Source organism: Mobula hypostoma, chromosome 6, assembly GCF_963921235.1.
Source record: "Mobula hypostoma chromosome 6, sMobHyp1.1, whole genome shotgun sequence".
Classification (NCBI taxonomy): domain Eukaryota; kingdom Metazoa; phylum Chordata; class Chondrichthyes; order Myliobatiformes; family Myliobatidae; genus Mobula; species Mobula hypostoma.
Window position 1 is genome coordinate 180,070,633 of NC_086102.1, and position 251,610 is coordinate 180,322,242.

General features: G+C 42.3%; 1 protein-coding gene across 6 annotated transcripts; it reads right to left on the reverse strand.

The window, feature by feature from the left end:
• Window positions 1–37,268: 37,268 nt before the first annotated feature.
• cobll1b (cordon-bleu WH2 repeat protein-like 1b) lies at window positions 37,269–234,584 on the reverse strand. 6 transcript variants are annotated; one of them, XM_063052342.1, is made up of 14 exons: window positions 234,208–234,584; window positions 233,960–234,086; window positions 104,984–105,172; window positions 91,677–91,881; window positions 88,542–88,770; window positions 86,765–86,806; window positions 85,867–85,958; window positions 84,483–84,719; window positions 80,637–80,775; window positions 61,897–61,983; window positions 60,169–60,385; window positions 56,925–57,028; window positions 52,453–54,020; window positions 37,269–38,877 (listed from the first exon to the last, which is right to left on the reverse strand). In XM_063052342.1, the coding sequence occupies exons 2-14, from the start codon at window positions 234,004–234,006 to the stop codon at window positions 38,635–38,637; spliced, it is 3,399 nt and encodes a 1,132-aa protein (XP_062908412.1). In that variant the 5' UTR covers window positions 234,007–234,086; window positions 234,208–234,584; the 3' UTR covers window positions 37,269–38,634. The 6 variants fall into 6 exon arrangements, with proteins under 6 accessions (XP_062908412.1, XP_062908414.1, XP_062908411.1 ...); XM_063052344.1 differs by adding an exon at window positions 204,345–204,511 and having other exon boundaries at window positions 233,960–234,583; XM_063052341.1 differs by having other exon boundaries at window positions 233,960–234,584.
• Between the last annotated feature and the right edge of the window lie 17,026 nt (window positions 234,585–251,610).

Here is a 251,610-nt window from a genome sequence, read left to right on the forward strand (position 1 = left end):
AAAAATAACGAAGTAGCACAAAATCCTAAAGAAGCTTGGCAGGTTAGGCAGCATCCTAAAGTCAATGCTGTTCACTGACTTTAGTTTGGCATTCAATACTGTGATCCCCTCCAAGCTGATCACCAAACTTCGCCAGCTTGGTATCAGTGTATCCCTCTGCAATTGGACCTTGGACTTTGACTAACAGACCCCAATCAGTTAAGTTAGACAACCTCTCCTCCTCCACTCTCACCCTGAACACCAGTGTGCCTCAAGGCTGTGTACTGAGCCCTCTTCTGTACTCCCATTTCACCTATGACTGCGTTCCTGTACATGGTTCTAACTCCATAATCAAGTTCGCAGACACCACGGTGGTTGGTCTGATCAGAGGGGATGGCGAGATGGCCTAAAGGGACGAGGTCCAGCACCTGGCTGCATGGTGTGCCAACAATCTGGCCCTTAATACCCAGAAAACCAAGGAAATCATTGTGGACTTCGGGTATGTCAGGAGTCATACTCACATCCCCATCTACATCAATGGAACTGTAGTGGAGTGTGTATCAAGCTTCAAATTCCTCGGTGTCCATATTTCCGAGGATCTCACCTGGTCCCTGAACTCCTCCATCCTGATCAAAAAGGCACAAGAATGCCTTTATTTCCTGTGGAGCATCAAGAAAGCTCACTTCTGTCCCAGGATACTGACAGACTTTTACTGCTGTATCATTGAGAGCATACTCACCAACTGCATCTCAGTGTGGTATGGCAACTGTCCCTTATCGGACCGCAAAGCCACTCCAGCGTGGTGGAAACTGCCCAGCGGATTATCGGCACCCAACTGCCCACCATTGAGAACATCTACCATAAACGCTGCCTAGGCAGCGCGAAAAGCATCAAGGATGCATCTCATCCTACCCATGGCCTTTTGACTCTCCTCCCATCTGGTAGGCGCTACAGGAGCCTCCACTCCCGCACCAGCAGGCACAGGAAGAGCTGTGACACTGCCGAACCTCTCACAGCGCTAAGCAGTATTGCACCCGTATTGTACTGTCTCAGTACTTTTATATTTGTGTGCTGTAGCACTTTTTTTTTTAATTCACAGTTATTTTGTAAATAACACTATTCTTTGCATTTCTGGTCAGATGCTAAATGCATTTCATTGGCTTTGTATCTGTACGCAGCACAATGACAATAAAGTTGAATCTAATCTAATCCATGGAAAATGAACGGTCAACATTTTGGGCAGAGAGCCTTCAGAACTCTAACCAAATGAGAACAAAAAGTACAGTAAAACTTTTCAAATCTTTATTTTTCCTGTATAATAACAAGTACATTGAAGTAACAACACTTACAAAGTCTCAAAAAAGACATTCTTAAATATTGAAAAAATGTTTTGATAACAAAAACCTACTAAGCAGAAAAGTGAGGAAAAAAAAGAACCCATTAGGTGTACAACCCGAGTCATGCGTCATACAAAAAGCTTCTAAAAATAAACATCAAACCGCCAGCAAGAAAATATAGTAAAAAGACTTACAATTAGATTGTGGAAAAATTAAATCAATTAACTCAAATGATAATGAGCAAATGAGCCCCTGTAGCGGTGTGCTACACACAGCGTTAGAATAACCACATGGAGTCGGTGAGTTGGAGTTGCGATAAAGAGATTTATTCAAACTTCGCGGCCTGCTTTAAAGCCTTCCCGTTTCTGCCCTCCCTGGGCAGGACTGCTGTGGGGAATGCATATTCCCAGACCCTTTCCGCACGCAGGATTTTCCCCCTGCTGGTGAAGATGGCCCGGCGCCCTTTTTGGGGCCGGCCCTCTGCCTGCGCGCGCTGTTGTGAGCCGGCTCGTGGGTGCCAGAACGTGGGTCGCCACACCCCATCTTTTCTCAAAATCAAATAAAGGTTCAACTTCTAATTTTCTCCAAACTAAGACATAGCATCACTTGAGAGAACCATTGTGATAAAGTGGGAGTTGATGTATCAGTACAACTTCACTGAGATTTGGCACTCCAGCTACTTCAATTGATTTAATTCAGTTCTTTCTTGAACTTCAACGTGCTAAATTGGGTTAACTATGCTATTTCTTATGTTTGAATAGCGAGTCACTAAATTTATGAAGTTCTTTTAAGTAACGTTTTGCTCAATGTTGGATCAGTGTTACAGCTGTGCTGTGCCAAAAGCTGACATTCACCCGTGCATGAGAACCAAGGTAAAGGATACACTTTGTATTGAAAGGACAGGCAAAAAGGCATAGGTGATGGTGTGGTTCTATTAAAAAGAGATGGAATTACATAGAGAGGTAACATAGGATCAGAGAATGTGGAATCTTTGTGGGGGGGGGGGTTTAAGAAACTGCAAGGATAAAAAAAGTTATTGGGTTAATGGATATAGGCCTTCAAATAGTAGCCAAGAATACATGGGGATCTCATTGAAACCTACCGAATGTTGAAAGGATTAAACAGACAGGATGCGGAGAGGATGTTTCCTATGGTGGGGGTGTCCAGAACTAGAGGGCACAGCCTCAAAACGAGGGATGACATTTTAGAATGAAGGCAAGGAATTTTTTTAAGCCAGAGAATTTTGAATCTGTGGCATGCTCTGCCACAGATGGCAGTGGAGGTTAAGTCCATAGGTAAATTCAAGTTTGAAGCTGATAGTTTCCTGATCGGTCAGGACAAAGGATATGACAAGACGACAGATCGGTAGGATCATCCAATAGCAGAGCAGACTCCATGGGCTGAATGACCCAATTCTGCTGCCATATCTTATGGCCAAGGACTATGTACAGTAACATGGCTTTTTGAGGATATTCTTTAATTTAAATCTTGATGTTTAAGTTAAGCAAATGGGAGGAGAGAGAGCAGCGCACCACACATCTGCAGCCCTCCAATGAAAAATGATATCGTATCTGTTAAATAGGGGCCGTGGACAATTCTGATTTGATGGAGATGGACGTGAAAGCACAGAGGAACATCTGGAAAAATTTCTGAAACACCAGTTCGCTGCTGTCATTACTGCGTGATTGGGAATCTTTTGGAGGGAAGGCCTCAAAATCCCCAGCTTTGCCTGCTGCTGGCAACCGAGATGGAGGTTGAATCATTCGGATAGAGATGGCACTCAGTACTGTGTCGGAGAGCTCACCAGAGCTCAATGTTTTCAGATGGCTCAGAGTCGGACTGTGGTCAGGTATGGCAGGGAGAGTTTTTCTTCCTTCTCGCACCTGCATGAGATGTGGGACATTTGAGAGACTTTGAACTTTACTGTGCTCATGGACTTCTTCATCAAGTTATGGTATTGTTGCACTGTTGTAACTATATGTAATAATTATGTGGTTTTGTCAGTTTTTTTCAGTCTTGGTCTGTCCTGTGTTTTGTGATATCACACCGGAGGAAATATTGTATCATTTCTTAATGCATGCATTACTAAATGACAATAAAAGAGGACTGTCTTCATAATCTTAAAAAAAAAGCAGCAATTAGGGGGTGAGCAATGAGTATTGGTTCGATTATTTAGATGGAAGTTGGATAGAAAACCAGTAAGAACTGGGTAAGTATGTAGCATTTCCTAGTATACGTTTACTCAAACGTGTGTGTTGTAGCTCTGCAGCAGGGTTTCTCAACCAGGGTTCCACAAGAGTGGTGATTAAAAACAATATTGTTTTTGAATTTTGCATGGCATTAGCACTCGTGCTGGTGGGCAGTGACTGAGCAGCCTCTTTGACAATCTCATTAGGGGTTTCTCAGTCCACTATGGAAGATCATTGGGGACCTAAGCCATCCCAACCACAGTCTATTCTAGCTGCTACCAAATGGGAAGCAGTACCACAGCACAAAAGCCAAGACCAACAGGCTCTGGGACAGCTTCTTCCACCAGGCCTTCGGACTGATGAAGTCATGCTGACTTGTGTACTCTATATTACATTGTGTTTCTAAAATAATAGAACAGTCAGAAAACCTACAGCACAATAAAACCCTTTGGCCCACACAGTTGTGCCGAACATGTATCTACCTTAGAAATTACTAGGGTTCCCATAGCCCCCTATTTTTCCAAGTTCCATGTACCTACGCAGGAATCTCTTAAAAGACCTTATCGTATCTACCTCCACCACTGTTGCCAGCAGCCCATTCCACACATTCACCACTGAGTAAGAAACTTACCCCTGACATCTCCTCTGTACCTACTCCCCAGCACCTTAAACCTGTGTCCTCTTGTGGCAACCATTTTAGCCCTGGGAAAAAGCCTCTGACAACCACACGATCAATGCCTCTCATCATCTAACACACCTCTATCAGGTCACCTCTCATCCTTTGTCACTCCAAGGAGAAAAGGCCAAGTTCACTCAACCTATTCTCATAAGGCATGCTCCCCAATCAGGCAACACCCTTGTAAATCTCCTCTGCACCCTTTCTATGGTTTCCACATCCTTCCTGTAGTGAGGCGATCAGAACTGAGCAGTACTCCAAGTGGGGTCTGACCAGGGTCCTATAACATTACCTCTCAGCTCCTAAATTCAATTCCACTATTGATGAAGTCCACTACACTGTATGCCTTCTTAAACAGAGTCAACCTGTGCAGCTGCTTTGCAGAGTCCTATGAACTCTGACCCCAAGATCCCCCTGATCCTCCACATGGCCAAGAGGCTTACCATTAATACTATATTCTGCCATCATATTTGACCTACCAAAATGAACCACCTCACACTTATCAGGGTTGAACTCCATCTGCCACTTCTCAGCCCAGTTTTGCATCCTATCAGTTTTAAACTACTATGATTGCTCATTGCACATTTAGATGGAGACTTTATGGTCACAAAGATTATTTACGTATGTGAGGGATGCAAGAAATAAAGTCAATTCAATAGGACCATGTTTATTTCATCGAGAGTCAGTTTCTGACGCAAGATGGGAGAGGCCATTGGTGAGCACTGTATTGCACAGAGGGGAGGACAACAGGCTAATGAGAAATGCTGCATTGTAGAGGAGAGAACAGTAGGCTGGTGAGCACCATTGCAGTGTGAAGTGTTTTCTCCCAGCATTAAATGGACTCCCTCCCAAATTACATCCCCCAACTTCCCTTAAATGCTGTTGACTGAAATGGAGTGAACAAACTACTGGTGTAGTAGAAAATTGGGAGGGGTGAGGGGGAGGGGGAAGAGAACAAATTCTAAAGGAACTTTTTTTTTAAATAAATATGCTGTGTCTCAGCTGCTGGCCTGCCACTTTGCTGTTAAGAAAATCCTGACATTGTCACTCCACTTTCTTCAGGTGAAGAAAAAAGTTCTGGATACTATAGGGAAAAAAAAGTCGACTTTATTAAACAGACCAGTTCATTTGAGATTTTTTTTTTTATTTAAAAGATCACGAAAACCTGGACAAAGCACACCATTCTCCTGCTACATACAGATATCCTGTGGCTCAGCGGAGGAAGTGTTCTCAACAAGATATTTGAGCTGAAAGGTGAATTGCAAGAGTACTTTCAAGAAGATAGTCAGCCACATTTTGCTGAGTGCTTTGAAAATGAGTGGCTGTAGAAACTAACCTATTTAGACATGTTACATCATATGAACAGTTCAAGTCTCTACAAGGCTCCAGAGAAAATGAGACAAGATTTTTGGATTTAAAGAAAACTGAATCTTCAGAAAAATCATGCTGCAAAAAATCTTGAAATGTTTCCATTGTCGCTCAGTCTTGAGAGTGAGGAAGGATAGAGTAGAGTCTTACTGAAAACCACCTGGAAGAACTGCAGAACAAAATTCAGTGTTTTCCCTCCCTTCCAACACAAGTGTTTGACTGGGCGAGAGACCCTTCTTCTGAATCTTCTGCTCAGCCTGAGAACTACTTTGAGAGAAGAGGAACAACTTTGAGAGCTGCAGTCTGATCGTACACAAGATGAGAGTTACTAACCTGCCCCTGGATTTCTGTGAAAGTATCCTGTGAAAGAGCAAGCCTTTGCTTGTTTAAGAATCAAGAGCAACGATAGAAATAGTCTCATTTCAGTTGAAGGTGCAATCCATGTGTGCTCATCTCAAGTTTGAGCCACTATTGAGTACTTGTGCAGCAAAAAGAGCAGATTTCACATGCTGGGGCTACATTTGAGCCTGATCATGTCACAACAAGGAAATGTCTCCTCTCCCCCCCCCCCCAAAGATTTTACAAAATTGTGTCTGGGCTATTCCCTCTCCCCCCATATTGGTTTGGCTTATGATTTTTAGTAACTCTTCTATTCAATAAATTTTCATGTTCTAAATAGCATTAAAATCAATTTACAACCTTTATTTAAATTGAAAATATCAAGCCTACCTTTAGAAAAATTAAATCCCATTTTGGCTCAAGTCAGTAATCAGAAATTTATTATGTTTGCCTTAAATTTAATGTGTGAAAGGGAAAGATAGATTAACTTTCAAAGAAAAACCAAGTTTAATACCTGCTTCTAACATTCCCCCCCAGTCAGCTAAAAACATTCTCTACAAGAGCATTAACAATATTGTATTATATCAACTTACTGATCATACTACTGTACCATGAGCTGTAGATAGAATATTTTTTATGCAGGGGTTCGGAGACTAAAAGTTATTTTCAAGTGTTCTTCCAGGACAAAAAGGAGAAAGGCTACTGTAGTGAATGCCAGTAACATTAAAAAGATCACTGCAGTGACATTCTTTTTTTTTTATACCCACAGGAGACCAGTGTTGAGGAAACACCCTCAATAACAGTTTTCAATTAAAAAAAATCAACTTACTAGATTGTACACTGATGGTCCTTTGGCAGAGTGTTAATATCCTAGAATCCCATATCTGGTGTTAATGCTCTTTGCATTAGATATCAATTTGTTCAGATCCAAAATAAAGGGAAAAGACTCCAATTTAGATACTTATTCCTGGTTTTTAGCTTTCCAAACAGATTCATAGAAATATTTCCCTCACACTGAATAATCTTACTTTGGCCACATGGATTTTAAACTACAGACTTTCACAATTTAATCTTACTTGCCCTAGTTTAAGATACTGGTATCAGTATTTTCCAGAGCACAAATTTGCTATTAGAAATTTTATTAACCTAGATATTTCACCAATTTATACGGCTTAATATTTGAATTCACAAATCTGTACAATTTTTATTGAACTTCAACTCAAGTTGCAAATAGGCCAAGGTTTCTTCAAAGCAACGGTTTAGTACTGAGCTCTGCAAAATCAGTTTCCTTTAAGTCAGGAAACAGTCAATACGATCCACGTTCTTCAATTGATCACTTTCAGTATGTAGTCACAGATTTTTGTCAAAGTATGGTTAACAATTGTTAAAGCTTTGCAACAAATCCTCAACAACTCCTTTCAAGTTCACAATGTTACAAATCTTCAAACGGAAAAGGTCTCTCCATACATTTCCATGTTCACTAGTGAAACTGAAGTATTCAGTTTTGCTCACCACTTTAGGGCAATTATATTCAAAATCCTGAGTAGAAATGAAAAACTTACCCTTTCAAATCTTTATGGGTGCCAGAGCAATAATTCCTTCACAATGAACTTTGGCTACTGAAGTTTGTGGCAGGACTCAAATTTGCAATACAACTTAAAAGCAAGATCCATTAAAAGAGGCATGGAAAAAGAACCATGTTAATCCCTTCATCATGCTTTAACCCTTATTGCACTGCAATATCATTGTCTTTTGTACCTTCAGTACCTTCAGTATTTGCCTCTTGCCCATTGACAGTTTGCCCTCTTCAGCCTTTGATTTACACAACTTTATGCAGTACATAAATGAAAATCAGATACTTCAACTATTCTACTTTGATATGACAAAAGCAATGCTGGAAAAGTAATTACTTCAAGTCAAAGCTATTTCACTGGCACAGAAATGTTGCCAGACCAATAAATTAGAATAGGACAGATGAAGAAAATAGCCATTTAAAATATTACTGCAAATTTTATGCACAAAGTAAAGCTGTTATGAAAGACATGTTTAACCTGCAAAGCATTTTAACCATTTAAGATCTTTCATAAGTTGGTAGATTTCAAACTTCTCAAAGGAGTCATATGGCCAGTAATTGACAGCATTCACTCCCTCCCACAACCCCTCCAACCCAACTAAGCCACCTTCTCAGCCCACCACTGTTGCCACCCCTAAAATTCCAGTTTCAGAGTGCTGCTTCCCAGGATTACACATTTAACTGTTCCAACTGCTTCAAGAACACCTGCATTAAAAGTCACTCAGCTGGAGGCACTGAAGTAGTTAGTGTAGACACGAAAGGTCGACAAAAATAAACAGGATTAAAGCAAGAACAATTTTAATTCAAATACAGTATAGTATCAATGCACGAATAAGCCTACAATACTAACTCAATTCTTCAGGTAAGAAAAACAATTTGAAAATACTGCAATTTCTCATTGCCATCATGTACAGAAGCTGCATAGTTAAAGGAAAAGATGGAACAATTACTCCTCTTCCTTGCATTCTGTTAATGCTCTTTCCTCACTGAAAAAGATGGAAAGGAAATACTGGAAACTCAGATCAGCCAGTATTTGTAGGAGAAATAGGATTACTGCTTCAAATCAGAGCCTTCATGCGTAGAAGCTGAAAGAATAGTGCAGAAAAGAGATGCTCAGACCCCAAGACACAAGCAGATGGCCCACTCTGGTTCACCAATTATGGAGCCCCTCCCCACCCTAGTCCCACTCTATGGCCTTCTCCCTGCACCATTTGATGCCCTGGCTAATCAAGAAGCTATTTCCACTTTAACACACCAAACAACCCTGCCTCCACAGCTGTGTGGTAACAAATTTTATAATTCACCATCCTCCGGCTAAAGAAATTTCTGTGCATCTCTTCAAATGGACACTCCCTCCATTCTGAGGCTGTGCACTCTTGTCCTAGACTATCCCACCATGGGAAATATCCTTTCCACATCTATTCTGTCTATGCCTTTCAACATTTGAAAAAGCTTCAATGAGATTCTCCCACCAACCCCCCTCCCACCATCCTTTAAATTCCAGCTTTTACTCCCAGAATCATCCTTGTGAACTTCCACCAACTCCTTTCCAATGCTAGCACATCTTTTCATAGACGAAGACCCCAAAACCATTCACAGTACTCAGGGTGAGGCCTCACCAGTGCCTTATAAAGCCTCAGCTTCACATCCTTACTCTTGTATTCTAGACCTCTTGAAATGAATGCCAACATGGCATTTGCCTTCCTCACCGACTCAGCCTACAAGTTAACATTTAGGGTGTTCTGCACAAGGACTCCCAAGTCCCTTTGCATCTCAGATTCCTGGATTTTCTCCATTTAGAAAATAGTCCACACACTTATTTCTACTACCAAAGTGCATGACCATACATTTTCCAACATTGTGTTTCATTTGCCACTTTCTTACCCATTCTCCTAATCTGTCCAAGTCCTCCTGAAGCCTACCCATTTCCTCAACACTATCTGCCCCTCCACCAATTTGTGCATCATCTCCAAACTTAGCAACAAAGCCATCTATTTCATCTACATCATTGACACAGCATAAAAAAAAAGCAGACCAAAACTGACCCTTGCAGAACACCACTAGTCACTGGCAGCCAACCAGAAAGGGATCTTTTATTCCCACTGCCTCTTACCAATCAGCCAATGGTCCAACCATGCTAGTAACTTTCTTGCGCTCATAAGCAGCCTCACGTGTGGCATCATGTCAAAGGCCTTCTGAAAGTACAAATATACATCAACTGCATCCCCTTTATCTATCCTACTTAGAATCTCCTCAGAATTCTAACAGATTTGTCAGGCAAGAGTTTACCTCAAGGAAACAATGCTGACTTTGTACTATCTTGTCTTGTGTCATCAAGTACTCTACAAGCTCATCCTCAATTGACTCCAACATCTTCCCAACTACTGAGGTCAGGCTAAATTGTCTAATTTTCTTTCTGCTGCCTTCCTCCTTTCTTAAATAGGAGAGTGACATTTGCAATTTTCCAGTCCTCTAGCACCATGCCAGATTCCAACGATTTTTGAAAGATCATTACTAATGCCTCCTCAATCTCTACTGCTACCTCTTTCAGAACCCTAGAGTGCAGTTCATCTGGGTGGGTGACTTATGTACCCTTAGGTCTTTCAGCTTTTTGCCATCTTCTCTTGTAATAGTAACTGCACTCACTTCTCTTCCCTCACACCCTTCAACTGGCACACTGCTAGTGTCTTCCAGTAAAGATTGAAGCAAAATACTCAAGTTCAACTGTCATCTCCTTATCCCCCATATTTCTCTGGCCTCATTTTCTAGCAGTCCAATATTCACTTAAAAAAAAATTATATATATATACTTGAAAGCTTTTCTATCCACTGATATTGTTGCTAGCTTGCTTTCATTTCATCTTTTCCCTCCATGATTCTTTTAATAGCTTTGTAGGTCTTTGAAAGCTTTGCAATCCTTTATCTTCTGACTAATTTTTTGCTTTGTTTTATGCCCTCGTTTTCACATTAGCTGTGGCTTCCCTTGTCAACCACAGCTTTACTATTTTGTCATGAGTATTTCTTCATTTTTGATTACATCTATCCTGCACCTTCATTCTCCCCAGCAACTTCTCTGCCAGCATCTACTTCCAATTTAGTGGCCAACTCCTCTCATGCCACTATAACTTCCATTTGTCCACTGAAATACTGCTACCTCACTTTCCACCTTGTTTCTCAAAATCAGTGCACTGAGATATGACACTTGAGTATCGTAGTTGCTACTCTGATTCTCCACTGCTAATGCACTCTCCCTACTGGCTGCAATTTTGTTGTCTGTCTGTCCTTCCTGCCACTGACTGAACACCATCTTTACTTTTGACTATCCATCCCAAGTCCCTTCCCTCCAGATGCAAACGCCCAAGGAGTATATTTGGTTGACAGTAGGTTACCTCAACAGCTTCCTATAATAAAGTTTGAAATAAAACAAAACTAGTGAAATACAGAGCTGTAGGGAATGCCAAGTCGGTCAAAATAGGTCAAGCCATGCCAAAGAGAAACAGAGCCAAAGTTACTGATTAATAACCTACAGAAAACTGGTTAGCCTGATACAAAATAATTTGCCTGAAGATTTTAAACTCAGATTCCAGAAGATTGCACCATTCCCAAACATAGGGTGCTGATTCTCAAGCCAAAGTTGGGTCTTGCTCTGACAGGAATCTGTGGACTGATGTCAACTGAAAGATACAGATTAAAGACCTGTCTGGGTCACTCCTGCAGACTGACAGCAGGTGCAGGGCAGAACATTCTGCTCCCAACCAGCTGCTTCCAAAGATTTCTGGTCACAGTTAACTGATGCAGTTACCTTACGAAGAGATAGTCACTCCACAATGCATTCAGCTTTTACTGTTATTCAGATTTTGCCCCAGTGGCAGTCACTGCACAACAACAAACCTGCAATAGTTCTACAAGCACAAACAAGAGAAAATTTGCGGATGCTGGAAATCCAAGAATCAGTGCTGAAGAAACTCAGGCCAGGCAGCATCTATTGGGGTGGGGGGGGGGGTGAAAAAGTACAGTTGATGTTTTGTGCTTAGTCCCTTTGGCAGTTCTGCAGATTTTAGATCAAAAGCTGACAGCAATGCAGGTGGATGCTCCCCTGGTGTCATGGATTCTTGATTACCTGACTGGCAGACCACAGTACATGTGCTTGCAACACTGTGTCCAACAGAGTGATCAGCAGCACTGGGGCTCCACAGGGGATTGCTGTGTCTCCCTTTCTCTTCACCATTTACACCTCAGACTTCAACTACTGCACAGAATCATCATCTTCAGAAGTTTTCTGATGACTGCCATAGTTGGATACATCAGCAAGGGAGATGAGGTTGAGTACAGGGCTACAGTGGGAAACTGTCACATGGTGTGAGCAGAATTATCTGCAGCTTAATGTGAAAAAGACTAAGGAGCTAGTGGTAGACCCGAGGAGAGCCAAGGTACCGGTGACCCGTTTCCAACCAGGGGTTAGTGTGGACATGGTGGAGGATTACAAATACCTGGGGATACGAATTGACAATAAACTGGACTGGTCTAAGAACACTGAGGCTGTCTACAAGAAGGGTCAGAGCCGTCTCTATTTCCTGAGACTGAGGTCCTTTAACATCTGCCGGACGATGCTGAGGATGTTCTACGAGTCTGTGGTGGCCAGTGCTATCATGTTTGCTGTTGTGTGCTGGGGCAACAGGCTGAGGGTAGCAGACACCAACAGAATCAACAAACTCATTCGTAAGGCCAGTGATGTTGTGGGGATGGAACTGGACTCTCTCACGGTGGTGTCTGAAAAGAGGATGCTGTCTAAGTTGCATGCCATCTTGGTCAATGTCTCCCATCCACTACATAATGTACTGGTTGGGCACAGGAGTACATTCAGCCAGAGACTCATTCCACCGAGCTGCAACACGGAGCGTCATAGGAAGTCATTCCTGCCTGTGGCCATCAAACTTTACAACTCCTCCCTTGGAGGGTCAGACACCCTGAGCCAATAGGCTGGTCCTGGACTTATTTCATAATTTACTGGCATAATTTACATATTACTATTTAACTATTTATGGTTCTATTACTATTTATGGTGCAACTGTAACAAAAACCAATTTCCCCCTGGGATCAAGTATGACCATCATACTGGAACCATCAATTGGAGCAGACCCAACTTTGGGGAAATTACAGGATTAAAGGGCAATGGGTGAGCATCTTAAAGGAATGAATGTTAAGTGAGAGACATTGCTACCAAAACAGTGGTAGAGAATTACAGTCCAGTTCATAGATAAAGCCCTCCCATCGCTGAGCATATTTACAGGGAGTGCTATCACAGGAAAACAGCATTAACCAATGACCAATATCCAGATATTGCTTTCTTCTCACTGCTGCCATCAAGGTGATAGTACAAGAGAATAGGTCCCACACCACCTTGTTCAGGTATAGTTATTATCCCTCAACCATCAGGCTCTTGAACTAGAGCAGATACATTCACTCACCCAACACAAAAATGATTCCACAACCTATTAACTCAATTTTAAGGGTGCTACAACTTTGTTAAATATTTATTACTTTTCTATTACCTTTAGTATTTGCAGAGTTTGCATAGTCATTGTTTTCCCATCTGGCATGATGTTTTTCATCTAGACTATTCTATTTTTTGCCATTTACTATGAAAGCACACAAAATGAATTGGGGGGTGGGGGAGAGAGAATATGATAATATAGTTTGAACTTTGCAAGTGTCCAGGAGCAGCACATTTTCATTAGGGTGAAGAGCAAGGCTTACAAGCCGAGGGAACCTTGGGATGATAAGGCTCTGGTCAAGGTAAAGGAGGTTGGGCAGCTGTATCCCCAATGCCTGTAGAAAGATTAAGAATGCAGTCAGGAAATTAAGAGGATAAAGAATGTACGAGATGGAACTGGTACGTAGTGTTAAGAACCTCAATAGATTTTACAACATGTGGAGAAGGGAGTGTAGGTTTCCTTCAAGTTCATGGTCTCGAGCTGCAGAAGGGTGCGATTTTTTAAAGAATATTTGTTCCTCCTGCTCAGGAGATCATGGAAACAAGTGGAGATATTTGAGAACATTTGCATTAACAGTAGAAGCATTACATCCTTACAGCACATCAAGGTGGATAATCCCCAGGGCCTGACTCAGTGCATTCTCAGGCTGCAGGAGGCTAGAGGAAATTGCAGAGACTTGGAGATGGGCTACAGCTACTGAAGTTACTGAAAACTGGAAGTGGCCAGTGGTGTTCCATTGTTTACGCGTAGCAAAGACAAGCTAATCAGCCTGGTATCAATAGTGGGGACATGACTGCAGGGAGTTTGAGGTACTGGATCTACCAGCAAGTGGAAAGGCATTGATAGGGAAGAGTTAGCAATGCTTTGGGAGAGAAGTTGTACTTGCTGAACATTTTGAAGAGTTAACCACTAAAGCGAAGTTAGAGCAGATGTTGTCTATTTTGACTTGGAAGGCCTTTTACAAAGTACCACACGGTAGGATGGAAGTTTAGTTCACAGAATCCAGAGTGAGCCAATTATTTGCACTCAAAACTGTCTGATATAAGCACAAAGGGTGTGGACCTGTATTTTCTCCTTGGAATGAAGACTGGTTAATAGTGTTGCAGCAGTCAATTACAGAACTAATTTGAGTGCAAGTGCACAAGATTGATCAAGTTTAGTTTACATGAAATTAGAAATAGTTTAGTGAATGATATTATAGATTACAGGGAGATTTTAATCAGTTAGGGAAGACGACCAAGAGTGGCAAATGGATTTCAATGCAGTTAGTGAGGTGATGCATTTTGGAAAGGCAAAGATGTTTAAGACATACTATAAATGGTAGAGCATCAAGGTGGAATGGAACAGTGGGACCTTCGAGTATATAGGTTGTTGAAAGATGTCACAGGTAGACAAGCTGGTGAAAAGGCATGCTACCTTTCAGTCAGGGTAATGAGTATAGGAGTTGGACAGTAGCGCAACCTCAAGAAAAACTTGTATAACTGCAATAGGTACTGTTTTGGTAACCATATTAAAGGAAAGCCTGGGAGTGAGCAGAAAAGATTGAAGATGTTTAAAATAAAGCACAGGCAAGGCAGATGGCAGCTTTTCCCAGGGAAGAGAGGAGAAAGATTTCAAATGGACCCAAGACTCACTAGCATAGTGAGTACATGAAATGAGCTGCAAGGTGATTGAGGTACCTGCATTATTGCCTCCCAGGGTATGGAATGTCTCCGATCAGAGTATTATGAAGGGAGAGGGTGAACAGCCAGGAGTCTTGGTACACATTGGGAGAAAAAGGGAGAAGGGAGAAGGTCCTGAAAGGAGAATTCAGGGAGTTGGGTCAGAAGCTGAAAAGCAGGACCTCCAGGGTATATAATCTCAGGATTGCTGCCTGTGCCTACGAGTGCAAGAACAACATGATCAGGCACATCAATGTGGCTGAGAGACTGGTGTAGGGGGCAGGACTTCAAGTTCCTGGATCACTGGGGCCTTGTCTTTGGGGGGGGGGGGGGAGAGAGGAGGAGAAGAAAAGAAAGGAGAAGTACAACCTGTACAAAAAGGACAGGTTACACATGAACCAAAAGGGATCCAATATCCTAGCAGGCAGGTTTGATAGAACTATTCAGTAAGGGTTTAAACTAATTTGGCAAGGGGATGGGAACCAGAATAAGAGGATAATAGGACTGGGGGGGGGGGGGGGGAGGGAAAAAACAAACGATTCAATGACAGTGTGCAACAGAGATGATGGAAAGGACAGGCAGGAGATGAGGCATAATCACAGCCAGTGGGATGAGTTACAGGGCAACAGGGGTGTGGTGCAGTTAAACCAGAAACCAACAGATACTGGACTGAAAGTGTTATATTTGATTGCACGCAGCACAAATAAAATGGATGATCTTGAAATTCAGCTGCAGATCAGCAAGAATGACATTGTGGCCATCTCCGAAACTTGGCTAAAGGATGGCTGCCATTGGGTGCTGAACGTCCAAGGATATACAGTGTATCAGAAAGATAGGTTAGTAGGCAGAGTGGGGTGGTGTGGCCCTGTGTACAGGAAATATTAGAAAGGGACAACAAGATTGGAAGGTGTAGAGTTTCTATGGGTTGAGTTAAGAAATGGCAAGGGTAAAAGGTAAAAGGACCCTAATGGCAGTTGGATACAGACCTCCAGACAGCAGCTGGGATGTGGATTACAAGTTACAGGAGGAAATAGAAAAGGCACATCAGAAGGGCAATGTCATTATAATCATTGGGGATTTTATCATGAAAGTGGATTGGAAAATCAGGCCAGTACTCGAGAGAATTTGTTGAATGTCTAAGGGATTTTTTTAAAAATTTGAGAACAGCTTTTCGTTGAGCTCAGTAGGGGGATCAGCTGTGCTGGATTGGGTGTTGTGCAATGATCCAGAGGTGATGAGAGTTTAAGGTTAAAGAATCCTCAGGAAACAGTGATCACAGTATGATCAAGTTCACTTTGAAATTTGAGAAGGAGAAACTAAATTCCAATGTGTTGGTATTTCAGTGGAATAAAGGAAGTTACAATGTCATGAGGGGGGAAACTGGCAAAAGTTGACTGGAAAGGGACATTTGCAGGAAAGACAGCAGAGCAGCAATGGCTGGAGTTTCTGCGAAAAATAAGTTCAAGACATATATTCCAAAAAATAAATTTTCAAATGGAGGAAGGACACCACTGTGGCTGACAAGTGAAGTCAGAGCCAAAGTAAAAGCAAAAGAGAGGGCATACAAGGAAGCCAGAGCTAGTGGGAAGAGGGGGGATTGGGAAGCTTTTAAAAACTTGAAGGAAACTAAGAAGGTCATTAGGAAGGAAAAGAGGAATTATGAAAGGAAGCTGGTGACTGAGATTAAAGATGGCAAAAGCTTTTAAAGTATATAAAGGGCAAGTAGAGGGTAGATATAGGACCAATAGAAAATGACACTGGAGATATTGTAATGAGATGCAGAGAAACCGAATGTGTATTTTGCACCAGTCTTCACATTGGAAGACATCTGCAGTATACTAGGCATTCAAGAGTGTCAGGGAAATGAAATTGGTGCAGCAAAAATTACAACTGAGAAGGTGCTCAGGAAGCTTAATGGTCTGAGGGTAGATAAATCTCTCAGACCTGATGGAATGCACCCTCAGGTTGCGAAGGAAGTAGCTGGAGAGATTGCTGAGGCATTAATAATGATCTTTCAAGAATATATAGATTCTGGCATTGTACCAGATGACTGGAAAATTGCAAATGTTACTCTGCTATTTAAGGGTGGGAGGCAGCAGAGAGGAAACTATAGGCCTGTTAGCCTGACATCAGTGGTTGGAAAGTTGTTGGAATCAATTGTTAGGGAAGAGATTACAGAGCATCTGGAAGCACACGACAAGATAGGAAACCATGCTGGCTTTGGCCTGAAAGGACACTACAATGATTGGCCCAATCTCAAACAATAACAATGTGGCTTACAGGGAAGAAGTCATCTCTAACATGGTGGTGTCAACAAATCAACCTCTTCCTCAATGTCACAAAAACAGAGGAGCTGTTTGTGGACTACAGAAGGAATGGAGAGGGGTTAACCCTGATTGACATCAATGGATCTGGGGGTTGAGGGGGTAAACAGCTTTAAGTTCCTCAGCATCCACATCACTGAGGACCTCACATTGTCTGTACACAGCAGTTCTGGTAGAAAAGGCACAACAGCACCTCTTTCACCTCAGACGGTTGAAGTTTGGTATGGCCCCCCAAATCCCAAGAACTTTCTACAGGGGCACAACTGAGAGCATCCTGACTGGCTGCATCACTGCCTGGTATGAGAACTGTACCTCCCTTAATCGCAGGACTCCGCGGAGAGTGGTGCAGACAGCCCAGTGCATCTGCAGTTGTGAACTTCCCATGATTCAGGACATTTACAAGGACAGGTGTGTAAAAGGGGCCCGTAGGATCATTGTGGTTGGGATTGTTTCAGTCCCTAATCTATTCCAGCTGCTACCATCCTGGAAGTGGTACCACAGCACAAAAGCCAGGACCAACAGGCTCCAGGACAGCTTCTTCCACCAGGCCATCAGATCGATGAACTCATGCAGATTTGAGTGTACTCTATTACATTGACTGTTCTATTATAAATTACTATGATTGCACATTTAGATGGAGACAAAGATTGTTACTCGTAAAGAATTAAGAAATAGTCAATTCATTTCTGCAATTTGAGGAAATTACAAGCAGGGTAGACAAAGGAGATGCAGTGGATGTGGTGTACTTGGATTGGAAGGCCTTTGACAAGGTGCTGCACATGAGACTGCTTAGCAAGATAAGAGCCCATGGAATTACAGGGAAGTTACTAGCATAGGTGGAGCATTGGCTGGTCAGCAGAAAACAGAGTGGGAATAAAGGGATCCTATTTTAGCTGGCTACCAGTTACCAGTGGGGTTTCACAGGGGTCCGTGTTGGGACAGCAATTTTTTTTTAAATTTTTTTTAAATGTATGTCAATGAGTTAGACTGTGGTATTAATGGATTTGTGGCTAAATTTGCCAAAGATACAAAGACAGGTAGAGGAGCAGGGTGTGTTGAGGAAACAGAGCCTGCAGGGAGACTTAGATAGTTTAGGGAATGGGCAAAGTGGCAAATGAAATACAATGCTGGAAAATGTATGGTCATGCACTTGGGTGGAAGAAACAGGCAGACTTATTTAGATGGGGAGAATTCAAAATGCAGAAATGCAAAGGGAATTGGGAGTCCTTCTGCAAGATACCCTAAAAGGTGGCATGTTCACATTTCTAGAGGTAGAGAGTACAAGAGCAGGGATGTGATGTTGAGGCTCTATAGGGCACTCGATAGACCACACGTAGAGTATTGTGGGGTGCTTTGGGCCCCTTTAGGGATATACTGACATTGGAGAAGGTTCTCATGAATCTTCTCTGAATGATTCCAAGGATGAAACATTCCAAATGTTAAAAGGCCTGAACAGATATGGCAAAGTTATTTCCCATGGTAGGGGAGTCTAGGACATCCATTTACAACAGATGCAGACAAATTACTTTCGTCAGAGAGTGGCAAGTCTGTGGAATTTGTTGCCACAAGCAGCTGTGGTGGCTAAGTCATTGGATGCATTTAAGACAAACAGATAGGTTCTTGATTAGCCAGGGCATCAAAGGGTTTGGGGGAGAAGGCAGGGGAGTGAGGATGACTGGAAGAATTGGATCAGCCTATGATTGAATGGAGGAGCAGACTTAACAGGCCAAATGGCCTACTTCTGCTCCTATATCTTATGGTCTTATTAATCAGCACTTGGAAAGGTACATGGAGGAACAGAACTGAGAGCAAGGGTTCCCAACCTTTATGCCATGGAGTCTTACCATTTACTGAGGGGTCTGTGGACTCCAGCGTAAGAACCCCTGGCTTAGAGGGATATGTACAGAATGCAGGAAATTGGAGTTAGCTGACTAGGCACTGCTTAGCAGGCACTTACTGGGCTGAAAGATCTGTATCCATGCTGTATTGCTATGACTAAACTAATCTAATACTTGAAATACCAATATTTTGTTCATGAACACAATACTACTCCCGTTAAGACTACTAAATTTTGTACAAGACCAACTGATGAAAGGCTAATCATTTGGAAAAGTAGACGATTGTGCAAGTAACATTAAAATACAAACCTATAATCTGCTCAGAGTTGACTGCACGCTTTGCCAAGTTGGCGTCAAATCAAATATGAAATTACAAAATATCTAATCTGTAGACGACTAGATTTTTGAAAAGGAATGTATTTGATAGAGTAGAATAACCCACCTTTTAATTCCATGCATGCAAGGGAATGCTCCCAATTAGGACAAGGCATGGGAATTCACAACAAATTGAACTGAAGTGTGGAAGAACAAAATGCTCAGATTATGATGAACAGAAATCAGGGAGATACAAGGTGGCTAAAGCACCATTGTGGAATGCTTTGATACAATTTTGATCATGTTAGAGAAATATAGTATAGAAGGTGGTACACCAGGATGTCACTGCTAGCAGAAACTTGAAAAGATGACATTTAAAGTTCAAAGTAAATTATTAAAGTACACATCACCAAATACAGCTTTGAGATTGCAGGCATGCTTAATAACCATAATCAATGAGACAGCACCAACTTAGGCATTCAAGGGGCTGTGCCAAACACAAACCGCAGATACAAAAAAAAATGAGATGAAGAGCCTTTGACAGTTCAGTGGGTTGTAGGAACAGTTCAGTGAAGTTACCCCCTCTGGTTCCAGAGCATGATGGTGAGGAATAACTGTTCCCAAGCCTGGTGGGAAGAGTTCCGATGGCAGCAAAAAAGAGCATGTGTCAGGTGGAGGGGGTCCTTGATAGATGCTGTTTTTACAGTACCAGCATCTCATGTAGATGCACCCAATGGTGAGGAGGGCTTTACCTGTGATTGTCTGGGCTGTGATGAACAGATGACTAAAAGCAAATTAAGGCCTTTCTCTCTACTACTTCCCCAAGTTAATATTTATTGCTAAGAGGGCAAAGTGAAAGTTAGGAAATATTTCTGTGAATGGTGATGCAAGAATGGCCTGAAACTCAGAATGAGAGCAGAGGGGAAAACTCAGCTTTTTATAAGGGATCTTTGAATATGCATGCCAAATTATGCAACCTGTAATATGACAGGCAATGCTGGATATGGTATTGACCAGATGGTTCATTGAGCCAGTGGTTGAATAAAATTGTCTAAACATCTGATTTGCAATATGAAAGCAGCAAATAGTTTATAGGTAATGACAAGGTACATAGCCACAGATGGGAGGGGGCTCTTATTGTCACTACTGCATATATAATTAATGTACACACACTTTAAACAATAGCCTGAAGTTAGCACAATATTTCAGTCACAGGCTCCCTCCCTTAAAGGGAAAGCCACCAGTGAATTCCCTGGAATGTCTCAAAAAGTACATGTGCCAAACAGCCAGATAATGCATTTTTAGAGAAAGGTATTACTGGAAAACCTAACTTTTGGCCCTCTGTTCATACTCCCATTTAGTTTTTGTCTGAAATGCACACAAGCCACACAACTAACACGAAAGCAAGCTAGGTTTTAAGATTTTGTTACTTGTATCTCACAGGATGTGGAGCTCAGTCTTTGAAGCCTTCAATGCCAAATGCAACGTTGAAAAGTCTCGCAGGTCAATGTATTCAAGTTTAAATATTCCATAGCAGCTTATGCCAGAATTCTGGCAGATGCTTATATAGGCAAGCAGCTTTTGTTACTTCAGTCTGCTCCTTAATATCAGTATTTAGGGATAGCACTAAGTTCCCATAATTTCTTTTCATAAATAACTGAGCAAACTATTCCTTCCAATAATATTAATTTGCAACTTGCCAAAAGGGCCACACCTCAGCTTAACAAGTTGGCTGACAAGGTTTCTGTATTATAAACCAATCACCTACATCACATGAAGCACCCTGGGATGACAGGAACCTACAGCACCCCCAAATTTGCTATTATGAAGTTTGAATATTCTTAATTCAACTTGCAGCATAATATGCCCAAATAGTGTACAATATTGACTCCCATACACCCCATGTTCCTATTCTTTCAGAAGAACTTGTGTTTTTTTTTTTAAAAAAACATCTACAGGCACCTAGTTAAAATGCAGTGAAAAAATTATGATTAGTATTTTAGCCTTTGTTGCAAAATAGTTACAAGTACAGGAAACATGTTCCAAATAGAGGAACCCAGAGGCCACATTTAATGGGGCGTGTAATTGTGATACACATGACAGGTAGGCTTCAGATGTGTACCCTCTTGAGGGCAGAACCCCCAGTACAATTACCCTAGTCCAATGAAGTGAACATAATGACATAGTCCTACTTTAAGCCTTGACTGATGAAGGCCAATATGCAAAAAGCCTTCTTCACCACTGTCTACTTGCATGTTCATTTTCAGCCACTAGTACACCAAGGTTCTTCTGTTCCACACTGGCCAGTGCCCTCCCTTTCATTGTCCAGGTTCTGTCTGGCTTTTACTGCCTAAAATACATCACCTCATACTTACCCAATTTGTAATTTCCCACTCCTCAGCTCATCTCCTTAACTAGAGAAGCTCTTTGCAATTTTGCAACCAGCTTCACTACAAGATCCCCTAATTTAGCATCATCTTTTCAACAGTTGTTCCCTGTCCATTTGTTTGAAAGTCATTGATGTAATGAGTGAATAACACATACCCCAGCACTGACACCTCAATCACCTCACAAGTCACAAGCCTCCACAGAATTTACCTTCAACCTCACTTTTTGCCTCTCAAGGCAACTCTGGATCCACTGTGACAGACTTCAGGATCAAGACCTTGTTAAAAGATCTATGTAGTCTACGCAGATGAAATACACTGTCAGACCCTCATTGATTCCCTAGTTAACTCTTTCAAGATTTCAGACTTGACCTCCCACACAGAAAACTGTGCAATTATTCTTCAGTAGGCCTTGACTAACCAAGTGAAGCTAGATCTTATCCCCCAGTTTGCTCCAGCATCTTCCCTTATAATTGAATACGACTTACTGGGTTGTATAGCCATGGCCTGTACTTGCTACTCGAGCAGAAGATTTGTGGACTTTCACCGGTGACTAATGAATGTGGAGAACCTAAAATGGGTTAGAGGAAGGTCGCCAGTACCCATTGTTGTTCACATTTCCACGCTGTTTCTTTGCCTCTAAAAACACTTCAGCTTCCAGAGCAACCAAGGGAAAGAAAGTGTTTATAGCAGACCCAGGGATCTTAGCAAGCCAAGAAAAGCTAAAACAAAATTGTTTTATATATAGCCACACAAGTTAACAACTAGCTTCCTTCCAAATCACTGATGTTCATACACATTGTCCTCTTGCAACTATAAAACTTTAGTGGGCAAACTATTTCCATTCTGTTACTTCAACCAGTGTTAAGCTTTCATGTATTAGTGTTTAAAATTAGTAAGTAGGAAAAGTTGTTCCTTGTGGAAGAATTTAAACTAAATGCAAGTAATTTCATAAGAGTTGCAGGTCAAAAGAATACAATACCCAAGAAACAATGTCTAAAAATATACTGCAGTGCTAAAAAGATACCTGTTTAGCTGGAGCAGTAAAGACAAAATTGGGATTAGAATTGCTACAATATTCAATTCCTTGTAACCCACTAATTTACAATTTTCAAAAGAATTGATACTCAGCGCTATTAATGTTCTTAATCTTAGCATCTCAACAGACTTAAATCAATTGCTCATCTTTCTCCTTCACAGCTAAGATTACACCACTTCACAGCTCCAACACCCTAATTCACACATGATAGGTGTTGCTTCTTTATCAGTGGGGAACGCAATGCCACGAACCTAGAGGGAAAAAAAACTCTGATGATAACTTATCTCTTCAGGTCTTTAACTCTCAATTCAGGCTTCTTGTCTGGTGCTAACTATATTATGATGGGACTGGTATCTTTATTGCTGTTAACAATGTAATAATGAAGGTACTGGGAAAAAAAGGTGCCCAAAGTACCCACCCAAACAAGAGACTCCTGCATAGCAAGGTTTTCCAGAATCAGTAGGAAAAAGGCAGATTGTCATAGCAATACTGGTATCATCCATGCAAGCTTTAGCATTTCAAAGCTAAAATATTGCAAGGTTGTTTGACTTCATATTTGACAATGGTTGTTTGAAATCTTGTTTAGCAATTAGACTACAAGAACTGAAAAATTGTTAAACAATTACTGCAGTGTTTATTCTAACTCTTAAAAGCACCTCCACATTGTACTTCTCTTCAACGAGTTTCTTTAGGATTGCGAGAAAACTTGCTTATCCTTCATCTGAAGGAAGAAATCAAATGTTACCATCAAATGGTGGCAAGAATACACTGGTACTGTCCAAACTACTGATGCATTTCAGCACATTAAATATATCCGATGTAAAAAGATGTTTCTACACTACTGAAGTCCCAGGGGAAAGCCCAAGTTATATTAATGTTCATAACTGATTTACAAAATGTTCTAACACTGTCATTCATTGAAGTTTTCTTCTGCTTTATAGATTCTGAAGAATAGAATCTCAGGTTGTATAGGGTATACATTTATATTAAATAGAACCATTGCATTTAGAGTTGTCTTGAAGCATTTATAAAATTACACCTTATTTAATATTTTTAAATGCCAGACTCTCAAAATTGTCATTACAAATCTGTTTGCTTCAATGTTCAATCTATGCCATCTTCTCCCTTAATTTGGCCCAACATAGGGAGGGGGACATGTACCCATTGTTAATCATTAAAAATGCATCAGTCTAAACAATACTAATGATGTACTCACTATTCTGATAAGTTATCAGTTGCTAAATTGGATAACTAAATAGCATGCACATGTCATTATTCAACAAGTATCAACTGCAATTAAGCATTTTACAGGTGTTTAAATTAGACTGTTCCATTATTGCCTGCAAGTTCAGAAGCCATTTCTTTCCATTTCTGGGGATAATCCACCCATATTAACAATGAAAAGCCCACTTTTAACATCTATAGCATCCTGCCTTGAGAAGCAGGTTATCTGATTTGCCATGCACCCTCAATTCCATAACCCTCCATAATTTGGAAAGACAGCATATTGAGAATTCACTGGTTTTGTGGACAATTTCTGTATCAATCACAGATGTCGTTCACCACCACCCTCCATCCTGCCCCCCCAATGAAATTAATGGCAAATACTTGTAATTGCTTCTCCATAGCTACAATTTATTGTCAACACTAATCCAAACATCTGCCAACTAGTACAATTAATGCAAGCTCCCTTTTGGAAACTGATTACATTGCCCAATTTAGTGTTGCATCTTTAGCTGACATGCCATATTTGTATTTCCAGAAACTTCTGCCCATCACTTTGTTTGGAATGTCTGGACTGCTCTTCCACATTTTAGAGCCCAAAATTGTTTCCCCTTTATGTTCCATTAGCCCCCTTCAATGAACATGGGCTCAAATTATCACCTCTATTTGGCTTAAAAAGGAAAATAAAGTTTTCAATACATCCCAACGTGAAAATACCAAACTTAGATACAACTGACATCCACCCTGCTGTGTCCAAGTGTGTGCATGCTGGCTGCTGTATGGTTGCAGGCATCTTCTCATGGAATTCACTTCATGGCCAAATTTCCAAGCTGAACTGTTCTGATTATGAGCAGCTCATGAGAATTGAACCCTATTACAACTTCAGGTGTGGCTTATTGTTAACCTACGGCTCTTGGCACACCAAAGGCAGATTTTAAGCTTAATGAAAAAGCTGAAGGAAAAATAAAACTTTAAATCACAATGTTGGTTAGTATGAATGTAGAGCACTACATGATTTCCTCCCCCCCCCCACCCCCGAGGTTTCTACAATGTTAACTCCAAGTCAACTAAAGCAGTTTTTAAGGACAGAAATGAATTGTCAAAATTCAAATTAATTGTTAAAAATTTGGAACAAATAGAATGGCCATAACTTGAATGACCCATATTGACTTTATTCTCAATGTAAAATGTGCACACACACATGAGTGACTCATTGGGATTGAGATCCAGTGAGGTACAGCTTTAAAAAATATTCTTTGAAAAGGACCATGCTTCGAATGCAACAAAACCCAAGCATGTGCAGTAGGTCATCTCTAACCCATCTCAGATTGAGGTGGTTACCAAGAACGTAGATGAAGAAAAGGCAGTAGATGTTCTCTACATCGATTGTAACAAAGCATTTGACAAGGTCTTACATAGGAAGTTGGCCAAGAAGGCTGTTCAGGATGAGGTATTAAATTGTATTAGACGTTGACTTTTAGGAAATGCCAGAGTGCTGGTAGATCATTGCCTCTCTGAATGAAGGCCTGTGCTTAGTGTGCTGCAGAGATTGGTGCTGGCTCTCCTGTTTGACACAAGTTGGATGATAGTGTAATTAACTGGATCAGTAAATGTGTTGATGATACCAAGATTGGGGGGGGGGAGGTAGTGGACAAAGGACAAAGCTGCAGTAGGACCTGGACCAGCTCAAAGAAATGGCAGATAGAATTTAATGTAGACAAGTGTGAGGTGTTACACTTTGGGAGCACAAACCAGGGTAGGATGTACTCTGAATGGTAGGCCACCAAGAGGCGATCTGGGAATCTGGGAATACAGAGCCACACCTTGTTCAAAGAGGAATCACAGGCAGATAGGATAGGGTTTTAAAATTTAATATGAAGGTCAATGCACCAAGAGTACAGGAGTTGGGCTATCACTCTGATGTGGCCCAATTTGGAGTATTATGTGCAGTTCTGGTCACCTACCTATAGGAAAGACATTTTAAAGCTTTAAAGAGGACAGAAAATTACAGTAATGTCACCAGAACTTGAGGACCCAAGTTACTGGGAAAGGTCAACAGGAGTCAGTAGGAATGACAATTGATTGAGGTATACAAAATTATGAGGGGCATAGAAAAGGCAAATACAAGCAGGCATTTTCCACTGAAGTTGGGTAAAGCTAACTAGGTCATAGGTTAAGGGTGAAATTTGAGAAGGTGGAGGATGTAGATTTGATCGCAACATTTAAGTTCCATGGAACTGAGGTTTATGGATGTCCAGACCAATGGGGCGAGACAGACTTGTAATCCAAGTGGGCCAGAGTCTGCTTCGGTGCTGTAGTGCTCCACAAGATTAGAACAACACTGGAGATTGGGGAAAGTGCAAATAGCTATTCTTAAAACATTGCAACACCACCACCACCCACCAACTTAAATATAAACAATTAAAATACTGATATCAGCAAGTTAGGAACTTCCATTTCTGGGGTTCCACAAGTTCTGTCTCTACTTCAGAAGATCATTGCCTGAATGGCATTGGCACTTTAAAGTGGAGTGGAAGCACAGGGCCTCTCCTGCAGACATGGGATGAACTCATTTAAAACAAGTCCCCAACCTGGGGTTGGCAGAACCCTTGGTTACTTATAGGGGTCCACGGCACAAGGGGCTTGCAATCTCTTATTTAAAAGGACAGTGTAATATACGTGAAATGTGGGGTGACAAATGGTTCAACCCAAAATGTCAATTGTTCTTTCCACAAGCTTGCTTGATCAAGTGATGTTTCCAACAAGTTTGATTGATTAAAGACCAGCTCTGCATCAGAAGACTTGAGTCCAGGAGTAGGATTAGCAGCTCTTGATATCAACCAAGGCATAGCAGTGGGACATGAACCAAAGGGACTGAGCTACAATGGTTGTATTTTTTGGATGGTCATGACAAAACGCCACAGCATTTTGCAACCAGAAAGCACACAATTGAAGATTTAGCATGTTGGCAGCTTCTTAAGCCATTGAGGCCATGACTTTTTAAGCAAATTCTTACAATAGCATTTGCATAGAATGGCATTAGGATTTTAGCAAGATGTGCAAGAACAGTCACAATTTCACCAAGTCTGTAGTAAGTATTAAAGCAAACAGATTACATGTTTCCAAAAGCTATGTTTAAAAATAGTAATTCTACATGGTAGGGTGAAGTAATAGTGATAACAAGTCAGTGATGCCAGTAATAGAGGAGCAATGAGGTTGCAATATAAATAGCACAAGATTACCAAGTCCATCAGCATAACTGATTTCCCCCTCATTGTGAATTCAAAGACCAGCTGTTAATCAAGACCATTATCATGGTGTTAAGACTCAACAAAACATACAACTGGTAATGGTCTAGTAAAGAACAAGAGCTTGATGCAATGAAGATAACAAACATAGCCATTTATACTTATTGGTACATTTGTAGGAAGAGAGAACCAAAGTACTTTTGAGTCTAAAATGAAAGTATGGAATCACTTCAGAATCAGTTACTGTTTGAAATATTAAACATTAAGACCATCTTTCAAATCTCTGCCAGTTGTGAGCTCCAAGTATTAAAATTGCTAGAGTAACACTATTAAAGGGCACACTCAAGGTATACAACTGCTATGCAACTTGCTTTGTGTTCACCACCCCTATGAACCTCCACCTACGATTTGGTTTGAATCATCCAAGCACAGAACCACACAGTCACCATAAAAGAACTCATTATTACATTAAAATCATTTCAGCAGATGGAGTACAAGGGGGCACAGCTGGTGGAGCTGTTGCCTCAAACCAAAGACTCCAGTTCAATCCTGGCCTCTGGCACTGAGTTTACACAGAAATTGATAGAAATGTGGATACAACATGATGCAAAATGGGAGCTAGATTGCCAGGCCAAAGATCTCCATTTCTGTATTGTACAACTACAAATTTAAATTACTTGCATGGCCGAGTTTACTTTTAAAATGCAACTTCTTGCTATGGCTAGTTTAAAACTCAGTACACAATGCAATCAAGTCAAAGCCTTAAGCAGAAGTAGCTTCTCATTGTGATACATTAACAAGGAAATAATTTCAGATAAAATGAACAAATGCCTGAGTAAGGATTCACAGACTCTTTGCTTAATAGTATTGGTTCAGAACATAAGGATAGGAACCACTGACTTGTGGGAAGGAAACTGAAAGGTTTGTAGCTCAAACAGCCAATTTGTTTCCTATCCTTTGGTCCATTAAAACTATGGTCCAAGAAGATGAGACTAGATCAGCATGGCTATATGGGTCAAACAACCTGCTTTTGGGCTGTTATGCCTCATAACTCAAAGTTCAACTCTTTTACCATAAAAAAAACAAGGGAATTGCAAATAGCCCAAGTTTTGATAAGCAAGGCAAGTCTTATAGGGAAAGATCTTATACAAAATGCTGCAAAAATTTAAATGAAGGTACTTGCTGAAATTTGTTTTTCCACTCAATATATTCAGAAGCATAGTTATATAATAGTTATTTAAGGGGATTCCCACCCATGCAGTTCACCAAATTATTAGCTGCCCATCCATTGTTGGTGAATAGCACAAAGATCAATTACAGAGCTTGCACACTGTAAGAGATGATGACATAAATGTAAGTGTCAGCCAAGTAGCAAAGCATTAATGAGTCAAAGGCTCCTGCCAGTGCTCTTATTGGGGCAGGTCCAGTTCTTAAAATAGTTCAATGTATTTTAAAGAACGCTGCCAATAAACACCATGCTGAACAAAGGCACTACCCCCACCCCAAGAAACCTTAATAATTGAAAAAGTGCACAAGTAGCACACTATCACAACTTGAGACACTTTTTACATTAATAAAGAAAAAAAGACCACCGCCCCTTTAAAATAACACCAGACACTGACAGGTTCCCACCTGGGTGTACAGTAAGTGGTTTGGAAGCCTCTCTTCCCCTTGTAATCTAAATATCGTCGAACCCAAAAGTAAAATAAAACTTCAGAAAGTTTTCACTTAGCACTTAGCCAATTAAAAGAAAAAAAAATGACCTGAAAGTAGTTGCCAATGTATTAAAAACACAGCTTTAGGAGAAAATAGCAAAAATAACTCCAGAAAACAAAAGCTGGCTTCGCTTTAAATACTATATTAAAATGGTATTGCTGTTAATCCAGCTGAAGCCATACCATATGATTCTAAACCAGCAATATTCTAGCCAACCCTGTGTGCAAACGTCCTGCACGATTAAAAGCCCCATAGATTAAAGCCTGCAGCAACTAACTGGAAGTCCGCTCATACCCCCCGCGTTAAACGCCTGAGCATTAAATACAGTACCGAAATCCAAAGGGTCTTGCTTTCAGCTCCCTGAAAAGCAAATGCCCCTAATATACTAACCTCAGACTGACGAGATGTGCAATCTGACCAATCCCTCCAAGGAACTCCGCTAACTCCCGGTCCAATGAATGAACGCAAAGACCAGCTGCGGCTAGTGCAAATTAACAAGTGTCGCGATACGTAAGCAAAGATCTGACGCAACTTGTCCACTCCCTCACCTGCCCCAGTAACGAGAGCCTTCTCCGGAGCTTCTGCAGTGAAACCACTTCACCAGAAATGCATCCTCTTTCCAGCACGATATAATATCACCAACAACAGAGCCCGAAAATGTTTCGCTACGGGATTATACGGAAGGCGGTTTGTCGGTTGATTAAATCAGTAAACCCATCATGCAATTATTTAAGGAAAATTAACTTTAACCAACTTTCTCTCTAATTTCAACTCCTTTAGTTATATATAGCTTAAACTTGTGTTGCATTTGGAGATTTGATGTGATATTTTGTACCTGATCAATAACGAAGTGGGTTTTTTGTACTTCCGACCAACAATAAAGTGGTATTGTATTTAGTGATGGCTCTTGCAAAGCCTGGATCGGCCAGGAAGATGGCAGGAGTTCGAGCTCTCAACGTAACTCCTTCGATTTTGGAATACGGCCAGAGGTAGTGCTGTAATGGATTTTGGAAATTACTATGGCTACTTCTTAACTTCAGGAGCTCGGACAGCTCTGGGGTGGTAAAATGAATCGTATGCTCGGGAGCGTCTATTGTCGATGCAATTCAGTTAGTCTCAGTGTTTTGGAACATTGGTGGGAAATATAATGTACCAAAAATAGTACTGGAGAGGGCACTGTGCATTCGACCGAGCAACTTTTTGAAGAAGCTATTTCAGTTTGAAGAGTAACATTTCGGAATTTGGTAGGATTGAAGGCGACGTAATCTGTACAGGAAGAAAGAGCTCAGCACGAATTCGGAAGGTTGGGGGTTAGGAGCTAAACTCAGGCAAATTCATTTAGATAGCCATCTTTGTTTGCCAGGGACCAGTTGGCCGAAGGGCCTGTTTTCCATTCTGTATAACTTCATCAATCTCGATGAAAGTCTACTGGTTATTCACAATGCAGAGAAACTGAAGGGAATTTATTAACATCAGAGGAGAGCATCCTTGTGCCAAAGGAGGTGCAGGTTAAATGCAGGAAACTCGACAGCTATATCACATAATGACCGGGTTAGTCCACTGTCTGTAATTCATTTACTCCATTCCTTCTCTGCATCTTCCTGCATTTCTCCATCTACAGAAATGCACACTGTTGCAGATATTGCATAATACAATGGTGAAGATTAATCAAAATTAAATTAGCTGCCAGTCTTCTGTTATTGTAGAGTGATTATTGAATTATCTGAAAAAGAAACCTTTTATTACCCACGATATTTGCTCATTGAGGACATCTAACTGAGAGTATGAAAGAGTATTTATAGGAACGTGGGACTTTTTCCCATCATTGTTGGTGCCAATGTTCAGAAGCACAGCACAAGCCATACTTCCCTAATTCTGAACTCAACCTATGATGACAAGGGATCCTTCAATATTCTCACTTGAATAAGCATAAAGGGCTATATTGGAGAGTAGAAAAAGTAACTTCCCAGCATTTAGATTCTGGGAATTACATTATAAATAATAATTAGGTAAGTCCCAAAGAAGGGTTTCAGCCCAAAGTGCCAACTGTTTATTCATTTCCATAGATGCTGCCTGACTTGCTGAGTTCCTTCAGTGTTTTGCATTAGATAAGGCAGTTCATTAGCTAATGGAGCTAGTAAATATTCAGATTAAGAGCCCTACTGGTGTCAACCTATCACCTTCTAGCTATCCTCCTTTCCCTCCCCCTTCCTTTATATCCTGGCATCTTTCCCCTACCTTTCCAGACCTGAAGAAGGTATCAGCCCGAAAGGTCTACTGTTCATTTCCATAGATGCTACCTGGCCTGCTGAGTTCCTCCACCATCTTGTGTTTGTGTTGCTCTGGATTTCCAGCATCTGCAGAATTTATCATGTTTCTGACAGTGAATCTCGGTTTTCATAGCATGGCAGAGTGTAGGAACTATTTCCTGGGCACTAACAAGGTGCAAGCAGGGCTACTCAAGCCCAATAGGATTATTATAGCACCAAACTCCATCACAATCCTACCCCTCAAGTGGAAACTAAGAATGACACTGAAGTTTGAGAATAATTGTCCTCTCCATGGCAACATCAACTATGTTGAAAGAGGAAATTGACTTTATTTTGAGACTTGTTCACATCAAAAGAACAAGTTGTGTTCTTTTGTGTTCATGGAGATGAGAAACAAAAGCAAAGGTGAATTTATTTTCAGCTAATTTATTCAATCTAGTGATTAGTTTTCCCATTATCGCCTAACTGCCAAAGAATCAAATGTATTGGTTATAAAACAGTAAATTAAATGCAAGGATCCAAACATTACTGTAATATATGCCCTACTGCTCTATAACAAGCATTATTGGCATGATTTAAGAGTACTGATTCACTATCTTTACGCAAAGGTTGCCTTATAAGATTGGGGTTGTGTTATTTAGTATTCTTAGCCTTCACTGGAGTAATAAAGAATAATATAGAGGTTCTCCTTACTATTAAATCTTATTTTCTCTGGGAAAGGAAAATTAATGCTGGTAGAATTAGGGGTGGGGGAGGGGGTTTGCAATTTCCTAAATTTAGGATATTTAAGAATAAAAACAAAGTAGTATTTCACCTAGTGTAGATATGTACTTCACCCTACAAAAATGGAGCAGATGTCAGCTGAAAACATTAAACAAAGGCAAAAAAGTGCAGGAGGAACTCAGCCAGTAAAACAACATCTGTGAAGAGAGAACGAGTCAACATTTTGGGTTGGCGACCCTTCCTCATTCAGAATCAGGTTTAATATCACTGGCATATGTCGTGAAATCTGTTGTTTTGCAGCAGCAGTGCATTGCAATGCATAATAATAGAAACTGTAAATTACGGTAAGAAGTATATATTTTTTTCTCAATTCTTATGGGTGGTGTGTATGTGTATTTTTCCCTCAATCTTGAGTCTTCTACCAGAGGCCTGGGAGCTTGAGGGCATTGGTTCAGAGCATTAAAAAGATGGGAACCACTGATTTAGACAGATTAGGAGAATGGGCAAAGAAATGGCAGATGGAATACAGGGTCCAGAAGTGTATGGTCATGCACTTTGGTAGAAGAAACAAAAGGGCTCGCTATTTTCTAAATGGAGACAAAATTCAAAAATCTGAAGCGCAAAGGTACTTGGGAGTCCTTGTGCAAGATTCCCTAAAGGTTAATTTGCAGGTTGAGTCTGTGGTGAGTAAGGCAAATGTGATGCTAGCATTCATTTCAGGAGGATGAGAGTATAAAAGGAGGGATATAGTGTTGAGACTTTACAAAGCACTGCTGAGGTCTCACATGGTTTATTGTAAGTAGGTTGAGTCCCTTATCTTGGAAATGATGTGCTGACACTTCAACAGGGGCCAAAGGAGGTTCACAAAAATGTTTCCAGGTTTGAACGGCTTGTCATATGAAGAGAGTTTGATGATTCTGGGTCTGTATTCACACAAATTCAGAAGAATGAGAGGTGACCTAATTGAAACTTATCGAATAGTGAAAGGCCTTGATAGGGTGGATGTGGAAAGGATGTTTCCCATGGTGGGACTGTCTAAGACCAGAGGACACAGCCTCAAAAAAGAGGGGCATCCTTTTAGAACAAAGATGAGGAAAAATTCCTTTACCTAGAAAGTGGTGGATCTGTGAATTTTTTTGCCACAGGCAGCTTAGGTCTTTCAGCTCTTTGACCACCTTCTCCTTTGCAAAAGTAACTGCACTCACTTCTCTTCCTTCACACACTACAACATCTGGCACACTGCTAGTGTCTTCCACAGTGAAGACTGACGCAAAGTACTCACTTAGTTCATCTGCTATCTCCTTGTTCCCTATTATTATTCTCTGGCCTTATTTTTTTTACAGCCCTGTATCCACACTCATCTCTCTTTGTTTTTTACATACTTGAAAAAGCTTTTACTATCCACTTTGAGATTGTTTGCTAGCTTGCTGTCATATTTCATTTTATTCTGTTCCAATGATTCTTTTAGTTGCTCTCCATCTGTTTTGAAAAGTATCCCAATTCTGTATCTTCCCTGTTAATTTTTGCATTGTTGTATGCCGTCTTTTGTTTTTACATTAGCTTTGACTTGTCAGCCATGGTTGTACTATTTTACCATTTGAGTATTTCTTCGTTTTTGGAATACATCTATCCTGCACCTTCCTCATTTTTCCCAGAAAGTCATACCATTGCTGCTCTGCTGACACCCCTCAGCAGTTCCTTCCAATTGACTTTGGCCAACTCCTCTCTCATCCCACTACAATTTCCTTTACTCCACTGAAATACTGCTATGCCAGAGTTTACTCTCTCCCTATCAAATTTCAAGTTGAACTCAATCATATTGTGATCCCTGGTTCCTAAGGGTTCTTTTACCTTGAGCAACCAAATTGCCTCCAGTTCATAACACCCAATCCAGTATAGCTGATCCTCCAGAAGGCTCAACAACAAACTGCTCTAAAAAGCCATCTTGTAGCCATTCAACAAATTCACTCTCTAAAGAACTATTACCAACCAGATTTTCCCAATTGACTTGCATATTGAATTCTCCCATGACTAACATAACATTGCCCTTTTGATATGTCTTTTCTATTTCCCATTGTAATCTGTAGTCCACATCCCAGCTACTGTTCAGAGGCCTGTATATAACTGCCATCAGGGTCCTTTTACCCTTGCATTTCTTAACTCAACCCACAAGGATCCAGCCTCTTCCGATCATTCTACTGATCTGATGCCATGCCATCCCCTTTGCCTAGCTTTCTACCTCTCTGATAAAATGTTTAACTTTGGAATTTAGCTCCCAGTTACAATCATCCTTCAGCCACGATTTCAGCTCCCAACTGTAACCATCCTTCAGTCACGATTCAGTGAAGGCCACAACCTGACAGTCTGTAATAGTGCAACAATATCATCCACCTTACAGTATTTCTTATACTCAGTGCATTGAGATATAACACTTTGAGTACTTTGTTACCCTTTGCTGTATCTAGATAAAATGCTTTCAATGGTGCAACTGTATAAAAAAGTTTGTGAGAGTCATTGGGGACATGCTGGCTTTTCTCAGCCCTCTGAGGAGGCTGCAGAGTCCATGTGGCTCCAGTAGGACAAATTGTTGGCAATGCTTAAGTTTGGGAACTTGAAGCTGTCAAGCATTTCCACCTCAGATAGAGAGGTGTGCCCTGCTTCCTGAAGTCAATAAACACCTCACTTGCGGACACTGCTGCCATCGAGGACATCTTCAAGAGGGGGTGCCTAAATAAGGCAAAATCCATCATTAAAGACCTTCACCATGCGGAACATGCCCACTTCATACCACCGGTAGGGACAAGAGCCTGGAGACCCACGCACAATATTTTAGGAACAATTTCTTCATTTCTGCCATCAGATTGCTGAATGGCCCACCCACCCATAAACATTAACACATTATTCATCTTTCGCATTATTTATTTTTGTAAATGATAGTCATTTTATATCTTGTACTATACTGCTGCCACAAAAGAACTACTTTCAAGACATCCGTGATAATAAACCTGATTCTAACTCACTGAGGGAAAGGCTGCTGTCATGACACCATGTCACTTGGCTCATTATCTTCTTCCTGTCCTCCACTTTGTCATCATTTGAAATCTGGCCCACCACAGATTCATAGAAAAGTACAGCCCATCTAGTCCGTGCCTAACTATATAAACTGCCTACTCCCACTGACCTGTGCCAGGACCATAGCCATCCATATCCCTACTCAAAGTTCTCTTAACTATTGAAATTGAGCTCACGTGCACCACTCTCATGATCCTCTGAGAGAAGTTTCCCCCCATGTTCCCTTTAACCCATGACATCTGGTTGTAGTCCCATGCAACCTCAGTGGAAAATGCTTGCTGGCATTCTCCCTAGCGATACCCTCATAATTTTGTATATCGCTATCAAATCTCCTCTCAATCTTCTACATTCCAATGAATAAAGTCCCAACCTGCTCAATCTTACTAAACACTGAGCTTTGTGAACTCAAGTTTCTGATCAATCCTCAAACATTAAACTGACTGGCCACATTAATATGGTAGCAACGATGATAGATCAGAGACCCTGTTTTTTAAAACTATTTATAACATTATATCAGGGGCTCCACAGAACATCCTCCACTTTTCTCCAACAACACATCAGTTTGCAAAGGCCAATTCAACAGTACTCACAAAATTTATACTTACTTACTGCGTTTAGGGCAGCAATGAAGTTCTTCCATCTGTGGTGGTGTTCAGGGCTTCCTTCATCATGTCAGTACCCTCTCAGATTTCACTACTGTCGGTTGTACAAGTCCACTATGGAGACTCAAGAATACCATTGCACTGAGATGTAGAAGGATTTCTTCATTGCTGTCTCCGTAACAATTTTGCCTTACCAGTCAGGGTCGTTAGCCCTGAGCTGAACCCCTAAATCTGGAGGACCAGTGGACCACTCTTAGTCAGTCCTCTACCCATTGACCTGTTTGACATGGGTAACCCGCGCAAAGCAAAAAGCCCTAACTCCAGCCAATGTAGCTCTCCAGGTCATTGAGGCATGCAAATCTCCAAACCACAATGTTTGTGGTTCTCTTAGAGGTACCAAACTCATGGCCACTACTATTTTGAAAGCAAATATTAGCAGGAGTTTGAGAAATCTACCACTACTAAATCTGCCTCTCAGTGACACATCATCCGAACTTGCAGAGAAAATAGTCTTCCTTTCATTGTCCCAAGGTCAGAATCCTAAAACTCTGCTTCTTCTAATCATCAACTTCTGCTGCTTTGTGAGTGACAATCATAAAAGATGTGATATATACTGTTGATTGGAGTACAGAGTTCCTTTTGCAAACGCTCAAGCAATGGAACGCTCCATATTTGCAGGCAGTGCGATCTGAGTATGATTCAGGCTGTGTGGAGAAGTGAGCTGCTGTCAGTCAAATAACATGCAACCAATCTCCCGTCTGAGGAGCAATCATCTCCCTGTGAAATACAATGCCAATACTATGACCCCATTCCCTGCCTGGTGTTGCTGAGATGCATGCTAGGTAGTGCTGGGACACATCGTCTGTGCTGTAACTTTGGAGTCTTATGGTCCTTCAGCATCAGACACCCTCACCCAGGCAACCCAGCCAGGACTGATCAGGCTGCAGCTTGTGTTCCAACAGCACTGGTCCGCGGGTAACGCCTCTTGATCCATAGCCATCTGGAGGCTTGCTCAGCAGTATCTGTGATGGCCCTATTGACAAGCAACTGAACTGAACTAGCTGCATAAACACTACAGCTAGAAGAGCAGGTCGGTGGCTTGGGACTTTGTGCTGAATAGCTCAGCTCATCTACAGAAGTGTCCCTACAATTCACAAGTCAGGATTGTGAGGGAATAATCACTAATTACCTTGAAGAATGCAGTGCAATAGTTTTAAAAGACAGAACTAAGTAGCCTAGCTTTTCAGCATCCCACTCACTATATCAGATATTCACTTCCTCCAGCAGCAAGGTACAGCACTGGATCGTGCCTAGGAGTCATAAGACATACAACAGAATCCCCCTTTCTTCTACAAAAGCACTTTCCTTGTCCTCTTACTCCTGAAAGGACTACAACAACAGACACAAAAAAACAGCAATAACTCCAAAGTACATACAGCACCCTGTCTATATAATTATTCCTTTACAGCAGAGGTTCCCAACCTGGGGTCCATGGACTCGTTACTTAATGGTAACGGTCCATGGTATAAAAAAGAATTGGGAACCCCTGCTTTACAGTGACTGGAACTCAATCTTATTGCAATACGAAAAACTCTCACTGCACAAAATTGTGGGTGGAATGGCCTTTTCCCATGCTGTACTCTTCTACTTAGTGTCTGGGTGTTTTGATTTGCTTTTTAGCTGGCTCAGCACAATGTTGTGGCGCTGAATGGCCTGTTCCTGTGCTGTATTCTTCTTTGTTCTATGTCTCCTATGCTTGGGCTTGTAATGGCTCAAAGACAACTCAATGCCACCATCAGAAGGGCAGATAGGTTGTTAAAATTCTAGCTTTAGCTGCCCCAACTACTATCCACAAATACATGAAAATATCACTTCTAACTCAGGGAATTGCATCAGTTCGCATTTATTTATAATTTTACAGATCTCCGGAAATCTTAAAAGTTAAGTTACTAATGAAATAGAATTGGATTCTTCAACTTTAATTATAAGAATATAAAATGTATTGTTAAAAATGGAACTCAACGATTTAAAGCTTCAACTATGTATTATATTTTCTTAGTGTACAGAAATGGAAGTATTGAAAATATCAGGGGACTTTATGAAGTTGTTAATTTTTAAATACACAGTTAAATCAGAACTCACATACAGTATATATAAAAAATGCAGATCTGAAAGTGGACATATCCAACCAAATGTTGTGATATCGACAGTGTTTTTAACTTTAACTTAAATATTCCACATTCTTGCATTCAGAAAAGTCAAACTATATCATACATTAGAATTCCTCTCCCCAAAAAATTGCTTTACCAAGATTGAATAAAACATTTGAGTACATATACAAGTTGCTTCATCGAGTGATAAGAGGCATAGTCTTAAAATATTTCATTGTGCTTTCATTTTAAGCTAAACAATATGCATTTTCTAAACCAAAATTCCTTTAAACAATTAATCAACTTTTTGAATCAAAAGTTGTTTTAAGCATTAAAGATGAACAAAGATGAAAAAGTCATTTAATCCTTGGTATAACACAAAGAATCAACAAAATAGCTTTGTAACCGAGAAGCACGTTTCTACCTAGACTGAATTTTCACCAGACATATCATATGCGTTCTGTGCTTATTAGACACTGATTTGACATTGAGTTTACGTAAAGCCCATCAATGGAAAATTCACTGCAGACTTCCCATTTGCAGACATAGTTTCAGGAACAAACAGGTCTGAAAATACATTGTGCAAAAGCAACACTGCTGAATATTGAATAGGGAGCTCAAAATATTGAATGAGTTGTTTACAGTACACTCCTGAGCAACAGTTGAAAATCCTATTACTAAACTATATACGCTTGGAAGTTTTCAGACAACTCAGACTTAGAAAAATATGGCAGTTATATTTTTAACTGATTTTTAAAACATTCTCATCCTTGTTACAATAATGCTTTCTCAATTATTTCATCTGCTTACGTACATCAAAAACGTAATTTTTCATCCAGAAAGGTGTGAAATTGAGGCCGTTTTATTGAGTGCATACAGTATTTGTATCTTCAGGTTCACAATTACACTAAGTATTACATCCAGTCAGTTCCAAGACACAACCTTACCTAATCCAGTGAAATGCCATATGTAGTGCAAGAAAAAGATACTGGTAACTTGTGCACAGCAAGTGCTTTTACAATAATTACAACTCAAATCTCTCAATTGAACTTGGATAAATATCAAAATAAACTGATCAACTCAAATTTAGAAAATTACTAGTGCACATTTTTATATTGTGGTAAATGATTGTGCTTTTCTAAGTCTAGCAGCTCCTTCTCCCGAGCGAATTGCATCCAGTACCGCTTGATGAACTTGTCCTGGGTCAGTGATTTGGGAAGTCAAAGGCGGCTTGGTATTTCTTAAAGGCGATGGCATCTGTGGTTGGACGTGTTGTGGTTGGACGTGTTGCGGTTGGGTTTCTGCCACTGCATTGCTACAATCCTTTTTCATTTCCCCATCAAGAATGTACATCTGTAAAAGAGTATAAGACACCTACAATTGAGAATGTTTGTTTTTGAAAAGTATGTTGTGTAAATTCAGGTTTTACTTTACCTTCTTCCCATAAGACCATAAGTTATAGGAGTAGAATTAGGGCATTTGGCCCATCGAGTCTGTTCCATTTGGCTGATCCATTTTCCCTCTCAGCCCCAATCTCCTGCCTTCTCCCTTTTTCCTTCATGCCCTGACTAATCAAGAGTCTATCAACCTCTGACTTAAAAATACCCAATGACTTGGCCTCCACAGCTGCCTGTGGCAACAAATTCCACAGGTTCACCACTCTCTGGCTAAAGAAATTCCTCCTCAACTCCGTTCTAAAAGGACGCCCCTCTATTCTGAGGCTGTGTCCTCCAGTCTTAGACTCTCCCATCACAGGAAACGTCCTCTCCACATCCACTCTGTCAAGGCCTTTCAACGAAGTTTCAATGAGGTCACCTCTTATTCTCCAGTGAGTACAGAACCCAAAGCCAAACGCTCCTCACATGACAAGCCTTTCGATCCCGGAATCATTTTTGTGAACTTCCTTTGAATCCTCTCTAATGTCAGAACATCTTTCCTTAGCACAATACTCCAAGTGAGGGCTATCTAAAATATAAGCAGCTAATCTTTCTTTGGAATACAACAGAACCATCCCCTGAGATACGGTTATTATAATGCAGTATATGCTCATCATGAGAATCTGTCTACTGGAAGAGTGAATCATTGCATTTGAAATGCTGCAAAGATTAAGTAATATAATGATGTAGCTACACATTTTTATATAGCATATTATTTACTAATATTTACTTTATTAATCTATAAATAGCAAATATTAAAACATAATAGTATCTATTTAGAAGGGGCCCCTGAAACCCCATGCTTTAAAAATAAGCAATGAAAAACATTAAAGAGCTTGTTAATAATTAAGAACATTTCCTGTAGCTGACTGGCTGTGACATTAAAAGCTAACACTTTTTGTATTGTTGCAGCAGGTTATAAACTGATTTTGAAACGCTTCCTCAATAAGGACAATCCCCAAACCTTTTGGGTATGTTCTGCCCAGGTTACGAATGCCTGATTTACGGACACTGTGCCCGAATGAGAAGTATTTGGGAGCCCAGCGGGATGGAGGGGATGCAGGGAATAGATTTGCTGCTTACTCCAGGACTGTGGGCAACTTTTGCTGGACAGGAATGGGACATTTTCACATGCTTCACCATCACTACAAGCAGCAATAATCAGGGGCTGAGTCAATCCAACCAGAGCCAGGAGCTCTGAGCAGATTTACTGGCTCACTCACTCAGTGAGTCCCGAGACTCGCTGGCAGCCACTCTTCTGTGCCTGTTCAATCCCCCATTACAGTTGTTTCTGTGATCCTCTACCATACACTCCTTCTGTTCATTTCTTTCTTACATACAGTCATCATCCTCATCATGTGCCATGTCATATGACGTGGATGATCACGGTCTTCCAATGGCCATAATTGCTCTTGGCAAATTTTCAATACAGAAGTGATTTGACATTGCCTTCTTCTGGGCAGTGTCCTTATAAGACAGGTGACCCCCAGCCATTATCAATACTCTTCAGAGATTGTCTGCCTGGCGTCAGTGATCGCATAACCAGGACTTGTGATGTGAACCAGCTGCTCATACGACCATCCACCACCTGCTCCCATGGCTTCACGTGACCCTGATCGTGGGGCTAAGTAGGTGCTACACCTTGCCCAGGCTAGCAGAGGGAAGGACACCCCCTTTGGTAGAGATCCCGTCACCAAAGATACATGAGGGGCATCTGAGAAACTCTTAGATAGGCACAAAGATGATGAGGAATGGACAGATATCTAGGAAGGAAGGATTGGATTGATCGAGTGGGTTAAAATTTTGGCACAACATCATTGTACTGTGTAGTAAGGTTCTATGTTCTAAAAGCTTGGTCTACATATTGAGAATTTCTCCATATATTTGAACTTCCCACGTACCAACATAACCAATCACTTTTGTAGCTGAGATAGTCTTGAAGTATTGCTATTGTAGCTAATTCTATGCAACACACACTAAATACTAGAGAAACTCAGCAGGTCAGGCAACATCTAGAGAGTGAAGAGAACAGTTGATGATTTGGGTCAAAACCTTTCCTTGACACTGGAAAAGGTGGCAGAAGCCAGAATAAGGCAGTGGGGAGAAGCACAAGCTGCCAGGAAATGGGTGAGTCCAGGCTGGGAGGGGGAATGAAAGTGAACGGTGTGAAAAAATAGAAGATGACAGATAGGAGAGGTAAAGTGCTGAAAAAGGATTTTCCAGGAGCTTGTCAGTCTTAGCCCAAAAGGCCAGCTGTTTACTCCTCTTCATAGATACTAACTGACTTGCTGAGTTTCTCCAGCATTATGTGAGTGTTGCTCAAGATTTCTGTATTCTGCAAAATTTCTTGTGTTTGTGAAGAAGGAGTCACATTGGAGAGCACAGTAGACCATGGAATAAAGGGAAAGAGGTGGGTGAACATTTCAGGCCGAGACCCTTCTTCAAGACTGAGAAGGAAGGGGGAAGGTGCCGGAATAAAAAGGTGGGGGGAGGGGAAGGAGGCTAGCTGGAAGGTGATAGGTGAAGCCAAGTGGGTGGGAAAGGTAAAGCGCTGGAGAAGGAGGTCGGGACCTGGGAGAGATGATAGGCAAGTGAGAAGAAATAAAAGGTCAGTGTGAGGAATAGAGGAAGGTGGAGGGGGAATTTTTTTTAAATCTGAAGAAGAAATTGATGTTCATGACATCCAGTTGGAGGCTACCCAGATGGAATATAGTTTGTTGCTCTTCCACCCTGAGGGTGGTCTCATCTTGGCACAACTGACATGTCAGAAGGGGAATCTGAATTAAAATGTTTGGCCACTGGGAAGTTCCGCGTGAAGCGGAAGTGCTCGATGAAGCAGTCCCCCAATTTACGATAGGTCTCATCAATGTACAGGAGGCCACATTGAGAGCACTGGATACAATAGACGACCCCAGTAGATTACCTCACGTGGAAGGACTCTTTGGGGCCCTGAATAGAGGAACGGGAATGGGAGCATGTAGAGGGATCAGATTCTGTAAGAGGGTTTCTATTTCTGCAGCACTTCAACACTTAAGTGCTTTGAATTCAATGCAGTGGCTTTGTTCTTATCCTTGTATTATAGCAAGGATAATAGACAATTTTTGCACAGCAAGCTCCAACAACAGCAGGATTGGAAAGCTGTTTTAGACCATTTATTCCATCAATCATTATGAAAATTGCCCTTCAAGTTGGGGGTTCATTGATTAATGGGGAAGGGACGTTCTTGATGCAAATAAGACAATAAGACTTTGGAACGGGATTAGGCCAGTTGGCCCATCGAGTTTGCTCTGCCATTTGATCATATCTGATCTCATTTCCCATTCTCCCTGTAAACTTTCATGCCCTGGGCTTATCAAGAATCTTTCAACTACAGCTTTAAATACACTGAATGACCAGGCCTCAACAGCCACCTGTGCAACGAATTCCAAAGATTCGCCACACTCTGGCTAAAGAAATTCCTCATCTCCATCCTAAATGGATGTCCCTCTATTCTGAGGTCGTGCCCTCTGGTCTGAGACTCCCCCACCATAGGAAACATCCTCCCCACATCCACCTTGTCAAGGTCTTTCAATATTCTACAGGTTTCAATGAGATCCCCTGCTCATTCTTCTAAACTCCAGCGAGTACAGACCAAGAGCCATCAAATGCTCCTCATATGATAAGCCTTTCAATCCCAGAATCATTTTCAAGAACTTCCTTTGAACCCTCTCCAATGTCAGCACATCCTTTCTTAGAACAAGGTCCCAAAACTGCTCTCAAGTGAGGCCTCACCAGTGCCTTACAAAGCCTCAGCATTCTATTCTTACTTTAATATTCTAGTCCTTTCAGAATGAATGCTAACATTGCAATTGCCTTCCTTACCACCAATTCACCCTGCAAGATAACCTTTAGGGAATCCTGCACAAGGAGTCCCAAATCCTTTTGCACCTTAGATTTTTTGTATTTTCTCCCTGATTAGAAAATAGTCTATGCTTTTATTACCAAAGAGCATGACCCTACACTTCTTGACACTGCATTCCATCTGCCACTTATTTGCCCATTCTCCTAATCTGTCTAAATCCTTCTGTCTCCTCCCTGCTTCCTCAGCGCTACCTGCCCTTTTTATGGACCGACCGTAAACTTTGCAACAAAGCCATCAATTCCGTCATCCAAATCATTGATATACAAAGAATCAGTCCCAATACTGACCCTTGTGGAACCCCACTAGTCACCAGCAGCCAACCAGAGAAGGTTTATTCTCATTGTGTGCCTCCTGCCAATCAGCCACTGCTTTATCCATGCTAGAATCTTTCCTGTAATACCATGGGCTCATAGCTTGTTAAACAGCCTCTTGTGTGGCACCTTGTCAAAGGGCTCCTAAAAATCCAAGTACACAACATCAACTGATTCTCCTTTGTCTACCCTGCTTGTTATTTCTTCAAAGAATTCCAACAATTTGATAGGCAAGATTTCCCCTTAACGAAAGCCTGCTGACTTTGGCCTGTTTTACCACGAGTACAGACCAAGAGCCATCAAACGCTCCTCATATGTACCCTGAAACCTCATCCTTAACAATCAACTCCAACATCTTCCCAACCACTGAGGTCAGACTAACTGGCCTGTAATTTCCTTTCTTCTGCATCTTCCCTTCTTGAAGAGTGGAGACACATTTACAATTTTCCAGACCTCTGGGATCATGACAGAATCTAGTGATTCTTGAAAGATTATTAACGATGACTTCACATTCTCTTCAGCGACCTCCTTCAGAACCCTGGGGTGTACACCATCTGGTCCAGGTGACTTGTCTACCTTTTAGACCTTTTGCTTCCTAAGCACCTTCTCCCTAGTAATTGAAAATGCACTCACTTTTGCCCTGACACTTTTAAACATGCACCATACTGCTAGTGTCTTCCACAGTGAAGATTGATGCAAAATACTTACTCAGTTTGTCTGCTATTTCCTCGTTCCTTATTACTACCGCACCATTGTCATTTTCCAGTGGTCCGATATCTACTTTCACCTTTCGTTTACTCTTTATGTATCTGATAAAACGTTTGGTATCCAGTTTGATATTATCTTCATTTTGCTCTTCATGCCTTTTTAGTTGCCTTCTGTTAGTTTTTAAAAGCTTTCCAATCCTTTAACTTCCCACTATTTTTTTTTCCATTGTATGCCCTTGCCTTTGTGATTATGCTGTTTTTGACTTCCCTTGTCAGCCACACCTTTTCCTGCCTTTAGAATACTACTTCTTATTCAGGATGTATATATCCTATGTTACCTTACTCAGAATATTCAGAGTCAGAGGCTTTTGTATTTGCTGTGTTTTTGAATTACCACATGGAAGTTTCATATGATGTGTTTCTGCTCTGGGTGCTCCTGTTTTAGTTGATATTTTGGGTGATTTTGAATCAGGGCAGCTGGCAGATAACAAAAACTGAGCTGAACTAAATATGCCTGGACTCTCACGATTGTGTGTTTTATATTCTGTGATTTTCACTCTTTTTTTTTATGTTGCTATTTGCATGATTTGCTTTTTTATTGTGTGTGTCAGGGGGTTGATGATTTTTCTTAAAACGGGTTCCATGGTTTTCTTTGTTTCGTGACTGTGGGAAGATGAATCTCAGGGTTGTATACTGCATATATACTTTGATAATAAATGTACTTTGAAACTTGAAGCAGGATTATCGACGACTTGTGCCATCATACTGCAGGGTGCAGTTTGTTTACAATAAAACAGATGTTGCTTTAAATATAGGTTATGTCTCTCAATGGGGCAGATAGACTTTTGTTTGCTTTTGAGTTTTGTTCGTGTTCAAGAAAAATTATCTGAATCATTTTCTTTCAATTAGCCAAAAAAGTACACAGCTCCAGAACAAAGATTTTGACATCATATTGACAAAGGTATTATTAATAAAGGAAAGCATTTCTTTATGAATCTTGCAAGGACATCTTCAGCATAAGGGTAGCCGATTTATTTGGAAGTACTTGATTGGACATGGATCTATCCATCAAAGGATTTAAACAACAATTGAAATCTCCACCCATAATCAATATATAATCATTTAAATTAGGAAGAGATGTAAAGAGATTCTTAAAAAATCGGGACAGTCAACATTTGGGGCATAAACATTAAGCATAACAACTTTTTTGTTAAATAACAAAAATCTGCCATTCGGGTCTGAAACCGTCTCATGGATCAGAAATGAAATTGACAGATCTATAAAAATAGAAACGCCTTTTACTTTGGCCTGTGAATTTGAGTGGTACTGTTCGTCCTTCCAGAACCCAAAAAAACACTAATTATCCTCTTTCCGGAAATGAGTTTCTTGTACAAAAATAATATGAGCATTCATCCTATGGAATACTTTTAAAATTTTCTTCCGTTTAATCGGGTGGTTTAAACCATTTGTATTCCAAGAAACCAAATTAATAATCTTATCCATCGTAATGGTTTATCTTATCCGGCTCCTCACCCCTCCTCAATGCAGATGAGATGCAGCTGCTGACAGAGAAGAAGCAGATTCTGGATCGGTGGGCTGAGCACTTTAACAACGTCCTTAACCGCCCTGCTGACATCAGCGACAAGGCCATTGCCCGCCTGCCCCAGGTAGAGATCAACAAGAACCTCAACACCCTCCCCACAGTAGATGAAGTCAGGAAGGCAGTGAAGCAACTCTCCTGTGGCAAAGCGCCAGGACCCGATGCAATCCCTGCTGAGGTATACAAAGCAGGAGGCCCTGTCATGATGCAAAAGCTGACTGTTCTCTTCCAGTCCATGTGGAAAAAGGGACAGGTCCCACAACAGCTGAAAGATGCCAGCCTAGTCCACATCTACAAGAGGAAAGGCAACTGCCAGTCTTGCGACAACCACCGAGGCATCTCCCTCTTGTCCATTGCGGGGAAGATTCTGGCCCGTGTCCTGCTCAACCGCCTTCTCCAACATCTTGAGCAAGGTCTGCTCCCAGAAAGCCAGTGCGGCTTCCGTGCTGAACGTGGGACCGCGGACATGATTTTTGCTGCGCGCCAACTCCAGGAAAAATGCCAGGAGCAACACAGCGACCTCTTCGTGACCTTTTGTCGATCTAACCAAGGCTTTCGATACAGTCAGCAGAGAAGCTTGTGGAAGATCATGGAGAAGTTTGGCTGCCCCAGCAAGTTCATCACAATCGTCCGGCAGTTCCACGACGGTATGATGGTGAAAGTTCTGGATGACGGCGACGAGTCGGAGGCCTTCCCAGTGACAAATGGCGTCAAACAAGGCTGCGTTCTTGCCCTGACTCTGTTCAGTATGGTATTCTCTGCCATGCTGACAAATGCCTTCCGTAACTACGAAGAAGGAATCCACATCAGGTACAGGACTGACGGCAGGTTGTTCAACCTTAGGCGCCTGCAGGCAGTTACAAAGGTGCGAGAGACTGTCATCAGAGACTTGTTGTTTGCTGATGACTGCGCACTCAATGCCAGCACAGAGCAGGAGATGCAGCGTGAAATGGACTGCTTCTCACAAGCCTGCGACAACTTCGGTCTCACTATCAGCACCAAAAAGACTGAAGTTATGTACCAGCCTGCCCCAGGAAAGCCATACCAGGAGCCGCGCATCACGGTGAAGGGCCAGAACCTCCAGGCAGTCGACAACTTCACCTACCTGGGCAGCATACTCTCTCGTGCAGTGAACATAGACGCTGAGGTCAACAACAGGATTGCCAAAGCCAGCGCCACCTTTGGGAGACTCCGTGAGAACGTCTGGGAGCGGAGAAGACTCAGCCTTACCACCAAGCTGAAGGTCTACTGTGCAGTGGTCCTTACCACCCTCCTTTACGCCAGCGAGACCTGGACTGTCTACAGCAGACACGCCAAACAGCTCAACCACTTTCACCTGAGCTGTCTCCGCAGACTCCTCCACATCAGGTGGCAGGACAAAGTCCCCAACACGGAAATCCTGGAACGAACTGGGCTCTGCAGCGTCTACACCCTCCTGCTGAAAGCCCAAGCCAGGTGGGCTGGACATGTGGTCAGAATGACAGACAGCCAATTGCCTAAGCAGCTGCTGTATGGAGAACTATGTCAGGGCAAGCGCTCAGTCAGGGGGTAGAAGAAACGTTACAAAGACTGCCTTAAAGCAACCCTCAAAGGCCTGGATATCGACATCAACACGTGGGAGATGTTCGCCCTCGACCGTCCAGCTTGGCGCAGCAAGATCACCACAGGAGCCCGTGCAGCTGAAGTCAGGCGCATCATCGAGGCACAACGAAAGCGTGCTGTGCGCAAGGCCCGAGCAGCATCCACCGCCACGACAGCACCCACCCACTTGTGTCCCACATGTGGGCAAGCCTTCAGGGCCCGGATTGGCCTCATCAGTCACCTCCGGACCCACAGCCACCAATCTCCCATTTGACTTTGAAGCCATGGTCATCTTCGACTACGAAGGACGAACAACAACAACAATGAACTTGAGCATAAGGTATGTAAAGGGTAACCAGAGTACAAACTCAAGACCCTGGAAGAGGGAAAACGGTCCAAAGAGGAACCGGAAGTTACGACATTTCGGACATTTTGGTAGTTTCAGGTCAGCCCGTTTAAAAAGAAAAAGTAAATTAAAAATAAGAACAAAACTACCTCCCTCCTCCTGCAAAAACCCAGAAAAAAGCCAGAAAGTGGCCAGTTCTAGATCTACAGCTAATTCTAACCCCATCTTTCCAGAAGGCAACCCAAAAGAAATATGTTTATCATAAGAAATACCACCCATATTCAAAGAAGTAAAAAAAAGAGTTACTATAAAGGTAAGGAAACATAAAATAGTTACTTCTTACTCATATTTCAAAACAAAAATTCAAGCACCAGTTCATGTTACTGGTTTTTCGTATATAAATAACTGGAAGTGACGCAAAAAAAAGAGAATTCTAGGAATAAGAAAACAATCCACTATCTTAATACTTCTCCAGTAATATTTCAAAAAAAAAAGGAAAACAAGCATTAAAATTGTAACTAAATAACTCTCAAGAAGAAAAAAAATTAAAAGTGAGATATACAAAATCACTAACAGAAAAGCATACTATCATTTAACAATATAGAGTGTACCTACACTAAGAGATCAAGGCAAAAACCCTCAAAATATAAAGTTCCACTTTTATAAATTAAATCTTAACTTTTTTTAAAAAAAGAAATGAAAAACAGATTAAAGGCGAGGAAGAAAAAAAACGATGCGTTAATTAGTCCTCAGCAGAGGGAGACAGATTGTCAAGAAAGCTTTGAGCTTCATTCCGAGTTTTAAACAAGCTACGAGAATTGTCCGGCATAACAACTCTCAAACAGGCTAGGACAGTACATCTTCCTACCCCTACTCTCCACCTTCCATCAGGATTGCTCTCTACGTGACTCCCTTTGTCCACTCATCCCTTCCCACTGATCTCCCTCCTGGCTCTTAACCCTGCAAGAGGGACAACTCTTAACACCTGCTCTTACACCTCACCCTTCACCACCATTCATGACTCCAAACAGCCCTTGTAGGTGAGGCGACACTTCATCTGCAAGTCACCAGATACAAGATGTATCTGGTGCTCCTGGTACAGCCTCCTCTGCATTATTGAGACCCAACGTAGATTGGGGGACCGCTTCGTTGAGCAACTTCGCTCTGTTCGCTATCAAAGGCAGGATTTTCCGGCAGCCACCCATTTTAATTCAACTTCCCATTCCCATTCCGAAATGTCAGTCCAAGGCCTCATTTACTCAACAGTCACGTTGGAGGAGCAACACCTCAAATTCCAAAAATTTAAGAGATTCTGCAGATGCTAGAAATCCAAAGAAACACACATAAAATGCTGGAGGAACTCAGCAGACCAGGCAGCATCTGTGAAAATGAATAAACAATTGACATTTTGGGCCAAGACCCTTCTGCAGGAGACCTCATATTCCTTCTGGATAGCCACCAAACCCGAAGGTATGAACATCGATTTCTCTTACTTCTGGTAATTTCTCCTCCCTGCCCCTTCCTTCTTTTCCCATTTTCCATTTCCCCTCTCACCTCTTTTCTTCTCGTCATCTGCCCGTCACTTACCTCTCCTTTCCCTTCTTCCATGGTCCACTGTGCTCTCCTATCAGATTCCTTCTTTTTCAGCCCCTTTACCTTTCCCACCTATGACCTCCCAGCTTCTTACTTCATCTTTTCTCTTCCACTGACTGACCTACCCCTCACCTGGTCTTACCTATCACCTGCCGCCTTGTACTCCTTCCCCTTCCTCTCCAGTCCTGATGAAGGGTCTCGGCCTAAAACACTGTTTTGAGGATGTGAGGATCCCTGCAGCATCTGAGGGCCCTGTGATCTCTGTCTTGGAGGCTGACGTCAGGCTGTCTTTCAAGAAGGTGAACCTTCACAAGGCAGCAGGGCCCGATGGTCTACCTAGTAAGGCTCGAATACCTGTGCCAACTAACTGGAGGGTGTATTCAAAGACATTTTCAATCTCTCACTGCTACAGTCTGAAGTTCCCACCTGCTTCAAAAGGGCAACAATTCTACCAGAGCCCAAGAAGAGCAGTGTGAGATGTCTCAATGACTATCGTCCAGTAGCACTCACATCTATGGTGATGAATAGCTTTGAGATGTCATTCATGGCTAGAATCAACCCCTGTCTCAGGAAAGACTTGAACCCACTACAATTCTCCTATCACCACAATAGGTCTACAGCAGACAAGATCTCAATGGCTCTCCACGCAGCCTTGGATCACCTGATCAATGCAAATACCCATGTCTGGATGCTGTTTATTGACTATAGCTCAGCATTTAACACCATCGCTCCTACAGTCCTGATCAAAAAGCTACAAAACCTAGGCCTCTGCAACTGGATCCTTGACTTCCAAACCAAAAAACAACAATCTGTGTGGATTGGAAATAACATCTCCACCTTGCTGACAATTAACATTGGTGCTCCACAGGAGATCGGCCCACTGCTCTACTCTCTCTACACCCATGACTGTGTGGCTAGCCACAGCCCAAATGCCATCTACAAATTTGCCGACGAGACAAATATTGTTGGCAGAATTTCAGATGGTAACGAGAGGGCATTCAGGAGTGAGATATACCAGTTAGTTGAGTGGTGTCGCAGTAACAACCTTGCATTCAATGTCAGCAAGACCAAAGAGCTGATTGTGAACTTCAGGAAGGGCAAGACAAGGGAACATGAACCAATCCTCAGAGGAATCAGAAGTAGAGAGAGTGAGCAATTTCAAGTCCTGGGTGTCAGTATCTCTGAGAACCTAACCTGGATGCAACATATTGATGTAGCTATAAAGAAGGCAAGGCAGCGGCTATATTTCATTAGGAGTCTGAAGAGATTTGTTTTGTCAACTAAAACACTCAAAACCTTCTATAGATGTACCATGGAGAGTATTCTGACTGGCTGCATCACAGTCTGGTATGGTGTGGTGGGGGTGGAGATGGGGGGGTGGGGGAGGGAGATTGGCTACTGCACAAGATAGAAATAAGTTGCAGAAACTTGTAAAATTAGTCAGCTCTTTCATGGGTACTAGCCTCCACAGTATCCAAAACATCTTCAAGGAAGGCAGCGTCCATCATTAAGGATCCCCACCACCCAGGAGATGCCCTCTTCACACTGTTACCGTCGGGAAGGAGGTACAGAAGCCTGAAGGCACACAGTCAGCGATTCAGGAACAGCTTCCTCCTCTCTGCCATCAGATTTATAAATGGACATTGAACCCATGAACACTAACTCACTATTTTTTTTATTTGTTAGTTTGCACCATTTATTTTAACTATTTAATAGACATATATATACTTAATGTAACTTAGTTTTTTCCCTCTGTATTTATCATGTATTTAACTGCTGCCTTAAGGTTAACAAATTTCAGAACATATGCTGGTGATATTAAATCTGATCCTGATTCTGTTAATTCCCGACCATAGATACTGCCTGCCTTGCTGAGTTCCTCCATCAGAAATCCATTTCGCGCAGCCACAGCAGCTAAAATAGAATTTGTACGTGTGAATTCTGAGCCAAGATCTCCCTCTGACAAATGCTTCTCCCCTTGGAGTAGACTGGAACTTCACTAAGCAAAGAGCAGCCTTTGGGGATACAGCAGATGCCCTTGCCCTCTGGTGTTCAAATAAGGCTGGAGGTCCAATTTCTCACGGGTCTGTCATAAATCTCTTCAACTTGTGATGCATATGGATAATATTCAAATTTATTTGTGATCTTAATTGGAGAACCAAGCATTTTAGGTCAGTTGTGCTTTGAGACATGAAAGTAAAATAACTGGCAGGCAATTTAGTCAGGATCATTGAGAAATGGACCATGAAAATTACCAGCAGCTTCCCATCTGCTAATTTTCTGCTACCGGAAGTAATTAACTTCAAATTCTATTTAGGGCACTGGTGTGTATATTTTAAAGGCAGGAAAAGAAGAGACCTGATTTAGCACAGCTCCTTATTGTACAATAATTGCTTGTGTAGTAACTGATATAATATTTCTGTCCTTCATATTATACAACAGTGAATATAATTTAACATAACTATCGCAGAAGCTGAAGCCACACACACGAAATGCTGGAGGAAATCAGCAGGTCAGGCAGCATCTACAGAAATGAATAAACAGTCGAAGTTTCAGGCTGAGACCCTTCTTCAGGACTGACAAAGAAGAGTGAAAAGGTGGGGGGAGGGGAAGGAGGAGAGCTGGAAGGTGATCGATAGGTTAAGCCAGATGGGTTGGAAAGATAAAGGGATGATAGAAGGGATCTGATAGGAACAAAATAACGGTGAAGGTAGTTCCCTGGTGGCTGTGGTAGCGAGTCTGGGTGAGTACCTGGTCGAAGAGTCAGACGGCAGCAGAAACCACAGAGGGGGAGTAGTGAAAGAGGGTCTTACTAAACTCCCATTGAAAAGAAGATTTAAACCTATCATGGAGCTCTTACACGTTTTGTCAATTTACACGTTTTGATGCAAATTTCTGAAAATTCTCCAAATTTGACCTGATGACCTGAATTTTGGCAGATGATTTGAAAGTATTGAATGAAAGTGCACTGCAAGTTTTGTTGGGGGAAGAATTTCAGCTGTCTGCTAGAAAAACAGAAGCTCGTTTAATTAAACATCACTGTCCCTGTCACCATTTCTACTCTTCCCTCCTCCATCTGCTTATCAGCCATTCTCACCAGGATCCATTTGTCATTGCCAGCCCTGGCTCCACCCCTTCCCCTCACCTCTTTTATACTGGCCATCTCCCCTTTGTCCTTCAGACTAGAATCAGGGGTTCCCAACCTGGGGTCCACAGACCCCTTGCTTAATGGTATTGGTCCATGACAGAAAAATGGTTGGCAACCCCTGCTCTAGACCTAAGACACCGACTGTCCATTTTCCTCTAGGGATATACGCTCACCCTCTGTGTTCACATAGCAGTCGTTTTTTGGTTCTAGATTTGAGCATCTGCTCACTCTGACATTTCCTTAAATATCTGTATTTAATTAATCACTGAAAAATAAATTATTCGCCATTGCTGAAATATTGTTACCTGTTTTGATATGCTGTTGTCGTTGGACTCTTTGGGAATTGAACATGACTCTTTGTTTCCACAGTCCATGAGAGAAGATTGGTTTGACGAACTGGTTTCAACAGGCTTAGGCTTAAATGGACATGGTGTATTTGTTTGCGTTTTTTTGACCGCTGAAGACACTGCAAGGGCAAAGGGCGATGGCGAGGTAGGACTGTAGGTTTTGGAAGTAACAGTAGTTCGAACGCCTTTTGTGTCATTCAGGTTTACGCGGAAAGATGGCTTTTTTGGTACTTTTGGAGGCTGAGAAGGTCGGGATGCAGAAGTCCCACCAGGTTTGGACGTGTTGTTTTGGACTTTTTCATCAGATGTACCAGCAAATTCTGGTGGTGGAGGAATTATGAGCTCTCCATCAGTTGGACTAAGATCCTGAAATGAAGCTCCATTTTCTTCTTTTGCCACGTCCAAGCTGGCCTGGGAAGGGAAACTGGAACTTCTCGCAAGTGCAGAGGTAACATACTGACCCGAGTTCCTTTTATGTAACTGTAGGAAAGCAGATCCAGGCTTCATTTTTTTCTCTGAAACACTTTGTGTTCTCCTGGTAACCACTTCCTTGTGCGGTTCAGATTCACTGTCGACAGCTGGTTTAGAAATTGCCCTTTCAGCGTTTGGGGAATGGGTTGCAGAATCAATGGACATTGATTTTTGCATCTTCCCACGAGTTTCTCGATGCATACCTGTCATGCCCCTTGCAGCACTCAATAGAGATCGTTCTGTTACATCAGATTTGTTTAGTGACTGTTTTGAAGTGTCAGACTCTGGGACATAATCACGAGTAGCAATTTGTCGATCCACTGTTTCATCTTCTGGTAAGATTGCTGATGAATTCTTTTCCAATGACTTTGGAGGGATGATTTTATAGGTGGTCATTCCAATCTTTGGTATATATTCTCTTGTAATTTCATTAGATGGCTTAGGTTTTGGTTCAGATTCTGACCTGTATACTATTGGTATTTTTGTTGGACTGTCTAGCCTTACGGTAGTATTTTTGGTTGGCTGTGCATCACAGGATTCAGAGAATGATAAAGGTTCTGTAATCGGTTGGTTACTAACAGACAAGTCTTCCTTATTGGCGAGGTTCTGTACAGTTAGGTCTGTAGAGTTAGTTGAAACAGACTCAGAATTTGGTTGCTGAGATGACAAAGGCAAACTGAATTTATTATCTTCAGGCTTACCCACACTTTCAGAAATATTTTTCAAAGTTTTATCATGTGATGAAGTAGTAGCGCCATACACTGTTTTGGCACTGTGAGTCTCTCGAAAATCCAGTATTTTGTCAACTTCATCAGAAATAATCTCTTCAGATTTCACCTCATTTACCTCTGTTGCATCAGACTTCCTTTGCTGATCACTGGCAGTCACATTGGTCAACCGCACGCTGTTAGAATGCCGTGCAGGAAGATCCGTTGTCACATCTCTAGTTATGTCTACCTCAGTCAATGTTCCCATTTCTGACAGAGTCAAGCAGCAAGTGGCTGGTGTTTCATCAGAAGCTTTCTGATGCATTTCGTGGATTAAATTTTCTTCAGCTAAAATGAAAAAAAAATCTATGTCAGTTTAATTCCACAGAATACTTCCAATAATATACTGCAAGTTCCACAAACCTTTTAAAATGGCTTAAATATCAGAGAACGTATGCAGCATACAACCTGAAATTCTTACCCTTCACAGACATCCACAAAACAGAAGAAACCCCAAAGAATGAATGTTATTAACATCAGCCCCCTTCCCCCCTCCCAAGCACAAGCAGCAACAAAAACATCAACCCTCCTCCTCCCCTCACTTGCAGAAGCACCGAAAACCAATCTGCTAGACGTAATTGTCCACATACACTTACCACAACAATGCTGCTGTACAAGAGAAAAGATGTTTAATATAGACAATCACACCAGACAATTTCTAAAGGAAATAGTTTACTGAACACATACTAGGTGGTCCATTCACAACATGATGTTTTCTCATGACATTCCCTATGGTGAATGTCACCATAGGTCTCAGGGACACGTAGTCTTCAAGAGTGTACAGACTATTTTTATAACATATTTTACTTTAAACTTGCCTTGAAATTGATTAAGATTACAGCAGATTTCACGTGTATATAGCGTAGCACACGGAGCATTTGAAAAAAAACGATGGCATAACATAGTTTTAAAACAAATTTACACCTAATGCCACAAAGCAGAGGAATAGTTTGTAGTGATGCAGGGAAATAAGGAGAGGGAAAACAGAGCCGTTGGGTTTACTCCCCTGGGAGAAAGCTTGGACCAGGTGGCCTTAGTCTGTATCACAATGCACATGATAGCACATTCACTGTGCTTTTAAAAACAGTGAAAATGTTGTCGGGCAGATGATGTAATTCTGATATTGGACTGTCAAAGGGTGTAAAATAGCAGATCTGATGGACGTGCACAGAAACACTGATAACAGTGTCTGCTAAACTCCAAAAGGTACTGCCAGGCGTTCCCTTCATTTTAATGACAAAATCACATAGTTTCATCATTTCTAAATGTAAAAAAATGTATCTTAATCCAGGTTTAAAACTTGCTTGTGAGATAGTTTCACAATTTCACCATCAAACACAATGCTCTCGATGTGTCCTAACTTGCAGGAGATCTAAGTGCAAAATATCTCACGTGAGATTGGAATGGATCTGTTTCTGGTGAATGGCCAGTTTCTATGTGATAGAATTTTACACACCATAACCACTTTATCAGGTACATATGCATACCTGCTTGTTAATGCAAATATCTCATATGACAGCAACTCAATGCATAAAAGCATGCAGACATAGTCAAGGAATTCAGTTGTTGTTCAGAGCAAACATCAGAACGAGGAGGAAATGTGATCTTTGACCGTGGAATTATTGTTGGTGCCAGACGGGGTGGTTTGAGTACCTCATAAACTGCTGATCTCCCGGAGTTTTCACACACACTAGTCTCCAGGGTTTACAGAAAATGGTGTGGAAAAATAAAATGTCCCGTGAGTGGCAGTTCTGTATGTGAAAACACCTTGTTAATGAGAGCCATCAGAGGAGAATGGCTAGACTGGTTCAAACTGACAGGAAGACAACAGTAACTCAAGTAGCTGTGCACAACACATCAAGCTTTGAAGCAGATCGGCTACAGCAGAAGACACAAACATACACTCCATAGGTACCTAATAAGGTAGCCACCGAGTGTACATAACGCCACAGAAAAGACATTCCAGCTGTGCATTGGAGCAGCTGCTGCCACTGAGTAGAACTCAGAGACAGCTACTAGCTCCAGTGAAATGGCTTAGGTATCTGGTGAGCTAGGGATAGAATTTATTTATTTATTTATTGAGATGCAGTGTGGCATAGGGTCCTCTGGGCCCTTGAGCCGCGCCACCCAGCAATCCCCCGATTTAATCTCGGCCTAATCACGGGGCAATTTACAACGACCAACTAACCAACCATGGCCTTTGGACCGTGGGAGGAAACTGAAGCACCCGGAGGAAACCCACGTGGTCACGGGGAGAATGCACAAATTCCTTACAGGCAGCACTGGAAGTTGAACCTGGGTCACCTGTGCATTATGCTGCCGTGCTGATCTCTGATCACTGATTCACTAATCATTGGGAGATGCACCAACAATGAACTTTCTTCTACGAGCTTTCACCAAGAATAAATTTGTCAGTTTGTCCCAAAATCAGAGATGGTAAAAATTTCTTGATTTTTAATAATATAACATTTTCACTACCTAACCACAATGTAGCTTTACAGGCCTGTTAGTAAAGTGATCCAAAGACTTGCGTGTTACTCTCCACTGCAATATAGAGAGTCTGAATTTAAAGTTAGCATCTGAGAATATACAACGTTCCAATGATATTCAGATCCAAAAGTTGTATCAAATCACTCTAACAATATTAAAATCAAAGAGTGAATTTAAAGACACGCAAATGGAACAAAAGAAAATATTTCATATTAGTGTCAAGTTACATGTTAATTATTGCAGTTACTTTGAAGCTATCAAATCCAAGCATTTAAACAGTGAGGATGCCAGCGTCCTGGGTCTTGGGCAAGGTTTAAATGAAGCAGTTTGTAGATTGGACACATTATGATGTGTTTTTCTGGTCAATCCGTTTTTCTCTGCTACTTTGTGTGATTTTGATCAGGATGGCCTGCAGATGACTGACTGACATAGCACTAGGATAACCTGAACTGAATTGAATATGCCTGGACTCTGTCGATGATGACAATGTAAGCAGATTCTGGCTTTTTTTTGTGTGTGTTGTGGGGAAGGGATGTGGTTTCATGTTTTTCGTTGAACGGGTTCGATGGTTTTGTTTTGTGGCTGTCTGTGGGAAGACTGATTTGTATACTGTGTACATGCTTTGATAATAAATGTACGTTGAATCTTTGAAATTTTAAGCGCCTATAATACCAACTTCCTTAATTTACAGTAGGCACTTACCATGACTGTTTATTGCTGAAATATTCTTATCTACATTTTCCATCGGTGAATTGTTATTCTTTTCCATTGCTGTTTGATTGGCGGTGTTTCTGGCTGCACTTACCCTGATAATACAGAAGTACAAAAAAGATGAAGTATAAGATGAAGATGTAAAAAAATGATGAGAGGCATAGATCGTGTTGGATAGCCAGAGGCTTTTCCCCAGGGCTGAAATGGCTAACGCGAGGGGGCATAGTTTTAAGGTGCAGGTGGCAGGAATCAAAATTGTATTTGAAGTCCAGGTGTAGAAGGTGAACAGGAAGGGGAACAGGACAGTCCTCTGAGATGTCCCTGTGCTGCTCACCACAGTGTCTGATACACTGCTCTGCAATCTCACATCCTATGGTCCTCTGGACAGTCTGTAATCCAGGACACCAGAGAAGCGTCCACCTGCATCTCCGTGAGCTTACTCCCTGGTAGAGCAGGTCGTACGGTGTCAAAAGCACTGGAGAAATCAAAGAACATGATTTTCGCAGTTCTGCCTGGTTTATTCAGATGGGTGTAAACCCGCTGAAGCAGGAAAATAATGGCGTCCTCAATTCCAGTAAGATTGGGAGTGTTGTGGGCAGTGAGGAAGACGATCATGACCTGCAGAAGGATCTGAATCAGCTGGAAAAGTGGGCTGAAAAATGGCAGATGGAATTTAATGCAGACAAGTGCGAGATTTCGTACTGTGGTAGGACTAACCAGGGTGGGTCTTACACAGTGAATGGCAGGGCACTGAAGAATGTGGTAGAACAAAGGGATCTGGGAATAGAGGTACATAATTCAATGAAAGTGGTATCATAGGTCGATAGGATTGTAAAGAATGCTTTTGGCACATTGCCCTTCATAATTCAATGTATTGAGTACAGAAGGTGGGATGTTATGTTGAACATTGACGAGGCCTAATTTGGAGTATTGTGTACAGTTTTGGTCACCTGCCTATAGGAAAGATGTAAATAAGGTTGAAAGAATGCAGAACAAATTTACAAGGATGTTGCCGGATCTGGAGGACCTGAGTTAAAAGGAAAGACTATATTCTTTAGAACATAGGGGAGATTTACTACAGGTATACAAAGTATGAGAGGTATAGATAGGGTAAATGCAAGCAGGCTTTTTCTACTGAGGTTGGGTGGCACTAGAACCAGAGGTCATAGCTTAAGAGTGAAAGGTGAGAAGTTTAAGAAGAACATGAGGGGAAACTTCTTCACTCAGAGGGTCCTGAGAGTGTCGAATGAGCTGCCAGCACAAGTGGTCCATGACTTCAATGTTTAAAAGAAGTTTGGATAGGCAAGGATATGGAGGGCTAGGGACCAGTGCAGGTGTTTGGGAGTAGGCAGTGTAAATGGTTTTTGGCATGGACTAGATGGGCCAAAGGGCCTACTTCTGTGCTGTACTTCTCTGATACTCTATGCTTTACAAAATGCTGTTGTTTTTGTTTTAAACAAATTTTTTCATTCACATTCATGCCTCTGCTCACCAACCTTGCAAAATCATAATTATAAATGGTTAATTAGCTGCAACCTCCAAGAGAACTACGACCTTGTTGTGGGGTTTGGAGACTTGCTTGCCTCAAGGACCCGGAGAGCTCTGTTGGCTGGAGTCAAGGCCTTATCCTTTGCCTCTTGGCGGGGTCACACATGCCAAATAGGGCAAAGGGTAGAAGACAGACTAAGAGTGGTCTAATGTCCTCCAGGTTTGGGGGTTCATCTCAGGGCTAACAACCCTGACTGGTAAAACAAAACTGTTATGGAAACAGCAATGAAGATTCCTTCTGTATCTGAGTGTGACACTATTCCTGAGTCTCCACCCGGGATTTGTATGACTGACAGTAGTGAAAACAGAGGGAAAGCTATCGGCATGATGTAAGAAGCCCTGAGCACTGCCAGAGATGGAAGACCTTCACTGCTGTCCTAAATGTCAGTGATATAACAGGCAATAAGATAAGATTAGCTGAAGATTGACATTACATTCATAAGACAAAGAGATGCACTGAATGAAGCCAGCCTTTTCAATGATGACTTTTCAGCTGAGACATTCAATCAATCTTGCTCAACAAATACATTCAACATGTTAAGTTGGTAAACAATGAGTGCTGCGACTGACTAAAACTGAACCACTCGATAGCTGCAATTGAGAAGTATAAAACTCTTTATCCACACAGTAAACCTTCACAAAGAGAATCTAACTCTCCTGGCGATGTTTATATTCTATCCGCTTCACATACAAGATTAAGGTAAATAATTCACTAAGGTTTCAACGGCTATAATCACTTTGAATATAGCCAGGTACAGAAGCCTGAAGGCTAACAGTCAATGATTCAGGAACAGCTTCTTCCCCTCTGCCATCCGATTCCTGAATGGACATTGAACCCATGGACACCACCTCACTGCTTTTTATATCTATTTTTTAAACTACTTATTTAACTATTAGATATATACACAGTATACTGTAATTCAGTTTTTTTCTATTATCATGTATTTCATGGTTCACTACCACAACGTACCACACGCACACCCCGTTCCCACATGTACCATACACACACCCCGTTCCCATACGTACCATACACACACCCCATTCCCATACGTACCATACACACACCCCGTTCCCATACGTACCATACACACACCCCATTCCCACATGTACCACACGCACACCCCATTCCCTCACGTACCACATGCACACCCCATTCCCATACGTACCACACGCACACCCCATTCCCACACGTACCACACGCACACCCCATTCCCACACGTACCACACGCACACCCCATTCCCACACGTACCATACACACACCCCATTCCCACACGTACCACACGCACACCCCATTCCCACACGTACCATACACACACCCCATTCCCACACGTACCATACACACACCCCATTCCCTCACGTACCACACGCACACCCCATTCCCACACGTACCATACACACACCCCATTCCCATACGTACCACACGCACACCCCATTCCCATACGTACCATACACACACCCCATTCCCATACGTACCGCACGCACACCCCATTCCCATACGTACCATACACACACCCCATTTGCTTATTTATTGTTTATAATAACAATGTTGTTTTTGATTAGACGTGCAACATAAGAATGTAAAGTTTGAAAGGGATTACTTTGTTCGTCGGGGTGAATTGGGTCGTAAACTGCGTAAATTCTGATCAGCCGCTTTCTAAAAAAGAAGTGATGTGGAAAAGTTCTCACCTGTTCTCCGATTTCACCTCAGTGAGCTTATCTGTTGTCGGAGATGTCGCAACATCCGAGTTGTCAGATACAGGTGCCTGTGCATTTTCTGTTGAATGATCCAAGGTGACCTGTGAACTCAGTGCCTTTTCCTTCTGAGCAACTCCTTCAGTGTCTGGAGCCCTTGTCTCCTCCATTTCAACAATCTCTTCAAGGTTACATTCAGGTCCAACAACGGCTACCCACAGAAAACAAGAGTCAGCTCTCAGCTACAATGCTTCAATCTAAAGAGCCGGTTTATCGAAGTCCAACAACAGCAGAGAGGTTAGCGCGACACCATTACAGCTCAGAGTGTTCCAGAGATCAATTCAGGCACCATTATGTAGGAAGTCTCTGTATGTCCTGCCCATGGAATGTGCGAGTGTGCTCCAGTTTCCTCCCACAGTCCAAAGACCTACCAGGTAGGTTAATTGCTCATTGTATATCGTCCCATGATCAGGTTAGGGTTCATCGGGTTTGTCAGGGGTTGCTGGGGCAATGGGCTGGAAGGGCCTTCTCTGCACTGCATCGGCAGACTGGGTGGATGAGATCTACGGTGAGATCTAACGGTCAGGATGGCAGTGCTGCAACACTCTGTAGAGAGCGAAGGGCAGGACAGGGCACGGAAAGCGTCACGGTCATCCACTGCAACCGAGGAAGACCCCAGTTTGTGACGCTCGTTTGTAGCCCTGGACCCGGACTTCTGAGGTCAAGAAAGTGGAACTGCCCTGGTGGGTTTTAAAGTGGCTTTTCCACTTTAAAGACTCTCCCGCACAGGTTTCCTGTCATCGTCAGACATGACAGAAAAGCATCACCAAATATACTGAAAGGAAAATGGAGTCAAAATTAAATCAGAACAATGTATCATCCCTTTTTTTCCAAACATTCAAGTCAATGGTAACCTTTGTTGTTTTCACTGCAGTGTACATAGATGTCTGTCTGTCCCTTCAAGTGTATCTCACTGGCACAGAAAGCCCTCCTGTAAAAAAATCCCTGTTTCCCCAGATACCATAAGAGTGGTGGTGGGCCCAAATAAAAATTGAATCTTTCATTGCCTCTAGGGCTCTGGACTTCCCCTAAATGGAAGAACAGGCTAGTCACAATCCTTGGCAGACATGTGCAATTAGGTAATCTCAAGCATAAACTCTGCTTTACTGTAAATAAAACTTAAAATCACAGATAAGTCTCTAATGTTGGTTTTGCGTTACATCTGACTACAAAATGCCTCATTAATTGCTCATTTATAACTCTGAATGTGACAATTTATAGTTGGTCTTTTCCCATGACTCAAAAGACTTTTTAAATACATATTTGAATTATAAGAGTGCTCAAAGCAAAGGGTGAAAAATAACTCGGGTGAGATCCGCAGTTGAATGATAGGGAGCTAGTAAGCATATTTTGCATCCTGACTGATTTTGCTTAAAGAAAATGGAAAATGTGCTGCCAGTTTTGCACAATAACTTAAAATTTCTATCCTAAATTTAAAGAAATTCTACCTAAACCTTCAGAAGGTTAAAATTCCTATCTTTAAAAGCTTGCTGCAGACTTAGAAAATCTATTTTCACAAAACTACATGATACAGTTCTATGAACAAAGTCTACATTTTAATGTTCAATTTTGAAAATAGCAAGTTGCTCAGAAATTTAAGGAAAAAATCAGTTCTTTGTGAAGAACTCAAAAGAAGTTGAAGATAAGTTAGAAACATTTTACCTTGATCTTCAGATAATGTAGGTGATAATTTAGCAGCAAAAGTCTTATCTGCAGGATCAGATGTAGGACTAGATCCCGGATCAGTATCTGTGAAAATGATAAGCAGTGTTTAGTTCAGACTCGAATTGAACTGTTACCATAACTACAATGTTCAAACAAATATTTCAAACATAACAGTGTGCAGATTACAAATCAGTTGACTTGCCTTAAACTAATACATCCTACCAATAATTAAAGGATGATACCATTTGAAGATGGATACAATGAATGCATGTTTCCTTTTAACCTTTGATAATGTTAAAATTATTAACTAACATTTAGCTAATTAAAGATTGCACTGTAAGATATAATATTGTCCACTTTTTTCTATCTTTTAGAAGGAGAAGATGGCGGCGCGATGCAGCGCGCGCGGCCACTCCGGAATGATATCTGTATTTGTTAAGTAGGGTACCGTGCACAATTCTGATTCGATGGAGACGGACGTGAGAGTACGGAGGAACATCTGGAGAAACTTCTGAAATGCCCGCTTCGCTGCCGCTGCTACTGTGTGGTCCAGAATCTCCATTGGAGTAGGCCTCTGAGTCCTCGGCTTTGCTTGTTTTGGCGGCTGGGACGAGGTTGAAGGTGCTTGGGAGGCTGTATCCGAGGGGCTGGTCGGAGGCCCGAAGTTTTCGGACGGGCTCAGTCGGCTGTGGTCAGGCGCTTCCAATGCATTGGCAGTTGCCAGTTGTCGGTGCCTGGAGGTTTATGGCAGGGGAGTTTCTCCCTGTTTGCCGCCTGCTATCGGGGACTATAGGAGTTGATCGGGACTTGAGACTTTTTTTTATCGTGCCCATGGTTTGTTCTTTATCAAATCATGGTGTTGTTTTGCACTGCTGCAGCTATATGTTATAATTATGTGGTTTTGTCAGTGTTGTCTTTGCTTTGTCCTCTTTTTGTGTGATATCACTGTGGAGGAATATTGTATCATTTCTAAATGCATGCATGCATTTCTAAATGACAATAAACGAGGACTGAGTGACCTCATAATCTAATCTAATTCTTATTTTATTATCTATATAGCCTCAATTTTGTTCACATATGACAAATTAATCCAAGGTGAAGTAAACCATGGTTCAGCACACTTAGCATTTGTTCTAGAAGACTGACCAACTTTACCTTTGACATATGGTACTGTTTAAAAGTCTCAGGCACATATATATACTGTAGCTAGGGTGCACAGTACTAAAGTAATTTTATGTTTTGCACTGTACTGCAGCTGCAAAAGAACCTAAAAATGTCATGACGTATGTGAGTGATGATAAACCTGATTCTGATATGGGTCTCTATTCTGGACTGAGAGTGGGAAGAGGACAAGAAGAGGGGAATCACAGTTGGGAAAAGGGGAAGGGAGAGGGGAGGAGGCAGGAAGCTCCAGGGAGACATTCTGTAATGATCAATAAATCAATTGTTTGGAATCACATGGCCTTGCCTGGTGTCTCAATGCTCAGGGCTGTGTGTGTCTTCAACCGTGCCACCCCCCACTACCCCAATGTCCTTCACACTCCTTCTCTGCCAACTGTGCCACACCCCTCCCGCGGCACTCCACCCTCACCATTCCCAAAATCCTTTGCTTCAGCCAGATTTACAAATTCGCTCTCCGCTCCACGTTGACGAATACAGTACCGTGCAAAAGTCTTAGGCATCCTAGCTACATATGTGCCTAAGACTTCTGTACAGTACTGTATATTTGTCAAATTAAGTACTTGCAGAACTCGAAGCAACTTAACATTAAAAAGGAACCCTTATAGATGTTTAACAGGCATTAAGGTGATCAATGCTGGGGCCCAAAGTGTTGTATCATATACTACGAGAGGAAAGGGAGGAGATTCTGTCACAAACAAGAGAAAATCTGCAGATGCTGGAAATCCAAGCCACACCCTCAAACCGCGGGAGGGTTCAGCAGGCCCGACAGCATCTATGGAAAAGAGTACATTCAACCAGGGTCTCAGCCCAAAAGGTCAACTGTACTCCTTCCTGAGAAGATCCTGTCAGTGACTTTTTAAATCTTTGTTGGCCACAAGTGAGGTGCCAGGTAAATGTATTCAAATAACTGACAGCAGAGATAAGTCACATACAGGTTTCCCCCGCCATCCGAAGGTAGAGCATTCCTATGAAACGATTCGTTAGCCGAAATGTCGTAAAGTGAAGAAGCAATTACCATTTATTTATATGGGAAAATTTTGTGAGCGTTCACAAACCCAAAAATAACCTACCAAATCATGCCAAATAACACATAAAACCTAAAATAACAGTAACATATAGTAAAAGCAGGAATGATATGATAAATACACAGCCTATATAAAGTACAAATACTTTTCCACAATCATTACTGAACTGTTCTCCATAGCGAAAATCTCACGCAAGTGCTGTTGGCAAAAACACTCTCTCCAGTAACCTTTAAGCTATGAAGCTGCCAAATCATACCAAATAACACGTAAAAATACTCAGCCTATATAAAGTAGAAATAATGTATGTACAGTGTAGTATCACTTACGGGAATCGGGAAGACAGCTTGCCGAGCACACTGATGATGGTGTGTTAGACTGAGTCATTGGAGTTTGGGTGGTGCAGTGGCCCCCACCCTCCGGGCAGCGACCGGATATCGATCTGCGAAGCATGCAGTGGTGCAGTGGTAGCCAGGAGGCACACAGCAGATCTTTAAGGAAAAAGCCGAAATAAACATGCTAATTAATTAGGTGCCGCCCGGCACGTAATTGTCGGCCCAGATCAGAGGCATTGCAATTGGTGTCGGGCAGCACCTAATTAATTAGCATGTTTATTTTGGCTTTTTTCTTAAAAATGTGCTGTGTGCCTCCCGGCTACCGCTGCATTTTCTGCGAATTGGTCTGCAGCCTGGGGGTTGGGGTGGTGGGACACTGGGGTGTCATCTCGTCATCATCTGTTTCCATTAGAGCAGGCAGCTCATCTTTTCCTATGACTGCCCGCCTCGAAGTCGAAGGTCGAGGTTCGTCATCTGCTGTGGCTGATGTGGAAAGCTTGCTTGACTGCCGAGCCTCTCGCATTTTTCTGTCATACAGTTCTTTGTAAGGACTCAAACCATCTTGCAAATATCCCCTAAACCTACATACCCTTTCAAAATTAAAGTCGTACTTTATCATTGCAGCGAAAATCTCACGCAGTTGCTTCACATTCAGTTCACTACTGCATTCGGTTTCGATTGTTATCCTTTCCTCTTCATCTATCAGTTCTTGGTCATGGGATGCCAAAACCTCTGCAACATCATCTTCGTCAACTTCCACAAGCCAAACTCACTTTGTCCTTACTTCGTTCACCACGATCGAAACGCTTAATTATGTCTAGTTTTACGGTAAGTGTAACACCCTTACGAGCTCTTTTAGGTTTTTCCGATACCTTAGAACTCATCTTGCAAACGGCTGCTCACAGGCACGTGTTTAAGCAATGCCGGCTAGAATGCAGTTCCAAATCTGGGGGAGACCGGCTGCTCGGGGCGCGCGCTGCCTCTTATCACGCGCTGATTTTTTTCATAACAGTGAAAACACCTTCTGTTAGCGAAAACAGGGAACTAATGTAGGTCTTTGGTAACAGGGATCTAATGTAGGTCTTTCGTAACAGTGAGGTTTCGTAAAGTGAACGTTCGAAAAGCGGGGGACACCTGTAATCAAAGATTAGTCAGTCTAAATTCAGTGTTCGGGATATATTTGGAAAAATTCTGTGGGACCGAACCTGGAAAGGCAGGAAACATTCAGACAGGGTTAGCATTGATTTCAGGATAGCACGCTAGTGCACCAGTTAGCATAATGCTTTACACCAACAGCCACTGCCTGTAAGGAGACTGGATGTTCTCCCCCATCACGGCGTAGGTTTCCTCCGCGTGCTCTGGTTTCCTCGACGTTCCAAAAAAGATGGTTGGGTTAGGGTTACTGAGTTGCAGGCATGCTATATTGGCATGGCGACACTTGCAGGCTTCCCCCAACACATGCTCGGACTGAGTTGATTGCTGACGCTAGAGGGAGGGATGGCATAGGTTTCAATGTTTCGATGTACATGTGACAAATCACTCTAATCTTCATTTTAAGATTTGACGACGATAGGTCTTGTATGATTAATTTAATTGAGCCTTTTTATTGAAGGCTTGACTGAATATATCAACAAAGGCAGTGCATTGATGGAAATGGATGAACTCCAGATCATTCAGGAGGCTGAGGGGTTGACAGACAGGGCACACAGGGAGGTAGCTGTAGTGTGCAGGACACCGGTAACTGGAAAACTGTTAGGCAGGGGAAAGGGGATAGGTAGCCAGTGCAAACTACACTTGGATCTATTTCCCTCAACAATAGGATATTATTAGGAGGGGATGACCTAGGTGAAGGGAGGCACAGTGGTAGCCAGAAGGGAGGGGAAGGGGGAAGGAGAGGCGAACTATAGTGATAGGGTATTCATTGGTTAGGGGAATAGATAGGAGGTTTCTTGGACGAGAATGGGTTTCCCGATGGTATGTTGCCTCTTGGGTGCCAGGGTCAGGGAGATCTCAGATTCAGTCTTCAGTCTTATTACTCAGAGTCCGCTGCAGTCGGGAGCTTCCAATGCATCGGCAAGTTTGCGGCGCTTGGAAGTTCATGGCAGGGAGAGTTTCTCCCTTCTACCGTCTGTGTGAGATGATGGGGCTACCGGGACTTTAGACTTTTTTTTTACCGTGCCCATGGTCTGCTCTTTATCAAATTACGGTATTGCTTTGCACTGTTGTAACTATATGTTATAATTATGTGGTTTTGTCAGTTTTAGTCTTGGTTTGTCCTGTGTTTCTGTGATATCTTTCTGGAGGAACATTGTATCATTTTTTAATGCATGCATTTCTAAATGACAATAAACGAGGACTGAGTGTCCTCCTAATCTAATTACGAGGGAGAATGGCCAAGTAGTTGTCATGGTCCAATAGGTACCAATGACGTGGGTAGGACAAGTGACACGGTTCAGCAAAGGAAGTTCAGGGAATTAGGTGCTAAGTTAAAAGGCAGGACCTCCAGGGTTGTGATCTCAGGATTGCTACCGTGCCACGTGCAAGTGAAGCCAAAACTAGAAAGATTATACAGTTTAGCACGTAAATAAGGAGTTGGTGTAGGAGGGAGGGCTTCAGTTCCTTGGATCATTGGGCTCTCTTCCAGGGTAGGTGGGATCTCTACAGAAGGGACAGTTTGCACCTGAAATGGAGGGAGATGAATATCCTAGCGGGATGGTTGTTCAATGCCGCACGGTGGGGTTTAACTTAAGAGTTACAGGGAGATATGAGAACCAGAGCTTCAGAACAGATAGTGGAGTGGTTGTGGAGAAAGATGTTGTTTAGCATACATACAAAGTCAGGTGTCAAAAGGTTGAGCATGGTGCAACTCAGGTTCTGAGTTGCGTATATTCCAATGCAAGGAGTATCGTTGGAAAGGCTGATGAGTTTAGGGCATGGATCAGCACATGGAATTATGACATTGTAGCCAATAGTGAGACTTGGTTGCAGGAGGGGCAGGACTGGCAGCTCAATGTTCCAGGGTTCCGTTGTCTAAGACGTGATAGAGCAGGAGGGATTATAGAAGGAGGGACGGCATTACTAATCAGGGAAAACGTCAAAGCAGTGCTCAGTCAGGACAGACTGGACAACTCGACTAGTGAGGCGTAATGGCTGGAACTGAGATATAAGAATGGTAAGACCACAGTAGTGGGGCTGTATTACAGACCACCCAACAGTTCTGAGAACTTAAAAGAACAAACTTGTAAGGAGATCACAGACTGTTGCAAGAAACTTAAGGTTGTTATAGTAGGTGATTTTAACTTTCCACATATTAACTGGGACTCCCATATTGTAAAAGGGCTCGATGGGAAAGAGGTTGTGAAATGTGTTCAGGAAAATTTTCTTAATCCATACATAGAAGTCCCAATTAGACAGAGTGTGATACTAGATCTCTTATTGGGGAATGAGGCAGGGCAGGTGTCAGAAACAGGGTATTACTTTGCATCTAGTGATCATAATGCCATTAGTTTTGAGGCAATTATGCAAAAAGATAGGTCTGGTCCATGGGTTGAGATTCTAAAGTGGAGAATGGGCAATTTTGATGGTATCTGGCAAGTGTGGATTGGAACAAGCTGTTTTCGGGCAAAGGCGTACTTGGCAAAAGTGAAATTTAAGAGTACAGAATTTGTATGTTCCTGTCAAAATAAAAGGCAAGGATAACAGGTTTAGGAAACCTGGGTTTTTAATTTATATTGAAGTCCAGGTTATGAAAAAGGAGGTGCAAAGCAGGTTATGGACAGGTAGGAACAAGTGAGGTATCTTGGCAAACTTCTACAGATATGTGGTGGAAAGTGTATTGACAGGTTGCATTATGGCCTGGTATGGGAACGCCAATGCTTTTGAGCAGAAAATCCCTACGAAAGGAAGTGGATTCAGCCCAGTACGTCACGGGTAAAACCTTCCCAACCATTGAGCACATCTAGATGAAACACTGCCATAGAAAAGCAGCATCTATCGTCAAAGACTCTCACCACCCAGGCCATGATCTTTCCTTGCTGCTGCCATCAGGAAGAGGTACAAGAGCCACAGGACTCGCATCAATGCGTTCAAGAACAGTTACTATCCCTCAACCATCAGGCTCTTAAATAAAAGGGGATAACTACTCTCATTTAAGGACTCTTTTTATCTTGTTATTTCATGCTTGTTATTTATTGCTCTTAAAACAGTTTTACAGTTTACAGATCTGATGTTTACAATTTACAGATCCTATTACAGTTACTGTTAGCAGATTTGCTAAGTATGCCCACAGAAAAACAATCTCAGGGTTGTATGTGGTGACAGGTATGTACTCCGATAATACATTTTACTTTGACCTTTGAACTTTTGAAGTATAAGAAATGCAAGGGAACACTTAGAAAGAAATCAGGAGGGCTAAAAGAAGGCTTGAGGTTGCTTTAGCAGACAAGGTGAAAGACAATCCAAAGGGCTTCTACAAATATATTAAGATCAAGAGTGATGAAATAGTCGTCCGGAAGATCAGTGTGGTAATCTATGTATGGAGCCGGAAGAGACGGGGGATATCTTAAATGGACTTTTTGCATTTATACTTACTCAGGAGATGAACAGATAGTTTATAGAAGTAGGCAACCAGTAGCAATATCATGGACCCAATACAGATTACAGAGGAGATAGTGTTTGCTGTCTTGAGCCAAATTAGGGTGGATAAATCCCCAAGTGCAGAAATTGCAAGGGCCCGAGAAGAGATATTTAAAACATCCTTAGTGACAGGAGAGGTCCCAGAGGATTGGATGTCAACCAATGTTGTTCTGTTGTTTAAGAAAGGCTCTAAGAATAAGTACGGCAATTATAGTCTGGTGAGCCCGACATCAATAGTGGGAAAGTTATTGGAAGGTATTCTAAGGGACTGGGTACATAAGTATTCGGATAGACAGGGACTGATTCGGGATAGTCAACATGGCTTTGTGCATGGTAGGTCGTGTATAACCACTCTTACAGAGTTTTTTTGAGGAAGTTACCAGGAAAGTTGATGAAGGCAAGGAAGTGGATGTTGTCTACATGGACTTTAGCAATGCCTTTGACAATGTTCCACGTGGGAGATTGGTCAAGAAGATCAAGTCACTTGGCATTCAAGATGAGGTGGTAAATTGGCTTCGAGGAAGAAGCAGGAGAGTGGTTGTAGATTTTTGCACCTCGGACTGGAGGCCTGTGACTAGTGGTGTGTCGCAGGGAATAATGCTGGGTCTGTTGTAGTTTCTCATCTATATCAATGATCTGGATGATAATAAGGTAAACTCCATCAGCAAGTTTGCAGATGACACCAAAACTGGGGGTGTAATGGATAGCAAGGAAGACTATCAAAGCTTACAGTGGGATCTGGACCAGCTGAAAAAATAGGATGAAAAAATGGCAGATGGAATTTAATGCAGACAAGTGTGCGAGGTGTTGCCTTTTGGGAGGACCAACCAGGGAACGTTTCACACAGTGAGCGGTCAGGCACTGAGGAGTGCAGTAGAACAGAAGAATCTGAGAATATAGATCCATAACTCGCTGAAAGTTGTGTCACAGGTAGTTAGGGTCATAAAGAGACCTTCTGGCACATTGGCTTTCATAAATCAATGTACTGACTCCAGGAGTTGAAATGTTATGATGAAATTGTATAAAACATCGGTGAGGCCTAATTTGGAGTATTGTGTCCAGTTTGGGTCACCTACCTTCTGGAACGATGCAAGTAAGATTGATGAGTGCAGGGAAAATTTGTAAGGATTTTGCTGGGACCTGAGGACCTGAGTTATAGGGAAAGGTTGAATAGGTTATGACTTTATTCCCTAGAACGCAGAAGATCGAGAGGAGGTTTGATTGTGATATACAAAATTATGAGGGGTATAGATAGGCTAAGTGCAAGCAGGCTTTTTCCACTGAGGTTGGGCTGGACTACACCAGAGATCATGGTTTAAGGGTGAAAACTTAAATGTTGAAGGGGAACATGAGAGAGAACTTCTTACTCAGAAGGTGGTGAGATTGTGGAATGGAAGTGGTGGACGTGAGGTCAATTTCAACATTAAAGGGAAATGTGGATAGGTACATGGATGGGACGGGTATGGAGGGCCAAGGACCAGGTGCAGGTCAGTGGGCTAGGAAAGTCAATGTTTTGGCATTGACTAGATGGGCCGAAGATCGTGTTGCTGTGCTGTAGCATTTTATGACACTATGTGGTTAAAATGGCCTTCAGTGAGGCCTTTGTAAAGTCTCATATGAAGACTCATTAAAAAGCTTGGAATTCAAGGGATCCAAGGCAAGTTGGCATAGACAATCCAAAACCGGCTTTGTAATGAGAAACAGAAGATGAATTTGGAAGGTTGTATCTGTAATTGGAAGCCTATACTGCAGGTATCACTGTTGGGACCTTTGTTTGTAATAACTAAAATAACTATGAAGTATGATTAGTAGGTTTGTAGATGATACAAAAATCTGTGATACAGTACTACTACTGACAGCAAGGAGGATAGATTAAGGCTACAGAGTGATATTGTTTGGCTAGTAAATTGGGCAGGTGGAATTTAATCCTGTTAGGTGTGAGGTGATGCTTTTTGAGGGTTCTAATGAGGGTAGGACAGGGATGGAGGGCACAAGGGAGTACGGAGGGAAAAAGTGACCTTGGTACACAAGTCCAACACCCTGAAAGTGCCAGCTCAGATAGATAGGGCAGCAAAGACAGCATTATGGGACGCTTGCCTTCATTAGTTGCAGCATGAAGATCTTGACTAAACATTGGTTAGGCCACAGTTGGAATATCACATGTAGTTTGGTCACCAGATTGTAGATAAGGCACAATTGAATAGGAAGGAGTGTGGAAGAGATTCAACAGGATGTTACCTGGAATGGAATGTTTCACTTATGGGGAGGGACTGAATGAGCTGGTTTTATTTCTCTTGGAGCAGAGGAGGCTAAGGTGGTAACTTGGCCTTGAAACTTGTCTCAAGGCGGAGGTGCCCAAAACCAGAGGGCAGAGGTGCCCAAAACTGGAGGGCGGAGGTGCCCAAAACCGGAGGGCGGAGGTGCCCAAAACCGGAGGGCACAGCTGCCCAAAACCGGAGGGCACAGCTGCCCAAAACCGGAGGGCAGAGGTGCTCAAAACCAGAGGGCGGAGGTGCCCAAAACCGGAGGGCGGAGGTGCCCAAAACCGGAGGGCAGGGGTTCAAGGTATGCAGTAAGAGACTGGAAGGGATCTGAGGAAGAATTCCGTTCTCACCTAGAGAAAGGGTTCCCAACCTGGGGTCCATGGACCTTTTGCTTAAGGGCATTGGTCCATGGTTGGGAACCCCTGACCTCGAGGGTGGTTGCAATTTGAATGCACTGCAGAGAAGTTGGTGGAGGTAAGTACTGTCCTGACATTTGGAACCTGGAGGAGCATGCGAATAATTAAAAGCACACTAATCTATGGGTCACGTGCTGGTAAATGGGATTAGTAGAACCCATAAAGAGCATTAAGTTAAAATCATCATTTTAATTGTGTTTAAGTGTGTTAGTGTGGGCACGTGGCCAAGTGGTTAAGGCATTGGACTAGCTACCTGAAGGTCGTGAGTTCGAGCCCCAGCCGAGGGAACGTGTTGTGTCCTTGAGAAAGGCATTTAATCACACATTGCTCTGCAACAACACCGGTGCCAAGCTGTATGGGTCCTAATGCCCTTCCCTTGGACAACATTAGTGTCGTGGAGAGGGGAGACGTGCAGCATGGGCAACTGCTGGTCTTCCATTCAACCTTGCCCAGGCCTGCGCCCTGGAGAGTGAAGACTTTCCAGGCGCAGATCCATGGTCTCACAAGACTAACGGATGCCTTATATAAGTGTGTTTTGGATGAAACTAGTTCACATATTGTCCGTGAACCAAAGTCTCCACCTCTCCTTGTCTTCCAACACCTTTTTTTACCCATACTCTCGAAGCTCCCTATTTAATTCCCTTTTATATCACAGCCCTCCAAATAGCGGAGGAAATTTCTATGTAACCATGCCTTGTTTTCCTCTGCTTTTATCTTCATAAGCATCGACCATGTTGCTTTCTTCTTTACACCAAAACATTTCCAGGCACACGTAAACCATTGCACAAATGCAAGTCATTATTCACGCGACCATGGAGAAAAGTGGTACAGCATCACCAGTGCTTACAAGTGGGCGAACTACATTTGCACCCATGCCAACCCCCACCCCAGCACTCCTTCCCTGCCACCTGTCCCACACCCCTCCCACGGTGCTCCGTCTACACCATTCCCAACATCCTTTGCCCCTGCCAGATTTACAAACGTGCTCTCTGCTCCACATTGACAAGTGCAGTACTGTGCAAAAGTCTTAGGCACCCTAGCAATATCTATACACGCACACACTTAAGACTGCACAATACTATTGGTTGAAGGGTTTATCTGAAGCGTAATATCTTATATAGTACAGAACCTCATCAGTACAAAGTGAAATGTGAGGAAAATTTAAAAGTTCTGGTAAGAAGCTCAAATTTCAGCCTTCAGATTGATTTGCAACTGCGTTTACAGTAACTCTTGGAGTTACATCTGTCAATACAAGGGAAATGATTATATTGAGCGTGATGTTACAACTTCAATAATAACTAGTCAGACTCAAAAAAACTAAACAGTTATATTCTATCAGGGGAAAAACGTTAAATTTTATCAATCGTCACCATTCCCTTTGGTGTTATTGAGTGCACACAGTAGCAGATTAGAAAGATTTTATTAAAACAGTCTGTAATTAGCTCTGAGGAGCAAAATATAGTGCAAGCACTTTTCAATAATTAGAAACCTAATCAAAAGAATGGTAACAAAATAACCAGGGGAACAATTTAAACAAATATTCTAAATCATCCAAAGGTTTAAATTGCTCTGCAATCTATCTACCAAAGTTATGACAGAGTGGAAAATAAACAAATATTCAAGATTTATACTGCAGTTTGGAGAAACTCAATGAAGTACACGTAAAACATGCACTATCAGCATTCATATCATTCCTAATGGACTGATGAGATCAAGGAGCTGTGTCGCTGATACATTTTTAGACTGTTATCTTCAGTTTAAAGCAACACACACAAAATACTGGAGGAACTCAGCAGGTCAGGCAGTATCTATGGAACTGAACAGCTGAAATTTCGGGCCAAGGCCCTTATTCAGGACTGAGAAGGTAAGGGGAAGATGCCAGAATAAAAAGTTGCGGGGGGGGGGGGAACAGCGGACCAACCAGGAAGTGATAGGCAGGTGAGCAGAAGTAAAAGGTCAGAGTGGGGGGGGGGGGAGTTTGTTTTATAAGGAGGAGAAATTGATATTCCCAGATGAAATACAATATGTTGCTTCTACACCCCAAGGGAGGCCTCATCTTGGCACAAGAGGTGGCCTTTGGATCAACATGTCGGAACAGGAATGGTAAGTGGATTAAAAATGTTTGGCCTCCGGAAAGTCCCGCTTTTGGCCAATGCGTGGTCGACGAAGTGGTCCCCCAACCTACAACAGGTCTCACCAATGTACAGGAGACAAGGTTAAGATTTTAGTTTAATATCTTTTTGTGATAATAGCTTAACATTTTAAATGTTTTCGGCGCGTCTTCTCCAAAGGGGGTTCTATTTATAGATTATATTTGACAGAAATGCACCTGAAAGTGCTAAAACCAATCACACAGCTAACAAATGCTGAGAATTGTAAACAGACATGAGTACTCTTGTGCAAGAAACATTAAAATTTCATAAAAGATATAACAATAGGACAAGATAATCAAGCTAATAAGAACTACTTTAACTTGGTTCAAGACTAAGCTTTGTCCAGTACTTGCTTCCGTGCCCCATGACAGGTTGAGAAAATCGCACCAGAATAATAGCCCAAAACACTTGGCTATAATGGAAACCAAATTAGCTTGGTTATTTTTCACCAAAAATACAGAAGCTTTGAAGTGATTCGTTTTAAGCATTTAAGGAAAGAAGGTCTAGACACAAAATTTGATGTTAGTTTATCACTGTTACAGGTACTGAGGAAATGACTGACTGCACCAACTTGGGCATGCACACTGGCTGAACACACAAACTGGTACGGTCTCTCATTTATCCTACTATAGTTATTATTCTATTATGGATTTATAGAGTATTCCTGCAAAGAAATGAATCTCAGGGTTGTATATGATGACATACATGTACCAACAATAAATTTCCTTTGAACTTCTAAGCATTTAAATGAAGAAGTTTCTAGACACACTAAATTTGGAAAATTAGCTTAATTATTGTTATAGATACAGTGGTTGAGTGAAGTATTCGTCTTGCATGCTGTTCATTAAGATCATTTCATTACAGCCCAGTCCATCACAGGTAAAGCCCTCCCAACGACTGAGCACTTCGATATGAAACGCTATCGCAGGACAACCATATCCATCACCGGGGCCCCCGCCACCCAACTCTTGCTCTCTTCTCTCTGCTGTCATCAGGAAGAAAGTACAGGAGCTTCAGGATTCACACCACCATGTTCAGGAACAGTTACTACCACTCAACCATCAGGCTCTCGAACCAAAGGGGATAACTTCACTTACCCCATCACTGAAATATTCCCACACCAATAGATTCACTTTCAAGCTCTCTTCATCTTATGTTCTCAATATTTGTTACTTATTTATTTATATTATTCTTTCTTATTTTGCATTTGCACAGTTGTCTTCTGCACTCTGGTTGATTCTGTTACAGTTACAATTCTATAGTTTTGTTGAAAATGAATCTCAGGGTTGTATATGGCGACACATATGTACTTTGATAACAAAATTTACTTTGAACTTTGAACAGTACAAGAAGGTAGCACCAAATGAAGAATGCGGAATGAAGTATTACAGTTACAGAGAAAGTGCAGTGAAACTACATAATAAGGTACAAGCTCATAATGAGCTTGATTGTGAGGTCAATCTTATCATAATAAAGACCATAATCTTGTAACAGAGGGACAGAAGCTGTTCTTGAGCTTGCTGGTACACGCTTTTAGGTTTTGGTGTCTTCTGCTTGATGGGAGGTGGGAGAAAAAAGAATGTCCAGGGTGTGTGGGTCTTTGATCATGCTGGCTACTTTACAGAGGCAACGAGAAGTGTACACAGAGTCTATGGAGGGGACACTGGTTTCTGTGATCTACTGAGCTGGGTCCACAATACTCTTCTGTCTCTTGTGATCAACGAGAAAAGCAATTGCCAATTTTATTTATTTATTGACATACAGCACAGAGAAACCCTTCTGGCCCTTCGAGCCACACCGTCCAGCCTAATCACAGTATAATTTACAATGGCCAATTAACCTTCCGACTGGTTAGTCTTTGGAATGTGGGAGGAAACCAGAGCACCTGGAAGAAACCCACGTGGTCACCGGGAGAACATACAAACTCCTTACAGGCAGCGGTGGGAATTGAACCCAGGTCACCTGCACTGTAAACCATGATGCTCCCGTGCTGCCCCGCCGAGTCGTGATGCATTCAGGTGCACAATGCATACTGGGACAATTTTTTTTAATGTGGCATAATGAAAAAAAAAGGGAAATGAAATGGTTATTTTTGCCAGAGTATCACCAATTTTTAGATTAAATTGTTGTTTTACTCAAAGTGTGTCGGTTTGCGCCAAATACTTAGAAAGAAGTTGGGAAAATTCTACAGGCTGTGGTGTCAAAATGTCAAAACAGATATACGGCACATTAGCTCATGCAAATTATGATCACTACTATCTACTGAAATACATTAAAAAAGAACAACTTGCAGATATAGAAGAAATTCTCTGAACTTTTTTTTTCCTCAAATTAACTTGTTTTTTTTAAATGCCCCCCTGGAAATAAGGTTACAGTTGAGTCTGAAATATGAGGTACAGATACAAAATGACTGAATGATCACAGTCAATACACCACTAGATCCTCGTCTCCCCATTTTTTAATGCAAACAGCAAGTATCATGAACAACAGGAATTCTGCAGATGCTGGAAATTCAAGCAACATACAATCCTGACGAAGGGTCTCGGCCTGAAACGTCGACTGCGCCTCTTCCTATAGATGCTGCTTGGCCTGCTGCGTTCACCAGCAACTTTGATGTATGTAGCAAGTATCATGATTTTTCTGCCAAGTCCCTGCACTCACACAATGTGTCAGCAGGTGGCGCCATTTGACATCGTGACGAAAGAAATGTCACATTCCAATAGAGAGAGTAAGAAGAAGAGAAAGAGAGAAAAAAATTGTGCTGTTCACATCTTCAGAATAATTGAAAATTATGCCTTGAGTTGTTGCTATTGAAACCATGGGGTATATGCAGGTCAGAAAACTATCTAGCTTAATCCCATTTTCTATTTCATGGTTCAATACTTGTTAGGTATCAGATAATTTAAACTGAGTACATAAAAATAAACCTAAATTTGACAAGTGTTTCTGCTTTTAACACTCTTTCAGCCAGTGAGTTATAGATTCTCACCATCCTCAGGGTGGAAGGAAGTCTCAGGTTGCTAATAATTACTTTAAAATGAGTTGTACATTACAATAGACATTTCCATTAATGAAACTGGTCCTTTGTATCCACTCCAAGCCCCTCATTACTTGATCAAGCTCAGTTTATTTTGCCCTTAGCTTCCTTTGTTCCAAGTGAAACAGCTTCAGCCTCAATTCTCTCTCCTCATTAGTAAAGTTCTCTAATCAGGCGACATCTTTCAAAGTTTTCTCTGTATCCCTTCTAGCGTTAACACATCCTTCCTGCAGTATGGTGCTCAGAAATGTACACTGCATTACAGTTAAGGCATAGTTAGTACTTTATTTAATGTTAACACAACAATATTAACTCATGTGTTACTCTCAAATAATCCAGTACCTCATGCCTTCTAAAATGTTGACCGCTCGCCATCTTCAGCAATACAAGAACAGAAATTAAAAAGGTCCTTGCTCTTCAGAATCAGAGTCAGGTTTAATATCACTGGCATATGTCGTGAAATTCATTCATTTATTTATTTACATCTTGAGATACAGTGTGGGGGTAGGCCCTCCCGGCCCTTCAAACCACACCACCCAGCAAGCCCCCAGCTTAAACCTAACCTATTCACAGGACAACTTACAATGACCAATTAACCAACAAACTGGTACCACTTTGGACTGAGGGAGGAAACTGGAGCACCCGGTGAAAACCCACCAGAGAACATACAAACTCCTTACAGGCAGCAGTGGGAAGTGAACTCAGGTTGCGTGATCTGTAAAACGTTATACTATACACTACTACGCTGCCCAACCTCATTGTTGCGTGGCAGCCACTCATTACAATGCATAATTATAAAATCTATGAATTAAGTTAAATTAGATAAGTAGTGCAAAAAAATAGTGGGGGTAGTGTTCATGGGTTCAATAGCCATTCAAAAATTTAATGGCAGAGGGGAAGAACCTGTTCCTAACTTGTTGAGTGTGTGTCTCAGGCTCCAGTCTCTCCTCCAGTTTCCTCCCACAGCCCAAAGACATAGTGGCTGGTAGGTTAATTGGTCTTTGTAAATGACCCTGTGATTGGGCCAGTATTAAATCAGAGGATTGGCAGGTGGCATGGCACAAAAGGCCAGAAGGGCCTATTCTGCCCTGTGTCTCAATAAAATAAACAATTAATTTGACATGAGATGCAGTTTCCATCCCTTAGGTCACCGTCCAAAAAGCATCTGCCTCCCATTTAGATGTGCTTTCCCAAGTTAATTAAAATCATACCATGTTACAAAGAAGATGGCTTTGTGAGAGGCTGACAAGAAGCCAACTGCAACCGCATGCAAATTGTTCATTTTGACCTCGAAAGGAATTCAATTTTGGAACACGTTTTCTGAATACAAATAAACTAATTCTGCGTATTTATTTATTTTACAATTAAGCAACATGTCAAGTTCCCACAATCATATCTCGATGTTATATTATGCATTATTCACTGGTGTCTCACTGCCCCAAAAACCTGTGAGGGAGGCGCTTTTGCTCCTGTCGCTAAAGGTTAGTAGGTTAACTGGTTCCTCTAAATTGCTCCTAGCGTTGGTGGGTGCCAAGCAATAGAAGCCGGTTGCTGGTGGGGGGGGGGGGTGCTGAAAGGAGGAGAATATTGATGGAAGTACAAGGAGAAACACTGGGATTGGGGTAGACTGGTGCTTGATGGGAAGGACCATGCTGTATCCAAGTTTTGATCGAGAAAATTCATCAAGTAATCACCAAATTCTAAGGCACATGAGTGGTGGTTGTTCATTGTGTCCGACAATGACAGGAAACATGTGCGGAATAGTTCTAAAAGTGGAAAAGCCGTTGCTCTGGGGCAGTTCCACTCTCTCCGCTCAAAAGTCCTGGTCCAGGGCTACAAACAAGCGAGACAAACTGGGGTCTTCCTGGGCTGCAGTGGATGACAATGACTTCTCCTGTGCCCTGTCATGCCCTTCGCTCTCCACAGGGCATTGCACAGCCACAATCCTGGCCGTTGAATCTCACTGTAGATCTCATCCGCCCCGTCTGCCGGAGCTGACTTGACATGCTGGGATAGGCACATCTCTCTTTCTCATTGGGCGCCAGCTACCCTCGCCTGGTCTAGCCCGCCTGTTGAAGTGGTGTACCGGGGTGTGGCCGTTGTCACATGCGAACAGCTACTTGGAGCTACAGGTGAGAGCTGAGTGCCCAGCAGAACCAAAGGCGTAAAGACCATAAGACAAAGGAGCAGAAGTCGGCCATTCGGCCCATCGAGTCTGCTCCACCACCTGATCATAAGCTGATCCATTCTCCCATTTAGTCCCACTCCCCCGCCTTCTCACCATAACCTTTGATGCCCTGGCTACTCAGATACCTATCAATCTCTGCCTTAAATACACCCAATGACTTGGCCTCCACTGCCGCCCGTGGCAACAAATTCCATAGATTCACCACCCTCTGGCTAAAAAAATTTCTTCGCATCTCTGTTCTGAATGGGCGCCCTTCAATCCTTAAGTCATGCTCTCTCGTACTAGACTCCCCCATCATGGGAAACAACTTTGTCACATCCACACTGTCCATGCCTTTCAACATTCGAAATGTTTCTGTGAGGTCTCCCCTCATTCTTCTAAACTCCAAGGAATACAGTCCAAGAGCGGACAAACGTTCCTCATATGTTAACCCTCTCATTCTAGTGAATCTTCTCTGTACCCTCTCCAACGTCAGCACATCCTTTCTTAAATAAGGAGACCAAAACTGCCCACAGTACTCCAAGTGAGGTCTCACCAGCGCCTTATAGAGCCTCAACATCACATCCCTGCTCCTATACTCTATTCCTCTAGAAATGAATGCCAACATTGCATTCGCCTTCTTCACTACTGACTCAACCTGGAGGTTAACCTTAAGGGTATCCTGCACAAGGACTCCCAAGTCCCGTTGCATCTCAGAACTTTGAATTCTCTCCCCATTTAAATAATAGTCTGCCCATTTATTTCCTCTGCCAAAGTGCATAACCACACACTTTCCAAAATTGTATTTCATTTGCCACTTCTTTGCCCATTTTCCCAATCTATCCAAGTCCCTCTGCACACTCTCTGTTTCCTCAGCACTACCGGCCCCTCCATCTATCTTTGTACCATCAGCAAACTTAGTCACAAAGCCATCTATTCCATAACCCAAATCATTGATGTACAACGTAAAAAGAAGCAGCCCCAACACAGACCCCTGAGGAACACCACTGGTAACCGGCAGCCAACCAGAATAGGATCCCTTTATTCCCACTCTCTGTTTCCTGCTAATCAGCCAACGCTCTATCCATGTATGTAACTTTCCCATCATTCCATGGGCTCTTATCTTGTTAAGCAGCTTCACGTGTGGCACCTTGTCAAAGGCCTTCTGAAAATCCAAATATACAACATCCACTGTATCTCACTTGTCTAGCCTACTTATAATTTCCTCAAAAAATTAAAATTAAAATACATTATATAATTACTAAATACTAATACTATATATTCAGGTTATACTAAGACAATAGTTCATATTAATTTTCCTAAAAGCAAAAAAATTTGCAAATTAGAATCCATTTTAGACAAAAAACTGAAGTTACAGAATACTATTAATTTTCTTTATATACAGTTACTTCATAATATAGAAATCCTAAAATATTTATGTTGCAATTCTGGTTCCTTACTGGAGCTCTACTACATTGTACAACTACCGAAGCTGCACAATAACGTTTAAAGACCTTTCACATTACCTGGGATCTTCTGGTCTTCAGGAGCTTTGCTTGGAGGCAGTGGGGCTTTTCGTTTCTTTTTTATAGCTGGGTTACTTGATGTGGTAACTTCACTGTGTGGCAGTGACCCTGCCCTTTGTCTGCATTGACCTGTCACATCCTTAAGGAGATTAAAAGAAAGCAAAGTGATTGTTGGGAAAGTGAGGCATTTTAAAGTGTCTACAAGGATAATAGAATAAAGAAAAATCTATTTTCTGTGAAGAAATATAACAATACACCAACATAAAGGGTAGACCCAGTAACTGAAACACCAGTCAATGAGAAATTGCGTCAGTGATCGACTAAGAATAAAGCAGACACTAACATTTAACTCAGGATAACATTGTGGGCCGAAAGGCCTGTACTGTGCTGTAATGTTCTATATCTCATTGATTGTTCCTCACATTCAAATGACTTCAAGTCTAAGTTACTTCTAATTTCACTTTTCAGGATGTAAAGAAAGATAGTGTCATAAGGAAAGCATTTGGCATGTTGGCCTTCATAATTCAAAGTATTAAGTACAGCAGATGGGATTTTTTTTTGAAGCTATATAAGACATTGCTGAGACCTAATTTTGTGCAGTTTTGGTCACCTACTACAGGAAAGATAAAAATAAGTTTGAAAGAATACGGAGAAAATCTACAAGGATGTTGCCGGTTCCGGAGGACCTGAGTTACAAGGAAAAACTGAATACGTCAGGACTTCATTCCTTGAAATGGCGAAGACTGAGAGGAAATTTGATAGAGGTTTACAAAATTATGAGAGGAATAGATAGAGTAAATGTGAGCAGGCTTTTTCCACTGAGGTTGGGTGTGATGACAACTAGAAGTCATGGTTTAAGGGTGAAAGGTGAAAAGTTTAAGGGAACACAAGGGGAAACTTCTTCACTCAAGAGTGTGGGATGAGTTGCCAGCGCAAGTGGTGCATGCAAGCTCGATTTTGCAGTTTAAGAGAAGTTTGGATAGGTACATGAATGGAAGGGGTATGGAGGGTTATGGTCCCGGTGCAGGTTGATGGGAATAGGCAGTTTCAATGGCTCAACATGGACTAGATGGGTCAAAGGGCCTGTTTCTGTGCTGTTCTTTTCTATGACTCTATGACAAGAATGTGATGAGCTCTCAAAGGCACTTGTGCTCCCGAGATGTTGCAGTACGGTCAAATTGACTATCTGCAGAGGAGAATAAGGGTGGGAGGAAGGAGAAATGTACCTCAAGGCTCCTGGTAACTGCCTTTCCAAATGCATTAAGGCAGGACCATTTTCAACAGCATATTGCCACTCATCTCTGCACCCTTCTGCAACCTCAGGAGAAGATGGTACAGAGGGTGAAGCAACTAATCTAGCCCACTACTAATTATTTTCAAGGGTCATTCAATATTTGACCCAGATGTCCACATGGTTGCTATCTGTGCTAGTCCCGTGGGAAAACTACAATCACTTTATTAGGTATGTTTGTGGTCTTCTGCTGCTATAGACCATCCACTTTAAGGTTTGACGTGTTGTGCATTCAGATATACTCTCCTGCACACCACTGTTATAATGCATGGAGAGATTATTGCCTTTTTGTCACCTTGAACCAGTCTGGCCATTCTCCTCTGATCTCTCTCATTCGCAAGGTGTTTGCAGCTAAACAGATGTTCTTTTTTGGCACCTTTCTCTGTAAGTCTAGTTCTGCTGTGCATGAAAATTCCAGGAGAGCAACGGTTTGTGAGATGCTTAAACCAACCCATCTGGTACAATCGTTCCACGGTCAAACTCACTTAGATCACATTTCTTCCCCATTCTGATGTTTGAGCTGAACAACAGAACCTCGTGACCATAACTGCATGCTTTTCTATATCACGTTGCTGCCCCATGATTGGCTGTTAGACATTAGCATTAATAAGCAGGTGTACCTCAAAGTGGCCACATCAGTGCTACCGAGATTACTACTGCAATCCATTAATAAGGTAGTGACCATGAGTGTTACATACCTCATGGATATCTTGTGACTGTCTTATGAGGATGATGTAATGGTCTTGCTGAGGTCACATGATGTAATTTTCCCGCCAATGTGAGGTCACGTGATCACATGTTCACCATGGGTATAAAAGGAGACCCCTGGGGTGACGCAGTTGGTTTTCCAGTTAGAACGTCAGCCAGATACTCCGCTCCGCTGCGTATTTGCCTTATGATGCAGTTTTGATTTAAAATGGAGTTTTACGTTCTATTGTAAGGTACAAAAGTGTTGGGCCGGCAGTTTAACCAATTGCTGCCAGGTTTGTTGATGTATCTTTTCAGTAGTATTGGAGAGTGAAGACGGGAACCTGAAGGAGTCGTTCGACGGTTGAAAGGATCGACCATTATTGAACTCGCTCAAGAAAGAGTGATCTGCATGAGATAGCCTCTGGTAAAAGCGGCAGAAAAGGCTGTGCAGGATCTAGTATCTAGAGGGAAAGATCAGTGCCTTTAAACCATTTTATTTCCGTCGTTGTGAATCCTGCGGACAAGGCAGGATCCGGCTGGGATTGGCAGTGACGTCGTGTCTTCAAGGAATTCTTTACTTCAGGAAAGTCTCTCCTAATTGACTATATAAGTCTCTTGGACTTTCAAATTTACCATTCTAAGAACTGTGTTTGAATTTACCGCTTTAAGAACTGTTTTCGCATTTACCACTTTAAGAACTAGTACTGAGTGGTGGTTTGTTAAATGGCCGCATAGCAGTTTACTTCCGGTTAAGATTTTCATTTGTTTATTTTTCATATCGAGCAGAGTTTAATAAATGTTTGATTGTTTTTATAAAACCTGATTCAGTTGTATTCTACATTCATTGTTACCAGTCACTGGGCCATACATACACGAGAAGAGCCAGCCCACAAACAGCAAATATCCCTTTCCCCTCTTCCAACCACCCACTCACATACACAATTTTAGATAAAGTCTTGACATCTATGAATTGAGAGGCAATAGTGACACAATTGTGAACTGCTGCTCATTTGCTACTGACATCTGTTATCTTTCCCTTGTTGTTGTTCCGTTCTCGCGCCTTATGGTGCTTCCGGTGGCATTTTTTGCCGTTTCCTGAGCACGTGTCCAAAGCCGAGTTGCTAGCTTGACGCTCATTCCCAGCACGGATGGAAAGCGTGCAACGGACCAGCCAGATTCAAACCCGGGACCATTTGTCTTAAAGTCCGGTGCTGATGCCAGTAAACCACCAGCTAGCTATCTTTCTCTGATTCCACATAAAAAGAGTTCTTATTTGTTCACTATTGCTTCAGGCATGTAAAAGTTTGAAAACTGATTCAAAGTATTATGGGAAAGGACATGCTATAATTCCTATTTATTGACGAAATATAGGATCACTAGGGGCAGCATGGTGACGTAGTACCAGAAAGCCGGGTTCAATTCCCACCACTGCCTCTAAGGAGCTTGTATGTTCTCCCAGTGACCGTGTAGGTTTCCTCCTGCTGGTCTGGTTTCCTCCCACAGTCCAAAGATGTACAGTTGGTAGGTTAATTGGTCATTGTAAATCAGCCCAGGATTAAATCGGGGATTGCTGGGCAGTGTAGCTCAAAGGGTTGGAGGGGCCTATTCCGTGCTGTATCTCAATAAATAACTAAGCATGACCACAAACAATTGTGCAATCAGAAAAATGTATGAAAAATTATCACAAGCACCAAATTCAAGAAGTGCTTATATACCTGTAAATCACATCCATCTCAGTAAATGCATGTTAGGTTTTAACCAGTTTGCATGTCCTAAACGCACATTACAAATGACAGGATGGAGAAATCTTAAATAGATCAAATGTAAAACCACAGCAATACAAGAGTAACAACTGCTTCACTAACCTGTGCATTCATGGGAACATCTGAGAAAACACAAGACACAGGTCTGGCGGATGCTTTCTGACTTGATTCTCTTGGAAAAGTTTGTGGAGCATTCTGGGGTGGTGCAGGGGCTCGTCTCTTCTTTGGCAGGTCTGACGGTAATGTATTAGATTCATACGTAGGGCAATAGGCACTCGAACTGCTCATGCCAAGTGGTCTCTGCGGACTTATTAATGGGGTTGCTGGAGCACTTGTTGGCTAAAAAATTCAAAACAAAAAGAGCACACTTTCTAAAATTGCTATCTTCTATTCCAACATACAGCACTGTGCAAACGTCTTAGGCATGTATAGCTAGGGTGACTTATGCACAGTACTGCATTTGTCAATGTGGAGCTGAGAGCCAGTTTGTAAATCTGGTGGGAGCAAAGGATGTTGGAAATGGTGAGGGTGGAGCGCCACGGGATGGATGTGGGACAGGTAGCAGAGAAGGATTTTGCCGGGGGGGGGGCGGCGGGAGTTAGCATGAGTGCAGACACACCCCTGAGACACCAAGCAAGGTCATTTGATCCTAAACAACTGGTTTATTGATCATTATAAAATGTCTCTCTAGTATTTCCTGCTACCTCCCCACTCTTTTCCCAACCATGATTCCCCTCTTCCTGCCCACTCCCCACTCTCAGTCCACAATAGAGACCCGTATCAGAAGCAGGCTTATTATCTCTCACACATATGTCATGAAATTTGATTTTTATTTGTTGCAGCAGTACAATGCAATGCATAAAATTGCTACAGGACTTCAGCACCCTAGTTATATATGTGTGCCTAAGACTGCTGTACAGTACTGATCTCCAATCCTAAAGAATTATATCTCATTCAGAATTAATGTTGCTATTACTATTTAAAAAAAATAAACATTCAACACTGGAAATCAGACTAAATCAGGAAATATTAAAACAAATTATGGAAAAACAACTTACCAATCCTTAATTGTACCCCTCTACAATCACACACTTAAAGATGTGTATATAAAGTTGAGAAAACAGCATATCCACAATGCAGTATTATTTTAGGAATTGAAATAACTAAACAGAAAATTGCATTTACCTACTCGAACAATGTTTTATTGGTGCAAATGGGATCCTTCCTGAAAGTGCAACTGTAATTTTAGTATTTCCATTTGATAATTTAATTAAAATAGCAAAATTCTGCTCATCAAAAATACATTCTAAATATAATAACATATGTCTGCACTTGTACAGGGAGTTTTTTAAACTCTTAAATGTACATTTAAGCATAATTATTCAGAAGCATTATTTAGCAGGTGCAGTGAACTGAAGCTGCTGGTTTTGAACCTCCCACACATTAAGCAGAGGTAATATAATTTACATGCATTTAAAATGCTTACTTTTTCCCGTTTCTTCTTACTCAGCCTAAAAATGTTGAAGAAGCCTTTGTTTTCCTTCTCCTGATTTGAATTTCCTGAAACCAGCGGCTGTTCTGAAAACAAGAGTTTAAAAATGAAGTAAATACTGATTGTCTTTTTCATTTCAAGTTCTGGCACAGTAATGTAGTGGTTAGCACTAATCTTTACAGTCCAGGTAACCCGGGTCCAATTCCCACCCGTAAGGAGTTTGTTCGTTCTCCCCGTCCCTGCGTGGGCTTGCACCGGGTGCTCCAGCTTCCTCTTATAGTCCAAAGAGCTACTAGTTAGTAGCTTAATTGGTCATTGTAAATTATCCCGCAATTTGGCTTGGCTTAAATTGGGTAATTGTTGGGTGACGTGACTCGAAGGGCTGGGGTAGGGAAGGGAGAGATGGATGGACAGATGGATAGATAGAGGGTCGGATATATATATCATGGTCTATGATTATCGTGATATAGTGAACTATGTATATTTTGAACAAGCATCTTTTACACCAATTAACATTCTCTAAGTATTTCCTTCATTTTCTTAAATTTAAAAAAAGCTTCAAGCACTGCAAGAAAAATGTACAACTACACTGAAGATAACCAAACTTAAAAGTACTGCTACACATTCCTTCATTGACAGTTGATTTTACAGATCACAGAGATAGGTGCAAATACTAACAAATTGGTGTGTGACAAAAGGGGGAGTGGAGTGAAATAAAGCCAGCTAGCGGCGTAGCAAAAAATATAAGACAAACAAAGAGAAAGAGGAACAAGTAAGAAACACATAGACAAAGTGCAACTTAATACAACAGAAAATCCAAAAAAAAACCACAAAGCAAAAAAAAAACATGGTCTGTACAATTTCATGGATTAACGGCCAAAAATTTCATTACCTTGCTGAAAGGATCCACCTTGAAAATGAGGCTGGGGATGTTCTAAAGAAAGTGAAAGAGACAATTTTAATGACTAGGATCTAACATCTAGGAGTGTTACAGCTCGCATATTAAATGTTCATAGGAAGAACCTACTTTTGCCCTTTAGCAATAGTCAATCAGATAAGCCAAGTACCAATTGCTGACACCACCGAACCCTACTTCTAAACTAATTCCCTGTCCCCAGTAGTCAAATCTCGTTGACTCATCTTTCTAATCTTGCCGCTAATTCCATATCTCTGCTTGGATGTCAAGTATTCATACTCTCTTCACTTTGTTCAATGCAATAACTGATCCCCCTTACATTCTAAGCCTATTTACTCCCACTCATGGACCGAGATTTTTCCACCATCATATCAGCTGCCTCTGATCACAGCCAAACCCCTCCCACTGTTGTTGTTCCCTTTCTGTGTCTTGTGGCATATCGGGCAGCATTTTTGCCATTTCTGTACCATCTTTGACTGTTTTTTAAGAGGCCAAGTTGCTAGCTCAATGTTCAACCCAGCATGGATCGAAAGTGTGCAAGGGATCGGCTGGATTCGAACCCAGGACCATTCAGCTCGAAGTCCGGTACTGATGCCACTACACCACCGGTCAGCTTACACCCACCCCATTAGTCACTGGAATTCTCATCCATGCTTTTACCACCTTCAATATCAATTGTTTTCACACTATCCTAGCTGGCTTTCCATTATTAATGCTTCATAAATTCAGCCCAAAAACATGCCTTTCTGCAGACATCCTTGAGCACATAGTATTGGCTTAGCATCTCCAAAGCTGCGAATGTGAACTGTTCATCCTTCAGTGCATATCATTCAATGGTATTGCCCATCCACACTTATAACCTCTTTTATTGCCTTAAAATTTACTTCAATGGTGGCAGAATCTTCTGAAGTCCGTCTTTTTAAATTCCACTGTAAATCTCTCTTCCCGTAAACATCTTTAAGACTAATTTATTTGGCCAATCCTTTGATTCTCCCCTCTTAATACTTTACTCTTGCTCTTAGCATCTTTTAATAGTTGTAATGCAGCTTTACTTTCATGCAAGAAAAAAATTGTTACATCAATCAGACTAACATTTGGTATTACTGATGAATATTGGGTGGCACGGTAGTGTAGTGGTTAGCACAATGCTTTACAGTACAGGAGACAGGGTTCAATTCCTGCCACTACCTGTAAGGAGTTTATACTTTTTCACCATGGCCCCGTGTGTTTCCTCTGGGTGCCCTGGTTTCCTCCCACAGTCCAAAGACACACCAGGTGGGAGGTAAATTGTTCCTTCATTACGCTAAGACTAAATTGGGAGCTGATGCATGGTGCAGCTCAAGGATAGGATGGGATGGGATGGGATGGGAGTACAGGATAAATGGATGGATAGATATATAGGTGGATGGACCGGATGGATCGGATAGATGGATGGATGGTTGGATGTGCCGGACAGATGGATTGATGGATGAACAGGATGGGTGGATGGGATAGATGGATGGGGGATGGATAGATGGGTGGATGGGTAGGATGGATAGGATGGATAGATGAATGGACAGATGGAGGGATGGATAATATTCAACATTTGCAGAAATGGGAACTGCATTTTTCTGAAGAACTTTGTCAATAAACAATTTTTTAAACTGCTCTAGTATTTTTATTGCTATGTTTCTAGATTATGCAAAAACAATCAAAGCCATACATTTTTTGTGTTCTCATATCTACTGCCTACTGCCTACTGCCAGGTACATACCTACACTGGTATCCACCGCGCACACTTCTCGCAGACCAAGTTCATTGAGAGTTCTTGTCAAATCATACGCTTCCAAACTTTCAAAGTCTTTCACTAAAATAGTGCTGCTTGGATCAAATTCACACTTAGTGCTGATTACTGGAATCAGTTCTTGAAGGGGAACAAACGGACTAACTCGTACGATGGTTTTCTGTGTTTTCCTGTAGTTTATTACCACTCGCACTGTTTGCTGAAAATATGAACAAAAATAAATGAACACAGGAGTATGACGCTGGAATAATGATGCCCTGATTTAAAATACAAAACACTGTGTCACCATCTCACCAATACATAAATTTGGGAATCAGACAACATAAAATCAATTTGTTTAGATGAGGGGTTTCCAACCTGGGGCCAAAACACATCTAGGTTAATGGTAGGGTTCCACCGCATAAAAAAGGTTGGGCACCTCTGGTTTAGATGAGATTATTAGATTATGAGGACACTCAGTCCTCATTTATTGTCATTTAGAAATGCATACATTAAAAAATGATACAATGTTCCTCCAGTATGATATCACAAGAAAACACAGGACAAACTAAGACTAAAACTAGCAAAACCACACAATTATAACATATAGTTACAACAGTGCAAATCAATACCATAATTTGATAAAGAGCAGACCATGGGCACGGTAAAAAAAAAAGTCTCAAAGTCCCGATAGCCTCATCATCTCACGCAGGCGGCAGAAGGGAGAATCTCTCCCTGCCATGAACCTCCAAGCACCGCCAACTCGCTGATGCAGCACCATTGGAAGCACCCGACCGCAGCAGACTCTGAGTCCGTCCGAAAACTTCGAGCCTCCGACCAGCCCCTCCGACACAGCCTCTCTGAGCACCATCCTCTGCCGAGAGCTTCGACCCCGCCCCGGCTGCCGGGCAACAAACAAAGCCGAGGACTCGGGGCCTTCCCCTCCAGAGATTCTGGACCACACAGTAGCAGCATCAGCGAGGCAGGCACTTCAGAAGTTTCACCAGATGTTCCTCCGTGCTCTCACGTCCGTCTCCATCAAATCAGGATTGTGCACGGCACCCTACTTGACAAATAACAGACATCACCACCGGAGTGACCACTGCGAGCTGCGTCGCGCCGCCATCTTCTCCTCTCGACTATTCCCAACTAGACCGTCTTTTCTCCTTACCTCACAAATGTAAGAAAAATGCCTAAGACTTTCCTCAAAATAGATTTTTTTTAAAACTATAGCTCATTAAAAATAGTAGGATTGAGGAACTGAACATCAATCACAGTTAGCATTCCTTGTGAATAAGGCACATCAAGTCAAGGTTCAATGCTAGGCTTCTCCTGCAAAGAAAGCATTTGCAATGCCGTCAACATCTCACCGTGCCAATAAGCAGCCAGAATGAAGGGAACTTCTCAACTAAACCCAAAACTGCACTATCTTATCATCATTACTTTGAGCAGGACAACTATGTATTTGCCTTAAGGTATTACCACCAAATAAAGCAAAGCAAAAACAGAGAGGTTGTTGAAGAGATAATGTATGCATTGGTCATGATCTTTGAAGAATCACTTGATTCTGGCATGGTTCCAGAGTTCAGGAAAATTGCAAATATCACTTCACTCTTTAAGAAGGGAAGAAGTCAAAAGAAAGGAAATTATAGGCTAGTTAACCAAACCTCAGTGGTTGGGAAAGTGTAGGAAGTGGAATTAAAATGTGTGGTCACGAGGAGATCCCACTTTTTAATTTCACTTCGCATTCCCATTCTGATATGTCTATCCACGGCCTCCTCTACTGTAAAGATGAAGCCACACTCAGGTTGGAGGAACAACACCTTATATTCGGTCTGGGTAGCCTCCAACCTGATGGCATGAACATTGACTTCTCAAACTTCCACTAATGCCCCACCTCCCCCTCGTACCCCATCCGTTATTTATTTATTTATATACATACATTCTTTCTCTCTCTCTCCTTTTTCTCCCTCTGTCCCCCTCACTATATCCCTTGCCCATCCTCTGATTTTCCTCCCCCTCCCCCTTTTCTTTCTCCCTAGGCCTCCTGTCCCATTATCCTCTCATATCCCTTTTGCCAATCACCTGTCCAGCTCTTGGCTGCACCCCTCCCCCTCCCACTTTCAAATCTCTTACTAGCTCTTCTTTCAGTTAGTCCTGACGAAGGGTCTCAGCCCAAAACGTCGACTGAACCTCTTCCTAGAGATGCTGCCTGGCCTGCTGCGTTCACCAGCAACTTTGATGTGCGTTACAATCAGGATTGAGGTAGAATATTATCCACTTCCAGGGACAATCGTGGCTCCAACACTTCAGCTCAACAACATACAGGGCAAAACAACCACACTAAGACTCACTAATTGGCACTGTATCCACCACACTAAATATTCATTCCTTCCGCCAGAAGTGGACCGTGGCTGCAGTGTGCACCACCTGCAAACCGGACTAAGGCAATTGGTCAAGGCTACTTTTTCAGCTGTCTCCTCACCAGGGACCTCCACTGCACTGAAGGAGGAAGCTATGGGAAGGCACAACACATGTGATTAAATGACTTATAAATTTTATAGTTTGATGGATGCAAGCCTATTGCAACTTAAGTTCTCAGAAGACTGGAACATTACAACAAGCAGCCAAACATCTCTGGCATTTTTAGATTACAACAATTTCTGGATGAAGTATTTAATTCCAATAATCAGAGCTGATACTGGTAAGGTGCTAGGGGTTACATCTCCTATAATTGCTGTACAATATCCTAAGTATAACTTGGTCCAGTGCTCTTTCCACTTTGGATATAACAAATAATGGATTTTTTAAAAAAAGGACCATGTGAAATAAGGAAACCTTTCTTTCTGCTTTGGAAGTTCCAGTGGCTGGGAAGAAACCTGTATGTAGAAGAAAAAACTGAAGCAATCCTATCTTTAGTGCACAAAATTCAAAAGTAAAATACTATAAATGCTTAAACATTAAATTAAAATGGGAAAGTACTCTGCAGCTCATATTTTATATTTCAGTTCAATAGCTTTTCATTAAAACAGAGTTTCTGACCATTATTAATGGGTCATAAAAACATTTAGATCTTGTCAAAGCGAAGTCAGACATCAATTTTACACATTAGCCAGTTTAACCAACCTCAGGTACCACTGATGTGAGTTTCTTCTTTTCTTCCACACTTTTCTCCTTCAGAATAACTTTCTCAACATCCAATGTGCCTATCAGCGCGTTGGGTTTGAATAGGATTTGATTCTTCTCTTTTCCCACCAATTCAATGGTGTGACTTGATGGATTTAAGTGATATTTGCCACAAAGGAAAATCAACAAATCCCTCATAGGTTTGCTAGAAAAAAACAAAGATGTTTTCCAGGTTAAAAATCGTGATTATAAACTGCAAAACAAGATTAACAAACTAATTGCACAATTTTACAATAATAACAATCAAATATATTGATAGTCATCATGCAGTATTGATCCAAAATGTTATGAGAAAGGACATGCTATTAAATATGAATTCACACAATCAAGGATCCCAAGCGATGGACCGTTAGGGTAGTGGTAGCAGTGACACAGGTTCAATTCCTGTTGCTGCCTATGAGGACTTTGTACATTCTCCCCATGACCACGTGGGTTTCCTCCCACAGCCCAAAGACGTACCAGTTGATAGGTTAATTGGTCACTGTAAATTGTCCTGTGATTGGCCTCAGATTACATCAGGGGATTGCTGGGTGACATGGCTGGAAGGGTCAGAAGAGTCTGATTGTGTGGATAAAGTTGGACAAGCCAAATTCCTTACAAAAATTGATTTGTTAAAAGGTTATTGGAGTGTTCCATTGACAGATAGAGGTAGAGAGATTTCAGCATTTGTAACCCCATCTGGGTTATATGAATATAACGTTCTTCCATTTGGGATGAAGAATGCACCAGATACGTTTCAGAGGATGATTAATAGCATGATTCAGGGATTAAAAGATACAGATGCCTATATTGATAATTTAGTTATAGGAAATAATACGTGGAAAGCACATATTACTGCGGTGGAGAAACTATTTGAGAGACTTTCAAAAGCTAACTTAACTATTAACTTACCTAAAAGTGAATTTGGTCATGCCACTGTGACCATTAAGGAAAAGGGTTAAGGAAATTAAACTCCAATTTAATAATACAGTTTAATGTTACAGGAGTACAATATTTTGATCATTCATATTAAGGGTAACGATAATGTGATCGCTGATTGTCTATCTAGATGTTAAATGTACAATGAAAATTTGTTTTTTTGGAGTGGTATTTTAACATTTGTAACACTCCTACTGTATATTAGTTTGTAAAGTGCTGAAAGACTGTATATATTGTGTATGTTGTAAATTTTATACCTTTGTATTTTTTTTGTAAATTGTTAATTGTTAAAATTTTGTTCTTTAAAAGACCAATTTTTTTTTGGAGGGAGGTGTTACATACCTCAAGGAGATCTTGTGAGAATGATGTAATGGTCTCTTGGAGGTCATTTTATGTAATCTTCCCACCGATGTGAGGTCACGTGATGACATATGCACCACGGGTATATAAGGGAAGACCTCAGATGACGCAGTTAGTTTTTAGTTTTCCAGCTAGAACGTGCGGCTGTGTCTGAATTTCTGTTGCGTATTTGTTCTTATGACACAGTTTCATTTTTAAAATGGTGTGTTACATTCTGTTGCAAGGTACAATACTGCTGGACTGGCAATTTTTGCTAGATGTATTGACGTACTTTTTTCCAGCAGTACTGGAGAGTGAAGACTTTAATCGAAGTACAGGACCCGAAGGATTAACAGAAGTTGGTATCGTTCAGCAGTTTAATAAAGGATCGACCTTATAGAGTCTTCGTTGAAGGAGTAGCAACCTGCATCGAATGATAACTCTTGCCAAAAGGGCAAGGAAGTTCATGCGGGATTTGCTCTCTAGAAACTAAGGTCAGTTGTTTTAAACTGTTTATTTCCTGCATCGTGAATCCTTTGGACAGAACCAACAGGAAAGTCGCGTCTATGAAGAAATCCTTCTCCAGAGAAGTCTCTCCCAATTGAACCTATAAATCTGTTGGACTTCCGAATTTACCATTTTAAGAACTGTATTTGACTTTACCGCTTTAAGAACTGTTTTCGCATTTAACGCTTTAAGAACCAGTACCAAGTGACAATTTGTTGAACAGCTGCATAGCGGTTAACATCCGGTTAAGGTTTCCGTTTGTTTTTTTTATTGTTTATCCGTGTTTAATAAATGTTTGGTTGTTTTTATATAACCTGTCTCGATTGATATTCATTGTTGTCGGTTACGTAACAACAGTCATTCATTCTTTGGGGCACTTCTCTGTTTTTGTGGATGGTTACGAAGAAAAAGCATTTGAGGATGTATATTGTATAACATTTCTCTGACATTAAATGTACCTTTGAAAACTTTGATATGTTTTACTTCCAAACTTGAACTAATTGCGGCTGGGGCTCAAAATTCTTCTTAATGTTCTATTTAGAACATGTCAAAATTGTTCCATATTGCAGGGTCAGGTACCTTTAACGCATAAGCTTATCAATTCAGAACACAGAATTAGTAATTTCAAACCATTTCTCTTGGCTCTCAGCAAAGTACTCATATGGGGTTTGGAAGTTAGAAACTGATTTTATTGCACTTCTGCTGGCTGGGTTTAGATTACGGCACTGAAGTATATTAACTATAATCTTTGTACTGATAAATCCCATACTACACACAAAACAAATAATAGTGTAAGCTACCTTTTTGCTCTGTACAACCTCTCCTTGTCAGAGAAGTATTTTGCAAAGTTAAATTTGTATGTTTCTCTACATAATATATTCACAGTAAATTGTTGAACAACACACAAATAAAATTAATTAATCACTCACACACACACACACACACACACACACACACAAAATGCTGGAGAAATTTATGATGATTATGAAGACACGCAGTCCTCTTTTATTGTCATTTAGTAATGCTTGCATTAAGAAATGATACATTATTTCCTCCGGTGTGATATCACAAAACACAGGACAGACCAAGACTGAAAAAATTGACAAAACCACATAATTATAACATATAGTTACAAACAGTGTAACAATACCATAACTTAATGAAGAAGTCCGTGAGCACAGTAAAGTTCAAAGTTTCTCAAATGTCCCACATCTCACGCAGACGGGAGAAGGAAGAAAAACTCTCCCTGCCATGCCGACAACAATCCGACTCTGAGTCATCCGAAAACTTCGAGCTCTGATCAGCTCTCCAACACCGAGTACTGAGCGTCATCTTTGTCCGACGATTCGACCTCCGTCTCGGTCACCAAAAGCAGGCAAGGCCGGGGATTTTGAGGCCTACTCCCCCGAAAGATTCACAACCACACAGTAACGACAGCAGCGAACGGGCATTTCAGAAATTTCTCCAGATGTTCCTCTATGCTTTCACGTCCATTCTCCATCAAATCAGATTTGTCCACGGCCCCTATTTAACAGATACAATATCATTTTTCACTGGAGGGCTGCGCACACGCAGGCGCGTTGCCATCTTCTCCTCCCACAGGTTAGCAGCATTTATGGAAATGAATAAACAGTAGATGATTCGGGCTGAGACTCTTCATGGTCAGAAACGTGACTGTTTATTCATTTCCATGGATACTGTCTGACTTGCTGAGATCCTCCAGCATTTTGTGTGTGTTGCTCTGGATTTCCAGTCTCTGTGGAATCTCTTGGGTTAATGAGATTAATTAGGTAGCTCTTATAAGACAGAGGAATGGTGTGATAAGTTAAATGGCCTCTCCTGTGACAGCCATTCTATACAATTTATAATCAGAAGACACTATAATTCCTATCCTATTCACTTACTAACATTTACGCTGACTTAATATTTCAAGAATCTACAAAGAGAGGATTTAAAGTGAATAGCAAGTTTTATCCATGAGCAGAAAGCAGTACCTCACGTGAATGGAATTCTCGTCACCTGAACATGCAGTAGTTAGAACACTGACCATACAAGAGTACCACACAGGAACAGGTGGTACCAAACCAGCTAAAAAGCAAATTAAAAAAAACACCCAAACACTAATCCCCCTACCTACACTATGTCCATATCCCTCCATCCACCTTAGATCCATATGCTTCTCCAAATGTAAATTAAAAACCTCTAATGTACAGTTTTTGCCTCTTAACACCATACCAGGCAGAGCACTCCAGGCATCCATCACTCCCCAAGTAAAAAAACTTACCCTCACTTCCCCTTTGAACCGACCCCTTCTCACCTTCAATCCATGCCCTCTGGTATTAGACATTTCAAATTTGGGAAACAGATACTCTTTGTCCACTCAATCTATGCCTCTCATAATGTTATAAACCTCTATCAGATCTCCCCTCAGCTCCTACGCTCCAGAGGAAACAACCTAAGTTTATCCAGCCTCTCGTGATAGCACATGCTCTCTAACCTAGGCAGCATCCTGGTGAACCTCTTCTGCACCCTCTCCAAAGCCTCAATGTCCTTCCTGTGGTGGGGTGACCAGAACTGTACACAATATTCCAGATGTGGTCTAACCAGACTTCTATAAGGTTGCAAAATAACCCCCTGACTTTTGAACTCAGTGCCTCAACGAATGAAACTAGTTCAAAAATAATAACTCTAAATTCAGATCCACTGTAATCCATTTAGCTTGTCAGGCAAAATTATTCCTTGATGCCCTTAAGACACTACAAAGAGCAGTGTTGAATTATACTACTTTTATATTCTGTGGATTATATGGGGGATAACTTCTTCATTGAAATGTCCCCACAGCCTATTGACTCACTTTCAAAGACTTTTCATCTCCTGTTCTCAATATTTATTGCTTATTTATTATGATTATTTCTTTTTCCACTTGGACGTTTGTTGTCTTTGGCACCCCAGCTGAATGGCCAAGTTGAGGTGGTCTTTCATTGATTCTGTTATGGTTATTATTCCATTATGGATTTATTGAGTATGCCTGCAAAAAATTGAATCTCAGGGCTGTATAAGGTGACATAAATGTATTTTGATAATAAATTTACTTTGAATGAACCTTATATTGTGTAGTCTGGTGATTACGACTTTTGTGAAAATGAGAGTGAGGGTTTGCTGGATTTTTCCTTCAGGATGGTTCGTATTAAAGGACTGTTCCCACAGCAGTAACGTGAACAGGTCAGTTTTGATCTGTTACCGGAATTGCTGGCTGGTAACCTGCTTGATAAATTATCTCTATACTGGGACGTGTCTGCATCCAACAATCATTCCTTCTCAACTGCTGTTGGCTCGTTGTCATCAGAATTTTTTCATGACTTACTTCATATATGGATTTAACAGCAGATTTACTCAATAGAATTATGGATAAGAACATGTGAAAATAAGCTAATCGTCCTTTTGTACCTGCCCAGTGAGATCAGTTACAATCTCTCTACTTCTCTTCACTGACCCCACAGTCTTGGTTCCCTTAAGACAGGGGTCCCCAACCATTTTTGCACCGCAGACCGGTTTAATATTGACAATATTCTTGCGGACCGGCCGACCCGGGGGCGGGGAGGGGGGGTGTTCAAGTAGGGTTAAAATCACCTCAGCATGAGGTCTTTTTACAGTTAGGGTTGCCAACTTTCTCACTCCCAAATAAGGGACAAAAGTAGCAGTCAAATCCTGACGAAGGGTTCCGCCCCGAAACGTCGACTGTAGCTCTTCCTATAGATGCTGCCTGGCCTGCTGCGTTCACCAGCATTTTTTGTGTGTGTTGACAGGATACTTGTGTTTACCCTGAGAAAGACTGCAATGACCATGAAGTCTTGTGCAGGCACCTGTGTGCACATGCATGACATGTGCATGCGCATACGTGCTGATTTTTATTTCTACATATCGGTTTTGGCTTAATCTTCCCAACTACATTGTACATACATTATTTCTACTTTATATAGGCTGTGTATTTATCATATCATTCCTGCTTTTACTATATGTTAGAGTTATTTTCGGTGTTATGTGTTATTTGGTATGATTTGGTAGGTTTTTTTTGGGTCTGGGAACCCTCAAAAATTTTTCCCATATAAATTAATGGTAATTGCTTCTTCGCTTTACGCCATTTCCGCATGAAAGGTTTCATAGGAACGCTCTACCTTAGCAGGGGAAATACGGGACAAGGGCAGTCCCATATGGAACAAATCAATTTACCCCAATATATGGGATGTCCCGACAAATATGGGACAGTTGGCAACCCTATGTTCAAGTTCAACAGTGTGTGACAGGGAACGAGGAAAGGTGCAGCTGACTCATATCGTTTCCTCGCGGCCCGGTAGCACATGCTTTGCAGCCCGCTGGTTGGGGGCCGCTGCCTTAAGATACAAGAAGTTACTAATCTCAGTAATGCACGTACTCAGTGACTGAGCTGACATGATGCTCTTGGATAGAGCAGCGGTCCCCAACCACCGGGCCGCAAAGCATGTGCTACCGGGCTGCGAGGAAACAATATGATTTGGCGATATGAGTCAGCTGCACCTTTCCTCATTCCCTGTCACGCCCACTGTTGAACTTGACGCTCACGAGGTCATTACCCACGCGTCATCCATGTCAGTGCGGGAAGAAGATCAGCTCCTCGAGCTTGCAAATGACCACGGGCTGAAAAGTATGTTTGACATAACATCTCTCCCAGCATTCTGGATCAAAGTCACGGCTGAATATCCTGAGATAGCCACAAAAGTACTGAAAACGTTGCTTCCATTTCCAACATATCTCTGCAATGAATGCAACGAAAACTAAATTGCGGAATAGACTGGACATAAGGAACCCCCTTCGAGTATCGCTGTCTCCCATCACCCCTCGATGGGACCGTCTTGTTGCAGGGAAACAAGCCCAGGGCTCCCACTGATTCAGCGATACTGGAGTGTTGCAATGATTTTATATGTTCATTCGGGGAAAATATGTGCTGCGTGTTTAATATCCAAACGTTACTTAAAATGTTATGATGCTATTGACTTATAAGTGACTTATATAATCATATAACAATTACAGCACGGAAACAGGCCATCTCGGCCCTTCTAGTCCGTGCCGAACGCTACTCTCACCTAGTCCCACCGACCTGCACTCAGCCCATAACCCTCCATTCCTTTCCTGTCCATATACCTATCCAATTTTTCTTTAAATGATATCGAACCTGACTCTACCACTTCTACTGGAACTCCTTTCAACACTTACTTCAAGCTCCCCGTCCTCCCCTGATAATTGACTTAGCACTATATTCATGCGAGGAAAATATGCGCTGTGTGTTTAATATTAAATTCGTTAGATAAACCCTTTTAGAAAGGAAATTGAGTGTATTAGCCACTTGTCACCTATATTCCGGTCATGATAAACACCCCCACTGCGCCCCCCCCCAAACGGAATCGCCAAAAACGATTTGTAGAAAAAATCGGCAGGTATTACGCATGCGCACTGGTGCCCGCGCAAGGCTTTGTGGTCAAGGTCGTCTTTCTCGGGGTAAACACAACGTATTTAACTGCTACTCCTGTCCGTTGGCAACTCTAACACCCCCCCCCCCCCCGCCGGGTCGGCCGGTCCGCAAGAATATTGTCAATAATAAACAGGTCCACAGTGCAAAAAAGTTTGGGGACCCCTGGGATAAAGGATTCCAAAGACCAACTACCAATGGGTGAAGGTTTCTATTGTTACCTGACTTTTATGAATGGCCATTCCCTTGTTTAGCCCGTGACCCCTAAGAAGACACCTCAATAATTGAAAACTTCCTAATTAGAGTATTGTGCAAAAGTCTTAGGCACTCTACATTTTTAATATGCTTTTAGATGGTCTGGCCTCCACAGAGACTTGATCTTAACAGCATCGGGCTGCCTGGGATTACCTGGAGAGACAGACACAAGTGTGACAGCCAAAGTCTGCAGAAGAACTCGGGCAAGTTCTCCAAGATGCTTGGAACAACCTACCATCTGATTTTCTTACAAAACTGCATGGCAGCGTACCTAAGAGAATTAATGCAGTTACAAAGGTAAAGGGAGGTCACACCAAATACTGATTTAATTTAGTGTTTTACAGTTTACTGCTCCTTAGTAATTTATTTTGACATTTAGAAACCCTTCAATTCATTACTTTTGAAAGGATTTTTTCTTTACAGAATTTTTTTACATGTGCCTGAGACTATCGTACAGTACTGTACATCATTAAAAAAAATTGTACTTTGAGAGATCCACTTCTCATAATCTCCTTTAGGAACAGTTAACTTAACATCACTTCGTACAACAAATTCACCAATCTAAGTAATGGTGCAAATAATCTTCACCAAGCTCCCCCGCTGCTGCAGATACATTCCTTCTTGAGTGGGGAGGAAAGACATTTTGACAGTGCTCCAGTTAACTGGACTCTGACAATAGACGCCAGTTCAGCAGCTCAGGAACAGCTTCTTCCCCTGTGCCATCCAATTTCTGAATGGGCAGTGAACCCACAAACAGTACCTTGTTTTTTTTATATTATTTCTGTTTTTGCACTATTTTTAATTTAACTATTTAATATACATATATACTTATTGGAATAGATTTATTTTTTATATTATCATTGTACTGCTGCTGCTCAGGTAACAAATTTCATGACATATTCTGATGATATTAAATCTGATTCTGATTCAGTTTACTCAGGGTGCAAAAAAGTAGAGCATCAGAATATTTCTTTTAAATGCTCGGAGGATCCTGGGCACACAAATCATTCAGAGTTAGCTTGTAAGAGTTTAGAATGGCAAATGGTATTGGCGTGAATCCTCTCCAGTTTCAGCACATCCTTTCTAAGGTAAGGGGCCCAAAGCTGCTCACAATTCCGCAGGTGAGGCCTCACCAGTGCTTTGTAAAGTCTCAACATTATATTTTGCTTTTACATTCTACTATTCTTGAAATAAATGCTAACATTGTATTTGCCTTTGTCACTACAGCCTCAACCTGCAAATTAACCTTCAGGGAATCCTGCACAAGAAATCCCAAGTCCCTTTGCACCTCAGCTTTTTGTATTTTCTCTCCATTTAGAAAATAGTCAACCCTTTCATTTCTTCTACCAAAGTGCATGACCAAACAGCTCCTGACACTACATTCCATGTGCCATTTCTTTGCTCATTCACCTGATCTGTCTATGTCTGTCTGTAGCCTCTCTACTTCCTCAAAGCTACCTGCTCCCCCTTCGACCTTCAATCATCTGCAAGACTTTTCAAAGGCATAAATTCCATTATCCAAATCGTTGACATATAATGTAAAAAGAATCAGCCTCAACACGGACCTCTATGGAACACCACTAGTCACTGGCAACCAGCCAGAAGATGTTTCCTTTATTCTCACTCTTTCCCTCCTGCCAATCAGCACTGCTTTAGCCATGCTAGAATCTTTCCTGTAATACTGTGGGCTTCAGGTTCAGCTGAATGTTGGTTATTGTTTCGAATTCGTGATGTGACGCGCATAACCCCTAACAAAGGGAGACAGCATACTTGTTAAATGAATCATGAAGCAGTCATTAGGAGAATCTATCCCATTGATTATAGGACTCTGGGGGCAGCGCCCTCGTTGTGTAACTAAGGGAGCCTGTAAAGTCTTGGTTGTACCAGCGCCTGAGATAGAAGTGCCCGGATCTCTTCAGTAAAGTGGAGGTCATCCTGACCATCATATCCCTGGGATCTCACTGTAGAACTCTGTAGGTGGGATCGTCCAGAATCTGTTGGACTTCCCTGTGGTATTCCTTGGAAGACATCAGGACCATTGCACAGGTTTCTCCCGCCATCCGAAGGTAGAGCGTTCCTATGAAACGGTTCGTAAGCCGAAATGTCGTAAGGTGAAGAAGCAATTACCATTTATTTATATGGGAAAATTTTGTGAGCATTCGCAGACCCAAAAATAACCTACCAAATCATGCCAAATAACACATAAAACCTAAAATAACAGTAACATATAGTAAAAGCAGGAATGATATGACAAATACACAGCCTATATAAAGTAGAAATACTTTTCCACAATCATTGCCTGAACTGTTCTCCGTAGCGAAAATCTCACGCAAACGCCATCCGCAAAAACACGGCGCAAGTGCTCTCCAGTAACCTTTAAGCTATGAAGCTGCCAAATCATACCAAATAACACTTAAAAATACGCAGCCGATATAAAGTAGAAATAATGTATGTACAGTGTAGTATCACTTACAGGAATCGAGAAGACAGCGCCGAGCACACTGATGATGGTGTGCCAGACTGAGTCGTCGGAGTTTGGGTGGTGCAGTGGCCCCCACCCTCCGGGCAGCGACCGGATACTGATCCGCGAAGCATGCAAGGGTACAGTGGTATCCGGGAGGCACACAGCACATCTTTAAGAAAAAAGCCAAAATAAACAAGCTAATTAATTAGATGCCGCCCGGCGCGTAAATGTCGGCCCAGATCAGAGACGATCATTGCCTCTGATCTGGGCTGACAATTACGTGCCGGGCAGTACCTAATTAATTAGCATGTTTATTTAGGCTTTTTTCTTAAAGATGTGCTGTGTGTCTCCCGGCTACCGCTGCATTCTCCATGAATCGGTATCTGTCCGCGGCCTGGGTGTTGGGGTGGTGGGACACTGGGGTGTCATCTCGTTGTCTGTTTCCATTAGGGCAGGCAGCTCATCTTCTCCTATGGCTGCATGCCTCGATGTCGAAGGTCGAGGTTCATCGTCTGCTGTGGCTGATGTGGAAGGCTTGCTTGACTGCTGAGCCTCACGCAATATTCTATCATACAGTTCTTTGTAAGCACTCAAACCATCTTGCAAATATCCCCTAAACCGACGTACCCTTTCAAAATTAAAGTCGTACTTTATCATTACTCATTCGGTTTCAATTGTTATCCTTTCCTCTTCCAATTGCATCAGCTCTTCATCTTTCAGTTCTTGGTCATGGGATGCCAAAACCTCTTCAACATCATCTTCGTCAGCTTCCATAAGCCAAACTCACTTAGTCCTTACTTCGTTCACCACAATCAAAACGCTTAATTATGTCTAGTTTTACGCTAAGTATAACACCCTTACAAGCTCTTTCAGGCTTTTCCGATACCATAGAACTCATCTTGCAAATGGCTGCTCACAGGCACGTGTTTATGCAAATGCCGGCGAGAATGCCATTCCGTATCGGGGGAGAGCGGCTGCTCGGGGCGCGCGCTGCCTTCTATCACACGCTGCTTTTTTCGTAACAGTGAAAACACCTTCTGTCAGCGAAAACAGGGCACTAATGTAGGTCTTTTGTAAGTGAGGTTTCGTAAAGCGAACGTTCGAAAAGTGGGGGACACCTGCATTTCCTTTGTCCGCTGGTAAAATCATGACGGCTGGGTTTTGTCACAGTGCCTGGCGGGCCAGTCGCTCTTTTGCATTGTTCCGTTTCAGCAAAGCAGCTCTTTTTTTAGGGCCATGCAGACCTCTATCCTCCTCAGTATCCAGTGGTAGCTTTCAGATCGTTTGCTCTTCTCCGCCAATATAGTCCTGATCAGATATAGGTCTGGGAACTAGAGCGAAGTTTAGCCCCTTGGCAAGGACTGATTGAGTCACCTTGTCGATGCTTTGCCCAGTTTGACTGATGACAGTCCTTTCTCGGTCCAGTGGTGGGATGGCTGCACTTTGTTTGGATAGTCTGAATTGCCTCGCAGTGTTCCTTCGTGAAACTAGTTCACCTTGGGCAGTGGTGGACCTGTCAACGTACTCCCAATCACTACGAGACTAGAGGCTTGACCATTCCAGGTGAAGAGACAGTTGTCTGCTCACGTTGATGTTCAGAGCGGATCTAATACAATGGACACACTCCCTAATCAACGCTTGGCTAGCTCATCGTAGAATGTGTTTAGCCGTCAGAGAAACCACCACAAAACGCAACCTCACAAACTTAGGGATGATGTCCTTGTCCCGGCATCTCAGAAGAAGGCTAAAGAACAAAGAAGACTCACATTCTCTTTACGCAATGACGCAATGATTCAAAGCGACAAATATTGTGGTGACCTGGCTTCCCGTAGAGGTAAGTGAAAAGGATCAAGTGCTTTCCTGGCGTATATGACAAATAAACTCCTCTCGGGCTTCCGACCGGGTACAGGTATTGATTCTAACTGACATTTTGACGAAAAACTGGGCCATCTTCATCAGGGATGATGCCTGGGTATATCTAGTCCGGTGGTATTTATACCCCCGTAGTCTGTCCCTCCTCATTGGTTAGTCCTCATCCAATCAGGTTTCTGCTCTCCCACCTTGTTAACAATCGAATTCCAGTTCTTACTTAGAGCGAGACCTTTGTCTTTTGTCAAAACTCAGAAGCCTGAGAAGAGTTTAATCACCAAATTTGCCGAGAAAGCACTAGATCCTTTTTCACTGAGTAGGTGGTGTAAATTGTCCTGTGATTAGGTTCGGGTTAATCAGCGTTGTGGAGTTGCTGGAGTGGTGGGGCTCGAAGGCCCCAAAGGGCCTACTCCGCACTGTACCACTAAATAAATTTTTTTAAATATCCTTCTGGTTAACTTTTCAAAAAGATCCACCCACAATGTCAAAAGTTAATCAATTTTCTACAGTTCTTTATATTTTACTCTTAAGTGAAAAGACCTTTTAAATTCCTTTGGAGTATACACTAGCCAATTCGTATTCAGTAAGAACCAATACCCTTCATAGGCTGATTTCAAACTGATCACTGATCAATGTTAAGGAGTTAGAAACCATCCTATAAATACTATGAAACAGGTTACATTCACACCAATCAGCTTCTGGAGAATACTGTATACTAGCAAGGTTGCAAAAATGTAATGTAACCATTGCAGAAAATGTGAATTATGAACATGCTCTCAACTTACAGGAGCTAATACTAAAGATTAACTTACACGAAGTTACTCATCACATCATTAAGATCCGCAGTGATATATTCATATACGCTACGAATGCCAAGAAGGGATACAAGGTTGGCGTGGTTACTTGAAAACAATCCAAAACCGCTGAGAGACTGAGTGCAGAACTCAACACTGTGTGACGCACTAAGTAATTGAGTTCCAAGTCAAAAAAAGTACCTTTGATCCTTTATTGTGAAGCCAGTAAAGACAATTGACAAAGACAATCAAAAATAGTGATAAAAGCTAATGAAACTACTGTTGTGATAGTTGAATTAGTGAAATTAGCGGTCAACAAAAAATATCCATCCCCTACTCAGTCTCTCTTTAACTCAACTAACGGCACAAAGGGTGAATACATGACTACTTATTTACTTGTACCTTGCCCCAACCCATGTGACAAATTACCATAACCCATAATAAAAACATGCAACGCAAAATACAACAGACAGAAAATAGACACACGGCTCCGACACAGGTTGTTTCATTAATTGCCAGAATAGAAGCACAATCTAGAGAGCTGTAAAAAGCAGCACAATTGATGAGACATGGCAAAGGTACAAAGAAAGATAACTACCTTCCAGCTACACTGGTGGATCGCTCTTCCCCGCCTGGCAGAATGACAGTCAAATCCACATGTGAATTCACAACATTGCCTTTCTGTTCCATGGTTAAACTTCCACACTCTTGGCTTTTAGCTACTGAAGAGCTCTCAACATGCTTGGAAAACGTTGGAGGTGCAGGCGCTTTTGGTTTGGATTTTTTGCTGTTGATAAAAGAGAGATCTATTAATTAATTCGCTTTGAGCAAATAAATTCTTTAAAAGCAAATATTAAAAATAACTATAAATTGTTCAATTAACTCTTGGTCAAGGATTGTGTTCAGGGTTCAGCTGAGTGTAACAAACCCATTGGTGGTAATTGACGTGGTGTTCAGAGTGCTATTTGTGCATGAGGATCACAATGTTTGTGGGACTTTTATGCTGCACTTTGGCTCAAAGTTCGTAGGCAAAGAGAGTAAGAGTTTGAGGGAAAGTAAAACAAACAATTTGATATTTTGATTGCTCCTCCTCGATTCCTGCCAGAAGCGTACAGGGCATGGCCATGTTACAAACTCCCCTTGAACGGGCACCCATATATAATGGCGCCACGGCAGTAAAGCGTTCAGCCTGACGCTTTTACAGCTCAGGGTGTTCGGAGTTCAATTCCAGCATCCTCTGCAGACAGGTTTGTACGTTCCTTCCCGTGGGTGCGTGGGTTTCACTCCCCCAGATGCTCCAGTTTCTTCCCACAGTCCAAAGACATACCGGTTAGTAGGTTGATTGGTCATTCTAAATTGTCCCATGATTAGGTGAGAGGTAGAGGTAGGTTTCTGTGTGACACAACACAAAGGGCCTGCTTCACACTATATCTCCAAACAAATAATATAATTACATTGAAGAGTCCTTTGTACATACTCGTTGTTACCAATGGCTGAACTAGTTTCTTCACTCTCTGCATTTTTAATAATTATCCTTTCCATAAGACCATAAGACAAAGGAGCAGAAGTCGGCCATTTGGCCCATCGAGTCTGCTCCGCCATTTTATCATAAGCTGATCCATTCTCCCATTTAGTCCCACTCCCCCACCTTCTCACCATAACCTTTGATGCCCTGGCTACACAGGTACCTATCAATCTCTGCCTTAAATACACCCAATGACTTGGCCTCCACTGCTGCCCGTGGCAACAAATTCCATAAATTCACCTGCCTCTGACTAAAAAAATTTCTTCGCATTTCTGTTCTGAATGGGTGCCCTTCAATCCTTAAGTCATGCCCTCTCATACTAGACTCCCCCATCATGGGAAACAAGTTTGCCACATCCACTCTGTCCACTCCTATCAGTATTATGCGCATTTAATATCATTCATTACATGTGAAGGTATGGTTATCATGTTGAATGATCTGTTTGGATTTTCTGACTTACAAAGTTGATTAATGGACATTTTAAAAAATGCAACTCAGTCATTACCCTGGAAAAACCTGTATGCGGATAGTGGTCCCACCCAAAGTGCTATGCAGAAATACTGAACCACGTTAGGGTTCCACCATAAATTTTAGGCTTGGGCCAACAAATGCCAGCTCAAACAGTCCCTCACAGATAAGTCTCTTCCCAACCCACAGCCCACCCACGTTTTGGATGCTTGGGTCAGAACAAAGGTGAAAGAGGAGGGATGCATGGGAGAGTGTGGAGCAAATGACACAAGGAAATTTGGTCATGGTAGTGCCAGGACAGCAACTGGAGGTACTACTGTACATATATAGCAAGATCGGCAAACTTCAAGTGGGGTGATTGGTGTGCAGGACAAGCAGCCTGTGATGTTTCAGTCAGAACTCCTCACCCATCCCTTCATCCAATTTCAGGTTGGTGGGAAAGGTTCCTGGATCTGCACTGGGCTGAAAGTTGCAGAAACACAGATGTTCAAGACCAACTGCAGTTCCACCTCACTGAAGAATGATGTGAAGGAAGAAGAGCATCCTATCCTCAATAGGACGCACAAAACAACACCCTTATTAACGTGTACAAAACCTAACAAATTATTTTCAAGGACTCTGCATCTCACAGTCTCAATAATTATTGTTTATTTATTATTATTTCTTTCTTTTTGTATTTGTACAATTTGTCTTTTACACACTGGTTGAATGCCCAATCTGGTGCAGTCTTTCATTGATTCCATTTTGAGTTTATTGATAATGCCCGCAACAAAATTAATCGCAGGTTTGTATATGGAAACATATAGGTACTTTGATAAGAAGTTTACTTACAACTTTTGCTTTAAGAGTAAAATGAGTTTTTATATAGTTTAACCTGATTTTACTAGCTGAAGAACAAGTGGCGCTATTGCTAACTTCTCCGATCAACCACTATTAATAAAAACACTCTTCAAAATACAGACTCTTCCTTTCAGCTGCCCGCCATCATGAAAGTACTCCTGCTCTGGAATGGCCAAGTAACCATGCAACAGATAATCTCTGATTGGGACACAACACCTGGTTTCACAATCCAAAGCTCACAATGGTTTATTTCCTGGAAGCTCACCACGGTCAAATGCACTTCCCAAATTGTTACCTTGCTTAATGGGTCATTATGTCAACTCCATATTTCTTTACAGACATTCCTGATACTGACATTTTCCAACCTAGTATTTTGCAGCATTATGACACAAGACGTTTCACTTGTGTTGAAATGGATGCTGAAATAGATGGTTATCTAACCATTATTGTCTGCCATATAATCAAGATACAATTGATCTCTGTATGCCCTTTATCACTCTGAAGTTACATTCTTGCTTAATATTATTCACTCTCGTTTGTTTCCTATGGCAGGGAAGTCAAGAACCAGAGAGAACAGCTTCAGAATAGAGGGATGTCCATTTTGAATGGAGATCAGGAGGAATTTCTTTAACCAGAGAGTGGTGAATCTGTGGAATTCATTGCCACAGGTGAATGTGGAGGCCAGGTCATTGGGTGTATTTGAAACAGGTTGATAGGTTCTTTATTGGTCAGAGCACGAAGGGATATGGGGAAAAGACAGGAGATTTGTTTGAGAGGGAAATCGATCAGCCATGATAAAATGGCAGTGCAGACTCGATGAGCCAAATGGCCTAATTCTGCTCCTATGTCTTATGATCTCCCATTGCAAAGTCACATTGCTGTTCTCCACCACCCTGCTTTGTCACAGCCAAAAGCTTTGAGCCACATGAATTTCCTTGGTTTTCATGAGTATGAAATGCTTGTGAGATTCACCCAAGCCACCTGCCTTTCCACCACTCAGGATGTTCCAGAATTTAACTGTTCATCTCTTTCAGTCAATACACAAAATGCTCAGAAAGTCAAGCAGCATCAATGGAGGGGAATAAACCGTCGCTGTTTCAGGCCGAGACCTTTCATCATGACTTGGTGCAAAACATCAGCTGTTTACTTCCCTCCATTGGTGCATCCTGTCCTGCTGAGTTCCGCCAGGGATTCTGTGTGTTACTGAAGATTTCCAGCATCTGCAGTCACTTGTGTCTCCCTCTTTTTGTCAGCCCATATTTCATTCCTCCTCAGATAGACTGCAGTCAAACCGCATGGTGTCAGTGTATCACTTTCATATTCTCTTACAGCTCAGGAGTTCATTCAACCCACGGAGTCTAAGCTGGGTCTACGAGCAAATCCATGAAGTCTATTCCTCCAACACACACAAAATGCTGGGGGAGCTCACCGGGCCAGGCAGCATCTTTGAGGAAGAGTACAGTTGACTTTTCAGCCCAAAATGTTGACTGTCCTCTTTTCCAAAGATGCTACCTGGCTGCTGACTTACTCCAGCATTTTGTGTGTGTTGCTTGGATTTCCAGCATTTTCTGTGTGTTGCTTATCTCCAGCCTCTGCAGATTTTTGCAGATGTGATCGAAGACTATTCCTCCAAATACTTCCCTGCAACTATTGTTTCACATGTGTGTATCAGCTCCACCCTGACTCTCCTCCCACCCCTGATACAAGGGATAAATTACAATAGCCAACTAACCTACGATTTTGACCAGGGCAGACTGGCTGTGGCCTGCAGTCAACGAAGGACACAGCACTGTTGAACATTCCGAGACTGTTTCAAGGACTCTGCAGTTTGATGGCTAATATTCTGTGTGTCATTTGCTCATTTTTTGCCATTTAGGCTGTTAGTTCTTTTTTTTTTGCGGGTTGGGTGTTCTTCTGTGAACAGGTTCCATGGTGTTTGTTTCCTGCCTGTCTGGGCAGAAGACAAATCTCAGGGTTGTATACTGCATAAATACTTTGATAATAAATGTACTGTGTACCTTTTGACATGAGTTGGAAGCAGCACATTGACGAACGTTGAGCTCTATAACAACTTACCGACGCTCACCACTAAAATCGAGGCGAGAGAACTACAACTAGCGGGGCACTGTCTATGCCACCCCGAGCTACCTGCCAGCCTAGTCATCATATGGGAGCCCAAGCACGGGAGGATGAACCCTGGGCGCCTCCCAAGACTATGGTCAACACGCTCCTAGAAGACAGCGGCGCAGCTAATGTAGATGAACTGAACACACTGATGAGGGAGAGGGAGAAGTGGAGAGTCTGTCATCATGCCCGACACCGGCCCGCTAGGCCTGAGTCGACGTAGTAGTAGTAGAAGTATCTTTTGAATTGATCTGTGTTTTCAGTTTCCTTTAACTCTCTGCCTTTACTGAGGGGTTCCATTTTAGAATTTTCAGTGTCAAATCTTACCCTTCTATGAGCAATGTATCTGTTTGCAACACAACATCTTATCCCCAGGTGCTGTTTTTTTTACAGCTTACCAACCTTGTTTAGTAACCCAAACAGAGATTGGAGCTGATTATTAAAGTAGACTTTATGAGAGGTTGTAAAATAAGAAGTGAGAGACAGGCAGACATGACTTAATCAGGCCAGTGGACAGACACTCACCAGGAACCTGGTCTTCAAAAAGAGAACTGAGTAGCTCTCACTTATGGGCCCATTCACTGCAGATGCTCATTGGCTGGGATTTTTCGTAAAGCACAGGAGTGATGAGAGGAGTCCATGCTCTCACTCCACCTTAGTAAGTCGGGATATGGACAGGATTCCAGGTATGAAATGGTTATCATATCAAGCGCGATTGAAGGCTCTGGGCCTGTATTTACTGGAGCTTAAAAGAATAAGTTGGGGGGATCTATCGAATGTTGAAAGGCACAGATACAGTGGATGTGAAGAGGATGTTTCCTTCAGTGGGGAGTCTAGGACCAGAGGGCACAACCTCAAAATAGACAGATGTCCATTTAGAACGGAGATGGGAATTTGAGAGGAATTTCTTTAGCCAAAGAGTGGAGAATCTGTGGAATTCGCTGCCAAAGTCAGCTGTGGAGGCCAGGTCACTTAGGGCAGTGGTTGATAGGTTCTTGGTTAGTCAGGGCTTGAAAGGTTATGGGGAGAAGGCAGGAGAATGGGGTTGAGAGGGAAATGGACCGGCCATGATGAAAAGACGGAGTCCGAATGGCCTAATTCTACTCCAATGTCTTACGGTCAAGAAGGGAGGGGATGACGAACAAGCCCAAGTATTCAATTTCACATTCCTAGTCAAAGTTCTGGCAGTGCACAATTAGGAGAGAAGTGCAGGTGGTGTCACTTCAGCCGCCAATATTTCCAGCTGGGCACAGAGAAGGGGTAATACTGTTAATAACACAATAGACATCAAAGTCACATGTAAATTCTACTTGAAAGAATGCAAATTGGTGTGCAAGACAAAGAACTTGTTTTATTGGAGTCCAGCTATATCGCCTGCATTCATCATTAGTATGAATTCCCATCCAACCTGACACAGGGATTAGAGTAAATAGAACACAAAGTTTGGAGTCGATTCCAACTAACCACAAGGTGGCAGTTAAATTCTTTCACACATTTTTATCATCCAATACAACTTCCACTGGTTAGCGGCTTCTTGTTCAAGTGCAACACACACAAAATGCTGGAGGAACTCAGCATGTCAGGCAGCATCTATAGAAATGAATCAAAAGTTGTGTTTCAGGCCAAGACTCATCATTAGGACTGGAAAGGAAGGTGGGGGAGGGGGGGGGAAGCCAGAATAACAGGGTGGTGGGGAGGGGAAGGCTATAGGTAAATCCAGGTGGAAGGAGAGGGGAGGATGAATTAAGAAGCTGGGAGGTGAGGGTGGAAAAGGCATAGGGCTGGCTAAGAAAGAATCTGATAGGAGAGGAGTGTGGACCATAGGAGAGAGAGGAGGAGGGGGGACACCAGGGGGAGGTGATAGGTAGGAGAGGAGAAGAGTAAGAGGCCAGAATGGAGAACAGAAGAAGAGGAAAGGTGGATGGAGCGGAGGTGCTCAACAACGCGGTTCTCCAGTTTACGTTGGGTCTCACCAATGTGGAAGAGGATACAGTAGACAGCGGCTAAAAATTGTTACAGTTCCTAACGGTAGAGCAAAAGCTTTGATTGGTTCATCATGGTTATGGACTCCAGAAGGTGAAGATGTTTGCAGGGTATCACTGCAGACCAGTCATCTGCTTAGCAACTAACCACAGGACTGCTAAGATGGCAGCCTAGCAGAGGAGCAACATCGTCCCAATGGAGCCACCTTTTCCAGGGCAGCATTAAGACATAGGAGCAAAATTAGGACACTCGGCCCATCAAGTCTGCTCTGCCATTCCATCATGGCTGATATATTATTCCTCTCAATAATCTCCCATCCCTGGCACTCTTGCTGTTTCCTGCAGTGAGTCCAGTCAGACTGGTGCCTCCACACTGAAATGCAGAGTCCAGAGCTGAGCTACTCGAGGACAGCCTCCAAGGCCATCTGCAATCTTCTCCACTGAAGTCTAACAACCATCCATTAGCCATGCCGTGATAAATAAATGGGCGTCACGGTAGCGCAACGGTTCGTGTGATGCTATTACAGTTCGTGGCGTACTGGAGTTCAGAGTTCATTTCTTGTGCCACTCTGTAAGGAGTCCCTGTGGAACGCGTGCGTTTTCTCTGGGTGCCCTGGTTTCCTCTCACAGTCGAAAGACGTACCGGGTAGGTTCACTAGTCATTATAAATGTCACATGATTAGGTTAGGGTTAATCGGAATTGTGAGGCCGCTGGAGCAGCATGGCTCAAAGAGCCTACTCTGCGCTGTATCGCTAAATACATAAATAGGACAGCAATGCATCAGGAGGACTAAGGTCAGATAACTAAATATGACAGCAATGCATCAGGAGGACTAAGGTCAGATAAATAAATGAATATGACAGCAATGCATTAGGAGGACTAAGGTCAGATAAATAAATAAATATGACAGACTAAGGTCAGATAAATGTCCAGAAGGAGCAGCACAAGGGAAATTAGTTTGACCATTTCCTACAATAAATATCAAATGTCATAATTTGACAGCTTATTTTCAATGCTTTAATTTTGTGCTTTAGTTTATTAAGCAGTGCTCCTAGGTCAGTAAGAAAAGGATAAGGCTGGAGAATGTCCAAATGCAAGTATAGCACTTCTACGTTTTTGGAAAGAGTGTGGCAAGAAAGGTGATTATTTCAATTGATAAACACGGAAGGTTCAACAGATGCTGGAAATCCAAAGCAACACACACACACACACACACACACACAAAGTGCTGGAGGAACTCAGCTGGCCAGGCAGTATCTATGGAAATGAACAAGCAGTCGACATTTAGGGCCGAGGCCCTTCCTCAAGACTAGGAAGATGCTAGAATAAAAAGGTGGGGAAGGAGGACAGCTAGAAGGTGATCGGTGAGGCCAAGTGGGTAGGAAAGGTAAAGGGCTGGAGAGGAAGGAATCTGATAGGAGAGGAGAGTAGACCACAGGAGAAAGGGAACCCAGGGGGAGGTGAGATAGGCAGGTAAGAAGACGTTAGAGGTCGGAGTGGGGAATAGATGATGAGGGAAAACTTTTTTTTTAAACCAGAAGGATAAATTGATATTCATGCCATCGGCTTGGAGACTACCCAGATAGAATTATAAGGTGTTGTTCCTCCACCTGGAAGGTGGCCCATTCATAGCTCAAGAGGAAGTCATGGATCAACATGCTATATAAATATTGAATTATACACTACTTTACATTCTATGTAAAGTCACCTCCAGTCACAAGGGAAAGTAAACTCAGCTTCTCCATTCTCTCAGCTGACCTTACCTGGACTGCCCATATCTCTTATCAGGTGGGGAAGGCCCAACAGAGGCTCTACTTCCTAAGGAAGCTAAAGCACGCTCTCCTCCCTCATCACCTGCTGATCAACTTCTATCGGACAACTACAGAGAGCCTCCTGACATATTGCTGTGCAGTGTGGTTTGCCAGCTGCACAGATCAGAACAGGAAGGACTTGCAGCGGGTGGTGAGGGTAGCAGAGCGGGTTATTGGCACAACATTACCCTCCCTCAGAGACATTTATACTGGCAGACTTCAAAAGAAGGCTACTTGTATTTCAAAGGATCCCACTCATCCTGGACATCACTTGTTTTCCCCTCTACCTTCTGGGAAGAGATACAGAGCATTAAGGACGAAAACAAAGAGACTTCTACCCACAAGCAGTGAAATGTATAACACCCCCTTCCCCTCTCCTGCCCCCCTCCTAAGATGGCGGCAGCTAAATGCATCACACTTCCAGGACTGGCAGGTGTACAATTGTCCCACCCCCCCATCCATATATTATTAATTTTGGACAGCACTCCTAAGGTTTTAGAGTTTATTTTATGTATATATTCTTTGTCATGCTGCAAAACATTGAGCTGCTGAACTGTGTTTCATTGCTCCACAACAATGACAATAAAGATATTCTATTCTATTCTATTCTCTCCTTGGAACTCAGCCCTCTAGTCCTGGTAACATCCTTGTGAATCTTTCCTGCATCCTTTCCAGTTTAATCACATTTTTCTAGACCGTAAATAGACAACTGGAACGGTATACAATACTCCAGGTGTGATCTTACCAAGGTCCAGTGGAGATACAACAGGACATCTCAATTCCTGCATTCAGGGGTTCACTGATAAAGGCAAGTGTGGCTAATACCCTCTTCTCCACCCAGTCTAACAGCGTTGCCGCTTTCAGGGAACTGCGTATGTCTATGCCTAGGCCTCCCCAAGTCAGGCTGTATTTGACAAACAATGCTTGCGGATGCACCCCATTCCTGCAGAAGCCTTGAAGCTCTTTAACGTATGCCACACTTTACAGAATTCTGCAATGTGAAAATGTAGAATCATAGCAATTTCTTTTTAAAAAATTGTAATCACCAGAACCTAACGTATTCAAGTAGATCATTAACACAAGAAAGTCTACAAATGCTGGAAATCCAAAGCAACACACACAAAATGCTGGAAGAGACCTGGCTTGAGTTCTGATGAAGGGTCTTGGCCCGAAACGTTGACTTCCATAGATGCTGCCTGACCTGCTGTGTCCCTCCAGTATTTTATGTGTGTTGCTCTTCAAGTAGATGATTAGCATTTGCAGGTGGTACCCGTCTTGTCATCGCATGCAACTTTCAACCCAGGAAGAGCTGGCTGGAATACTTCAAGTGGAAGAATTGGTACAAATGTGCGTTATCCAGAGACATGCATGCCTTTGATGGGGGGGGGGGAGGGGGTTACTCCACATGTAGTAACATCAGCTCAATATGTACATTGGCCAAATACTCCACAGAAATGAGATCTCTCAAGTGTTATTTAAAAGCCATAAAACATCTGTAGGACCCACAAAAAAATTAATAACATCAATTTCACATGTTGAAAACAGAAGATGCAATGACAGGTGCAATTTGACAGCAGATGTCTCCACATTGCTAAGGGATATACATACAGATATAAAAGTATTGTCAATAGCATTTTGTTTAAAACACACTTAAAATAAGTTTCATATATGAGGGCTATAAGTACAGAACTGTGCGAAGGTCATAGGCACATATATATCTGAGAATCTGGCACAGTATTCTATTGGTCAACATGGAGCAGACAGGTGAGTGTAAATCTGGCAGCAGTAAAGGATGTTGGGAATGGCGAGGGTGGAGTGCTGTGGGAGGGGTATGGGACAGGTGGCAGAGGAGTGCCGGGTGGGCAGGGGGGTGCTGACACAGATGCAGACATATCCAGTCCTGAGACACCAAGCAAGGTCACTTGATTCCAATTGGTTTATTCATCATTATATAATATCTGTCTGGTACTTCCCGCTCCCTCTCCTCTCCCAACCATGATTCCCCTCTCCTGCCTCCTCCCCACTTCCAGTCCACAATAGAGAAACACATATTATATATATACATGTATACATACACACACACACACACACACACACACACACAAACACTAAGACTTTTGCACAGTACTGTATATGATAAGCCAACAATCAGTAACATTCAAAACCATAACTAAGATGAAAAAATATTGTTCTTAGATCATTTATTTCATTTAACACCTTAAAAAACACTCAAAAATTAGCACCAATATGCACAAAATTTTCACAAGTATAGTCGAGGGAAAATAGACATTGCTCCTGACGAGTGTATTTATTCAACCAACACACATAAAAATTGCTGGTGAACGCAGCAGGCCAGGCAGCATCTCTAGGAAGAGGTGCAGTCGACGTTTCAGGCCGAGACCCTTCGTCAGGACTAACTGAAGGAAGAGTGAGTAAGGGATTTGAAAGTTGGAGGGGGAGGGGGAGATCCAAAATGATGGGAGAAGACAGGAGGGGGAGGGATGGAGCCAAGAGCTGGACAGGTGATAGGCAAAAGGGATACGAGAGGATTATGGGACAGGAGGTCCAGGAAGAAAGACAATGGGGGGGGGCGGACCCAGAGGATGGGCAAGAGGTATATTCAGAGGGACAGAGGGAGAAAAAGGAGAGTGAGAGAATGAATGTGTGTATAAAAATAAGTAACAGATGGGGTACGAGGGGGAGGTGGGGCATTAGCGGAAGTTAGAGAAGTCGATGTTCATGCCATCAGGTTGGAGGCTACCCAGACGGAATATATTGATTGAGATACAGTGCAGAATCAGACTTTTCGGCCCTTCGAGTCACACTGCCCAGCAATCCCGATTTAACCCTAGCCTAATCACGGCACAATTTGCAATGACCAATTAACCCTCCAACCGGTATGCCTTTGGACTCTGGGAAGAATGAATAAGCTCCTTACAGGCAGTGGTGGGAATTGAACCCCAGTTGCCTGTGCTGTAAAGCATTGTGCTAACCACCGTGCACTCTAGTTTGCATTGGCTAATACAATCTGATTTTCAAATGTACACTCTTGGGAGGGAGGGGCCGTATTGTGCAACAGAATTTCTAGTCTGCCTTTTGTATTCAAGTAACGATTATTTTGTGACTTTCTGAAAAAAAATATATATACACTTCTGCGTGTTGGGCCTGTGACTTCAATGATTCTCCAGCATGTGGCATTTGCAATGTAGGCATAAGGACAGTATTATTATTCATAAACATAACCATAACTGAACACTATTATATGCATGTTAATACAAAGGCAGCTTTATGTATTCCTATACATACTGGGCATTGAAACTGCTATGAATACTGTGAGTTACACTAAGCAGCACGTGTAAGTGACCTAAACACGACATTGGATTGCTCCTTTTTAAACGGGCATTGTTTAAAATTCCCTGAATGCATATGGATACATGCAATGACACAATAATTCAACGGAGAATAAGAACAGCTAATATTTAATGTTGTGAAGGTGACAAGTTCACATTTGATTCAGATTATTAAAGTTGCACTCAAAAATTTTAAAGGAGGAATTTCCAACATACTTTTTCTAAATTTACTGACTTTACCACTGGGGATATCTGTTATTTTTAGTAATATTACAATATTCTCATGGTCCCATCTATGCTTCACCAGTAAGATAAATATATTTGTAAAGAGCTTTACTGTAGTAAAAATTATATTTCATATACTGATGTAAGGAGGTCACACAGCTGATATTATGTTTACTGGAGAGCTTTATCCCAGATTTATATTCCATCCTTATTATTTTAAGAAAATAAATGTTGCGTCATAATCAGAGTGCTGCAGCCCAGAAATAGGTCCTTCGGTTCACTTAAGTCTAAGCTGAACTATTTTTCAGCCTAGTCCCATCGATCTGCACCTGGACCACAGCCCTCAATACTCCTCCCACCATGTATCTATCCAGACCTCAAATGTTGAAACCAAACCCACATTCACTACTTCCACTGGCAGTTTGTTCCACACTCGGTGAAGTTCCTTTAAAACATTTCACCTTTCACCCTTAACCCATGACATCCAGTTGTAGTCTCACCCAACCTTAGTGAATGAAACCTAATTGCATTTACCCTATCATTTTGTATACCTCTATCAAATCTCCCCTCATTCTCTCATAGTCCTAACCTATTCAACTTTTCCCTATAACTCAGGTCCTCAAGTCTTCTTGCTTTTAGATTAGATTAGATTCAACTTTATTGTCATTGTGCCGAGTACTGATACAAAGCCAATGAAATGCAGTTAGCATCTGACCAGAAATGCAAAGAATAGTGTTACTTACAAAATAACTGTGAATAAAAAGTAAGTACTACAGCACACAAATATAAAAGTACTGAGACAGTACAATACGGGTGCAATACTGCTTAGCGCTGTAATGTGAGGTTCAGCAGGGTCACAGCCTCAGGGAAGAAGCTCTTCCTGTGCCTGCTGGTGCAGGAGCGGAGGCTCCTGTAGCGCCTACCGGATGGGAGGAGAGGTTAGGGTGAGATGCATCCTTGATAATGCTTTTCGCCCTGCCCAGGCAGCGTTTATGGTAGATGTTCTCACTGGTGGGCAATTGGGTGCTGATAATCCGCTGGGCAGTTTTCACCACCTACTGGAGTGCTTTGCGGTCCGATATGGGACAATTGCCATACCACACTGAGATGCAGTTGGTGAGTATGCTCTCAATGATACAGCGGTAGAAGTCTGTCAGTATCCTGGGACAGAGGTGAGCTTTCTTGATGCTCCGCAGGAAATAAAGGCATTGTTGCTCCTTTCTGATCAGGATGGAGGAGTTCAGAGACCAGGTGAGATCCTCGGAAATGTGGACACCAAGGAATTTGAAGCTTGATACACGCTCCACTACAGCTCCGTTGATATAGATGGAGATGTGAGTGTGGCTCCTAGCATGTATGAAGTCCACAATGATCTCCTTGGTCTTCTGGGTGTTAAGGGCCAGGTTGTTGTCAGTACACCATGCGGCCAGGTGCTGGACCTCGTCCCTGTAGGCCGTCTCGTCATCCCCTCTGATCAGGCCAACTACCTTGGTGTCATCTGTGAACTTGATTATGGAGTTAGAACCATGTACAGGAACGCAGTCATAGGTGAAAAGGGAGTAGATAGATAGATAGATATACTTTATTGATCCCGAGGGAAATTGGGTTTCGTTACAGCCGCACCAACCACGAATAGAGCATAAATATAGCAATACAAAAACCACAAACAATCAAACAACAAAATGCAAACTATGCCAGATGGAAATAAGTCCAGGATCAGCCTATTGGCTCAGGGTGTCTGACTCTCCAGGGGAGGAGCTGCAAAGTTCGATGGCCACAGGCAGGCACAACCTCCCATGACGCCCACTGTTGTATCTCAGTGGAATATGGCCGGAGTCCAACAGCAAAAAGTGCAATATCCGGTCTACAAACACGTTCCTCGATCGTAATATGACCTGGATTGCACCATCCGTTGTTAACCAGAACAGTAAGCACCCAACTCCTTTACGCATACTGCTCTCAGTACAGTAGAGAGCTCAGCACACAGCCTTGAGGCACACCGGTGTTCAGGGTGAGAGTGGAGGAGGAGAGGTTGTCTAACTTAACTGATTGGGGTCTGTTAGTCAAAAAGCCCAGGGTCCAATTGCAGAGGGATGAGCTGATACCAAGCTGGCAAAGTTTGGCGATCAGGTTGGAGGGAATCACAGTACTGAATGCCGAACTCAAGTCAATGAACAGCATTCTGACGTAAGAGTTGGGGCTGTCCAAGTGGGTCAGGGCAGAGTGAAGTGCCATGGAGATGGCGTCCTCTATTGACCTGTTGGTGCGATAGGCAAATTTACCCTATCTACCAGAAAGGGTAAGGTGAGGGAACACGAAGAAATCCTCATGGAGGGATCAGAAGTGGACAGAGTGAGCAATTTCAAGTTCCTGGGTGTCAGTATTGCTGAGATTCTAACCTAGTCCCAACATGTAGCTATTAAAGTGAAACAACAGCTATACCTCATTAGGAGTTTGAAGAGATTCAGTTTGTTGAAAACTTCTATTGACGTAGCGTGGAAAGCATTCTGACAGGCTCCATCACTGTCTAGTATGGGGGGGAGGGGTGGATAGTGGCTACTGCACAGGATTGAAAGAAGCTACAGAAAGTTATAAAATTAGTCAGCTCCATCTTGGGTACTAGCCTCCATAGTATCTAAGACACCTTCAAGGAGCGCTGCCTCAAAAAGGTGGTTTCCATTGTTAAGGAACCCCATCACCCAGGACATACCCTCTTCCAATTGATACCGACAGGTAGGAGATACAGAAGGCTGAAGGCACACACTCAGCGATTAGGGAGCAGACTCTTCCCTCTGCCATCAGATTCCTAAATGGACATTGAACCCATAAACACTTTTTTTGTATTTTTGTTTTTGCACTATTTTTAACTATTTAATATACATAATACTTACCGTAATTCATTTATTTTTTTCTATATTTATCATGTATTGCAACGCGCTGCTGCTAACACATTTTGTATACCACCAGCAAAGCTCGTCTGTCTCCCTCCCTCCCCACATAGAGCACAACTTGAGACATATTATTGAGAAGGCAATAGAGTTTAGAAAATAATTAACAGCTTTTTTCACTTTGAATCTTTTATGCAATATAATCTGACCTATACAATTCAGATATTCAAAACCAGTGACAGACCAATAAAATGTGATAATAATGTTGAAATATCGGATTAATATCTGTCAATTCAATTGTCAAACAACTAAATAATTGTTGAAGTCTGGCTATAAAGTTGCTTCAGCCCATTATAGACAGATTTTTGTGTGTATTGAATTTAAGCAGATGAATTAACTTAGGTGTCACACAGAAATTTTGCATTTGCATGTCTGAACATTTCTGAAAGTACACTTTATACCTGTCCTGCTGGATACACAAGTATTTATTAGCTCATTGTTTTTTGAAAATACAATAGCACACTGCTCACCACACCCCTTTCCCTGAAAAAGGAGAAAACAAAAGCCTGATTGAGGATGCCAAATACCCAAACAATGCAACTCCCAAATCTGTCCTACCAACAAATCTCTCCGTCTTGGCACCAGTTCAACTAAGTAGCAAGAATAGAACATTACTCACAATCAGTACTAACGAAGAAACAGACGTTTCCTGGATTTCTGCAATCATAATTTGAGGTTTTCCCCTCTGACTTCCACCTCTACCCGAAGCAACTGCCATTCAAGGGGCCCGAGCAACTCGCACAACCACAATTTCATTCCCCACGCCCACCCAGGCCTGGGATTATCTGACCTCCATGAGAGATGACTGTATTAGTCAGTACTGCAATATTAAAAAAGGGAGTAGATCATTTTTGATCTTTGATGTATTTTGTGCATTAAGGAACCACATGCTTTTCTGCTTCTCTCTCGATTGCACTGGGCACAGGATAAGACTCGATCTTATCAATGGGAGGACAGTCTCGATGTACACATGGCCACCTTGTACTTCAATTTCTCACAATTTATGCATGTTCTTCTAAGCTTGGGGGATCAGCTTCCTAATCAAACCAATCCCAGAGTACGTGCAATTGCCTTCATGTGAGAGCAGCATCCTTGTTGGATTTACAATGAAGGGGGTAACATATGAGGAGCATTTGGCAGCTTTAGGCCTGTACTCACTGGAATTTAGAAGAATGCAGGGGGAGGTCTCATTGAAGCCTACCAAATGTTGAAAGGACTAGACAAGGTGGATGTGAAGAGAATGTTTCCTCTGGTGGGGGTATCCAAAACTAGAGGGTATAGCCTCAAAATTGAGGGGCAACCCTTTAGAACAGAGGTAAGGAAGATTTTTTTTTAGCCACAGAGTAGTAAATCTGTGGAATGCTCCGTCACAGACTGTGGGGAAGGCCAAGGCCGTGCGTATATTTAAGGTGGAAGTTGATAGTTTCCTGATCTGTCAGGGCATCAAAGAATATGGCGAGAAGGCAGGAATATGGGGTTGAGTGGGGGCCGGGATCAGCCATGATGGAATGGTGAAGCAGACTTGATGGGCTGAATGGCCTAATTCTGCTCCTACATCTTATGGTTTTATGACAATTTTTACCTGGTAAAAACTTGATATGCCCTAAGCTAAAGGCATTTTCACTGAGAATGTACTGAAAGCAACAGTACCATGCAACTAGCATCGCTTAATAGCACGAAATTTTTTCTCATAACCACTGCTGTCCAATCAAATAAATGCAGACACTGTCCCTAAGCCGGGTCTCACCTATGGAAATCTATTCAAATAGATTCTACAGTAAAAGTCGTGGGTTTCTTCCGCAACTCCCTCCCCTGTCAGTAGACTGCGAGAATGGCCAAATGTCAAGGGCGTAGTTTGGAAAATGACAGCCAGCCAGTTCCAAAGTTTCACATTTACACCATTTTACACAGAGAGCCTGAACTTCCTGACACCTGTGAGAAAATAGCAAGATAAAAAGATTGATAAAGAAAGAAAGAAAGAAAATAGCAAGAGCCATGCACAGAAATATTGGTACTCCCACAAAACCTGGATGAATTATTTAAAATGGTAGTGCAGTGCCAGAGGCAGGGTTGGAGGGCATGATTTGAGCCGAAAGAAGTGGGTGTGGAGGCTTTGCTGGCTGCTCGCTCCGCAGAACCTACTCTCCCCTTGGCATTATGGAGGCTGCAAAGAAAAGAGCCTTCAGCACTGTTAGAGGCTGCTGCACATCAAAGTTGCTGGTGAACTCAGCAGGCCAGACAGCTGGCCTGCTGCGTTTACCAGCAACTTTGATGTGTGTTGCTTGAATTTCCAGCATCTGCAGAATTCCTCGCGTTTGCGTTAGAGGCTGCTGAGTGCTTTATGCAGCAAAACAATATACACAGGACATAGAGTCACTAAAACATTCTGCACAGAAACAGGCCCTTCAGCCCATCTACTGCGAAACCACCTGAACAGCCTACTCCCATTGACCTGCACCGGACCACAGCCCTCCACACCCCTACCATAAACGTACCTATCCAAACTTCTCTTAACGTTGAAATAGAAATCGCATTCACCACTTGTGCCGGCAGCTCATTCCACACTCCCATGACCCAATGAGTGAAGAAGTTTCCCTTCATGTTCCCCTTAAACGTTTCACCTTTCACCCTTAACCCATGACCTTCAGTCGAAGTCTCATCAATAACAGAGGGAAAAAAGCCTGCTTGCATTTACCCCATCTATACCCCTCATTATTTTGTAAACATCTACCAAATCTCCCCCCAATCTTCTACGTTCCAGGATATAAAGTTCTAACCTATTGACCCTTTCCTTATAACACAATAAACTAAATAAACTCTGTCATAAACTAAAATTACCAATGACCATTCATTTTATAGAACTTTGAGGAATATAAAATGGGCTGTATTGACTTGCATACATTGAGCAATAAGTGGATCACCAGCTTTTGTTCCAAGTTCCGACATGTTCTGAGGTGGGAACATTGCACAGCTCATGCAATCATTCCTGATCAAGTAAATTTAAATCAAAATTATTAAGTACCTCTCTTCCAAAGAAAATATAATAACTGAATTACGATTCTTGAGTACATTGCACTACAATCTAAGAACTGCTGGTTCCTCTCGGAAAGAAAAAGATTAACTTTCACAGAATCAGGTTTAATATCATTAGCATATGTAGTGAAATTTGTTAATGTTGCAGCAGCAGTACAATAAAATACTTAATAATAGAGAAAAGGAAAACTGAATTACAGTGTGTAAATATATATATATATACACAGACACACCCTTACTGTAATTCATAGTTTGCTTTTTTGTATTATCATGTATATATGTATAGTCCCTGATGGTAGCAATGAGAAGAGGGCATGTCCTGGGTAATAGGCGTCCTTCATGATGGGCGCCGCCTTTTTGAGACATCGCTCCTCGAATGTGTCTGGGATACCACAGAGGCTACTGCTCATGAATTTTACAACTCCCTGCAGCTTACTTCAATCCTGTGCCCCCCTCCCACCCCCAATACCAAATGGAGTTACAGTCAGTTACAATGCTCTCTATGGTATCAAAAACACCTTGGGTATAAACAAGAACCACCCTTTTCTGTTCCTTACCTGAGTGCCATTGTCCCCGTATCACTTGCTTCCCAAAATATCCAAAAGTCACTGTTTCTAATGAACTGAATGATGCAGCCTCCACAGCATGCAAAAGAATCAGCAGCCTCTGAATGAAGAAATACTTCGTCATCTCAGTTCTAAATAGCCTACCTCATATTTTGACATTATGCCCCCTGATTCTAGTTAAAATATCCTCCCTTTATCTAGCCTGTCTTTTAAAAAATCTGAGTTTTATTCCATGATTTCTATCAAGGATGATTCACTGGTATAGTTAGCGTCATGTACTTGTGAATAGTTAACTAGTTTAATATTTAGTAGTAACCAAGCAAATATTTTAGACTAAAGTTCATTTGGATCAACGCAATTGAAAAGGCTTCAAAGGAGATTCATGAAAATGGTTCCAGTATTGAAAGGCTTGTCATATGAGGAGCATTTGACAGTTCCTATACTCAATGAAATTCTGAAGAATGAAGAGTGACCTCATTGAACCCCATCAAAAGTTGAAAATCCTCAAGTCAGCAGATGTGGAGAGGATGCTTCCTATGGTGGGGGAGTCTCAGAATAGAGGGATATCCACTTAGAACAGAGATCACAAGGAATTTCTTTAGCCAGAGAGTGGTGAATCTGTGGAAATTCCTTGCCACAGGTGGTTAGGGAGGCCCAAATCTCTGCCTTGGTATATTTAAGGCAGAGATTGATAGATTCTTGATTAGTCATGGCATGAAGGAATATGGGGAGAAGGCTGGAGATTGGCCAAGTGGGAAAATGGACCAGCCGCCATGAAATAGTGAGGCAAATTCTGGTCTTATTTCAAATGTAATTATCTTTTACAAAAGCACATATGAACACACAAAGTCAACTTAACCAAGCAACTGGTTCATCAAAGCTCCCGGTACAGCTGCTAAAACTAGTAGCTACTTGTCAAACCCCACAGGCACATGAAAATAGAATACAAATCTGATACAGATGTTAAACAACATCCATGCACTGCACAAGGAGGATATATCATTAATGATGTGTGTCATAATCACTTGAGAAATCACTTCACAAACCTGAAACAAGCTATGTTTGTGTTGCCAAACAGGGCTCACATGTGCCAGGAATGATTACAATTTAAAATGACAGAAGCCTGGACATTCTTCAAGCTCCATGTTTTTGTGTATTATTTGTTCGCTTTTTGCTGTTTGTCCGACGTGTAGGGGTTTCCTTTAAACTGGTTCAATGGTAAACACAAGAAAGTCCGCAGATGCTGGAAATCCAAAGCAACCCACATAAAACGCTGGAGGAACTCAACAGGTCAGGCGGCTTCTATGGAAATGAATAAACAGTTGACGTGCAGAGCCGAGACCCATCTTCAGGACTATGGTGTTTCTTTGCTTTGTTTTTGCCTGCAAGAGGATGAATCTCAAGGTTCTACAAACGGTATATTGTATGCATACTTAGATAATAAAATTATTTATTTATTGAGATACAGTGTGGAATAGGATCTTCTGGCCCTTCGAGCCACGCTACGCAGAAATCCCCTGATTTAATCCTTGCTGAATCATGGGACAATTTACAATGACTAATTAACCTACCAAACTGTACCTCTTTGCACACAAGAAGTGGGAGGGGGGAGCAGCCCCCCCCCCAGAGCACAGATAGACCAGATCATAGTTGATCCAATCTCAGCCTCAACACCACTTTCCCCACATACCCTCTACTCCCTTGCAATATAAATGTCCGTCAGTCTTTGCTGCAAGTATATTCCATGTCTCCGTATTTGTTTATTTCTTGAGACACAGTGTGGAATAGGCCCTTCTGACACTTCCAGCCTCACTGCCCAGAAACCTCTGATTCAACCCTGGCCAAATCACAGGACAATTTACAACTGCCTAACTTGTGTGTATTTAGACTACAGCTAACTCTCTGTAGTAAGCAAATGTGAAAGGTTCATGACACTCCAAAAAAGATGTCTGCATCATTATCTGAAATGGCTCTTGTATTGAAGCTATGTCTAGATACCCCACTAAGGGAAACACCCAGCCTGTCAATCCCCTCAGAACTCTAAGTAGTTCACTTGGATCACCTTTCATTCACCTATATTGCAATAAACATTGAATCAACCTGCTCAACTTTTCATTAAACATCAACTTGCTCAGTCCACAGAATCTACTCTGCAATGCCACTACTGCTGGTGAACTCCTCAGTGAATATGAAGACCAAATAAAGGAAAGCAGTACTTTATGTTTGCTTTTAGCAGAGCCCATGAATCTACATCTAAACTTCCCTACTTTTAATAAAGATCCAACATTCAGTTAGCTTTCCTAATTACTTGTTGTGTGATGGATATTTACTTCCCAACTAAGGGGGTCTCACATTTTACAAAATTTCCTGTCTAAATATAACAGCTGTCACTGGCATGATCCAACAGCTGTAGGTAAGCTTCCAACTAAAATTGCATTGCTTAGTTTCTAGACGTAAGTGGGAGTCAAGTGTTCAGTTCTTATGATGTAAATAGAAAGTGGTAATCAGCTTGAAGTTTAAAAACCTAACTTTGCAAACAAGCACTGTATATAGCAGACATGGTCTATGGAAAGTAAGATGTAACTTACTGCCTCGGGCTTATTGATGCTCAAGAGTGCAGTACATGTCAATTGGTTATTTAATTTGGTGAGTTTCAAAGCAGACACACTGACTGAGATACTTAGTTCAAGGAAACTTGCAGACCAGATGGAAACAACCATTTAACATATTAGATTACTGATGTGTTTATAGCTGGGAATTTTATGAATTCAGAGAAGTTAGCTTTACATCATTAAATCATTAATTGTGGAGCTGAGATCTAGGTCTCCAAAAAGTTTTTAGACCTTTTCTGTAAAAATGGAATCTGAGGAAATATCTAATGCTTGTGAAGTCACCCAAGTGAAAGAAAAAGGATATAAATGTAGAGAGTGATTCAGGATTATTAGGAATGGGGTAAGGTACATTAAGAAGCTATGGAAGAAACACAGGGTGAATTAGAATCTATTCCTGTGGCTTCGATTTCTGTGAGGAACGACTTGTTCGTCTGCATCATTGGTTTTTTTTTAGTTTATAGAAATTGTACCTGTGTTTTGGAAATATTTAAAATTTTAGAATTGGTTTATGGTTAGGAAATGTTTAAAATAGAAATCCGCTCTGAGTATTAGATGTATTTTAAGACTGTTGCTTGGATTTAAACATATATCACTGAAAATAAATGAACCGTGTTTTAAACTACTTTGTTAGCTGGAAGTACAGTGTCTTCTCCTTGGTAGGGAGAGGGGACTCACTGCTTGAATTGGCAGCTAAAGTTGCCGTAAACAGGAAAGTGAACTAGCATTTGAAGATTGGATAGTTACAGTATAATCTCCCTTTAGTGAAAGCACTTGTGGCTATTTATACCCAATAGGGCTTAAGGTTTTCATCTGAGTTTAGACCTTCGAGGTCAGCAGACCCAAAACCATCACACAGTCTCTTTCCGTTCTCCACTTCTTCCATTCTTAATTCCTCACAGTTTCTGCACATAACACTTCACCTGCAATTTCCTGCCCACTCAATGAATCAACCTTCCCAGCTTGCCAGCCCAGCTATTTTGTTATCTCCAGGAAACTTGACCACAATACTCTTTGCGCCTTAATCCATTTATTATAATTGTAAATAGTACACATTCCTGTGGCACTCAATAAGTTAGTCTGAAAGTAATTTACTATTTGTCTGTTAGATAGTTATTCTCCATCTGCCCTAATATACTGTATTACCACACACCTCAACTCCGTTGTCACAAGCAGTGACTTAAGATGTGGCACCTAACTGGAAATATATTTTGGAATATCTTCTGGAAGTTCCTTGGTATACACATCACCAAAATTTCACCAGGACTGTACATACTGGCGGTGTGGCAAAAAAAGGCACAGCTGTGTCTCTTCCACCTCAAGCGACTGAGGAAGTTCGGCATGAGCCCCCAAATCCTCAAGACCTTCTACAGGAGCACCACTGAGAGCATCCTGACTGGCTGTATCACTGCCTGGTATGGGAACTGCACCAACCTTGATCGCTGGGACTGCAGAGAGTGGTGTGGGTGGCCCAGTGAATCTCTCCATTGAGGATATTTACAGCAACAAGTGCATAAGGAATGCCCAGAAGATCATTGAGAACACCAGTTACCCCAACTATAACTGTTTCAGCTGCTTCCGACTGGCAAATGGTACCACAGCACTGAAGCCAGGACCAACAGGCTACGGGACAGCTTCTTTCTACAAGCCATTAGACTTATCAATTCACATGTCTGTAAATTGTCATAACGCAAAGATTTTTACTCCCTCACATTGTGGGACCAAAGTACGATTTAAGTAAATAAATAAAATATACTATAAATATTCAAAGTCAAAATAAATTTATTATCGAAGTACATAGATGTCACCAGATGTCACCTTGAGATTCATTTTCTTGCAGGCATTTACAGGAAAATAAAGAAATACAATAACATTTATGAAAAATGATACATTGTCAAAGACAGGCAATCAACCAACATGCAAAAGACAAATCATGCAAATAATAAAAAAGTAAATAAATAACACAGAGAAAATGAGTTGTGAGGTCCTTGAAAGTGATTCAATAGGCCATGACTCACTTTTGTTATAGTTATGTCTGTCTATTTGTGTGATGGGGTCCTAAATTACCCTTATGAACTGTGCTCGATTACCCCTATGAACTGTGCTTTTGAAGAGAGAGAGAGAGAATTATTTAACACTGACATGTTGTTATGAAAAAAGAGAGAGAAAGAAAGCGAGAGAGTGAGAGAGAGAGAGAGAGAGAGAGAGAGAGAGAGAGACGGACGAAGACTAACTGTTGGACTGTCACTTTAAGGCACGAGAAAGAGCTGGCTAACTTTTGGATTTCTGCTGGGTTGGAGACAGCACCGAGCAGCTCGTAAGTTGCTACGGTGACCAAAGGCGGCGTTATTTGATGGACACTCGATGTTATGATTTTCCGGCAGCATACTTCCCAAGGACATGTGCCTGCTTGTACATTTCTTACACAGAGAGAGGAAGGAGGAGTTATTTGAATGACAGCTGGTGTCCAGTACGGTGAGATAAATAGGAGGTCAGATGGTACAGACCTCAGACACATGTTTTGGAAACTGGATGAGCTTTGTTGTGCCCGCAGAAAAATTGGGTTTTTGGAGGATCGGTCGGGCAGATCGATCAGTGGCTCTTGCAGTGAAAAGAAAAGGCAGTGACCGGTGGGGAGTTGTCCATGTGTCCACCCTTGCCTGGGTGATAGCTCCACCACAGAAAAACAATCCCCTTTGTTGTGGTCACAGTCGGCGACTTTTAAAGGATTTCAGAGGACAACAAGAAGATCGATGGCATCAGCTCACCTGAAGACTCAAATCTCTCCCCCCTCTCTCTCCATCACTACTCAACTCAATACCACGAACTGAACTGAACTTTACTCATCATCGTAAGACTGTATCTTTTTACTCCTAGACTTAAAGAAGCTTGGTTTTTCATATATCTATTTCCACACTTACTGATTTACTTACTTTTATATAATCATTGCTAACTTGTTTGATTTAACTACATTTATATTACTGTATTGCGTAGTTACTAATAAATATTATTAGTTAATGGCAATACTGGACTCTAAAGTGTTTTCTATTTCTGCTGGTTCTTTATTCCTGTCACGGGATACGTGACAACTGTTATATCATTAAAATTCCAGCAAATTAAACAAAGTGTTGATTCTGCTTGGCAAACATGATTTTCTGAAGGTTTCATTCAGTGGTGGGGCTCCCTTGGCACCATGCAAACTAATTAGATTGTCATTGCCACAGGTTTGGGTGAGTGAGTTGCGGCGTGCGACGTCGACGCGGGAAGCGCGGCAACACTTATGGGCTACTCAGCACAAACTTCACTGACACAAACTTCGCATGCCACTGTATGTTTTGATGTTCATCTGACAAATAAAGTTAACCTTGATCTTTGGGTGACAAAAGTTACGTGAAAAGCGCTTTTGATCTTTATGGTTGCTCCACACAGCTGTACAACAAGTTAGAGTGAACACTGCAGATCAAATAGATTCCAGGTTAAGTCCCGCTAAGATCCAATTCAGCCAATTTTGATTAAGGCAGTTGTAGGAGTGTTTAAAATACAGAATTCCTGACTAAACAATTGTCACTCATGCTACCAGTTACCCTGATTCTGGGAAAGTGCCCACAAAATGAGATAAACCAAAAGTACATTTTGTTGCGATGCTTCCCATAGTCAAATTGCTATCTGATAATCACATCAATAAAAATGCAGGTATTGTACGCAATTGGCACAAGTAAGTTGTGTAAAAGTAATGAAACAATTTACTGATGCTTAACCTTTTTTATGCCATGTGGACTCCTCAGAATAATGTATTTAAATATATGAAATACAATACACAGGATTACAAAATAAACCAATTACATGGAAATACAGTTCTCAAAATATTAGAAAACAAACACAAGAAAGTCTGCAGATGCTGGAAATCCAGAGAAACACACACAACATGCTGGAGGAACTCAGCAGGTCAGGCAGCATCGATGGAAAAGAGTAAACAGTCAACATTTCAGGCCGAGACCCTTCTTAACCTCAGGTTCTAAAGAAGGTTCTTGGCCCGAAACATCAACTACACCCTATCCTCGTTATATGCGTCTTCAGACAATGCGGATTCACAGTTATGCGAGGAACCTATTTCTACCAACTTCTTATATGCATCCAAAACTCACAGTTATGCGAGAAGCACTGCTTTCTCGCCAATACAAGTCACGCGCACACGCCTCACAGCCTCACTGTTGGGACGAGAAGCACCGCTTTCCCACCAATACAAGTCACGTGCGCACGCCTCACAGTCTCACTCCCGCCAGTCTTGCATTGGTTTTGGCAACGTATGGATGTGCGATCTTGCGCTCTTAAACTTTTGTTGTTTTTATCTACAGCGCAGTGATTTTGTGCTTGAAATATTTAACTATGCCTCCTAAGCGTTCAATGTCAAGCCCTGGGCCATCAGCCAACTGGCACAGAACTGCTTTAACACTTGAAAAAAGTTGGAAATTATAAACAGGGCGGCGTCAGGTGAAGGTGACACAGCTCTGGGACGCTACCCTGTGCAGTTGCGGGCTATGATAGCTGAGTTAGGCATCACAACAAAGCAGGTGTTTAGTGCAGATGAGACCGGGCTTTTTTGGAAGCATATGCCGAAACGCACTTACATAAGTAAGGAAGGAAAACTGCATCAGGTTTCAAGGCAGCAAAAGATAGATTGACTTTGTTCCAATGCCGAAGGAGACTGTAAGATGAAGCCTCTCTTAGTTTACCATTCACTAAATCCCTGTGTTCTTAAGGGTTTGAGTAAGAAGCCTCCCAATGGAGCGTGGAAATCAATTTGGGCGGAGTGTGTACACACCCTCACGGGGTTTCCTGCCGTCACTGCAGCTGTCCAGGATTGTGTGGCTCTGGCCGTACAATTGATGGGGAAGGATTCTCAGATCTCGAGACTGCTGATGTGGTAGAAATCCTGGATTCTCATAGTGAAGAATTAAGCGTGGATGACCTTCTGAGTTTAACTCAGACTGAAGGTGATAACGATGAAGATGAAAGTGTCGAGTTGCAGGTGAAGGATTTTGCGGTGAAGCAACTGGCAGAATTTTTTAAGGCCGCGGAACACTTGGCACAAATGGCAATGGACATGGACCCAAGTTTAGAACGGAGTCAGCATTTCAGTCGTTCCCTGCAGTCAAGCCTTCTTCCCTACAAGCAAATTTATGCTGAAAAACAAAATGCTGCCAAGCAAACAATCCTCACCACTTTCTTCAAACCGGTGTCATCTCCTGCTGCCGGCTGTACTGAGAGTTTTGAGAGTCTTCCTTCACCCCTTGCTGTCCTTGATGATCCTGATGACACACAACCATCCACCTCATCCATGTAAAGCTGCCTGACACCACAACAACAACTCATCTCCCGGAGCGAACACACCTGCCACTGTTGCTGCGTACTGTACACCCTAGTATGTTAACTTTCTATGATTTCTTACGTTGAATATTACCTTAAATTGATGAAATATAATACGAATGTTGCCTTGTGGTACTGCTTTTGTGTCGTATTCGTATGAAAATGTGAATAAGTTACAGATAAAACATATTTAGGAAGCCTCCAGAACACATCCCTATTTTCTCTATTTAAATAATTATTCACATTATGCGTCAACTTCGAGGAACGTATCCCCCACATATAACAAGGATAGGGTGTATTCAATCTTTTTCATAAATGCTGCCTGATCTGCTGAGTTCCTCCAGCATTTTGTTTGCATTAAAAAAACAAATATGTGATATAGTAATGTATATGTTTCTTTAATAACGCAAGATTAAATCACATTAAACTGTATATTTAAAGACATATCAGTGTGAAGGCTGTTGTTACTCAGTTTGAATAAGAACATTAAACTGAGGGGCGGTCTTTGACGAAGCAACACGCATGTCGTGTTGGACATCCTTTCACAGGGCTGTCTGATAGTTGGCCACTATGTCTCACGAGTGTCTGCAGACAGGAAGACTGTGATCACGTTCGATCTAGCGGCTCGTCAAATAACTACCGTAATTTCAAAGTAGTGATGAGCGTGCTATTTTGAGATATTTGTAACAACTGATGTGCTATGAAAATATGTGCTATTTCTATTGGTAACAAAGTCACAGGTACAGCTAATACTACTGTAGTTTGTTGCCTACGTTCATCATTGAAAGAAATGCTAAGTTTCAGTTGGAGGTTAGTTTAAAAAAGATGTAATTTTTTTCCCATCCAGGTTCACAGGCCCCCTCTGGAATCTATCCACAGCCCCATGGTCCGTAAACCCTAGGTTAAGAAGCCCTGATGTAACACATTTGAAACGAGGAACACCAGAGTCTATTAGCATATAAACATTTTTTAAAATACCCAATAAATTTAAGCAAAAATATATTTTCAAAGTTAAAGGGGTTTGCGCTTGCAAGTTATCATTCAATATTACAAACTTCTTCTTTCTTCTTTACTCGGAGGTGCTTGCAGATGTTACTTCATTGACTCTTGCATCATTCCAAATTAGCAACTGAAAAAAAAAGGGACGGCGGAGCCCGCAGTGCTCTCTAGTACAGGATCCAGGGAAAGGCAAGCATATTTTCCTCTGACCCCTTAAGTAAACAATCCACTAGAATTCCTCCCTTCCCACGCCCTCACGTTCCCTCTTATGCAATGTCTCTGCAAATCTCCTGACAAATCCCGAGATCGTACTTGCCAGGATTCTTCCTCAACCAGAATCCACTTATATGAAATATTACCTGCCAGCAGCCAACCCATCTACAACCGGCCCAACTGTTAGCTGAGAAGCTGGGTGAAAATGATAGTGTAATATAATCTTGAAATTAAAATTTTGAAGGATGCCCAGATTCGATAAATAGCCATTAATATTAACCCTCCGTGAAATCCGGACCAAGTGTCAGTACACTTGATCATTATCAAGCAATAAGATGGTGGCAGCTAAATGCACCACACTTCCAGGAACGGCAGGTGTGCAGTAGTCCTACCCCCCCATCCATATATTATTAATTTTGGACAGCACTCCTGAGGTTTTAGAGTTTATTTTATGTATATATTCTTTGTCATGCTGCAAAACGTTGAGCTGCTAAACTGTGTTTCATTGCTCCACAACAATGACAATAAAGATAATATTCTTCTTCTTCTTCTTCTATCAAAAATATTTCTAATCATAACCTTTATCCCCATACTTCCTCTAAGTCCCACAAGGTCTTTTCTTCAAATGCTCCACATGCTTTAAGCTGAGAGGCTGGCAGGAACTTTGAAAAATTGTCAGCCAAGAAGCTCTTTTTACCTTACAAAGTTTTTCTTTTGCGCTACTCACATATATACTGCGCCTTGGGACTCGTATACATACTGGGTGTTGGAGGGGGTGAGTAGTAATTGTATAACCTTAGCTTTTATTTAACATTTACAATTAAAGTGGAGAATTGAAATGAAGACTTTGCTCTACAGATACAGTATAATCAAGTATTTCTGAAGAGGGATACAGTAAAAGTGCATGCATGAAAAGGTTCACACACAAAATGCTGGAGGAACTCAGCAGGTCAGGCAGCATCTATGGAAATGAATGAACAGTCCTCATTTTGGGCCGAGACCTTTCTTCAGGATTGGCAAGAAAGGGGGAAGACATCAGAATAAAATGTTGGGTGGGGAGGGGGGAAGGAGGATAACTGGAAGATGATGTGAAGCCAGGTACGAGAATGGGAAGGAGGAGGCACACCAGGGTTAGGTGATAGGAGGTAAGAAGAGGTAACAGGCCAGAGAGGGGAACAAAAGAGGGGAGGGGGAGGATTTTTTTTTATAAGCAGGAAGGAGGAATCGATATTCATACGATCAGGTTGGACGATACCAGTATAAAAAAGTTCCTCTGTTTTAGAAATGTATTTATACTGGAGAGAGAAAAACCTTAATTATACCGAGTAAACCCTAAAGGTTTAAAAGAATAAAAAACAACCAAAGATACGTAAATATGCATGCTATCATCCCTTAAACAAGCTTTAATGTCAATAAGACTATTTTTTGCACACAGTATGCAGTGTCAGGATTAGTCACATGGCAATCAGGTACAGTAATTGGAGATATTTACTTTTTTTTGGAAGTATAACAACAGTATATCAAAGCTGAAAATCACACTATGCATATAACTCTATTGGATACTTATAATGATGCTGAGATACACCATCGGGTGCGCTAGGACACATCATCAATGATGTAACCTGGGGTCACAGGGTGTTTCAGGTCTTTCAATATCGGACACCCTCACGCAGGCGACCCAGACAGGGTTGACCAGGCCCCGGCTCGTGTCCCAGCAGCACTGGTCCACGGGTCAAACCTCTTGATCCATAGCCATTTGAAGGCTGGTGCAGCAGCCTCTGTAACAATTCTGATGGCTCTTTTCTTTCCTTTGCAGCCCCTCCACCCCCCGAATGCCAGGGAGAGAGTAGGTTCTGCATAGCAAGAAGCCAGCAAAACCCCTACTCCCCACCTCTACAAGCTCACATCGTGCCATCCACCCCTGTCTCTGGCGCTGCCCTACCAGCTCCTGGTATTTGGATTTCTTTCACTCCAATGCCTCCTCAATCTGGTCTTCCCAAGGCACTGTCAGTTTTACCATGGTTTCTGACAGAATGTCCGTGCCAGGCCTCAGGGATGATGATGCAGTGAAATCAGGGAGCTTTTAATTGCCTGCCAAGATCGACTTTCAGTTGCCAGTCAGACGCCATGGTGAGCAAGCCTGCTGTTGATCTATTAACTTACTGACACTGAAACCTCAAGTCTGAACAAACTCCCATCTAGTTTGAAAAGTAATAAAAATGGAGAAATACCAGACATCTGTATGCCCATCTTTCCTTTTAGTCCGTTTACATCCTCATTAACTATAACATTTGGTCTGAACTCTTGCTGCTTACGAGTAAACTATTCGGAAAACATATTCAGCTTCAACTTACTCTATATTAAACCTCATCATATTTGCCTGCAGAACAAAAGCACAAAAACAATCTCTGCCTCTCAATAGGGATTAGCAAATCTCAAAGCTAAACGGTCAGAATAGCCCATTAGTCTCCAGGGGAAAAAGCAAGCTGATTATGCAAATACATTCCTGTAAAAAAATTATCACCCAGCAGTGTCACACCCAAACCAACGGAAAGAAAATTAACCTGGTTTTAGCAACATCCATTAGTCAAATTCTTCTGGCCAAGCAGATATACATTAACAGTCAAGTTTAAAGACAAACTTGGGTCTATTCAAATAACAAGTCATCTATTTTCAGCCCTGAAATACTTAAAACATTCTTATCAATGGCTATCTCTTACAGATTTTAAAGTTTTCTCAACTATTTTAGCAATCCACATGTTCTACACCTACCATTCCCAATCTGCCAGCCACTCACAGGGGTTCCCAACCTGGGGTTCATGGGACCCTCGGTTAATAGTAGGGGTCCATGGCATAAAAAATGTTAGGGAATCCAGAGGATATTAAAGGAAGCTTTAAGGAAAAAACAGACATATATTTCAGGTTCTCCACTATCAATTTTCCTTTCGTGTAAGCTGACACACACATCTGAGCGACCATACGAATTATGTATTAGCCATACCGGCTGTCCAAGCAATATTTGCTTAAAAACTGCACGAACTATTTTAATGTTGTTGATGTAGAACACACACGTTAATGCAAACCCTACTAAAAAAAAGTCTTAACACTGAAATAACAACCTCAATCTTTATTAGCAAGTTACTTTTTTTAAAAGAACTTACGTATAAAAATGTTTACCTTTGAGCTCCTTACTTCTCAGCCAGTACCTCCTTTGTTAAACCTTTGAGATTTCCTTGCTGCTCACTGGTGAAGAGGAAATGATGGCTTTTTGAAGAAGCTCAGCTGATCCATCTCATAAGCTCCACCCCTCAGTGATGTCGAGGTAGACTGACATGGTATTTCCTTCTTACCAAAGATCCACTGTGTACTTCATTTACTTGTGGCTACTTGGCTAACCAGCTCTAACATTAACATTAGTTATAGGAGACATTAAAAACAGGCAACTTTTGAGGAATCGTATACAATATTTATGTAATGTTATTTTTTTAAGGCCCTCCGAAGGTTGCGGTTGGCCATGGATATTTCATCCCAGCTCTCTACACGTTCCTTCAAGAGGACCACAACCTCGTCGTAGGGTTTGGAGACTTGCGTGCTTCAATGACCCACAGAGCTATGTTGGCTGGAGTCAGGGCTCTATGCATTGGCTCTTGGTAGGGTCAATCATGCCAAACAGATCAAAGGAGAGGCCAGACGAGAGTGGTCCACTGGTCCTCCAGGTTCAAGGGTTCAGCTCAGGGCCAACAACCCTGACTGGTAAAAACAAAATTGTTATGGAAACAGCAATGAAGAATACGTCTACATCTGCGTGTGACGGTATTCCCCGAGTCTCCACCTGTGGCTGACAGTAGTGAAAACTGAGCTACTGACATGTTGAAGGAAACCCTGAACACCGCCAGAAATGGAGGACCTTAATCGCTGCCCTAAACGCCAGCAATGTAACAGGCAGTAAGTCTCTAAATGATACGCGCGCTGGGGCAGTGTGATCTGGAGAGCAAGCTGCTGCCCACGTAGCACGCTCCCCCTCTCCATGCAGCTGATGAATCCACAGGAACTGCAGAGGCCGATACAGTTTGGCACCAGTGGTATCGCAGGAGTTGCCAGTCATCGTTGAACTCAACGCTGGATTGCCTCAGGGACTCCAGCTCCAGTTTTCCCTGGGGGTTTGCCTTCCCCAATGAGCACATATTGATGCAAGGGACTGGAGGTTTGGGATCAGAGTTTTCCCTGTCCCAGATGAAGTGACAAGCCTCCACTACCTGTAGCAACTGGTTTTAAGGCACTAGTAAGCCACCTTTGCCCCTTCTCTTCTCAGTAAAAACAGTTCCATCAGGCTTCATAGCTAAGCAGACATCTCACCTCTCCCGGAATTCCCGGGAGTCTCCAGCATATTAATAGTGGCTCCCTGATGCCTGCAACTTATATACAATATGAGAGAGAGAGAGAGAGAGAGACAGAGAGAGACAGAGAGAGACAGAGACAGACAGAGACAGAGACAGAGACAGAGACAGAGACAGAGACAGAGACAGAGACAGAGAGAGAGAGAGAGAGAGAGAGAGAGAGAGAGAACGAACCAACCATGGGAGAGTGTTCCACAAAAAAGAAAATATAAAACCAACGTCACCCCAGACTACCCTAAAGTGTACCCCTGCCTAATAGGGGTGAACAATAATGACAGTGTTGCTCGCTGTACTGTTTGCAACAGTGACTTTTCTATTGCCCATGGTGGGTTAAGACTGTAAAAGACTTGTTGAGGTGAGTTTAACAGGTGTCATTTGTCCATTAGCATAGCTAACGTTATTTAAACTAGCTGGCTAGCTGCTAAGGAGCTACTCTATTGCAGATATCCCACCTCTCCCAGAAGTTCTGGGAGTCTTCCACAAATTGACGGTGCTACCTCCCTGAAATGAGTTCAGCTGAAATATTCAGCTGAAATCCTTGGCCTACAAACTGAAAGGATGTATGGGCTAACAAAAATGTAAGCTGTCTTCACTAACTTTAAACTTCATTTTCAATTATCTTTATGTTCTATGGTGGTTGACAGCTGCCCCACATTCTTCCAACACAGGTTTCTGACTACAGTCAGAGACTGAAATAATGAGCCCTCCCTCCAAAAGTGAAATGATGACACCCAACAGCCCAAACAAATCAAGTTTAGTTACTGCAGGACTTCCATGTGAACTTTATTTTAAATTTGGACAATTGTGTATTAGTCTTCTGTATCCAGGATACCAATCAACAAGCCAAAATCTATGACCTTCAGTGAAAATTATAAATTCTATTGTTCTTGTTGGTGCTTTTCTGTGGGAGCAATCGGTCAGATTTTTGTGTGCGAGAGAGGTTGGGGGTTTGATGTTATTGTCTGTAATTGCTGTTTTTTTTTGCATTGGAGGGGTTTGGGAGTTAGGGGCTTGATGTTCTAGCTGCTGTGTCTGGGTGGGAGATCTATTTGTTTTTGTGCAAGGGAGGGTTGGTTGAGGGGTTTGGCCTTTGCGAGTTCTGCTTCCTTTTAGTGTAGGAGTGAGGTTGTTGTCTTTTCTTTCAACAACTTTCATGGTTTTTCTGTATTTCATGGCCATCTGAAGAAGACAAATCTCAGAGTTGTATTCTGCAAATATACTTTAATAATAAAAAAGTTTTGAACCTCCATTGTGTAACATGATTTTTAAAAACCATATTAAAGACAGACATTATAATAGATTTGCCAGCTCATTTCTTGACATTCATCTAGTACTACATAGCCCAAGAGCAGCAACAGAATTACATCCCATCATGTTCTGTAATGGGTTGCATTGTACCCCCCTCCCACACTACCATTACCATCAAGTTTTGGGACTTACTGATTTAGAAGCACACATCAGGAGAAGCACTGGGCATATTCAAAATCAGAATCAAAAATCAGGTTTAACATCACTGGCATATGTCATGAAATTTGTTGTCTTTGCTGCAGCAGTACAATGCAATACATAATAATAAAGAAAAAAACAAGAATTACAGTGTATAGATTAAATAGATAAATTAAGTAAGTAGTGCAAAAATAGAAATAAAAATGTATTGAGTTGGTGTTCATGGGTTCAATATCCATTCAGAAATCTGATGGCTGTTCCTGAATCATGCTTGAAAAGTACTTTGAATTTTACTTTGAACTTATTGCTGAGTGTGTGCCTTCTGGCTTCTAGCAGTAAGAACAGGGCATGACCTGGGTGACGGGGGTCCGAAACGATGGATGCTACCTTTAAGAGACATCGTTCCTTGAAGATGTCCTGGGCCACAAACAAGTGAAAATCTGTAAATGCTGCACATCCAAGCAACACACACAAAATGCTGGAGGAACTCAGAAGGCTAGGCAGCATCTATGGGAAGGGGTAAACCATTAACATTTTGGGCCGAGACCCCTCATCAAGACTGGAGAAAAAAAGGTGAGAAGTCAGAGAAAGAAGGTGGGGGGTGGGGAGAGGAAGAAGTACAAGTAGCAATGAGAACAAAGCATGACCCCTCGGTGATGGGAGCCCTTAATGAAGGACGCCACCTTTTTGGGGCATCGCTCCTTGAAGGTGTTGTGGATACTACAGAGGCTAGTGTCCATTATGAAGCTGAGTTTACAACTCTCTACGGTTTATTTTGATCCTGTGCGGTAGCCCCCCACCCTCAACACCAGATAGTGATGCAGCTAGTTAGAGTTCTCTCCACACTACATCTGTAGAACTTCTTTCAACTTCTCAATGAAAACTTTCATATTGTGCTTCTGGATGAGGGAATTGACAGTAAGGAGTAGAAATCAAGTGCAAGTGAATGAAGAGAAACTGCCCAGTAAATTAGATTGCTGAACTGCACAAAAATTGCCAGGTGAAATTGCAGTGTGAGACCGAGTTCATAGTGCAGGACTGGTAATCCTACATTCCTAGGTGTGCTGCCTTACGTCAGTTACTTTATTTGACATTTAGCACCCTTTGCTAGTAGTTTCGTATAGCAGCCATTTAGGTCATGTGATCTGTGTCTCTAGCTGATGATGTCATCAGTAGGTGTCGAGACAGTTCTCCATGTAGAGTTGAGCATCGTCGGTATGTAAAAGTAATCTTTGGGTTTATTATTTATTGATGTATATGCATTATTCCACAAATCAGAGATATTTGAATGGTTTGTGTGCAGATAAAATACAGATGAAATATTCATGCGGGCCACATGTTCCGGCTAACCTGTAGTGAGAAAATGTGCATAAGATGCATTGTATGTAGCAACATCTTGCTTACCAGTAGCCTATCTTTATGATATATTTGGAACTTATTTGTATACAGTATCTTGTGTATTATCTTGTATCATTTGTGGTATACTTAATGCTTGCCTTTTACTTAACCATAATGGGAATTTGGACACCTTTTGATTGTATGTTTTTCTTTCTGTCAGTTTTACCCTACCGCCAGTTGCTGCATTAAAGAAAGTCAACTTGGAACATCTTTGTCAGTGTGGTAATTGGGGATGGAGTTCGTCTGCCTGTCAATTCATGCAAGGTGTGTGAAGAGGACAGGACACCAGGTATTCAGAGAAAATGGGTGGTGGAAAGAAGAGGGTGTGGGGGAGGGAGCAGTGTTAATCAGAGAAGCTCCTGTAGCACTGAAAAGGATGAACTATTTGTGAGGTCAAATAGAATTTATTTGATTAGAATTAATGAAACCGATATTGCTGGTAAGTTAGCGGCGTGCTTGGACGCACCAGCCTCTACAGGCCAATCAAAGGTCTATGCCTTTTCACATCGCTGCACATTAAGAAGTTGAACGACTGCAGGTCTACCCCTTCTGCGAGTTGTTCATTGGCGCAGCAGTTTGATGATGCAAACTGTGTTGCTGCATACTACACAGGCAGAATTGGGGTGTGTAGGCCTTGTACAGTCCAACAGTGAGTGATTTTCTCAGTTGTTTTTCTTCTGATTGCGAAACCCTGCTCGACATTGATAATCTGGAATGCTAAAAGTCCGGTTCCGTGGTTTAATGGTGGGACCCGCAGAGACAGAGGGGGGAACGGCATGGCCTCGGTTGAAGCACAGACTGGGCTTCATGCCGCGGTCTCGCCTGTTGCAGTCACACAGGAGCGGTGATGCCGGCGGCAGTGTGATGCGATGTCCATGCTGCCGTTAGTGCTGCCCTCCAGTGTTCGCTTGGTGAAAGACAAGCAGGATTGCATTTGTCTGCAGACTGCTGCGGGATTGTTCTTGCTAACAACACCCATGGACTCGGAGACTTGTGCCAGATTATATTTTTTTGTATGACTATGTTTACTCTTATCTTATATGGGCTGTATATTACTGTTGGTACCATGTGTTGCACCTTGGCTCCGGAGGAAAGTTATTTCATTTGGCTGCATTCATGGATATTCAACTATGGTTGAATGACAATTAAACTTGACTTGATTCTCATTTGTATCAACAGTAAGCCATCAAATGTTGATAGAGAATTAAAAATGCAGCTGAATTACATATGCAGGAACTTCAGAGAAAGCATAAGAGACTTCCCAAAGCTACCTGGAAACGCAAACCAAAACCACCAAGAGACTGAGCGAGGGAATTAACACTGTGTTACGTGCTTCCAAATAACTGAGCTCCAAGTCAAAAAATGTACGTTCAATCCTTTTTTATGAAACCAGCAAAGACCAGCAACAAAGGCAAACGGTCAAAAATAGTGATTAAAAACTGACAAAATTAGCTTAGGGGTTGCGAAATTAGCAATAACAGAATTAGTGGAATTAGAGGTCAACAAAAAATATCCATCCTCTGCTCATTCTAACTAAACTAACGAGGACAAAGTAACTATACTGCTCCCCGACCCACATGACAAAGTACCAAAACCCATAATAAAACACACAAAACAAATACAATACAGACAGACAGAAAAATACATACAGGGCTCCTACAAGACTGATTATCTCAATATGACCTACCAACACACTCATCCTCTGTGTAGCAGCCATGTATCCATTCTCTATCTGTGTTGTATTCTGTATTGTGCGTTTATTGTGGTAACTAGTCACATGAGTGGGGGCGTGGTTAAAGCAAAGGGAATAAGTTATGTATTCTTGCTTATTTCGTGGCAGTTTGTGGCTTGGGACCGGTAGAGGTCACATCTTTTGATGACTTCTGAGATAACGCTCAATAATGCTCAATTGTATGTTAGCTAACTGCGAATAAAGGATTGACTAAAGGGTTTGCATCTTTTGGAGCAATCATTGAAGCTGTGGACGCATCACACAAGTATAACAGTCCATATGGTCGCATGCAAGCGGCAATTGTTTTGTTTTGATTTTGGATTAGTTTTGCTGCTACACTCTGCACTAAACAACTGTGGCTACACAGTCCAGACAATACTGTAGCCTCGGATCTACAAATGTCCTGCCAACAGCAAGGCCAATGCTGATGACCCTAGGTGTTGAAGTTTATCCTGTCAAGGGCTTCTTTCACTGATAACCAGGAACGCTTGAAATGCTGCAGTCAATTTAAATAATTTTTTAAATATGCAAATTTTAAAGTGCTATTCAAAATATATTGAACTCGGAAAGAGTGCAGATGCTTAATCTAGGGCAAATAGCTGGAAGAGCTCTGAGGGTCAAGCCGCATCTGTGGAAGCAGATGGATGGTTGACATTTCATGCTGAGAACCTGCACTGGGACACAGAATGGTGCGCAAGTGGAACAGGTCGAAAGCTTTAAGTTCCTCGGGGTCAATATCACAAATGACCTGACTTGGTCCAACCAAGCAGAGTTCACTGTCAAGAAGGCCCATCAGCGCCTTTACTTCCTGAGAAAACTAAAGAAATTTGGCCTGTCCCCTAAAACCCTCACTAATTTTTATAGATGCACCGTAGAAAGCATTCTTCTAGGGTGCATCACAATCTGGTATGGAAGTAGTCCTGTCCAAGACCAGAAGAAGCTGCAGAAGATCGTGAACACGGCGCAGCACATCACACGAACCAATCTTCCGTCCTTGGACTCACTTTACACCGCGCGCTGTCGGAGCAGTGCTGCCAGGATAATCAAGGACACGACCCACACAGCCAACACACTTTTCGTTCCTCCTCCCTCCAGGAGAAGGCTCAGGAGCTTGAAGACTCGTACGGCCAGATTTGGGAACAGCTTCTTTCCAACTGTGATAAGACTGCTGAACGGATCCTGACCCGGATCTGGGCCGTACCCTCCAAATATCCGGACCTGCATCTCGGTTTTTTTGCACTACCTTACTTTCCATTTTTCTATTTTCTATTTATGATTTACAATTTAAATTTTTAATATTTACTATCGATTTGTAATCCAGGGAGCAGGAAGCGCAGAATCAAATATCGCCATGATGATTGTACATTCTAGTATCAATTGTTTGGCAACAATAAAGTATAAAGTATATGACCAACATGAAGACCAACCAGCAGATCTTCATCATCATTATGTACTGTGCCGTGCGATGATAGTCTCCATGACCATGATTGTTCTTGGCAAATTTTTCTTCAGAAGTGGTTTGCCATTGCCTTCTTCTGGGCAGCATGGTCACAAGACGGGTGACCTCCCCAGCCGTTACCAATACTCTTGAAAAATTATCTGCCAGGCGTCCGTGGTCGCATAACCAGGGCTTGCTATATGCAACAGCTGCTAATACGAACACCCACCACCTGCTCCCATGGCTTCTCAGGACCCTGATTGGGAGGGGGCTGAGCAGGTATCACACCCGCCTAACAGGTAGAGACGCATCAATCGCCACCCAAAAATTCAGTAGATGGCCAGTAAATTAAACTGACGGTAGTTACTTACAAGCAAAAAATATACCTGAAATGAAGAAAAATAAGCAAATAACAGCTTAAATGCCATCTATAAATGTGTCAATGGCACTACTACTGTTGGTAGAATTCCAGATGGTGATGAGGAGGCATACAAGAGTGAGATTGATTAGGTGGCTGAGTGGTGTAACAAGGAAGTTTCACTTAACGTCAGTAAGACCAAGTAGTTGCGAACCACACACAAAATGCTGGAGGAACTCAGCAGGCCAGGCAGCATCTATGGAAAGAAGTACAGTCGACATTCCTGGCTGAAACCCTTCAGCAGGACTAAAGAAAGCTGAGGAGTAGATTTGACAGATGGAGGGAGGGGAGAGAGAAACATTAACTGATAGGTGAAACTTGGAAGGGGAGGGATGAAACAAAGAGCTATGAAGTTGATTGGTGGAAGAGACAGAAGGCTATGGAAGAAAGAAAAAAGGGGAGAGGAGCACCAGAGGAAGGCAATGGGCGGGCAAGGAGATAGCATGAGAGAGGGACAAGAGGATGGGAAATAGCGAAGTGGGTGGGGGGGGGGAGGCATTACTGGAAGTTTGAGAAAATCGATGATCATGCCATCAGGTTGGAGGCTACCCAAATGGAATATAAGGTTTTGTTCCTCCATCTTAAGTGTGGCCTTATCCTGACAGTGGAGGAGACCATGGATAGACATATCGGAATGGGAATAGGAAATGGAATTAAAATAGGTGACCACTGGGAGATCCCACTTGTTCTGGCAGACAGAGTGTAGATGCTCAGTGAAGCAGTCTCCCAATCTACGTCGGGTCTCACTTATATATAATATCATCGACATTCTCATGTTATCTCCTTGCCTGCCCATCGCCTCCCTCTGCACAGGATCAGTAAAAGCTGCAGAAGGTTACAAAGTCAACCAGCTCCATCACGGTCACTAGCCTCCCCAGTATCAAGGACATCTTCAAAAGCGATGCCTCAGAAAGGTGCCTCATTAAAGGGCCCCCATTACCAGGACATGCCCTCTTCTCATTGCTACCATCAAGGTGGTGTTTCAGAAAGTTTCTTCCCTTCCCCTAACAGATTGCTGAACTGACAATGAACCCACATACGCTTGGTGTAATTTATAGTCTTTTTTATTGTACTACTGCCGCACAGTAACAAATTTCATGACATATACCAGTGATCTTAAATCTGATTCTGATTCTGACAACTTTACTAATGAAGGTTGGTATCCTAATCAAAGAAATGAAGCCGCGCCAAGTCTGAGCTAAGCGGAAAAGTCAGTAACAAAACGTATCCAACTCCTCTGTTCAAGAAGATGGGGAAAATATCCGGACACAATGGTGAGTGGAACTACGGAACGGAACGTGCTCATGTGAACACTGCAGACAGCCAGTGATTTTCCACAGGAACCCGGTGAGCTGGGGTTAGAACCCAGTCCACACCACTATGCAGTCATAAAGAATAAAAGAGCGGGAAAAAGTTCCTGAATTATCAACAAGAGTGCTTAATGACGAGTTTGTTTGCATCCATCATCGGGGATCCTCATCACACAAGCCATACTCTCTTCTCACTGCTGGACAAAGGTACAGAGTCAGTCTCAGACTTAATATCACCGGCATGTGTCGTGAAAATTGCTGTCCTTGTGGCGGCAGTACAATGAAATATACAATAAATAAATATAGAGGAAAAAACTGAATTACATTAAGTATATACATGTCTATCAAATAGTTAAAATAAGTAGTGCAAAAATAACAGAAATAAAAAAGAGGTGAGGTGGTGTTCATGGGTTCAATGTCCATTTCAAGATCTGATGGCAGAGGGGAAGAAGCTGTTCCTGAATTGCTGAGTATGTGCCTTCAGGCTCCTGTACCTCCTCCCCGATGGTAACAGTGAGACGAGGGTACGTCCTGAGTAGTGGGGATCCTTAATGATGGATGCTGCCCTCCTAAGGCACCGCCCCTTGAAAATGTCTTGGATACTCTGGAGGCTGGTACCCATGATGGAGCTGACTAGTTTTACAAGTTTCTGCAAGTTATTTCAACCTTGGGCAGTAGCCCACCCCCTCCCCATAACAGATGGTGACGCAGCCAGTCAGAATGCTCTCCACAGTACATCTGTAGAATCTTTCAAGTGTTTCAGTAAACTCAGGGTTCACATCACCAGGTTCAAGAACAGTTATTATCCCCCACCCATCAGAATCTTGAACCAGAAGGGATAACTTCACTCACTCCAACATTGAACTATTCACACTGAAATTGACTCCTTTTCAAGGCCTCTGCATCTCATGCTTTCGCTCTTGTTATCTATATATTATCATTTTTATATTTTTCTTCTCTTGCTTTTTGTATTTGCAGTTTGTTAGGTTCTTTTTGCACACTGGTTGCTGTCCGTTTGAGAGAGGAATACAACATTATGTGAGGTAGAGATAGTGGGAAAAGCCTGCTTGCATTTACCTTGAGGTTGGGTGGGGCTACAATCAGAGGTCATGGATTAAGGATGAAAGGTAAAAATTTTAAGGAGAACATGAGGGAAACTTCTTCACTTAGAGGGTGATGAGAGTGTGGAATGAGTTGCCAGCTCAAGTGGTGCTTCCAAGCTCAATTTCAATATTGAAGAGAAGTTTGGATAGGTACATGAATGGTAGGGCTATAGGAGGGCTATGGTCACAGTGCAGGCCAAAGGGAGTAGGCAGTATAAATGGTTCAGCACAGACTAGATGGGCTGAAGGGCCTGTTTCTGAGTTGTACTCTTCTATGACTCTATGGCTTAGGACAAATGTAAAGAACAAAATACAAAGAAGGTGACAGAAGCTCCCAGTAAGGTGCTAGGGATTTATGATAACTGCATTCAGACTGACGACAGTAACCAAGTTGAATGATTCTACGGCCACAAGTGAAATCTGCCTCCACCATGTTCTAGGATCCACTATGATGATTCTGCAGGGTAACCATGCATGGGGACGTTTATTTATGTGTATGCGCCAATTTTGTGCAAGGGAGACAAGTTTCCAATCACGGGACCAGAACCTCACTTTCTGATAACCATCTGGAGGCTGTTATGCAGCAACCATCAGAGATGCATAAACATCCTCCACTTCTCAAAACTGAAGTGGAGCAAGTCATTCTCAATCCCAAGGGGCTGAAAGAAGAGGAACAAACATACAGTTAAGACCCAAGTTGAATAAAGAAACTACCCAGAAGTGAGCAATTAATGAAAAAGAGGGGCAAAGACTGAGTATGCAAATAGATCGGTGGCAAAAATAAAAAGTAACTAAAAGGTTTACAATCATGCGAACTACTGGGGATTACCAATAGGCGCGGTCAGGCCATATTGAAATTCATCAGTCTCTATGGGATTAGGGCTATACACCATTTTTAAATTCAAAGTAAATTTACTATCAAAGCACATATGTCACTAGATACAACCCTGAGATTCAGTTTCTTGTGAGCATGCTCAGTAAATCCAAGACACGTAATAGAATCATTGAAAGACTGCACCCAACAGGGCGGACAACCAGTGCACAAAAGATAACAAACTGAAAATAGAAAAGAAAAAAAAAGAAATAATGAATAACTAGGCAATAAATTTCAAGAACATGATATGAAGAGTCAAGATGGCACCAGTGAACAACAACTCCTCAGGCGACGTCTTCCAGATAGCCAATCTATCCAATTATTTCACTTTTTCTGTGCATTCTGCTTGTTCTTTGTGTTATGGAAACAGTTGGAGCCTGTGACATACACTTTGCAACGCAATCAAAGGATCCAGCACCATGCTGTGTCCAGGGAGCTGCCTCATGGAGATTAGAGACGGGGGCAAAAGGACCAAGAATACAAGCTGACTTGAGATTTATGTGATAATTGGACTGGACTTCTATTGGCTTGTCCAGTTTATCAGTGTGTTCTTTCTTGTGGATGATTGGCAGGTGGGTGACATGCTAATTTTTATGTGTGGGAGGGTTGTGGAATTGGTACTACTGTCACTGTTCTTTTCTGCGAGTGAGGGTGTCAGGGATTGATATCGTGGCTGTTGTTGCTGCAAGAGAGAGAGAGAGAGAGAGAGGATTTAAGGATCTAAAAGTTGTTTCTTTTCAGTGCAGGGGGAGTTGATGTCTTTTCTTTCATCAACACACATGGTCTATCTGTATTTCATGGCTATCTGCAGAAGACAAACATCAGAGTTGTATTGTACATGCACACATTAAACAATAAAATGAACCTTTGACCTTTGAGTCACAAAGCCACAGGTTGTTGGAACATTTTAGTGAGGGGACAAGTGAAGTTATCCACTTGGTTCAAGAGCCAGATGTTTCAGGGATAATAACTGTTCCTGAGGCCCCTGTATCTTCTTCCTGTTGGCAGAAGTGAAAAGAGAGCATGTCCTGGGTCACGGGGGTTCCTGATGATGGATGCTGGTTTCCTGAGACAATGCTCCGTGTAGATGAACTCAATAGTGCAGAGGGCTTTACCCGTGATGGACTGGGCCATATCCACAACCTTTCGTAGGATTTTCCAATCAAGGACTTTAGTATTTCCATACCAGGCTGTGTTACACCCAGTCAATACAATATAATGTAACATCCTGAATTCAGCAATACAAGGGATCAGAAACATAACCTGGATTGATCAACTTTAGTTAATTCACTCAGCAATATCCAAGGGATATCCTAGTTACTGCTGTGTAAGTTAATTGACGCTGGAGTTTTTAAATCCAATATTCCGTCATTAAATTTTATTTTTCTCTATATACTTTTAATAATCTGTTATTTATTTATTTATTGATACACAGCACAGTATACACCATTCCAGCCACGCTGCATAGCAATCCACTGCTTTAATCCTAGTCTAATCGTGGGACAATTTACAATGACTAATTAACCTACCAACCAGTAAGTCTTTGGACTGTGGGAGGAAACTGGAGCACCTGGAGGAAACCCACACGGACATGGGGAGAACATACAAACTCCTTACAGGCACAGGTGGGAATTGACCCAGGGTACCTATACTGTAAAGCTTTGAGCTAACCACCACAATTGGCTTGCCTGCAGAAGGCAGAGGGTCATGGTGAGGGAGTACATTCAGATTGGAGGGTTGTGACTAGTGGTGTCCCACAAGGATCAGTTCTGGGACCTCTACTTTTCGTGATTGTTATTAACGACCTGGATGTGGAGGTAGAAGGGTGGGTTGGCAAGTTTGCAGATGACACAAAGGTTGGTGGTGTTGTAGATAGCATAGAGGATTGTTGAAGATTGCAGAGCAACACTGATAGGACGCAGAAGTGGGCTGAGAAGCGGCAGATGGAGTTCAACCCAGAGAAGTGTGAGGTGGTACACTTTGGAAGGACAAACTCCAAGGCAGAGTACAAAGTAAATGGCAGGATACCTGGTAGCGTGGAGGAGCAGAGAGATCTGGGGGTACATGTCCACAGATCCCTGCAAGTTGCCTCACAGGTAGATAGGGTAGTTAAGAAAGCTTATAGGGTGTTAGCTTTCCATAGGTCGAGGGACACAGTTTAAGAGTCGCGAGGTAATGATGCAGCTCTATAAAACCCTGGTTAGGCCACACTTGGAGTACTGTGTCCAGTTCTGGTCACCTCACTATAGGAAGGATGTGGAACCATTGGAAAGGGTATAGAGGAGATTTACCAGGATGCTGCCTGGTTTAGAGAGTATAGATTATGATCAAAGATTAAGGGAGCTAGGGCTTTACTCTTTGGAGAGAAGGAGGATGAGAGGAGACATGATCAAGATAAACAAGATATTAAGAGGAATAGATAGAGTGGATAGCCAGTGCCTCTTCCCCAGGGCACCACTGCTCAAAACAAGAGGACATGGCTTTTAAGTAAGGGGTGGGAAGTTCAAGGGGGTTATTAGAGGAAGGTTTTTTACTCAGAGAGTGGTTGGTGCGTGGAATGCACTGCCTGAATCAGTGGTGGAGGCAGATACACTTGTGAAGTTTAAGAGACTACCAGACAGGTATATGGAGGAATTTAAGGTGGGGGGTTATATGGGAGGCAGGGTTTGAGGGTCGGCACAACATTGTGGGCCAAAGGGCCTGTACTGTGCTGTACTATTCTATGTCCTATGTTTACCATGTCACCCCAAATGTCTGTGTAATGTTATGTCTATGTGAAGACACCTCAATGAAACCTCTTCATTTTAGAGCAGTGAAGTTCATATTTTGAGATAAAAGAACAGGAAATAATAGCCAACTTCATTCTTATCCTGCTGTGTATGTTACAAAGAATACTGCCAAAGTGGTGCTGATTTTTGCCTGGTTATCAGAGCACTGAGTGACTAATTAGATTTGGTCTTTGCACAATAGTTGTTCAATGTCAGTGTGGGTGATACTTAAACCCAACATTCATGCTTCATGGTGCTCAGTCAACTTCAAATTCATTAATTATTTTGTTTTGGTCGTAGCAAATACTCAAGAGTAGAAGTTCATCCATCTAAGAACAGAATCATCAGCATTTTCCAATCCTGTCTGATGCTCTTCAGAATGCAGTGGAGCAGAAATTCTGTCTGCCCAACCAGCCATAGGGAAGCCCATGGCAGTTAGTCACTGATGGAGCAGCAGAGGCCTTTTACAGCTGATAAAATGCCAACTCAGCTCTTACTGCAGCCTAAAGAGCACCAGCCCTTTAAAGTTTTTGCAGAGTGTTGTCAGTAAAGTGTTACGAGAATACACATAAAATTAAGATGTTTGCTGGCCTGGGCTAGCATCAGTGGCATCAGCAATTGGTCTGCCACCTGCCCTCAGGGGAAGGAGAGATAAGGAACAATGGAGCAGCGTCTGGAGATGTGTAATGAAGGGATGTGGGAGGGAGAGCTGTCTGGAGCGGCTCCCCCCTTTGAACCCTGAACTGTTTGAAGTGATGGACAGGCGATACCCCAGCAGGGGGATAAAAAGGGACAGGTTCGCTAAGACGGGACACACACGCCACCCGAGGTAACAAGACCCTGGAAGCGGTGCGCCTCTCACGAGTGGGTGAGAAGTGCCAGACAACGAGAAGGGTGGAAAGGTACGATCAGCGGGAACCCGGTGTGTGTCCGCCCTTGCCTGGGTGCCGGGTTCACTGCAGAGGATCGACCGCATCTGGAGGAGGGGTCACAGTCGGTGACCTCAGGTGACATCACCAAGGACCCGCCCAAAAGTTGCTTGTGAGCCATCCCGCTGGTCTGTGAGTGAAGCCGTTCTGAATGATCAGTTGTTCCTGTTCTATGTCTCTCTTCCCCCACCTTGTCCATCGCCATGGCAACGATTACTGCGAACTGAACTACTAACTGGACTGAACTTTGAGTCATTTTGAAATTGGTCATTTACCCCTAGACAACGATAGAGCTTGATTGATGCTGTTATCTTAATTCTGTGCACATGTGCGTTTATCATCGCTGAACTGTTGCATTTATTATCCTTTCGATTAATGTGTTGCTTGTTTCTTTAATAAAACTTTCTTAGTTCTAGTACTCCAGACTCCAACTGAGTGATCCATTTCTGCTGGTTTGGCAACCCAGTTACGGGGTACGTAACAAAAGAAAGATATATAATTTTTCTGGCAGTTTGCATTTCTAAAACAAACAACACTAGAAATGATTATATAAATTGTTTTTCAATCATCGTGTTCATTTAACACTGCTGACCATTTGCTACAACACTGCCCTAAAGAAGGCAATGACAGACTAGTTCTGTGGAAAAACTTGCCAGGAACAATCATGGATAAGACCAAGATCGCCCACATCAAGCAACACAGCACATTATCATGGGATGATTTATTGCGTGTCACAGTATACTGCAGGTCTGTCATTTGTTCCTGTAGGTAGAACTTTGCAAGGGAAATGGCCGGATGGGAATCAAACTCAGGTCACTGGTTGAAAGTCCAGCACTCTACCACTATAACACAGAGGACTGCAAAAACCATGATGCAGACAGTTGATGTGCAGACTCAAAAGTTTTACTTTCTTTTAGCCAAAATGGGGCGGGGTGGGGAGAAACAGGCAAAGAGTTTGACACAAAAATCCAGTAAATCAAACACAATTCCGTAAACCAAGAACTTGATTTGCAAATAAGATCCAGAAATGGCAGGCAGTAAGCAGACATAAAAAAAAGACACAGAAAAGACTAAAAAAAAGAACACAGAGGCTCTTGCAATTTACAATATCATACTTTAAGACCGAGCAAAGTAAAGTACAGGAAGCACAGTTTAAACACACAGATGTTAGTTGGGAATTGCTGCAGTCAACAGACATCCCACCTCTCCCGGAAGATCCGGGAGTCTCCCGTATATCGATAGTGGCTCCCTGACGTCCGGAAATTATATACAATATCCTGGAAATAGATTTTTTTTGAGAGGGAGAGGGAGCATCCTGATTGGTCTCTCTTCGTGCTAAGAGTGGTCCCAAACCACCGGGCCGCGAGGAAACAATATGATTTGGCAATATGAAACAATATGAATCAGCTGCACCTTTCCTCATTCCCTGTCACGCACTGTTGAACTTGAACGCATGCGAGGTCATTACGCACGCGTCATCCATGTCAGCGCGGGAAAAAGATCAACTCCTCGAGCTTGTAAATGACGACGGGCTGAAAAGTTTGTTTGACATAACATCTCTGCCGGCATTCTGGATCAAAGTCAAGGCTAAATATCCTGAGATGGCCACGAAAGCACTGAAAACGTTGCTTCCATTTCCAACATCATATCGCTGCGAAGCGGAGTTTTCAGCAATGAATGCAACGAAAACTAAATTGCGGACTAGACTGGAACCCCTTCGAGTATCGGTGTCTCCAATCACCCCTCGATAGGACCGTCTTGTTGCAGGAAAACAAGCCCAGGGCTAGCACTGTTTCAGCAATATTGGTGTGTTGCAATGAATTTATATGTTCATATGGGGAAAATATGCGCTGTGTGTTTAATATCCAAATGGTACTTAAAATGTTATGATGCAATTGACTTATCACCCGTATTCCGGTCGTGATTAACACCCCCCCACCCCCGGTCAGCTGGTCCACAAGAATATTGTCAATATTAAACCAGTCTGCAGTGCAAAAAATGTTGGGGACCCTTGCTAAGTAGACCTATCAGTTTTCTCTGTGGGCGGGCTTTACAGTCGACCTCAAAAATAATGACAGTGTTGCTCGCTGCACTGTTTGCAACAGTGACTTTTCTATTGCCCATGGTGGGTTAAAATGTAAAAGACATGTTGAGGTGAGTTTAGCAGGTGTCATTACAGCATAGCTAACGTTATTTAAACTAGCTGGCTAGCTGCTAAGGAGCTACGCTATTGATGTCCTACATGATGAGGCCAAACTCCCTGTAGACTTGCTTAAAGTTGTAATAGAATAAACATGATAATATAAATACATATTTTAATGTCACATTTGCTGCATTTACCCAACTTGGTTTACAGATTAGACAACAATCACTAAACAAAGTGTTACATACACTCTTGGAGGTTGGGTGGGGGGGGGTGGAATATGGTGTTGCGGGGGGGGGGGGTGCTACCTCCCTGAAATGGTGGTGATACCTCCCTGAAATGAGTTTTTGCAGGGTGGGATGTCTGAGTCATGATCAGAAACAAGACAGTCCACCAGTTCTGAAAAAACTCTTTGGGAACTATGTCTGCCCCTGCTGGCCAACCCCAGAAATGACAGGAGTCCTAACAAACTGTAACATACTTTGATCAGAAAAGGATAGAAATGCAATTAATTGTTTAATTTCCTTTTCCCTTGCCTTTTCCCCAACATCTCTCCCCCCCCCACACACACACACATACCTTTGTGCACTCTTAATACAAGAACATCCTGCCGAACCTTTGATTGAGAAACATCACAAGAAAAAAGTCAAGCAACACACACAAAAAATGCTCGTGAACGCAGCAGGTCAGGCAGCATCTATAGGAAGAGGTACCGTCGACGTTTCGGGCCGGGACCCTTCGTCAGGACAAAGTCAGTCAGACTAGATGATCACTGCTGATTAAGTTCCACCCTTAGCTGTATTGGAGCACTAATAAGACAAAGTTTGTTGCTAACAGAGGACGACTACATTGAAAGTGAGCTATAATTAAGTGGAGAGCCCAAATCAGATCCATGGAGGTCTGCATCTACAACTGGAGATCACTACAGGCACGGGCAGCCCACTAAGTCTCTGAATTTGGTCTATTGATCAGCAGCAATTATCTGAATAATGTCAATCAAAAGTTCAAAGTAAATTGATTATCAAAGTATATACAATATATGGCACCATATACAACCCTGAGATTCATTTTCTTGCAGGCATACTCAATAAATCTATAACATAATAATAACCATAATAGAATCAATGAAAGACCGCACCAACTTGGGCATTCAACAGTGTGCAAAGACAACAAACTGAGCAAATACAAAAATAAATAACAATAATAATAAATAAATGAGCAATAAATATCAATGACAGAAGATGAAGAGTCCTCGAAAATAAGTCTATTGGGTGTGAAAACATTGCATTTATGGGGCAAGTGAAGTTATACCTTTTGGTTCAAGAGCCAGCTACACTCATTACTAATGTAAAAGAATGTTTTATGGGAGTCAGGATATCATGTTCTCATCTTTTACGAGACTTTGCATAATGTATCCAGTATACCAATTTTGTCTCCATTGCACAAGCAAAACAGAACTTATGGGCAGTCAAATTTCCATCTTGTAGCCTTTATGCTTTTGCCGTATTCACTGGGACACAATACAGCACGCTCTGTGTGGCATTCTGAGTGTTGAAGAGTCCTGCCACCTGTTTAACCTTATTTACAAGTATTCACTTCACATGGAGACTTCTTGTTGATTCTGCATTTGTTATAGATTTCCAAATTGGCACAGAAGTACTGTATACCCGAGTCTTGTTGAAGGATCTCAGCCCAAAACATTGACTGTTCACTCTTCTTCACAGATGCTGCCTAGCTGCTGATTTCCTCCAGCATTTTGTGTGCATTGCTCGGATTTCCAGCATCCGCAGGTTTTCCCTTCTGACAGAAATATACTTGTATATTTTCTCCGTAGAATTAAAGCAAACTGCTTCTCTATGGAGCTGATGAGGGCTTGGTCATTCTCTGCTACAGATAAGGATGTTGAAGAACTCCATCTGGAAAATTAGTTATGAATCTGACGACACCTGACCAATAAACCAGTGGGCAATAGTGCTGAATTTCTAATACCATTGTATCTCTGACTGGATAACGATGAGCAGCCACCTTGATAAAATGGAAAATGTATATTGACTTTTACCAATCTTCAGCTGTGAAACGTAACAGATAATGTATAAAAAAAGTGATGAAGCCACCTTCAGGGTGGAGGAGCAATATTCCATCTGGGTTCCCTCCAACCTGATGGTATGAATACTGATTTCTCCTTCTGGTGAAAATAATTACCTCCCCCACTCTATTTCCCACTCTTACCTCTCCTCACCTGCCTATCACTTCACCTTGGATCCCTCCTCCTTCCCTTTCTCCTATGGCCCACTCTCCTCCCCTATCAGATTCTTTCTTCCCAGCCTTGGGCCTTTCCCGCTCACTTAGCTGCACCTATCACCTTCCAGCTCGCCTCTTTCCCCTCCCTCCTCCTTTTAACTCTGGCATCTTCCCCCTTCCTTCTCAGTCCTGAAGAAGGGCCTCGGCCTGAAATGCTGACTGTTTACTCTTTTCCACAGATGCTGCCTGACCTGCTGAGTTCCTCCAGCATTCAGTGTAAGTTGCTTATAGTAAAGGATATAAGGTTCAATCAATATGGAGCGCTATAACTACTGTTGCTTTAACTCTGATTCCCATTCCCTTTCCTCTTGTGCCAAGATAAGGCCCACGCAAGGTGGAGGAGCCACACCTATATTCTGTCTGGATACCCTCCAACCTGATGGTATTAGTATCAACTTCTCCTTCTCCAAAGAAGCTGCCTGACCCGCTGAACTTCTCCAGCATTTTAAGTGAGTTGCCTTGGATTCCAGGCATCTGCAAATTTTCTTTTATAAGTGTTTATAAGTGATGTATTTTTGAAGACTTAAGCAATCACTTAGATAAGTTATAGTAATTAAATTGCTGCTAGAAAGAGCTAAAATCACTTTGGCTGAATTAGTTTATTACTTTTATAACACTTGTATTCTGTTGGACTTCTGCTGACTGACAGCAGAGCACCTTTCATATGGAAACAGCTTCTGGAATATTATTTGAGGTGAAATAGCCAATACTTTGAGTGAATAGGGTAGGGACTTGAGTTTGGAATGACACGAATAAATATGATGAAATAAATGTACGATAAACACAAGTCTTATTTATGTACTTTGTGAAATAGCGTAAAGTAGGCCCTCCCAGCCCTTCAAACCACACTGCCCAACAACCTCCAATTTAATCCTAGCCTAATCACCGGACCACTTACAATGACCAGTTAACTAACTAACCGCCACGTCTGCGGACTGTGGGAGGGAACCAATACACCTGGAGAAATCCCACGCGGTCATGGGAAGAACGTATAAACTCCTTACAGGCACTGGAAGGAACTGAACCTGGGTTGCTGGCACTAGAAAGCGTTGTGCTAACCACTAGGCTACCAGGTTTATTACCACTGATATACATCATGAAATTTGTTGCTTTGAAGCTGCAGTACAGTGCAATACCCAAAATATACCATAAATATACGGTAAACTTTTTATTGTTTCGTTGGTGCAGCAACCATCTGAAGACGGCAAAAGAAAAGTAACATTCTAACTTACTTTCAAAATAGTCAACTGGGAGCTAGCAATGACTGGAAAATTTCTCCATTTTAATCAATAGTCTCTCCATTAAAACATGAACCTTATCTAAGAGTCCTTCAAAGGCACTGCTGTCCACTGAAGTAGGGAAAACGGTTAGGAATCACAGGATCTTACACCCACAGGACATAGGGAAAGCATTCGGTCCACTAAATCAGTCCAAATTTAAGATGGTTTTATTTCTGAAAATGCAATTAATGAAATGAGGCAGCTCTCAAAAAATCAAGACCTAATTGACAGGAGGTTGATAGTAAATTTATACATTCATGTCAAAGTTATTTCTTTAAAAAAAGCAATGGAACAAACAAACCTCTCGTGCAGGAAAAACCTGCAACTTAAATCATAGAGACCATGTGCAATTTAAACCAAACTAATCTGCTGTAGCAAAGATGCCTTTGAACAATAAGGTCAAGTAAACCACCAGTACTAACTTCATTACAATACTCTGCAAAATCTAAATTCAGTTTTTTTATACCTGAGAAAAATACAAATTAATCTGGATTGCTTAGTTTTCATTTTCTATTTTGAAGGTCAGTTATAAATAAATCTGTGACCAGTGTAATTTTAAAACTAAATGTGTTAAGTTCATTAAAGTACTAATATGGTAGTGTACTTAGTAACATGTCACCTTAATAATATCATTTAAAAACCAGATCAAACACAACCGATTGATTATAAAACTTTTTCTGCCATATACTGCATAGATTCTTTTAAGCAAAACAACACTAACTTTGAACATATTTAAACAACAAGCTTCAATTTTGCAGGCACTTCTACCTGTTACTTTATGCCCTTAATCATTTGATCTGGCTCCAGTATTCTCCAACTTGCTTTCTAATTAAAGTACGCTTTAACCTTCCAAAGAACAATACATCAAACAAGCTTCCTCTCAACATGGAAAAACTGTTTAAAAACAAAAACAACTTCTGCTTTCTTCACAATGTGCATGGATTAAGTGTATACCTGGTAAACTAGTTCCTCCTGCAAAATATATAATTTTCCAAACAAAAAATTCTCTTCATCTTTATTATGGTTTCATGTCCAGGTTGCTCCAAACTACACACTATGATCATTAATTTCACTTTATTCAGTCAAGCAATCGTGAATATCATTTTCTATATATTTAGCTATTTTCCATCCACCATGGGTGTGGGTTCTGTTGATAAACCCATAAGACCATAAGATATTGGAGCAGGATTGGGCCATTTAGCCAATCAAGTCTGCTCTGCTATTTCATCATGGCTGATCCATTTCCCTCTCAGCCCAAATCTCCCGCCTTCTCTCCATAATCCTTCATGTCCCAATTAATCAAGAACCTATAACCTCTGCCTTAAATATACCCAATGACAACCTCCGCAGCCACCTGTGGCAACTAATTCCACAGATTCACCACTCTTTGGCTAGAAAAAAATCCTCCTCCTCTCCATTCTAAATGGACATCCCTCTATTCTGAGGTTGTGCCCTCTGGTTCTGGACTCCCCCACCATAGGAAATACCCTTTTCACATTCACTCTATCGAGGCCTTTCAACATTTGGTAGGTTTTAATGAGATCTCCCCCTCATTCTTCTAAATTCCAGTGAGTACAGGCCCAGAGCCTTCAATTGGTCCTCATATGGTAACTCTCTCCAGTTTCAACACATCCTTTCTTAGATAAGGGGCCCAAAAACTGCTCACAATACTCCATGTGAGGCCTCACCTGTGCTTTATAAAGTCTCAACATTACATCTTTGCTTTTATATTCTAGTCTTCTCCAACGGACTGCTAACATTGCATTTGCCTTCCTCACCACCGACTCAGCCTTCAGATTAACCTTTAGGGAATCCTGCATGAGGACTCGCAAGTCTCTTTGCACCTTGGATTTTTGAATTTTCTTCTCCATTTAGAAAATAGTCTACCTTTATACTTCTTCTGCCAAAGTGCATGACCGTACACTTCCCGACACTGTATTCTATCTGCCACTTCTTTGCCCATCCTCCTAATCTGTCCAAGTCCTTCTGCAGCCTGCTTGCTTCCTTAACACTACCTGTCCCTTCACCTACCTTCGTATCGTTTGCAAACTTAGCTACACAGCCATTAATTCTCTCATCCAAATCATTGACATATAATGTAAAAGGAAGCGATCCCAACACAGACCCCTGCAGAACACCCCTAGTCACCGCAAATCTGATCTTCTATTTAAAAATACAGTGAAAAGAATGCTTTCCTTGTTCCGACTACAACCCCTGATCTCCACCAACATATCCTTTGTTGAGGAAAGCACTCCATTTTAATGAAAAACTGTTTTATTATATATGTGAACAAATATTACATGTTAAAACTAAGAACGCCATGGCCAAGAATGTTCACCAGCGCCTTTACTTGTTGAGGAGGCTAAGTAAATTTGACATTTCCCCATTGACCCTCACCAATTTTTAACCAAGGCACCATAGAAAGCATCTCATTAAGATGCATCACAGATTGGTACGGCAACTCTCTGCCCATGACCTCAGAGAGTGGTGGACATGGCTCAGTGCATCATGGAAACCAGACTCCCGTCCATTAATTCTCACGTATTTCTCACTGCATCAGTAAAGCAGCTGAAATAAGACCATAAGACCATTGGACAAAGGAGCAGAAGTAGGCCAATTGGCCCATTGAGTCCGCTCCGCCATTTTATCATGAGCTGATCCATTCTCCTATTTAGTCCCACTTCCCCGCCTTCTCACCATAACCCAACACAGGCATTCTTTCTTATTCCCAAACCGAAAGGCAGGAGATTCAAAAGTCCTGTCAGCAGGCTCAAGTACAGCTTTTATCCTGCAGTTCAAAGTTTCATTTATTATCAAGGTAAGTATGCAGTATACAACTTTGAGATACTTCTTTTCCAGATAGCCACGAAATCAAAAAAAAATGGCAACACAATCATCAGCCTCCACCCACCCCACCGCATGAAACACAACACGAACATCAGCCCCCAAATATCCCTCTCCCCATACAAAAAACACAAACAATAACGCAACAAGAACGTTATCTCCCAAACCCACTCCCCCGCACAAAACGCAAAAAGAACATCGGTCTCCAAATCCTCTTCCCCACACAAAGAAAAGGGAAAGAACGGGCAAAAACACAGAATACAAAAAACTGTAAGACTTGAAAAAATGTTCATAGTCCAAATCCATATCCAAAATGCAGAAAACTTTGATATTGTATGGCTCCCTAATAAGCTGATCTCTTGACTCACAATCTACCTCGTTAAGTCCTTGTGCCTTACTGTCTATCTACTATGCACTTTCTCTGCGATTGTAATACTTTATTCTGCACCCAATTATTGTTTGACCTTGCACTTTCACAAAGCACTGTTGTAATGAATCGATATGGATGAACGATATGCAAGTTCTTCTACTGTACCTCTGCTCATGTGACAATAATAAACCAACTTACCAATGTTCAATTGAGCATGATAACTGTCCTTTTCATGAACCATACAAATTCTGCTCTTATGGAGTTTGAACAAAAATTTTTTAATCTCCTGAGGGAAAGTGCTGTGTAATCTCTTCCCAAAAACAAATTCAGTGACCTACTTTTCAAAAAGTACTCACACTGGATTCCGGTTAATTGGACCTTCGGTTAATTGGCCCTTCAGTTAATTTGGGGGAGCTATTTATTTGGGACAACTCTTAAAGAACAAAAGCCAATCGAGGAAACAGCAGGAATTTTCCTTACTTATGTGGGACAATACACCGCTTAATTGGGGCAGGAGACTATTGTTGAATATTAGTCGCATACACGCCATGTCGCCATCGTGCTTAGAGCGCACAGTTTCTAAATAGCGTCAGTTGCATGGGTTTGTGTTCAAAAAGCAGTGAATTTTGTCACTGATAGTTGTTGAGAAGTAAGTAGTAACACAATTCAGAACCGTTTTACTCACTGCGGTTTTTAGCATTCAGACTTGGAGATGTCAGAAATGGCCGGGAGTGAAAAATGAAACAATTTCCCTACTTCAACAAGTTAGGGACTACGAAGAATTTGAAGGTATTGACAATCATCTTGAATGTTATCTTTAGCCGTCACTGGACACTCAAGTCTTACCAGTGGCTCCAAGTTGCTGTTTGCATGCAACAGTGGTCACAGCTTTGCCAGGCGGGCTAAACCGGGTGAGGGTAGCTGGCAGGTCTCATACCCTGGTGAGATGCCTGTCCTAGCATGCAAAGTCATATCCGGCGGACTGGGTGGATGAGATCTACAGTGAAATCCAACAGGCAAGAAGGCGGTTCTGCAACGCTACATAGAGAGTGAAGGAAGGGCACAACGAGGCACAGATGAAGTCATAGTCATCCACTGCAATCAGGGAAGACCCCAGTTGTGATGTCTACGTGTACCACAGGACCAAGACTTCCAAGGTCGAGACAATGCAATGGCTTGTGCACTTTAAAAACACTCCTGCACAGGTTTCCTGTCATCGTTAAATACAGCGGACAAACACTAGTATTGGTAGTGTTTTAATTTTTTCCTGTATTTCATTTAAATATGTAATTTATTACGCAGCTACACAGTAGTTTGTATTTTTTTATAGACCTTTTTAACAATTTCCAAGAAATTTCAGATAATTGGGCCAAAATGTACTTGTCCCGATTGTCCCAATTAACCGGAATCCACTGTGATTCCAATTTCAGTTCTCTGTATCGAGATGAGGAATTCGCCACCCAGGGATCATGCAAATGCTGATAAATGAACTTCTCACCTTTCTGTTTCAATGTATGCTCAAAACAAGCTTATCATTTCTCACATCACCATACATACAGATGAGATAAACCATTGTATTATTCTGAAGGTTTAGCACACAAAGTTTATGCAATCACATGAGGCAGAGTAATCTACAGATTACATCACTGGATAAGTGCCAAAATGAATGGATACTTACATTTGAATCCTACCAAAGCAGAACAGGTATTTTTAAATCAACCAGGGTGGGGGGCACTGCACAGGATCAAAAGAAGCTGCAGAAAGTTGTGAACTCAGTCAGCTCCGTCCTGGGTGCTCGCCTCCGTAGCATCCAGGACAGCTTCAAGGATCGAAGCCTCAAAAAGGCAGCGTCCATCATTGAAGACCCCCACCACCCACGATCTCTTCTCATTGTTACCGTCAGGGAGGAGGTACAGAGGCCTGAAGGCGCACACTCAACAATTTCCACTTGCTTCAAAAAGGCAACAATTATACCAGTGCCTAAGAGGAATAATATGGGCTGCCTTAATGACTATCGCCTGGTAGCACTCACGTCGACAGTGATGAAATGTTTGAGAGGTTGGTCATGATTAGAATGAACTCCTTCCTCAGTGAAGATCTGGACCCGTTGCAATTTGCCTATCACAATAGGTCAACAGCAAACGCAATCTCAATGGCTCTCCACACAGCTCTAGACCACCTAGACAACACAAACACCTACGTCAGGATGCTGTTCATCGACTATAGCTCAGCATTTAATACCATCATTCCTACAATCCTGATTGAGAAGTTGCAGAACCTGGGCCTCTGTAGCTTCCTCTGCAACTGGATCGTCAACTTCCTAAACGGAAGACCACAGTCTGTGCGGATTGGTGATAACATATCCTCCTCACTGACCATCAACAATGGTACACCTCAGGGGTGTGTGCTTAGCCCACTGCTCTACTCTCTGTATACACAAGACTGAGTGGCTAGGCATAGCTCAAATACCATCTACAAGTTTGCTGACAATACAACTATTGTTGGTAGTATCTCAGGTGGTGACGAGAGGGCGTACGGGAGTAAGATATGCCAACTAGTGGAGTGGTGCCACAGCAACAACCCGGCACTCAACATCAGTTAGACGAAAGGGTTGATTGTGGACTTCAGGAAGGGTAAAACGAAGGAGCACATACCAATCCTCATAGAGGGATCAGAAGTGGAGAGAGTGAGCAGCTTTAAGTTCCTCGGTATCAAGATCTCGGAGGACCTAACCAGGTCCCAACATATCGATACAGTTATAAAGAAGGCAAGACAGCAGCTATACCTCATTAGGAGTTTGAAGAGATTTGGTAGGTCAACAAATACACTCAAAAACTTTTATAGTTGTACCGTAGAGAGCATTCTGACAGGCTGCATCACTGTCTGGTATGGGGGTGGGGGGCTACTGCACAGGACTGAAAGAAGCTGCAGAAGGTTGTAAATCTAGTCAGCTCCATCTTTGGTACTAGCCTACAAAGTACCCAAGACATCTTTAGGGAGCGGTGTCTCAGAAAGGCAGCGTCCATTATTACGGACCTGCAGCACCCAAGGCATACCCTTTTCTCACTGTTACCATCAGGTAGGAGATACAGAAGCCTGAAGGCACACACTCAGCGATTCAGAAACAGCTTCTTCCCCTCTGCCATCCGATTCCTAAATGGACTATGTGAAGACCACAGTGCCCCTCAGACTTGCTCTGTTTAATAAGATCACAGGTGTTCTGATCTTGGACTCATCTCTACCTTGCTACCTCTATTCCATAACTCTTGACTGGCTCCTCCAAAAAATCAAAAACTTTAGAATCTATTTATGCCTACATTGGCCTTGAATATATTCAGCGATTCAACTACCATAACTCCCTGGGGCTGAGTACTCAAAGGGATCCTTAGAAAAGGAATTCCTTATGTTAATTTTAAACAGATCAGTCCTTATTCACCTAATTTCCCATCCTCCAAGGAAAAGTATCCTTCAAAATCTTATGTTTCAGCATGACGAGCTCTCACTTTTCTAAGCTTCAATACATAATGGCTGAAACTGCCGAACCTTTCTTCAGACAACCCTCTCATTTGAGTGATCAATGCTAACCATCTCCAATTCAATGCCCTACTTATGTACAGCCATACATATGACCAAGCTTTCAGGGGTCACGTGGGATGGATTTGCCGGCTACTGCGGGGCTGCAGGCACCTTCTGCCCTGCGGAAACTCATTCTATCATTATATCTAGCTGAGAAATTGGAATGATTGAATTAAATGCCCCGGCTTAACGACAGGACATTTAACTTAATTAGTTAACTAGGGCACAACCAGGTTGCTTTTCACTGACTAATGTTTTTATCCCCAGAGATACAGCGTGAAATAGGCCCTTACGACCTTTCCACCAATTTAACCCTAGTCACAGGACAATTTACAATGACCAATTAACCTACTAACCAGTCAGTCTTTGGACTGTGGGAGGAAACCAGAGCACTCAGATGAAAGCCATACATCGACGGGGAGGATATACAAACTTTACAGCCGACATCAGAGTCGAACTCTGATGCCTTGAGCTGCAATAGCGTCATGCTAACTATAAGCTACTGTGGTACTTTTAATTAAATATATTGTATTGCCAGTTGTTTGGGTCATTGAACAGTTTTCGGGTACAGAACCCCATTGTAACCTGGGGAACACCTGTCTGTCCTCCCTTGAATAAAAAGAACAAAGCTGAGTGTAGTATTTCAAGAGTGGCATTATGAATGCTCCGTACAGTTGCAGTAAGAGATCCCTATGGAATGAAGGCCAACATACAACAGGCCTCCTCAATTAATTGCTATATCTTTAATTCCAAAAGTATATCCCACTGTTCTTTTTCCTTCATGCACGTCTTAAGTGAATTACCCAGAGGCCCTCCATTGGTTAGGGTCAACCATGGATGCTGCGTCCCAACTATCTACGTGATACGCAAGCTGAGGCAGCATGATACATAGAGCAAGCTGTTGCCCATGCAGATGATGAACATAAAGGAACGGCAGACACCAATATAGTTTGGTACCAGTAGGGTTACAGGAGTCAGCACTGAACTCAATGTGGGACTGTCTTAGGGACTCCAGCTCCGGATGTTTCCTTGGGGTTTACTCCCGAAGCCTCCCCCTTGACTGGGTATAGACACAAGGCAGCGGAGGTTTGAAATCAAGAGTCTTCATTCTCCTAGATGAGCTGCCAATGTCAGCTGATGAGCCCCACCTGCCTGAAGCGACCAGTTTTAAGGTGCCAGTAACCCACCTTTGCCCCCTTCTCCTGTCAGTAGAAATGGTTCCGCCGGGCTTAATAGCTAAGCCACATGTGAAGGCCAGGAGCTGGACCTGCCTGTCAGAGGCTCTTTGAGAAACAAGCCACTGGCAGCAATTAATAGGTTGAAAATCTCTGTTTTCTGAAAAGATTATAAAACAACACAAGCATTGTTAAAATCTGTTAACATAACATGCCACAGTTTAGATATGTGAGAAAAGAAAAAAATCTGATTATACTGTAGTCCATGAGAATTTTGCTACGTTATGTTGATTTCTGAAAGGGCTTCACAATGGTACAAAAGTTCTGGTTAACTATTCCAATAGAGTTTAGAATAATTATGGCATCTTTTGTGTTAAAGGTCCTTCTTAAATTTAGAAAAGTCAAAGGAAATTTATATATTGAATCATACTATTCACAGCACTGAGTGGAAGGATGCTTAAGATGTATCTGTGCAAGGTCAGTTGTTTGCTAAGAATTATCAAAATGCCTAAAGAATCTCATTTCTGATATATTTTCATCCACTGCCTTCCAAACTGAGGCAACTAATTTGTGTTTTATTATGGTGGTATTTAACTCTCTTCTTTTTGTTCTAGTCTTGTCAACACTTGACCAAAAGCACGGCAACATTTATGCTCCCTGCTTACCCTGGTGCTTGTCTGGGAAAGAAGCCTACCGTTTCGACTGACACTGTAAAGCAGCAGCGTTCATTCACTATTTAGTCATTGCTTCAAGCCATAGTGTTGACACTTAACTTTCAGTTTAAGAGTTTTAGTTAACAGCCCTGTTGGCCTCGTGTTTGTATTTTCCTTTTCCTTTAAATTCTGCAACACTTCTCATTAAAGTCAGTGAACTGTCAACCTGCGTCAGTGTCATTTTCTCTGCACACTTGAGCTCTATCCAACTGTAGCGACAACCATGTGGCAGAGAAAAACATTCTCATTTGCCTCCTGTAATTTCAACAAATGATTTACAGATTTTTCCTTTTGGTTGCTGAACAATTTGAAGACATTTCATTTTGAGGTACATTTATTATCAAGTAATGCATAAATTATCCAACCTTGAGATTTGCTTGCTCACAGGTGGCCACAAAGCAAGACACCCGAAAGAACACGTTTAAAGAAAAAATAAAAATAGAAGACAAGCACCCAATGTGCAAGAGAAAGAAAGAAAACATGAATCACACAAACAATTGAAGTGGATGGCAACATTTCGAACCCCGGTGCAGACCCAAAGCCTCATTATCAGTTAATCATATTAGTGTGCATGGAGCATAGCAGCTGGGGGCAGCCTTCATAGCCTCAGCGCCATGGAGAGAAGCGTGACTATCAAGAACAGCGAGCAAAAAAAAACACAGCTCTCACTCCAAGTCTCAACACCGTCTTTCCAGTCTATCAGGACTGGCATTTAAATCGACCAGACAATGAAACAGTGAAAGGCTCCAGTGCCCTAGAGAGAGGAGTGACCATCGCAGAGCATGTGTGAAATCGGATCTCACCTCGGATCTGGGGCAGTGTTTAACCTGTCTAAACAGTGAATTGTACCTCACACTAGGATCCAGACTTAGAACACACTGCCCAGAGACTTGCTCTGGGCCCATCTTTCATTGCCCGGCCCAAAGGAAACCTTGCTCTATCAAAACTCCTAGATCTCTATGGTTAGATCCCCAGGGAGACCAAGTCAATCTCTGTCATCCTTGATAGTATCCTTGTAAAGTTGTACCTACCTCAAGGTCTTGACATGCTAAGTGTAGTGTGCACAACTGTACATAATAATCAAGCAGAAATTTAAAACTACTTAGTATGATTCTGAATTTTATGTCAGGTGTCTTAGAAGCCTTCTCCATTCACTTCTTATCCCACAGCATCCAGGACATCGTCAGTAGCAATGCTTCAAAAAAGGCAGCACCTATCAGTAAGGACCCCATCACCCAGGACATGCCCTCTTCTCATCGCCCCCATCAGGGAGGAAGTACGGGAGCCAAAAGGCACACACTCAACAATTCAGGGACAGCACCTTCCCCTCCATCATCAAATTTCTGAATGTACACTCTACCCATGAACACAACCTTACTACATTTTTTCCCTCTTTCTGCACTACTTATTTAATTTAATTTTTTTATAATGTATATACCTCTTACTTTAACTTTGTTTTTATTATGTATTGGATTGCATTGCTGCCGCAAAACAACAAATGTCCCGACACAGGCCAGTGATATTAAACCATCTCTGATTCTGTATTTACCCTTCCATCTTAAGAAGATCAGTGAAGAGGCACCCTCACCTTGCTACGATTTGACAACCACAAGTACCATTGGCATTACACTACCTTTGCATATTGTGAAGTGACACATTTTAGTAGAAATATTTATCCAATTAGCGTACATTTCCTGTCGCGTGTTTGCCCATTTCACCAGTCTATGATGCGCTATAAATAGGCTACAATCTCAACTTCCAAACTTACTCACGCTACACAAGTTCAGAGCTTTCAGAATCAGTTTTAATATCAACGCTGTGTCGTGAAATTTGTTGGTTTTGAAGCAACAGTACAATGCAACAGATAATAATAAGAACTGTGAATTACAGTGTGTATGTGCGTGTGTGTAGCCTCCGTCGGTCGCGGTTGACCATGGGTACTGCGCCTCTGGTAGTCACTGGTTTGTCGAGCAGCGTCGACTGTGACTATTGAGGCTGATCCCGGAACGGCAGGCTCTGCCACGGTTGCTACATGTGTACAGCCTCATGTCAGTTGTCTGCTGTGCTCTCCGTTTAGCTCGCCACTCCTCAAATTGACTCAGGATCACTCTTTTGCCTTGTTCTAGGTGTTGCTGAAGAGTACCTCGCCACTTGTTGCGGTCGTCTGCCGTATCCTCCCAGCACTCTGTGTTGATTTTTAAGGCTTTCATGTCGCGCTTGCAGAGGTCCTTGAAGTGAAGCTGAGGTCTACCACGTTCCTCCATAGAGGATGTCCTCTGGCAATCTACCATCCTTCATACGATGGACATGGCCCAGCCAGCGCAGTCTGCGTTCTCTTAAAAGCGTGAACATTGTGGGAAGTCCAGCGCGGGACAGGACCTCAGAGGTTGGGACGTCGTCTCTCCAGGTGATGCCGAGGATGCAGCGAAGGCTGCACAGGTGAAAACTATTGAGTTTCCTCTCCTGCTTGGAGTAGATGGTCCAAGTCTCTCTGCCATACAGGAGGGTGCTGATAACGCATGCTTTGTACACAGCAGTCTTGGTCTTTGTAGCGAGTTTCGGATTCTCCTAGACCCACGAGGAGAGTCGTGCAATGATCGATGCTGCTTTGCCGATACAACATACATATATATAAAATAAAACAGTCATATTAAATAAGTAGTACAAAAATAATAGTGAGGTGGTGTTCATTGGCTTAATGCCCATTCAGAAATATCATAGCAGTGGGGAAGAAACTGTTCCTGTATAATTAATAGAATAGTACAGCACATTACAAGCCCTTCAGCCCACAATGTTGTGCCGACCCTCAAACCCTGCTTCCCATATAAGCCCCCACCTTAGATTCCTCCATATACCTGTCTAGTAGTCTCTTAAACTTCATTAGTGTATCTGCCTCCACCACTGACTCAGGCAGTGCATTCCATGCACCAACCACTCTCTGAGTAAAAAAACCTTCCTCTAATATCCCCCTTGAACTTCCCACCCCTTACCTTAAAGCCATGTCCTCTTGTACTGAGCAGTGGTGCCCTGGGGAAGAGGCGCCGGCTATCCACTCTATCTATTCCTCTTATTATCTTGTACATCTCTATTATGTTTCCTCTCATCCTCCTTCTCTCCAAAGAGTAAAGCCCTAGCTCCCTTAATCTCTGATCATAATGCATACTTTCTAAACCAGGCAGCATCCTGGTAAATCTCCTCTGTATCCTTTCCAATGCTTCCACATCCTTCCTATAGTGAGGTGACCAGAACTGGACACAATATTCCAAGTGTGGCCTAACCAGAGTTTTATAGAGCTGCATCATTACATCGCGACTCTTAAACTCTATCCCTCGACTTATGAAAGCTAACACCCCATAAGCTGTCTTAACTACCCTATCCACTTGTGAGGCAACTTTCAGGGATCTGTGGACATGTACCCCGAGATCCCTCTGCTCCTCCACACTACCAAGTATCCTGCCATTTACTTTGTACTCTGCCTTGGAGTTTGTCCTTCCAAAGTGTACCACCTCACACTTCTCCGGGTTGAACTCCATCTGCCACTTCTCAGCCCACTTCTGCATCCTATCAATGTCTCTCTGCAATCTTTGACAATCCTCTGCACTACCTACAACACCACCAACCTTTGTGTCGTCTGCAAACTTGCCAACCCACCCTTCTACCCCCACATCCAGGTTGTTAATAAAAATCACGAAAAGTAGAGGTCCCAGAACAGATCCTTGTGGGACACCACTAGTCACAATCTTCCAATCTGAATGTACTCCCTCCACCACCACCCTCTGCCTTCTGCAGGCAAGCCAATTCTGAATCCACCTGGACAAACTTCCCTGGATCCCATGCCTTCTAACTTTCTGAATAAGCCTACCATGTGGAACCTTGTCAAATGCCTTACTAAAATCCATATAGATCACATCCACTGCACTACCCTCATCTATATGCCTGGTCACCTCCTCAAAGAACTCTATCAGGCTTGTTAGACACGATCTGCCCTTCACAAAGCCATGCTGACTGTCCCTGATCAGACCATGATTCTCTAAATGCCTATAGATCCTATCTCTAAGAATCTTTTCCAACAGCTTTCCCACCACAGACGTAAGGCTCACTGGTCTATAATTACCCGGACTATCCCTACCACCTTTTTTGAACAAGGGAACAACATTTGCCTCCCTCCAATCCTCCGGTACCATTCCCGTGGACAACGAGGACATAAAGATCCTAGCCAGAGGCTCAGCAATCTCTTCTCTCGCCTCGTGGAGCAGCCTGGGAAATATTCCATCAGGCCCCGAGGACTTATCTGTCCTAATGTATTTTAAGAACTCCAACACCTCCTCTCCCTTAATATCAGCATGCTCCAGAACATCAACCTCAATCATATTGTCCTCATCATCATCAAGTTCCCTCTCATTGGTGAATACCGAAGAGAAGTATTCATTGAGGACCTCGCTCACTTCCACAGCCTCCAGGCACATCTTCCCACCTTCATCTCTAATCAGTCCTACCTTCACTCCTGTCATCCTTTTTTTCTTCAAATAATTGAAGAATGCCTTGGGGTTTTCCTTTACCCTACTCGCCAAGCCCTTTTCATGCCCCCTTCTTGCTCTTCTCAGCCCCTTCTTAAGCTCCTTTCTTGCTTCCCTATATTCCTCAATAGACCCATCTGATCCTTGCTTCCTAAACCTCATGTATGCTGCCTTCTTCCTCTTGACTAGATTTTCCACCTCACTTGTCACCCATGGTTCCTTCACCCTACCATTCTTTATCTTCCTCACCAGGACAAATTTATCCCTTACATCCCGCAAGAGATCTCTAAACATTGACCACATGTCCATAGTACATTTCCCTGCAAAAACATCATCCCAATTCACACCCGCAAGTTTTAGCCTTATAGCCTCATAATTTGCCTTTCTCCAATTAAAAATTTTCCTGTCCTCTCTGATTCTATCCTTTTCCATGATAATTATAAAGGCCAGGGAGCGGTGGTCACTGTCCCCCAGATGCTCACCCACTGAGAGATCTGTGACCTGACCCGGTTCATTACCTAGTACTAGATCTAGTATGGCATTCCCCCTGGTCGGCCTGTCAACATACTGTGACAGGAATCCATCCTGGACACACTTAACAAATTCTGCCCCATCTGAACCCTTGGAACTAATCAGGTGCCAATCAATATTAGGGAAGTTAAAGTCACCCATGATAACAACGCTGTTATTTTTGTGAATTGCAAGTGCACGTCTTCAGGCTTCTGTACCTCATTCCTGATGGTAGCAACGAGAAGAGGGCATGACCTGGGTGATGGGGGTCCTTAATGATGGATGCTGCCTTTTTGAGGCATCACTCCTATACTTTATACTTTATTGTCACCAAACAATTGATACTAGAACGTACAATCATCACAGCGATATCTGATCCTTGAAGATGTCCTAGATACTGGGGTGGCGAGTTCCCATGATGGAGCTAACTCAGTTCACCACTTTTTGCAGCTTATTTCAATCCTATGAAGTAGCACCACCCCCTATATTAGACTGTGACGCAGCCTGTTAGAATGCTCTTCACAGTACGTCTGTAGAAACTTACACTATAATTAGTAACAATAGCTCTTGCAGCTTTGGGTCTCCACTGTCTATATTATCCAAAGAGAGCAACCTTTGTTCACTACTACTCCTATGTATTACTTCTTCACAGTTACGTCCTCCTGTTGTCATTGATACCTTTTTGCTGAAGTCCACAACTTTATACCATGTCAAAGACATTCCAAGGTCTCTCTCAATAACTTTGACCAGACCATCCTCATCAACCTTCACAGCCAGTACAACTCATCTAAGGGAACCACGAACAACTTACTTCTGACAAAGCCATGTATGTTGCTCTTCAGTTGTTTTCACACTGTCATCTGGTTTCTAGCAGACTTCCTACCACATACTGCACTTGGTCATTTTTTTTGACAAGTACAGTAGGTATATTTTTTGCATACTTGGTGGTGGGGTGGAGCTATGTCTCTACCAAAGGAAGTGTAAGGCATTCCTTCTCTCTGCTAGCCTGCGGGTCACCTTTGGGCAAGGTGTAGCATATGCTTAGCCCACCGATCAGGGTCACACAAGGCCATGGGAGGAGGCGGTGGATGGTCTTATGAGTAACAGGTAAATATCACAAGACCTGGTTTTGCAACCTGTGACACTAAACAGACAATCTCTGAAGAGTATTGATAATAGCTGGGATTACCCAACTTGTAAAGACAATGGCAAGCCACTTCTGTAGAATTTGCCGAGAATATTCATAGTCACAGACCATGATCATCCACATCATACAACACAGCACATGATGGTGATGATGATGTAAGCTCAATAAACCGATAATAGAATAATAACCAGAATGGAATCAATGAAAGGCTGCACCATCTTGGGTACTCAACCAGTTTGCAAAAGACAAACTGTTCAAATACAAAAAGAAAAGAAATAATAATAATAAGTAAATAAGCAATAAACATCGAGAACATGAGATGAAAAGTCCCTGAAAGTGAGTCCATAGGTTCTGGGAACATTTCAGTGATGGGGCAAGTGAAGTTATCCCCTTTGGTTCTAGAGCCCGATCGTTGATGATTAATCCCTCTATGATATCGGTTCACTTTGAATGCATTGTTGCTATGGGGTGGGGGGAGGTGGTGGTGCTAGTGCACGGAATCAAAATAAGCTGCAGAGAGTTGTAAACTCTGTCAACTCCATCTTGGACACTCAACCCCACAGTAACAAGGGCATCAAGGAGCTATGCCTCTAAAAAGCAGCATCCATCATTAAGGACCCCCATCACCCAGGTCACATCTTGTTCTCATTGCTACCATCAGGACAGAGGAACAGGAGCCTGAAGGCACACACTCAACAATTCAGGAACAATTTCTTCCCCTCTGCCATTAGATTTCTAAACGGACATTGTAGCCATGAACACTACCTCACTACTTTATTATATTTTTGCACTACTTATTTAACTTTAAAGGCATCCGTTCGTCTTGCGAGACCATGGATCTGCGCCTGGAAAGTCTTCACTCTCCAGGGCGCAGGCCTGGGCAAGGTTATATGGAAGACCAGCAGTTGCCCATGCTGCAAGTCTCCCCTCTCCACGACACCGATGTTGTCCAAGGGAAGGGCATTAAGACCCATACAGCTTGGCACCGGTGTCGTCACAGAGCAATGTGTGATTAAGTGCCTTGCTCAAGGACACAAGACGTTCCCTCGGCTGGGGCTCGAACTCACGACCTGCAGGTAGCTAGTCCAATGCCTTAACCACTTGGCCTCTATTTAAAAATATAGATAAACTTACTGTAATTCACATTTTTTTCTATTATTATATATTGCATTGTATTGCTGCCACAAAGACAACAAATTATACATCTGCTGGTGATATTAAACATAATTCTGAATATTGCAAATTCTATCTAACAGGAAAGTGAAAAACAGAAATTAACCCACAGTTCAAGTATCAACCTTTCTCAGCTGTCAAATTAAGTTACTCTGAGTTTTGGCTTCACTTTGTTTCATCTTGCCACTGTAAGCACTTTCATTCTGTAAATTGATAAAAGAACTGTCAGGGGAGTCCCAGCCTGGGGTTCACAGACCCTTGATTAATGGTATTGGTCCACGGCATAAAAAAGGTTGGGAACCCCTGTAACGGGGTCTGAAACGTATTTGCACAATCTGGAGAGACAGGGTGACATTTGGTCAGGGTAGCACTTCCAATTGCACATAATGGACTGTCACCAAGACAAAAAAAAAACCTTTAATGGCCATGCACAGCTAAACAACAAAATAATTATAAGGAAAATTGGTCATCAGAATGATTATAAGTTCACAGGAGGCATATCAACCTATTAGACTATAAATCCATAAAATATAGGAACAGAATTTGGCCATTTGGCCCATCAGGTCTGCTCCGCCATTTCATCAAAGCTGCTCCATTTCCCTCTCAGCCCCAATCTCCTGCCATCTCCCCATGTCCTTTTATGCCCTAACTAATCAAGAATCTTTCAACTTCTGACACCTGATAGATAGATACTTTATTGATCCCAAAGGAAATTACAGTGTCACAGTAGCATTGCAAGTGCACAGATATACAAATATTAGAAGAGAAGTAAGAAAGAATAAAAGTAAGTTACCTCAAACAGTCTACCAGGAGGGGGTCATCACACCCCCGGCTGTAGGATGATTCATTACAGAGCTGAATGGCCAAGGGTAAGAATGACCTCGTATAGCGCTCTTTGGAGCAGCACAGTTGTCTTAGTCTATTACCAAAAGTGCTCTTCACTTCAGCCAAGGTGGCATGCCGAGGGTGAGAAATATTGTCCAGAATTGCCAGGATTTTCCATAGGATCCTTTGTCCAGTTCCTAAGTGTCCAGTTTGATTCCTGTAACAGAGCCAGCCTTTCTAATCACTTTATTGAGCCTATTGGCATCAGCCACGTTGATGCCATTGCCCAGCAGACCACTGCATAGAAGGTCGTACAGCTGACAATAGACTGGTAGAATATGTGAAGTAGAGGCCTGCGTACTCCAAAGGACCTCAGTCTCCTCAGGAAGTAGAGGGAACTCTAGCCCTTCTTGTACACAGCCTTTCCACTCATCGGTCATCCAGGTACTTGTGGGTCCTCACTACATCCATGTCCTCATCATCAAAAGTAACAGGGAGCAATGCAGGCTTAGTCTTCCTAAAGTCCATTACTATCTCCTTTGTCTTACTGTATTCAGGGATTCATCTTCGAACCTGGATGAGTATGCTGCCATTGCTACTGACTTCATTTAAACCTGTGTGGATAAGTATCTGCCACAAAGACTTACTGTCCATTCCCAAACCAAAAGCTGTGGATGAACCAGGAGGTACGTCGTCTGCTGAACGGTAGATCTGTGGCATTCAAGTCTGGCAACCCAGGCTTTACAAGAAAACCAGGTATGATTTGCGGAGGGCTATTTCAAGAGCAAACAGACAATTTCAAATGAGGTTGGAAGCAACATCGAATGCATGACAACTCTGGCAGGGTTTGCAAGACATTACTTCCTACAAAGCAAAACCCAATAGCATGAATGGCAGCAATGCTTCACTACCAGATGAACTCAACGCCTTCTATGCAGGCTTTGAAAGGGTGAACACAACTACAGCTGTGAAGATCCCTGCTGCACCCGATGACACTGTGATCTCTGTCTCAGAGACCGACGTTCAGCTGTCATTAAAGAGATAGAACCCTGGCAAGGTGGAAGGTCCTGATGGAGTACCTGGTAAGGCTCTGAAAACCTGTGCCAAATAATTGGCGGGAGTATTCATGGACATTTTCAACTTTCATCACTATGGGCAGAAGTTCCTATTTGTTTCAAAAAGGCAACAATTATACCAGTGACTAAGAATAATAATGTGAGCTGCCTGAATGACTATTACCCGGTAGCACTCTCATCTACAGTGATGAAATGCTTTGAGAGGTTGGTCATGATTAGAATGAACTCCTGCCTCAGCCAGGACCTAGACCCATTGCAATTTGCCTATCGCCACAAAAGGTCAATGGCAGATGCAATCTCAATGGTTCTTCACATGGTTTTAGACCACCTGGACAACACAAACACCTACATCAGGATGCTGTTCATCGACTATAGCTCAGCATTTAATACCATCATTCCCACAATCCTGATTGAGAAGTTGCAGAACCTGGGCCTCTGTACCTCCCTCTGCAATTGGATCCTCGACTTCCTAGCAGGAAGACCACAATCTGTGCGGATTGGTTATAACATTTCCTTGCTGGTGATCAATACTGGTGCACCTCAGGGGTGTGTGCTTAGCTCAATGCTCTACTCTCTTTACGCCCATGCCTGTGTGGCTCACTCAAATACCATCTATAAATTTGCTGACGATACAAACATTATTGGTAGAATCTCAGGTGGAGACGAGAGGGTGTACAGGAGTGAGATATGCCAACTAGTGGAGTGGTGCCGCAGCAACAACCTGGCACTCAACGTCAGTAAGGAAAAAGAGCTGATTGGGGACTTCCGGAAGGGTAAGACAAAGGAACACATACCAATCCTCATAGAGGGATCACACGTGGAGAGAGTGAGCAGTTTCAAGTTCCTGTGAGTCAAGATCTCTGAGGATCTAACCTGGTCCCAACATATCAATGTAATTATAACGAAGGCAAGACGGTAGCTATACTTCATTAGGAGTTTGAAGAGATTTGGTATATCTACAAATACACTCAAAAACTTCTATAGTTGTACTGTGGAGGGCATTCTGACAGGCTGCATCACTGTCTGGTAAGAGGGGGGAGGGGCTACTGTACAAGACCGAAAGAAGCTGAAGGTGGTTGTAAATTTAGTCGGCTCCATCTTGGGTACTAGCCTACAAAGTACCCAGGACATCTTTAAGGAGCTGTGTCTCAGAAAGGCAACGTCCATTATTAAGGACCTCCAGCCCTTTTCTCACAGTTACCATAGGGTAGGAGACACAGAAGCCTGAAGGCACACACTCAGCAATTCAGGAACAGCTTCTTCCCCTCTGCCATCCGATTCATAAATGGACATTGAACCCTTGGGCACTACCTCACTTTTTTTAATATACAGTATTTCTGTTTTTAGCACAATTTTAATCTATTCAATATACATATACTGTAACTGATTTAGTTATTATTGTATTTTGTTTTTTTTCTTCTATATTATGTATTGCATTGAACTGCCGCTGCTAAGTTAACAAATTTCACGTCACATGCCAGTGATAATAAACCTGATTCTGATGTTGGGCTGCAGATGATTCAGCATGTACCATTTGACAAAGTCCTCCACCAGAACCCTGTACTCATCCCGCCGTCCTCCCTTTATACACCCAGTTCTTGCTGAGTCATCAGAGAATTTCTGCAGATGACATGACTAAGTCTTGTATCCAAGATATACAGGGTAAACAGGAAGGGAGTCAATACAGTCCCCTGTGGGGCCTCGGTGCTGCTCATAGCCACGTCTGACACACAGCTCTGAAGCCGCACAAACTGTGGTCTGCCAGTCAGGTAGTCCATTATCCAGGATACGATGGAATTACCAACAAGCATTGAACGGACCTTCTTCCCCAGCAATAAGGGCTGCGTAGTATTGAAAGCACCTGAGAAATCCAAAACATGATCCTCACTCTGCTACCCTGCTTACCCAAATGGGAGGAGTCTCTGTTCGGCAGGTAGATGACAGAATCATAGACTCCAATGTGCTCCTGGTAGGCAAACTGCAGGAGATTGAGGGCTAATCTGATCAGGGGTTGGAGGTGAGCCAGGACCAGCCTCTCTAGGGCCTTCATGATGGGTGAGGTCAGAGCCACTGGACGGTATTCACTCAAGACATTTAGTTGGCCCTGGCCTCCACAGCTGCCTGTGGCAAAAAATTCCACAGATTCAGCACTCGCTGGCTAAAAAGATTCCTCCTCATCTCCGTTCTAAAAGGACACCCCTCTATTCTGAGTCTGGTCTTAGACTCCCTCACCTAAGGCAACATCCTTTCCACATCCACTCTATCGAGACCTTTCAACATTCGATAGGTTTCAAAGAGGTCACCCTTCATTCTTCTGAATTCCTGCGAGTGGAGACCCACTACCATCAAACACTCTTCACGTGACAAACCTTTCACTCACAGAATTATTTTTGTGAACCTCCTTTGAACCCTCTGCAGTGTCAGCACATCCTTTCTTAGATAAGGGCCCCACTGTACTCCAAGTGAGAGGCCTCACCAGTGCCTTATAAAACCTCAACATCATATCCTTGCTCTTACATTCTAGTCCTCTTGAAATGAATGCTGAAGTTGCACGTGCCTTCCCCACCATCGACTCAACCTGCAAATTAACCTTTAGGGAACTCTGAGAGCTAACAAAGTAAACAGAAGTGTAGAGTTATTCTGACAATGGCAGCTTACGCTCAGTCCACGGAATATCACATTTTCAAAATTATTGATGCACATACATAATTGCTGAAGTTATTCAGTATGCTTATTTCTGCTGAAGTTGCAGTAATCTAGTAACTGTGACTGGTGCTCTGTAGTAATACCAGTGTCAGAATTGGCTTCAGCAAGGCATCTCATGATGCGTCTTAAGTTGGATTTGTATGAATTAACTAATAGGACAAGATTCAAATTTTTTTCTGGAAGTTTGGCAAAAGTTGTTCGTTCCCATTACTGGCAAAACTTCAGGCATGCACAGTGAAAGAAACAAAGGAAAAGAATTTGTGAACTTCAATGCTGACAGAAAACTGGGGGGAGGGGGGAAAGAATCAAGTCTTAATCAGACAGAAAATGGAAATATTAAATCTAAATTGTTCAGTTGCTTTCTTTGCAAGCCTTCTAAATTTAACAAGTCTCATCATTAAAGGGGTCATTTCACTGCAAGGTGCCGTTTGCAACATCCACTTCCTGTTCATTATTCAGTGAACTGGGGGTCTCCTGCCTGCTTTGTTGCAGGAGAAATCTCTCTCTCTCCCTTGCTAGAGAGAGCCGGTCTGAGATACAGAAGGTTTGGGTTATGGACTGTAATCAAGGTCTCTTTGGGGGTTTGCTATTGCATACATGGTGGGGGGAATGAGTGCTTTTGCTGAAGCACGTCGGGGGAGGGAAAGGGGGAGGTTTAATGCTTTTGCTGCTGTTTGTGTGTAGCAGGGGGGAGGGAGGCCTTTGGGGCTCTGACATTTCTGTCATTCATTCTTTGGAGTTTTTCTGTATCGTGGATGTCTGTGAAGAGTAAGAATTTGAGGCTGTACACTGTGTACATTCTCTGATATTAAATTGAATCACCGAACCATTAATGCATGGTCAGTAATTCCTTACAACTCATGAGGAAATGACAGCAAGATCTTTCCTGTGCAAATCCTTACCAATCGATAGCATTTTGCAGTTTGTGAACATTTCTTCTGTTCCCCAGATTACTAGTATTTGCAGCACATATCCAGACACCTCCCAACCCATCCATGCCAGTACTATGTCTTGCTTAAGCCTCACTTCACCTTCATTTAACCAGGGTAACTAGTTACAACTCCATCCTTTTTGCTCGTGTACTTATATAATTTCCCCTTGAATGCACCTCTGCTACTTGCCTTGCGATTCCTCGTGCTAACTAGCTTCTAATTTTGCTGATTGTTGTATGGTGAGATCTTAAACAGACTAACCCTGTACTCCCTTAAGTTTAGATTTAAAAAAAAGACAAGTTCAGTGAAATTTACAATAATCTTACTGGACTTGACAAGACAGATGATACTTTCCCGTTAGGCAGGGGTTCTTAACCTGGAGTCCACAGACCCTGGGTAGATTCCAGGAGTCCGTGAACTTAGATGGGAAAAAATATTGCATCTTCATTTTCACTAACCACCAACTAAAATTTAGCATTTTCTTCAATGATGAATGTAGGCAACAAACGACAGTGGTATTAGCAGTATCTGTGATTCTGTCACCAATAGAAATCACAAATATTTTCATGTCACATCACAGTTGTTACAAATTTCTCAAAATATTGTTTACGGCATACTCATCGTGACTTGCTATTTATCGCTTTAATGAAGAAATGCATATTACTGTAACAAAAAATTATTTTTATATATTATCATAACTGTATTTCAATATAATTGACTTCTTCATTTATAATACCATAACATTATTCTTAGAAGGGGTCCATAGACATCACCGGACTGCGGCAGCAGTACCGTGCATTGCATAAAATTACTAGAGTACTGTGCAAAACTCTCAAGCACCCTGGCTATATATATGTGCCTAAGACGTTTGTACAGTACTGTAGGTAATCGATGTCGACCAGCCTTGAGGCATTGTTCTCTTGTGCACGAAGGCCTCAGGAATTCATCACAGTCATTTGAATCTCAATGGTAAAACTGGTTTGACACAAAGTAGATAGGAGTATGAAGTATATGAAACATCCAAAAAAATCATTAATGAAGAAAATAAAGTTACGCTTCTAAAAGGAAAGGTTATGGATATGTACAAAGGAGACTGATAGGAGGAAAACAAACCTTCAGGCTGAATCACAAACATGAGAAAATATGCAGATGCCCATCCAACTAACCCGGATTTGAGGTTGGATCATTCTAAGCGCTGAGCCGATTTGGAGAGGACGAGAACAGTTTCGGGCTGGACGGCAAGGTCTAGATCTGGAGTACATCGCTGTGTGGCAAGTTCTAGGCCCAGAGCGTACTGCTGCAGCAGGGTCCCAGTCCTAATGCAAGACCTGATCTGTTGTTTGGACAATTTAAATGCTGTCCCAGATAGTCTGGGGAGGCAGGGTGTTGGGACTGGAGGCAAGGGTCAGGCCAATTTCGTGCTGAGGCTGTGAGACTGTCCTGGCTGCTGTGCTTCACGTTTGTGAGCTTCACAACAATTTGCCCTGCCAATATGGTGAATTAAGACCAAGGCTTTGGGCCTACTCCGGGCTGCTCCTGGGATTCAGATCTGGAGCCTCAATTTGATTCCGAATGCTGTTGCTCGCTTCTGTTGTTTGCATGATGTTTTTTTTTTCTTTCTCTGTACATTGGGTGTTGGTCTTTATTTTTTTTAATTGGGTTCTTCTGGATTTCTTGCTTTGTGGCTTCCTGTAAGCAGACAAATCTCAAGGTTGTATAATTTATACATTCTTTGATAATAAATGTAGTTTGAACCTTTGAGATGCTGTTAATCCAAAGCAACGTACGGAAAATGCTACAGAAACTCAGCAAGTCAGGCAGCATCAATGGAGATGAATAAAAAGTCACCGTTTCGGGCTGAGACCCATCTTCAGGACTGAAATAGAAGGGAGAAGGCGCGAAAATAAAAAAGGTGGAGGGAGGGGAAAGAGGCTAGCTGGAAGGTGGTAGGTGCAGCCAGCTGGGTGGGAAAGGTCAAGGGCTGAAGATGATGTATTACGTGTCCCCAGTTTCATTTCTGTGAGCATTACCTTATGACGTATGCCAACGGTATAAAAGAAATGGGACATAGTGCTGAGAAGGTCGAAGGAGAGACAGAGACAGAGAGAGAGACAGAGAGAGACAGAGACAGAGACAGAGACAGAGACAGAGACAGAGACAGAGACAGAGACAGAGAGAGAGAGAGAGAGAGAGAGAGAGAGAGAGAGAGAGAGAGAGAGAGAGAGAGAGAGAGAGAGAGAGAGAGAGAAAAAACTGCAGATGTCAAGCTATCCGGGGAACAGCTCACAATCGAGAAGGGTAAAGTCTAATGCTTACCCATAACCAAAGGATTGGGTTAATCAGCAAAACACTATGCATTGTGGAGACGTGTCTGTCCTTCGTATGATCCATGGGTGTGGATTTTGTGACAGTCATTTGTTGAAATCGCTCCGTGGACTTTGGAACAGTATTCCTCAGCTGGGATCTTCGATAACCGTTTCTTCATTTGCTAGCCGTGGAATCTTTGAAGTTCGTCGTGATCGCCTCGTCACTACATTGTGAATTCACAAGTCTCTCCTTTCACCTATTACGTGATTTACTAGGACTCTCTGAACTGCCACTTAAGACTGTGCTTAAGTAAGATTTGTTAAGAACGGGTTCTAAGTTTGGCTGTAAGGGCGCTATAGATGCAAAACACTTAACTTCTGCTTAAGTAGTTTATTTAATTAACTACATTTTTGAGTAGATGTAAATAAACTTACTGGTTTTAATATTAAAACCCGACTCAATTTGTCATCCCTTGCTGCTGGTACATTACGAAATCGTAACAGAAGGAATCTGATCAGAGGGGAGAGTGCACCATCGGAGAAAGGGAAGGGGACGGGTCCCAGGGGGAAGTAATAGACAGGTGAGAAGAAGTAAAAGGTCAGGGTGGATGATTTATTTCAAATAGTTTTCTATAACTGAACATAGTTTTACATTTTTAATTTGTCCATATTTCCAGAATCCAAAAGTATCCTGCTGGTAACCACTCAGGTGCAGTAAAATCAGCTTCCTTCAGATCCCAGACACAACAACTCAGTGAGTTTTCAATCAATAATTTGTGGAGGCCTGGCACACCAGCCTGATCTATGGTTTACTGATCTATGAATGAACTCCTGAGTGAGTGAATATTTGTGACTGGTGGTTAAACAGTAGACCAAGTGCTCCAGGATATACAGGTTGCACAGTGGTGCAATCTCACATTCCAAAGCACCCAGGAGCGATTCTAACTTTAAGTGTTTATTGTGCAGAGTTTGCATGCTCTCTCCATCAGCATGTGTTTTTTTCTAGGTGTTCCATTTCCTAGTGCATTCCAAAGACATCGTGCTAATAGAATTCCGCCACCTCCAACGGGATCCCACCACTAAGCATATCTTTCCCTCCCCGCCTCTCTCTGCATTCCGCAGGGATCGCTCCCTACACAACTCCCTTGTCCATTCGTCCCTCCCATCCCTCCCCACTGATCTCCCTCCTGGCACTTATCCGTGTAAGCGGAACAAGTGCTACACATGCCCTTACACTTCCTCCCTTACCACCATTCAGGGCCCCAAACAGTCCTTCCAGGTGAGGCATCACTTCACCTGTGAGTCGACTGGGGTGATATACTGCGTCCGGTGCTCCCGATGTGGCCTTTTATATATTGGTGAGACCCGACGCAGACTGGGAGACCGCTTTGCTGAACATCTACGCTCTGTCCGCCAGAGAAAGCAGGATCTCCCAGTGGCCACACATTTTAATTCCACATCCCATTCCCATTCTGACATGTCTATCCACGGCCTCCTCTACTGTAAAGATGAAGCCACACTCAAGTTGGAGGAACAACACCTTATATTCCGTCTGGGTAGCCTCCAACCTGATGGCATGAACATTGACTTCTCTAACTTCCGCTAGGCCCCACCTCCCCCTCGTACCCCATCTGTTACTCTTTTTAATGCACACATTCTTTCTCTCACTCTCCTTTTTCTCCCTCTGTCCCTCTGAATATACCTCTTGCCCATCCTCTGGGTCACCCCCCCCCCGTCTTTCTTCCCGGACCTCCTGTCCCATGATCCTCTCGTATCCCCTTCTGCCTATCACCTGTCCAGCTCTCGGCTCCATCCCTCCCCCTCCTGTCTTCTCCTATCATTTTGCATCTCCCCCTCCCCCTCCAGCTTTCAAATCCCTTACTCACTCTTCCTTCAGTTAGTCCTGACGAAGGGTCTTGGCCTGAAACGTCGACTGCACCTCTTCCTATAGATGCTGCCTGGCCTGCTACGTTCACCAGCAACTTTGATGTATGGTGCTAATAGAATATTGTAAATGACTTGGTTCTTTAAGTTTGTTATAGCCAGGGCTGGTAAAAAGGACAAGCTCCCACTACCTATTAAATGCTCCCAATGGTGTGCGTCACAAATAGCCTCTGACAACAAAGTCCAGCTCCAGCCCTTCACCTGTGGCTTAGAATACTAAGCCCAAAGGAACCACTTCTACAGACAGAAGGGTCAAAGGCGGGTTACTGTGTCTTAAAACCACATTGGGCAGATGGGGTTCGTCAGCTGTGGTTGGCAGCTCACCAAGGGGAAGCAAACGTCTGATCTCAAATCTCTGCTGCCTTGCAGATGTACCCACTTAAGGGAAAGGCTTCAGGATTAAACCATGAGGGAATAATCCAGAGCTGGAGGCCCGAAGGGAGCCCTACATTGTTCAACGCTGACCTGGCTACTTCTGTGATGCTGCTGGTGCCAAACCATTGATCCCCTGCCATTCCTTTGGGTTCATAGTTCGCGTGGAGAGGGGAAGCTTGCTACATGGGCAACATATTGTACTGCCCAGGGTTGCGTATCTAGACAGCTAGGACATCCGTGGTCCACTCTGACCAACAGAGACCCTGAAAATTACTTCTTAGTGTTAATTAATAGTAAAAGCATCAAATGGGTGTTGGTGGACATATGAGAGGAAAAGCAAATATGAAGAGGGAATGGGACTTATGGGATTGTGTCCATGGGAGCTGGCACGTACATTATAAAATATTTCAATTTGTTTGTTTTCCTTCTGTTGACTAATCCAAGGACATACTTCAATGTGACTATAGTTACCTCACCAAGGCTATGGCTCAAGTTATGTAAGTAAATACTGTGGAGTTTGCACTTACTTGCATGCCACACATATATATGTCTGAGCCTGCAGTTGCAAACATACAACTTGTACAGACAGTTCGCCGACTGTGAACGTACAACATAAACAACAGGGAGACAAAGCAACCCAGCTGTAGGTGTCAGGAGACAGGCAGTCAGTCACCCTGCCCATGAAGCAGAACTAACCATACTTTGATAATAAATGTACTTTAAACCTTCTGAACCTTTAAAATCTCAGATTTTCCCCTCTCAAGAACAGGATTAATTTATGAGGTAGGGTTTAAAACCTGGAATGTGTTTTTACATCATAAACTTACTTGTACTCATTTACATACAAAGAACTGAATCAACTTTTTTTTTATCTGAGCAGCACAGGGAGCAGATAGCTTACCTCCAGAGAGGGATATTGTTTTAGGGCTGATATCCTGACACAGTTTGGGGAACAATTGTGTATTGGTGTGATACGCACAGCTGCGATACAATTCTGTATACCCTTCTGAATAACCAAGTTCTTCAAGAAGGATTTTGTGTTAGCAGGAAACAACTTGGCTTCTGCTGTGTGATTACCACGTTCTGATTTTTACTGAATAGTTTTGCCTCTGAAAATCTTCAGAAGTTCAGTGTTGCACTTAAGTACTCTTAACCTTGACTGATATCACTGGACAACAATTTTTTTCAAAAGTGTTGCTTCCGCTCAATTTTTCTTTTTTGTTTACGATAGACTGCTTGAAACTGAACCAAAATATAATTTCAGACTACTTGTATCACATAGGAATTTGGAGAACCAAGAAATTAACTTTTACTGAATATAATGCTTTTAATTGCATATTGGTGCTGACACTTTGCAATAGTTTAACTAAGCTGAAAAAATGTTTGTTGATGATTTCCATTTGTACTCAGTGTTTGAGGCTTCTCACTTAAGTGTCCAACAATATTCAGCCAACATTGATGGATTCCAGTTGCCCTAATATCATTTCTCCATGACCGCAATGTCCTGGTGAAACCTTTCACCATTCTTGTCACTGACAGTGCCAAAATTTGCAGGAAAGAAGTCAAAATAGCAATACAGAAAATAAATCTTTAGTGACATGTTGCACTTTATGGCTTTGTATGCTTGAAGCATGTTGTCAACCAGCTGCACGTAGTTTGGTGCTCTGTAGCTGCCAAGAAAATTTTCAACAACATCCTCGAATCCCTTACACACAATTTTCTCCAATCCCACTAGAAGTTCTTCAAATTGCTTGTCATTGATCATCTGTTTGATCTGTGGATCAACAAAAATGCCTCCCTTAATCAAGGCATCAGTTATTCTGACTTGAAGTAACAAATATGGGCAATTTCAAAAAAAAAGGTGCATGACAGGGAAATTTCAAGGCGATTTTCGTGATCAGCAGCCCAAAGTCCATAAGATACACCCAAAAGTATTCAAGAAACAAAATCTTTATTGTCCAGTACATTTATTGAAAGCATCTGTGTCCGTCAAGAGTTAACACACCTCAATCCCATTTTTCTGCACTAAGTTCATTGCTCAGTAGCACACTGCTCTTGAGAGTACTTATCCAACTACTTTGTACGACGGGCGATTGGTAGGTTCGTGGCCTAAGGTTGAAGGAGTCAATTTTAGAAAACCTAGCACATTTATTTTTCAACATAGTCCCCTCCTACATGTACACACTTAGTCCAGCGGTCGTGGAGCATATGGATCCTTTCTTTGTAGAAGTGGTCCACAGCAGGGGTGACTAATAAGTTCATGGCCTAAGATAGAAGGAGATGAGTTATACAGCTCTTGTTACATGCACGTGCAGTTCAACTTTTTGAGTGAAAATGCAACAAGTTTGAAGTTAATAACTCATCTCCTTCTACCTTAGGCCACAAACTTATCGATCACCCCTGCTGTGGACCTCTTCTGGAGGTCCAAGACGCCGACTTCTACGAAGGGATCCATATGCTCTACGACTGCTGAACTAAGTGTGTAAATGTAGGAAAAATAAATGTGCTAGGTTTTCTAAAATTGACCCCTCCTACCTTAGGCCACGAACTTATCAATCACCCCTCGTATATTCCTAGGTTCAATTCCCACCACTGTCAGTAAGCAGTTTTTACGTTCTTCCCATGACCGCATGGGTTTCCTCCGGGTGCTCTGGTTTCCTCTCACAGTCCAAAGTTGTACCAGTTGATAAGTTAATTGGTCATTGTAAATTCTCCCGTGATTAGGCTAGGGTTAACTCGGGGGTTGATGGTCAGCACGGCTCAAAGTGCTGTAAGGGCCTACTCTGCACTGCATCTCAATAAACATCCAGAAGACCACAACCTGTGAGGGTTGGAAATAACATCTCCACCTCGCTGACAGTCAACACTGGTGCACCTCAGGAATGTGTGCTTAGCCCACTGCTCTGCTCTCTCTACACCCACGAATGTCTGACCAGGCACAGCTCAAATGCCATCTATAAATTTGCTGATGCTACAACCATTGTTGGCAGAATTTCAGATGGTGACAAGGTGTACAGGAGTAAGATTTACCAGGTAGCTGAGTGGTGTCACAGCAACAATCTTGCACTCAATGTCAGTAAGACCCAAGAACTGATCGTGGACTTCAGAAAAGCTAGGATAAGGGAACACACACCAGTCCTCAGAGGAATCAGAGCGGAAAGAATGAGCAATTTCAAATTCCTAGGTGTCAGTATCTCTCTGGATCTAACCTGGACCCAACAAATTGATACAGCTACAAAGAAGGAACAACAGTGGCTATATTTATGGAGTACTTGGTGACACAGGACAAGTTAGGACAAAGTCAGCATGGCTTCCTAAAGGAGAAATCTTGCCTGACAAACCTGTTAGAATTCTTATGAGGAGATTACAAGTAGGATAGATAAAAGGAATACTCACAACACGCTGGAGGAACTCAGCAGCTGGGGCAGAATCCGTGGCAACGATCAGTCAACGTTTCCACGGACATTGCCCGACCTACTGAGTTTCTCCAGCGTGTTGTGAGTGTTGCTTTGACCCCAGCATCTGCAGAGTGTTTTGTGTTTAGACAAGAGGGATGCAGTGGATGTTGTATATCTGGATTTTCAGAAGGCCTTTGACAAGGTGTCACACTCGAGGCTGTGTACCAAGTTAAGAGTCCATGGTATTACAGAAGAGTTACTGGCATGGTTAGAGCATTGGCTGTTTGGTAGGGTCAGTGAGTGGAATAAAAAGATCCTTCTCTGGTTGGCTGCCAGTGACTAGTGGTGTTCCACGGGGGTCAGTGTTGGGACCGCTTCTCTTTATGCTGTATATCAACGATTCAGATGATGGAATCGATGGTTTTGTTGCCAAATTTTCAGATGATACGAAGATTGGTGGAGGGGCTGGTAGTGTTGAGGAAACAGGTCGGCTGCAGAAGGACTCAGACATAGGAAAATGGGCAAGAAAGTGGTAAATGATATACAATGTTGGGAAATGTTCAGGCACTTTGGTAGAAATAAGTGTGCAGACTATTTTCTGACCAGAGAGAAAATCCAATAATCCGAGATGCAACGGGACTTGGGGGTCCTTGTGCAGAACACCCTAAAGATTAACTTCCAGGTTGAGTCAGTCGTTAGGAAGGCAAATGCAATGTTTGCATTCATTTCAAGAGTCTAGAATATAAGAGCAGGGAAGTGATGCTGAGGCTTTACAAGGCACTTTTATGAGGCCTCACCTTGAGTATCGCTAACAGTTTTTGGCTTCTCATCTAAGAAAAGCTGTGCTGGCATTGGAGAGGGTTCAGAGGAGGATCACAAGGATGATTCCATATATGAAAGGGTTATTATACGAGGAACGTTTGATGGTTCAGGGTCTGTACTCGTTGGAATTTAGAAGGATGAAGGGGGATCTCATTGAAACCTTTCAAACGTTGGAAGGCCTAGATAGAGTAGGTGTGGAAAGGATGTTTCTCACAGGGGGGGGAATCTAGAACAAGAGGGGACAGTCTCAGGATAGGGGGGCATCCATTTAAAACAGAGATGCGGAGAAATATATTTCGCCAGAGGGTGGTGAATTTGTCGAATTTATTAACACAGGCAGCTGTGGAGGCTAGGTCGTTGGGTGTATTTAAGGCAGAGTTGATAGGTTCTTGATTGGACAAGGCATCAAAGGTTACGGGGCGGAGGCCAGGGAGTGGGACAGAGGAGGGGAAAAATGATCAGCCATGATTCAATGGTGGAGCAGAATCGACGGGCCAAATGGCTTAATTCTGCTCCTGTGCCATATGGTCTTATTTCATTGGAGTTTGAGGAGATTTTGTAAGTCACCAAAGACACTGGCAAACTTCTACAGATATACTATGGATAGCATTCTAATTGACTGCATCAGCGTCTGGTACGGGGGGGCGGTAGGTGGGGGGCTAATGTACAGGATTGAAGTAAGCTGCAGAGAGTTGTAAACACAGTCAACTCCATCATGGCCACCAGCCTCCATTGTGTCCAGGACATCCAACATTAAGAACCCCCATCATCCAGGTCATGTCCTCATCTCATTGCTACCATCAGCGAGGAGGTACTGGAGCCTGAAGAACTCAAGAACAGCTTCTTCCCCTCTGCCATCAGATTTCTAAACTGACATTGAACCCATGAACACTAACTTTTTAAATTTCTATTTTCTCGCACTACTTTAATTTAATTTAATATATACTGAATATATTTACTGTAATTCACAGCTTTCTTTCTACTATCACATTTTTCATTGTACTGCGGCCACAAACACAACAAATTTCACGACATATTTAGTGATACTAAACCTGATTCTAATTATTCATCTCTTCCTCAATCTTAAATGGTTGCGCCCATATTCTGAGACGATGCACTCTGGTTCCTACACAATTCCATGAAGGAATCATATGTTTCAATGAGATCACCTCTCATTTTTCTTAAGTCCAGTCAGTGCAGACACAACTTGTTCAACACTTTTTCCATCAACCACTGCATGCACAGTAAACCTTCTCTGAAACGCTGCTCACAATAAAAAAAATCAGAGACAAGGGTAGCAAATGTATTCCATATTTGGTCTCATTAGTGCCTTGTAGAGTTACATTAACATGCCCCTACTTTACGCTGCTCTACCAACACAAACTGAAGCAAGACGTTCCAGGCGCAGGTCCATGGTCTCGCGAGACTAACGGATACCACCTCCACTCCAATACTCAAACACCACTAAAACACTGCCTGCTGCAGCTTTGTGCTTCATGTATAATAACCCTGAAAATCTCTTTGAGCTACAACTTCCTGTATTTTCCCCATTTAAATAATATTTTATTATTCTTCATTCCAAAGTGAACAATCTCACAGTTCCCCAGTTTATCCCAATTGCCAGATTTTTCTCACTCATTAACCCATCAATATCCTCCTGTAACTTGCTCATCCACATTTGTACCATCCACAATTTAAGTTACTGTACATTCAGTTCCTTTCATTAAATCATGAGTGTACACTGTAAAATGCTGGGCTTGCAGCACCATTCAATGTTGTCAATGTGAAAATGACCCTTCCTACTTAATCAATAAAACGTGCTACATTCAGAGTGCTTGCTGCTTTCAGAGGCGCCCAAGACCTTTGCACAGCGCTGTAATTGTCAATGTGGAGCGGAGAGCGAGTTTGTAAATCTGATGGGAGCAAAGGATGTGGGGAATGGCGAGGGTGGAGCGTCATGGGAGAGATTTGGGACAGGTGGCAAAGAAGTGACGGGGCAGGGAGTGGCATGGGGTGGCATGGGTGCAGAGATATACTGGCCCCAGAGGAACGCAGTTTTGTTTAGCTGTCTACGTGTGAATGCTTGAATGACAATTAAACTTGAATTTGTACTACAGCCCTGGCAGGGTGTTCCACACACCACCACTGTGTAAAGAACTTAACTCTGCCACTCCCTCCCAATATACTTTCCATCAAGCACGTAAAATTATGCCCCTTTGTATTAGCTATCTTCACCCTGGGAAAAAGTCTCTGACTATCCATTCCACCTATGTTTCTTATCATCTCATACACTTCTATCATGTCACCTCGCATCCTTCTTTGCTCCAAGGAGAGAAGCCCTAGCTCACTTAACCTAGCTTAATGTGACATGCCCCCTAGTCCAGGCAGTATCCTGGTAAGTCTCTTCTACACCTTCTCTAAAGCTTTCACATCCTTTCTATAATAAGACGACCAGAACGGTATAAAATATTCCAAATGTGGTCTAACCAGTGCTTTATACAGCTGCAGCATCTGCTTATGGCAGAAGTTCCCAGCACTTTTTATGCTGTGGACCAATACCATTAAACAAGGGGTCCGTGTTGCAAAGTCCTAGCTTAAGGTGAATGAGTGAAAGCCTAGGGAAGATGGAAGAGCTAAGTTTTTAAACAGAGAGTGGCAAATGCCTGGAACATACTGCCAGGGTTGTGGTGGTACAGGCAGACACAACAGCGACTTTTAAGAGACTCTTTGGGAGGGCTAGGGGCTGTGTAAGGGGAAAAAGTTATATCGATCATGAAGTAGGTTCATATAGGTTTGCCCAATATCATGGGCCAAGGAGTCCATACTCTGCTGTTCTATATTTTACCTTTTTGGACTTATCAAGCCTAAAATGCAAATATTATACCATTCAATTAGTGTTTGGTTACTTCTACATGTTACCACAACTGGACAAAGTCAGAGACAGTTATATAAAAAAGTACTTACAATTTTGTACTTATCTTCTCTGAACTTTGTTTCCTGTTAAATATTAATTTATTTATCTTCAGCTCAAAGTTCTCTTGTTTGACCAGAAATGAATAGTTAACTACTGACAAGTTATTCTGAACCTTAGCTGTGGAAAGTATTTTATCTTTGGGCATTATTCAGTCAAAAATATGCAGAGGTACACTACACCCACTAGACAGTGAGATCAAAGATATTAATCAAAGGGATTAATTTAAATGGAAAAAAAAGCCTGTGGCTCCCTACCGAAGTTGCTACAGGAATGGATGACCAAAGTCGGTTTCATGGCACAAAATGAAAGCTTGACTGCACAGAGCAAATCACATTTGGGGAACCATAAAGAAGACCAGGAAGGAAATCAGCCATTATTTCCTACGTGCTCCTGCAACTGGAAGTGGCAGTTTCCATTTTAATCACACCATGCCCTGTCGGGCTTTAAGATTTCAAAATAAAAATAGAAATAGAAATAAAAATAGAAAAATGCCAGCAAATCTTAGCAGATCAGGTAGCATCTGTAGAAAGTTAATGTTTCAGCTAAACAAGGCCAGACAGGAGATTTAGCAAAGTATTCTACGAGCCAAGTCAAATTAATTTTGCAGCACATTCACAACAAATACCATGCAATTTTTACAAGGCCCCACTCAAAAATTGTAACATCAATAGTTAAGCAGTAATTAACTACATAGAGTGTTGTCGCACCTAATTTAGTTTAGTTTAGAAGTCAACTTCAAAACTAAAGGGGAGGAGCTTAGGAGAGACAATGGGGCCTAATAGCGATTCTTTTGCTTGCATCTTCGGAAACAGCTCTATCTCTATCTTTAATATTTCTATTTTTCCCTTTCAGGGTTCTTTTGAAGACCCTGACCTGGAGTTACATGCAGACTTCGGTTCTTTGAGGGAATGGGACCTGCTCTCAGGGTCTCACGACTGGCTGTTATTTGATATACCAAGGACTCGGCCTAGAAAATTAGCTGACCTTCGGAGTTACGGGATTTTGTGGCCCTGGAGGCGGGCTGAGTCGAGGTCAGTGCCTCTGCAGGAGACTGGTGTGTTGTGAGAGACGGAAGATCTCTGGCTGTGTGTACAGAGACCCGAGTTCTTTGGGCACAGAGCTCAGAAAAAGTGAGTTGTTTGTTATGTCTCCCCTCTCACTGTGATATGGAGATAACCTCTTTTTCCCTTATTAGGGAGAGAGAGAGCCTGTGGTATGTCGAATACTGGGTGAACAAGTAGTCTTTGGGGTACTGCAAGTCTGTGTATTTACTGATGTTTTGCTGCACGTTTGAGTGCTCGGCGGGGAGCGCTGATGCTTTTTTTTTGCTGGTGGGGAGATTGTTGCTTTGCTGCTGCTTACACGTGGGAGGGGGGAGCTGGGGGGGCCTTTGGGGTTCTAACATTTAACTATCATTCATTCTTTGGGGCACTCTTCTGTTTTTGTGGATGGTTGCAAAGAAAAATTATTTCAGGATGTATGTTGTATACATTTCTCTGACATTAAATATACCTTTGATACTTCAACAGACCAAAGTCATGCCAGTCAAAAAGTACAAATACCTACACTTTCCCAACCCAAAAAATAAACAGTAAACTCGAACAGTGGTAATGTCATCCAAATCATCTCTTCAGTCTGTAGCTAACAATCTTCCTAACACCAGCCCTCTTAAACCACTGGATATAAGATCAGAATTAGGCTATTTGGCCCATCGAGTCTGCTCCACTATTTCATTATGGCTGAGCCATCTCCTTCTCAGCTCAATCTGCTGTCTTCTCCCAGTATCCCTTTATGTCCTGATTAATTAAGCATCTTTCAACCTCTGCCTTAAATATACCCAGTGAGCTGGCCTCTACAGCTGCCCGTGGCAATGAATTCCAGATTTACCACTTTCTGGTGAAAGAAATCACTCCTCCTCTGAACTCTAAATGGACAACCCTCTATTCTGAGTCTGTGTCCTCTGGTCATTGACTCTCCCATCATAGAAAACATACTTTCCACATCCACTCTGTCGAGGCCTTTCAACATTCAATAGGTTTCAATGAGATCTCCCCTCTTTCTTTGGAATTTCAGTCAGTACAGGCCCAGGGCCACCAAACACTCCTCATGTGATAAGCCTGGAATTATTCTCGTGAACCTCCTTTGAAACTTCTCCATTGCCAGCACGTCCTTTCTTAAGTAAGGGGCCCAAAACTGCTCACAATACTCCAAGTGAAGCCTCACCAGTGCTTTATAAAACTGCAACATTACATCCTTGCTTTTAATATTCAAGTCCTCTCGAAATGAATGCTAACATTGCATTTGCCCTCCTCACCACCATCTCAAACTGCAAATTAACCTTTAGGGAATCCAGCACGAGGACTCCCAAATGCCTTTGCACTTCAGATTTTTGAGATTTCTCTCCACTTAGAAGATAGTCACCCCTTTTATTTCTTCTACAAAGTGCATGACCGTACACTTCCCGACACTGCATTTCATCTGCCACTTCTTGCCTATTCTCTTAATTTGTCAGCTCAATCTGCTCTTTCTGTAGCCCCTCTGCTTATTCTACACTACCTGCCCCCTCCACTTACCTTTGTATCGTCCGCAAACTTGGCCACGAAGCCATCAATTCCGTCATTCAAATCATTGACATATAAAGTAAAAAGAAGCGGCAACAGCACAGTCCCCTGTGGAATGCCACTAGTCACCAGCAGTCAATCAGCAAAGGCCAGCAATGCCACTAGTCACAAGCAGCCTCATCTGTGGCATGAAATTCCAAATACATAACACCTACTGATTTTTCCTTTGCCTATCCTACTTGTTAACCCTTCAAAGAACTCCAACAGGTTTGTCAGGCTTAAGGAAACCATGCTGACTTCAATCTCTTCAGCCACTTCTTTCAGAACCCGTGGGTGTAGGCCATTTGGTCCAGGTGACTGATCCACCTTCAGACCTTCAGTTTCCCAAGCACCTTCTCCCTAGTAATGGTAACTTCACTCACTTCTGCCTCCTGACACTGTCGCAAGCCTGGCATGCTGCTCGTGACTTCCACAGTAAAGACTGACGCAAAATACTTATTCAGTTTGCTCGCCATTTCTTTGCACCCCATTACTACCTCTTCAGTACCGTTTTCTGGCAGTCTGATCTCTACTTCCACTTCTCTTTTACACTTTTATATTTCTTAAGAAACTTTTAGAAATATAGAAAACCTACAGCACATGACAGGACCTTCAGCCCACAATGCTGTGCCGTAAATATACTTACTTTAGAAATTACCTAGGGTTACCCACAGCCCTCTATTTTTCTAAGCTCCACAAACTGATCCAAGAGATTCTTAAAAGACCCTATTGTATCCACCACCACCATCGTCAGCAGCCCATTCCACGCACTCACCCCTCTCTGCGCAAAAAAAAAACTCACCCCTGACATCTCCTCTGTACCTGCTTCTAAGCACCTTAAAACTATGGTCTCTCGTGTTAGCCATTTCAGCCCTGGGAAAAAGCCTCTGACTATCCACAAGATCAATGCTCCTCATCATCTTATACACCTCTATCAGATCATCTCTCCTCCTCCATTGCTCCAAGGAGAAAAGGCCAAGCTCACTCAACCTATTCTCATAAGGCATGCTCCCCAATCCAGGCAACATCCTTGTAAATCTCCTCTGCACCCTTTCTATCATTTCCACATCCTTCCTAGAGTGAAGCAACCAGAACTGAGCACAGTACTCCAAGTGGGGTCTGACCAGAGTCCTACAAAGCTGTAACATTACCTCTCGGCTCTTGAACTCATTCCCACAGTGAATGAAGGCCAGTCCACCGTATGCCTTCTTAACCACAGAGTCAACCTGCACAACAGCTTTGAGTATCCCATGGACTCAGACCCAAAGATCCCTCTGATCCTCCACACTGCCAAGAGTCTTAACGTTAATACTATATTCTCCCATCATACTTAGCCTACCAAAATGAGCCACCTCACACTTATCCGGGTTGAACTCCATCTGCCACTTCTCAGCCCAGCTTGCATCCTATCGAAATCCCACCATAACCTGTAACAGCCTTCCACACTATCCAAAACACCCCCACTTTGTGCCATCAGCAAATTTACTAACCCATCCCTCCACTTCCTCATTCAGGTCATTTATAAAAATCACGAAGAGAAGGGGTCCCAGAACAGATCCCTGAGGCACACCACTGGTCACCAACCTCCATGCAGAATATGACCCGTCTACAACCACTCTTTGCCTTCTGTGAGCAAGCCAGTTCTAGATCCACAAAGCAAAGTCCCCTTGGATCCCATGCCTCCTTACTTTCTCAATAAGCCTTGCATGGGGTACCTTATCAAATGCCTTGCTGAAATCCATATATACTACATCTACTGCTCTACCTTCAATGTATTTAGTCCCATCCTCAAATAAATTCAATCATTTGTTATCCACTTTAATATTATTAGCTAGCTTAACTTGGTATTCCATCTTTACCTTCTTTATAACTTTTTTTAGTTGCATTCTGTTGGTTTTTAAAGCTTCCCTATCCTCTAACTTCCCACTAATTTTTGCCCTATTATATGCCCTCTCTTTGGCTTTTATGTTAGCTTTAACTTCTCTCGTCAGCCACGGTTGCGTCATCCTGCCTTTAGAATACTTCTTACTAAACAGTCACATTCCCAATCAGAAATATTCAATATATATTCATTGTGCATTTATTAGCACCATTGTTGAGATGAAGTGGAACCAATTTAAAATTATTGCATTATGAAAATATAAAAAAGAAATTCACTTTCTTTTTGGATAACTCTTGCTTAAATGACTTGTGTTGATTGGAAGAGGGCTTCACTAAAGAAACCAAGTGAAAAAAACATAATGAAATGGATATAGGGCTTTCTCCATATCACACTGTTATATACAATTTACAGCAGGAAAAAGACATTTAGCTCAATAGCTTTTGGAAGTATTTATCCTCTACATCTATTCTTTGTCAACCATATCAAAATATCTTCTTTCTCTCTGCTTATCAAAATGCATCCTTAATACAAACAAAGTAAAGATTTGCTCACATTTCCAATTTGCTGAAAATAAATAAACTCATAACTACCAAATTGAACTTGCCTCTACCACTTCTACTGGAAGCTCGTTCCACACAGCTACCACTCTGAGTAAAGAAGTTCCCCCTCGTGTTACCACTAAACTTTTGCCCCTTAACTCATGTCCTCTTGTTTGAATCTCCCCTACTCTCAATGGAAAAAGCCTATCCATGTCAACTCTATCTATCCCCCTCATAATTTTAAATACCCCTATCAAGTCCCCCCTCAACTTTCTACGCTCCAAAGAATAAAGACCTAACTTGTTCAACCTTTCACTGTAACTTAGGTGCTGAAACCCAGGTAACATTCTAGTAAATCTCCTCTGTACTCTCTCTATTTTGTTGACATCTGTCCTATAATTCGGTGACCAGAACTGTACACAATACTCCAAATTTGGCCTTACAATGCCTTGTACAATTTCAACATTACATCCCAACTCCCATACTCAATGCTCTGATTTATAAAGGCCAGCATACCAAAAGTTTTCTTCACCACCCTATCCACGTGAGATTTCACCTTCAGGAAACTATGCACCATTATTCCTAGATCCCTCTGTTCTACTGCATTCTTTAATGCCCTACCATTTACCATGTATGTCCTATTTTGATTAGTCCTACCAAAATGTAGCACCTCACACTTATCAGCATTAAACTCCATCTGCCATCTTTCAGCCCACTCTTCTAAATGGACTAAATCTCTCTGCAAGCTTTGAAAACCTACTTCATTATTCACAACGCCACCTATCTTAGTATCATCTGCATACTTACTCATCCAATTTACCACCCCATCATCCAGATCATTAATGTATATGACAAACAACATTGGACCCAGTACGGATTCCTGAGGCACACCACTAGTCACCCGCCTCCAACCTGACAAACAGTTATCCACCACTACTCTTTGGCGTCTCCCATCCAGCCACTGTTGAATCCATTTTACTACTTCAATATTAATACCTAGCGATTGAACTAACTAACCTTCCATGTGGAACCTTGTCAAAGGCCTTACTGAAGTCCATATTGACAACATCCACTGCTTTACCCTCGTTAATTTTCCTAGTTACCTCTTCAAAAAATTCAATAATTTCATGTTGACTGTTCCTAATCAGATCCTGTCTATCCAGGTAATTATATATACCATCTCTAAGAATACTTTCCATTAATTTACTCACCACTGACGTCAAGCTTACAGGCCGATAATAAAAAGTCTCAGCTTGAAAAGTTGACTGTTTATTCATTTCCATAGATTCTGCCTGACCTGCTGCGTCCCTCCAGCATTTTGTCAGAATCAGAATTAATATCTACTACCACTACGTCGCCTCAGGCCTAGGGGGCCGGCGTCGGGCAAAGCTTGCATTATATCACCAGCATTAAATTTGTTGTACACAGCAGCAGTACATTGCAATACATAACACAAACTTTAAATTACAGTAAATACCTACATATATTAAAAAGTTAAATTTAGTAAGTAGTACAGAAAAAGTAGTGAGTTAGTGTTCATTACTTTTGCAGTAGAACTCAAGTTCCTTTTGCTAATTTCTGACATACATCAGAATGTGTAGGAACAAGTCCAGACAAAGTACAGGAATGTGGGATGAAACAGCCTAGCGAAGTGAACTACTGTCGCAGGAAGGGAATAGGTTACTTACCCACTGTAGTTCAGAAAATGAAGAAAGTTGGAAATATAACAAGAATCATGTTGGAGAGGGGCAAAATACTTCTGCAATCTGATAAAGTAATATATTTTGTTGTTGCATAAAAAACTCCCAGATCTCACTGCATTCAGGAAGCACTCTGCAACTCTCACATCCATGTAACTTAACACTCAACATTAACCTTCACTAATGCTGGCTTGATTCCAGAGGCCAGTCTGGGTGAAACAGACTTATACTATCAGCATCACGTTCTACAAAATAAAAATACTGCTGATTTGGCTATCAGATTATATTATTTTACTCCTGTGAAAGGTGCAGCAAAATAAAATGATAATGCATTCCTTTTACTTTCATTTCAGAAACAGAATCAGAGTTACAAATAAATTCTTCTTGGGCTTCCAGCCAGGTACAGGTATCAATTTTAAATGACATTTCAATGACAAACTCTGCCAACTTCATCAAGGATGATGCCTGGGTATGTCTAGTTTGGTGGTATTTATATCCAAAATCAGAGTATATTATCAATGTTATATTTTATGAAATCTGTCGGGTTTTTTTTCTAAGAACAGTACAGTGCGAAGACATAAAGTTACTAATAATTACAAATTTACCAAGTAGTGCAAAAAAAAACCCAAAAAGAAATAGCAAGATGATGTAGATGGATTCACGGACCATTCAGAAATTAAAATGGCAGAGGAGAGGATGCTCTCTCTGAATTACTGAGTGAGTTTCTTCAGGCTCCTGTTCCCTCCCTTCCTGATGGTAGTATCAAAAAAATCAAGGACATGCATGGGTGGTGAGGGTCTTTAGAGTTGGATGGATTTCTGATATAAAATGTTCTAGAAATTCTCTGTGTTCCCTAACCAGAAAGATCCTTCAGTCTGTTGCCTATAGGTGCACTTGACTCAGTAATCATAATGTCCTTGCTTCTTCAACAGACAGGGATCCAGATTTTAACACTGTTATTCAAAAATAAACAATATTAATGCAGGTCATATAATTTTTTAAATCAATATTCGGTTTAACTATTACATTCTAGATCAAATTTCCAGCATCAAAATCTGTAAGATTCCACGGGCTCCCAGGAATAAAAGAAATAAAGGTAAATATGAGAAAACTAAAGTGTCTTCAGCTTAGGACACAACTCAATTTTCTGCAGACTGTGCTTTTCAGTCATTTTTTTAAGCATAGAGAGTTTGATGTTTTCCTTTGAATGGGTTCTATGGTGTGTGTTTGTTTCATGGCTGCCTGTGGGAAGACAAAGCTCAGGGTTGTATACAGCATACATACTCTGATGACAAATATACTTCAAATTTGAATCCTGAACAAGGTTGGGTACTTGGGAACTCAGTCATCCCACCTCTCCTGTTAGTTCCAGGAGTTTCCCGCATATCGATAATGGCTCCCTGACGCCCGGAAATTATACACAATATCCCGGAAATAGATTTTTTTGAGAGGGAGAGGGAGCATCCTGATTGGTCTCTCTTCGTGCTAACAGCCCCAACCACCGGGCCACGAGGAAACAATACGATTTGGTGGTACGAAACGATATGAGTCAGCTGCACCTTTCCTCATTCTCTGCTAACACACGCGAGGTCATCAGTAACCCAAGACGTGCAAAGGGATGGGTCTGAGACCCATTTGTGAATGTCCCTGGTGAATCATCCATGTCAGCGCGGGAAAAAGATCAACTCCTCGAGCTTGCAAATGACGGTAGGCTGAAAAGTATGTCTGACATAACATCTCTGCCAGCATTCTGGATCAAAGACAAGGCTGAATATCCTGCGATAGCCACGGAAGCACTGAAAACGCTGCTTCCATTTCCAACCTATCTCTGTGAAGCGGAGTTTTCTGCAATGAATGCAACGAAAACTAAATTGTGGAATAGACTGGACATAAGGAACCCCCTTCGAGTATCGCTGTCTCCCATCACCCCTCGATAGGACCGTGTTGTTGCAGGAAAACAAGCCCAGGGCTCCCACTGATTCAGCGATATTGGTGTGTTGCAATGATTTTATATGTTCATACGAGGAAAATATGTGCTGTGTGTTTAACATCCAAACATTACTTAAAATGTTATGATGCTATTGACTTATAAGTGACTTATAATTCAGTGGTCCCCAACCTCCGGGCCGCAAAGAATACAGCGGTGCAGCGGTACCCAGAACGCACCCAACACATCTGGAAGAAAAAAAACAAAATAAACAAGCTAATTAATTAGGTGCCGCCCAGCACGTAAATGTCGGCCCAGATCAGAGGCGATCGTCTCTGATCTGGGCTGACATTTACGGCAACCTAATCAATTAGCTTGTTTATTTCGGCTTTTTTCTTAAAGATGTGCTGGGTGCGTTCTGACTACCGCTGCATTCTTCGCGGCCCGGAGGTTGGGGACCACTGTTATAATTGACTTATCACTACATTCATGCGAGGAAAATATGCGCTGTGTGTTTAATATTAAATTCGTTAGGTAAACCCCTTTAGAAACAAAATTGAGTGTATTAGTTGACTTGTCACCTATATTCCGGTCGCGTTTAACACCCACCCCCTCCCCGAGTCGGCCGGTCCACAAGAATATTGTCAATATTAAACCGGTCCGCAGTGCAAAAAAGGTTGGGGACCCCCGATTTAAACTAGCTGGCCAGCTGCCAAGAAGCTGCGCTATTGATGTCCTACATGATGAGGCCAAACTCCCTGCAGACTTGCTTGAAGTTGTAATAGAATAAACATGATAATATAATATAAGTACATATTTTAATGTCACATTTGCTGCATATACCCAACTTGGTTTACAGATTAGACAAAATCACTAAACAAAGTATTACATACAACCTTGGAGGTTGACGGGGGGGGCGGTGATATGGGGTTGCGGGGGGCGGGGGTGGGGGTGCTACCTCCCTGAAATGGTGGAACTACTTCCCTGAAATGAGTTTTGCAGGGTAGGATGTCTGGGAACTTGGGGGCATTTTCAAGGTTACTTGTAGCCTGTCCATCTAGTTTTTCTACCTTTTCTCTGTCTTTTTGTTGCTCCAGGCTAAATCTAGACACTGTTTAGCAACACAACACTGAACGTCCTTGGTGGGAAGGTGTGAGAACGTAAAATAAAATTTGACGCCTCAATCTATTGCTTATCGGCATTTGGAGTCTCAGGATTTGGCATCATCAGGATCAAAGTCTGTAAATAGGAAAAGCCCTGTCCATGTTGAAATACTGTATGATTTTGTAAGTGTGAACCAAGAAACTGGACATAGGACCTCACTTATTTCAGCAACACACATCAAAGTTGCTGGTGAATGCAGCAGGCCAGGCAGCATCTCTAGGAAGAGGTACAGTCGACGTTTCGGGCCGAGACCCTTCGTCAGGACTAACTGAAGGAAGAGCTAGTAAGAGATTTGAAAGTGGGAGGAGGAGGGGGAGATCGTGGTTGACCATGATCGTGGTTACCCAACTTATTTTTACATTTTAACCCATCATGACATCTGACAGGTACACAGACACAATCTCTCTCACATTTTTTCTAATCCTTCAGGCTAATCTTAATATGGACTTCTTTTCAAATGATATTCATTTGTGTGCAAAGTTAAGATTAACCTTGCATGTTTATTCATTTCCATAGATGCTGCCTGGCCTCCTGCTGAGTTCATCGAGGTGTGTGTGCATGTGTGTGTGTGTGTGTCTCTCCATTTCCTGCAGAATCTCTAGTGCTCATAGTTTTCTGCGTTGCACTCATGAACGCCTAAGCTATTGTCTTATGTATCTGAGTGCAATGGAGTGTTCCTTCTGTTCTCAGAATTAGCTCTGGCCAGGATGCAGATAATTATCTCACTGAACTCAGAATTTTTTTTCCCCTCTGGGATTCTCCATATGAAAGGGAGACCACTAAGAATAGACCACAACCAATGATCTCACTTTCAAGGACGCATTATCTCATATTCTTCTTATTTATTGCTATTTATTTATATTTACGTTTGTGCAGTTTGTTATCTTCTGCACTCTGGTTGATCTTTCATTGAACATGTTATAGTTATTATTCTATAGATTTATTATGTCTATAAGAAAATGAATCTCAGGGTTGTATATGGTGACATATGTGTACTTTGATAATACAATTTACTTTGAACTTTGAAAATCTACTTCCTCTCTGGATGATAGAACGTGCTTTTTGCCAACCATCGTAGTGCAATCTTTACAAATAGACCTGAAAAAGATTATGGGTGTAGGGTACCTGCACTAACACAACAGGTAGAGAGCAAGAGCGTGCTATATTGAGACGGGTCAAATAAACTCGAACAGGCATGAATAACAATGCAAAACCACTCATTTTCCAAATGCAGAGATGACAATAGAAGTCCATAGAACAAACACAAGGTTTAAAAGCTTCCAATTTCACATACACACAAAGCAACCCGGGTCGCTAGTATCGTGAAGCACTGTGCTAACCACTACACTACTGTGCCACCCCTACTTATCATAATAAATAAGCAATAAACATCGAGAACATGAGATGAAGATTCTTCGAAAGTGAGTCCATAGGTTGTGGATGTAAAAGTGAAGAAGAATGTAAGCATAAAAGGACACACTACAGTTAATGCAGAAGCCAAGATCTGCATTGAAGGGAAGGAGTTCCTGAATTAGGTAGCTTGAACTTGGCATTGGTTTCTCCTTTCTTGAATGGGGCACAAATGCTGTATCATCATGTTTACCACATGACCGATCATGTCCTAGATTTACTGCCAAAGCCCTGCCTAGCATTAGAGACTTCATCATCATCATTATGTATGGTGTCATATGATGTGGGGGATTATGGTCTTTGACTGTGATTGCTCTTGGCAAATTTTTCTGCAGAAGTGGCTTGCCATTGCCTTCTTCTGAGCAGTGTCTTTATAAGACAGGTGACCCCAACCATTATCAATATTCTTCAGAGATTGTCTGCCTGGCATCAATGGTCGCATAACCAGGACTTCTGATGTGCACCAGCTCCTCATACGACCATCCACCACCTGCTCCTATGATTTAACATGAACCTGATCGGTAGGGGGAGGCTATGCAGGTACTACATCTTGCTCAAGACTGACCTGCAAGCTAGTGGAGGGATGAAGCGCTTTACATCTCCTTTGGTGGAGATGTATCTCCACTCTGCCATCCCATTAGAGACTTCACCAATGTAATTATGTCATATGGCCACATACACTGCTGAGAAAATGTTTGATGGCAAAACATTATAATCTGACACATATTAATATGCAAAAATCATTAAAAGTATTTTTTAAATAAAATTAAAAGTCAAAAAGTTTGTGGTATCCCCACAAGGCTATTCTCCTACTAGCGACTTTCCTTCCACGTCAAACAGAAACAATGTCTTGTAAAAGTATTCTGAATCAACCTTTTGGTCACATAAATGAGTATTACAACCAGGGATTTTGATCAATTTAACCAAAAATGTATACAGTATTTCTGAATCACATGCTCTTTTTTCCTCACCACAGTAGAGCACAAAATACAGGGAAAATTGTAAACCACGAGTTTGTTATTTATAAAAACTGTGATAAATTTACATTAAAAAACTAAAAGATATAATTTTGTGGCCTTCTCCAAACACATTAATGACAGCAATTCAATTTCTCAATCAGTATTTTCCACCTGCCTCATTCAAAGTTATTGTTCATTTATTACCGTATGTGCCGTGTCTTTGACGTGGGCAATCAAGGTCTCCATGAACACAATTGTTCTTGAAGAATATCTCCACAGAAGTGGTTTGCCATTGCCTTCTTCTGGGCAGTGTCTTTACAAGACAGGTGACCCAACCATTATCAAAACTGTACTCTTCAGAGATTGTCTGCCTGGCATCAATGGTCGCATAACCAGGACTTATGATGTGCACCAGCTGCTCATACGACCATCCACCATCTGTTCCCATGGCTTCACTTGACCCTGATCAGAGGGGAGGCTAAGCAGGTGCTACACCTTACCCAAGGGTGACCTGCAGGTAAGCGGAGGGAAGGAGCACCTCACACCTCCTTTGGTAGAGACATACCTCCACCCCGCCACACATTCAAATTTATACATATATGAAAACAACACCAAAAGAAATTTAAGACCATATTCTTCTGCATCAAAGTATTAAAATAATACAGAAATTGAAGACTCTCACAAAAAAAGTCAGTGAAAATTACTGGACTTTCAAACTTAATGGCAAGCACCCTGATAGCTTTACTTTGACGCAATCTATCAAAAAACAGGACATCTGAGTTTCTAAGCATGTAAATAGTTACATTTACCCCTTTTGTGCATCCCACAGCTCATTACAACTACTGGCGCACATAAGTAAGTGCAACAGTAACATTAATATAGTAAGATCCCAAAATCTGCAAATCAATGACAGTATAATTGCCGGTGTTCATCTCCAGCCTAAGAATTAACAAATATTGTTGTTACTCTCCAATACGCTGAGAACAATGTCTAGACATAATGTTTGAAGAGGTGCTTGAGGAATTGGATGCACTGGAAACAAAAGCCATTTCCTTTTTTTAAAAATATACCAACATTAGCTTAGTTTTCAAAGCAGAAGCTCTTTCCCTGGCCTATTCTGGAAACGTGTTTTGTGAACCATTCACTTACTCATTCAAGTGATCAAGTGCATGATGATTAAAACAACTGATGGTCATCCCAACATCCATAGTTTGTCACCGGCTTCATAGTCCTGCACAGCAGAGAGGGGTTCTTCACGTTTTTTATGCCATGGACCCCTTTGGCAGGCAGTCCAGTGAAGCCCAAGGACCCCTTCTCAGAATAATGTATTTAAATATATATTAAATAATTCACAGGATTATAAAATAAAGCAGTTATCAAAATATTCATTCATTATTGAAGAAAATGTTAAATTTCAGTCAGAGTTTAAAGAAAATAAAGATGGAAGTTTTTCCCCATCCAATTTCACGGATCCCCTGGAATCTATCCACAGATCCCTGAAGGGTCTGTAGAGCCCAGGTTAAGAACCACTGCTCTGGAGTAATATTTCAAAACATATGGCAGTTACTTAAACTTTTAGGAGGCCTTGGAGGTGATTATTTCATTTGGCTTTTTTCTCAATTATAATTGCATGTGATTCCATAACAAACACCTTCAACAATGCGCCCATCACTTCTGTGGAGCAGTGAGATCAAGTTTTAAAACAGTTTCCAGACCAAAATGGCATCCATACCAAGAAGTAATAAAGCAAGCGTCTTGTGTTCTTCCCCACGCTGGCAATGGAGTACTTCTGATGGAACGCGCAAGCCGATCAAAGCATCAAGGAAGATTGAAATCATCGAGAACAAGAGAGGAAAGCGAGCAGGTGCTCAGTGCCATCTGCCTGTGGGTGACTGGTGTCTGTCTGTCTCTCTCGCTCTCAGTCGCACTGCCGGAGGAAGGTGTCTAAGGTGTCTGCAAAATCTCTCTCTCTCTCTCTCTCTCAATCTCTGCTGCCGGACGAAGATGTCTCCACGTGACGGTCTCTCTTTCCCTCTCGTCTATTGCTCCCGGAACAAAGTCTCTGTGTTCGAACATTCTCGATGCTGCCGGAGTCCCGGATCTTGGGCAAGGTTTCACTGATGCGGTTTGTGGATTGGGCTCTGTCGCTCATGTTCTGATGTGTTTCCGGTTGCTCCTGTTTTGTTGTTATTTTGTGCAATTTTGATCATGGTGAACTGGCTCTACAGCCTGAAGTTAATATACAACACAGACCTAGATTGAACAGAATATGCCTGGACTGTTTCGATGGTTTGTGGTTTGGTGTTTTGCATTCTGTGTTTATTGCTCATTTTTTTTTTGCCATTTGAGTGATTTGTTCTTTTTTTTTACGTTTCGCGTGCTGGGGGTTTCTTTGAATGGGTCCCAAGGTGTTCTTTCTTGGGAGTCACGGCTGTCTCATGGAAGAAGAATCTCAGGGTTGTATACTGCATGCATGCTTTGATAATAAATGTACCTTGGATCTTGAATGTGTTTCAGTGGTGGTCAATGAGAAAGCTTGGCATTAATACTATTAATGGACTAGAAATGGGAAGCTGTCAGTTCTTATCACCATCAGGTAATAAACGGTTAGGTTATAGATTGCCAACATTTTTTATGCCATGGAACAATACCATTAAGCAAGGGTTCCATGGACCCCATGATGGGAACTCTTGAGTTAGACAAGAGTGCTGACTTGTGGCCCAAGGACTGCCAAGCAGAGAGGAAGTCTACACATCTCTGTGGTTGATACAACAAACCAAGTGGCCGTATTTCTTACCTGAAGTTCTGGAAGGCACGTGGATGTAAGAGTAACAGTAATCCTTTGCCATTTATGGGTGGAGAAAAAAAATACAGTTGTATATCAGGACTCTGAACGTTACCAGAGAGCAAAACAAGTTTCAGAGAGCAACACAGATCCGTGGTTATGTCCAGACAGAAAGCACACTGTGAAAGCACAAACAAAGAGAACTATGAGTCACGGAACAGCTAGAGGGTGAAAAGCAAAAAGACCAAGAAACAAAGGTCATAAGAAGCCCAGTGGGAAAGCACATTTTTCTCATTCTTGTCTCTATACGTAGTTAATTACGAAAAAGCAATGCAGAATTGCAAATGCAGTTCGGGAAGTAGAAATGGAAGTTAAAATGAAAGGAATGATCAATTTTTTAAAAAAAAAATCAGACAGGAAGCTGAATTTAAGTTGTTGAGAAATAAGCTACAGCAAATAAACTGTTTAACTGTGGCTCAAAACATTTTCAACAAATAAAACAAGTACAGTATTAACTAACTGATAAAAGCAATTAAATTCCAAAGTTCAAAAGAATTTTTATTATCAAAGTACATACAAATGAGGCCTCTGTCCACGTGGCATCCTAGCTGTCTAGAAAAGCAAGCCAGGGTAGTACAATACGGAGAGCAAGCTCACCCTCTCCTCACATCTGATGAGACGAAGGGGATGGCAGAGACCAACAGTTTCACACCAGCAGCGTCACAGGAGTTGCCAGTCTACATTGAACACAACAAACGGACTCCAGCTCCTGAACTTTCTCTCAGGGTTTAATCCCAAAGCCTTCCCCATGAGTGGGTATAGCCACAAGGCAACGGAAGTTTGAGTTTGGAGTTTTCCTTCTCGTAGATGAGCTGCCAGCCACGGCTGACGGGCCCCATCTGACTGAAGTGACTGGTTTTAAGCCACCAGTAACCCGCCTTTGCCCCTTCTCCTGTCAGTACAAAGGGTTCCGCCAGGCTTAGTAGCTAAGCCACATGTGAAGGCCAGGAGCTGGACTTGGTTGTCAGAGGCTATTTGAGGCGCACGCCATTGGGAGCATTTACTAGGTAATGGGAGCTTATTGCCACTACCGCCCCTGGCTGTAACAACCTTAAGCAACATATATGTCACCATACACAACCCTGAGATTCATTTTCTTGAAGGCAAACGCAATGGAACAGTAACCATAACAGAATTAATGAAAGAACGCCCAAGTCGGGCATTCAACCAGTGTGCAGAAGACAACAAACTGTGCAAATACAAAAAAAAAGATGTAATAAATAATAAATAAGCAATAAATATGGAAAACATGAGATGAAGAGTCCTTGAAACTGAGTCCATCGGTTGTGGGAACATTTCAGTGATGAGGAGAGTGAAGTTCGGAGAGTGAGGTTCATCCCTTTGGTTCGATTTGTAACCATCGTCGCCCCTCTCTTCGGAAATGTTTATTTAAAAATAATTTACGACAAATTGCATGATTCCCATCGGGCCAGTAGAAATCTGTACAGTCCAGATGAAGGATTTCAACCTGAAATGCTGACAATCTCTGCAACTCAATAGATGCTGCCCGATCTACCGTGTGTTTTTTTGCAGCTTATGGCTCAAAGTAAGTTCTTTTTTTTTAAACTGCACTTCATAACAATATAGATTCACTTTCTGCAACACACATAAAAGTTGCTGGTGAACGCAGCAGGCCAGGCAGCATCTATAGGAAGAGGTACAGTCGACGTTTCGGGCCGAGACCCTCCGTCAGGACTGGCAGTTTGACTACATTACATGTCGTCAAATGATTGCCTTTTTCACGGTAGCATAGTGATTAGCGCGATACTATTACAGCTTGGGGCGTCTGGCTTCATCTGCAGGGAGTCCCTGTCCGTCCTCCCTGTGGGTTTCCCCAAGTGTCCGGTTTCCTCCCACAGTCCAAAGTAGTACCAGGTAGGTCACTGTAAATTGTCCTGTGAGACTTAAATCAGGGCTGTCAGGAGCTGCTGGGGCAGCATGGCTCGAAGAGCATGAAGAGCCAATTCCACGCTGTATCTCTAAATTAGAAACATAGAAAACCTACAGCACAATACAGGCCCTTCAGCCCACATTGCTGTGCCGAACACATACTTTAGAAATTACCTAGGGTTACCCATAGCCCTCTACTTTTCTAAGCTCCATGTACCTGTCCAGGAGTCTCTTAAAAGACTCCATCGTATCCACCTCCACCACTATCGCTGGCAGCCCTTTCCACACACTCACCACTCTCTGCGTAAAAGACTTACTCTTGACATCACCTCTGTACCTACTTCCAAGCACCTTAAAACTGTGCCTTCTCATTCTAGCCATTTCAGCTCTGGGAAAAAGCCTCTGACTATCCACATGATCAATGCCTCTAATCATCTTGTACACCTCTATCAGGTCACCTCTCATCCTCCGCTGCTCCAAGGAGAAAAACCAAGTTCACTCAACCTATTTTCATAAGGCATGGTCCCCAATTCAGGCAACATCCTTATAAATCTCCTCTGCACCCTTTCTATAGTTTCCACACCCTTCCTGTAGTAAGGTCAGCAGAACTGAGCACAGTACTCCAAGTGGGTCCTATATAGCTGTAACATTACCTCTCGGCCCTTGAACTCAATCCCACAGTTGATGAAGGCCGATACACCATATGCCTTCTTAACCAGAGTCAACCTGCACAGCAGCTTTGAGTGTCCTATGGACTCAGACCCCAAGATCGCTCTGATCCTCCACACTGTCAGGAGTCTTACCATTAGTACTATATTCTACCATTATATTTGACCTACCAAAATGAACCACCTCACACTTATCTGGGTTGAACTCCATCTGCCACTTCTCAGCCCAGTTTCGCATCCTATCGATGTCCCGCTGTAACCTCTGAAAACTCTCCACACTCTCCACAACACCCCCAACCTTTGTCATCGGCAAATTTACTAACCCATCCCTCAACCTACTCATCCAGGTCATTTAAAAACATCACGAAGAAAAGGGGTCCCAGAACAGATCCCTGAGGCACACCACTGGTCACCAACCTCCATGACTTGTCTACAACCACCTTTTCAATTCTGTGAGCAAGCCAATTCTGGATCCACAAAGCAAGGTCCACTTGGATCCCATGCCTCCTTTCTTTCTCAATAAGCCTGGCATGGGGTACTTTATCAAATGCCTTGCTGAAATCCATATATACATCTACCTTCATCAATGTGTTTAGTCACATCCTCAAAAAATTCAATCAGGCTCGTAAGGCACAACTTATCTTTCACAAAGCCATGCTGACTATTCATAGTCATATTATGCTTCTCCAAATGTTCATAAATCCTGCCTCTCAGGATCTTTTCCATCAACTTACCAACCACTGAAGTAAGACTCACTGGACTATAATTTCCTGGGCTATCTCTACACCCTTTCTTGAATAAGGGAACAACATCTGCAACCCTTCAATCTTCTGGAACCTCTCCCACTCCCATTAATGATGCAAAGATCATTGCCAGAGGCTCAGCAATCTCCTCCCTTGCCTCCCACTGTAGTCTGGGGTACATCTCATCCAGTCCCGGAAACTTATCCAAATTGATGCTTTCCAAAGCTCCACCACATCCTTTTCCTTCATGTCTATATGCCCAAGCTTTTCAATCTGCTGTAAGCCATCCCTACAATCGCCAAGAGTCTTTTCCGTAGTGAACACTGAAGCAAAGTATTCATTAGGTACCTCTGCTATCTCCTCTGGTTCCATACACACTTTTCTACTGTCACACTTGATTGGTCCTATTCTCTCATGTCTTATCCTCTTGCTGTTCACGTACTTGTAGAATGCCTTGGGGTTTTCCTTAATCCCACTCGCCAAGGCCTTCACATAGCCCCTTCTGGCTCTTCTAATTTCATTCTTAAGCTCTTTCCTGCTAGCCTCATAATCTGCTAGATCTCTATCACTACCTAGTTTTTTGAACCTTTTGTAAGCTTTTCCTTTCTTCTTGACTAGATTTTCAACAGCCTTTGTACACCACGGTTCCTGTACCCTACCATCCCTTCCCTGTCTCATTGGAACGTACCTATGCAGAACACCATGCAAATATCCCCTGAACATCTGCCACATTTCAGCCGTACATTTCCCTGAGAACATCTGTTCCCTATTTATGCTTCCAAGTTCCTGCCTGATGGCTTCATATTTCCCCTTACTCCAATTAAACACTTTCCTAACTTGTCTGTTCCTATCCCTCTCCAATGCTATGGTAAAGGAGATAGAATTGTGATCACAATTGCCCAAAATTAATTAATTAACAACAATTTCTGAGGAGATTTGTAGAGAATAAGGCTTGTAGTACGAACAAACCTGAGATTAACGGCTCTGTACTAACTTGTGCCAATCCCCAATCCTATCATCCAGTGCATCCTAATGCTCAGTAGTCCAGTTAAGTGACAGCTCAGAGTGACAGCATGGGACCAGGCCCTGTGGCTCTTTGGCCCACACCAACCTCAGCAAGCTCTCTACTAGTCCCAGTTGCCGCTTTTGGCCCAGAACTCACCACAACCCACCCCCTGCCCCCGTATACCCTTCAAAATGCCTCTTAAATTTTGCAACCACCGATCTCAACTACTTCCTCTGGCAGCTAATTCCAGGTGTTCATTCTCTTTTAACAGAAATTACCTCTCAAGACTGTTTTGAATCTTTCCCCTCTTATATCTGTCCCTTCTAGTTCTGGGCATCTCAACTCTGGGCAAAAGACTAAGACCTTATCCATACCCCTCAGAATTTTATAAACTTCTGAATGGCTACCCCTCATTTTCAGTGCTTCAGAGAATAAAGATTCAGCATGGCCAACCTCTCCCTATAATTCAGCCCCCTAGTCCAGGCAGCATCTTCGTAGATCTGTTCAGCACCCTTTCCCCTTGACAATATCTTTCCTATGAGAGGGTGACCAAGATCCTACAAAAACCTCAGTGCAGCCTATCAAAGTCTTATATAACTGCCAGGCCGGACCTCAATTAAGGCCTTATGAAGGTGCATGTGAACAGCATCCACCGCCCTACCTTCGTATATTCCCTTAATTCACCATCATCATCAAGTGTTGTGTTGCATGACGATAATTGTCCTTGGTAATTCTTTCTGCAAAAGTGGCTTGCCATGCCTTCTTCTGGGCAGTGTCTTTACAAGACAGGTGACCCTGGCCATTAAAAAATGATACAATGTTCCTCCATAAAGATATCACAGAAACACAAGACAAACAAAGACTAAAACTGACAAAACCACATAATTATAACATATAGTCACAACAGTGCAAAGCAATACTGTAATCTGATAAAGAGCAGACCATGGGCACGGTTAAAAAAAAAGTCTCAAGTCCCAATAGCCCCATCATTTCACGCAGACCATAGAAGGGAGAAACTCTCCCTGCCATGAACTCCAAGCTCCGAAAAGTTGCCGATGCATTGGAAGCACCCGACCGCAGCCGACTCGGAATCTGTCCGAAAACTTCAAGCCTCCGACCAGCCCCCTGACACTGAGTACCGAGCACCATCTCTGCCGAGAGCTTCGACCCCGCCCCAGCCGCCGAGCAACAAGCAAAGCCGAGGACTCGGGGCCTTCCCCTCCGGAGATTTTGGATCACACAGCAGCAGCGGCAGCGAAACAGGCATTTCTGAAGTTTCACAGATGTTCCTCCGAGCTCTCACGTCTGTCTCCATCGAATCAGGATTGTGCACGGCACCCTACTTGACAGATAACAGACATCATTCACCGGAGTGGCCGCTGCGAGCTGCGTCGTGCCGCCATCTTCTCCTCCCGCCTAATGCATCTGACTTTAGCTTCACCTTCTCAAGCTTCAGTGTGAATTTGAACATATTATGATCACCTTCCCTTTAGGGTTCTTTTACCTTAAGCTCTCTAATCATTTCCGGTTCATTGTAAAACACCCAATCCAGAATAGCTGATCGCCTAGTGGACTCAACCACAAGCTGCTCTAAAAAGCCATCCCATAAGTACTCTAGAAATAGCCCCTGCTGGAATCCAGCACCAATCTAACTTTCCAAATCTACCTGCATACTGAAATCCACCATGACTATTGTAAAATTGCCCTTTTGGCACACAGTTTCTACCTCATGTTGTAATTTGTAGACCACATCTTTACTACTGTTTGGGGGTCTGTAAACAACTCCCTTCAGGGTCTTTTACCCTTGCAATTCCTTATCTCTATTCACAATGATTCAACACCTTCCAACCCCCATGTCACCTCTTCCTAATGATTTCATTTCCTTTTTTACCCTCCGCCTTCCTGCCTGTCCTTTGTATTCAACGTGTATTGTTAGACATTAAGCTCGCAGCTGTAATCTTCCTTCAGCCATGATTCAGTGACTTGGGATGGTTAGCTTGTACGTTGCAGTAACGTACGTGCTTAATACAATAATTAAACCATTTGGAACTAAGGTCAGATAAAGCAAATATACAGCATTGTCTTTAACCTGCATTAGGGAACAAAAAGAAGTGGACATCACAGAAGTCCATCACAGGCAAAGCCCTCCCCACTCGAGCACATCTGCACGGAGCGCTGTCGCAGGAATCAGCATCACTCATCAAGGACTGCCACCACCCAGGACTTGCTCTTTTCTTGCTGCTGCCGCCGCCATCAGGAAGGTGGTACAGGAGACTCAGGACTCACAGCACCAGGTTCAGGAACAGTTACTACCCCTCAACCATCAGGCTCTTGAGCCACAGAGGATAATTTCACTCAACTCCACTTGCCCCATCATTGACATGTTCCCACGATTTACGGACTCAGTTTCAAGGGCTCTTCATCTCATGTTCTTAATATTTATTGCTTATTTATTATTATTTATTTCTTTTTGTATTTGGACAATTTGTTGTCTTTCCACACTGGTTGAACACCCACGTTGGTGCAGTCTTTCATTGAATCTATTATGGTGATTATTCTATTTTGGATTTATTGGGTATTGTTGTTATTCCTGTCTGCATCATGGTCCATTTAGTTAACATTTGTCTGGCTTTTTTCTAAATGAGGTCGAGTTGCTAGCTTGAGGCTCAACCCAGCACGAATGGAAAGTGAGCAAGCAGCCAGCTGGAATCGAACCCGGGGCCACTCGTCTCGACGTCTAAACACAAAATACTCTGCAGATGCTGGAGTCAAAGCAGCACTCACAACACGCTGGAGGAACTCAGCAGGTCGGGCAGCATCCGTGGAAACGATCAGTCAACGTTTCGGGCCGGAACCCTTCGTCAGGACATCAAGACATCTACCGTGGATCCCACTACACCGCTGGCTGGCTTATTTATTGAGTATGCCCACAATAAAATAAATTTCGGGGTTGCATTTTGTGACATATATACTTTGATAATAAATTTACTTGAACTTTGACTTTTGAATTTGACGTTGAATTTACCATTTTGCTCTGTAGTAACTGTACACAGAGAATTAGTTATAAATGGTAAAGTTAACTTGAATTTCAACAGCTCAAGAAATCTTTTGGTAGCTTTTGATTTGAAACCTGGGCCAAATGTAATTTGCCTATTGCCACAACCTCATTGGCTCTTCGCGCAGATTTGGATCACCGGGACAATCCTAATACTTACATCAGGCTGCTGTTTATTGACTACAGCCCAGCATTTAACACAATCATTCCTACAGCTCTGATCAAAAAGCCTCAAAACCAGGGCCTTTGTACCACCCAGCAACTGCATCCTCATCAGAAAAGCACATTCCATGTGCATCAGAAATAAGATCTTCACCTTGCCAACATTCAACACTGGTACAGCTCAGGGATTCATGCCCACCGCTCTACTCTCTCTACACCCATTGACTGTGCGGCTTGGCACAGCTTAAACCTCACCTGTAAATTTGATGACGACACAACTATTGTTGACAGAATTTCCGATGGTGTCAGGGAGGAGTACAGGAGCGAGATATATCAGATAGTTCATCGGTGTCGCAACAACAACTCTGCACTCAACATGACTAAGACTAAAGAACTGATTGAGGACTTCAGAAAAAGTAAGGCAAGGGAACACCAAACAGTCCTTGTGGAGGGATCAGAAGTGGAAAGTGCGAGCAATTTCAAGGTCCTGGGTGTCAACAACTCTGAGGATCTATCGTGGGATCAGCATATTGATGCGGTTAAAAAGGCACCACAACGGCTATATTTCAGTAAGGGTTTAAGGAGACGTGGTATATCACCAGAGACACTCACAAATCCCTATAGATGTATTGTGGCGAGCATTCTAACTGGTTGCAACACCATCTCGTGTTGGGGCGGGGGGGGGAGGGAGGAGAGAGGTGAGCTGAACAGGATCGAAAGAAGCTGCAGGAAATTGCAAACTCAGTCAGCTCCATCATGTGCTTCCTTGACATCCAGGACATCTTCACAGAGCCATTGCCTCGAGAAGGCATCATCCATCACATATACCCCAACAATCCAGGTCATGCCCTTGTGCCATCGCTACCACCAGGGAGCAGGTACAGGAGCCTGAAGACACACACTCAATGATTCAAGAACAGCTTCTTCCCCTCTGCCATCCGATTTCTGAATGGACGTTGAACCTCACCACTTTTTTGCAATATTAATTTAACTATTTTATATATATTTACTGTAATTCAGTTTTAATTTTTTTTATATATTGCAACGTACTGCTGCCAAAAAGACAAATTCCATGGCAATATGCTGGTAATATTAAACCTGATTCTGGTATACATGTAACAAACACTTTACACAATGGAAAAAAAAACTAGCACTAACATTTCCAACATATTTTTAATATGTGGTGATACTTTTAATCCTTCACACAACAATTTTACCTGTACGTTTCACCGTTCTTAATTCAGAGGTGATAGCCCTGCATATTTTCTTTAGGGCTTTTTAATTCAGTACTGTCTGAAAGGCACTTCAGAATAACTTGCTCTGTGTATTAAGCAAAATAATAAGACCATAAGACATAGCAGCAGAATTAGGCCACTTAGCCCATCAAGTCCGCTCCACCATTCCATCATGGCTGGTCCTGGATCCCACTCAACTCCATACACCTGCCTTCTCGCCATATTCTTTGATGCCCTGACTGATCAGGAAACTATCAACTTCCGCCTTAAATATACCCACAGATGTGGCCTCCACTGTAGTCTGCAGCAGAGGTGATTTAAGCAATCTTTTGTTTTAATATGTTATGTAACTAAAGTCAATAACAATATATTGTTGATCCTACAGAACAATGAAAAACAGAATAAATCTCTCTTAACAATGCAACGAACTAAAGCCAACTAGTCACTTTAGTCACATCAGTGAACTTCCAGAAGTATTTTTAGTCAAGCCATGCAATCCAGTTTTAGCAATACACTGAAAATTAATTTCAAGATTCTTCCCAGCAGTCAGAAAATACTCCCTTTCTTATTACAGTCAGGCAATATTAGTCATGGAGGCATATGACATATTTTTGTGGTCACATGCCTTGGCTTCAACCGTCCACATCACAACCCTCTTTAACGGCTTGATTTTTTCCCCCCAGACAGAGATATCCAGCTGCATAGTTCCCAGTTATCTAATAAACAGAACACAACAATGGCACGGCACATTTTCCAAGGATGAAATTTTCTTAACTGCTCACCTATTGCATACTGAACATAAACTTTGCTTGTGCATTAACTCCAATTACATTTTCAAGGTCTTTGAAACAAATTTAGAATTGACACACCCCTTCTGGAACACCACGTCCCTATGTTTAGTATTTTATAGGGATCTCTGGAAAATATCACCAAGTACTCTCGCTTCTATTGAGTCTTTTTACTCGAACCTGATGGTAGCTCAAGCTCTTGCAGTTGGAACTAGATGTTGGTTTTGATGTATGTTACTGGCTGAAGAAAAATAATTTCCAGATAGAAATCTCAAAGCCAATGACTAACTTGCAATGCAGAGCTAAAAGTTATCCTGGCTTAAATATTACATACGTAGAGAAGCCTGTGCCAGCTGATGCAAGGAAACCGTATAAAGTACCAAACCAGCGAGCCTAATCACATGGTGGAAAAACTGAGCAATGCTAAAAACCTGATTTATACAAACTTCCCAGTAAAATAAAGCAACTGACAAGTCTTCAAGGAACTGAATTTACAGTTAATGTTCCAATATATTTGATTACAATCATAATGTATATTTAGAATTAAAATTCACTGTATTGGCATTTTAATTAGTTAATATATTTACCCATATTCGGTCCTAGAACATCCACAATGTGCTTTGAAATTCAACATGCTATGGGACTGACAGCACCCCACTTCCCTCCTCCATTCTTGTCTCAATACAACCCAAAGTCCTCAAATTCTCACTTCTCTCTACATCACAACCTGCTGGGTAAGGACTAGGACAGGCTTCTTTACGTATGTAACATTTAAGGCACTTTTTGATTAGTAGCTATCACCACACCAGTTCTGTTTGATTCACAATTCCAAATCTATGGAGAGATTCTCTGGAGCAGGGGTTCTTAACCTGGACCCCTTGGAGGTCCATGGATAGATTCCAGGGGATCCGTGAAGTTGGATGGGAACAAATTTACAAATTTTCACTAACCTCTAACCAAAGTTTAGCATTTCTTTCAATGGTGAACGTAGGCAACAAACCACAGTGGTATTAGCAGTACCTGTGACTTTGTCACCATTAGAAATCACACATATTTTGAGATATTATAGTTGTTACAAATATCTCAAAATATTGTTTACGGCACACTTCTCTATTTCAAAATTGCAGTAGTTATTAGATGAGCCGTTAGATTGAACGTGACCGCAGTCTTCCCGCTGCAGACACTCGTGTGACATAGTTGGCCAACTATCAGGCAGCCCTGTGTGATTGAATGCCCAACATGACATGCATGTTGCTTTGTCAAAGGCTACCCCACAGTTTAATGTTCTTATTCAAGTGAAGCAACAAGTCTTCACAATTGCTTTAAAAATAAATTTTAATATTAACTTGCCAGTATTTTAAATGTACAGTCTTGTTATTTAATGCATTAATAAACACATCTCACTATATCAGAATCTCTTTTTTAATATTGTGATAACTGTATTTCCATGTAATTGGTTTGTTTATTTTGTAATCATATGTATTTTATTTCATATATTTAAATACATTATTCTGAAAGGGGGCCCATAGGCTTCACTGGGACTACCAAAAGGGACCTGGGCATGAAAAGGCCCAGGTAAGAACCCTTGCTCTAGAGCATTTAAAGGAAACATCAGAGGAGTAATTGAACAATAAAAAACCTTCACAGGAGAGCTGCGACACGACACTATTTTGACGAACAATAAAGCTTCCAAAGCAACCCACACAAAACGATGGAGGAACTCAACAGGTCAGGCAGATCTATGGAAATGAGTCTTTCTACAGGACTGGAAAGGAAGGGGGAAGAAGGGGGAATAAATTAGCTTGTTATTGTCACATGTACAAAGGTACAGTGAAAAACTTTGCTTTGGACTTCTTCACATCAGTACAAGGGAAAAATAATGCAGAATAATGTGTTTCAGTTACAGGTAAAGTCCAGTGCAGGCAGACAGTGAAGTGTAAAGTCAAAACGAGGTAGATTGTACAATCAAAATAATCTGGTGTTGGTTAAGGAGTATTATAGACTAATGTTTTACCAATAATTATTCTGATCTCTCCTGGTGTCCGGGTGGGGTTTGCAGACTCTCAACCCTCTGGGCTTCAGCACTGTTGATGCAAACACAGCATGTCTACCACCTCCCTTTCTGTAGCCAATGACCAGCTCTCCTGCTTTGCATTATATAGGTTATTTGCATTTATTTTTGGTGGCCAAGTTTAATCAGGAAACTTACAATGTGATGCTTAGCCACTGCAATTGAGGAGAGCTTAGATATCACAGCCTCTGGAAAAGATCTTGTTCCTTTAAACTGTAATCTACCAATAAATATATTAATATATTTCCTTTCGCCATTTGCAATGCTTCTACTATTCAATGACATTGAATAATTGAAGCAATGGGTGGTGGGGAGGAAATACATCTCTACCAAAGGAGGTGTAAGGTGGTCCTTCCCTCTGCTAGCCTGCAGGTCACCCTTGGACAAGGTGTAGCACCTGCTTATCCCCTCCCCTCCTGCCCCCCCCCAATCAGAGTCATGTGAAACCATGGGATCAGGTGGTGGATGGTAGAATGAGCATCTGGTGCATATCACAAGTCCTGGTTAGGCGACCACTGACGTCAAGCATTCAATCTCTGAAGAGGTTGGTAATGGCTGGGGTCACCTATCTTGTCAAGACACGGCCCAGAAGAATGCAATGGCAAACCACTTTTATAGAAAAATATGCTTAGAACAATCAAAGACCGACAGGGCCGACGTCATATGACACAGCGCACAATGGTGATATGTAACGGTATTTAGAACAGTACAACACAAGTTCCTTTTGCTAATTTCTGAGATGGTTTTAGATATGTGTTAGAATGCGTGGGGACAAGTGAGGACAAAACAGAAAACTGTGGGCTAAATGCCCACATCAAACAACACAGCACATAATGATGATGATTGAATGTCACTGAATTACAAGTAGAATTACAAGGATAATGAAAATGCTGGATACCAGAGGTGGACATCACACCGGTCTCTATCGTTCCTTTGGATTCAGCAGCACCGTGGAGAGGGGGAGCCAGCTGCCTAGGCAACAGCTTACTCTCCATGTCATACTGTCCTGGGGTGCATAGACAACTAGGACGCAACAACCATGGTTGACCCTGATCAACGGAGGGCTCACTACTAACTTTACTTTGATTTTTGATTCATTTCAACTATTCAAGCCTTATTCCATTACTAACTAACTAACCTGAAACAGCAGCTCAGGCTATTATACAAAACAGAATTACAGTCACATTTCATGCAAGGACAGTCTCTGACCTACTGAGTCTACCAAGCACTTGTTTACACTACTCCTATTCCCCACGCCCCACCCCCCCCCCGTTCTCAACACCCAAATTACACCATCACCAATATACCAGAGCCAATTATACTATGGACTGACTGACTTGTATTTGGAATGTGGCAAGAAACTAAAAGATCCTGAGGAAGGTCATGTGGTCACAGGGAGAATCTGCAAACTCCACCTGGACAGTATTTAGAGATCAGAATAATTATTGGTGAAACATTAGTCTATAATACGCAGTAACCAACACCAAATCTTTCCTTGCAAAACGCACATGAAAAGATGTCCAAATGAAATTTGAGATATCTTATACAAAAATACTGTGAAACAGAGTTCACATTCATTGCTGGCAGGAAACAAAGCAATAATTCATGAAGGATTATCCCTTGGTTTTTTTTTTCATTTTTGTTTGTGGTATTTATGAGTACACATGCTGATGAAAACAAGTCATAAGTAGTAATACTAATCTGACCTTTTCCATCATTACTATTCATTGTTGCACTCTGCACCTCACTTGCTCAAAACAAATCAACCACTAACGCAAGGTCAACTAATGTCATTCAACGATATAACTAATTACCTACTTGCCTGTTGTCAGGTAGTTGATATCTTGTTAAGGCGCTGGAGAACAACCTCATTTCTAGCCCAGCACATAAATGCAATTATGAAGAAAGCAAGGCAGCGCCTCCACTTCCTTAGGAGTTTGCATCAGATTTGCAATGACATCTACAACTTTGACAAGCTTCTATAGATGTGTGGTGGAGAGTACTGTATTTTGACTGGTTGCATCATGGTCTGGTATGGAAATATCAATGCCCTTGAATGGAAACTCCTTCAAAAGGTAGTGGATACAGCCCAGTCCATCACAGGTAAAGCCCTCCCCACTATTGAGCACATCGACATGGAGAGCAGTATCAGTCATCAAGGACCCCCACCACCCAGGACATGCTATTTCCTCATCACTGCCATCAGGAAGAAGGTACGGGGGCCTCAGGACTCACATCACCACGTTCAGAAACAGTCATTACCCCTCAACCTTGGAAACTTTTGAAGCATCAGGCTCTTGAGCCAGAGCAGATCATTTCCCTTAACTTCACTTGCCACATCACTGAACTGTCCCCATAACCTCTGACCTCATCTTCAAGGACTCTATCTCATGTTCTCTATATTTATTGCTAATTCATTATTATTAGTTCCTTTTTCCTTTCATATTTGCAACTTACACATTGGTTTATCTTCCAGTTGTCACTGTTTCTATTGCATGGATTTACTGTGTATACAAACAAAACAAACTCAAGGTTGTATAAGGTGACATCTATGTACTTTGATAATAAATTTAATTTAAACTTTGAACTTGGGATCCACAGTCTGTGCAAGAAAAGATTTTTCCTTTCATTTTTCAGTACCTCATATGGAACAGAGGTGGGTTGTAAACCCAAAGGTCACACCTTCAAGTCCCAGTCACGGTTTGATATTTCAGAGACTAACCAGCTCATGTCACGTCATGGCAGGGCAGCATGATAACATGGCGGCTGGCATCACGCTTTACAGTGCCAGTTGCAGGATTCAAAGATTCAAAAAAACTTTATTGCCATTCTAACCGTACATCAGCTCTGCAGGGCAGAATGAGACAGCATTTCTCAGGGGCAGTGCAATCATAACATAACAAACGCAACACTAAATAATAAACGTAACAATAAATAGTAAAACACAACAGCCACATGTCAGTTAAAATCAAGTTATAAGTGTCCAGCGCAAGTTAAAAGTGTCCAAAGCAGAGTCAGGTAGAGCAGCTATTTCGCAGTCTGACTGCCTGTGGGAGGAAGCTGTTTAGTAGTCTTGTGGTTTTAGTTTTGATGCTGCTGTAACGTTTGCCTGATGGCAGAAGAACAAACAGTTCATGGAGAGGGTGTGAGGGGTCTTTAATGATGTACCGTGTCTTCTGGAGGTATCGACTCTGAAAGAGGTCTTGGACAGAAGGTAGGGAGACCCCAATAAACCACCCTCTGCAAGGCTTTTTTGTCGACAGCACTGCAGCTGGAGTACCAGGTTGTGATGCAAAAGGTCAGCACACTCTCAACCACGCCTCTGTAGAATGTAGTTAAGATGTTAGTGGGGAGTGATGCTTGTTTAAGCTTCCTCAGAAAGTGCAATCTCTGCTGGGCCCGTTTCACAATCCCAGTGGTGTTCCTGGACCGGATGAGATAGTCCGAGATCTGCACCCCAAGGAACTTGATGTTTTCCACTCTCTCCACTGTGGAGCCACTGATGCTGAGGGGTGTGTGCTCAGGCTGAGACCGTCTGAAATCGACGATCATCTCCTTGGTTTGATTTCCATCGCAGACTGCAAGGAGTCTGTACGTTCTGCCCGTGACCGCGTTGGTGTCCTCCCACATTCCAAAGACGTATAGCTAAGATTAGTGAGTCGTGGGCATGCTGTCTTGTCTTGGTGCTGAAAGCACGAAGACACTTGCAAGCTGCCCAGAACAATCCGCGCTGAATGGATTTGACACAAGTCATACATTTCACTCCATGCTTCAATGCACGTGTGACAAATGGAGCCAATCTTTCTTTCATGTCAGCTATTGAAATTCACTGGAGAGTGCTGGTTGTCAGAGAAAATTTGCCATGAATAGCTGTGATTTGGAGAAGTGAATCTGCTGTTCCAAACCACAGAAATGACAGTAAACACAACCAGAGAACAACTTGCTATTTAAAGAGGGACCAAAGCAAAAAAAAATTAAAAAGTACTTCTTTTTTCAAACTTTCACAGTGTATGTTTCATCTGATGTCTACTCCATTGCTACGGTAACACCCTAGACAGGAAAGAAAGTCCTTATCCATATGACACTTTCACCAGTTAAGTGACTTTATTTCAATGATGAGTTGTCGCACATCTGTTTTCCCACACTTAACTTGGAATATACTTCGGGTGTGGAAGACTGACATGACTCCAAAGCAAAGTGCAGCTCAACTCTCTACTCTGAATAATTTCAACAGTTGATTAAATTCGGGCTGCATTTATGCAAATAACCGCAAAAGAAAACCGAATAAAATCAACAATACACCCGTGGAGCCAAAGCACACATATTAGTTAAAGGATGCAAACTATAAACAGGACAGCACAGTGGCATAGTAGTTAGCACAATGCTTTGCAGTACAGGTGACCGGGAGTTCAATTCCCACCGCTGCCTGTAAGGAGTTTGTAGGTTCTCCCCGTGACCACATGGGTTTCCTCCAGGTACTCTGGTATCCTCCCACAGTCCAAAGACCTACCAGTTGGAAGGTTAATTGGTCATTGTAAATTATTCACTGTTTAGGCTAGGATTAAACCGAGGGATTGCTGGGCGACGCGGCTCGAAGTTCTGGAACAGCCTACTCCACGCAGTATCTCAATTTTTAAAAAAGTAAAAATAAATCAGACTCTCCCTGATATTAAAGCAAAACTTCTGAGAATCACTGTTATATATTTGCTATTTCAGTAATATTCGAGTACTCTTTGATTAAGCATTCTTGTTCTTTCAAATAATTAATTACGGATTATATGCAAAAGCACATGAATTGCGTACATCGTCACGCTACCACGTGTATGCTTTGCTTAAAGTAAACACGAAATTAGACCTGCATTTCCGACTCCCACATCTTCCTTAGAAATAGCTTAATGTTTTGAAGTTTCAAAATATAACAGCCCCTCCTTTGCTTTGACTAAGACAACACCAAATGCAAATGCCCTAACTTTTCAAATGAACATGCAAAGTCCATGCAAATGTATTCATTCGTACTGACTGTTCAAGTTCGAACGACTGCTCTGAAATGATGAACTCTAGGAGACAGTAAGCAAGTTGTATCATCATCCAAGCAAGAAACCCTCATTAGACATAACACAAGATTCAGCGCTGCTGTTTTACCATCGGGTTATTGCTCCTTCTGTCTTTCACCAGATCCCTGCTGCTTCTGGTTTTGCTTAACCTCTTTGTAGCCTTCACTCATTGAAGAGATCGTCTGGGTTTCAAAAGGAATGGTTCTCCACAACCCCGCCCCCACCTTACCACACACACACACACACACACACACTGACATTTGCCTAGCCAGCTCTGACTCATTTACTGATCTGCACTGCACACATAGGCTCCTTGCTTCTGCTAGTTCCATTTAAACAGCATTCTCTGATCTAAATGTCATTCCATCAAACTGCAATTAGAGTATCTCTAGTGATTCCACAACAAATCCACAATGTCGATCAGAAAGCTGTACTCTTTAAAAAAAAGCCACCTCAACAAATGTTCACATATCCTAACAAACTCCTAATTATTTACCACGCAAATTCTTAATTATTAACCTTGCAATAGCCATAAGACGACAAGATATAGGGGCAGAATTAGGCCATTTGGCCCATCGAGTCTGCTCCACCATTTCATATGGCTTTCCCTCAGGCCCAATCTCCTGCCTTCTCACTGTATCATTTCATGCCCTGACTAATCATAGCCCGCACATTGCATTACAAATGATTAGTCCTATGACATTTAAAAACGCAAACACGAGGAAATCTGCAGGTGCTGGAGATTCAAGTAACACACATAAAAAATGCTGCAGGCCAGGCAGCACCTATAGGAAGAGGTACAGTTGACGTTTCGGGCCGAGACCCTTCGTCAGGACTAACTGAAAGAAGAGATAGTAAGAGATTTGAAAGTGGGAGGGGGAGGGGGAGGGAGAGATCATTTCAGATCTTCCCCTCCCCCTCCCACTTTCAAATCTCTTACTAGCTCTTCTTTCAGTTAGTCCTGACGAAGGGTCTTGGCCCAAAACGTCGACTGTACCTCTTCGTAGAGATGCTGCCTGGCCTGCTGTGTTCACCAGCTTTTTTTTTAACGTGTGTTGCTAGTCCTATGACATTATTCTCTTTGATCTGGAAAAATAAACTAGAAATATTTTGTACATCTGTTTATTTTCAAGTTGAACAGAAAATATGAAAACAACCCACCCATTACTAGATAATGTTTATATGAATACTGAATACCACAATAAACTTCACATCAAAGTTGAAACATCCCTGAAACAGTAGTGGACTTCTGTATTTGACAACTGAAGATTGCCACAAAGATTGTTTCTATACCAAGTTAACTACAGACTCCGAAACAGTACATTTGCAGAACTCTGTTATAATACCAAAGACATCTTTTTTTAAAATCCTCCCACACTCAAGTTCCCAGGTGAATATCAAAATTATTCATGAACTTTTTAATCTCTTCAAAGTTCAAAGAAAATTTATTATCAAAGTACAACTTCATCACCGTATTAGACCCGAAGATTTATTTTCTTGCGGGCATACTCAAATAAATCCAATAACCATAATGAAAGTCTGCACCCAACTGGGTAGAGAAACAACTCATGAGCAAAAGACATCAAACTGTCAATACAAAGGAGAAATAATAGTAATAATATATAAATAAGCAATAAACATAGAACATAGAACATTACAGGCCCTTCAGCCCACAATGTTGTGCCGACCCTCAAACCCTGCCTCCCATATAAGCCCCCACCTTAAATTCCTCCATATACCTGTCCAGTAGTCTCTTAAACTTCACTAGTGTATCTGCCTCCACCACTGACTCAGGCAGTGCATTCCACGCACCAACCACTCTCTGAGTAAAAAACCTTCCTCTAATATCCCCCTTGAACTTTCCACCCCTTACCTTAAAGCCATGTCCCCTTGTATTGAGCAGTGGTGCCCTGGGGAAGAGGCACTGGTTATCCACTCCATCTACTCCTCTTAATATCTTGTATACCTCTATCATGTCTCCTCTCATCCTCCAAACAGTAAAGCCCTAGCTCCCTTCATCTCTGATCATAAATATCAAGAACATGAGATGAAGAGCCCTTGAAAGTGAGTCCATAGGTTGTGGGAACATTTCAATGATGGGGCAAGTGAAGTTGAATGAAGTTATCCCTACTGGTTCAAGAGCCTGATGGTTGAGGGGTAATAACTGTTCCGGAACCTGGTGGTGCGTGTTATAAGACTGTACCTTCTTCTCTGACGGCAGCAGTGGAAAGAGAGCATGAGCAGGGTGGGGGAGTCCCTGATGATGGATGCTGCTTTCCTGCAACAGTGTTCTGTTTAAATATGCTCAATGGGGGCAGTGCTTTTCTCACAGTGGACTGGGACGTTTCCATTACTTTGTAGGATTTTCCACAGTGAAATTGCAGTTTAAAAATATCCTTTTATAACATATCTGCAAGAGTATAGCAACAACCTTCCTTTACTCTACCCTCAGCACACCCAGAATCATTGTGAACATAATTAATTTTAAGTATGCAACTAATTATAAGAATGGTAAAACATAAGGTAACCTGGCAGTAGATACTGACGTAATTGCAGGGAAGGTCTGTCAGTAAAATAAGAACATCTGTTGTTCGTATCTGTAATGAGGGAAGGAATAATCGATCCCAGAATCCCAGTGGCATCTCATATTCTCTTTCCCCAGCCAATTTTTCTAACTCAGCTATAAATGCTCCCCAGCCACATCGATACTTTTATAAAATATGGGTGTGGGCATATGGGTGTGTCTCCCTGCTTGATCGGACTAATCAAGCTATCAGCTGTACTGAGGGTCATCACGGGCGCGGATAGAGCATCTATCAGCACCTTCAAACCTTCACAAAGATGCAGATTATTGCAACTTCGAAAATTAAATTACAGTATTTACTAAGTACAGCAACATTCAACAGGATGAAAGGAAATAACAATCTCTGATTTTTTTTTCCTCACATTGAACTTCGCTTGCTCATAAAACAAATAAAACATAAATTAGGTATATTATTTGGCCAGTTACAACATGCCATCTTTGAAAACCAGTGAAGGAGAGTCAGAGCAGGCCAGGAGCAGAGAGTGACTCACATACTGACTGAACAGAGCACCTCATACCTCCCTGCAATTGGACACTCATCCACCTACCTCAATGAGTGCAGCTCCAATTATAGAAGCTCAATCCTTCCTAGGTTAAAGCAGTGCAGTTGACTGACATACCATGACTATCCCAATGATATACTCTCCAGTCTACAGGCACATCACAGTTCAGCCTCTAACCTGATGGCATGAATATCGATTTCTCCTTCTGGTAAACAAATTCTACCCCCCTTCCCACTTCCTATATTCCCCAACCTGACCTTTTACCTCTTCTCACCTATCTATTACTTCCCCTGGTCTCCTCCTCCTCCTCCTCCTCCTTCCCTTTCTCCTTTTATTCACTCTCCTCTCCAGTCAGATTCCTTCTTCTCCGGCCCTTGACCTTTCCCACCTACCTGGCTTCACCTATCACCTTCCAGCTGTCCTCCTTCACCTCCTCCACACTTTTATTCTGGCATCTCCTCCCTTTCTTCTCCAGTTCTGAAGAAGTGTCTTGACCCAAAACATCAAATTTTTATTCATTTTCATAGATGCTGCCTGACCTGCTGAGTTCCTCCAGCATTTGGTGTGTGTTCTGCTTTGGATTTCCAGCATCTGCTGACTTTATGGTGCTTGGCATAATTCTAAGATGTTTATGACAGCTCTGTTCTCCCACCCCCACCCAATACATTATTCCTACTGCCTCTCTTGCTAGTTCACCAAGTCAAACATCACCCTGTCTTTGAAATAATACTTCAGCTGATTCAGTATTGTGGGGGCAAAATCCTGGAAGTCGGGATCTTGCAGAGGGACTTCAGTAATCATCACGTTATCACGAGTAGTCAATCATGAATAAAAAGTAGTTTATCATGAATAAAAAGAAAACAGCAATAAATGTTTGTAATATCAGAAATCCTCCAGGAGGAGGACATCAACACTGCCGTAGAGTTGGGAGACTTGCGTGCCTCAATGATCTATGTTGGCTGGAGTCGGGGCTTTATGCTTTGGCTCTTGGTACGGTCATTCATGCCAGGTCAAAGGGTAGAGGCCAGCTCAAGAGTGATACACCAGCTCAAGAGTGATACACCAGCCTTCCAGGTTCGGGGGTTGAACTCAGAGTTATCAACTCCGACTGATAAAACAAAATTTTTAAGGAAACAACAAAGAATTCTTCTACATCTGAGTGCAACGGTATTCCTGAGTCTCCACCCAGGACTTGCATGACTGACAGTAGTCAAAACCAAGAGGAAGCTACGACCGTGATGAAGGAAGCTCTGAACACCCATCAAGATGGAGGACATTCATTACTGCCCTAAACGCCAGCGGCGTAACAGGCAGTAGGCAAGAAATATCCGAACACCCAAATCCTGCAAATAAATTAAGGTTTGTTTCAATTTTTTTTTCTACACAGGCTTCCTGCTTACTGCTTCAGGATTCTGAGCTAAGCCAATTTTTTCAAGGTACTAATAGACACTCCTTCAGCAACAGCCTAAGGCAAAGCCTGAAAGCTCCAACAATCTGGATAAATATCTCCAGCCCCTTTTTACAATTCTTTCTTGATGTTGTTCAGCTTGACCTCCCATGACCATCCCATTAACCAACTGAGACACAGCCAAAAATCGATATTACATTAGAGAATTCCCTACCATCTTTCACAGACTTTCTCCCCAATTTGGAAATGACAGAAAAATTCCTTAGGGACACATCCATTTCCAAATATGAAAGATTAAATGCAGATCCTGGAGTAAGTACAGGTCCTATAGAAGGATGACACCACAGTTCTCCAGAAAGGAAAACACCTTTGTTTGGGACGGTGGTCCCAACCTGGGGTGCACGGATCCCTCGGTTAGTGGTAGGGGTGTGTGGGGAATCCCTGCTATGGTTGGTCATGTAAACCAACAGTCTGAATGATCTATAACTGCTTCTCATATTTTCACTCAGCAACATACATTTAGGCAGGATCTTTATACAACAGCTTCAAATGTATTTCAAGATTCTTGACCAAAATGAAGAGGAGGGATGAGCAACAGTCGAACTTAAAGATCAGTGACATTCAGCTGTTATTTAGGAACCTACAGAGCTTCCAGAACTACTTAGCTCTTGAACCAAAGGGGATAACTTCACTCAACTTCACTTGCCCCAGCTGAAATGTTCCCACAACCAACGGACTCTTCATCTCATGTTGTCGATATTTATAGCATATTTACTTATTATTATTTCATTCTTTTTGTACTTGCACAGTTTGTTTTCAAGATTCAAAGATTCAAAAGATTCAAAAAAACTTTATTGTCATTCCAACCGTACATCAGCTCTGCAGGGCAGAATGAGACAGCGTTTCTCAGGGGCAGTGCAATCATAACATAACAAACGCAACACTAAATAATAAACATAACAATAAATAGTAAAACACAACAGCCACATGTCAGTTAAAATCAAGTTATAAGTGTCCAGTGTGAGTTAAAAGTGTCCAAAGCAGAGTCAGGTAGAGCAGCTATTTAGCAGTCTGACTGCCTGTGGGAGGAAGCTGTTTAGTAGCCTTGTGGTTTTAGTTTTGATGCTCCTGTAACGTTTGCCTGATGGCAGAAGAACAAACAGTTCATGGAAAGGGTGTGAGGGGTCTTTAATGATGTACCGTGTCTTCTGTAGGCATCGACTCTTCTGCACTCTGGTTGAACGCCCTACTTGGGCACTCTTTCATTGATCCTGTTATGGTTATTATTCTATAGATTTATTGTGTATGCCCACAAGAAAATGAATCTCAGAGTTGTATATGATGACATACATGAACTTTGATAAACTTACTTTGAATAATGAGAGATAATCACGAAGGGCTGGTCGAAAAAAGGGACTGAACAGAAGGTGAAATTAACAGGAGCTAAGAATTAGAACATGGCTAACCTCAGACAGCATAGTTCAGATGGATGAAATTCCAGAGGACTGAAAGCATTTAAACTAGAGCATGATAATTGTGCATTAGCGATATAAACGATCAAGCACGCTCAGCTGGACCTTACGTCACGGAGTTTTGAATACAAATTACAGAGGATGAAGGGCTCACAAAAAAGCATTGTATTGTTTGGAGGTGGCAAAGCATTTCACCCTCAAATGATTTAAATCAGGAACCAAAAAAGGTAATTATGCAGAGGTAGAAACGGAAGTTCTTGTTGATAAAGACAATGTATGCAGAACCTCTGGAACAAAATAAATGGCAATCGTATCATATGGCTTAAGACAATGGCTTTGAACTCAATATTTAACTTGATCATTGATCAAAAACTCAATAACAAACTGACAGAAAAGGAGTGCAGAGACATTGGGAAAAATCAGTAATAGTGGTGGACAGAGAGCTCTGCAAACACCCGTGAGATATGAAAGTGATGTTATGTGATGCTAACAGGCAAGTAAGAAAAGACCATCGGGAAACCTGTGACGCATGATACCATGGGAATCCTGCCCAATCCAATCCACTGGCAGTGCTCACGCCTCACACATTTCCTGTGCATATACTTTTTCCAGTCTCATTCATACAATTATTTAGTCTTGATTTCCACAGTCATCCTTTGAGACAGAGTGATTGGCAAGTCGTAACTAAGGTTTGGGATGGCACTTCAGGGTACACCCACAAGATCCACAACGGTCTTTTTATCATGGCTCATTATCATCAAAAGCCTAGTGCCAACTTTTAAATGTTTTCTTTTAGCATCAGCAATATTTAATACTCCTTAAATTGGATTTAAATCATCAAAAATCAATTTACTTAAAAGTGTTAAAACTTAAAAACATTCAGATTAAGTAAATTAAAGAAAAAAAACAAAAAAACCCTTAGATGCTCTATCTTTTAATTTACGATCCATAACACTTTCCAAATAAGTGAAGTCACCTTATGTGAGATAAAGGTGCTGATGTTAAAGTGCACCTGGACCCTCCGGCCAGTATATTAATTCCCAACCCTTGGACTCGGACCAATTCCAATGGAAAACAGAGTGGCTTTTGAAACAGACAGTCCTCTCCTTCCTGATTTCCACACTGTACTTGCACAGGCACAGGAATCAGAAATAAGGTGAGCTAAAAACTGATTTTTAACGATCTCCATCAATTATTATTTTCTGACCCTGTGAGTTTATTGAATGCTTCAGGCATTTTTCTACCAGAACCTCGGCTATTTTCAACAGCAGAAAACCATATTTGAATAAAGCTTATTAGCTAGGTACAAAGGGAAAAGTAATCCCTTCATTCCTTACTAAATAAGTTATAACAGCATTAGATCAAAAGGCAAGACAGATGGATAATTTTCAGAGTACAGTTATTCTTTTCTCAACTGAATTAAGCTGGAAAAAGTAGAATTTTTAAAAATGTATTTATTGAGATACAGCATGGAGTAAGCCCTTCCGTCTCTTCGGGCTATGCCATCCAGCAACCCCCGATTTAACTCCAGCCTAACCATGGAACAATTTACAAAGACCAATTAACCTATCAACCAGTAGGACTTTGGACTATGGGAAGAAACCAGAGCACCTGCACGAAATTTATGGGGAGAACATACAAACTTCTTATAGTGTTGGGAATGTCTTTCAAAATTTATCTGTTGGTAGACATATTATTTCAATTTATCAATCTATTTTCCAAATTCTCCCTTCATACTCAAGTACTGGGCTTTATTCAAGTTCAAACCTTTCCACTTGTCTCTCAAGACTTTTAGTTCTTCTAACTGTAGCAGCAAGCCTGAAATTTGTAATACTTTCAGGAAACAGTGACAGACAATGAAAAACAAATCACTGAGTGAGAAGATGGAAAGAAAACAGTCAAACTCGTAGAAAGGAAAAGAGTAGCAAAAGTAAGTTCAGGTTCCTTAAAGACAGAAACAAGTGTAAATACAAATAAGACCAGAAGTGCACTGTTAGACCATAAAACATGGGAGCAGAATCAGACCAATTGGCTCATTGAATCTGCTCCGCCATTTCATCATGGCTGATTCATTTTCCCTCTCAATACCCACTCTCCTGCCTTCTCACCACATCCCTTCATGCCCTGACTAATGAAGAATCTATCAACAAACAAGAGAAAACCTGCAGACAACGGGAATTCTGCAGATGCTGGAAATTCAAGCAACACACATCAAAGTTGCTGGTGAACACAGCAGGCTAGACAGCATCTTTAGGAAGAGGTACAGTCGACGTTTCAGGCCGAGACCCTGCGTCAGGAATAACTGAAGGAAGAGTTAGTAAGAGATTTGAAAGTGGGAGGGGGAGGGGGAGATTCAAAATGATAGGAGAAGACAGGAGGGGGAGGGATGGAGCCAAGAGCTGGACAGGTGATTGGCAACGGGGATATGAGAGGATCATGGGACAGGAGGTCCGGGGAGAAAGATGGGGGGGGGGGAACCAGAGGATGGGCAAGGGGTATAGTCAGAGGGACAGAGGGAGAAAAAGGAGAGAGAGAGAAAGAATGTGTGTGTAAAAATAAATAACGGATGGGGTACGAGGGGGAGGTGGGGCATTAGCGGGAGTTAGAGAAGTCGATGTTCATGCCATCAGGTTGGAGGCTACCCAGACAGAATATAAGGTGTTGTTCCTCCAACCTGAGTGTGGCTTCATCTTTACAGTAGAGGAGGCCGTGGAGACATGTCAGAATGGGAATGGGATGTGGAATTAAAATGTGTGGCCACTGGGAGATCCTGCTTTCTCTGGGGGACAGAGCATAGGTGTTCAGCAAAGCGGTCTCCCAGTCTGCGTCGGGTCTCGCCAATATACAGAAGGCCACATCGGGAGCACCGGACACAGTATATCACCCCAGCGACTCACAGGTGAAGTGTCGCCTCACCTGGAAGGACTGTCTGGGGCCCTGAATGGTGGTAAGGGAGGAAGTGTACGGACATGTGTAACACTTGTTCCGCTTACAAGGATAAGTGCCAGGAGGGAGATCAGTGCCCTCAAGTTTACCTGGTTCATTTCTGACGCCTCCCTCCCGTTTCTAGATCTTTCTGTCTCTGTCTCTGGAGACAGCTTATCCACTGATGTCTACTATAAGCCTACTGACTCTCACAGCTATCTGGACTATTCTTCTTCCCACCCTGTCTCTTGCAAAAATGCCATCCCCTTCTCGCAATTCCTCCGTCTCCGCCACATCTGCTCTCAGGATGAGGCTTTTCATTCCAGGACGAGGGAGATGTTCTCCTTTTTTAAAGAAAGGGGCTTCCCTTCCTCCACTATCAACTCTGCTCTCAAACGCATCTCCCCCATTTCACGTACATCTGCTCTCACTCCATCCTCCCGCCACCCCACTAGGAATAGGGTTCCCCTGGTCCTCACCTACCACCCCACCAGCCTCCGGGTCCAACATATTATTCTCCGTAACTTCCGCCACCTCCAACGGGATCCCACCACTAAGCACATCTTTCCCTCCGCCCCCTCTGCTTTCCGCAGGGATCGCGCCCTACGCGACTCCCTTGTCCATTCGTCCCCCCCATTCCTCCCCACTGATCTCCCTCCTGGCACTTATCCTTGTAAGCAGAACAACTGCTACACATGCCCTTACACTTTCTCCCTTACCACCATTCAGGGCCCCATTCAAGTGTCTTCCAGGTGAGGAGACACTTCACCTGTGGGTCGGCTGGGGTGATATACTGCGTCCGGTGCTCCCGATGTGGCCTTCTATATATTGGCGAGACCCGACGCAGACTGGGAGACCACTTTGCTGAACACCTACGCTCTGTCCGCCAGAGAAAGCAGGATCTCCCAGTGGCCACACATTTTAATTCCACATCCCATTCCCATTCTGACATGTCTATCCACGGCCTCCTCTACTGTAAAGATGAAGCCACACTCAGGTTGGAGGAACAACACCTTATATTCCGTCTGGGTAGCCTCCAACCTGATGGCATGAACATCGACTTCTCTAACTTCCGCTAATGCCCCACCTCCCCCTCATACCCCATCCGTTATTTATTTTTATACACACATTCTTTCTCTCACTCTCCTTTTTCTCTCTCTGTCCCTCTGACTTTTCCCCTTGCCCATCCTCTGGGTTCCCCCCCACCCCCTGGCTTTCTTCCCGAACCTCCTGTCCCATGATCCTCTCATATCCCCTTTGCCTATCACCTGTCCAGCTCTTGGCTCCATCCCTCCCCCTCCTGTCTTCTCCTATCATTTTGGATCTCCCCCTCCCCCTCCCACTTTCAAATTTCTTACCAACTCTTCTTCAGTTAGTCCTGACGAAGGGTCTCGGCCTGAAACATCGACTGTACCTCTTCCTAGAGATGCTGCCTGACCTGCTGCACTCACCAACAACTTTGATGTATGTTGCTTGAAAATCTGCAGAATCTGGAAATCCAAGCAACACACACAAAATGCTAGAGGAACTCAGCAGGCCAGACAGCATCTATGGAAAAAGAGTAAAATCAACGCTTTGGGCCGAGACCCTCAAAACGTCAACTATACTCTTTTTCTTCAACTTCTGCCTTAAATATACCCAAAAACCTGGCCTTAACAGCTGCCTGTGGCAAAGAATTGCGCAGATTCACCACTCTCTGGCTAAAGAAATCCTCATCTCTGTTCTAAAAGGACATCTCTCTACTCAGGATGCTCCTCTGGTCATAGACTTCCTCAAGTAAGGATCAAGAAAAGCTCCAGTTATTATTTAAACATTCTATCTTGGGCTTCAAAACAGTGAAACCCAAGAACAAACAACAGCAACGAAATTAAATGCCAAACACCCACAAAGTCCACAAAGCTGTGTCTCCAGGTTTCATGTGAGGTGCTTGTAGGGACCATAGATGTATTGGTAATGATATTCAAAATTCCTGAGATCTCTGAAGTCAGATTTTTAAAAAAACATTAACTCTACTGAGCAAGAAAGAAAGGAAAAAGAAAGATGGAGGAAAAATGCTGGAAACTATTAATATGTGGTAACAGAATGCTTACCAAAGCTGAACATGACAACGTAGTCTCAACATGGTTTTATGAAATGGAAATTGTGTCTGACAAATCTAATTGTTACATTCTCATTCAATCTATTGATGTATACAGGGGAACCAATGAAAATAGTTTCTCTGGTTTTTCAAATGGCATTCAATAACATGATCTGTTGTATTAACACATGGGATGGAGCTCAGAAATACAGTGAACTATGAGAAGAATAGTATTAAACTTGGAGAAAATATAGGCAGGCTAGTGATTTGGGTCCTGATGAAATTTAATGTAGAACAATACCAAGTGCTAAAATTAGAGAGGAAGGAAATAAGAGGCAGCAGAAACCGAAGACCATAAATCTTTAAAAACAGAGAAAGCTAGAAGTATGTGCGCAGATGATCAAAAGGTCAAGTACCCAAAGAAAAATAGTGCATGAGGGAATAAGACCAAATAAATAGCTCTCGCATGTACCCAGCATTACTTGACGAGCAGAACGGCCACCATCCATGTTAAAACTTGTCTATGATTCTAACAACCTTCTGAAATTCTCTAGTCGAGAAAGTAAATGACATCAGCCGTTGAGTAAATTCAGAGATGATGTCAATTGATTTTTGAAAACCAAAGCACATAAAGTCAGCCAAGCTTCCAAACAAGGAGACTTTTTACTTCTTCTCACCTACCTGTTACTTCCCCCTGGGTCCCCTCCTCCCTCCCTTTCTCCTATGGTCCACTCCTTCCTCTCCAGCCCTTTACCTTTCCCACCCACCTGGCTTCACCTATCACCGTCCAGCTAGCCTCCTTCCCCTCCCCCCAACTTTTGATTCTGGCATCTTCCCCTTTCCTTCTTAGCCCTAATGAAGGATCTCGGCCCAAAACGTTGACTGTTTATTCCTCTCCATAGATGCTGCCTGACCTGCTGAGTTCTTCCAACGTTTTGTACGTGTGCGTTGTTTTGGATTTCCAGCATCTGCAGAATCTCTCATGTTTTTCACTGTATTGATGTTTAGGGAAGGAATAGGTGGTGAAATCCTTTTGGCACAGTCATTTCCAAAATAACACAACAGCAATCCTGTAGAGCCTATTATGGGAGCAGCCAATATGGCCGTGGATATGGGATTTGAAGAGTGGCCCTTCGAATCATGGTCTTATTTAAAGGTACAGAAGAGAGAGAGGTCAAAAGGCCTACTCCTGCTTTTATTCCTTGTTACAAATAAATGGGAACGGAAGAGATGGGAGTGGATGACGATGGAAATAAGAATCCGAAAAAAAAATTATGTGAGGTAACAGTTGAACTATAAATTCCTCCTTTATGGCCAACCTTCAGTTTTCAGGCCAGACCTTTAACAAATGTTTGTAGAGTCTTTGATTTTACACTTCATTTGTTTCTGATCAGTTTGACCCCACCAGCATTTCTGGCTGTTAAAAGAACAAGGTTCTATATTATACAAGTTTTTATTACAACATAATCTTAAATGCGAGTCACGTTGTCATATTTTCCTCTTAAATTCTTATCTTAACCCATGTCCAATAATAAGCTGTTCTCCTCTCCGCTGTTTCTATATTTAATAACGAGTGGCAGATTATACAGTACATTTCATACCTTTGCTCCCCCTCTGCAAACTTGCCTGAATCCGTTACCACCCTGACTAATAATGCGCCCCATTTTTATGATAACGTTAACTTTCACGCTGAATTATTAATCATGTACAATCTCCCTTTTTGAAATGTGCGCTGTGGGAGAAAGAAAGGAAGAGGTCCAGTATGTTCTTGGTCTCCGTGAAACAATGAACCAACAGTTATGTAGTTTATTTTCTTGAGACGGTTGACAAAACATTCAATGCAAAAAAAAACCAACGAAAACAAAATTAACTCTAAAATAAGTGTGCCATAAAACTGCCCGAGATTAGATTGAGTGCAGTACTCACCCAGCAGGCAAAGGTGTAGTGCCGGTCCCGGGTGCATGCACTTCCATTGCTTTTTGCCCACGGAAAAGTTAGATAGTAGTTCCACGAAAGTCCTCGTCAGCAGAATGGTTTCTCCCTTCTTGTCCAACTGGAACGGAAATACACCAAAAGAACAACACTATTTGGGATTATGAGGCCCCGAGCAGTCGCAATCATGCAGTGATTGACGCTGGTAATGACAGAAAGCTTTGTGTGCGTCCTGGGCGCACCTTGGTCTGGGGAAGCGCCGCGCCGCGCCGGCCCCGGGATTCCTTCGGCGCTCACTCACGCTGCTCCGGGCCGCCCTCTCCCGACTTCCGCACTCGGCACCAACACTGCCACTAAATGCGCTCAACTGGCCGATCGCGCTCCCTTTAAAAATACAAACATTTTCAAGCCATGACATGTGCAAAAAATTACACACTCCGGAGTCAAACTTTCCGAAGAGTGGGGTCAATCCCGGACACGATTTTAGAATTCCCTCCTTCCTCGGCTACTGGATTGCACAAGAAGCGACTGCTTATGCACACTGTACAAAGTTAACACGCCAGCATCTACCCCAATGGCAGAGGGTATTTGCATATATTTATTTATTAATCGTTTTGTTTTCCTGGTTGAAGTTTCTGCCGGGATAATGCAGGCTGGAGCTGCGTTTTCCAATTCCTGCCGCTAGGATCCCAGGACGATTTCCTGCCTGTGGACTACCCCACGTCCACCTGCCCTGAAAGCCCTTACTTTGTTTAAAAAAAACTAAAACAAACTAGAAGCAGCAAATTGGAGTGTTTACTTTAAAAAAAAACATCACTGTCTAATCTTTAGAAATGCACAATTTACATTCGATTTGCAATTTCAAGCATAAGTTTTTTAAATGGCAAACTTTTGTATTGGTATTAAAAAAGTCGTTTGCACCCAATGGCACTCCTCCAGCAATCGGGAGAACAGGAAACAGGCTAAACCGGCCAAAGTTTTGATTACTGCACTAAACCCCAGCTTTGCTTACGCACCTCTCTCCTCCCTTATAATTAGGCCACACTCTTCTGCACAGAGGCCATAACTCACCCCCCTGTTAAAGGCCTAATTTTAAATGTTGACGAACATGATTTTTTTCCAGGGGTGGGGGGTGTTGACACACCGAGATTGAGATCAGGGTGTTCAAATAACCTTGAAATATATCTGCGCGTCTTTGAATGGGGCCACTCCTGTCAGAAGAATGTGCCAGCAATCACTTGATGTAACACTATCATGTTTTTTTTTCCGGAGCCAGTTCTGCAAATTGACCAGTGAAAACCGATTAGTTGGGCTTATTGTAAATGTTCGCCTCAGAAACTACTAGTAGATTGGCAGCTCATTACGGTTCTATTACATTTCAGTGCTTCGGAGTTCTGTGCAGCAAGATCTTATTTTCAATTTCCTACATTTGAGCTCTTAGAATTGAAATAATGATTCTTTATAAACTTCATGAAATTCCTGTTTAAGACGTAAATCTTTAGAAGTGCCTGACTGGTTTATAGTCTCTGAAGAAAAACAGTGGCCCGAGGCACAACCAGGCAATGAAGCCTCTCATAGTTTACCTTGCAGCAGTGAGCCCTCTGTCTCAGTCCTCTGCGTGCTACCCACAACTGATAATTCAAGGCACTGAGCGAATAGCACCAATTCTCCTCAAAGTCCTCTAAGAAGTAAGTGAGTGCCAGTGTCCTTCCCAGTATTGAGGCTGAGGTCAATTGAGTGATAGTAATCAGACCCATCTATGTTCATGTCTGACCCCTGATTCCTGAAGCAGACACTCACACCTCAACTTTGTCATGGGAGGGCGTTACCAGCTGGACGGAGGCAAAAATCCAAGTGGCCAATGCCTTCACAAATAAATCTATGACCACTCAGAGTCAAGGTGTATTGGGAACTTGAATCAAAGCATCAGTACCCCTGAGAGGCCCTGGAGGCATTGGCCCATCTCATCCACCCACCCTGTCAGCCAACACCTGCCCCACCTGTGCAAGAGTTTGTGGTTCTCAAAGTTCAAAGTAAACTTTATTATCAGAGTACATTTCTGTCAGCATATTCAGCCCTGAGATTCACACCACATCTGTCCCTGTGGGCATACTCTGCAAGTCTATAGAACAATAATTATAACAAGGTCATTGAAAGACAGGAAACTGGGCAAATGCAAATATGGATAAATATCAATAAATAGTGAGAACATGAAATAGCAAGATAAAAAGTCCTTAAAGTGAGATAATTTGTTGTGGGCACATCTCAATTGATGGGCAAGTGAGTGTAATTATCCCCTTTTGTTCAAGAGCCTGATGGTTGAGGGGTAGCAACTGTTCTTGACCCTGGTGGTGTGAGTCCTGAGACTCTTGTACCTTCTACCTGATGGCAGCAGTGCGAAAAGAGCATGGCCTGGGTGATGGGGATCTCTGATGATGGATGTTGCTTTTCTACGACAGCGTTTCATGTAGATGTGCTCAATAGTTGCAAGGGCTTTACCCGTGATGGACTGAGCTGAATCCACTATCTTTTGTAGGATTTTCCATTAAAAGGCATTGGTGTTTCCATACCAGGCCATGATGCAGCCAGTCAACACACTCTCCACTACACATCTATAGAAGTTTGTCCAAGTTTTTGATGTCATGCCGAATCTCCACAGACTTCTAGGGAAGTAGATGTGCTGCTATGCTTCCTTTGCAATTGTATTTACATGCTGGGTCCAGGACAGGTCCTCTGAAACAGTAACACCCAGGAATTTAAAGTTACTAACCCTCCCCACCTCTGATCCTCCAGTGAGGACTGGCTCATGGACCTATGGTTTTACTCTCCTGAAGTCTACAACCAGGTGCTGACATTAAATGGGAGATGGACATTCTTAGCCACCTTGGGGCTAGCACAATCAGCATGGAAAGCAACTTCATTCCATAAGACCATAAGACATATGAAGAGAAATAGGCCATTCAGTTCATCATGTCTTCTCCATTCCATCATTGCTGATTTATTATCCCTTACAGACCCTTTCTCCTCCCTTATCTACATAACCTTTGACACTCTTACTAATTAAGAACCTATAAACCTCCCAGAGGATCATTTCACAAGGCAGAACTTTGAAATAAATAAGCAGTGAAATTGCAACTAAAAATGTGCCTGCGTATCACAAAGGCATGGATAGGTGTAACAAATGTATGTATTTTTGACCATGTCTTATAATGTAAAGAAGAAAAGCAGTGCATAGAAAATAGGATTAGTCATCAAGTCAAGTTTATGGTTATTAAACTATATACGTCTATACCATAAAATGAGGCAACGTTTCTCTGGACCAGGGTGTAAAGCATAGTACACATATAACACACAATAACTTAGGAAAGTAAGGATCAAATCTACAGATGAAATAAACAAAGTAAAGTGCATAAATTAAATATTGAAAGGAACAGAACAGATTAACCAGTGACACTTTGAATGCAATGCAGCAGGGAGTTCAGAAGCTTAATGACCTGAGGGAAGAAACTGTTCCCCATCCAGACCGTTCTTGTTTTTATGCATCGGAGTCTCCAGCCTGATGGTAGAAAATCAAAGAAGATACTAGCTAGATGGGTGGTTTCCCTTTAAGTATTCTAACATGGATAGTTGGGAGATTACACGACAGAAACATGCACTTTGAGATTGTAGTAGCAGCCCTTTTAAAAAGTCAGAAACCTACAAGGTTAGAAAATACAATTAGTATATTCTAAGGTCAGGTAACTTTCCAGATTGAAACCATGGGTTTACTTCAGTAACAGCTTTATTACAAATCTCAAGATGGTTCAGGATTAGAGTGTACATGGGGAAAGGGGAACTGACAAACAGACCATATTAGAGGAAAACAAGCCAAGGGTGAGGTAAAGAATGATAATTATCCTAACTCTTAGAATTGCTCTTTGAAAACATTAAACTTTCTAATATTTAAAACATACAGTTTACAAGTTTGTTTATCATAGTTTGTTTTTGTGTTTAAGAAAGGAAATTCCATTCTCACATTTGACCTTTCTCTTGAAATTCATGATACTCCAGTGAAGCTTATATAGCTCCGGAACATAAGATTTTCCATGGTACTGTAGTTGTCAATGTGGAGCAGGGAGCGAGTTCGTAAATCTTGTGGGAGCAAAGGATGTTGGGAATGGTGAGGGTGGAGTGTCATGAGAGAGGTGTGGGGCAGGTGGCAGAGAAGGAGTGCCGGGGTGGATCGGGTACACATACACCCAGCCCTGAGACCCAAGGCAAGTCATTTGATTTCAAACGATTAATTTATTCATCATTACAGAATGTGTCTCTGGTGCTTCCTGTTCCCTCCCCTCTCCCTTCCCCGTTACCCAACCATGGTTCCCTTCTCCCTGCCCCCTTCCCACTCTCTGTCCACACTAGGGACCCATTATCAGAATCAGGGTTTATCATCACTCACATTTGTTTTTTTGCGGCAGCAGAACAATACATACGTAAAATTACTGCAGTACTGTGCAAAAGTTATAGGCACCCTAGCTATATAGTGTATATGTGCCTAAGACTTTTACGTGGTACGGTGCCATCAAAATCTTCAAAGCTGAGAACCTAATGAGAGTGAACAGGAATTATTCTCTGTACTTGAAAGTGACCGGGAAATATCTCTGGATACAGTATCTCAGATGAGATCTCAGCTGCCCAATGCCATAAGTGGTTTCTGGACCTCTGCAATGTTCACATTGGCACAGTGCACAAACAGAAAAAAAGATTACTTATTTTCTGGAAAGTTGACAAATATTTAACCTGTCTGCTGACAGCATTGAAGCAATCAAAATTTCAGCTCCAGATACACAATAGTATATTTGTTCATTCGGTTTTCTGTAGTGTATAATTTTACACTCTCTCACTATTAGACTTAATAAGTTTAGAAACACCACCTTCATTTTTTTTTCTCTCTCTCAGACTGCATGCAATACCAGGTGCTGCCCCAGAGGCATTAACAGCAGAGAAGGTGTTTGCTGACACCGATGTTTACAGATGGGGTGAGATCTCAGAGAGATTGTGGAATAGGTAACACACGCTAAATACTGGAAGAACTCAGCAGGCCAGGCAGTATCTGTGGAAAAGAGTAAACAGTGGATGTTTCAGGCCGAGGCCATCGTCATTCATTTGTTTTGAGATTGTTGGAACAGTAATTTGTAAGCTTTCACACCCTTTGGGATGGATTCAAGGATACCTGGCCCGCAAACAATGTTGAAAATGGAAGTTCAGTTGAACTTGGAAGAAAGGGGACTGGTGTAATTTACACCTGACACAAACTCACCTGTTTTCAAGGGTTGAAAAGATTCATGCTAATTTTCTTCATTTATATTCATTTGCAGATTTACTCTCGCAGATTGAGCATAAGCATTTTTCAGAGTTGGAGCTATCATAATTTATGTCGTAGTTCTGTTCCATCATTATTTAATTTTTTTCTCTATCTTTTAACAAGGGTACTCCAAGAGGACTACAACCTTGTCGTAGGGTTTGGAGGTTTGTGTGCCTCAATGACCCAGAGAGCTACATTGGCTGGAGTCAGGGCTTTATGCTTTGGCTCTTGGTAGGGTCACCAATGCCAAACAGGTCAAAGGGTAGAGGGCAGACTAAGAGTGGTCCACCGGTTCTCCAGGTTTAGGGGCTCAGCTCAGGGCTAACACCTCTGACTAGTACTGTAAAACAAAATCGTTATGGAAACAACAATGAAGAATCTTCCTACATCTGAGTTCAATATTATTCCTGAGTATCCACCCAGGACTTGCGTGACTGACAGGAGTGAGAACCGACAGGAAGCTACTAATGTGATGAAGGAAGCCCTGAACACCCATTGAGATGGAGGACCTTCATTGCTGTCCTAAATGCCAATGGTGTAACAGGCAGTAAGAAGTAAGTTAACAAAGGTAAAGAATATTTTGAGCTTGAGAGAAAAGATCTCATCTGTAATGAACAACTTGTCGCAGCCTTCTAAACAGTAAGTTAAAATGATAAATGCTGAACCGAGAGACATGATAACTCTCAGGGTGATGTAGATGTAAGTGAATCTCTTAACCTGCTCCCTTCAGCTCTAATTGCACATTTTGCCTGATCCTGATCCAGGCTGCATGATGTCTATTGCAGTCAGCAATCAGAAAAAAAAAATGCACTAGCTCTTTGCAAAAAAAGCAAGCCTGAAGTGTTGTTAATTCTAGTGATGATATATCCATTAATCTTTGCGATTTTATTGCCTTGTTTATAGTTTTTCAACTACCCGTCAGCCAGCCACGACTTGTTGCAACAAAATACACAGCTGCTGCAATATGCCAGCTGCTGACTTTATTTACTTGTTGAACTTTCCTCCCATTGCTTGTATTGTGGTATATTAGTTCCTTCATGACCCCTTTCCAAAAAGATGACCTATCTTTTGGAAAGCTGACAACTATTTGACCTGTTTGCAGACAGCGTCGAAGTGATCGATCATTCAGCAGGATGCAGGACACACATATATTTGTTCATAAAGCTTTATGTAGTTTTCTTTCAGGGGGAAATCTTAGAATTCTTTTGATCAAAGAATATAATTGAGGTAATATTGAATTGGATGGATTCAAGCCTCATTTTTCTTATTCTGTTGTCAAGAGGTAAATGAACTCAATCCTGATGAAAGACGGATTCATAGGTTTCCTCATGGCGCCTGCGTACAACGCAACCACGGGTGACATCCTTCAGGTAGTTCATGAAACTATTTCTTTCACTTCGTTTACTTCATTGTTTTCTTTCAAACGTGGCTCTGCTTCTGTTGGAGCCTGTGATCTAGGTTTTGGTGGTGTGTTGTTAGGCCGATTGAGCAATCTGGCACTTTGCTGTCTCCGAGGGAATTTGTTGAGGTTTCGTGCGAAGCGTGCAGCCTGGAGACAGTGCACGAGCCCAAGATCGACCCCGTTTCTTGCCAATCTTGCCGATCCCACTGATTAAAGTGTTGAAGAAGGTTGAAATCATTGAGGATGGTAGTGGAAGCTGGGAGGGTGTTCAGTGCCATCTACCTGTGTGTGAACATTCTCTCTCTCCCTCTAGCTCACTGCTCTTGGAGGAAAGTGCCTATGTTTGAACGGTCTCTCTCTCCCTCTCGCTTGATGCTACCGAAGGTTCATGGGTCTTGGGCAAGATTTAATTGGTGGGTTGTGGATTGGACTCTGTAGCTCATGTTATGATGCGTTTCTGGTCAATCCTTTTTTTCTTGCTGTTTTGTGCAATTTTAATTGGGGCTGACTAGCGCCACAGCCTATAGGTAGCAAAAGACGTGGCGCTGAATTGAACTGAACTGAATATACCTGCACTCTTTTGATTTAGTGTTTTGTATTCTGTGCTTACCCCTCATTTTTATTTGCCGTTTGCACATTTTGTTTTTTTTTTGCGCATTGGGGGTTTGATGTTTTTCTTTAATGGGTTCCAGGGTTTCCTTTGTTTCAACCTGTCTGTTAGAGGATGAATCTCAGGGTTGTATACTGCATACATACTTCTATAATAAATGTACATCGACCTTGAATCATGGTTTCTTCTAAGACTAACAGTTAGGGATGAAAGAACAAGAGTAATCCTTTCATCTGTTCAAACTTGTTTTCCTATTCAGTTTAGATCATGCTGGACTCTATATTAACTAGTTTGGTATCCAGGAACAGAATTAGGCCATTCAGCCTTTGGAATCTGCTCCACCATTCAATCATTGCTGCTTTATTTATCCCCCTCAACCCCATTCTCCTGCCTTCTCCTGGTAACTTTGTACACCCCTACCAATCTAAAATGTATCAACCTCCACTTTAAATATGTTCAGTGACTTGGCTTCCACAGCTGTCTGTTGCAATGGATTTTACAGATTCATCACCCTCTGACTCAACAAAACTACTCTTCATCCAAAACGAGGTTATTTTATTCTGAGGCTGTGCCCTCCGGTTGTAGACTATTCCACTATTGGAAACCACCTTTCCATTCGATCCAGGCCTTTCTGTATTTCAGTCCCGCTGAAGGGGTTTGGCCCAAAAAGTTGACTGTACTCTTTTTCTAGATGCTGCCTGGCCTGCTGAGTTCCTCCAGCGTTTTGTATGTGTTGCTTGGATTTCCAGCATCTGCAGATTTCCTCTTGTTTGCAATCAGTATTTGGTTGGTGTCAAATGAGATTCCCCTCCCCCCCCCCACGCTTCTAAACTCCAGCAAGTACAGCCCTGAAGCAATCAAATGCTTCTCGTTTGTTAACCTTTTCATGCCGTGACCGTACCCATTAACATCATTTGGATCCTCTTCTGTATCAGCACATCTTTTTTCATGGACATGGGCTCTAAAACTGCTCAGAATATTCTGAATGTGGTCTGACCAGCACCAAATTAAGCCTCAGCATCACATCCTTACTTTTATAGTCTGGACCTCGAAATAAATGCTAACATTCCATTTGCTGTCCTTACCACTGACTCAACCTTGAAGTTAACCTTTAAGGAGTCTCATGCTAGAACTCTCATGTTTCTTTGCACCTCCAGTTTCTGAATTATCTCACTTTTTATAGTAGTCTGCTCTTTATTCCTTCTACCAAAGCAAACGAACAATACTTCCCTACACTATATTCCATTTGCCACTTCCTTGTTCATTCTTGCGACCTGGCCAAGTCCTTCTGAAGACTCTATGTTTCCTCGACACTACCTGCTCCTCTACCTATCAAACATGACCAGAAAATCATCAATTCTGACCCCTATATCATCAATATGTAACGTGAAAAGTAGCAGGCCCAAAACTGTGGAACACTACTAGTCTATGGCAGCCAACCAGAACAGGCCCCTTTTATTCCCAATCTTTGTCTTCTGCCAGTCAGCCAATCTTCAACCCATGCTAGTATGTTTTCTGTAATACCATGTCTCCTACCTTGTTAAGCAGCCTCACGTGCCGCACCTTGTTAAAGTCCTTCTGAAAACCCAAGTACACAAAATCCACCGATTCTCCTTTGTCGATCCAACCTTCCTCAAAGGATTCCAACAGATTGTCAGACAAAATCTCCCCTTATGGGAACCATGCTGACTTCAACCAATTTTATCATGTGCTTTCAAAACATCATCCTAAAAAATGGACTCTTAAGTTATTACTAACTACTAAAACCCAGATAAACAGCTGATAAGTTCCTATCTTTTGTGCGCCCCCCCCCACTTCGTTAAGGATAACATTTGTGATTTTCCAGTCATCTGGAACCATTCCTGACTCATGTAATTCTTGATATATCACTACTAATGCCTCCCACAATCTCTTCACCTATCTCTTCCAGAAGCTTGAGGTGTAGTTTATCTTGTCCGGGTGACTTATCCACCTTCAGACCTTTCAGCTTCTGTTGGCTTTTAAAAGCTTTACAAATCTCCCTCCAGCTTCCCATGAACTTTGTTAAATTGTATTCCCGCTCATTTGCTCTTATGTTGACTTTGACTTCCTTTCTCAGCCACAGTTGCTTTGTCCTCCCTTTAGACTGCAAAATTCTTCGGGATGAATTCTGGTTTACTCCCAGAACCTCCAACCATTGCTGCTGTAGTCATCCCTTCTAGTGTCCTCTTCCAATCATCTTGGGCTGGCCCCTCTCTCATGCCTCTGTCGTTACCTTTACTACTACTACTACTACGTTGACTCAGGCCTAGGGGGCCGGCATCGGGCAAGATGACGGACTCTCCACTTCTCCCTCTCCCTCATCAGTGTGTTCAGTTCATCTACATTAGCCGCGCCACTGTCTTCTAGGAGCGTGTTGACCATAGTCTTGGGAGGGCGCCCAGGGTTCATCCTCCCATGCTTGGGCTCCCACATGGTGACTAGGCTGGCAGGTAGCTCGGGGTGGCGTAGACAGTACCCCGCTAGTTGCAGTCTTCTCGCCTCAATTGTAGTGGTGAGCATCGGTAGGTTGTTATAGAGCTCAACGTTCGTCATGTGCTGTTGCCAACCCACATCAAGAGCCATCCAGAGCATTCGTGTATAGCAACCATCTAGAGACTTCCGCATCGTCTTGGTGAGTGTCCATGTCTTGCGTCCGTATGTGAGAATGGACTCTATGACTGTTATGAAAATCCTCTTTTTAAGCCCTCTGGTCAGGTTCGACTTCCAGATTTCCTTCATATCGTTCATAGCCCTCCACACCAGCGCCTTCCGTATCTTTCTGTCCTTTAGTTACCTTTACTCAACTATAATACTAATACATTCGATTTAGGCTTCTCACTCTCAAACTGCTGGGTGAAGGTTCATTTCCTTTAATTTCTCTAATCAAATCTGGCTCATTGCACAACACTGTATCCAGAATTGCCGATTCCATAGTGGGCTCAACCACAAGCTACTTTAAAAAGCCATCTCGTTGGCTTCGATAAATTCCTTCCCTTGGGATCCAGCACCAACCTGATTTTCCTAGTTTACCTGCATATTAAAGTCCACCACGACCACCATAATATTGCCTTTCTTATGCGCTTTCTCTATTTCCTGTTATAACCTGTGCCCTACATCCTGACTGCTATTCATATACACACTGCCTATAAAAAGTATTCACTACCCCCCACTTCCCGCCCCCGGTCCAACTGTGGATGAGTCAGTATCCTGGCAAAAAATACACCATGAAGACAAAAGAACTCTCTGAGCAACCCCACAAAAAGGTTATTGAAAAGCAAAAGTCAGGAGATGGATACACCGAATATCCCTTGGAGAGGAGTGAAGTCAACCATCAAGAAATGGAAAGAATATGGCACAGCTGTAAATCTGCCTAGCAGGCCGTCCTCAAAAACTGAGTGACCGTGCAAGAAGGGGACTAGTGAGGGAAGCCACCAGGAGACTTATGACAACTCTGGAGGAGTTACAAGCTTCAGTGGCTGAGATGGGAGAGACTGTGCATACAACTGTTGCCCGGGTGCTTCACCAGTCACAGCTTTATGGGAGAGTGGCAAAGAGAGAGCCACTGTTGAAAACTCTCACATGAAATCTCAGCTAGAGTTTGCCAGAAGGCATGTGGGAGACTCTGAAGTCAGCTGGAAGAAGGTTCTATGGTTTGATGAAACCAAAATTGAGCTTTTTGGTCAACAGACTAAGCACTATGTTTGGCATAAGCCAAACACTGCACATCATCAAAAGCACACCATCCCGACCATGAAGCATGGTGGTGGCTGCGTCATGCTGTGGGAATGCCTCACTGCAGCAGCCCCTGGAAGGCTGGTGAAAGTAGAGGATAAAATGAATGCAGCAAGATACAGGGAAATCCTGGAGGAAAACCTGATGCCGTCTGTAAGAGAACTACGACTTGGAAGAAGATTTCTTTTCCAGCAAGACAATGACCCGAAGCATAAAACCAAAGTTACACAGGAATGGCTCAAAAACAACATGGTTAATGTCCTGGAGTGACCAAGTCATATTCCAGCGCTCAATCCAATTTGAGAATTTGTGGCTGGACTTGTAAAGGTCTGTTCACTCATGATCCCCATGCAATCTGACAGAGCTTGAACAGCTTTGTAAAAAAGAATGGAGAAAAATTGCAGTGTCCAGACATGCAAAGCTGATAGAGACCTAGTCACACAGAGTCCAGAATGTTGTAATTGCTGCCAAAGGTGCATATGCTAAATACTGACTTGAAGGGGGTGAGTAATTGTGCAATCAATTGTTTTGGGTTTAATAATTGTAACGTTTAGACCAATTTGTAGAAATTTGTTTTCACTTTGACACTAAAGAGTCTTTTCTATTGATCAGTGTCAAATAAGCCAAATTAAATCCACTGTGATTCAATGTTGTAAACAATAAAACATGAAAACTTCCGGGGGGGGGGGGTGTGAATACTTTTTACAGCCACTGTAACTCTCAAGAAGGTCCTTTTACCCTTGAAGTTTTTAAACTCTACCCATAAGGATTCTGCACCTTCTGATCCTAGATCACCTCTTGCTAAGGATTCAGTTTAATTTTTTATCAATGGAACTACCCCACCCCCTCTGCCCATCTGCCTGTATTTTTGTTAGGATGTGTACTGTTCTGTGCAAGAGTCTTAGGCACATATATTTAGCTAACATGGAGCAATGGGTGAGTTTGTAAGTCCAGCAGGAGCAAAGGATATTGGAAATGCTGAAGGTGTAGTGCCACAGGAGGGGTGTGGAACGGGTGGCAGAGAAGGAGTGCCAGGGCAGGGGAATGCTACAGATGCAGACACACCCAGCCCTGAGACACTAGGCAAGGTCATTCAATTCCAGACAATTGGTTTTATTGATCATTACAGAATGTATCTCTGTGCTTCCTGCTCCCTCCCCTCTCCCTTCCCCTGGAGTCTGGTTTGTATGGCAGAGAGTTTACCCTCATTATTGATCATCAACCACTAGTGTCCATTTTAAGTCCACAAAAGGGTATTTCACTAACAGCATCAGCAGGAATGCAGAGATGGGCTCTGCTGCTTGGAAGATACAATTACAAGGTCAAATTCAAGTTGACAACAAAAATGGAAATGCTAATGGATTGTCCCATTTACCCTTGGAAAAAGAAATATCTGAAAAATTTACATAAGAGGTCACATAACTTAATGTACTTTTGCAAATACAAATCAAAAGTCTCCCTATAATGGCAGAAGTGATCCAAAGGTAAACCGAGAAAGACCCTACACTGTCTCAAGTCTACACGGCCACCCAAAATAGGTAGAATGTGCAGCAGAAATTCCAGTTATCCTACTTTTACAGTGCCAGGACGAACTTGCCCTCCACGGAGGTTGTCTTATGTGCCATCCAAGCTAAGAGCGATAGTGTTGGAGGAGCTACATGCTGGTCATGTAGGCATGGTTAAAGTGAAAGCATTGGCTTAAAGTTCTGTCTGGTGGCCTGGGACAGATCAGCAGATCAGAGCCTGCCAGGCACTGTTCGGGATGCCAGAAAATATCAAGAGTAATATCTCTCCATCTCTGGGAATGGCTTGCATTTCCCTGGCAGAAGATTTATGTGGAGTATGTTGGACCATATATTATACAGTATATCTTTTTCATCTCAATTATATACACAGTATACTATATAATATGACTACTATATAGACATTCACAACATTGTAAACATAGTTTATATATATAACTATCTAGATAGATTAGATTAGATTAGATTCAACTTTATTGTCATTGTGCCGAGTACTGATACAAAGCCAATGAAATGCAATTAGCATCTGACCAGAAATACAAAGAATAGTGTTATTTACAAAATAACTGCGAATAAAAAGTAAGTGCTACAGCACACAAATTATTTTTGTGAACTCAAGATTCCATTTGCTTAATTTACACTTTTTTAAAAATTTCAAACTTTATTCATAAAATACATAGACAAGAAATAAAAAAACAGAGTTACTCAGTCTATATATTCATTGTGTTATCACCTCTACATTGTTGGTGTTAGTTAATTCTATGTACAAGGTACCATTGCTACTCATGTTGTCCATGAATGATACAAAGTTCAAGTGATGGGAGGCTTTTATTCAGGACCCTGCTCATGGCAGGAGGGCTGTCCCGAATTTCAGTGCGTCACCTTGTATGTACACCTGCAGCCTGGAATGTGTCAAATGGACCACAGCCACCAGGACAGACAAACAACCGATGTGCAATGGGAAAGACAGAAGTAATAATAATTTTTAAAATAAGCAATAATTATCCAGAACATGAGATGAAGAGTCCTTGAAAGTGAGCCCATAAGTGTGGGAACAGTTCAGTGATGGAGCGAGTGAAGATGAGTGAAATTATCACTTCTAAACAGTTATCTAAACACTGTGAACTAGAAGTGAAATACTGAAATACTGGGAAGTTCTGCCCAAAGCAGAACTTCCAGGCGGCCCAACATTTTAACTCCAAGTCCCATTCCTGTTCCAACATGTTGGTCCATGCTCTCCTATTGTGCCACGATGAGGCCACCTACGTCTGGGTACCCTCCAACCTAATGGCATGAATATCAATTTCTCCTTCTGGGAGAAAGAAATCCCTTTCCCTCCCCTCTTCATCAATTCTCCACTCTGGCTTCTTCCCTCTTCTTCACCTGCCTTTCACTTCCACCTAGGTCCCCTCTTCCTTTCCTTTCTCCTATGATCCACTCTCCTCTCATATCAGATTCCTTCCTCTCCAGTCCTTTATCTTTTCCACCCACCAGGCTTCACCTATCACCTTCTTGCTATCCTCCTTCCCCTCCCCGCCGCCCTTTTATTCTGGCATCTTCCCCCTTCTTTTGCAGTCCTGAGGAAGGGTCTCGGCCCGAAAAGTCGACTGTTTATTCTTTCCATAGATGCTGCCTGACCTGTTGAGTTCCTCCAGCATTTTGTGCGTGTCGATTTGACTTTCTCACGTTAGTGAAATACAGAGTTCACTTGTTCAAAGACTCCAAGTACATTTATTATCGAAATATGTATGCAGTATGCAACCCAATAACTCGTCTTCCCCACAGTCACGAAACAAAGAAAACTATGGAACCAGTTCAGAGAAAAACATCAACCCCCACGCGCAAAAAAAAAACAAAACAAATTGCGCAAGAAGTAGCAAAAAACACAGAACACAAAGCACAAAATCAAAGGAGTCCAGGCATATTTCAGTTCAGCTCTTTGTTCATTATCCGCAGGCCACCCTAATTCAAAATCATCCAAAAAAGCAACAGAAAAGGAAGCAACCAGAAACCAGAAACACATCACAACATGAACTACAATGTCCAATCCACAAACCATGTTGATTCAACCTTGCCCAAGCTCCAGGACTTCAGCACCATCCTCAGATAGCATCGAGAGAGAAAGAATGCGGGGACCTTCCTCTGGGAGCAGCGTCTGAGAGGGAGAGGCCGTCACACACACTGACACCTTCCTCTGGCAGCAGTGAGAAAGAGTCCGGGAGAAGGCGCTGTAACAACCCTCAGCTCAATGATTTCCATCTTTCTCGGTACTTCACTCAGCGAGATCGGCGAAAAGTGGAGTTGATCATGGGCTCGCATCTCCATCTCCAGTCCGCGTGCCTGACGGTACATCCTCAGAGACAGCAGAGTGCCACGTCGTTCAACTGGCCTGAAAGCACACCACCATGTCTTCTGGGACATGAACCACAAAATGCTCACAGGCGGGCAGATACTGATCTTTTGCAGGTGCAAGCCATCTTAATGATATTTATTCCAAAGAGAAAAAAGTAGTTTAGAGATGTCATAACAACTTGAAAGTTGCAAATGTTTAAAATGAAGTACAAACTTTGCTTAATAATAAAACAGTTGTTAATAATTCTTTGATATTCTGCCAGCACTGCAGATGTGCATCTGACTTCTTCTGACCTTTCAAACAGAAGACTGTTGCCACTGCATTCAGATAATTATCACATGTAATATTTTTACAGCTTGGGTTCAAGCACAGATTTTGGATTGAATAATCCCTCAGACATACATATAATTTAAAAGAATATGTTCATACAAAAATAAGAACTTCTGATCATTTGCAATTGAAGGTTGCAGATGTACGGATGCCAGGTGCCAGTTTATTCTGTGGTAGCTCACTGCATGGTCAGGAAGGGAAGGAACAGATTGGTCTAAACACAAGAGATTCTGCAAATACTGGAAATCCAGAGCAACCCACACAAAATGCTGCAAGAACTCAGCAGGTCAGGCAGCGTCGATGGAAATTGAAATGCAAACGATGTTTTGGGCCGAGACCATTCTTCAGGACTGGATAGGAAGCGGGAAAGATGGCAGAATAAAGAGGTGTGGGGAGGGGAATAAGGGGTTGTTGTGAGGTGACGGGTGAAGCCAGGTGTGCGGGAAAGGTGAAGGGCTGCAGAAGAGGGAATCTGATATCAGAGGAGAGGGAACCATCGGAGAAAGGGACTAAGCGGGTGGTGATAGGCAGGTGAGGAGACGTAGAGGCCAGGGTGGGGAATAGAAGAGAGAAGGGGAAGGGAAAATTATTATACTGGAAGAAGAAATTGATCTTCTTGCCATTAGGTTGGAGGCTACCTGGATGGAATATGAGATGTTTCTCCTCCACTCTGAGAGTGGCCTCATCATGCCATCAGGTTGGAGGCTACCCAGATGTAACAGAATGTTGCTAGATCAGGTGGTGCCACGCCTGGGAATGTATGGACCGGTTAATGAAGGATCAGAACCCTCTCCACCAATGCTTGCCCAGCATGGGATCAAAATCCCACTGCTCTAAACTCCAATATTCCCACCACCAATCCATTTGAATGAAGCCCAGTCCCCTTTTTGAGTGCCTTCAAATACCAAAACTTCCCATTTTCCACACTCACAGTGGAGTAAATCAGATACCTGATGATGTAGGCTTTTACCATGCCACCACAGCAACCCCAGACCCCGTTTATACCCTACCCTAATCACGGGACAACTTAAAATGACCAAGTAACTTACCCGGTAGGTCTTTAGACTGTGAAGGGGAAAACAGAGCACCCAGGGAAACCCATGCATTCCATGTGGAGGATGTAAAGAGACTCCATACAAAATGACACTGGAATTGAACTCTGAACAACAGAATGCCTGGGCTGTAATATCATTGTGCTAACCTCTACACTACGGTGGCACCCTAATTAACAAAAGAGTTCTTTTTAAATTTTAGAATCTGATTAGAATTTTAGAATCAACAAGTTTACTTAATTCAATCCACTTTCAGGACACGAAATGAAATAAAGAAGAGTCAAAAGCATGGGAGTTATAAAAAACTGTGTGCCAATAGATCTGATCATATTAATCACTTGCTGCGTACTTCAGATGATCAATATCATTAACATCTAAAACAAAGAGTTGTCTTTATAGAGAGCCTTCCAAATTCCTCTCAGATCATCAGTGTTTTCAGCAGGTGAAGTATGGTCTTGCAAAAATCCAGAAAACTTAGGTGAAGATATTCAAAGTCTAGATCTTGTAAGCTACGAGGGGTGAGTTATACAGCTCTCGTTACATGCACGTGCAGTTCAACTCTTTGAGTGATTATGCAGAAAGTTTAAAGTTAATAACTCATCTCCTTCTACCTTAGTCCACGAACTTATTAATCACCCCTGCTGTGGACCACTTTCTGGAGGTTCAAGACCCCGACTTCTACAAAGAAGGGATCCGTATGCTCCACGACCGCTGGACTAGATTTTAGATTATGAAGACACGTAGTCCTCTTTTATTGTCATTTAGTAAAGCATGCATTAAGAAATGATACAATATTTCCTCCGGTGTGATATCACAAAACACAGGTCAGACCAAGACTGAAAAAACTAACAAAATCCCATAATTATAACATATAGTTACAACAGTGCAACAATACCATAACTTGGTGAAGAAGTCCATGAGCACAGTAAAGTTCAAAGTTTCTCAAATGTCCCACGTCTCACGCAGACGGGAGAAGGAAGAAAAACGCTCCCTGCCATGCTGACCACAGTCCGACTCTGAGTCATCCGAAAACTTCGAGCTCTGATCAGCTCTCCGACACCGAGTACCGAGCGCCATCTCTGTCCGAGTGATTCGACCTCAACCTCGGTCGCCAACAGCAGGCAAAGCCGGGGATTTTGAGGCCTTCCCTCCGAAAGATTCCCGACCACGCAGTAACGACAGCAGCGAATGAGCGTTTCAGAAATTTCTCGGGATGTTCCTCTGTGTGTAAATGTAGAAGGGGGCCATGTTGAAAAATAAATGTGCTAGGTTTTCTAA

Bases quoted from the DNA above. Each gene is read 5' to 3' on its own strand.
- cobll1b (XM_063052342.1), bottom strand. From the start codon at position 234,006: ATGGAAGTGCATGCACCCGGGACCGGCACTACACCTTTGCCTGCTGG. The intron at 91,882-104,983 runs GTAGTTATCTTT...GTTTTTTTCTAG, and splicing joins TCCACCAGTGTAGCTGGAAG to CAAACCTATGAGGGATTTGT. The intron at 61,984-80,636 runs GTAATGTGAAAG...TCATTTTCACAG, and splicing joins TGAAGACCAGAAGATCCCAG to ATACTGATCCGGGATCTAGT.